This window comes from Amblyomma mixtum, chromosome 3 (assembly GCF_055824585.1).
Source record: "Amblyomma mixtum isolate Tamu chromosome 3, ASM5582458v1, whole genome shotgun sequence".
Classification (NCBI taxonomy): domain Eukaryota; kingdom Metazoa; phylum Arthropoda; class Arachnida; order Ixodida; family Ixodidae; genus Amblyomma; species Amblyomma mixtum.
Window position 1 is genome coordinate 328,005,099 of NC_143014.1, and position 258,844 is coordinate 328,263,942.

Consider the following 258,844-nt stretch of genomic DNA (forward strand, 5'->3'; position numbering starts at 1 on the left):
TAGATCTCTTGAAGGACGGAAGGGAGATTGGGCTAGAAAAATTAGCGACCCTGTATATCCAATGCCTTAGAACCTTGAGCGTAATAGAAGCTTGGAAAAATGCTCACATTTTCTTACTTCATGAGAAAGGAGACGTCATTGACTTGAAAAAATACAGACCAATCAGCTTACTTCCTGTTGCCGACAAGTTATTTACTAAGGTAATTGCAAATAGAATCAGGACAACCTTAGACTTCAATCTACAAAATGACCAGGCAGGCTTTCATAAAGGATATTCACGCTATCAATCAGGTGACACAGAAATGCGCAAAATGTAACGAACCCCTATATATAGCGCTGACTGATTACGAGAAAGCATTTATTTGACTTAATGGAAACCTCAGCACTCATGCAAGCATTGTGAAATCAGAGTACAGAAGAGTCCTATGTGAAAATACTGAAAGATATCTATAACGACCGCACAACTACCCTAGTACTTCATAAAGTCAGCAATAAAATTCAACTAAGGAAGAGTGTCAGGCAGGGAGACACGATCTTGCCAATGCTATTCACCGCCTGTTTACAAGAGGTGTTTTGAGGCCTGGATAGGGTACAGTTGGGAGTAAGATTAAATGGACAGTACCTAAGTAATTTTCAATTTGCTGATGACATTGCCTTGCTAAGTCAGTGAGGAGATGAGCTGCAAAGCATGATCAATGAGTTAGACAGGCAGAGCAGAACAGTAGGTATTAAAATTAACATTCAGAAAACCAAAGTAATGTTCAACAGCCTCGTAAGGGAACAGCATGCAGTTCACAATTGGTAACAAGGTGCTGGAAGTGATAAGGGAGTACGTATACTTAGGGCAGGTAGGGGCCGCTGATCTGGAAAGTTTGTTTTGGTTTGGTTTATGGGGTTTAACGTCCCAAAGCGACCAAGGCTATGAGAGACGCCGTAGTGAAGGGCTGCGGAAATTTCGACCACCTGGGGTTCTTTAACGTGCACTGACATCGCACAATACACGGGCCTCTAGAATTTCTCCTCCAAAGAAATTCCAGCCGCCGCGGCCGGGATCGAACCCGCGTCTTTTGGGTCAGCAGCCGAGCACCATAGCCACTGAGCCACCGCGGCGGCGATCTGGAAAGTGAGCGGGAAATAACTAGAAGAATAAGAATGGGGTGGAGTGCATATGGCAGTTTCTCTGAGATCATGAATGGCAGTTTAGCAATATCCCTCAAGAGAAAAGTATACAACCGCTGTATCTTACCAGTACTCACCTATGGGTGAGGAATTTGAAGGCTAACGAAAAGGGTTCAGCTTAAGTTAAGGACAACTCACCGAGCTATGGAAAGAAATACGATAGGTGTAACGTTACGAGATCGGAAGCGGGCATAGTGAATAAGGGAACAAACGTGGGTTAATGACATCCTAGTCGAAATCAAGAGGAAGAAATAGGCTTGGGCAGGGCAGTGATTAGAAGGCAAGATAACCGGTGGTCCTTAAGGGTGACGGAGTGGATTTTAAGAGAAGGCAAGCGTAGCAGAGGCGGGTGGGGGGGGGGGCAGAAAATTAGGTGGGTGGATGAGAGGATGAGATTAAGAAGTTTGGGAGGTAGAGTGGTCGCAATTGGCAAAAGACAGGGTTAATTGGAGAGACATGGGAGAGGTCTTTGCCCTGCGGTGGGCATAGTCAGGCTGATGACGATGAATCAGCACAAAATTTGCAGAAGCACAGGAAGTGGGATTTGACGGTGATGTTCCCTGCGGTTATGTATGTACACGCATATCGCCGCTTATGTTATGTTCCGGGCGTGCCATCTCTCCATAGACTCCTCACCTAACAAGGCCCTACCATTCGCTCTCGCCCTACTTATGCTAGCCTTCCCAGTTAGCTCAGTTGATAGAGCGACTGCTCTGGTGAAGCGGTGGTTCCGGGTTTGAAACCCCATGCCAGGAAGAATTTCCCTTTAACTACAAAGTTTCTGAGAAAGCTGTATAGCTTTCCTTTCTAGCTGTATGGCTGCGCTTGGGTGGATGTCAATGAGTAATTACTCATTTATTACAAATCTACTCCACCTTGGTAGATTCCCCTGAACATTTGACCAACGCAGTTCCCAATTCGAGTTATTGATCAATTCGCTTTCGCCCTACCATCTATACCATAAGCTTGCCGTCCGGTTAGCTCAATTTGTAGAGCGACTGCTCTGGTGAAGCGGTGGTTCCGGGTTTGAAACCCCATGCGAGGAAGAATTTCCCTTTAACTACAAAGTTTCTGAGAAAGCTGTATAGCTTTCCTTTCTAGCTGTATGACTGCGCTTGGGTGGATGTCAATGAGTAATTACTCATTTATTACAAATCTACTCCACCTTGGTAGATTCCCCTGAACATTTCACCAACGCAGTTCCCAATTCGAGTTATTGATCAATTCGCTTTAACCCTACCATCTATACCATAAGCTTGCCGTCCGGTTAGCTCAATTTGTAGAGCGACTGCTCTGGTGAAGCGGTGGTTCCGGGTTTGAAACCCCATGCCAGGAAGAATTTCCCTTTAACTACAAAGTTTCTGAGAAAGCTGTATAGCTTTCCTTTCTAGCTGTATGGCTGCGCTTGGGTGGATGTCAATGAGTAATTACTCATTTATTACAAATCTACTCCACCTTGGTAGATTCCCCTGAACATTTGAGAGAGAGAGAGACTCTTTAATGAAGAGCAGAGAATTTAGCCGGCGTTTAAAAATCGCTGGCATGCTACTCTGCGTAGGGAGGGGAATTAAGGAGATAAAGACAGAAGGAGAGCAGAGTGGAAGAGGTAAAAAAAAAACGAAGATAAAATGCGGCCATGAAATGGGTACTAAGGATGCAATGGCGAATATTGATGTAACCTATGGAGTGATGGAGTGCATAGTCCGTCAAATGGGCTGACGAAGTTCACTGCATGAAGAATGCATGAAGGTGACGTGCAAGTGAATTTAAAGCTTATCGAGATGTCCAATGTCTTTTAAATATGTGAATAGGAAAGTCATTGCAAGTCTCTGTTGCCTAAGGCAGGCTAAGGGACCTAAAACTTTGTCCATTGTAAGGGGCACTGAGCAGAGCTTCTGCATGCAATGTTCATAGTACGCACGCTCGTTAGCATATGCACGGCACTCAAGCAAAATATGCTCCACAGTTTCTACCGCGGCACAGTTGTCACAGTGCGGACTGTCCATTTGTCTAAAACGGTATCGCAAGCCGTTTGTATATGCAGCATTAAGACGAAATCGATGATAAAGTGTTTCCAGATGTCGAGGAATTCTGGGTGAGAGTCTTGATCTAAGATGTGGGTCGATTGAGTGAAGAAATTGGTACTGATATGTCGGCAAACTGCAAAGCCGATACATTTCTTCGGAAGCAAAACTTTTGGCCACCTGGGACGCATCAGATTTCGTAAAAAAAGTTCTAATGTATCTCCGATGTTGATGGCCCTTACGGGCCGCTTCATCTGCTTTTTCATTAGCCTGAATGCCCCAGTGAGCAGGTACCCACTGAAATGTTATGCAGTGGCCTGCGGCAATAGGTAAATGATGTAGATATCCGATGTCCAGGGAAACTGGCTGGTGATTCGTTTTCTTCAGCAGGTTGGCCAGGATCTGGAGAGATGCTTTCGAATCGGTGAAGATAACCCAACGGTCGGCAGTTCGGCGCAGGATGTAAGAAACAGCTTCCTTAATGCCGTGAAGCTCAGCTGTCGTAGAGGATGTCCTCCGCTGCAGCCGGTAAGAAAGGGCATGGCCTGTTGAGGGCACATAAAGGCCACATGAAGAGGTTTCTTTAGTAGTTGAACCATCGGTGAAGATATGGGTGTGCTGCCTATATTCCTCCGTTAAGTAGGCGAGAGTAATTTGCAGAAGGGCTGCCTGTGGCATGCGGCTCTTTGCATTCACACCTGGAACAAACTTCTTCACCTTTAGAGGACCTGAACATTTGACCAACGCAGTTCCCAATTCGAGTTATTGATCAATTCGCTTTCGCCCTACCATCTATACCATAAGCTTGCCGTCCCGGTTAGCTCAATTGGTAGAGCGACTGCTCTGGTGAAGCGGTAGTCCAGGGTTCGAACCCTGGTCCAGGAGGTATTTTCTTTTAAATATGAAGTTTCTGAGGAAGTTGTATAGCTTTCGTTTGTAGCCATATGGCTGTGCGTGGATGGATGTCAGTGAGTAATTACTCCTTAATTAGAAATCTACTCCACCTTGGGGGATTCCCCGAAACATTTGGCCAACAAGGCCCCACAGCTAGTGCCACCTAGACAAGAGCAAACAAACCCCAATTCACCCAAAACAAACAAACAAAACAAGGACCAAACACATAAAATGTGGAATGTGCGAGAAAAAACAAGCTACACGCTCATACAGGTATGCAATAACAACGAAGAATAAAGCGTGATATAATTGGGCAGAAACCTTTCTGAGGGAAGTTAAGATTTTATAACATTGATGATGTTTTCTAGTTAAATAATTGTAAACAAAGAAATAAGTGAAAATTTAAAGGATAGCCAATAAATCTCAACTAGCTATGTTGACAAATTTATTTACTTCCTTCGGTCTCAAGCAGATCGCTTTCACATGCTGGAGGATACATTAATAGATATGTCAAAGTGAAAGCAGTAAAAAATTAGAGGCACGAAAGCTGCAAGTGCCCAGCAATATTTTAACATTTCACAGCATGTGACATGAAAAAATAAGCATTTCAGTAGAGAATGTCAGTTTGTTGGAGGTGATATATGTACCATTTCTGTTGCCCGAATTTTGTTCTTAAACTTCTGAAGTTCAAGTTCAGGTGCTTACCTCAGAAACAGAACTGAAAGCAGTGGTTACCTGTTGTTCACTGCTCACAGCTGAAGAATCTTCGTTTTCTTTAGCTTCGTCTGCTAAGAGTGTTCGTTTCCTTTCCATTCATGAACGGGTACCTGGAAGATGCCCAGTATCGTGTGAGGGCCTAGCTACAAATATTGTACTAACTCACATAAAACAGTGCTGACACGGGACATTGGAATGACATGACTAGTAACTGACGAGTAACTGTGTTTTATCTGCAGACATTGGACTTGCATTTTTGTATATTTTACATTTGTACATAATGTATTTTCTGCCACTCTACGCCTATACTTTCTCCCTTTTGCTCTTTATTTCCCTCTTTTTGTCCTCTCCCTGTCCTTTCTTCTCGCACTAGTAGCACAGCTCATCAGGTGCTTCAGGTTTCGATGGTGGATGCCACGGCTAGCAACGTCTTCTGCTTCTAATGCTATTTTATTAATTAAGAGCCGGTACTAAATACATTATAGATCACTGCGGCACCCGCATTGGAACAATGAGCAGGCATGTCACACCAAGACGTCGAGTAACACTTCCACACTTTTCACGTCAACTGAGACTCGTGACCGGAAGTCGAGACCCTCAAACCGGAAGTCGATCACTTATCGATACCACAATTAATTGTCTTACTTAATCAAGTTCCATCAATTGCCCATCTGAGCCTTCAAACTTCGCGCCACACTTCGTTTTCAAATTTGGCGCCACGCGTTGACTCCGCCCACACTTCCAGCGTTTTCAAATTTGGCGCCACTTTTGCTTCGTCCGGCCCACTTTTTTTTACATTTTTAGCTCTAATTAGTTAATTCACCCACCTCAACCCCCCGGTTTCCCGCACGAGATTTTCTGGTGCTCTATCCGATCGAGCCATTCTTTTTAGCATAAGCCCATTCGTTCGGATGTAATCGTGGGGACAAGCTCGTGATGACACAAAACCGCAAACATAACCATACAATACTTAAACATTAATTAGGCATTAATAATAATAATAACTCGGCTGCGGTAGCCGCGTTTCAATGGAGGCGGAACGCAGAAAGCGCTATGCAACATACATTAACAGCACATGACACTGCGGATGTCTGGACTTTGAGAGCACTGTCAGCTGCTCGATAGCGCGGTTCGGTTGTGTTCTGAAGGTCCGCGAACTAAGAAGCGCGCGGCAGCAGGGTTTCTTTTGACATTCTAAAGATTCCCAGGCAGTCGAAATCATTCCGGAGCCCTCCGCCTTCTCTTTCTCGTTCTCTCTTTCCTTCATTCCCACCTTCCCCCCTTCCCGAGAAGTGAGACATTAATTTCGCCTTTCATTTGCTCAAAATGAATTTTCAAATTTTACCCCTCAACTGTTCGCTTTTTGCTATTGGCTATACCCAGCAATTTCCAGGACCCGATGCCACTTTGCGACAATTACGATGGGCGGGAAACAAAATGAGAACGAAATTTATGCATTATCCAGGCCATAGCTGTCGGTATACTCTTCGTTCCAAAGACGAATTTCCAGCTTTCTTCAAACCATCCATTCATTCACTCATCCTTCTACCGCTGTATATGCAAAAAAAAATTGAATATTTGGTTTAAAAATTTAACGTTATAGTACGGCCGCTCCCGAGATATGCAAGGCCCATACTGATTACAGCACCTAGTGGCGCGCAGCCCATGCATAATTGTCACTTGGTACCAGTACAGTCGGTCGAGTTCTAATAAGTGCATGTGAACACATGTATGCAGTGCCCATGACAAAGCATCGGATGAGCAACACTACGCACGCAACATGGCTGCATGCCCTGGAGCACTGCTTCGATCTGTGCGCATTTAATATGAGTCTGTTTGACGAAGAGCCAGTGTACAGTCAAAGCACGTAAAACAACGATCGCAGACAAACAAAACATACAAAAACACAGTCATGCAAACCAAGTGAGAGCCTCAAGGACGGTTTTGTGAAGAACGGGCAATCGTACTCACCACGGTGGAAGAATATACTGTTTCTTCCACCGTGGTACTCACCCACGGCGAGTGTTTTGGCGGGCGCGGGAGTTTCTCCCACCTTCCACACCGCATCCACAGCGACGTCGTGCAGCCTTCGCAGCGCGCCGACAGGATCATTCGAAAGCTGTATTGCTACAGCCGGGTCGGCAGTGTGCCTCAGGGGGTAAACATCCCGTGAGTTTTCGCTGACCCACTTAACCAAAATGTGCAACATTGCACCGTTCACAATTTCTCTCTTCGCAACGACGCGGCGACGCACCTAACGATACCGGCTTGCGAACATGCCGGATACGGTTTGGTTTGGGTTGTTTTCGTTTCCGTGATGACATGCAAAGCTGACACACAGCCCAACATTTTTTCTTATAAAACATTAGCCAGCAAGCGCCCCCGAGAAAATTTCACTCGCATTTCAACTACTATGTGATCTATATTGCCAAGACCAAGTAAGTTGCGTGCTGTACAAATATTACTGTTAGCCATTTCATGAAACCGAAACTCTGTCAAAAGGCCATTTTTCGCTCCATGTTGCGCGCACGTTCGTCAGCATATTAGGACATTAGTCCGGACTAGGACATCGCCCGGGGGGGTTTCATTTCCAATCAATAAACTTATTTCTCGAAGCGTCCACAACTCGTTCGGTCGAACAGCCGTCGGTGTGGTTGTAGACGTCAGCACCGCGTGTCGGAAGTAATCGGGGGCTGTGTAAAAAAAAATCGTATCATGGTGGTTCTAGTGAATGATGATTGATTGGTGTGTGATAGGTAAGGACTATTTAATGAAATTATTGTAATTAATTGATTAATTAAAAATGAAAAAGTTAACAACTGAAAAAAGAGGGGTTCAAAAATGTCAAAATGCGTATAATGAAAAACCAATGCTTGATTACGGTAATTAAGAAAATTTTGAGTGTAACTGACGAAATAACTAATTGAAACAATTGAAAAACATGAAAAATGCGTTTAAAGTGCTTCCAACAGACAAGGCGTCGCGCCGAACGGGCGATGGTGTTCCGTGGACTCACTGGCAGCGCTGCAAGACGCTGTCGCGTTCCACTCTTAAAGGCGAAGCTTAAGCGTCCTCCAATTTTTGTACTGCCACTTAAATCTGTGTAGCTGCATGCAGGCGAGGCACCTCTATATGCGGGATGCCCCTCCATGTGCATGCTTACCGCCACCGCGCGTATACGTATCTCATTGCGCTGCCGCGGTGGCTCAGTGGTTGTGGTGCTTGGCTGCTGACCCGAAAGACGCGGGTTCGATCCCGGCCGCAGCGGTTGAATTGCTTTGGAGGAGAAATTCTAGAGGACCGTGTACTGTGCGATGTCAGTGCACGGTAAAGAACCCCAGGTGGTCGAAATTTCCAGAGCCCTCCACTACGTCGTCTCTCATAGCCTTAGTCGCTTTGGGACGTTAAACCCCATAAACCAAACCAAACCGTATCTCGTTGCGCATCAGTACTGGTGCAGTGGCGTAGCCAGAAATTTTGTTCGGGGGGAGCTTTGTTGCAGCGCGGCCTCCTCATAGAATTTGTTTAGGGGTCAATAATAACTGTATTGCCATTGACAGTGCCATTGTGTATTAGATAACTGTACGCGCTGTCTAGAGAAGTGAAATGTGTATTTTTTTATATAAAAGAATGTATTTGTATGTCTTAACTACCTGATGTCTTAACTAACTAGACATAACTGATACCAAGCTTCCATGTTTCTGCGTTTTTAATAAGTAGAGAAAATATCACACGAAATCTAGAACGATATCAGTCAGAGACCAGCAAAGCAGTGCATGCCGCTGATATGAAAAACGTAAAGGTAATGAAATGAGTAGGAAGAGGACAAATATTTTGATGAATCTTTGTCGTTCAAGAACCTTTACATTTTTGTACATATGCAACGCCACGGAAAAATATCAACGACGCTGTCCTTCGTTCCAGTGTACTGCGCAGTAGCAGCTGTCACCGGTCATGTATTGCGAGTAATTGCACCGAAATTTTAGTCGCAACAACGAGCGCATGTATAAACGAGGAGTTCTACAAAATATGCTTTAGAAATGCGAAGATACAACTTGATAAAGGACAAAAAGTGTCAATGGAAACAAAGTCACTCTATGTATACACAAAACCTCGCAACAAGATATTTAAATACACGTATGTCTCCATTAAATCTAAGTATCTAAGCAAACGTCCCTCTATATAATGCGTCAAACAAGGCAAATGAACATCATGCGTAATCATAGATAGTAAACTTCACGCACGCAAAGACAGACGACCCAGGTGAGAACAAAACTATAATAGCAGAAGTCGCAATGTATGTACTTGGACCATGCTGCGTCGCTACAGCACCATATGGTTAGAATAATAGTGGTACAATGCAGAAATCAATACGATAGTACGTATTTTTTAACTGCCTGCACGGCGACAATTATTCTGCACCCATAATTACTGAAGGCTATTCCTTTGATTCAAAGAAAAAGTAAAAGCAGTTAGCTAAAAAGGAAAGAGAAGGACAAACGAAAGCCACGGATGATGCCGCAAGTTGAAATAACCAATATCCGAGTGCGCGTGTTGGGAAACAACGCGTGGGCAGGGCTTTCATTAAGCAAGGTCAATCGAGATCGGTTATCGATGTCCTCCAAATTTTCGCATTCGTATGGTCATTTGGATCATGATCCTAACAGATGCAATTGCGTTACGTGACGCCGGGTGCATGGGCATTGCCATGAAATCCAACGCGACCGAGTTAGCAATATTCGCTCCAAAATGTATTTTCTAGTCTGAAAAAAGACATTGTAGGTGACAAAATCCAGAATGACTGCCGGCGCCGTGGTTGTTTTGGTCAGCGGTGCGTGACTGTTCGAAAAATATTTGGGAGGGGAGGTGGGCTGAAGCCCCCATTATCCCCCCCCCCCCCCCCGGCTGCGCCCCTACTATGGGGTGGACTTCTCGAGACGTGCGCTTGCCGCGTCCCGTTTCTGCCGAGGAGCGCCGCGGCCCAGCTGCATTCGACGATAGCTACTTCGCCGAACCGTCAGCGCGGAGACCGAAGAGCGTCTCTCAGCTCCCATATGATCCCTCCAAATAAAGTGCCGACCCCCAAAAAGCAACTAAAAAAGCCGCCACCGAAACTGCAGTTAGCGCCGGCCAAGCGCACCCCGACAGGATCAAAGGACACGATCTCTTCTATCTCTCCGATCTCTCCACACCCCCGTCCTCCGGAGACGCCACTCCGCCCCGTGCCTCTCCTGCTGGCTCCGAGCGACAGCGCCCGTAGACGGGGCTCTGAGGTGCCACCGAAGAAACGCTTGCCTTGTCTTTACGGTTGCGGCGCAGGCTGGTCGCCAGTTTCTCCCGGTACACGCGAGACGCGACATCCGCAGACATGCCGAAAAGGAAGAAGTACAAGCAATATCTACGATACAGCTAGTGCCGTACTAGTGCGGACAAGGCATAGGCAAAAATGCGAGGAAGTGGAAAGCAGTGCTCTTCCAGAGGCACAGCCCAGCTCTGACACTTCTGAATCGGAATGCGAGGAAAACGTGTCGACACCTCACCCTCTGCGAGAACCAAGTGCGCACGCGGCCGCAGTTACAGAAGAAGCGAGTGGCTCGCAAGCTCGCGTAAGCTCCAGTGCAGCAATGCTATCGTACCACGAGAGCCGGACTGCTGCGAATGAAGATCCTCACGACAACTCCTCGCAGGATTCTTCAATGACAACCGATGACTCCGACACCGAAGTCGAGGAAATACCGGAACCAAGAAACGAACTGGTGAGTTTTGCCAATCTGTAAACCGCGGGTATTTTAGATTGCCTGACAATTCTGTATTCTCGTGTTGATGCGGTAGCTCCAGCCCGCGCGGTTTTCTTTTCAGTCGTTTTTTTTCCTTCTTGCTAACTTCCTGCCCATTGAGAGCTTGTACTTACTGAAAGAACTTTATGAATAAACGAATAAAGTGCGGCTGGGCTGTAGTTGCTTATTTGTAAAATTTTTGCAGTGCAGAAATTATAATTAAGACTGCAAGTTCAAGTTACAGAGAGAGCTGAACTTGCAACTAAATTTACGAATAAGACATGAGAGTGTCATAGGAATGAAAAAAAAGGGCGGTAGAAACATAATATAATTATTATGGCTAGCTTTAATCACAATTGTTCTCATTACGCATCAGGTGTACTGTGCGATGTGAGAGCACGTTAAACAACCCCAGGTGGTCGAAATTTTCGGAGCCTTTCACCCATAGCCGCAATTTCCGAAGCCCATAGCCCGAGTCGCTTTAGACACCATAAACCAAGTTTCCAAGGCTCTGTGAATTCGGCTCATAACGCACTCTTATAGAATGGCACAGACGTGCCTTCCGTAGCAGATGTGCAGGTGTCCATTTTGCATGCGCTAGGGCGGCTTACAGCCTAAGGCGGCTTACAGCCGGCGTTTTGTCATCGCAGGGGTCTGTTGAACCCCGAGTAGCAGTATCAAGACGTTTCGTTGAAGCGCGCGTGAGCATTGACTTATGCAACGCCAGGCCGGCGGCAGCAAGCCCGCGAGAGCGCCGTGGTAGCACGCAGCGTTGGAGATGCGATATTAGCCTAGGGCGGCTTACAGCCGGCGTTTTGTCATCGCAGGGGTCTGTTGAACCTCGAGTAGCAGTATCAAGACGTTTCGTTGGAGCGCACATGAGCACTGAATTATGCAACGCCAGGCCGGCGCCAGCAAGCCCGCGAGAGCGCCGTGGTAGCGTGCAGCGGTGGAGATGCCATGAGGCCCGACGGCTCTCGAGGAGAGAGGGTGGTGGTAAGGGAAGGAAGCCCTGTCCCCCCCCCCCTCCCCCCGCCTCTCCCGCCCGAAACGATGTGGGGGAGGAGAGAAGTAGAGGAGGTGGTGAAAGAAGGAACGGAGAAGAGAAGAGGAGGAGGAGAGGCGGCGTTGGGCGAGGAGACATATGCAACGCCAGCCCGGCATCGGCCGAAACTCGGCCCTGGCATTCAAGTGAAAAAAAAAAAGGAATTAAATTGCTTTGACCTACGTATATGATCAGGTGAGAGGCGCAGCGAATACAGATACCTTCTGTGGAACAGGCACTCAGGGCACCTGTGAAATCGCTCTAACCATGGCAAATAAAAAATATACAGACGGGCAGGTTTGCTTTTAGGCGACAGCATACTCGTATACAGCTCGTTCGGTCGAAAAGCCGTCGGCGTCGTAGTAGTTGCGAGCACCGCGCGTCAGAAAAAATCGTATAATGCCAACCGTCTGCCACAGAATGTTCCGGATGGGGTCATACAATTCAGCGTTTCGTGCAGCATAACCGTACTAGTTAAGTTAGAGCCTAGCTCACGGCAGGAGTTCGAACATGCGACCTATAATAGGGGGACCCTACGACCTATAATCGGGAACTGCGTATGATGCGCGGTTCGGGTGTCCACCGAGACAGGTGAGACTGTTACTGTGTCACTTCCTTTCCTAAAAAAAAAACAATTTTCTATTTGTCCAACGGGCAAGGCGTCGCGCCGGGCGTTCCGTGGACTCCTTAGCAGCGCCGCAAGGCGCTGTCGCGTTCCACTCTTAAAGGCGAAGCTTAAGCGTCCTATAGACCTCCTCCATGTTTGCAAACAAGCGAGGTGGCGCTGCAGTCGCGAACGGGCTCGCGGTAGGCAAGAGGCCAGGGAGTGGCGTCGAGTTGAGGTGGTGCAGCGCCGGTTTTCAAGGCTTGTATGCGCGTTTTGAGTTTCTGAGAATCATAACAATGGTTGATGCTTTCAACTTAGTATTCCTCGAAGTACACGGGCTCGCGTTGGCCATGTACGGCGTATTTCGACACGGTGTGTATTGTATTATGGCTAGAAAGCGCTGCAGTTGGTTTCTACCCCAGGCATTCAATAAAATAAGTTTTTGACACTGAACTAGCAAGAATGATTTTACCTCGGGACAGTGCTGAGGGAAGCACTGGCGTTTTTTCGGCAGAGCCGACGTGCGCTCACCGTCTGTTGACACACGTGTCGCACAGTGCGAAAAGTGGGGACAGCATCGATCGTGTCCCGATCTCATCTGTCTCGCGTAGCCGCTCTTTTTAGCCGTCAGATCAGGCACCACCAGGCTGACTTCTCCCCTTCTTAAACTGGTCGATTTGGTGAAAAGTTTGGATTCCTGAAATTATATTTCTTCCAGCCCTGGGTCTTCTGTTTGGTTACTAAAAATTATAGCAAAATATTCAGTAGAAATTAATAAAATTACGGTTTTTAGATCTGTGGTCGTCAAAAATTGAGGTAATGGTGTTTCTGACGGTCCTGGCACGTCGCGAATCCTGCGGGTTTCCGACGACGGAGCACCACAATGTTAGTATCACTACGCAGAAGAGGGATCAGAGGTTTCGTTGATTTCAGTGCGGCATTTCTTTGACCAAAGCGAAAGCGAAGAGGCCATAAACGAGGGAAAAAAACTTAAAGGTTTGTTTTGTGATCTACCACATTTTCTGATTGGCATCACTCACCCCTTCGTAAATTTGTAACGAATGGAAATAGAATGATTCTATTAGTCGCGAACGATTCCAGAGACATTGAGGAGTGCAATAAATCTCTCGACTTTTTTTTTTTGGTACAGGAGCAGTAGTATGGTAGTCATTTTTGATAAGAAAGGCACTGCGAATCTAAAAAAAAAAGAAGTAATACCGCCATCATAGAGAATAGGGCGTTGGCAACGTGCTGGCATAAAAAATTTCCGCATTTTCTACTTAATTATTCAGGAGCCGTGGTGACTTGACGAGGGTGTTAATTAAAATTATCCAAGAACTTTACCAGGTATAGCTGAAAATAAAACGCATTGCTGAAATTAGCAGAGCAATTTCATATTTGCACCAAATTTGGTTACATATCTCAAGCATCAATAAAGAAAACACTTTTCATTGCCTCATCCTCTGTCAATCTCGCTACGTGCCTCTGTTGGTAGCCCGCCTGCGGTTGCTTCTTTCCAAACAGCCTTCGCGATCATGTACTACTTCAGGAAGAAGCTTATGACGCATGCATGATGCAATGAAAGTACGATGTTCGAAGCATGCCAACGCGACCGCGCAAGATTGTCACAACTTACCAGACTTTTCTACTACAATCAAATAATTATGTCGTTCATGTTAAGAAATATTTTCAAGCGTATATTACATGCCCTAAAATGCTAACGCACTCCCCGGTGGAGAGGGACCCTGCCGGCGCCCGTGCACACCAGCTCAGAGCGATAAATACGTTCGCAGCTACATACATGCTTTTTCTTTTCCTTGCGCAATTTTAAGCGTACCATGCGGTTGTTCAGGTGAATGAGCGCGGCAATTTCCGTGCTATGAAGTACGATGACTGGCAGCGCCGGTCTACACCCAGACTTCGCGCTTTTACTACCGCGGCCCATTTCCTAATGCGGCATTTATTTCCGAGAAACCTATTAAAGCTAATCTAATTTTTCGTTTTATGATACTACGGGGATCCAAAAGCGACGCTGCTGGTCAGTACATGCTGCTTGTGCAGTGCGCAGCCACGATATGCAGCCGCCGGTAGCTGCAGCAGCTGCGGTAGGCAGGCGGAACCTGTTTTGCCTACCACGCGAAAGTCGCTACTGACATCAGCGCCACCGCATCTCCGTGACGTCGCGGGGTGAAGGAGGTCTATAAATTTTTAAAGGGCCACTGCCCAGGGTCCGGACATTTTTGAAAAACAAGCCCACTGCATAGATGAGGCATCGAAGATAACCTCTGCAAAATACTAGAGCCATGCGCGCCCCGAAAAGCTGCGAAAATTCAAATCAAAGCCCGCTCGTTCTTTCCTTCAACAAAAACGGGCCCGGCCCACTACTCTGAACCCCGCTGACGTCATGGGGGGCTACTTTCGCTAAAGGCACTCCATTGGTGCATCGTTCTGACTGACGGGAGAAGGTTCGGCGTAGCCTTGGCGTCGCGTCGTCTGCACAACGCTTTCCGCAGCGCCTTCTGTTCTGGCTCATGCCTACAAACCCGCATGAAGGAACAAAAAAAAAAACTGCAGAGGGAGCGTGCGACGACAGCCTTGAACCCTTGCCATAAAAAGTAAAAAATAGTAAAACTGAGGGAGTTGGTTCGCCCCCCCCCTCCCCCCGCCGTGATCACCTCACGAGACGCTCTGCGTACGCGCTCCGTTCTCAGATTTTTTTCTTCTATGCAAGCCCCCCAAAACAAGGTTTTAATTACTAGTGCAGCAGAGCCTTTCCCTCGCTCGCCCACTTGACCGCTCCGCAGACACACCGCGTATCTTTCGTGCATCTTGCGTACGCCTTGACTCCAATGAATGACATATGCTTTGGAGCGGAGAAAAGACACAAACACACAGAACACAAACACGCATGGAGAAAAGCAAACGGGCGGTTGCCGGGTCCGCGCTTCGCCGTGTGTTTCGAACACAACCGACTTCCGCCCCTCCGCTCGTGAAACGGTGGGGAGGCCTAAAAGAAAATGAAAAGGTGGCTCGTTAACTGGGAATGACAAACAGATGTATGAAAGAATGCGCTCGCTAACAAGTCTAGGTGGTCGAGCCGATCGCGCCTCTCGATCGTTCAGTGTGCGGAGAAAATGCCAAAACCAAGAAAAGAATTCTATTGAAGGCGGGGCCATGACGTCGCCCTGTGACGCACTCCACAGACACCACGCCTCCGGCTTACACCGGAGAAGGAAGGGGTGATTTTGCCTTACCGAGCCTACTCGACGAGGAGCGGGAGAGAAAAATTACGAGGAGGGAATGGAAGGAGAGGAGGCTCGCTCAAAGTGAGGTAGAGAGTGTTTGGGGCGATGGGGTGGGCAGGGGCCCTTTAAGTTGAGTAGAACCTTTTTAAGTGTTAACGGGATGCTGAAAGGTTTCCCAAAAAAATTGAGTGAAGAGATCCACTTTACAGTTTTCCACCCTCGGAATTCGAATTTCTCATCGAAATTAGGCAGAGGAAAGCGCAAACCTATTTTATTTTGACGAAAAGTGCAGCAGCAGCCTTGAGCCAGCTCCCGCGCCTCGTTGCCGCCTGTGATTGGTTGGGCGCCTCGTGACGTGAACACTGGCGTTGGCTCGGTGAGCCCGGCTCGGTCTCCGCCGATGTAGTACGTGAAGCGCGGCGCGCGGTGGTTCGGGGCTGTTGGTTTGATGCCTATACAAAGATGAAACACATCGGAGATTACCAGGAGGGTCTTGGCGTCATCCCCTACATGTACGAACCAATCGCAACGAGCAAACCGCTCCAAGGAAGCAACGATGCTGGCGCAAGCGGTGCTTTTCGCTTGAACGAAAGCGAAGTTGTCAGCATCTCCACGTGTTGGAAATGTCCTTTCGTAAGCATACTTTTCTAGCCAAACTTCATTCAGAGATACAATAAATTAATTTTGAAGCGAGCAAATGTAGTATAGCACTGCTCCACGAAATTTCCCTAATGCAATGAAAGCGGGATGCGATTGTCGGCATTGTTGTCTTGCCGCTTGTCGGTGCTGCCGCAAATCTGCTTGTAATCCACACAGACCACTGTCATGCGCAAGAAGTTATCAGGCTCTTTTTGCGCGCAAATTTTATGCTGGCATCGTGTCATGGTCGCTGCGTGCCGGCTCGGTTCATAACACACGCGTAAAACAGGAGTTCGCGGCGCTTTGCGGCAGAACTCGTCGAGGTGACAAACGTGCGCCTTCCGTTCTGCGTGTCAAGATGGGATCTGGCAGTAAATTGAAATCCTTGTTTAGGCGAGTCGCTTCATACTGCAAGCCCTTGTTGGAATATCTCCATCCGTTTGCCGCCGCTTTTATCGTGCTGTTCTCAGATCAAGCGACAAGTGACTTTTTTCACTAACTCCACGGCCTCGTGCTGCAACCGAGCAGGCCGAATCTCAAGGCTGGCTGTAGCACACGTGGCGCTACAGAAACAAGCACGGTCGCGGAGGCTGCGAGGCAACGGAACACCAATGTTTACGTCACCACCCCACGGTTTCCGGTTTCGGCTCGCATCGTCAGTGTCATCAGCAGTGCTCGGCGGACAGCGGGGGGCGGAGCTACCGCGCAATTTTAAACGGCGATTACGTCGCTCCTAAGTGCTTAATCTGCAAAAAAATTTCACCCGCATGATTTTTAAGGTTCCCACATCCATACGTGAGCATCTTAATGAATTCGAAAATCTCTTCAGCTTCCCTTTAAAGGGCCCGTGACCACCCTCTGGCCGAATACACTCTCCACCTCTCTTGGAGCGAGCCTCCTCTCCTTCCGTTCCCTCCTCGAGATTTTTCTCTCCCGCTCCTCGTCGAGTAGGCTCGGCAAGGCAAAATCACCCCTTCGTTCTCCAATGTTAGCCGGAGGCGTGGTGTCTGTGGAGTGTGTCACATGTCATGGCCGGACTAGAGGGGTGACGCGCGCTCTTCCTTACGGCCTGCGCGCCCGGCGAGGGAACAATAGGGTGGATTCTTGACGGCTCGTTGCTCCGCTCGCCGCGTGGGGCGCTGCGACCCAACCCTACCTCTTCTCAGTAGACGCCTTGCCTCCGGCCGGAAAGAACGGACGGACAGGGTTCATCGCACGTGTTTTGCAAATACCGCAAACGTTTACCGGACACCAGTGCACGTATTCACTGCTGCCACGTTCTACCAAGTAAGTATAGTGGTTTTGGGACTTATTTTGTTTGATTTTCTCGACCCATTGCTGATTGTGTCGTTAAATTTTTCAGGGTGTTTCGTGTTAAATTGGTGCACGTGGGCTGATCGGCATCCACATGGTGTACTGCTGCATGCCATTCTGCCGTTCGCGCTCTGGGAAATGCCCAGGCGTGTCATTTCATCAGTTTCCAAGTGACGGAGAGTTGTGCGCCAAATGGCAAAGAAACATTGCAAGGAAGGATTTTACGATCAACGATAAGTCGCCGTCTACGGTCGTGTGTAGCCAGCATTTTCTATCGACCGACTACGCTCCAGAGTGCCGCATCAAGAAACTTTTGCCTGGTGCTGTCCCCACCGTTTTCGAAGGCTATCCGACCTACCTGGCGCCTCCCGCGAAAAAGCCCCGCAAAGAACCTACTGCTCGGGATGTTCCTGCGCCCAAACAAACCAAACGGAAAGCTGAGCAGCTTGAATCGCTGCCTGTGGAATGCAATCTGCCGGACTGCCTCACCGAACGCACTCAAAGCATCAGTACGCAAACCACAACCAACGATGGCCAGCGAGCAAGCCGGTACATTTCTATGATTTCAAAGCTTCGCTCTCAAATTTCATATCACCGTTCCAAGAGCCAGAAGTTGGTGGAAAAACTCGCGATGGAAGAACGACGCACTGCATTCTATCGCGAAAGCAAACATCATGCTTCGGTCAGAAGAATCGTGGCGGACTCCCAGAATGGAGACAAAAAGGCGGTATTCCTGCTGCACCAAATAGAGCGATACGGAAAACAACATCAGACATATCCTGAAGAAGTTATTCGAGAATGCATCATATGGCGATTTCTCTCACCGAAGGGCTACGATCATGCTCGAAAGTCAAGGCTGCTGAATTTGCCAGCAAAATGCACCCTCAAGAAATACATGGGCCCAAGTCCGACCACATCCGGAATGAGTGCTGCTATGCGAGCAAGACTTGTTCATGAGGCGTCACTTCTGAGCAGCAGGCAGCATATGGCATCATTAATCATTGATGAAGCCAGCATAAAGCCAAAGTGCATCTACGATCGCAAAGGAGATGCCGTGTTCGGTCTTAAGGACAGACCCGACTGTAGCACGTCGAGCACGCAGGGAATTTTAGCGAACAGGGTACTGTGCTTTGTTCTGTGTGGCACCAACAGCCAATATAAAATACCCTGCTCTTATTACTTTACGAAGCAGCTGAGTGGAAAAGACCTTTACCAATGGACGAAGGAAGTGATTGCCGCGGTCGAGTCGTGTGGATTTGTCATAGTTCGCATTGTGACCGATAACTACTCGGCGAACACCACAATGTTTAAGCACATGGGTAATGGCTGTTTGCGTACGGTTGTGACACATCCGCATGACCCCGAGCGGCTCATCTTCCTTAGCTTTGACCCATGTCACGTCATAAAAAATATCCGCAGTCAGTTCCTCGAAAGGCAGCTCATGGATGGCTGTGATGTTATTACTGGTACATACGTTCAGAAGCTTTACGAGTATCAGAAGCTGATGACTGTGAAACTCGCACGGAACCTAACACGGAAACATGTGTATCCTTCGAACCTGGAGAAGCAAAACGTGCTGCGTGCTATTCAAGTGTTCTCACCGCAGGTTTGTGCGGCGCTACAGCATCTGCAGGAGAATAGCCGTGGAGATAGGGTCCTGAGTCATTTTAAAGAAGCAAGTGCCACCATTAGTTTTATGAAAACGATAAAGGAATGGTTTGATATACATGATACTTCCTATGCAGGAAGTGGCTACAAGGCGCCGATCTGTAATACGTACGATCATCGTCTGCTGTGGCTAGAAAACGAGTTCAGTGTATACATAAGGAATGTGCAGTCATGTTCAATCGCTTCAGGCAACGGCGCACTCACAGAAGAGACATTTCAAGCCTTGCTTTTCACAACGCAGTCCACTGTGGAAACGGCACGCTTCTTGCTGCAAAAAGGCGTCAGTTATGTGCTGACGAAGAAATTAAATAGTGATCCAATTGAGGCACTTTTTGGAAGAATCCGACAAATGTGCGGCAGCAACGATCAACTGGATGCCAGGGCCGTTACGGCTGCCCTTGATCGGATTGTGAAGGCCAAGTCATTAAGCCCGAACGAAACCGAGACGCCCGGTACTGATGCTGAACAAGTGGCTGCCACACTCTCTGAAAAGTTTCACGATGAGTTGGAAGACCTAAGCAAATGTCAAGCCTCTACACCAAGGTCGGTGACTTACTCGGGCTTGTCATACGTTGGCGGCTACATTGCTAAGTTAATAACAGATTTTGGTTGCGGATCCTGTGAAATGCTAGTTACAACGTGCAAAAAAGATGATCCTCTGTATGCACTGTTGCAAGGCCAAGAGAGGAGCGGGCTATGCTACCCAAAGCCAGAGTTTCTTGCACTCTTAAACAATGTAGTGAATTTTTTTGAGCGCGCGGCAAACGACTTGCCAAGAACGAATAAGCTTGAAGTTCTTCAACTACTCGTCGAGCCTCAGCTCGAACGCGCGTCAGTACTAAGCTGCCCAGAGTGTGTTGACGACAGCCACGCAAAGCGATCAGCGACTTTAATTGCCGAAAAATTCATGCGAATACTGCTCATCAACAACGCAAAAAAATCACCGACGCACAAGACAAGCCCTCCAAATATGTGCACAAGCCGTCCAGGAAGCTCATCAGACTATGACCTTGACACATATGAACTCAGGATCTCTGGAAAAAAAATATCCCACTACGAACTGCTTGTTTACGCAGTAATGCCTCTTCTGAGTGATTATATTTAATCGAAATTTGTACCAGACTTTGCTGAAATCAATGTTTGAAATACAGCAGACATTGCTCAATAAAGAGTATACCGAAGAGTAATTCGCATCATTTGCTTTGAAGTGCTTCTTCCAAATTTTCATAATTTAATGCTTTTCGGCCGTATGAATTCCGGGACAAGGGGCGAGGGAATCGCCCATTATCAGGAGGCCCATGATAAAGGGAATGTAAGCTAGCGCAAAGAGATATCACCTGTTTTGCGGTCTCCACAAACGCGGGGGCTGTCTGGTTCAGTCAGCCGAACTGGGCGCGCGCGCGCATCGAGGCACCCTAGGGAGGGTTGGCTAACAGCGCCACGAACTGGCGGCGGTGAAAGGTGAGAACTAGCCCCGAAGCGCAGGCCGTAAGAAAGAGCGCGCGCGTCACCCCTCTAGCCCGGCCATGCACATGTCTACGTCATGGCCCCGCCTTCAATAGAATTCTTTTCTTCGTTTTTGCTACTCGGTCTATTCTAGGGGAGGGGGGGGGACGCTGCGGGTTTCCTAACACCCTCTCTGTTTTGCTCTTTGGATCTCCTCGCGCTGTTTCGCCGCTAGACTTGTTAGCGAGCGCATCCTTTCTTAAATCTGTTTGTCATTCCACGCCCGGACTGAATGCACCGGAGCGCGCTCTCTCTTTCCGGCCTGCGCAACGGGGGCAGTTGCCGCCTGCGGCCGCAGCTTGGAGGCGGCGCTGCTGCCCTGCCCCTCCTAAAGCCTCTGGAAATTTTTAAAGTAGCGACAACCTTTCAAGAACGCCGCCTCTCCCTCTCCTGCGCCCGTCGCCTCTTCCCATTGGTCGGTGGTTTCGCGCGCAAAAGTCCTTTAAACCCGCGCTTTATGCGGCCGCAGACGCCATATTGTCCGCTCCAACCGCGCACCGTAGGTTCGGCAGGCGTCGTTGCGGACACTGCGCTTTTGCTTGCTGTGAAGAACAGCGGCTTTTGTTTCGCTCGGAACGTGTGTCAGTCACCTAACTTCGAGCCGTCTATCTGTGCGGCATGACGGGCTGCTGCGCCTTCGGGTGCAAGAACCGTCACGACGGCTGAAAGCGGTTCTTCGCGATCCCATCATCGAAAACCGACGCGGGCCGGATGAAGGTTTGGTTACACAGAATTGGCCGGGCGAATTTTAACGCAACGCCATCAACCAGACTTTGCGACGTAAGGGACGTGCTTTCAATAGCTGCTGAGTTTTCCTTTTTTTTTAAGCTACGCTGTGCAGTGGTTTGTTCGCGATCGAGCGTATGGCCGCAGTAAGCTCGACATAAGGGCGCTTGCGTTGAGCGCATCGTGATTGCATGCACGTAAACGTGTAAGTGACGCGAGGCACACGTCTAACTCTAGAGTGACGTTCCTTAAATTTGACGCATGCCGCAGTTAGACATACAGACCAAACTGCGCTCTGACATGGTGAAGCGCACGCGTTACATTCTGCAGTCGCGCGCGTGTATATTGTATATATATAACCTTTGCGAACAACCTTCCGAATGTAAACAAAATTCTAAGAAAACATTTTAACATCATCGAACAAAGCGACCGACTCTCAAAGATTTTCCCAACGGCTCCACGGGTCACCTACCGACGACCAAAAAATTTGCAAAATTATGTGGTTCACTCTACTATAAGTAAACAAGAGCCTGTAGGTTGCGTGCCTTGCGGGAAGAATCAGTGTCAAGTTTGCAAGCACATGCAGAAAACGACGTTGGCTCAGAGCACACACTCTAATTTCAAACACTCCATTCGAGAGAACTTGAATTGTGACAGTAGTAACGTACTGTACATGCTCGAGTGCGGCAACTGTCAAATGCAATACATTGGCCAGACCGAGAATCCCTTCCGAATTCGATTCAATAATCACCGCGCGCATGCCAAATCACTTCCTCTCCTCCCCCTGTCGAAACACGTCCGTCAAGAAAATCATGATTTCGACAAAATTAAAGTCACTCTGCTACAGAGCGGTTTCAAAAATACCCGTGAGCGGGAACAACGGGAGTCATACTTTATTTTCAAATTTAATACGGTGCAGGCCGGTATAAATGAGAACCCCGGAGCTCTCTCCGCACTTCAGAAATCAGAGGCCCAGTGAGATTCACCGCCTCCTCGACTGAATCGCCTGAGGTCATACCATTTTGAGTGTTTGCGTCTACATGCCGCCTTTCTCCTACCCCAACCTTTCTTTTCTTTCTTATGCCCAAACATTGCTGCTGAAACGACTTCTGCAGTAAACCATAAGGGGGCCTTCCATCCCCCCCCCCCTTTTTTTAAATGCCATTTCAAGTAGAACGAAAAGAATGATACTCAATACATTACATTGGTTTGCGAAGGAGGATTAGGAGTGTTGCTATACACTAATATGGTTGTGGATTACTGTGAATCCCGTTCGTCGGTCGTCCAGCTAGATAGCCCAGTTATCTACTTGCCTGCCTTACGAGGGCGCAGGGCGCTAACAAGGGGCCGTAAGTGAATTTGGGCTACCTCGTGTTTTTCAAAAAGGTGAGGTAGATGAGGGAGGTACTTAGCAAGCCACCCTTCCCCCCCCCCCCCTTTTTCACTTTTTTGCAAGTTCTCATGCCTCCTTTTCTTTCCTCTTTTTTTCCTTTTTTTGTCTTCTTTTGTTTTCTTCTCTTTTCTTCTTTTTATTTTTCCTGCTCTGCGTACGCCCCCTCTTTCTCTCGTTTCGTTGCTCTGCGCCCCACTTCGCTCCTTGGAAAGGGCACCTCGTCGGCGGCGCAGTGTCTTTGCGAGGGGGCGCGCGGCTGACGAGTGGCGGCCGGGGGCTGGCGCTGGGTCTCCGCGGGGCCCAGCCACGGGATCAGGTTTCCGTCCGGCGTCTGGCCGGTTAACTCTCCGTCTATGTGATCGCGCCGCCGCCGTAACTCACACTCAAACAGTCAGTAACCACACTTCTGTCGGGCGGTTGGCACTGTGATGCAACGGGCGCGATAATGTTTTCTTCCCGCGTGTTCGAACGTCCCGCTCCCTCCGAAGGAAGCCTCCGCCCACAATATTTCTTCTCAACGGTTTTCCTCGCAGACAGCTCACCCCTCTCCACTTCCGCTACAACCTTTTGCCTCCTTCCCCCCACCCCCTCTTTTCCCCTTTCTTGAATTCGTTCTTTTCTTTTTTGTCTGCTCGCTTTGCAGCCCTCATTTTCCCCTTAATCGGCAGGAACACCCTTGTCCGCCACTGTCTTGTTTTCGTGTTTTGTTTTGTTTCCTCAAAGGAGAGCGTCTTTCCCTCTCCATCTGTGTGCGGTGCCGTGAGCAAGTGGATCGTTTTTGTTCACAAACAACCTTACCCTGATGAAGGACGGTCCACCGTCCGAAACCGTCGGTAAATAAATGTTTCTCTAAGAAGTGTACTTCAACTCTTTCCTTATATATATATATATATATATATATATATATAGATAATTCTCTTTTTCTGTTTTTCTTTAATATATATACAGATATATATATATATATATATATATATATATATATATATATATATATATATATATATATATATATATATATATATATATATATATATATATATATATATATCTGTATATATATTAAAGAAAAAGAGAAAAAGAGAATTATCGCGCCGATATGGATCGTCAAGGCACCGTAGGAACCACTGGTGGAAACACCAGCTAGCGCGCGCTGGCTTGCGTTTACTGTCGTAGCTGTGGGTATGCGTGATAGTGCCCATGGTAAGTGGGTCGCGCGTTTCCTGTCACATACTTTGTAACATCACTTCCGCGTTCTCGCTACCCCTTGACGCCTAACTAGTTAGGAGGAGGCTACGAATGCGAGCAAATCTGTGATAACCTCTTTTATTAATGCTAAAACGTTCTTTTTTTTTGTTAACGTTGCCCACAGTGAGGCCTCCACTATCTCCATCTTGAAAAGTTTTGTAGCAGCTTTTTTTTTTAAATGAGATCCGTATAACAAAAGGCTTTCGCTTTACCGATGTGCATTTAGTACTCGGGCTGTTTCCGAGCCTGAGCCGGGCATGTCTATACCTCGCGGGCCAGGTTCGGGCCTATATCGAAAAAATCGGGCCGGGCTGGGGCGGGTAACGAAAAAGGTTGACGGGCTCGGGACGCGTGAATAATTAAGGCCCGTGCAGTGCTCTAATAAGAGAGAGTGCGCTGTAACCTGAAATGTAGCACCTTTGATAGCCTTGTAACCCCAATTTTTGATGTTACCTTTCTACCATTGTTCTTGTACGGCGAGCTGACTGGAAGTGTATCCATGAAGAAAATTGTGTATATAGAAAACTGGCGCTGGCTTTAATTGTGCACTTATGTCTGATTTACTGCACTGTGTTTGTGTTGTATGTATATATAAAAAAAAGTCATTGAATTCCCACCCTGTATCGGCCCAAAAAGGGCTAACAGTATCAATAAATAAATAAATAAATAAATAAATAAATAAAAAACAACAAATCTGGTATTACATGCGAGCTTGCTTGCGAAACATCACGACTCATTATCGTTTTTAAATGCTAAAAACTCTGTTACTGATTCAAAAATTTGCCGTCAAAGTAAGTGCGAATAATGCTTTTATAACACTAAGCTGCACATTGCTATAGCGCCGCCGCGGTGGCTCAGCGGTTATGGTGCTCGGCTGCTGACCCGAAAGACGCGGGTTCGATCCCGGCCGCGGCGGCTGGAATTTCTTTGGAGGAGAAATTCTAGAGGCCCGTGTACTGTACGATGTCAGTGCACGTTAAAGAACCCCAGGTGGTCGAAATTTCCGGAGCACTCCACTACGGCGTCTCTCACAGCCTCAGTCGCTTTGGGACGTTAAACCCCATAAACCAAACCACACATTGCTATAGCATCTAGCACAGAAACAGCAATACCTCTCGCTTACAGAGCATCAGAGCCTGAAATGTTTCCTTGAAGGCTTGTGAATATAAGTACATGTCCTATCATTTTGGTCAGTGACCTTTTTTGTGTAATTGACCAGCAATATCTTACAAATTTCTCAGCAATTAAGCAATTCAATTCAAGTTTATTTGCATCTATACATGTACAGATGACGGGAGTGCAGACAAAAAGCCAAATGGATTTGGCTTGACGGGGTCTGTACCCCTACAGAAATTTCACTATGCACAATAAAGAGAACGCAAAGATACAATAATGGATAAACGAAAAAAAAGTATTAGTGAACATTCTATAACATTCTATGCTATAACAGAAATACATACAGCCAAAAAAAAATCAATGATAGAATGCTGAAAGGATTTAAAAAGCAGAAAGCATAAAATTATACAAATAAAATAGCTTTGAAATTCACAAACATAAATAATAAGTACTAACAAGCAAAGAAAATTGGTTAGACATTCATGGCGTCAGTGTATACTACAGCAAAGCAAACAAAACAAAAAACGAATCCACAATGAGCCCATAAAAGGAGAGCTACGTTGTTATTAAGTTTCTAATGAGTTTAACAAAGATGGCAGTGAGTGGCGTAACATTTGTTGACCGTAGTTAGTGCGCGCTTTAGGAACGTACCATGTTTCTCTGTGACGTGTGTTCTAAATGTTAGAACTCATTGTCAATAGAGATAAATGCTCGAAGAATTTGGTGTTCTGTTTTTTCGCAGTAGTGAAACGCTTGAGTAAAATACTACGATATATGGAGGTGACCGGCTGTAAGTTAAGGGCACTGAAAAGAGGCTGCGTATGAGCGTCATATGAGGAATTAGCGATAGCGCGCACTGCTTTCTTCTGCAAAAGATAAAGCTTTGTGATGTTAGACATTGTGGTGTTTCCCCACACTAAATGGCAGTAATTCAGATGGGACAGGAAGAGACAGTTGTAAAGCAGCTTTTTCACGCTCAAGGGAAGAAAAAATCGAAGTTTCGTTAGTATCCCCACAACACGAGCGATTTTGTTAGCAACTGAGTCTGTACAAAGATTCCAAAGTAAGTTCTCTTGAAATACGACCCCGAGGCACTTAATGGATGGCGCAATGTTGATAACCGAGGAACCCATTTGCAAATGGCCGTCAATGTGGACATTTTTGTTTTTAGGTTGAAAAAGTACAGCCTTTGCCTTGCTTTTATTTATAGACAGTGAATTCAATGAACTCCATCGATTGAGTTCGCTTAAAGCAGCGTTCGCAAGAGCCAACAGGTCCCTTGCACAACCAGATGTAAAAAACAGACTAGTGTCGTCAGCGTATATGATGAATTGGGCAGTGATGTCAATATTTATTATGTCGTTAATGTAAATATTAAATAACAAAGGTCCAAGAATGCTTCCTTGAGGTACACCAGAATGAATGGGTAAGTTATCTGAAAGACAGTTATTTATTGAAACCCTCTGACACCTGAACTGCAGATAGCTTTTGATTAAGCTAAGGAATGGGCCCCTGAAACCATAAATTTCAAGCTAACTCTGTCGAACGACCCTTTCGGAAACCGAACTGACAGTCAGTAAGGATATTGTGTTTTTCGCAGAAAGCGGTCATTCTGAGTGTTATTAATTTTTCTAGGCATTTTGAAAATACAACCAGATGTAAAAAACAGACTAGTGTCGTCAGCGTATATGATGAATTGGGCAGTGATGTCAATATTTATTATGTCGTTAATGTAAATATTAAATAACAAAGGTCCAAGAATGCTTCCTTGAGGTACACCAGAATGAATGGGTAAGTTATCTGAAAGACAGTTATTTATTGAAACCCTCTGACACCTGAACTGCAGATAGCTTTTGATTAAGCTAAGGAATGGGCCCCTGAAACCATAAATTTCAAGTTTTGTTAGCAGTGTGGTGTGATTAATTGTGTCAAAAGGCCTTTGAAAAATCGATGAAAATGCCTAGTGTCACAAAATTTTGCTCAAATGCTTGCAATATTAGTTCCTTTTGTGTTAGTAGAGCTAACTCTGTCGAACGACCCTTTCGGAAACCGAACTGACAGTCAGTAAGGATATTGTGTTTTTCGCAGAAAGCGGTCATTCTGAGTGTTATTAATTTTTCTAGGCATTTTGAAAATACAGGTAAAATGGATATTGGTCTATAGTTAGACATGTTGTTTCTATCACCGGCTTTGAAGAGCACTGTAACCCTTGCGAGTTGCATGCGCTTAGGAAATATACTGTTTACAAAGCACAAATTATACACATGCTCAAGAACTGGACATATCAGATCTAAAACGTGTTTTACGGGGCGTATTTGCAGGTCATCAATATCGCAGCTTTTACTGTTTCGCAGAGCGGAGAACGTGAGACAAATTTCTTCGGCGCTAGTTGGATGCAGAAAAGCACTATCGCAAGTTTTGGAATTGACGTACTCTGCGGAGCGAGGATCGTGCAAACTATTCACTAGGGACACAAAATAATTATTAAAAGCGTTTGCTAAATGCGCGCCTGATGAAAGTTCCCCATTAATGATCAATTCTCGTACGCCCTCTGGATGCTGACGTCTAATGTTAAGCACTGCGCTAAGGTTTCTCCACGTGATGTCCGTCCGCTTTACAGCTTCAGGATCAAACAACCTATGAAGGTAATCTTTCTTAGCTTGTCTGAGGGTTGCAGTTAACTTATTCCGAAATTTCTTAAATTCGGATAGATGGCACGTGTCTCTTGTGTCCAAAAAACGTTTGAATAGAGCATCTTTTTGCTTGATTAGTTTCAGAAGTGCACTGGTTATCCAAGGTTTTCTAGCTTTTCTAGGCTTCAGTGTTTTAGGGTGAAAAGATTCCGAGTAAGCCTTTTTGAAAAGACACAGAAATGACTCGTACGCGGCGTCTGCGTCAGACTGATTGTACACGTCGAGCCAATTTATTTTTGATATTCTTGTATGGAAATCCTCGAGTGTAGCTGGATTAATATCTTGGATAGTGATCGGGGGACACTGCTTTGGCTCTTTACTCGAGACATACGATTCCAAGAGAAGAAATACTGGCAAATGATCGCTAATATGAGCGCTGATTACTCCGGAGTTAATAGTTCGAGATTCAGTGTTTATAATGAAAACATCAAGCAAACTTTCACAGTCCTTGCTAATGCGAGTTGGAGCAGTAATTGTGTTGAAACATGCATTAGCTTCTAAAAGTCGAGTGAAATCAGTACTCAGCTGCGTTTCGTTCAACATGTTAATATTTATATCGCCGCCCAAGACGAGTTCATACCTGCTTTCATTTATCCAGGATAAGAATTTTTCCATAAATGTGAAAAAGTTTGCAACGTTCCCGCCTGGAGGGCGATATAAAACAGGAAATATGCTTTTGTTGTGAACGACAGTCAAGATTTCAAGGTCCGCTGTAACCGCCGTAAACTCGTCGATTTTTTCACACTGAAAATTCTCCCTGGCCATGAAAAGTACGCCTCCACCGTTCCTGACTGAGCGATTTAAGTAGTGTCTTGTGTAACCTGGGATCTGTATAACTTCGTGGTCGTGTCGGTACCATGTTTCACAAAGCATAATAACATCAAATGAAAAGCCAAAACATGAAAACAAGGCACACAGCTCATCAGACTTAGTGCGCGCTGATTGAGTGTTCAACAGGAAGAAAGATGTGCATGGCTTTTCATGATAAATTTTAGTCACATCCGCAGGGTTCACCGATTTGCCAGCCATTGACGGGAATGGCTGTTGGCAAATTGCTCGGAATCCTAGTTCCTCACTTCATCTTATCGATGTCCGCAACGCAAGATATGCGCAGCACATTCGACGTGTCTGTCTTGCGCGCGAAAATTTTGCCGCCCTTTGTCCACGCGTACTTCCATTCTTTTGATTTCTTTCGCTCCACAGCTTGTCCAAGAAGTTTCTTCAAGGCGGGGCAAAGGTGCTCATTAATAAATACCGGGGGAGAACTGGAACCATCAGCACTCTTGTAACCAAAATCAGAGGTATAAATTCGATTTTTCCTGGCCTTTTCAATCACCGCTTCCCGTTTCGCACGAGAGCGGAACTGCACGACAATGTTAGGGCATCCTTTGTCTTTCCTTGGCACACGATGACACATTTCTACATCGGAATCAGAAATGGGTTCGCTTATGACGTCTCCTAGTTTGCTCAAGATTGAAGGTACGTTCTCGTCGTCGCTGACCGGAACGCCTTTAATCTCAATGTTCCGGTTCCTCGAGTACTGTTCTTGGTTTGTCACCCGGTCTTCAAGATCAGATAGTTGTTGTTTCAGTCCTGTGCATTCCTGTGATAGTTCGGCATTTTCTTTCTTTAGCGCTGAGTTTTGCTTTTCTAGTTTTGCGCAGCGCTCAGCCATAGCATCAAACTGTTCACTAAAGAAATCAACGGATTTTTTCAGTTCTTTGTATTCCTTTCGAAGCTCTTTCTCTAGTGCACTGCGCATATCTCGCATTTCCTGTTTAAAATCTTTCAACAGCTTTGTCACTTCAGTAGGCATTTCAAATTAGCAGTTCAGCAAACACGTACAAGAGCTTGGCAGCAGCGGCAGAAAGAAAAAAAAAAATAAAAATTGGTTACAAATGATTGCACAAACCTGTGTGTAAGATGCGCAGATTTAGTGAACCGGTCGGTACAGCCGCTGCTGCCAAATGACGATCAGCTGCGAGGTGCAGTCCTTTTGTAGTCGGTGCCTCTTTACGGCAGCCAATCCTGGTCCACGGCTCGCTGACGTCACACTGGAGGCCACGACAGTTTATAGATGAGCGGCGATACGTGCGATAGTCGGAGATGCGGCACGTGCAACGGTGATCCGCCGAAGATGCAGACCAAAGCCACCGGGAAAGCGGGTGGTGTCCTGTGTGTAAGATGCGCAGATTTAGTGAACCGGTCGGTACAGCCGCTGCTGCCAAAAATCAAGCTTACCTTTTAGCATGGCTATTGTCCACCCCTTCTGGGCATCTGAGTACAGCTGACTTCGCAAGCTGTGACTCAATTACAGTCTGAAGCACCTCAAGAACGTTCGTGCGGGGCAACTGCTCCACAGCCTTTTCGAAGAAGTTCACAATTTTATCCAAAAGAGCTAACAGCTCCGGCTTTGGATGATAAAGTCCACTCCTGTCCTGACTCTGCAGAAGCTTGTAAATCGGATCACTCCAATTACTAGTTGTCACAAGAAGAGTGCAGGCGTCACACCCGCAGTCAGCGATGAGCTTAGCTATATACCCTCCTACATATACGAGGCCCGAGCATGTCACGGAGGTTGTCGGAACAGCTGAATCATCATCTGTCACGCTCTTTAGGTTTTCTAGAAGAGCTGGTGACAGTGTTGCAGCCACTTCCTGTGCGTCAACTTCGAGCACCTTGACGTCTTTTGGACGCGGGATATCTTCTTTCACAATATGATCAAGTGCTGCCGTAACGGCCCTCGCGTCCAGCATATCGCTGCCACCACACATTGATCTTAGCCTGCCGAAAAGTGCCTCAACGGGGTCACTATTAAATTTTTTTGTCAACACGTAGTTCACACCTTTTTTCAACAGGTACCGCACTGTCTACACAGTTGACTTTGATGTCAATAGCAGGGCTTGGAATGTCTCATTGGTGAAAGCATCCTTTCCCGAGGCCATGAAAAGTTTTTGCATGCTTTCTATGTAGCTGGGAAATTCATCTTGAAGCCACAGCAAACGTAGGTCATTTTCGTTAGAAATCGGCAACTTTTGGCCACTTCCTGTCAGAGTTGTATCATGAATATCAAACCATTTTTTGATGACTTTCATGAAGTGAATCGAAGAGCTTGCATCCTTGAAAATGAAGAGAGCGCGATCACTGCGTGAGTTTTCTTGAAGGTGCTCCAACGCTGCAATCACTTGTGGTGAAAATATCTGCACAGCTCGTAATACATTCATCTTTTCCAAATTCGAGGGATACACATGCTTTCTGGTTAAATTCCTTGCCAATTTTAGTCATGTTTTTTTGGTACTCATAGAGTTTTTGCACACACACACCGCTGTGGATCCCTGCGCCGTCCGTCAGCTCACGCTCCAGAAACTGACTGCGAACATTCTTGAGCACATGGCATGAATCAAAACTCAAAAAAATAATTCGCTCCTTATCATGGGGGTGTTCCACTACCGTCGAAAGGCACCCGTTGCCGAAGTGCTCGAACATCGTCGTGTTCGCAGAGTAATTGTCGGTCACGATGCGGACAATAGTGAATCCACATGACTCTACAGCCGATATCACCTCTTTCGTCCATGCGAACAAGTCTCTTGCGCTCAGCTGTCTGGTGAAATAGTAAGCGCACGGTATTTTATAGTTGCTTGTGACACCGTGAAGTACAAAACACAAGACTCAGTTTGCTAGAGTTGCCTTCGAGTTGGATGGCACGTTTTCGTTCGGTCTGTCTTTGAAGCCAAAGACTGTATCTGACTTTCTGTCATAAAGGCATTTGGGCTTTATAGCAGCCTCGTCTATTATTAGAGACGCCATGTGCTGCTTGCTGCTCAGCATCGAATCTTCCTGCACCAGCCTCTCTTGAACCGCAGAGCTTATCCCTGATGACGTTGGGGTTGGTCCCATGTATCGCTGGAGCGTGCATTTGGCTGGCAGCGTTAAAAGGCCAGACGTTCGGGCGTGGTCATAGCCTTTTGGCGAAAGAAATCGCCATATCACAGACTCGCGAATGATTTCCTCTGGGTAACATGGCCTCTGCATTTCGTAACATTCCACTTGGTGTAGGAGAAATGATGAGGAGAAATGAAGCGTTGTGCAGACGACGCGATGCCAAGGCTACGCCCAACCTTCTCCCGTCAGTCAGAACGATGCACCAATGGAGTGCCCTTAGCGAAATAACCCCCATGACGTCAAGGGGGTTCAGGGTAGTGGGGCGAGGACATTTTTGTTGAAGGCAAGAACGAGCGGGCTTTGATTTGAAATTTTGCAGCTTTTCGGGGCGCGCATGGCTCTAGTATTTTGCAGAGGTTATCTTCGATGTCTCATCTATGCAGTGGGCTTCTTTTTCAAAAATGTCCGGACCTTGGTCAGTGGCCCTTTAAGCTGTGGCGGGATGGGAACAAGGGCTTCGTTCACCTAGGATTTGGAATGCTAATGCTTCAAAGCAAGTTACAATGCGTGGCGTAGCAGCAAGCCTGGTTATCGCACTATACCTTGCTGTACTGTACATTCAGATGAAGGCTGCACATAGTTCCTAATTTTATTGCGTGTTTTATTCTTTGAAATGATGCGTTAGACATCAGAATACATGGATCACCGCGTGGTTTTAGTCTACAATCTAAATAATATATAATTTAATTTCTCCTCTCACGTTGTTTCGGTTTCACTAATCCGACGATGTCTGTGTTTAGTTGATATGTAGAAAAGAAAGCTCTGGAGAGTCCCTCGCTATCCGAGCCGCCCGCCAAAAATGCGCCGGAAGTCACGCGCTTTCGCAAGGACTACTCGGAGTCTTTGACCGACGGCGCAGCCAACGGTAACGCTGGGCTGAGCGGCGTCGTCTGCTACATTATCTGCTGTGCACGCGCAAGCGCGCCGAAACGGTGGCCAAGCAGGAGAGAGTGGAGCCCGGGGAGAGAGAGAGAAAGGAATTTTAATGAGGGAAAGGTGGAGAGCCCGGGGGAGCAGCTTCAAAAACTGTGACGTAATCGCCTCTTCTGAGTTCTTTCCTTCCTCCGCAGTAGTTAATTTTTAGGTCAAGTGACGCACAAAAAAATGGCAATATAAACGCCGATGCGCAGTTTTAACTCCCTACAGCACTTAAACCAGCCTGCTTCAACAGCTAGAATTACAACGGAAGACATATCAGCAGTTTGATGCCAATTTTTTTTGTGCTTCACGTGGCCTAAAAATCACCTATAGGTCACAACCATCATTCAGTTGATAAAAATAAAATCGAGACTGCATTGTGAAGAAATTCAGTTATAACTAATTTAGCGGTCGTAGGCGAATGCCATGGGATGTTCTGTGTATAGCACTCTCTATCGCGCCGTTTGAAATAAGAAAATAGGCAAACGAAAACTTCATGTCTACAGTCAGCTGTGGCTGATATTGTAAGCAAAAATAGAATGATGACAGCATACAGGATTGGCAGCTTGGTATGCACTGCGTAGACATCAGCTCTATACCACTGTGAAGGGCACGTTGTGACCAGCATAACCTTTGACAAATTGTTAGGAGGCTCTGCAGGAGGCTTGAAACATAAGGTGCAAAGGGGTACTTTGTGTAAGCCAGCCATATACGGCCCGTGAAGAACAGCTATCTCATTTGAAGACAGCAAAGTGATCAAGCACCTGCATAAGCATAAGCAGGGGTTAGTTGAATTTTGTTTACTTTTGTGTGGTAGCAAACTATAAAACATCAGCAAATGCTGCTGGAATGTATTTAATCGCCAGCTTTACCTCGCTGTTCCAATACTTATCTTTTTTGTGCTGCAAAAAGACGATATTGAAATAAACAATGCTCGTGCATTCCTAAATCTCCTGCCACTGGGCACGGCATATGTGATTTGTGGATATAGGTTAATTTGTGTAGACATCTCTGTTAAACCTTATGCGGAGCATTAGGTGCCTTATTACTGTATAACATAACTGGCAGTGCCGAACCATATTAATCTGCTGAGGAGCTAGCGGGACAAGCCTGTGAGCAGTGAAGTCATGTTTTAATGTAAGCAGTTTAATCACTCTTTCTGGAGGAGCCACTGTACCCGACAGCAAAGCTGTCAAGAGGCCAGAGCACTATGATGGTCATGGCACATTCACTGAGGCATCATTATTCTAAAGAAGGACTGGAAAGCCTACTTACACTGCTTGAGGCTCACATGCCACAAGGTGCTGACTTCCCGAAGACAAAATATTTGTTCTTCAAGAATTTTTCATCCCTGTTCAGGAGACCGTGAAGGGTAAAGGCTCATTCACACTTGCGAGTCGCAAAGGGCGTGCGACTCGCAGTCGCTTGCGACCAAGCAGCAGCTCGACAACACCGTTGTTCACACTTGCAAGCGCGACCAGCGGGTCGCCTTCTCGTTAGATTCTCGTTTGAAGCGAAAACTCTCGGGAATGACGTTGTTCGCGCGCTTTCGAGAGTTTCGCCTGTTTTGGCCGCGCCTCCTGTACTCGCGCTCGATAGTCTAAACTGCTATTCGCAATGTAATACAACTACCCGAGCGAAGATTAGGTTGTCGTGACGGTTTTGATGTGCACCGAGGTCGTACAAGCGTCACGATGACAGAGGCGCGCTTCTCTGTAGGGCCGGCCTACCAGCCTGCAGTACGCCGGCCGCCGCGGCGTCACAAAAATGCGCAAATATTGCTTGTTCGCGTTCATACCAAGCCCTTGGGTACAGGAATGTAAAAAATGAATCATTTTTGAAGATCGCTGGCCAGTACCGAGTTGCTGGTCGAAGGGATAACAGCGACAAAAGCAAATTTCTTCCCAGAGCCACTTTGCTGCTGCTGCTCCATGCGGCTCGACTGTTGTCTGCTAGCTCCGCTGCTGAAGGCGTCGCGGAAGTCGAGCATGTCTTGATATTATTATGATACAAGGTCCACAATAAAGTGGTGACGAAAGCAGCATCTTAATTACTAGCGCTGGCCAGGATCCGAAGCGCCCTCAGTTGCGACATCGATATGAAACCGGCTAGGCTTAGCGACGACTACGGCAGCCCGCTGGGAGCAGCGCAGGTCGTCGCCCGGCGCGCCCGCGAGCGGTGTCGTTGCCGGAAGCTTGGCTCGCTCGCTGATTGGTTCAGAGGTTTGCGACTCGCAGTCGCGAGGCTGAAAAATCGAGCACCGAGCGACTGGCCCGCGACTGTCGCTTTTCGACCAGGGCGACCGTTTGCGACTGTCGCTTTTCGACCAAAACAGTCGCGCGACCTCTGCGACTCGCAAGTGTGAACGAGCCTTAAGGCGTACCCTAGCAGCGACTACCGCCTTCTGTACTTCAAGCTCCTTTCCTCCGAGCAGCTGTCTTCTACGCGATCACAGACTATTTCTGCGAGTGGTGGCCGAGCAACAAGACAGAGAGAGAGAATGCGCCGATCAGGTACATGCAGGATGATTTTACGCCAACAGAATAAGACTTACCAAACGTTCAACAACTTGGAGCTGCTGCACGCGACCTTGAAGTGCCTGTGCCGACCCCCGTGCAAGGTGCTTCACTCAGACTACCGAGAGAGTACGAGCTGCAGGCATCACTCAGCATATTTCAATCAGATGGCCGGCATGCTATTGTTCGAACTCTTGAACGCGCCGGAACGTGCTGTGAGGATGGCCGAGTGGACTGAGGCGCCAGGCTTAAGGTCGCGTCCTTCCCGCTTAATGGGTGCTCCAGTCTTGCGGTCCACAAATGTGGGCGTGGATCCGAATCCCACGTCTGACAGGAAGTTAAGCAACTTCAATTATTAAAACTTGGGCACGTTTCTTAACGAAGGCACGCATTTTCAGTGAAGGTCAGAAGTTCAGGTCTATGCATTTGAGCACAGGCTCGAATCCCGTTATACGGACAATTTTTTAAATAAGCTACGAGGTATTACGGTAATGAAAAAAATACGAAAATCATACGTAGAATGAATAAAAAAGCATTAGTCGGCCGTTTTGCCGCGATTGACTGCACCGACGACGTCTGATATTTTTAGGCATTTATATCTTTCTAATATGATATTTCTAGTGTTGTATCCTCAATACAGCATGTTCCTGCACATGTCGATTAAGCACTAGGCCACCTAACCATGTGGTAGAGAATCCGCCTCGCATTCGGGAGGTGCTGGGTTCGATCCCCAGTGCTGCCGGGTACCCACCGTTTATCTAATGGGTTCCAGATTCCCCCGGCGTGGTGCTAGGCTTTTCTGGGGTGAAATACTTAAGAAAAGGGTCTTGAACTAAACAGTTGCGTTAACGGGCCAGTGATTTGTTCTGCCCTCAAAAAACCCTAAATCGGCCACGTGCGATAAAAGCCTGTTTGTGGCTGGCCCTATTTATTTTCCGCACATTTCAAATCCTGAGTTTCTATATGCTTAGGAAAATCTGTGGAACAGAGTAAAAAAATAAGTTGTGTATAGTAGAGAAGAGTATTGATCAATGATGTACATCTCACCTGTTCACTCGATGATCAAGCAAGCACTTTTTAAACTAATCATGTTGAAAGGTTGCACACACACTAAAAAAAATAACAAAGATTGTAGAATTGAGTTCGGGCACAAAAGCAATCCACATACTTCATAGCATTCCCAAATGTGCAAGAAATTCAGCAAGGAAACAAGAACACGCTCATCAAAGTTTCCAGTGGCATTTTTTGTTCCACATCCATGCAATATGCTCAAGCTGATTCTTCCCTGAGTGCGCGAAAACACTATCAGTACGAATACAGAATAACATTGCAAGAACAAAGGCATAACTAAAAAGAAAAACAATGTAGTAAACATGGACACCATGAAACCAAAGATGCACATAAACAATGCTTGAAAGGCTACAACGACAGACTACAAAAATGAAGTGAACAAATGTACAACAGAAAGCTTAAATGCCAAGTGAGACACATTTCTGGTCACCGAATGTTTACCGAGGCCTACCACAAATTTGAGCGTCAGACATGTTGTTTGGGTTCACTGCCTCACTAGTTGGTGGTACCGAAGACAGTATGTTTTACAGAATATAAGGGCAGTATCTGTGCACTGTCTCAAGCACGCTAAGAATAAAAATATTCCTTAAGCTCGCTAGCCTAGGTCTCCAGCCCTCCCAATCAGGGAAACAAGGTGCCTGGAGCAATGCACATTAAGTTGATGGCCGACAAATCCTGCGCACGAAAGAGTGCAAAAGATAGTTTCAGCTGCTAATTTAACCCGTGAAGGTTCAGTTTACCTTCTCAGGCCTTCCACGTTTTCTGTGCATGTGCACAGATAACCTTAAAGGGCCACTGACCAGGGTCCGGACATTTTTGAAAAACAAGCCCACTGCATAGTTGAGGCATCGAAGATAACCTCTGCAAAATACTAGAGCCATGCGCGCCCCGAAAAGCTGCGAAAATTCAAATCAAAGCCCGTTCGTTCTTTCCTTCCTTCAAAAACGGGCCCGGCCCACTACTCTGCACCCCGCTGACGTCAAGGGGGGATACTTTCGCTAAAGGCACTCCATTGGTGCATCGTTCTGACTGACGGGAGAAGGTTGGGCGTAGCCTTGGCGTCGCGTCGTCTGCACAAGGCTTTCCGCAGCGCCTTCTGTTCTGGCTCATGCCTACAAACCCGCATGAAGGAACAAAAAAAAAAAAACTGCGGAGGGAGCGTGCGGCGACAGCCTTGAACCCTAGCCATAAAAAGTAAAAAAAATAGTAAAACTGAGGGAGTTGGTTCGCCCCCCCCTCCCCCCCCGCCGTGATCACGTCACGAGACGCTCTGCGTGCGCGCTCCCTAATCAGTTTCTTTTCTTCTATGCGAGCCCCCCAAAACAAGGTTTTAATTAGTAGTGCAGCAGAGCCTTTCCCTCGCTCGCCCACTTCACCGCTCCGCACACACACCGCTTATCTTTCGTGCATCTTGCGTACGCCTTGACTCCAATGAATGACATATGCTTTGGAGCGGAGAAAAGACACAAACACACAGAACACAAACACGCATGGAGAAAAGCAAACGGGCGGTTGCCGGGTCCGCGCTTCGCCGTGTGTTTTGAACACAACCGACTTCCGCCCCTCCGCTCGTGAAACGGTGGGGAGGCCTAAAAGAAAATGAAAAGGTGGCTCGTTAACTGGGAATGACAAACAGATGTATGAAAGGATGCGCTCGCTAACAAGTCTAGGTGGTCGAGCCGATCGCGCCTCTCGATCGCTCAGTGTGCGGAGAAAATGCAAAAACCAAGAAAAGAATTCTATTGAAGGCGGGGCCATGACGTCGCCCTGTGACGCACTCCACAGACACCACGCCTCCGGCTTACACCGGAGAAGGAAGGGGTGATTTTGCCTTGCCGAGCCTACTCGACGAGGAGCGGGAGAGAAGAATTTCGAGGAGGGAATGGAAGGAGAGGAGGCTCGCTCAAAGAGAGGTAGAGAGTGTCTGCTGAGCTGGGGTGGTCAGTTGCCCTTTAAAGGGCCACGGACCACCCCAGCGCAGCAGACACTCTCTACCTCTCTTTCAGCGAGCCTCCTCTCCTTCCACTCCCTCCTCGAAATTTTTCTCTCCCGCTCCTCGTCGAGTAGGCTCGGCAAGGCAAAATCACCCCTTCCTTCTCCGGTGTAAGCCGGAGGCGTGGTGTCTGTGGAGTGCGTCACAGGCGACGTCATGGCCCCGCCTTCAATAGAATTCTTTTCTTGGTTTTTGCATTTTCTCCGCACACTGAACGATCGAGAGGCGCGATCGGCTCGACCACCTAGACTTGTTAGCGAGCGCATCCTTTCATACATCTGTTTGTCATTCCCAGTTAACGAGCCACCTTTTCATTTTCTTTTTAGGCCTCCCCACCGTTTCACGAGCGGAGGGGCGGAAGTCGGTTGTGTTCGAAACACACGGCGAAGCGCGGACCCGGCAACCGCCCGTTTGCTTTTCTCCATGCGTGTTTGTGTTCTGTGTGTTTGTGTCTTTTCTCCGCTCCAAAGCATATGTCATTCATTGGAGTCAAGGCGTACGCAAGATGCACGAAAGATAAGCGGTATGTGTGCGGAGCGGTAAAGTGGGCGAGCGAGGGAAAGGCTCTGCTGCACTACTAATTAAAACCTTGTTTTGGGGGGCTCGCATAGAAGAAAAGAAACTGAGAAGGGAGCGCGCACGCAGAGCGTCTCGTGACGGGATCACGGCGGGGGGGGGGGGGGGGGGGAGGGGGGGGGGCGAGCCAACTCCCTCAGTTTTACTGTTTTTTTACTTTTTATGGCTAGGGTTCAAGGCTGTCGCCGCACGCTCCCTCCGCAGTTTTTTTTTTTTGTTCCTTCATGCGGGTTTGTAGGCATGAGCCAGAACAGAAGGCGCTGCGGAAAGCGTTGTGCAGACGACGCGACGCCTAGGCTACGCCCAACCTTCTCCCGTCAGTCAGAACGATGCACCAATGGAGTGCCTTTAGCGAAAGTAGCCCCCCCTGACGTCAGCGGGGTGCAGAGTAGTGGGCCGGGCCCGTTTTTGAAGGAAGGAAAGAACGAACGGGCTTTGTTTTGAATTTTCGCAGCTTTTCGGGGCGCGCATGGCTCTAGTATTTTGCAGAGGTTATCTTCGATGCCTCATCTATGCAGTGGGCTTGTTTTTCAAAAATGTCCGGACCCTGGTCAGTGGCCCTTTAAACACGATGGGACAAGATGGACTGCTCACGCCTCTACGCTGTTCAGTAAGCACGACTTGATTTTCATGAAATCACTGCAAGTGCTGGCATTGACCATCGTCTAAAGTAAGCCAACTAAGATAGGAAGTTCTTTTACTCGGGTAAGAGTAACTTGCGTTAATTTTATTTTGCCTTTACACATGCATTACTCCAGTTCGTATAGAGCGAAGAAGACGATGTGGCCAAAACCTGCAGAGATTATCAATCCGCAGTTTGGTGAAGCATTGACAGCACTACAGTTGGAAAATAAGCGGAAATGATTGGAGCGCTTGTTCAAGAAAACAAAAATAAAAAAAACAATTCATCAGGCACTCGCGAGCATCCTGGGATTATGAGAAGTAAGTAACATCAGCTCAATGACATCTTTTCCTGTCATTTGAAAACTGTCGTTGCAATAGCTGCTTATACATTTCAGTAAGCTTTCCGAAGTTCTTGGAAAGCAACACCACATCCCCACTGTGCTGCTGACCCAATGCAGAGTGGTCGCTTGCTCAGGGTGAGCTACGCTTATTTCTGATGACATGAACAGAACCTCGTTCTCTTGCAAATTACAGGGAAGAAGACGTGCCGGAGGAGCGCGCTCAAAATATTGAGCCCGAAGCTCCGAATACCAACAAGAGAAGGCGCCGCAGGGGCACTCCTGTGGAGTGTCTGGTGTAGGGAATGTGAGACGCAGAGGCTGCAAGAGAGATGCGCCACCAAGACCGAAAGGCCATGCGGCGAGAGCTGATATTTTCCATCAGTGGAAATAAAGCGTAGGCCTCAGCGCAACATTAGGGCTACTGTTTCATTCTTCAGCACTAGTTACGAGCAATCATTTGCATTCGGCTCTCACAGTACGCTGGTGAACAATTTCTAAATCTTCATTGTAACAGAACTTCGTATATTGCCGGCTTCCATATTAACCAGCTTTTTTAACAACTGCTTAGCCTTCGCCACTATCCACTGTAAATGCGCACAGCACTAACTTTTTATGCGAAGCATACTACTTTAGCTACCACTTCAGCCCTTCACCGAGGTTATGCGCCTCCAAATCACATGACACGATGATGCCACACCACGTGACACGATGACGTCACGGCAGTGGAGAAACGGGGGCCCACCTCGCGCCGTCGCTGTGGTTGTGCGCCTCCAAATCACGTGATACATGACGTCACACCACGTGACACGATGACGTCACGACAGTGGAGAAACGGGGGCCCACCTCGCGCCGTCGCTGTGGTTGTGCGCCTCCAAATCACGTGATACATGACGTCACACCACGTGACACGATGACGTCACGACAGTAGAGAAACGGGGGCCCACCTCGCGCCGTCGCTGTGGTTGTGCACCTCCAAATTACGCGACACGATGATGCTTCGCATTCTCCAGGCGTAACCAAATTAAGCCTCAGCCATTTTTTTATACCAAAATGTGCCTATCCTACCGAACCTGCCAACTTCCGGCTATTGCCATATCTCCAGTACCGTATCGTTGTTCGGCTAGGTGTTGTCACAGATGTCGTGAGAAAACCGATTTCATTGTTTCCTAGCTAGATTCGCAGACGACAACAGCACTTCCCCAACCGCCTACTACTCCGTGCTTTAATGAGGGCATTGAAGAAGAAACATCTCCCTTTTTTGCCGGGAGTTTAGGCGTCCGTATGGCCTCCGATTCATGCGATTGCGCATCTACAGGGGCTCTTGACAGGCAGTCGGCGTCAGAGTGCTTGAGTCCGGACTTGCAAACGACGGTGACGTCAAACTCCTGGAGTCGCAGGCTCCATCGAGCGAGGCGGCCGGAGGGGTCCTTCAAACCGGCAAGCCAGCAGAGCGCGTGGTGATCGCTGACCACCTTGAACGGTCGTCCGTACAGATAGGGGCGGAATTTCGACATAGCCCAGATGATGGCAAGGGACTCCTTCTCGGTTGTCGATTAAGTAGCCTCAGCTTTCGACAGGGAACGGCTAGCGTATGCGATGACCTTCTCCACTCCGTCAGTTTTCTCAACGAGGACAGCACCTAGGCCCACACTACTTGCGTCGGTATGAATTTCACTCTCGGCGTTTTCATCAAAGTGCGCGAGGAACGGTGGGGACTGTAAACGGCACTGAAGTTCCTTGGAGGCTTCTACTTGCGGCGCTTCCCATTTAAATGGCACATCTGCCTTTGTCAGGTGGGTCAGTGGATCGGTGGACTGCGTAGTGCTGCAGCATAGGTCGTGGCTGTAGCTTCCTTTGATGTCGCTGGTGACGGGGAGCCAAGTGCATAATGCACTTCTTCACGGATAATGTCCGTGAGCGACGCCACCTGAGTCTCCTGCGTCGGCTGTGTTGGGGATGGCAACAGTCGGCGAAGTTCTTCGCGAACAATTTCTCGTATTAGATCTCGAAGGTTATCTCCGCTTGCAGGGGTATCTTCTAGGGGGCTTGCCGACAACACTTCAAGTGGTCGGTTGCAGTGACAGTTCCGGGCGTCAAGGGTCTTTTCGATTGTTGAAGCTGCAGCTTCAAACTCGGCGACGGTTTGTAGAGGATCCCGGATCAGGGCGGCGAAAAGTTGCTCCTTCACGCCACGCATCAGGAAGGACAGCTTCTTTTCCTCAGTCATGTCGGGGTTGGCGTGCCTGAAAAGACATTTCATGTCTTCCACATACGCAGTCACGGTCTCGTTTGGGAGTTGAATTCTTGTCTGCAGCAGGACCTCCGCTCTTTCCTTACGTACGACGCTGGTAAACGTACCCACTAGCTGCTTCTTGAAGGTAGCCCAGGTCGTGAGGGAAGATTCGTGGTTTTCAAACCACGTTCTCGCAGTTCCATCCAATGCCAAATAAACATTTCGAAGCTTAGCGCTGTCTTCCCAGGTGTTCAGCGCTGCCACACGGTCGTACAAGTCCAGCCAGTCTTCTACATCCTCGTGTAGTTCTGCACGGAAAGACGGAGGGTCACGGGGCTGGCGAAGCACGACGAGCGTTGGCTGTGCACCAGGTTCCATCGTGAGGGGCATAGCTGGATAGCAGGTCAGCACCTCCACCAGATGTCACGTAGTGGTGACTGCAGTACGGCGAACAAGAAAACAGCGAGAACGTCTTCGAAACGAAACTCTTTATTTGCGCTGACTTGCGCCCGAAAGAACTGAATCACTCGGCGGCGGCGTAGCAACAAGCGTGGTCGGCGGTCGTCGAACAGAATCCCCGCCGCTGTCGGCCGTGCTCTTTTTAAAGCTGGTAGCGAACCTTCGAGATAAAGCGTGGAAAGTTACTAGAACATTCTGGCACAAAATAGAACCGGCTCCGCCTGGATGCGATCAATCGGGATAAATCTAGGCGCGTCTCGCGTCACAAACGAAGCGATAAAGCGGCGTGTCGGCAGCCTTGAAGCATGAACAAACAGTACAAACAAACACTACAAAGATTCGCGGCAATATGCTCAATATATCTTCAACCGCACTTTACTGTAACACTAGATGATCTAGAAGCACTTTTTAATCGACCTATACCTCGCAGTTGGGGACTTATACTTTTTTTATTTTGTTATTGAGGAAAGGAGATGGCTCATAACTGTCTCACGTCTCGGTGGACATTCGTAGTGTGCCTAAAGGGAATGAATGAAGGAGGGAGTTAAAGAAGCACACTCCCCGTTTTCGGAAGTGAACAGACGGGTACTAGAGGCCCTGTAGTAGAAGACATTATTTTGTCCAACAATGTCTGCCTGCTCAATACAGGCAAGTACACTTACTTCATCCCGAAATCAGGTAAAATGAACTGTTTAGGTTTGTTCTTTAGTTCGCATTCTGTTTTTATTTCTGATTTTTAGTGGGACGTTCTCGATAACCGTACGGAAGCGATCACCTTCCTGTGGTAATCACCTTATCCTCACGCTCGATCTTACCTAGCAAACCGCGCTGTTTTAAACTGCGTTTAAATCATGGTTAAAGAATGCAGCGCGAAAAGAGAAGGACAATTGACGAAGTAGACAGGACAGGCGCTGACTTTAAACGGCACAATTTTCCTTTTGAGATGGACGATCACTGACCGACAAGCCCAAAAAGCCACTTTAGAGCTCTTAGACGACTACTACTGTTTCGAGAAAAGGCCAGTCTGGATGCTATATTTTGCGATGAGCTGAGTGTCTATGAAATAAAAGAAATTTTCACGACCTGTATCATTTAGGCTGGGCGCCTCGCTATTCCGCAATCGTCAGGAGTAGTGCGAAAAAATAATGTCTGGTGCACACTAGAACGCCGAGAAGCAAAACAGAAACAAAATAAAGCCTGGGGAGTTTTCCGAGCATATCCACCGCACAAAAACTTCATAAATTTTACAAATGCGAGGCCAAAAGATTGGCACATCCTTCTGAATGCTAGAAAAAACTCTGGATAAACTATGTATCATGCATAAATAGTTCAGTTACATCCAACCAAATATGGGAACAAGTTCGTAAACTTAACGGCAGCTTTTCTCCGTTCACAGTTCCTTTTCTCGCAGCTTTTAGCACACAAACAAGTATAGAGGAACAAGCGGACACCTTAGGTGAACATTTCTTAAGCGTTCTTCACACTGCACATTATGTTTTCTTTTTAATACAAAAACAAGGCTGAGAAATCTACACTTCTAACAATTGGTTGCAGAAATGAACCATACTCAAGTTTAATTATATTCCAAGAAATAAACAGAGTTCTCTTCCAGCAAAAAGACTGCACCCGGCCCTGATAATGTTCATTACTAAATGCCCGGCTGCTGATCCCAAAGACTCGGGTTCGATCCCGGCCGCTGCGGTCGAATTTCGGTGAAGGCGAAATTATAGAGGCTCGTGTACTGCGCGGTGTTAGTGCATGTTAAAGAACCCCAGGTGGTCGAAATTTCCGGAGCCCTTCGCTACGGCGTCCCTCATAGCCTGAGTCGCTTTGGGACGTTAAACCCCGATAAATCATAGATGGACACTAGAGAGCTGACATGTGTGCAGTAAACGCTCGCAAAAAGGAAATAAAGAAAATACACATACCCTGGAAAGAATCTATTCAGTTCGTACAGTTTAAGCTGGCAGATCAATGGCAGACTAAATGGAAAAATGAAGCAAATAGTGAGTTACACATGATAAAAACAATAATTGGAGATTGGAAGATAGGTTTCAGTGAAGTAATTTAGTGCCCTCTTCGAATTGGACACACACCTAACACATCTTATTACTGAAGAACGAAACCAAACCTCTATATGAGTAATTTAGATGTGACATCACTGTAAACCACATTTTATTCTCATGCACTGAAGTCGAAAAGCTAAGGAAAGAGTATTTTACTCTATTCTACAATGAACACGTCCCTTTCTACACCTCCTTGTTTCAGGAGACAAATGGTTGCAATTTCATTTTTTAGCTTCCTGAACGAAGGAAGGATCCTAAATAAGTTATAATAGCTTAAACCTTTTCATTTCTCACCCACTAAACAACTAATTAAACCTTGTGCTTGTCGCTTGACGGCCTCAGTTGCCTATGTGCCACAACTCAACTGAAGTTGGGTGTGTGCAGAAAAAAACAGTGAATCAAAATTTTCTTCTTTTTACTGCAAGAGCTACAAAGCATGCTGATCACTTCTAAAACGTCGTTGCTTTTTGCCAGTTACAATTCAACAGATACTACAGCATGGCGTACTGCGCAGACATTCGCATTCTAGATGTCAAGTATTTTTGCTGCCACAGAGAGGTATACCATCAGGAATAATTGCAAGTGTAGTGAAGGGGTCGAGCAAGAAAACAAAATCTCATTGAGTTATCGATCTAACGAAGTCCAATTCTGCTGAATGCTGGCCCTTATTAAGATCGACGTCAGCGGGTCTCGTTTGGAAACAGCCAGCACACCTGTTTCTACTGTGCATAGCTGCGAGCAACTTCAGTGTGATTACTTTCGGGCCTGCCGCCATGGACCACCCGGAGAGGACCCAGGTTACAGCTGCCTCCAATTATGGAGTTTGCCCGGTCGGAGTGCAAGACCAGAACGAAGGGGCTCAAGTTTAAGCAAAACCAGACCCCCCTTTCCGAAGTGTCTGCACTTGTCGAACGCCGCCGCCGCCGCCGCGGGGAGAATGACCTTATCTTCCCCAATTGCCGTGACCGTGCCGGGAAACAAAGGGCTTCGTTTCCTGTGGCTCTTTGGCGTGCCAAGGCTTTGGCCAAGCACCGCGTTGAGCTGGTGCGCATCGTTCGAACATATCCAAGGACGAGGGACCACTTTGCGGCCTTTTTGTGACATCGCGTTCCGGCCTTGAGCGGCGGGTGTCATTTGATGAACAACAGATGTCGGTGACCTGCGGGCTGGCCGGAAACCACCACCTACCGCAGTCGACGCTGCTTCGACGGAAACCTTCTTTCCCTCAGACTCAACATGTGACGGGGGCGTGATACCCTAAGTGCAGTGGTGTGTTTGTGCGCACAAGTTTGTGTTGTTTCTGATCTGTGCCCCTCCCACCCCGGCGTGGGCGTCCTCAACCTAGGGAATTTAGGGAAGGAGAACAGTATAAAAGTCGACAACGAATGCGGCAGGACAGCCTCATTGAGCCTTACTTGAGCCTCACTTCAGCCTCACTTCAGCTTCACTTCAGTCTCACTTCTAACCACCATGTTGTAAGAATGTAAATAAACCCTCTTGTAATCTTCCTCCCAACACCCAACTCATTGACTAGACGGCACTCTTGTCCTGGTGGTGGTGGGAATGGGCGTCGGCTTGACCACGGTTCCGTCAAGCAGCGAGCAGCAGCAGCAGCGAGCTAGCAACGACCCCGAACTCCCTCCCCTCAACTCCAACACCCTCTCGTCGGGTCAGTGCTGGCTGCTTTCAGGTGTCTATATTTTCTAGGCTCCGTATTTTGTGTTATGATGTTTATATATATATATATATATATATATATATATATATATATATATATATATATATATATATATATATATATATATATATATATATATATATAAGGAAAGAGTTGAAGTACACTTCTTACAGAAACATTTATTTACCGACGGTTTCGGACGGTGGACCATCCTTCATCAGGCTAGGGTTGTTTGTGAACAAAGACGATCCACTTGCTCACGGCACCGCACACAGATGGAGAGGGGAAGACGCTCTCCTTTGAGGAAACAAAACAAAAAGACGAAAAGGAAGACAGAGTGGCGGACAAGGGTGTTCCTGCCGATTAAGGGGGAAAATGAGGGCTGCAAAGCGAGCAGACAAAAAAGAAAAGAACAAATTCAAGAAACGGGAAAAGAGGGGGTGGGGGAAGGGAAGGAGGCAGAAGGTTGTAGCGGAAGTGGAGAGGGGTGAGCTGTCTGCGAGGAAAAACGTTGACAAGAAATATTGTGAGCGGAGGCTTCTTTCGGCGGAAGGGGGATGTTCGAACACGCGGGAAGAAAACATTATCGCGCCCGTTGCATCACAGTGCCAACCGCCCGACAGAAGTGTGGTTACTGAGTGTTTGAATGTGAGTTACGGCGGCGGCGCGATCACACCGACGGAGTGTTAGGCCACATTCTCACAGCCGGTTTTTGGCTTGCTCCGTCGCCTCCATCACGCCGGTAGCCGACGGAGGGGGCTGGTTTTGGACCGTTTTCCCCCCCAAATCGGGTGGCCGGTGCCGCCGGGTCCTGCTCTACGTTTCCGTCGAGCGGCGGCGACGGAGCCCGCCTCCTACGGAGAGCGAGGCAGTCACAGCGCGATCTCGCTCACGTCACCCGCGGCTTGCTCGCTGCGACCATGGAGGAAAAAAAACTGAGGAGGGAGCGTCCGGCGACAACCTTGAAGCCTCGTCTTAACAAGTAAAGATATAGCAAAAAAAAAGACAGTGTGTCCCCCCGTGATCGCACCACGTGAAAGCGTGCGGTAAAGTCTAGCCCCGCTGCGCGCGCGCATGCGCCGATTAGCGCGGCAGACTAACTGTAGGTCAACTTCCTTGCTGTAGACGCCCGCGCCGCGGGTCGCGCATACGCGCGCACTAAAACATACCGGAATCAAAACATAAAGGACCGGCTCGGAGAGCGAAAAACGGAGGGAGAAAACGACTTCAAAACACTCGGCTTGCGAACGCTGGCCGCGTGACGTCATGCTCCCTCCTTAGTTTTTTTTCCTCCATGGCTGCGACCAAGGGATGGCGCTGGCGAGCGTCGGCGGTGGCAGCGATGCGCGGGTGCGCGAGCAGGGCGAAAAAACAAAAAGCCTGCTCACTTTTTTACTCTCCGTCGGGAGATGCACGCGCCTTGCGCCCCGAAAAGCGCCCGCTGTCGACGAGCAGAGAGCGGATGACAGTTTTATTTCATATGGCAATATACATACGAGGTGTTCGAGCCAAAATGGGTCTCCGAATGAGCATTGTGTTTGCACTATGCGTGGGATATACGATAAATGATTTTTTTTTACTGGGACGCTCAAGTAGCACCACTGTTATGTATTTGAATTTCATGCGCTATCTTTTAGATCTTTAAGAAAAAACTACTCGGACGATAACTTGTTGCGAACACACTAGCCGGCCGTTTGTCAAAGTGATCTACAACTTTTAAATTGGCACTTTTTTCAAGAAATCAGTCAGAAGAATGAAAAGACAGCACCAAAACCTTTTTCAAGAGAACTTCCTGAACGAATACCGCTAGCGGTATTCGTTCTGTCCGGTGGCGTCTCTGCGCCCGCCCGTTTTTTTTTTGAACCGCTGATGTTCTGACTTTAGGTTTATGGGGGGTTTAAGGTCCCAAAGCGACTAAGGCTATGAGAGACGCCGTAGTGGAGGGCTCCGGAAATTTCGACCACCTGGGGTTCTTTAACGTGCACTGACATCGCACAGTACACGGGCCTCTAGAATTTCTCCTCCAAAGAAATTCAACCGCCGCTGCCGGGATCGAACCCGCGTCTTTCGGGTCAGCAGCCGAGCACCATAGCCACTGAGCCACCGCGGCGGCGGTGTTCCGACTTTAGAGCTTTGGCGCTATCACCGAACACCAGCCAGCCGCACTGTGGCTAACAACTGAAGTTCACTCCACGCACAGAGAAATACAGAAAACGGCACGCCGGGTCAACACACTCGTTCACATTTAGCCCAGAAGAAAAATCCTGTTCACAAACAGCGCCGACTGCAGCACCGCGCTTGCATGCTACAAGAAGCTCGCAAACCTAAGACACCCCAAATCAGGAAAAGCCTGGGAGGTTGAAACGGTGGCTCAACATGTGGCTCAACAGTTCAGAGGCGAGCCATAAGGTAGAAAAAAACTTGAAACAAAAAAACATGGCCCGTGGGTCATGACGAACAGTGGGAGTTCGAGAGGTTACGAAGTGGGGGACGAAAACTGTTGCCAGGTTTAAAGCGAAGTGAAGGGGATGGCTGATGCAAAGGGGAACCATCCAGGTGAAGAAAGGAGAAAGGGGCGAGAGAGGTAACTGCGCAGAAAACGAAAAGAGCAGAAAAAAACAAAATTCTGTTCACCCGTTGCTAGCCCTTGAGGCCTCATTGTTTTTATTAGCCGTTTAAACTCTCTTGCTAGCTTAATCTCTCAAGCCATTGATAACAGAGTTCATTACCACCCTACATATGTTCAATTTCGTGCAAATCGGCCTGAATACTGTGAGTGCAGCACTCATTTCTGCAGCGGCTTTAAAAGTATATATTTGTTTTGGTGCTGTACGCGTGGTGTTTCGTTGCAAAAACAGGGGAGTTGCGTAGAATTAATAAACTAACTTCAAACTTTTTCCACCGCTTGCGAGACCGCATCGTTTTTTTTTCTGCGATAAGAGCCAAGCGAACCAAAGCGCAAGCAGACGACAGACGACTTTCACCGCTACTTCGGCATGTCGCTCGGACACCACCGAGCAGCGTTTCCTTTTTTTCGCGCGGCAGAAAAAAAAAAGGCACAGACTTAGAGTCACGTGGGAGCAGCGAGCGCCCGCCCTTTCCAAGGAGCGAAGTGTGGGGCAGAGCAACGAGAAAAAGAGAGGGCGTACGAAGAGCCGAAAAAAAAAGAAATGAGAAGAAGGAAAAAAGAAAAAAAAAGGAAAAAAGACGGCATGAGAACTTGCAGAAAAAGTGAAGAAAAGTGAAAAAGGGGGGGGGGGGGTAACTTGCTAAGTACCTCCCTCATCTCCCTCACCTTTTTGAAAAACACGAAATAGCCCAACTTCACTTACGGCCCCGGGTTAGCGCCCTGGGCCTTCGTAAGGCAGGCAAGTAGAAAATTGGGCTATCTAGGTGGGCGACCGACGAACGCGATTCACAATGATCCACAACCATATTAGTGTGTAGCAACAATCCTAATCCTCGTTCGCAAACCAATGTTATGTATTGAGTATCATTCTTTTCGTTTTATTTTAAGTGGCATTTAAAAAAAAGGGGGGGGGGGGGGGGGAAGGCCCCCTTATAGTTTACTGCAAAAGTCGCTTCAGCAGCAATGTTTGTGGCTGTTTGACGTATCTTGCAATGTCGCGTTGCTGTGCTTGCAGGGGTGTGTTTCTTGGGGATTCTGCTCGCTTGGCTTGCACTGAATGCGCATTCTTATTCCATGTGGGGGAGTGCTCCGGGGTTGCTGAGGGAGCACTTAAAACCAAAAACAAAAGAGAGTCACTCAAGAAAAATTGGAAGTGCAGCTCATGCAAGCCAGGTGGGTCAAAAGAAAACTGTGCTGAGTCTCCTGTCTCGCTGGAAACAGACATACATGCAGTACTTCTAGACATAAATGGCAAACTGAACTCTCTCCTTTGCCTACCAGGCAAAGTTGATTCGATTGAGAATTCTATTGAGTTGCTCTCAGCGGAGTTCGACAACTTTGCTACACGTCTTGATGCTCAAGAAAAAGAAACGAAGCAGTTGAAAGATAGGGTAAGCACCTTGGAAAACAAATGTGATTCAAATGAAGTAGCAGAACGAAAAGCTGAACTGAATGACCTTGAATGGCGAAGCCGAAGGTTGAACCTGGAGTTTCATGGCATTTCTCAAACGGATAACGAAATTCTTCTCGACAAAGTAAATGAAATTGGTGCAACACTGAGTCTGGAACCCCTCGTCACGCACGACGTCACAGCAATCCACAGGCTGCCGTCGAAACGCGACAAAATACCTGGTGTCATCGTTCGTTTTGCCCGTCAGGAATTAAGGGATAAATGGTTTGCCAAGAAACGTGCCTTGAGTGACGAGAATAGTGACCAGTACATCCTGGAAAACCTGACAAAGCACGCTCGTAATCTTCTCTTTGTCACAAAGAACTGGGCTAAGGAGCATGGTTATGCGTTTGTTTGGCACGCAAACGGCAGGATCCTTATCAGAAAGAAGCAAGGTGATTCAGTCGTCGTTGTCCGATCTGAAGCGGACCTCGCTCAGCTGTCTTAAGCTTTTTACACATTATGCAGTACCACGAGCTTCTCCTACCGCACGAAGTTAAGAGCAGCTTAGGAATAGAAAAAAGCTTTTCAGCTTTACACCTAAATATTCGCTCGATAAGAAACAAGGTCGACCACTTGCCCTATCTCTTAGCACACCTTCAACATAGTTTTGATGTGCTGTTGTTCACAGAAACGTGGGCGGTGTATGAAATTGATTTTATAAACCTTCCTGATTATTCTCTTTTCTATTGAACCGAAGCACGCGTGGTGGCGGTGTAGCCATTTACGTCAAAAGCGGTCTTAAAGCAGACCTGCTACCCGAGTTTTCTGTTATGAAGGATGATTTTGAGATACTTACAGTCAAAATTGCTGACAGTATTGTCTCAGTGGTATATAGGCCCCCGTCAGGTTGCACTGATACCTTTATTGAGTTTTTTGATGCCTTTCTTGACTTTTGCTCTCGGGAAAAATCTACGCTTATTGGTGGCGACTTTAATCTTAACATTGAAGGTAATAGTCGTAACAGCAGTGCCTTTTTAGAAGCTGTCTGGTCCAATGGATTTTTGAATTTAATAACCACACCTACCAGATTTACAGCTACTTCTTCGAGTACACTTGATCTTTTGATTGTTGACATCGCTTCGTATGTCAATTGTGCTGGAACTATAGTTTCGGATATTAGTGATCACTGCGCTGTATTTGCTTCTGTTGTTGCCCAAACACCTGCTGTCAATTGTGAACATAACGTCTTTACTTACCAGTGCATTAATGAAGAATCCCTTAACCGTTTTAGGCTGTCAATACTTTCTGAAGACGAGCTCGATTTTCAATTACTCTCAGCCGGACGATTGCTATAAGCACTTTCTTAATAAATTAAAAGTACACTACACACGCTGCTTTCCATGGAAGACAAAAACTAAAAAATCTAAGATCCGAAAACCATGGGTAACCCCCCTTCACATGAAAATGATGAACCGCAAAAGTAAGCTTTTTAAGCGTTTTATGCTCACTAAGGATCCTGCTGATTTAGTTTCATTCAAAAAATATCGTAATAATCTAACAAGTGAGCTAAGGAGCGCTAAGCAAGCTTACCAGCAGCGCTTAGTTAGTAATAACAAGCACAATCCCCGACAGCTATGGAAAGTTTTGAATGAAGCTTTTGTCCACAAAAAACATAACAAAACACTAGGTGAACTATTTGTCGAAAATGAGCTTTTATCCGGGGCCTCCCTTGCAGAGAAATTTAACTGTTTTTTTACTGCCTTTAAGCCAACCGGAGATGTAAAACCTGCCACTAGTACAATTAGCAATATGCCTAATGAATCACTAGTCTTTTATCAAACGGATTCGGAAGAAGTGTTCTCAGTATTAATGAATCTGAAATCAACACGCTGTGTGGATTATGATGGGCTGCAAATAAAACCGCTGAAGTTTGTTGCAGACCTAATAGCCCCGTATCTAGCTTTCATTTTTAATCAGTCCCTTTCATGCTCTATTTTCCCTAATGAAATGAAAAATGCCAAAGTAACAGTTATCTTTAAAGGAGGTAATAAAGCCGTATTAACCAACTACCGCCCGATTTCCGTACTTCCGGTTTTTTCGAAGGTATATGAGAAGATTATTCTAAAAAGAATGGATAGCTTTTTTTACTAAACACAGCTTGCTAACAGATTCACAGTTCGGGTTTCGAAAAGGACGCTCTACCGAATCTGCTCTCCTCTCACAAAAAGAATTTGTCTTGCAAAATTTTGAACGTAAATGTCTAACTCTCGGTATCTTTGTTGATTTCAGTAAGGCTTTTGACTTTCTTAACGACACTATTTTGCTTGCTAAACTAGAAATGTATGGTGTTCGAGGAATGTGTCTCCATCTTCTACGGTCATACCTCACTGATCGAAAACAGGCTGTTTTCTGTGATGGACATGGATCCACTCTTCAGGCTATAAACTGTGGAGTGCCTCAGGGCAGCCTTTTAGGTCCTTTTCTCTTTAACGTATACATAAATGATCTCGTAAACATTGACAGTAACGTTAAATTCATTCTGTACGCAGATGACACCAGTATTTTCTTAACGGGCTCCTCAACAGATCAGTTATTAAATCGCGGTAATGCTGTTCTTAAAACTTTGCATGCGTGGTCCGTTCAAAATGGGTTGTCTGTTAATACCAATAAATCTAAAGCTGTTTTCTTCAGGCCTAAAAACGTCAAAATTAACTTAAACGATGATCTTCAACTTGGGAATCATAAAACAGAAATCGTGGACACCTTCAAATCACTCGGTGTAATTTTTGACGCCTGTATGAGCTGGACCGCACACGCAACACATCTTCGCAAGAAATTAGCTCCTTCCGTTGGTTTTCTTGCTCGGTACCGCACTGAATTTCCTCCCTGTATAAAACGAATGATTTATCATGCCCTATTCCAATCACACATTAACTATTGCCACATAATTTGGGCTACCACATCCAAAACAAATCTACAGAAAATTCTAATTCTCCAAAAGAAAGCTATCAGGATTATCGCAGGTGACAGTTTTACTGCCCATACGGCTGAATTGTTTACTAAGTATGAAGTAATTCGTGTCAATGTTTTTCTTGAGTACCGCCTATTATACTATCTCAAATTTTCTTCACCATCAATATGTAATTTTTTGCTTAATATCGCATTGTTAAAGCCCATAGAAAAGTATGTTCAAACCCGATCAACTGCAAAATGGACACTTCCACGAGCTAGAACTAACTATGCTAAACAAGCACTTAACTTCCTTATACCTAATGTTCTAAACAGCTACGAATCTAACCAGCTGAGCATGTATAACCTCCGACCACATGATTCAAAAGTGTACTTTGTAAATAATATTCCATAACTTCTTTTCATATATTGTAGTTTGTGTATGTATCGGTGTCCTTTTCCCCTTTGTAATCAACCCAGCAGTGTATAACTTTCAAATGCATTTGTTCAGTTTTAATTGTTTTTTTCTAGTTTCAAACTAGTTTCAAACTGTGTACCTACATCTCTGTGTACCCATCAGTTAAATCGTAAATATTATAAATTCTTTCTACAGTGTGCTCGTATGCGATCTGCCACCGTTGTATGCATGTGTTTATTTTATTATTTTGTAATGGCTCTTAGATGAGCCACAGGCATTTTCAAGCTATTTTCTTTAGCTTTTGGTCTGTGGCTCATCCTAAAGACTGTATGCACATTTGTAAAATAAATAAAGTTTGGTTTGGTTTGGTTTGGAGTTCATCTCCACATAAGGAAGAAAAGAAAGGTTGGGGGTAGGAGAAGGCGACATGTAGACGCAAACGGTATGACCTCAGGCAATGGAGTCGAGGAGGCTGTGAATCTCACTGGGCCTCTGACCGCTGAAGTGCGGAGAGAGCTCCGGGGTTATCATTTATACCGGCCTGCACCGTATTAAATTTGAAAATAAAGTATGACTCCCGTTGTTCCCGCTCACGGGTATTTTTGAAACCGCTCGGTAGCAGAGTGACTTTAATTTTGTCGAAATCATGATTTTCTTGACGGACGTGTTTCGACAGGGGGAGGAGAGGAAGTAATTTGGCATGCGCGCGGTGATTATTAAATCGAATTCGGAAGGGATTCTCGGTCTGGCCAATGTATTGCATTTGACAGTTGCCGCACTCGAGCATGTACAGTACGTTACTACTGTCACAATTCAAGTTCTCTCGAATGTAGTGTTTGAAATTAGAGTGTGTGCTCTGAGCCAACGTCGTTTTCTGCATGTGCTTACAAACTTGACACCGATTCTTCCCGCAAGGCACGCAACCTACAGGCTCTTGTTTACTGATAGTACAGTGAACCACATAATTTTGCAAATTTTTTGGTCGTCTGTAGGTGACCCGTGGAACCGTTGGAAAATTCTTTGAGAGTCGATCGCTTTCTTCGATGATGTTAAAAAGTTTTCTTAGAATTTTGTTTACATATTACACTAATATGGTTGTGGATCACTGTGAATCGCGTTCGTCGGTCACCCACCTAGATAGCCCAATTTTCTACTTGCCTGCCTTACGAAGGCCCAGGGCGCTAACCCGGGGCTATAAGTGAAGTTGGGCTATTTCGTGTGTTTCAAAAAGGTGAGGGAGATGAGGGAGGTACTTAGCAAGTTGCCCCCACCCCTTTTTTTTCACTTTTCTTCACTTTTTCTGCAAGTTCTCATGCCGCCTTTTTCCCCTTTTTCCGTCTTCTCATTTCTTCTTCTTTTTTTTCCGGCTCTTCGTACGCCCTCTCTTTTTCTCGTTGCTCTGCCCCCCACTTCGCTCCTTGGAAAGGTCACCTCGTCGGCAGCGCAGAGTGTCTTTGCGAGGGGGCGCGCGGCTGACGAGTGGCGGCCGGGGGCTGGCGCTGGGTCTCCGCGGGGCCCAGCCGCGGGATCAGGTTTCCGTCCGGCGTCTGGCCGGCTAACACTCCGTCGGTGTGATCGCGCCGCCGCCGTAACTCACATTCAAACACTCAGTAACCACACTTCTGTCGGGTGGTTGGCACTGTGATGCAACGGGCGCGATAATGTTTTCTTCCCGCGTGTTCGAACGTCCCGCTTCCGCCGAAGGAAGCCTCCGCTCACAATATTTCTTGTCAACGTTTTTCCTCGCAGACAGCTCACCCCTCTCCACTTCCACTAAAACTTTTTGCCTCCTTCCCTTCCCCCACCCCCTCTTTTCCGCTTTCTTGAATTTGTTCTATTCTTTTTTGTCTGCTCGCTTTGCAGCCCTCATTTCCCCCCTTAATCGGCAGGAACACCCTTGTCCGCCACTCTGTCTTCCTTTTCGTGTTTTGTTTTGTTTACTCAAAGGAGAGCGTCTTCCCCTCTCCACCTGTGTGCGATGCCGTGAGCAAGTGGATCGTCTTTGTTCACAAACAACCTTACCCTGATGAAGGACGGTCCACCGTCGGAAACCGTCGCTAAATAAATGTTTCTGTAAGAAGTGTACTTCAACTCTTTCCTTATGTTATCAGCATTCGAGCAAGTTTTTTGCTGTATATATAGTTTGCTATATATATATAGCAAACTGCTTAGCGAGGGCCTCGGTTCTGGCAGCCTTGATGCCATAGGAGGCATAAGAGGGTTCTCGTACAGCTTCCACCCTCGTCGTTCAATGACGTGCCACGTCACACCAGCGGTAACTCAGGACGTACTGCGTCCGCCGCTTATGAACGTGGGTGGCGCTGATGAACACTCTCAAGGTTAGGTAACATGTAAACATAAATACCCCCGCAAGCAGAAGGTTAGACAGCCGTTGCCGTAGCTCAGGGATTCGACTTCCGGCCACCGAGCGTGACGGACGTGTGTATCATGGGCTCCCAAGGAGCGGATTTAGCGGCCCAGCCGGGCCGCGGTATCAGGAGTACGATCAAACCGAACGAGGACTACCAGCTGATTTTGCCGCATTTGCCAACAGGTTCGAGCGTTTTGCATACTGTTTTTTTTTCATGGCGACGTCCAAGCCAGCCCATACCGTGTTGAAAACTTTCGTGACGCTCTTGAGCGTCTGTCATTGCTGCCGGAAGTGGTTGCCCTCGGGGCATATCGGATGAATCATGTTTGGGCCGTGACATTCTGCAATGAAGAAGGAAAAAACAAAATGCTACAGGCGGAGGCGTTCAACGTCAAGGACCACCGCTGTGTGGTCATTGACCCATGCAACCAGGGCGTCAGGCTGAAGCTGTTCTGACTGCTACACGGCGTAAAAGATGACGACGTGAAGGCAGCTCTGGCGGCTTTTGGAAAAGTGACCGACATAACTCGGGACAAGTGGAGAGTCAAAGGCTGCGTCGACAAGTCGTCTACTACGCGCTCAGTGACATTGAAGCTGAAGGTGGGCGTTACCATCGAGGACTTACCGCACCAGCTGCGTGTTGGAGAGGACGTCGCACTCGTCCACGTTCCTGGCAGAGCTCCGCTCTGCCTCCGGTGCCGCGGCACCGGACACATACGTCGGGAGTGCCGTGTGCCACGTTGCGGGCTCTGTCGTCGCTTCGGCCACGACGACGCCCAGTGCGTGCGAACATATGCTACCGTAGCTGGTCCTGGTCGTAGGGATACTACTGAGGAGCATATTATGGACGAAGTCGACGCGGTAGAGGCGACCCGTGAGAGTCGGGAAGACGCTGTACCGAAAAGCATAGCCTCAGAAAAAGCAACGCTTCCCACGGCACATGAGGCTGCCAACTCAGAAGAACCACCTGTGCCTGACACCAGAACTGAGGCGGACGCGGGAAAAGCAGATGATGCTGCGGTAGGTGCAGCTGAGACGGTTTTGGAATCGACCGACGAGAAGGACGTTGACACGGAGATGCCCGCGGCGTCAACTTTGCCAGCGAAGAGGACGCACGACGAAGCTCATGACAAGGCGACGAGCTGCGACGGGACGGACCATGAGGAACCTCTTCCCAAAGCGCCTCCTGTTCGACGTGCGGCCTACAAGCCCAAGCCGAACATCCCTTCTGATCGTAAGACTTCGTCGGGTGTCCCTCCGCCTTAGCGGAGGTGCCTTGCGGGGTCTTCGTGTTGGTAACCCGGTCTTCGATCGTGTTCAGTGCTGACACTGCCGTACTTTGCAAGCTGGAAGGATTTTTGATGAGGTGAGCTGCAAACCGATGTCACTTCGAGAGCGGCGAATCCCAACCATTTAGATGCCGTCTCAACTAACATCTAGCTTGCGTATTGCCACACTGAACGTGAGAGGTATTTCTGCGCGAAGAAGGCAAAATCAGCTTAAACGTCTCTTGTTCGAAAACGAAATCGATCTGTTGGCTGTTCAAGAGACAAAAATTGAAAGCGAAGAGTCGACAGATGCGATGGCAGAAATTTACCGTGCACAGTTCAGTGTTTGCGTGTGCCATGCAGAAGGAAAGTCGGGAGGGTGTCTGATTCTAACTCGAAACGGCAAAGTCGCCGTGGAAACTGTATTTTCCTGTGAAAGTGGCCGGATTGTAGCATGCGATTTTTACTTTTCTGGTGTAGAGTGGAGAGCTGTGTGTGTATATGCACCTAATAGAATTCCCGAACGAGATGCCTTTTTTCGCCGTGTTCAACCTTTCCTGCTGACAGAAAAGCGTGTACTATTGCTTGGAGATTTTAACTGTGTGTGTAGACCTGAAGATAGAACAACGAACAAAACCCTGCAGGACACGAGTGCCGAGCTGCTGTCTGAGATAATTAATGAGGCAGAATTGGAAGACATTGGCATTATAATGCAAGGTTCAGAACAAGCACAGTACACGCATTTCCAAGGCGTTAGTCACGCAAGGCTGGACAGAATTTATGTTTCTTCTGAGGTTGTGCCCTTGTGTTCCCAGTACCAGACTGTGCACGTCAGCTTCAGTGATCATTCTTTAGTCGTGATCACACTTGGGGAGAGGAAAAGGACTGTCAAGTTTAGTTGGGAATTATGGAAATTTAATGACTCATTGTTGGAGGATGACGAGTTTAGCAAGAAACTAAAAGACTCAGTCAAAAGCTTGTTAGAAAAAGAGACAGACTTTATACAAACATGGGAACAATTTAAATGCGACGTGAAAGTGGCCGCTATAGAAAGAGCATGTGTTTTAAAGCGTAAAGAAAAACAGCAAGAAAAGGAACTTCGTACCGAGCTTGATTTCATGCTCAGCATGGAAGGCGTCAAGCCGGGGTTGTACAGACAAGAAATAAAAGAGACCAAAACTAAGCTTGAACTAATAGATGAAACGAAATATCGAGGTGCTGTGATAAGGGCGCGCAGTGAAAGATTTTGGCTTGGGGAGACGCCCACAAAAAGGGCGCTCAGCGACGAAAAACAGTATGCAGTTTCGAAAGAGATAAAGGAAATTTGTTATCGCAATGACGTAACTTCCGAATCTGGGTGATTGAAAGGGCTTTTCTGGAATATTACCAAAACTTGTTCAGCCTTAAAACGCCTGATGTTGAACATTACAAAACTGCATTCCTGTCGCTAATGCCAAGAGTCGAGGAGGACCTGGCGCAGGTACTTGAGGAGCCCATAACGGCAGCAGAAATCGAAGCTGCAATACAGCAGCTGAGCTTAAACAAGTCGCCTGGGCCGGACGGCCTCGGTGCCGTACTTTACAAGGCTTTGAAAACAGAAATGGCAATAGCATTGCAGCGCGTAATAAGCGAGTGTTACGAAAGAAAGTTAACTCCGCCGTCTTTTCGAACTTCCCACGTGGTGTTGATCCCAAAATCGGACGACCCTAGTAGGTTGCAGTCAGTTGAGTGTTACCGCCCAATAAGCTTAACTAACGTAGACTACAAAATTTATATGAAAGTGCTAGCCGACGACTCCAAACAGTAATTAAAACCCTTGTTGGCCCACACCAGACCTGCGGCATAAAAGACAGATCCATTTTTACTAACATACACGTAGCTAGGAGCGTCCTTGAATGCTGTGATGCAACGGAGGGTCGTGTCGCCATGATGCAACTGGACCTGCATAAGGCGTTTGATAAAGTTGTGCATGAAATTTTGTTCGTGCTTTTGGAACATGTGAATGTGGGATGTATCATCACTGATGGCGTGAAAATGGTTTATGATGGCTGTACATCAAGGCTCATAATTAATAACCGCCTGAGTAATAGTATTCCTGTCTTGTCGTCAGTGAGGCAGGGTTGCCCTCTTTCTCCACTGCTTTTTGCACTTTACCTGGAGCCCTTTTGTTTAAAGCTGTTAACTACGCAAAACATTCGAGGTTACGCCTTTTGTCATACTGAAGTGAAGATATTGGCATATGCAGATGATATAGCAGTGTTCTGCAGAGACCAGGAAAGCGTGCAAGAAGTGGTGAGAGAAGCCGTAAATTTTTGTGATGCAAGTGGCTGTGCGATAAGCTGGCAGAAATGTTTTGGTTTTTGGCATGGAAAGTGGCAGGCCACGCCAGAAGTATTCTGTCGAATGAAGTGGGTAGACACGCCAGTAAAGTACCTCGGCGTGTCGCTAACCAACTACAGAGAAAGCAAAGAATATTGGGCCCATGAAACCGAACGAGTCAAAGCTCAGACAAGCAAATGGGGCGGTCACAACTTTTCCATGTTTGCAAGAGCTACGGTGTGCAACATGTTTTTAATAGCGAGGATTTTTTACGTTCTGCAAGCGTTAACTTTGCCAAGGACTTCAGTGCAAAGGTTGCACAGAGTGTTTGCAACATTTATTTGGGCGTCAACATGGGAACGTACCAGCCGATGCAATCTGTTCCACAAGGTGCGGAACGGGGGGCTAGGGTTATCAAATTTATTTCTGAGACAGATAGTCACTATATTCTTTTTCTTGCGTCAAGATAATCATTTTCTGCGAACTGTTATACAAGTGCGATTGTCAGAATCACTGCCTGATTATGTTGTGTCATCCATGTCTGCAGGGCGGAGTGGGTTAAGTGCTTTTTTGCAAGAAGTTGTTGCAGCAGTCCGTATTCTTCGGTCAAAATTTTCCTATGAATATCTAACCATTGTAACAAGGAAAAAGATGTACAAGGACCTGCTTGATGTGTTTCTGCCAGTGCCTGTTTATCGCAGTGCATATCTTCTGGGTCCCGAAAGGGATGTGCTAAAAAGAGTCAAAAGAATGCCGGTGAAGCCTTCAGTGCGGTCTTTCTTTTTTCAATTGCATACTGGAACCCTCCCAGTGAAGCCATGGTTGCAAAGCAAAGGCCTTTTTGTACCTTGGTCAGTAGAGTGTCTTATTTGCAAGAAAGTGGAAACTATAGAACATATCTTTCTCGACTGTCATGACGCTGTTTTTCTTTTGGATGTGTTGAAGCGCACACTGAAAAAAGATTTCCCCCTGACTCCTTTTGGAATACGCTTCCTACCATGTGCAGAGCCAGGTGAAGTGCCTTGCGACCTGCTAATGTTGCTCTGCATGCACAGCCTATGGCGTACGCGAATGGATGTCAGGCATGAACATGCTGTTGTGAATCCGGCTCATCAGTATTTCATTGAGAGCATCATGTATACTCAGGAAGTTTTCGGACAGCAAGCTCCTCAGCCTGAGTGGCTGCCTGTCCTCGACCAACTAAAATCATTTAACCCATTTTATCATCGTGCACTAGCTAGAAACTGACCTGTGCTTTTATTGTCATGTCATTGTATTTTTGTTATGTCTGCCCGGCCAAGTCGGTAATAAAGAAAAAAAACGTCGCCGTAGCTCAGCGGTAGAGCACCGGGCGCGTAATTCGGAGGTCGTCGGTTCGGATCCCACCGGCGGCATGTGGTTGTTTTTTCTTCTTATTTTCTTTTTTCTTCTGCTTTTCTAATCAATTAGTTTTAAGCAATAACATATTCTACAATATTCTAAATTGATCAACACCACAAAAGAAATAAATAAATTAAAAACGCCCTGTGCCCCTTGGTTTCTGTGGCTGTTGGCTTCTGTCATATATATATATATATATATATATATATATATATATATATATATATCCGAATTGAAGAGACGTTGTTTTCCGGGGCATGTAGCTCTATGAAGAGGGCACTGGCGAAATGCACTTTATTACCAACTTTTCGGCCGGTGTCCGGCCTCCGTCAAAGGGAAAATTTTGCTTTAAGGTTTTTAAGCCAGCAACTATCACGAACTTATCAAGTCTACGAACAAAGCACGGAACGCACCTGGCTGCGTGGATACAATGAAAAATGACAATGAAAGACACAGAAAAAAAAACGAAAATTCAAAACTTTCCACACACATGTCGTAAGGAAAATTGTTAGCGGGGCAGAAAAGACCGTACACCAGGACTTTCGCTTAAACCAGCAGAAACAGTACCAAATTTCTAAATGAGATATGACTCCCGGGTTTCTCTATCATGATGTGTCCTAAAACGTGATCGTAAAGTGGTAACTCTTGTTGTGTCGAATGAGTTACCGGGAATTCTGACGTGTTTAGATAGCGGAAGGCTGGGGAGAGAGGTGCAGTTAGCCTTGTGGGTGTTGAAGCGTAAACGGAAGGAATTTTAGGCTTGCCCTATGTACTGCTTGTTCCACACAGAGCACTCCAACATATACAGGGTGTCCACGCTAACTTTAGCCAAGGGTTAAAAAATACAATATTTGAGGTAGGCCAGGGAAACCACTTACTTACATCTACCAACCGGCTTGCGCATCATAGACAATTTTTTGTTTTGCAGTTAATTAATTAGCAATTACAATATTTTTTTAAATGTGTCAGGGCAGCCTTATGGGGCCGCTCCTATTCAACATATATATTAATGACATATGCAACATCAGTAATTTAGTTAAATACATTATATATGCTGACGACACCAGTCTATTTTTGTCCTAACCTGACATCAAAGAACTAACTAGCACCGCAAATACAGTTTTGTCATCATTATCTAAGTGGTCATCTTTGAACTCATTAAAAATAAACAAACTAAAAACCAAAGCTTTATTGTTCCATCCGAAGGGGCAGCATATAGGCAGTGTTCCACCACTCTATTTCGACAACGCCCCCATTGAGTACGTGGAAACCTTCACATTACTCGGAGTGGTATTTACTGCTACTATGTCGTGGGACGCTCATGTAAGCAAAGTGTGCCTATCCCTTTCCAGATATATTGGGATAATTTCGCGGAATAAACATATTTTACCCGCCAAAACTAAGCTGAATCTGTACTATGCGTTCTTTTATTCTTATGTATCGTATTGCTTCCTTGTATGGGGGCAAACCACAGCATCTAACATCCAGAAGCTTCTAGTACTGCAAAAAAGAACACTTCGCGTAATTACTAATGTACCATATGATGCTCCGACACGTCCTATCTACCAGCAATACAGAATGATACCCGTAACAAGAATGTTCGATTACAGGTTTGCATCCTTCTATAAAAAAATAATAGCCGAAGACGACACATTTTTTTCTAGCATTGTGACACTTACACCACATCGGACACCGTATATGACACGACAGCGTATCATCTATTCATTACCACGATGCAGAACAAACTATGGCTTTTCCACACTAAAATACATTCTTCCCAAATACTTGAACACGCCATTTTACGACACGTTGCTCAGCATGTCTGTCTCGGCTATTCGAAATGTGTTTGCAAGCTAGGTCCCACAGTATGCGTACCCATGTATTGAATTCTATTGCACTGAACCGTAAATGTTGTGTAAAACCTTTATTCTGTTGTGCGGAAGTAGTACTTGTCCATGCAAAGTAAAAACAGTTTCCTTTCATGCATGTATTTAAAAAAAAAAGAGTTTCTTTTTATGCACGTATTTAAAAATAATGTGTTTCCTTTTTATATTTACATGCCTTGTCTTTCCGTGTACCTTGCGTTGTTACCAGTGTATGAAGTAACCATCATAGTCGCTAGCAAACTGCCTCTTTGTAGGGGTGGCGAGGCTTGTCAAGCGGTCGTAATGACTGCTTTTTTCTTGCCGCCCTCAGTTTTTGTAAAAAAAAGCTGAAATAAAGTGATTGATTGATTGAACATTGACATTAGATAGAAAATGTGAATAGCAAAGTTGGAGAGCACCGTCAGAAACCCCCATTCCATTTATTTGCGGTAAAGAAAACTTCACGTGTATCTTTTTTCCGGGCTCCAAAGAAAGCCCGTGAAATGCAAAAAAAAACGTGACCGGCGCATTCGCCCCCCACGATTGTGCTGCTGTCAACCGTGGCTTGAGTGAACGAAATCAGCTGCTGGCAAGGCGCGACGACCTCCATGCGCCGGTTGGCCGATATGTCAACGGTGGTTGCGGTGCCCGCTCGAGCCAGTCTGCAAGCGTGACGGCGCAAGTTGCAGCGAACGCGCTGGGCATTGTGAGCTATGACATAGCCAAAGGTGGCAAACACAAATTCGACGAGTTTCATTCGCCATTGAGAGGCAAAAGAAGATAAGTAAAATATGCCTATCTTCTTTTGCCTCTCATCATGTTAATAATACCCCTGTCAAGCGGGCAAGTTAAGTGCACTTACGGAGAGTGTACTTCGCTGTAAGTACACTTTGCCGCATCTCAACGACGCAAGTGGAGTGTCACTCGCGGAAGAATGCACTCCGCTGAGAGTGCGTTCGCGGACCACACTTTGCTGGCCGAGTGCGTAGCCTCGCCGCCAGCAGTTTCAATGGTAGAAAATATAACGCATAAAAAAAGTACACGGAAGTTCATTTTACTTCTTTACCACCTTTGAAGAAATTAATTTGGTTTTAGTGATAGGCGAAACAGCACAATAAAGAGACGAAAATAATTTATCGTGTACGCAACTATCTGCGCGATGCGGCACTGCGGCGTCGCCATTTTCATTTCGGTCGTGTTTATATTTTGATGCGAGCACGTCCTGCCCACGCCGATCGAGTTTGGATCGTGTGGCGGTCTGTGCGGTGGTGTCGCGACAGGTGATCTCCACGAACTCTCTGTTTTTCCGCCGAGCTCAAGAACGCCATGGCGTGCAGTGGGGATTCTCGTGCCACGGCTGTTTCAAATACGGCAGCGGATAATAATGAAAGCTACCGAAGCAAGGAAAGAACAACGTGGACGGACGACGAGACAAGAGCATTGATCAACATATGGAAGGATATGTTGCCGGATTTGCGTGCCGCCAAAAGAAATTTAAAAATTTATATGACGATAACAGAGCGCCTCCGTGCAGTAGGTGTCCGGAAAAGCACCAAATAAGTAAAGAAAAAAATCCAAAATATGATCAACAAATACAGGTAAAAGCCTGTTTATATTCTTCTCTAGTACCTGCAGCCTCATTGTGCATGGTTTACCTGTGGCAGTTAAATTATTTCATTTATTCGCCGTCTCTTCCTTGCTGGAATTTCTGTTTGCCCCAAAGCTACATTTGGGCGACTAGAGAAGGCATTGTGGACAGCTCCGGTTAAATTTAGACGACCCGGGGCTCTCTACCGTGCAGCGACGTTGCACAGCGCTGTCTCACATTTGAAGCTCGCCGTGTAAATGCAGCCGGAGTTGGCAGGATTTGAATCTGCGGCTCAGCAGCCGAAACCCAAAGCCGCCGCGGCTGGTAAGAAATTCCTGTCGCAGCAGTTACGCTACAGAATTAAGTTTGCGACTGCTTTGTTTTGCTTTAACGAACAAAAAAAGTATTCTCGAGGTTGTGCATTGCTGGAACCATTGCAGCAACCTGCGGAGTCATTTTTTTTTTTCCATTTGAGGCTCCTCACCAGGACGGGCACCAAAACTGGATCCGGGGGCATACCGAGGAAATTCTATCGGGATCTTCACCGCTTCCTTGGCTCCCTTCTTGCGAATGACGCGAGCCTAATGCAAGAAAGTGGCTTTAGTGCCATTGATGATGCCACTCCAGAAGAGGTATTCACCATAGAAGTACTTGTATTTGGGCGTGTTGGTTCATAACTTTTCAGGTGGACACAAGGGCGCAATAAAAGACACGGACATAGAAGTAGACAGGGACGAGCGCTTACTATCAACAGGCTTTATTCGCCGTAGACCGTTAATATACCTTCGCTTTACCCAAGCGCCACTGTGCGAATCACAAGCACGTGGGTACCAGAGAACGCCAAAAGAAATCCAAAGGCAGGCGATTACAGAAATCTATCAAGAAAACCATTTCAGATCGGCGAAGTATCACAAATGAAACACTGATGCAGTTATCTCCTTTTTTTCTAATGTAATAGGCTTCCACCAGTTCCCGTTCAATCTGATCGCAGCTTCTCAACAATACTTTACAGTCCGATAAGCGGGGAAAACAGGCGACCTTATTCTTCTTAGTGCATTTTTGGCAATGGTCCGGGAGATGGGAGCCAGTCTTCTTTAAAGAGTTCTTGTGCTCCAGAAGGCGCTGGTTGAGGCAACGTCCAGTTTGCCCAACGTAAACCTTCCCGCAAGTGAGCGGGAACTCATATACAACTTCTTTTTTGCAGGTTACATGGGGCTTACGGTGTTATACGCCACACTCTTGCAGTTTTTCTTTTCTACTTAGGCGTGCACACAGACCGGACAGCTTTCGCGGAGCAGAAAAAACTACTTCTACTCCGTACTTCTTGGCCACCTTCTTGATGCTGTGGGAAGTTCTGTGTACCTATGGTACCACCTCCGGCCTTGAACACTTCGTTGGGTCTTTCGCATTGCTCCGCTTGCTGCCCTTCAATTTTTTGACCAAGGACTGCGTCACAGCAAGAATGAGGGAATCAGGGCAGCCTACCTTTTTCAGCCTTGAGACCTGTGTCAAGAAGCCAGCGAGCACAGCGTGGTGACAGGACTTCGTTAGTGCAGACGAAATACATTGTAAAGCGATAGCCCTTTTGACCGTCTTAGAATGATTGGAATGAAATGGTAGCAAATCTTTCTTTGCGCGCGGACAATACCGGAACTGGTGGAAGCCTATTACATTAGAAAAAAAGGAGATAACTGCATCAGTGATTCCTCTGCGATACTTCGCCGATTTGAAATGGTTTTCTTAGATATATTTCTGTAATCGCCTGCCTTTGGATTTCTTTTGGTGTTCTCTGGTACCCACGTGCTTGTGATTCCCACAGTGGCGCTTGGGTAAAGCGAAGGTATATTAACGGTCTATGTCGAATAAAGCCTGTTGATAGTAAGTGTTATGTCCGCAGTTGGCTTGATGAAACAAGGCGTTTGCGAACACAAGAACTATTTATTATCACTCGACTCAAGCGGTGCGCACCGGCGGCCGCTCATCGGCGCGATCCGAAGTCATCTCACGTGTCCAGACACGGCTGGCTGGTGCAGACAGGAGAGGGCTGGGGGGAAAGGAGGAAGGGAACGTCGAGAGGTTCGTCGGCCCTTCCTTCACACGCGCAAACCGAACACAACACCGCGGCGGGAATCGCGCACTGGCTGAGCGGTTCGTTTGTCCCCCGTCTACGCGTCTACGCGCAAGACACAACACTTCCTCCCCCCTTAGAAAGGGGCCTGGTAGCGGTCAGAAGGCCGACGTGCACGTGTGGAAGCGCGCTGTAGTACGGCCGTGTCATCAGAAGAGGCGCTTGCCGTTTCTGTATTTGGCGTACACCTTGCGTGTTGGAGCGGTGCGTCTTCCGCCACGATATCCCAAGCCACGGTACCAGGGGCCGAAGGGCTGCTTGTTTGGATCGGTGTCGTTTGCGGCGGTGCCTTCAGAAGACGAAGCTGGTCGAGGTATCGGCGGGCAATTTCCCCCTCCGTGTGTACGAGCCAGGATCTCTTCCCAATGCGTCTGTCTATTACAGCTGGGGCCCACGCCTGCTGTCCGTGGAATTTTCGAGCAAGAACGCGTTGGCCCTTTCGCATTCTCTTGACGCGGGGAAGATCATCTTCCTTCTGTCCGGTTTCAAGTGCTGGCTCCGGAAGGACGGCGCTCAGGTGGGTTCGCAGCTCGCGTGCGAACATGAGCTGCGCTGGGGTGCGGCCGGTTGTGTTTTGCACCGTGCTGTGCTGTTTGAAGAGAAAGCGGGCGATGCGTAGGTGCATTGACCCAGCTTGTTCCTTCAGTAGGGCTCGCTTGAGCTCTGCCACGTATCGTTCAACCTGGCCGTTTGTGGCCGGATGGTAGGGAGCCGATGTGACTGCTGCGACACCGTTTTGTTTGAAAAACTGCCTGATCTCCGCTGACACGAAGGCGCTACCGTTATCAGAGACGATTTTTCTTGGCAATCCAAACGTGGCAAACAATGTTATCAATGCCTCAATGACCGCAGCTGACGTTACTTTGGTCATCTGTTTTACCTCGACCCATTTAGTGTAGGCGTCGACAATAACAAGAAACGTGCTTCCCTCGACCGGTCCTGCAAAATCGATATGAATAGTGTGCCAGGGCTCACTTGCCTTCTCCCACTGTGGGGCCGGGGCGTTTGGTGGCGCCTTTTGGTTGTTTTTGGCATATCTTGCAATTCTGAGCACTTGCTTCGATGTCGCTGTCAATTCCAGGCCACCACATAAAACTTCGGGCGCACTTCTTCATAGCAACAATGCCTCGATGGCCTGCATGAAGCAGTGACATAGCTTGCGCGCGTAATGCTGGTGGGATAACAACTCGTGACCCACAGGTGATGCAACCGCGGTGCGTACTTAACTCAGTAGCTCTCTTGCGATAGGCGTTAAAGCATTCTCCCTTTAGTCGGCTCACGTTGCCTTCTTGAATGGCGTTGAAAAGCTCCAATAGGGATGGGTCCTCTTGCGTCGACGTAGCAACTGTATCTGCTGTTAGCGGCGGCTCTGGCAGGGCCTCGAGCATCAACACGTCTCCCGGGTTAGGTGGTTCTTCATGGGTCGTGCTCAGTGGCAGGCGGCTCAGTGCGTCTGCATTCTGGTGCTTCTTCCCCGGTCGATGTACCAGGTCGTATTCATATGCTGACATTTTGATGCACCAGCGTGTCATGCGTGGTGACAACATCTGCGGTATTAACTTCTGGGGCCCCAAAATGCCTAGCAGTGGCCTGTGATCTGTTATGAACGTTACCTTTCGCCCAGCGATGTACTGGCGAAAGTGTTCGGCCGCGTAGACCACAGCAAGCCCCTCGCGATCGAGCTGAGAGCAGTTGCGCTCTGCTGAAGATAGAGTGCGTGATGCAAAAGCAATTGGTGCCTCTCTTCCTTGACTGTCAGCTTGTGAAAGAACAGCACCTACGCCGTAGGGTGATGCGTCGCAGGCTATGATCAAGGGCTTGCTCTCATCGTAATGTTTGAGGGCTGAGCATTGCGAAAGAAGCTGTTTCAGGGCCACGAATGACTCCTGATGGCTTGGCGACCAGGTCCATGGGACCTCTTTTTGCAATAGTTTGTACAGGTCATTGGCCACAGTTGCACGCTGTTCTAGGAACCGGTCATAGAATGTAAGAAGTCCAAGAAAGGATTGGAGTTCCTGCTTGTTAGTTGGTGCTCGTGCCTCAGTTATTGCTCGCACCTTGTCATCTGTTGGATGGATGCCTTCAGCGTCAATTACGTGACCAAGGAATTTCACCTAGGGTACGGCAAAACAGCATTTTTCCTTGCTTATACGCAAGTTTGCGTTGGCTAGTCTTTCGAACACTTGTTCCAAACGTGCAGCATGCTCCTCGTCTGATGCTCCTGTGACGATTACATCATCGAGATGAACGCATGTTCCAGAAATTCCACGAAGTATTGTCTCCATATACCTCTGGAAAATTGCAGGGGCTGCCGCTATGCCAAACGGCAGCCGTTTGACTTTTTAGAGGCCCTTCAGCGTATTGATGGTAAGCAACTGAGATGTTGATTCGCTCACCTTCAGTTGCTGGTACTCTTGCGTAAGGTCCACAGTGGTGAAAATTTTTCCTCCGCGAAGTGTGCTGAAGACCTCCTCTGGCGTTGGCAGCGGGTAGGAGAAAGGCTTGGTAAACCTGTTCACTGTGCTCCGGTAGTCTCCGCATAGTCGTAGGGTGCCATTATTCTTCCGAACTGCGACGAGTGGTGTTGCCCATTCGGAGTGTTGCGTTGGCTCAATGACGCCTTGTTCTTGCAGTTTATCAAGTTTCGCTTCTACTGCAGATCTTAAGGCAAAAGCTACTGGCCTTGCTTTGAAGAATTTAGGGCTGGCCTCATTGAGCAACTCCACGTCGACAGGAGGTCCGTCGTGTCCTGGGATGTCATCGGAGAAGACTGTCTTGTACTTCTCTTGAAGGCATTCCACCACTGACTTCGTTCCAGTCTGGTGAACGCCGCCGATGGTGATCCCAAGTGCGTCAAACCAGTTCCTTCCCAGAAGGCTGGATCCACTGCATTTAACAATCAAGAGCGGCAGCTTGCATTTCTTCCCGTTGTACACAACGTCGACGTCGGCACTACCCAGTAGCGGCAGGCTCTGACCTGACCACGTCCTGAGGTGCGTGTCGTCGTCTCTTAGTCTGGGTGCGTGCTCCGGCCACATTGTTCGAAAGGTGTCCTCGCTGATAAGGGTGCGTGCAGCTCCAGAGTCGACTTCGAACTGGATCAGCTTATTGTGGATGGTCAAGCAGGCCATTATTTTCTGACGCGTGCCGATGTTGGCAACGGTATTTAGGTCGTACAGCGCTGACGGAGGTGATTGAAAGCCTTGCTTCTCAACTTGTGCCGCGACTTCAGAAGCGGCTACGTTATGGTTGCGTGACTGGGCTGATTTACCCTGCTTCTTTTTCGTTATACAAGCTTTCGCGATGTGCCCACGCTTGTGGCAAAAGTTGCATGTAGTTGCTTGAAAGCGGCATGTCTGCGGATTGTGCTGCTCGTCACAGCGCCAACAGCGCTGGACCTTGTGGGATATACAGATATCCCTCGCCGCCCCGCGCCGAGTCACGCGACGAAGCGCCCGCCGCCGGGCGTGGGGAGAAGGGGGCACGCTGCCATTCTCCTCTCTCCCAGCTCGGACGTGACGTCACGCCTACGCTTTGGCGTCTTAGGGACGCGGTGAACGACACCTCTTGATTGCAACCGGTTGCTCAAGGGTGAGGCAATGTCGTAAGGGTTTAAGGAGAGCTCGCGCGGGAACAAAGGCTCTCAAGCTGTGTCTCTCGCCGCGGTGCTACTGCCGCGGTGCTACTGCCGCTCTGCCCCGCCGACCCCGTCCTGCCCGCGCCTCCTCAGACTATCCACCGCCGGTCGACGACGACCTGGTAAGCTGCTGAACCATCTATTATAGGATAGAACATTCTTCCGCAGTGTGCTTTGCCTTGCGCTAGGTAAATAAACGGTTTCCTAGCGTACTCTGTTCGTTGCCTACTTCGTCCGAACCCGCCGTGGCTGTGACTTTGCGCCACGGGTTGGGGACACGAGAACGCCCGCGCATAGTTGGCACGGAAGCGCGCCTTCCCGGCCGGCTGCACGCGAGTGACCCCATAACCTTGGGAAGTTTTTTCGAACTTATGGGGGTTATTCTTGTAGTAACGCTCAAAGGTCTAGAAGCAGTTGTCGCTCTCTAGCACCAGCGTGCCAGCCCTAGCAGTCAGAGCTGTGACCCCCAACCCGCGGTGCGGTGAGTCGCAACCACGGCGGGTTCGGGCCAGAGGGGACAAACACGAGTATGCTACTCGGAGGAGCGTTTATTGCTCCCGAGCAATACAGTGCAGCAGCAACAATACAACCGCCGTAACGAGAGAGAGGGTTCCGCTCGCGTACGGGGGTGAATAACACAAAGTGCAGAACGCACGCAAAAATGTGGGGGAAGAAGGTTCCGCTCACCTCGCGTGGCTCCTTGCTCACGGCCCGCGGCGGTCAAGTCACACACGGTGGCCGGGCGATAAGGGCAGCGGTCTCCGTGGCAGATCTCTGATCCATGCGTGTGCACGGCTCCCGCCAGAAGACAAGCGAGCCTCGGGAGGAACGCGTCTCCTCCCGGGCTGTGGAGAGGAGGTCTCTCCGTTCTAAGAGGGGAAAGAGGGAAAGTCTCCGCGGCGGCGTCGCGGCGGGGAGCGAAAGGAAGCGGGGGTGGCGTGAGTGCCCTCCCTCTCAAAACCTCCCGAACGGCGCGCGCATAGCAACACGTGATAATTACGCGCGGCCGTTACAATGGGGCAGGGGATTCATGTGTATCCCCACAAACTTGCCTTCATGTTGTGGCTCTGGTTGTTCGAATGGCTTGTCTGGTGCACTGGTTCGATAGATCGCCGCATTTGTCGCTGCTGCCCCACACTTTCCGTTCGCAAGACGATGTCATAGGCTTTTGTAAACGTTAGGTCCTTCTCCGCGAACAGGCGCTGTTGCAAGGTATCGTCACGCAGTACACACACAAATCGATCACGCAGCATGATGTCCAGGGGGAGCATCGTGGGGTTAGCTAGCGACAGGGATGACGTTGCTCCGGCTGACTGTTCGGTGGCTGCTGTGCTCGCAAGTAGCGTTCCAAAGTTGCAGTCGGCAGCCAGTTTCTTTAGTGCCGCAACGTAGGCACTTGCTGTTTGTCCAAACCTCGGTAGCAATGGCACCCCCCAGGGATCCGTTCTCTCCCCATTTCTTTTCAATGTCGCCTTGCTCACGCTACCTTCTAAATTAGACGCTATCCCCCGGCTATCCCATACCTTATGCGCAGACGACATTACCCTCTGGGTTTCAACAGGCAACGATGCTGAGGTCGAATCTGCACTTCAACAAGCGGTCGATGTCATTGAGCGCCATGTAGCCGCAGCCGACCTGTCGTGCTCCCCTCAGAAGTCCGAGCTGCTGCTCATCCGAGGTCAACCCGGCCTCCACGGCCATCCTCCCATCTCCATTACTGCTAGTGGTCAGCACATATGCGAAGTATTCACCATTAGGGTATTGGGGCTCCTCATCCAGAGCAATCGGAAAAACACCGACACTCTAGCTAAACTTACAATCTCTGTATCGCAGACCATTCGTCTGATTCGTCGCATTGCTAATAAACATAGAGGCATGCAAGAGGCTGACCTCCGACGTCTTGTTCAGGCGTTTGTTATCAGTCGCCTCACATATACCCTCCCTTACCTCCACCTTAGCTGCCAGGAACAGGACCGCGTTGACTGCCTTATTCGACAGGCATACAAGGCGGCTCTTCATCTCCCCCACCGGACCCCCACGAAAAAACTGCTGGCATTAGGGGTCTACAACACTGTGACGGAGCTCTCGGAAGCTCATCTCACTTCTCAGTACGAGCGTCTCACTCACACCTCCACGGGACGTCACATACTCGACAAGCTTGGAAAACGCTTCGAAACAACCGCACCCGACAGGGTCCAGCTTCCACACCATATCCACAGTAACCTTATCGTTACCCCTCTTCCTAAAAATATGCACCCAGAGTATCATGTCGCTCGCCGCAAGCACAGGGCTAAGTCTCTGCACAAAAAATATTTAACAGATCGGACAGCAGTCTATGTCGACGCCGCCGAATACCCCGACCGCGAAGCTTTTTCGCTCGCGGTTGTAAACTACTGTGGACGGCCGCTAGTTGCGGGCTCCATTCCCGTCAGATCGCCTGAAGAAGCCGAGGAGGCGGCCATAGCCTTGGCGATGGTCTCCACCTCTGCAGAAACCATCTTCAGCGACTCTAAATCTGCGATTCGTAATTTCGCCAAAGGCCGGGTCTCCCCTGTCACCCTCTCTCTCCTCCACTCAACCAAACTTCAACTCCGCCCGATCCAATTGATCTGGGTCCCTGCGCACTCATCGCATCCAGGGAACGAGGCGGCCCACAATTATGCCCGAGGATTCGTCGACCGGGATGTGGTGTCGCCCGTCCTGCGGACGGCGAGAGATCGTATGGTTACATTTCATGACATAACCATGCACTACCGCTTAGGTAGACTTCTATATCCCCCCGCACATAGTTCTCTCACCAAACCCCAAGAAGTTGCGTGGAGGCAACTCCAAACGAACACCTTCCCCAACCCCGCGATATATGCCCGCATATACCCTCGGGTCTACTCCCCTTCCTGTCAACTGTGTGGCCAACATGCCACTCTGTCCCACATACTCTGGGCTTGCCCTCGGGACTACCCCCCTCGAGGCTTGCAGCTCTCGAATCCAGACCAGTGGGAGGCCGCATTGCTCAGTTCCGACTCGGACACACAGATCCGGGTTGAGGCAAGAGCCCTAGATGTCGCCGAACGCCACGGGCTCATGGCCACTTGATGGGGCTGTAACCCCACACCGTCAGATACATTTGTCGACAAAAATAAAGTTTATCCTCCTCCTCCTCCCTCCAACTGGTCACGTCGTTGGAAGCGAGCCCGGCTGTAGACTTCGGATGGCCGCGGGTCGAAGTGTTTCTGCAGTGCAGCTACGATGTCGTCGTAGGCCACGGCAGCTGGAGTGCTTGGCTGGACGAGAGCGCAAACGGTGTCGTACGTCTCCTCCCCGCACAGCGTAAGTAGGTTGTCCGTCTTCTGGGCATTCTCCGTGATGTTGTTTGCCTCAAAGTAGCATTGAAGGCGTCCAAACCACGATGTCCATGAGGAACCGTTGAACTCCGGAATCCGTCCAGGAAGCGTGAGCGTAGCCATGATTAGACAGTTTTAGCTGAGCGTTTTCACGGCCAGCGGAGAGGAGCGGACGAGCGCAGACGCCACTGCGCATGCGCACGTCGCTGGGCCGGCCAGCGTTTTTACGGAGCGAAGCTTACGCCCGCTGGGAAGCCCTCTCCAGCGGAGCGATAGGCAGCGCGCGAGCGTGCGTAAGAGCGCGCGGGCGTGTATGGGTATTCAACATGGCAGCCTCTTTTGTACATCTAAAACGCAACACTTGCCAAATAATTAACTAAAACACAGAATCTACCTTTACTAAACAGTTTCAGCGCATTATTAGCTGCCTTAATTGATATTCTTTTCACTCTAACTCGAATTGGGACCAATAGGTGGAGCAGCAGAGCAATTCGACTCTAGTCCGCTCGAGAGGACGAGCGATCCGCCCGGCTAAAACTGTTTTCTCGCGCGCGTCTCCGCTGGTGTATCCGCTCGCCCGCTCCGCCCCGCTGGCCGTAAAAACGCTCAGCTAAAACTACCTATTGTTGTACGGCGTAGCTTAACGCTGGGCTCGGATCTGCTTCCTCGTCGCCACTGTTATGTCCGCAGTTGGCGTGATGAAACAAGGCGTTTGCGAACACAACAACTATTTATTATCACTCGACTCAAGCGGTGCGCGCTGGCGGCCGCTCATCGGCGCGATCCGAAGTCATCTCACGTGTCCAGACACGGCTGGCTGGTGCAGACAGGAGAGAGCTGGGTGGAAAGGAGGAAGGGAACGTCGAGAGGTTCGTCGGCCCTTCCTTCACACGCGCAACCCGAACACAACACCGCGGCGGGAATCGCGCACTGGCTGAGCGGTTCGTTTGTCCCCCGTCTACGCGTCTACGCGCAAGACACAACAGTAAGCGCTCGTCCCTGTCTACTTCTATGTCTGCGTCTTTTATTGCGCCCCTGTGTCCTCCTGAAAAGTATTCACCATAACAGCATTCAGTAGTAACTGATGCAGGTGACGGACAATCGAGTTGATATTGTCACGTTGTAGTGACGGCAGTCCAGTGGTCAGGAAGACTCCAACAAGACTTGGAAACGAAGCTCTTTATTTGGGCTGACTTGCGCCCGCAAAAGATCTGAATCACTCGACGGCGGCGTAAGCAACAAACGTGCTCGTCAGTCGTCGAACTACAAATGCCCGTTGCTCGCGGCATCGTTCAATTTAAAGCCGACAAGGAAACTTCGAGATAACAGGTCGAGATCGTCTAGAGTAATCTGGAAACACGTAGATGCAGCTCTTCATGCCTGTGATCAATCGAGATTAGTCCGGTCGCTTCTCGCGTCACGAACAAAAATGATAACACCCCTTTCCTGCGGCCTTGAGCGTACGAACGTACACTACAATGATGCGTGGCATTACCCCCCTCCCAAAGAAGCATCGTCGCGATGCTTTAAAATGAAAATAAACACGGAGAATGCAAACTTCGAGTCCTTTAGCGTTCGCAATATTTCTTCAGGCGTACGACATGTACGACTTCCGGGCGTGTGCGGCGACGCTGAGATGCTGTCGTGCCGTCGGGGATGACTTCATAGTCGAGGTCACCGATGCGACGGAGAACCCCGTACGGGCCAAAGTAGCGTCGCAGCAACTTTTCACTCAATCCACGGCGGCGAACTGGCGTCCATATCCAAACACGATCACCTGGCTTGTAATGCGTGTCTCGTCGGAGCAGATTGTAGCGTCGGGCGTCGGTGTGCTGCTGGTCTTGAATGCGAAGCCGCGCAAGTTTTCGGGCTTCCTCGGCGCGATGAACGTAGGCGGCGACGTCGAGGTTGTCTTCGTCGGACACGTGCTGGAGCATTGCGTCGAGTGTTGTCGTGGGCTTCCTGCCGTATAGCATCTGGAATGGGGTAAACCTAGTTGTCTCCTGGACGGCAGTATTATAGGCGAAGATCACGTATGGCAGAATGGAGTCCCACGTCTTGCGTTCGGCGTCGATGTACATGGAGAGCATGTCTGCGATGCTTTTGTTCAGACGCTCTGTGAGTCCGTTGGTTTGCGTATGATAGGCAGTTATCCTCCGATGGCTTTTCTGGCTGTAGTTTAAAATGGCTTGCGTTAGCTCCGCTGTAAAAGTCGTTCCCCTGTCTGTGATGAGCACTTCGGGGGCGCCGTGTCGCAGGAGAATTCGTTCGACGAAAAATTTTGCGGCTTCTGTTGTGGTACCATTAGGCAATGCTTTTGCTTTGGCTAAGAGGGCCATGTAGTCGGTGGCCACGATGATCTACTTGTTACCTGATGAAGTCGGGAAGGGGCCGAGGAGGTCCATCCCTATTTGCTGAAAGGGCTAATTGGCGGTGGTATGGGGTTCAGGAGTCCGGCTGGTCTAGTCGGAGGCGTTTTGCGTCGCTGACACTGACGGCACGTTTTCACGTAGTGAGAAACGTCGGTAGCTAGCCCACTCCTGGATGTGGTGCAACGTGCGAGAAATCCCGAGATGCCCTGCAGTCGGCTCATCATGACATGCCTGCATAATCTCTTGCCTGAGATTTTCGGGCACAACAAGAAGATGCACTGTCCTGTTGGGCGCGAAGTTCTTCTTCAGGAGGACATTATTGTGAAGGACGAAGGACTAAAGTTGGCGCTTGAACCCTCGGGGAGGCGATGCGGTCTTGCCTTTCAAATAATCAACTAGGCTTTGCAACTCAGGATCCGAGCGCTGCTGCTGCGCGAAACTGCTGGCGCTTACCGGTCCTAAGAAAGCGTCGTCGTCTTCCTCTTCCGGTGCTGCGTCTACGGGGGCTCTCGATAGGCAGTCTGCATCTGAATGCTTGCGGCCAGATTTGTAGACTACAGTTATGTGGAATTCTTGAAGACGCAGGCTCCAACGGGCAAGGCGGCCGGAGGGATCTTTCAAATTGGCCAGCCAGCACAGAGCATGGTGATCGCTCACAAGCTTGAATGGTCGTCTGTATAGGTAGGGGAGAAATTTGCACGTGCCCCAAATTATGGCGAGACATTCTTTCTCTCTCGTCGAACAGTTGGCTTCGGCTCTCGACAGTGAACGGCTAGCGTACGCGACAACTTTCTCCTGTCTGCCATTTTTCTGAACGAGGACCGCTCCTAAGCCCACACTTCTTGCATCGGTATGAACTTCGGTTTCGGTGTTTTCATCAAAGTGCCCGAGCATAGTAGGGGACTGTAAGCGGCGCTTCAGCTCGTTGAGAGCTTCCTCTTGCGGCCTTTCCCATTTAAAAGGCACGTCAGCCTTGGTAAGTTGGGTCAAAGGTTCAGCGATGCGCGAAAAGTTCTTTATGAATCGCCGGTAATAAGCGCATAATCCAAGGAATCTGCGTATAGCTTTCTTGTCATTAGGCTGTGGAAACTCTGCGATTGCAGCCGTCTTCTGGGGGTCTGGGCGAACTCCATCCTTGCTTACGACGTGACCAAGGAACAGCAGCTCCTCGTAGGCGAAGTGGCACTTCTCTGGTTTCAGTGACAGGCCTGAAGACTTGATCGTTTCCAGCACTATCCGAAGCCTTCTGAGGTGGTCTTCAAAGCTTGAGGAGAAGACAACAACGTCATCTAAGTAGACTACGCAAATCTGCCACTTCAAGCCTGCGAGCACCGTATCCATTACTCGCTGGGACGTCGCTGGGGCAGAGCAAAGGCCGAATGGCATCACCTTGAACACGAAGAGTCCGTCTGGCGTGATGAACGCAGTCTTCTCGCGATCTCCTTCGTCGACTTCAATTTGCCAGCATCCGCTCTTCAGGTCCATCGATGAGAAGTACTTAGCGTTGCATAGCCGATCCAATGTGTGGTCGATGCGGGGGAGGGGGCAGATATCCTTCTTCGTAATGCTGTTCAGGCGGCGGTAATCGACGCAAAAGCGAAGGGTGCCGTCTTTCTTTTTCACTGGGACGACTGGTGCTGCCCAAGGGCTCCTCGATGGCTGGATGACGTCGTCACAAAGCATTTCCTCAAATTGCTTGCGGATAGCTTGGCGTTCTAGCTGCGATACGCGGTAGGGGCTCTGTCGCAGTGGTCGGGCGTGTTCATCTGCGACAATGCGGTGCTTGGAAAGACCGGTTCATCGCACATTCGATGCTGATGAGAAGCAGTCGCTGTACCTTTGAAGACGACTGCGTATTTGGTCTTGTCTGCTCCGGGTTAATGCTGGGTTGATATCAAACGTGGGTTGATGGCCTTGGTCAGATGGTTCTACGGGTTGTTTGGGTAGGGAGAATATGTCTCGGATGTCTGCCAGCTCGTCGAGAAAAGCAATCGTTGTACCTTCGTTTAGATGCCGGTATTCTTCGGTGAAGTTCGTTAGCAGCACGTGGGCTTGGCCATTCCTGATTTGGGCGACTCCCCTTGCGACGCCCAGTCCTCGATCCAGGAGTAACTTGGTGGTCCCCTCGACGACGCCTTCGGCAGTTTCGATGTCTCCAGTACCTATGCAGGCGGCTACACTTGATCCGGGCGGCACGCTCAATGCTTCTTCGAGGACGTTTAAGAGAGAGAGAGAGAGAGACTCTTTAATGAAATACAGAGCATTTACGTGATTAGTCGCTGTCGTCGCTGCAGATATGGCTTTGTCCGTGGAAAGCTTGACTGACTTAGATCGAAGGTCGATGATCACCCGATGTTAATTCAGGAAGTCCATCCCCAAAATCAAATCTCGCGAACATTTCTGTAGGACCAGGAAGGTTACAAGGGTAGACGTGCAGGCTAGTTGGTGAACCATGACTCTTTAAGACAGGGACACAGATAGAAAAGACACACACAGCGCTGACTTACAACTAAATTTATTCATGGAAAATACACGTATATATACATAAGGCAAGATGCGCGAAGGCGGAAAACTGGTAAAATGCGCCAAAAAAAATTGAATAAAACCTATTGACGTGTCGCGCGCTTTTCCAAGCACGCCCGTTCTTTCTCAGATAGCGCAAGAGAAGGGGTGCTGACGCAAAGGTCACCCAGAGCTGATATCCTTTGGGCCTCAATTATTTCCCTCGTGGTTCGGTCCTCGCTTGTTTTGAAAGTTCGGCACCTATGAAACATGGGTTTACACACTTCCTGATTTAGGTTCGCCCATTTACTGTAACTCTCGCGGTGCAGCGACCTGACGGCGTAATAAAGTTACCACCGGCGGTGCGGATCAGCGGGCCATTCCAAGTTGTTGTCACTTTCCTGAGTCGGACAGCGAGTGGCCCACTCATGACGGAGTAGTCAGCTCCTGTGTCGACCAAGGCAGTAACCGCGTGGCCGTCGACCGTTACTTCAGGATTACTTGTTCGCGTTTTCGTATTACGCGTTGTCTTCAGTGTGCGATCTCGGCTTCGTCGAGTAGTGAGGATGCGTTGGGCGTACTCCGACGTTACTTCTCTGGGCGGTGGTATAAGGTTCAAGTCTGGCCGCGTCGTCGTCGTCGTCGTTGGTGTTGTCGTCGTAGTTGAGGCATGGTCTTGCGTTTTCGTCGATGGAGGATATTTGTCCATGCGCTCAGAAGCAACCTCACCTCCAGAGGCTGCTTTATTTTGTTTAACCTTCGGGGGCTGGGGGAGCGTCCACGCACTGCGTAGCCTCGGCTAGGAGAAACATAGTGCTGTGAAGATGGGGACGGAGAATGCGATAGGCGGCTCGGCGATGAGTATTCTTCCTGACGCAAAACCTCCTCGATTTCGGCTGCTCGCTGGCCGGGTCGGGGTCGTGGGGCGTCGTACGAAAACCCTCGGATGCCCATTCTCCTATATGGGCAGTACCGGAGAATGTGACCGGCTTCGCCGCAGTGGAAGCATATGTAGTGGGCGGCGCTGGTCGGGTGTTCACCACTCGTCGCATTTCCTCGGCCGTGTGCTACTCTCGTAGGACGGGCGGGTTGGGGCGAGAGCGCGGCGGTCCAGCGCAGCTGGTTGAGGGCGATAGGGGCTTGGGTCCCGTCGTCGAGGTGCAGGATGGCGCACTGCTGCGGCGGAAGTCATGGCTGGGGGCTCCATAGGCCGCGTGGTGATCGGCGTCACACCCAGGGCCTGTTGAATCTCGTCCCGGATGACGTCACTGAGCGATGTAAGCTGCGGCTGCGTTCCGGTTGGCAGTAATCGTCGGAGCTCTTCTCGCACAACTTGCCGTATAACCTCCCGCAGGTTATCGTTGTTAGCGGTGTTCAGGCGGCTTGCCGACAAAAAGCGTTGCTGGCGGTCATACTGGCGGGCTCGGGCATCAAGAGTTTTTTCCATCGTGGATGCCTCTTCTAAGAATTCCGCGACGGTTTTCGGTGGGTTGCGGACGAGGCCGGCAAAGAATTGCTCTTTAACTCCTCGCATAAGCAACTTCACCTTCTCTTCTTCCTTCATGTTCGTGTCGGCACGCCGGAAGAGACGCTTCATCTCCTCAATATCCACTGCAACGGTCTCGTTTGGGTGTTGTATGCGAGACTGTAGCAGATGCTGGGCTCTCTCCTTTTGCAAGACGTTTGTGAAGGTCTTCAGAAGCTGCTCCTTGAAGGTTTCCCAGTTCGTGAGACTAGCTTCCTCATTTTCAAACCAGATTCTTCCTGGTCCGTCCAAGGCGAAGAAGACGTACACTAATTTCGTGGCATCGTCCCATTGGTTAAAAATAGCCACACGGTTGAACTGTTCCAGCCATTCTTCGGGGTCGGCGCCAGGCGAAGCGTCGAAGGTTGGTGGCACCCGGGGTTGCTGAAGAATGATTGGAGTCATCGTCTGGGGCAAGCTCATGGTAGACGTTGCTGCTGGCTTTCGCTTCCGGGTAGGGTCTGACAGAATCCCGAACTCAGGTGCGTCCCCTTGCAGGCGTCGGCTTGCGCTGTGGACTGGACTCAGGTCCTGCGGTAGATGATTCATAGGGCTGGCGTCACGACTTGTAGGGAGTGTCCGGAACACGAAAGGCTACCCAGACCTCCACCAGATGTCACGTTGTAGTGACGGCAGTCCAGTGGTCACGAAGACACCAACAAGACTTGGAAACGAAGCTCTTTATTTGGGCTAACTTGCGCCCACAAAAGAACTCAATCACTCGGGGGCGGCGTAAGCAACAAACGTGCTCGTCAGTCGTCAAACTACGAATACCCGTCGCTCGCGGCTTCGTTCAATTAAAAGCCGGGAAGGAAACTTCGAGATAACAGGTCGAGGTCATCTAGAGTAATCTGGAAACACTTAGATGCAGCTCTTCATGGTTGTGATCAATCGAGATTATTCCGGTCGCTTCTCGCGTCACGAACAAAAATGATAACACCCCTTTCCTGCGGCCTTGAGCGTACGAATGGACACTCCAATGATACGTGGCAATATAGTACAACACACTGGCTTTCAAATTCACATTCAGTGCGAGAGGAATTTTGTTGACTAAAAATTCAGGCTTTGGCAAATTGTTTCATCTTACACATTCAAAAACTGCATAAAAATAGATAAAAAAAGAACATCAAGTATAAAGGCAAGTACTGAATAAATTTATTGCCAGTAAAGTAACAGAAGCCATCGCTCTGCGAGCACATATATTGTTCAGAGATGTTGGTTTATCCGTACACTTTTTTTGCAGACAGCAATGGGTTTTTATTCTTTCTTCAGCTCTTCGATTGCATGGTGCACAGTGGCACAAGCTCAGGTCTGTCCCAGGAACTGCAGACAGGTGTCCTGCTTGCCGAAAAGAGTTTCATTTATCAAGAGGGGGAAACTGCCCCGTTAGAGCCTGCGGCTGTAGCACCCGCAGCACCACGAGATACACCAGCCGCAGGAAAGAAAAGGCTGGCTGCGCTCGCTAAACTGATGGCGCAGCTATTGGAAGAGCAGCGGCAACTGCGCTCATCACTAGAGCGCCATCGGGCTGAAACTGTAGCAGTCCAGAAGGAGCGGCTAGAAATACTGAAGCGAAATGAGCTCGTGAAGATAGGCTGCTAGATATCTTGGAAAAGATGCACAAAGACAAATAAATTATGCGTGACAGGGTGTGTGTCCTTGCAGTTCTTTGTCTGCTTCGTTACCCCATCCTCTGCTGCTCTACAGCTTGCTTTTCAGATAAATACATAAGTATGCTTTTGTTGCCGCTGTCATACATTTCTTTTCTTTGCCTGCCTTGGGTAGCGCTTTATTTCTGAAGACATGCCACGGCAACACAACAAAACTGCCACATTAGTCGAAGAACACATCACGAGCTAGTTGGTTTTCCACCACAACGAAAACAGCGCAAACTTCACGAACGACGCAGAAAGGGGAGACGAGACGGAGGCGCTGACTAACAACTGAAATTTTATTGCTCTGACGCATTGGTAAATATACTCAAGGCATCAAAAACAACAAAAAGGATGAGACATGAATCACAGACAATCGCAGCTGGATAAGGAATTTCGTTTCCTTTCGACAGCTCAGCAGTCATGACCTTCTGCTCGTTTCCTGCTGCGATTGTGTATGATTCATGACTTATCCTTCTTGTTTTTGATGCCTTGAGCATATTTACCGATCGGTCAGAGCAATGAAATCTCAGTTGTTCGTCAGCGCCAGTGCCTCGTCGCCCCTTTCTGCGTCATTTGTGAAGTTTGCACTGTTTTCGTTGTCGCATTAGTCGAACAACAAAAGCCAGCATCCGCCTTAAAACACTAGAATGACCTAGTCAAAAACACCTCCTTCCCTTTAGTCTGGCTCGTATTGCGATCATTCATGGCACGTGTTGATGCTGTGCCTTGTTCCAAAAATAAGTTGCTAGGGCGTCCCTCACCGCTTGCCCTCCCCCAGTGCACTCTTCGGTGTTGCGTGATGGCTGGGCATGCAAGTCCAATGCACGTGCTTCACTTTCCCACTGGGGCTCTACGCTGTCTTTCATTGCCTCAGAGATATTGTGAAGGACACAAGCAGCTCGAACAGCCAGTTTTGCCTTCTTCAGCCGGCACTCCATCCTCTTCATCACAAAGCGGAAGCGTGCCTTTGGCCTCCCAAAACCATTATCGACAATCCTCCTGGTCTTTGAAAGATTGTAGTTGAAAACTGCTTCCCGGCTTAGCATTTGGAAACGGCTTTTGGACATTTGGTGACATGGGAAATGCCTGATCACATAGAAGAATTGGTGGAACATTGGTGCCCTCTATCAGTGCCGTGGGAGTGCTGAAGGTCCTATTCTCGATTAGAGTATGGAGCTTAGAGCGGCCATAAACACTGGCATCATGGTATCTTCCGGGACATCCGATGTTTATATACCGAAAATGGTATTTATGGTCCACTACTGCCAGGAGTATAATGCTGTACCTGTGTGGGAGAGCAAATATGGGTTCATCAGCATTTGTTGCCAAGATAACGCATGCAAACAGTCATCAGCACAGTTGCTGGTTTAGGTTTATTGGTTTATTGGGGTTTAACGTCCCAAAGCAACTTACGCTATGAGGGACGCCGTAGTGAAGGGCTCTGGAAATTTCGACCACCTGGGGTTCTTTAACGTGCACTGACATTGCACAGTACACGGTCCTCTAGAATTTCTCCTTCATCGCAGTTCAACCGCCGTGGCCTGGATCGAACCCGCTTCTTTTGGGCCAGCAGCCGAGCGCCATAACCACTGAGCCACCACGGCGGCCTTGCAATTTTTAAGCAGGCACTCAGTAGTCGGGCGCATATGCATACAAATTGCCGTGGGAATTGCAATGCATTGATTATACAGTAGCCGAGCTAGGATTTAACTTTTTCTGTACTGATGCACACTGTTTCAGCATAGTGTACAAGTGTGCTGACTATAACTTACTGCACAAAGAAATGCACACACAGATCAAGGCATACTGGATTTGACTGGGAATGATGAACTAGGGAACAATGCAGCAATGACACCATGCAGAGAATCCCAAAAGGAAATTCTGGTATTATGAGGCGAACAGGTTTAAAAAAAGAATACTATTGGGAAGGCTGCTGGTAGTGAAATTTATTTTCAAAGCATTAAACGGACGGAACTTATTAAACTGGCACATACGAACGCACATATACAATATGAAGCATGGGTTGTTATAAATTATAGGAAGAGGATATCCATCAGAAGCAGTGCAGTTAAATATGCAATAATGAGACATCAGTCATTAAAAATCAAGCACATCAGGAGTGCACTTTTGCAACATCCACACACACCAGATACTTTTATGCACAAATCTCGAGTAACGGAAAACTTGGGAGTAATTACGGGGACGTCTTCTGCCACTGCTCTTAATATTCCATCATAAACAGAAGTTCGGAGTACAGAAAGGTGGGCAAGTTGGTTATTACTATCCATGGTAAAACAGCGCGGAAAAAACACGAGGACGGAACAAACACGACAACACGAGCGCTGACTTTCAACTGACGATTTATTACGCACATGTGTACATATATAGCATTCCCGCCAAACACTAAACAGAACAAAAAAACACTGCATCATCACTGAAAATATTAAATCTACATATCTACAAATGCATGCTCCAAAAAGGTGATTTCGCGGTTAGCCAGTGATAATGAGGGCTTACTAATGCATGCTGTACCCCCTTTGTCAATGTGATATGCCTCTACTATTTCCCTTACTATCTGATCCTTATGTTTGAAGATGACGGATGTCTGATGAAGCAATGGGGCGCACGTGTGCTCAGGTTCCCTGCAGTGAAGCGCCAAATTCGAACCGGCTGCCTTGTCCAAAGAATTATGGTGCTCCCTCAGGCGTTCGTTTAGACATCTCCCAGTCTGGCGAACATACCACCCACCGCAAGAAAGGAGAATCTTATAAACAACACCCTCGATGCACTCAACCCTCCTCTCTAGGTGTGCTGTGGTACAACCACCACCGATCCTCCTTCCTAGTAGGGCCTCTCGCTTCCGCTGCACAGCTCGGCAAATGTTGCTTAATTTTCTGAGAGACGAAAATACCACATCAATTTGAAATTTTCGCCCCACTTTCTTCAGACGGTGTGAAAATGCGTGGACGTATGGGATGACAGCTATCTTCCGGCGCTTTGAGACTTCATTCGCCTGAGGAACACGCTTATGGTCCGATTTAATTTTGGCCACCAACCTTTCGCATAACCTTCCAATATTTGCCTCAGGAAAACCAGCGTGCTTAAGCCTGGAAATTTGGCCTTGCACTCCTTCCTCAATAAGATGGACACACGACTTGGTCAGAGCGGCGCGAACACAAGACAAGGCGATGCCTTCCTTTACCAGCTTGGAATGCCCGGACTGAAAACTGAGTAAGGGCTTTACAGAGCGAGGCGAATACAACCAGCAAACGTGTCCGGGCTCAAGTCTCAGCTCCACATCCAAGAACGGAATCCTACCTTGTTTAACGTTCTCCATGGTGAAAGCAAGTCCATGACCATTTCTGACAAATGTGTTCACGACATCCGGCGTGCATTCTTCGTTTTTTACAAAAACGAGGTAATCGTCCACGTATCTGTGTACTTTCAGTACGCCGTCCGGTAACTCTCCTGCAATTGCTTTGTCAATTCTGCTAAGGAACAAGTCACTTAGCAGCGGAGCCACGCGAGATCCAATGCATATCCCGGAACGCTGTATAAACACACCTTCATTCTATTCAACAATGGTAGACCGGAGGTACATACACAGCACTTCAAGAAAAGCATCAACAGATACACCGCAAACATTGCGGAAGCGCACTTCATCATTTTCCTCACTTATACATTCTCTTACAAAGCGCAGCAAACACTCATGAGGAATCGAATAATATAGATCCTCGACGTCAACACTGAACACATGGCAGTCACCAGGATTATTGTTCTGAAGGTACTCCAGAACGACCTCAGAGTTTCGCGTTCGGAAAGGGTCTTCAAAAGCAAGGGAAGCAAGCGCCTTCTGTAAGTAGCTGGAAACAACCAGCTGCCACGTTCCCCTCTCCGAAATTATGGACCGAAACGGAAAACCTATTTTGTGGGTTTTAACCGTAAGTTCGGACTCTATTAAGCACGCTACTAGGTAGTAGGCAACTTGAGCACACATACAATTTCTGATAAGTATATGTACAATCCTGCATAAATCCTTCACCACAAAGAAAATCATCATTCATTATGGCGTGATAACAACGTAAAATTGCGCTAAGTGAAAAAATGAGTCTGCCGGAAGCAAAGGAACCTACCAGCCTTTGTAATTATAACAGTCCGTGGCATGCTGCTTCGGTGGCGATACGGGAAAGTGGCAGCCATCCAAGGCGCCGATGGCTTGGGGGAAGCCTGTGATAGCGTAGAATTCACGCATGTGGGCACTCATTTTCTATGGATGCAGCATTTGCAGCCATTCCTCTTCAAGAGGGTTCACCACTGCGGCACAAAATTCTTGATGTAGGACGTTCACACTGGAGTGACCTACTCCAAAGAGGTGCGCAACAGTTCTGTCCTCTGCGCTTGAACACAAGTGGTACAGTCCCACGGCGACACGTTTTTCCACAGAGATGGGCTTCATCATTGTCGTGGTTTGCCTCTCAAGAACCGGGCGGCACGATTCCACTATATAGCGAAAAGTGGGAGGCGACACACGCAGCGCTTGTCTGAAATGAAATTCGCTCAGGTTCGGTAATGTGTTCTCAAATAAAGTGTCATTCCGTACAAAGCCCATCCGCTTTCGATGAGCGGAAGGATAGTACTCTGCCAGGACGGTCGCGATGGTGAAATTGTTCGCCATGATCTGGTCCTCCAAGTATCTGAAAGTTGACTCGGCATCTTCAAGTCCATCATCTAGTTGTTCTTCCTGACGTCGGCTCCGGGCTCTTGCGTGTAGATAACTGCATGGAATTTGCTCATATTCTCTTCTAGCGGTACCACACGCTGCCTCGTCGCACGACGCCATGTTGGTCTGGAGAGGCTATGAAGTCGTCTTGGCCGGCCTTGACTTGCAATGTTCTTATAATAAGAAACATATTTTCGCTTTTGTCGATAAAAAATCGGTTAGGTTTGTTTTTATCCACGACACGACGTAAAGCAATCAATTATTAGAAGTTTTTTTATTCTTAAAACATCTTTAAAAAAACGCACCCTTAGCCTCTCGCCATTTTTTTACTGAAAGTACGCTCTCTTTTCCCGTTTAGCACTGCGTAGCTTAAAGTGTCACTCGGGGTCCCGAAGTGCGCTCTCCGTAAGTGCACTTAACTTGCCCGCTTGACAGGGGTAAGTCTCGTAGATTATTTGATCGTCTATAAACTACTCCGGGTGGGTCTTCGAATATCAGTTTAAGGCGTTGGTTTTGTCCTATGATGTTATGATGCTTGCGAAGAATAAAGGTGACGTTAGGAATAGAAGCTGAATGAGTCAGTATCATGTTCTTTTGCTGGACTAAGTCAGGGCGATGGGATATGTCCAAGAGCGCTCTCCGGTCATGCTGGTCCGCACGTGCAAACGCGTCGTCGATTATCGAAGTGGGGTACTTTTTGTTGTGTTAATGCCTTTTTCAAGGTCATGTAATTCCGGTTAAAATAAGATTGGTCAGAGCAGATCCGTTTGTAGTGGAGTTCTTGGCCGTAGGGAATAAGTAATCTTGCAGTGGCTACTATGGAAGTGAAGGTACCGATGTCTGCCAGTGGGTTTCTTGTAGAGTGTCGTAACTCGTTTGCCATCACGTAGGAGCGCTGTCACGTCCAGAAAGTTAATACCATCAGTTGAGTAAGCGTGCGTAAATGATATCGAATTATGTACGTCATTAAAAGCAGGGATTAAAGAAAGTAGTTCAGGCCTGCCATATTCTCATATTAGGAGCATGTCGTCTATGTAGCGTTTATAATAAAAAGGCTTGAGTGAGCGACCAGACAAGACGCTGTTTTCTAATACACCCATGAATATATTTGCATAATTAGGACCGATTTTTATATCCATCCACATACCGCTGATTTGAAGTTTAAAATTGTTAAGATCAAGGATTAATGGTAGCAAAGCAGCAAGGGTTCCGCCTTCTACACGATTGTTAATGCATAAAGTCTCATAGACTTGTTTTACGGATTGAATACCGTCTTCAGGGGGTATATTTGTGTACAACGAATATACGTCTAAGGTAACGAGAAGAGAGTCGCAAGGGATATGAAGGTTATGGGGGTTTTTCTTGTAGTAACGCTCAAAGGGCTAGAAGCAGTTGTCGCTCTCTAGCACCAGCGTGCCAGCCCTAGCAGTCAGAGCTGTGACCCCCAACCCGCGGTGCGGGGAGTCGCAACCACGGCTTGTTCGGGCCAGAGGGGACAAACACGAGTATGCTACTCGGAGGAGCGTTTATTGCTCCCGAGCAATACAGTGCAGCAGCAACAATACAACCGCCGTAACGAGGGAGAGTGTTCCGCTCGCGTACGGGGGTTAAAAACACAAAGGGCAGAACGCACGCAAAAATGTGGGGGAAGAAGGTTCCGCTCACCTCGCGTGGCTCCTCGCTCACGGCCCGCGGCGGTCAAATCACACACGGTGGCCAGGCGATAAGGGCAGCGGTCTCCGTGGCAGAACTTTGATCCATGCGTGTGCACGGCTCCCGCCAGAAGACAAGCGAGCCTCGGGAGAAACGCGCCTTCTTCCCGGGCTGTGGAGAGGAGGTCTCTCCGTTATGAAAGGGGAAAGAGGGAAAGTCCCCGCTGCGGCGTCGCGGCGGGGAGCGAAAGGAAGCGGAGGTGGCGAGAGTGCCCTCCCTCGCAAAACCTCCCGAACGGCGCGCGCATAGCATCGCGTGATAATTACGCGCGGCCGTTACAATGGGGCAGGGGATTCATGTGTATCCCCACAAGGTCAATAATGTCGAGTAAAAATTGGTTCTTGTCTTTTATATAAGCCGAAAAATTAGAGGGTATATGGCTGATCAGGGAATCAACAAAACGAGAAAGGTTTTCAGTTACAGTTCCTATGCCGGAAACAATTGGCCGTCCAGGGACGTCAGGCTTGTGTATCTTCGGCAACAGATGGAACCTTCCTGAAATCAGGCTTAGTGGAAGAATGAAGTGCTTGTCGTTATGAGTGATCCTTTTTTCTTTGCACAGTTTCTCAATAGCTTCTTTAATTATGGAATAGATCTGTTCAGTCAGATCAATTTCCAGTTTCTTATAGAACATAGAATCAGCCATTTGCCTGTGATCCTCCGCGACGTAGTCGTTCATGTTCATAATGACGATCGCACCACCTTTGCCGGCGGGCTTGATGACTGTGTCGCTATTGTTCGCAAATTTTTGAATGACATTGCTATCCTCAGCTGAAATATTGTGTTTAAATCGATGTTGCCGGTTGTAGGCATCCAGAATGTTGTTTTGCAATGCCTTTATGTAAACATCAAGGCATCTATCGCACTGGCTGGGAGGTTTCCACCGTTTGTTTGAATCCGAGTGGCTAGTCGCGGTGTTTGGGGGCGGGTCGATCGTAAAGGTATTCACGTAGTCGCAGATTTCTGGCGAAATTCTCTGTCTTTCAAAAGCTGAAATTCATAAAACCATCGGTGCTGGGACAGAAATTCAACCATCGTGACAAAGCATTAATCTCTTCACTGGATAAGCTGTAACTGGAAAAATTGATTATGTTGTGGGAATCTGCTGGGTTATTAGATATCCTTAAGGTTGTTTCTTCTCTTGTCAGAGCTTGCGACGACTCAGGCACGGGCACGTCATCACGAAGGATTTTTTTTTTGCTTTTACAGCACCGATTTCACCTTCTTTCCTTTGACGGGATGTGTTTAGCAACGAGATTTCTTGATCCGACATCCTAGACTTAGAAAGAAGCTGGTTCTCTGTGTTTAGGAGTGACTTAGTCGCGTGCCACTATAAGCATTATACTAAGTTCTAAGGAGGCTTTCTTCAGCGTTTCAACCCATTTGGCACGGCTGACAGAAGACAGATCTACGGCCGGCTTCTTCATAATAGTGAGGCCTTTAGGAGCAAAGGACGCAGCTCTAACTGCATCAAGTCCCGCATAAACCGCTACTTCTATACTGGAACTCGAAATCTAATTTTCGCCGTTTGTACCCGGCCCTTTTTAGCCGGCCAACTAAGGTCGCAGCACGCTCTAGATGTGGCCTGAAAATAGGCCGGAAATTGAGTGTAAAATTTCGCCGCTTATGAGCGGCCAGTCTAGACGACTTACCATGTCAATGGCCCGTCATAACTGCGGCTCAAACATTTGGCGGCCTGCCGAGCAAGTGGCTGCAGTGATATACCGCTCACACTATATGCGGCTCAGAAAGTAAGCGACGAACTGTTCAAGAGGCTGGCACAGCAAGCGACGCGTCCTGTATGAGCCTCGGAATCACTGGCCAGTCATATAAGCGGCCCATGGAAGTAGCGGCTCGCTATTATGTGAGCCGTAAATTAAGCGGTCTGTACGGCAGTTCGGAAAAAGAAGGGCTTTCATATTACCCTCTCGCTGCACCATGGCCGCACGTTACAACCTCTCTAGAATCGCACAACTCGAGAACCAACAGAACAGAACAGGATAACAGCAACAACAGAACAAATGCAGACCAGTCAGGAATCGAACCCGGGGACACCGTGTGAGAGACGAACACTCTACCACTACCTATCAGCCCGGGCGGAAGGCTACAAAAGAGTAAGTTATTCGCACCACATTGGTATCATGCCTCACGCCTGGTAAGCGCTGAGCTAGTTGTAGTGTCCAGTATACTTTACAGCTTATAACGTGCGCGTTTTGAGCTAAGCGTACTCAACTTGTTCAGTCGAAGAGCCATCACCATGCCCCATTTTCGGCTCGGCTGTTGTTGGGAGTGTTCGAAATGTGGCAGGAAAAATGGACACCTGGATGGCAAGTATGATGGGTGATTGGCGGTTATACTGAAGCCATAATTGGTTCATTACTTATCGATAAATTTACTTATCGATTACTTCGATTACTTATCGTCTTTTTGAATGTAAATAGTTAAAAACAAATAATCAATAGTATACGAATAGAAATATGAAATTATAAAAACAAAACATGCTGAATCTTCGAGTCCTAGTCCGTCCTATCTACAATACTGAAAGTGACAAGTTTTCGTGTCGATGTCCGTTATAAGTAGAAAATGATAGTGATTAGTAATTGCGGCTTAGTCGGTCGTATTAAATGGGCTGAGTCATTTCGCTGTAGTCCGTCGTAGATAAAAAAAAGATGAAGCAAACGAACGCACGCCATCGCATCTACTATTAATGCGAAGCTTAAGTGTCATTCTCATTTTTTATTTCAGTTGCTTTAGCATATCAGTCGCGCATTGCTTGAAAAGAGGCATTTTCAAAGCTTGTTTGTGTTTACAGACGAGATGTTCGTTGTGTAAAGGAAGTAAGTAAACTTTATTCCGGAGGTTTCTAAGCTGTTTGGAGTGCTTCAAAAGCATCTTAATGTACGTTTCGCTTTTCTCGTTAGCTCTTTATGCGCTTATATTTCATGTGCTGTACTACGCGTAGTTGTGTGAGGAAACTGGTTCCACAGTTATTTCTGCGGAGTGGACAAACTTGTGCAGTTGCATTGAGGAACGTGAGCCATTGTGCTTCTGTATTTTTCAAGAGACACAGGTTTTTTATTCACTGCTGAAATGGTGCAGGTGGATTTCGCATACCTCTTTGGAAAGGTAGCTCAAATAGATTTTTTTATTTGGTTTACAATGCTTATAAGCTTGCTGCTTATACAGCACCGCGGAAACTCTTCAACATTGTTCAGAGCGCTTTGCACGAGCCCTAAAGTTTGACCTGTTGCGCTGTGTCTGCTCCGGTAGCGGACTCAACGGGTAGCGAAAAACTGAGTCAGTAGTCGGGCTGCAGGCACTCGGGCATCGGGGTTGACGCCGATGCAGAGACGGGTCGAGGAAGAGAGAAACTTAGCAGATATTTGTTTACATGGTGATCAAGGAGATTTCGGTCGACAAAAATGAGCACTGCGGCTCCTTTTAAAGGGGTCCCTTGTCCCTATGTCCCTGGTTAGGGAATTTAGCTCGATTAAAGCGTCCAATCATTGTCGTTTAGGTCACGTGTACAGTCTTCGGGAACCGCCCACCCGGACGTCTCCGACACAGCCTCGCCATTTCCGGCAAAATGCTGTCCAGGCCGTTCTTGCAGCAGTGATGACGAGCACGGAAGGAGACCCAAGTGGCGGCGAAGGTCAGACACCTGAACTGCACAGCTCCGTGTGGACGGAATGCTGACGCTCCACTCGCGCATTCGGTTTCGCACATGGCAAGAGAAGTCTATTCAGAACCGCGAGCACACAGGCGCCGTTGCTCGCTGTAAACAACCTCTGCCGCATCCGCCGTGAATCACGCAGAGCACCGCCGTCGCCGCCGACGCACGATGCCATGCTGCTGTGGCCCATTGTAATGTCTCAACTGTCTGCGAAGGCGCCGGTGCGTCTCATTGATGACAAGTATACCGTGGAGCGCATAAAGGCGGATAGCAACCACGGCCTGGGAACAAGCACTCGTCGACGAGGGTTGCCGTAGAGCATGGCCGTACACGGAGCTCAAGTTCGCATCGTTTCGATTGTCCGGATGAGGCAGAAGATACACAAGGCTACCCGAGAACGGCGACCTCGCCCAGGTGCGACGGCGTGGGCATAACACAAGCAACGCTGGCTTCGCGCCGGGGTCGGTTTACCGAAACCCGCCGTTTGGAGAAACGTACACATCGCCGAGAAGCAAGCCTACAGGAGGACGAGCGGACACGCCGAGAACACGATCTTCCAAGTTCGCAGCGTGAGAAACAGCGGTTGCCTGCGGAAGGCTGGTGGTGTGTGTGCTCACGTGCTGTGGCTTACGTGCAGGAATTCGAGGGCGGGCCTTTATGGTGCCGTGTGAAAAGAATGGCAATTCGTGCTCTTCGATTGGTGCGTGCCCAAGGACAACAAATTCCCTGCCTAGGGACCTAGGGACATTACAAGGCTTAAAACCCGGTGTTTTCGCCTCGTAAGAGGCAGAATTCTCTGAAATCTCCATCTGTAAAGATGTAAATAAATTCTAATTCGCCTACGAGAGCTCCTCGCCTCCGAGGTTCCTCGACGCCTCGCTGGTCTTCGCTACCCTCGACTCGGGCCCAACGTCCGGCGTCGCGACACCATGTAGACGGCCGTGATGGACCTTCCTAGGCAGTGGACGGCCATTTCAACGCCGCGGTCTCAATGCACAGAGGAATTTGAAACGTAACAGCTTCTCCGGCGGCGCCAGAGATCCGGATGGACAAAGGTCAGCAACCATTGTTCATAGGGATAGTTGGGGCGGATTTCCTTCCCCATGGGCTTCACTGTTGCTGGTACTCTGTTTCTTCATGTTGTCTCCTGAGCTCCTCGTTTCTTCTCAAAAGGACGGCTTCTTGCTCTCTGCAGGCCAGTCTAATTTATAGGCAGACAGCATCAGTTTCAACCTCGCAAAAACAACAACTCCAAAGCAGGCAAGCGCTAGGACGTTCCCTGAGATTCACCAGGCTCCTTTTTCAACCAGAACGGCTTTAATCCTTGCACAATTACGGCAACAATTGGAGCAAGCTGAACAATCTCCAAACATACACACAAAGCTCAAGAAGTCAGATAAAAAGGGAGATAGTAAACCTCAGTCAGGAAAAAAATGTACTCACTTCCAGAATCCCCGAGGCCATCATTTGCACTAAAAGCAGCGACTTAAGCGATCGGCATTGGCGTTGAGTTTACCCTTTTTGTAACGAACTTCAAAAGAGTATTCCTATAGACCTCCTTCACCCCGCGACGTCACGGAGATGCGGTGGCGCTGATGTGAGTAGCGACTTTCGCGTGGTAGGCAAAACAGGTTCCGCCTGGCCGTGCCTACCGCAGCTGCTGCAGCTACCGGCGGCTGCATATCGTGGCTGCGCACTGCAGAAGCAGCATGTACTGACCAGCTGCGTCGCTGTTGGATCCGCGTAGCATCATAAAACGGAAAATTAGATTAGCTTTAATAGGTTTCTCGGAAATAAATGCCGCATTAGGAAATGAGCCGCGGTAGTAAAATCGCTAAGTCTGAGTGTAGACCGGCGCTGCCAGTCAACGTACTTCATTGCACGGAAATTGCCGCGCTCATTCACCTGAACAACCGCATGGTACGCTTAAAATTGCGCAAGGAAAAGAAAAAGCATGTATGTAGCTGCGAACGTATTTATCACCCTGAGCTGGTGTGCACGGGCGCCGGCAGGGTCACCCTCACCGAGGAGTGCGTTATTTTATTGATAGCGCAGCATGTTATAACGTGTGCAGAAGTTATACGAACGTGTAATGACGCATTTTAGGGCATTTAATATGTACTTCATAATATTTCTTAACATGAACGACATAATTATTTGATTGTAGTAGAAAAGACTGGTAAGTTGTGACAATCTTGCGCGGTCGCGTTGGCGTGCTTCGAACAGCGTACTTTCATTGCATCCCGCATGTGTCTTAAGCTTCTTCATGAAGTAGTACATGATCGCGAAGGCTGTTTGGAAAGAAGCAACCGCAGGCGGGCTACCAACACAGGCACGTAGCGAGATTGACAGCGGATGAGGCAATGAAAAGTGTTTTCTTTATTGATGCTTGAGATATGTAACCAAATTTGGTGCAAATATGAAATTGCTCTGCTAATTTCAGCAATGCGTTTTATTTTCAGCTATACGTGGTAAAGTTCTTGGATAATTATAATTAACACCCTCGTCAAGTAACCACGGGTCTTGAATAATTAAGTAGAAAATGCGGAAATTTTTTATGCCAGCACGTTGCCAACGCCCTATTCTCTATGATGGCGGTATTACTTCTTTTTTTTAGATTCGCAGTACCTTTCTTATCAAAAATGACTACCATACTACTGCTCCTGTAGCAAAAAAAAAGTCGAGAGATTTATTGCACTCCTCAATGTCTCTGGAATCGTTCGCAACAAATAGAATCATTCTATTTCCATTCGTTACAAATTTACGAAGGGGTGAGTGATGCCAATCAGAAAATGTGGTACATCACAAAACAAACCATTAAGTTTTTTTCCCTCGTTTATGGCCTCTTCGCTTTCGTTTTGGTCAAAGAAATGCCGCACTGAAATCAACGAAACCTCTGATCCCTCTTCTGCGTAGTGATACTACCATTGTGGTGCTCCGTCGTCGGAAACCCGCAGGATTCGCGACGTGCCAGGACCATCAGAAACGCCATTACCTCACAATTTTTGACGACCACAGATCTAAAAACCGTAATTTTATGAATTTCTACTCAATATTTTACTATAATTTTAGTAACCAAACAGAAGACCCAGGGCTGGAAGAAATATAATTTCAGGAATAAAAACTTTTTACCAAATCGACCAGTTTAAGAAGGGGAGAAGTCAGCCTGGTGGTGCCTTATCTGACGGCTAAAAAGAGCGGCTACGCGAGACAGATGAGATCGGGACACGATCGACGCTGTTCCCACTTTTCGCACTGCGCGACACGTGTGTCAACAGACGGTGAGCGCCCGTCGGCTCTGCCGAAAAAACGCCAGTGCTTCCCTCAGCACTGTCCCGAGGTAAAATCATTCTTGCTAGTTCAGTGTCAAAAACTTATCATTTTATTGAATGCCTGGGGTAGAAACCAACTGCAGCGCTTTCTAGCCATAATACAATACACACCGTGTCGAAATACGCCGTACATGGCCAACGCGAGCCCGTGTACTTCGAGGAATACTAATTTGAAAGCATCAACCCCTGCTATGATTCTCAGAAACTCAAAACGCGCATACAAGCCTTGAAAACCGGCGCTGCACCACCTCAACTCGACGCCACTCCCTGGCCTCTTGCCTACCGCGAGCCCGTTCGCGACTGCAGCGCCACCTCGCTTGTTTGCAAACATGGAGGAGGTCTATAGTGCGAGGCTCCAGCGGAGCAGTTGGCCGTTTTTGGGCGACATAGTCTGCAACCACGTGAGAGGACAATGATCCGTTTCAATGATGAACCTCGAGCCGGCAATGTAGCATGCAAGTTTCTGCACTGCCCACACAAGACAGGCGCATTCTTTCTCCGAAGCTCTGTATGCTTCTTCTCTTAATGTCAGCTTACGGTTAGCATAGAGCAGCAGATGCTCTTCCGCCGCCTCGGCTGTTTGGTAAAATACCACGCCCATGCTGTGGTCACTGGCGTCGCACTGTACCACAAATGGCATTGAGTAATCGGGTTGACTCATTAGTGCATTTTTCAAGGCCAAGAAAGCCTTTTCCTTTTTTTCTTCCCAGAGGAGCGTCGGCGTTTCGGTTTTTCTGAGAGCATCAGTGAGACGGCAGGTGCGTTGTATGCTCGGACCTCGAATCGGAAAATACCGCCACGTCGTCCAGATACGGCAAGGCAAAATCATGCAGTCCCCTCAACAACTTATCCATGAGGGATGAAAAGCAGTAGGATGCGTTCTTTAAGCCAAAGCTTAATACTTTAGGACGAAATGTCCCTACGGGCGAGATGAAGGCCGCATATCTACTTGCCCGTTCGGTCAGTGGCACTTCCCAGTAGCCCCGAACGAGGTCGAACATAGAGATATACTTAGCACTGCTAACTTTCTCAATTCTCTCCTCGATGTTGGGTATGGGGTAGGTCTGGTCCCTGGTTAGGAGGTTTAGCGTCCTGTAATCAATACAAGGACGTGGTTTCTTGCCAGGGACTTCCACCAAAATTCGCCGGTAGGTGTAGTCGCTCTCGCAAGCCTCAATGACATCGAGGTCAAGCATTTTTTTAGTTTTCGCCTCCATAAGTTCTCTTTGGCGGGACGATACCCGATAAGCTTTCGAACGTACGGGCTGAGAGGAAGTAAGCTCGACATCATGAACTATGAAGGTAGTTCTGCCTGGCTTGTCCGAGAAAATGTCTTCGAATTCGCGCAAGAATTCTGTTAAATTGGCGTTTTGATCAACATTGAGCTCAGAAGCCATTGCCTTGATCGCTAGGTCAGTGCTCTCACCGTTTTTGGGTGCGCCTAGCTCCGGGAAATCTAACGGTGTTTCTTCAAGAACATTCAGCCACATATTTACTATCTTTTCTCTTTCCCGGTACGGTTTGAGCAGGTTGGTGTGGTATATTTGCTGTGCCTTTCGCGTTCCGGATATGGTTACTATATAGCTTGTGTCGGACGGTCTCTGAACGACTTTTGTTGGGCCTTCCCAGATAACTTTTAGTTTATTTTTCTTCGAACGTCTCAGCAGCACTACCTTGTCTCCTGCTTCAAAGCGGCGTAATCTCGCCGTCCGGTCATAGTACTGCTTGACCTTTACTTGTGCTTTACTCGTCTCGCGTCCGACCTGCTCCTGCGCTTTGTGCAGTTTTTCAAGCAGCGCGAGCACATACTCGACAACTGTGGGGTCCTCTCCTCGGTCTTCCCACGATTCCCGATGAATGCGGAGTGGTTACCGCTGGGAGCGGCCGTATGCTAGTTCGGCAGGTGTGAATCCAGTGGTCTCATCAATCACGGTTCTGAGCGCAAACATTGTGGCCGCCAAGCAGGCATCCCAGTTGGCTTTGCGATCAAAGCACAGTGCCTTCAGTACGCGTTTCATAACCGAATGCATCTTCTCCACTGTATTAAACTGCGGGTGGTACACTGAACTGTGGATTAATTTAATCCCACATTTCTCCAGGAAAGTTGTAGTTCGCGCGCTGATAAAAACAATTTCCTGATCTGACTGTATTTCCGCGGGGAACCCGACACGCGCGAAAATGAACAGTAGTGCGTTTACGATTTCTACTGAGCTTAGCACGGAAGGAGACCCAAGTGGTGGCGAAGGTCACACATCTGAACTGCACAGCTCTCCGTGTGGACGGAATGCCGAAGTTTCACTCGCGCATAGGGTGCCGCACAAGGCAAGAAGAGAACTCTTTTCAGAACCGCGAGCATACAGGTGTCGTTGCTCGCTGTAAACAACCTCTGCCGCATCCGCAGTGATCGACTGCCGAAGCTTCCCTCGCGCATAGAGTTCCACACAAGGCAAGAGGAGAAAGTCTCTTTAGAACCGCGAGTACACAGGCGCCGTTGCTCGCTGTAAACAACTTCTGCCGCATCCGCCGTGAATCACGCAGACCACCGCCGTCGCCGCCGACGTACGATACCATGCTGCTGAAGCCCAAGTGGACGGCCGTGATGAACCTTCCCAGGCAGCGGACGGCCATTTCAACGCCGCGGTCTCAATGCACAGAGGAATTTGAAACGTAACAGAGCAAAAGCGCTAGGATATGTGAGCTGCTTGATATAATATATTGTGAGGCAGAGCGTAAGTTCTTCTTCAAGTTTGTATTCTTTGCGTAGGATAATAGCTTCGCTTTCTCTGCAGTAGATGATCTTCGAAAACTCAGTCCATAGAATCCCTGGTCCATGTTCGTTCTCGTCTGAAGTGGCAACCTAAAATTTAACAAATTATTAGCAGATGCGAAGTTTTAACCTTGGTCTCTAAGTATAATCTGAAACAATAAGAAATTTAACGCACGCGACCATTTGCTGTTTTTTGTGGGAATGAGTTTCACGTACCACGCGGGGATGAGGGCAAACGCGAGAGATCAATCTTTGTGCTGCACGAACCAGAAGCAGAAAAATAAAACAAGTGAAAACGCCACAAAGGAATTTCTCAAAGTTAGTATACAGCTAAAAGAGCTAAGTAGCAGGACGCTTGGAAAGCTGAAGTAAACAACAACTGCATTCAGGAAAGGCAATCTTAGAAGAATGAAAATCGTAATTTAATGGTGTGTATGCTGAGGGGTAACACACTACAGATTTTTCAACAACAAAATAAAAAGAACAAAATATGAAAGGTGTGCTTTAGAGCTGACAGTTAACCGCATTTCATTCTCATGCACAAAACTCGAAGGAAAAGAAAAATATTTTTGTTTATTTTAAATGGCTACACCACATTTTCTCCAGTGTTGCTATTAGGTGAATAAGCACTTAGTTTTTCACGTTTTTGTGTATTAAGGAAGCCAGCCTTCTAGGTGCGATTTTGATATAAAAATGATTACTACCTTAACAAAACAGAACGTTTAACTTTGCGTTTGGAGCATGACAACCATAGTTGCTTAAGCGCCATAAACCCGCATATAACTTTTAAGCGCACTCATGTTTAAATAAGTACAGGGTTCGACAGTATTCCGTCTGGCATGGGAAATTCATACTGACTTGACAAAAACGTACACTCGTCAAATGTTGTCGAAAAAAATTGCCTATGATTACGTAACTTACTAACGCGAAATTTGAGTGCAGCACATCAGCTGTTTCAGCTTTTCTATAGATTAAGGCAAATAATTCGAGCAAGACATGTATGTACAACTACAGACAACTTGTTATTTTTCACACATATTCCTTCCTCAGGAAACACTCCGCTAACAATTCTTGATTGCCATAAAGGAAGCTTTGTGGTCGGAGAAATAGATAAATATATTCTCGACTTGCTGTACCAATGCCTGGTTCTCAAAGAAGAGGTCTATGCAAGTATTTCGCGAGGTTGTCACAGCCGTGAGAGGCGTTACGAGCGAGAGGAACGAGATGTTCTTCCACATGAGTGGTAAGGAATTCCCGTTTGTTTGTCTTTATATCTACATTAAAGTCTCTGCCACCTTGGCAGGTGGGGGTTAATGGTTGATCGCGAGAGTTGGCTCCCCGTTGTCAGCGCTAACGCATACGGCTAGCCCACATCTCTCTCTCTCATCACCCCACGTACCTACAAGCGCGATTCAGGCGTCCACTGTACCAGGGAGCCAGTTATGCGCATTTCCTTTCCTTAAAATGATTGGAGTGTAAAACATTGTCAGCGCCAACGCCAATGAACACAACGAACGCCGAAGGCCTATGGCTTCAGCGCCGCGTTTCTGGCGCAACGTCGTCAATGCCAGCGCATGCAGCGCACATCTATCACTACCGCCACGTAGCTTAAAGCACGATTGATGAGTCCACTGTTCCAAGAGGGAAGTTATGCGCCTTCCCTCTGGTTCAGGTGTCCACTGAGATGTGTGAGACAGATAGTGTCCATTTCCTTTCCTCAAAAACTAATTTACCCATTTTGCGCTCTGCTTTCCAAGCTCCCGCTCCATTGGTTCCGCAGCTTAACGCACGACTAAGGTGTCCACTTCTGGTTACAACGGACAACGCCAACGGCAACCGGGACGCCGCGAAACGCAGAAACGGGCGCCAAAGAGCTGCGCTTTTAAATACGAAATGAAGAATGATTTACATTTCGGTGCTTATACGAGTGCCTTGATCATAATGAACCTAAGTACGGGAAGCTTGACTACTTTCGCGAAGATCAATGAAGCACAGGTTTCGACGGAACCCCGTCTGGAGAGGGAAATTCATACTGAATAGACACAGTTAACCTTCCCATCCTTTCCTTCATTGTGATCAAGGCACCCATATGGGCGTCGAAACGTCAATCGTTTTCCTTTCTACTTTCTTTTTACAACTTTTTGCGAGTGTATGTTTTTTCCAGGTTGGTAGTTTCTCTTTAAGTATTCGTATCATGCGCAAAGTGCAACACAAATGCATAACACAGGATTATAAACAGTCCCCGCATTTTACCCACAGAGAAAAACTGCACAGGCAACAGAAATAAAGCCGCAAGACAAAGTGTAAGAATGTTTCTAGCATTAGCCAGTGTTTGCATCTTACGGAGGCAATCAGTGAATATTTCGCAAGTCTCCCTCTCACCTCCTCATTAATGATGGCGAAGTCCATGTAGCGACCGTATAGCTTTGTCACGAGCTCTCTAATTTTGCACAGTCGGTCCACAATTTCATAAATCGTCTGCTGAAACCGCAGTTCGACCTCGAAGCGAAGCTGAAAATAAGAAGCAGTAATTCGGTTTATAGTGAAATGTTCGACCTAAACACAGATGAACAGTACTTAACTACTTACAATTTCTTCGTTCAGAAAAAAGCTGGGCAGCCGTGCGGGGGGATTCACTTGTGCAGAAGGACATTCTCTCCTTGTTAAAAGGTCCTGTTGGACCAACCGCACTGTCGATTGCCTGTGGGGAAAATGAGAGGTTGTAGAGTCTCTCCTGCTCCAAATTGGATAACTGTGCCAAAATTCGCAAGAGAAATTCAGATCATGTCTTCAACACCATGTTCTCGGTTTTTTCATTCGCTATTTACCGATTATAAGCCATTATAAGAGCATTAAATATTACATGGTATTAAAGTCTATATGAATCACATTGAACCATGCGTTTTAGGGCCGCAGTATTGCGCTGGGAATGCTGGCCGTCTCCGGTGTTAAATCACAATACAAATTGCGGCCATAAAGAAAAATGGTTTCTTTTCTGCAGCCTAAGATTTCAACACCGTGTGTTTAAAGTATCCCTTCAATACAAGTACAGAGCAGTGTGCTGACTGCATACCCCGAGTTCCTTTGACGCCTCTTGATAATCCATTAGCTGCGGCATTAAAGGCGCAGCTGCAGCTTGGTGTGGAACCTCCTTGGCAGCTTCCCTTGCTGCCAGGGTGTCGAACCGGAACCGAACCTGAACCCGAAACCGGAACCGAACCCGAATTTTAACCCGGAACCGGAGCCGAACCGAACCCATATTTTTTCGCGATCTTGGAACTGAACCCGAACCGGAACGATTCAAACGAACCGTTCCGAACCGGTTCGGGCCTCGGTTCAGACCAACTTTTTTGCGCATACTTTTCCTTTTTTTTCTGACAAAATGAGATGGTCGAGCGTGTAGGTGTACCCATCCGAAGCTGTCTGCGCTGGAAAGTGCGAAAATGGCACCCAGTATATGCGACAACAAAATTGAATGAGGTCTGGTGTCTGGGAAGAAGCCTAATTGACGCTTCTGAAATGTACTAGCGCCAATTGTAAAGCATTTTAGTCAGGTGTACGCGAAATCTAGAGTTATTACGCCTCCCCTTTTACATGTTTGCGCATGATTTTAATAATGTATTAGCACTGCTCTAACTCAATAAAGGACTACAGACACTAAATTTTTGCTTCCGTGTTTTCTTTTTTCAAACGTTGCTTTCGACATTGGCATACATGGAGCACCCCGTGGTATTTGCCTACGACCAATAAATAATTCATATTTGAATTTCTTCCTTACTGTTTCGATTTCATTAACAGAAAGAAGTCTGTGACGTATAGCTGAATTTAGGTTACGTGAGGCACGAAAAAACGCCAATATAACTGCTAATACGTTGTTTGTTACAATCTAGATCTTGAAGCAGGCTGGTTTATGTGCAGTAGTGAGCATCAGCGTTTATATCAGTTTTTCCGCGCCTCACGTGACCTAAACTTCACCTAACGTCACAGTGATCGTTCGGATGATGAAACCGAAACCGAAACAGCATGGGAGAATAAATTCTTTACCAAATAATTCACCGGCTGTAGGCGAATACCACACGGTGATCTATGTATTCTATTATCTAGGGCGTCATTTGAAAGAAGAAAACACGCAATAAAATTAGTTGTGTACAGTCTTTTAAAGACGGATTGTGAATACCTTCCCTTTGCGTCATTTACCACATATGTATGAACCATTAGCGCAACGACTCAACAGCGTTGTCGTGGCGGTTTTTGAAGAAAGGAAATGACGCAGTAACTGTCTCACTTCTCGGTGTACACCTCAACCGCGCCGTACCGGAAGGGAGGAAGGTGGGAGTGAAAGAACACACACACACGCGCACACGCATACACACACAGCATGCGCACGCACACACGCACGCACACACACGCACACACACACACACAGGTACTGCCGTAAAAAGAACAACGAAAAGAGTAGACATACTCCCAGATGGATTCGTACCCGTGGCGCGCAACAGAAAAGCTCCGTTTAGAGATGCCTTAGGCTACTCGGCCATCTCCGAGGCTTCTTTTTATCGTTGTTACATGAAATACTAGGAGCCTCTCTGACCCTCCTCGTGCCTTGGTTGATCTCGTCGATTTCAGCGGTCTCGACATAAGGCCTCACGCCACCTTGAGTCCCTTACTCCGCTCGCACATCAAAATTCCGGAACCAGTCAGGAGACTGAACTTGAGCAGCATATTCCTCCTGCGTTAAAGAGCACTGTTCTCTGAACAGCGACCTCGTTTAACGCGGCTGTCCTGCGTGTTAATCCATCATCCGCGTTTTCCACACGCTAAGTGGTCCTATGAACACGAAGAGTTCCCACGGAACTCCGAAGTCTTTCATTGCATACAGAAACGTTATAGTGAAGTGCATGATCTAAATGCCCTTTTTAAGAAACTGCTGAAGTATTTCGCAAAGGAACACAGCACGACAACAACAACAACAACAAAAATTTATTGCGCAAAGATTTCTCGTTGCTCGTCCAAGTAGCAATTCACTGAACACGGCACAAACGCCTCATTGGCGCGAACACAAGGCCTAACGCGCAAGGTCCATGTATCAAGCCAGAAAAAGGTTTTTGCGGCCGATTGAAACTACAGTCGAGCCCATTTATAACAAACCTGACGGTCACGCGGATTCGTTCGTTATATCCGATGTTCGTAGGAAGTGGACTCTCCTTATAACAGCCAAATATACTAAGGCCGCTAAGAGGGGCATTTATTTCTTATAAAACTGCATTATGCGCGCCTACTTGTCCAAAGCACAGCCTGCCGCGGTTCTTTCAAGGCTGCCTAAGGCGGTAATTTAATCCTCGTCGAGACCCTTGCTGCCAACTATCAAATTCAGGAACGGGGTATAACTAACCGTGGTTGAAGTGTCTACGACAGCTGTTGGCAGATCGGCCACATAAATAAGATTCCTGGCAGCACGGGTGTGCTCGTACTTGGTTTTCAACGTCTTTGTGAAAGCACGCGCTGCTGCGGTTTCGTGGTCCGCAGGAACGTAGTTATCCGACGAAACATCTGGCCAGCTATGAATCAACGAAGCGTTGCCACAAATCTACATGCGTCTAGAAATGTGTGTTTTCGAGCTTCTTCTGTAGTTCCTGGACTCATGCAGCGCCGAAAGTAGCGCAGCGTTCGTGGCACGGAGGGCTTAATTTGCACTGTCCGCTGTATCACGTCGTCTGCAGGTGTTAACAGCGCAAAAGATGGAGCCGACTGGTCAGGCTATGCATACCACGTGACCAGCATGAGCATGGCCAGCAAGGCTTTCAAAATTCTCAATCGGTGTGGTCAGTTGATCCACGACCATGGTTAGTTGCTTCGCTTTCGATGATGCCCATTTCTCCCGCGCACCGCGCTTCTTCAGCTTGGGATTTGCCCAGCCGGTGAACACGCAGGCAGTGATTGCCCTCCTAGGCCATCGACGCGGGCTTGGCGGGCGGTGATTTAGTGTTTCAATAGAGAGTTATAGGATATTGTTGTCGTGTTTACGTTACCGTTTATAGTGTTAGCGGACGCCGGACTTTCCGGTTAGCGCTGCGCACGGCAGCGCTGCCTTTTATTGCATTTTTGGTCGTCATGTTCTTCAGGGGCGGTGTCGTGAAGGTTTGCAGGCACACTTTGATCTCCGCGCTTACTGGAAGCACGACCTCTTTAACTTCGAGGGTAGTTTACGGCGCCTTCTTATTCACTATAACCGAGAGTAGTGCGGCCAATGTTGTTCGTCGCATTTGCGACAAAGTGCCATTGCCCTTATGGATATTTTGACGGAGTACCGCACCCATTCGTAATACGCGAGTGTTCGATACATCTGCGGCCGTTATAAGTGTGCTCAAGTACATCAGTTGATTTCACTTCATTATGCTGGTATCAAGAAAGGCTAGGTAAGGCTGCAGATATATGGGTAGAGGAAGTAATGACCGATCACCACCTTTGCCATCTCCCAAGTTGTGGAGAGGTTGTACAAGTATCCTAAGGAAAAGCGAAGAGTTATAAAGCTGAATGTGTCAGAACAAAGTTCTCTCACGACCAAGTCCAGAAAAGAGAGACGACCGCTTAGTCGCCTGTGTCCGAGCAGAAACGAAACGTTCTCAACCCATCCAAGCGTGCTTTTTTATAACACTCTTTTTATCAGCACAGGGAATATGTCGACGTCGTCATAATAAGCCAAAGTCGTAATGTCTAATTGTATTAGCGAGAAGCCACGATTCGCTGTTTTTTTTTTAAGATACTGTGTCAAAGATTCTGCGTCAGTAAGGCGCTTCCAAGACATCTTCACGGCACGACGGTGGGGAGCCACCCACTGCGTCCGAGGGAACGGGCCTCGGCTCGCTCCAAGGTCACTTGGGAAGCTCCCCCGACTCCCCCGCCGGAAAGCGGAGTGCGTGTGTGGCAGTGACTTGTGCTTCAGGGCCGACGGGCAGAAGGGACGATTGCTTTGTCGGTGACGGCGAAAGACAGACACTCAGCGACCCCGGAGAAGCGAGCCTCTCGTTTTTGACGCTCTCCGGCCAGTGTAGTTTCTGTGGTGTAGTTGCAAAATAAATCCTCGTTCGTTGTTGTTAAAGTATTTCAGTCTCCCGTAAGTCATTGGAAAACGAACATACTGAGCTACAGGGGCTCGAGATACATAACGCGAGTCACAAAGACGATATCGAAGAGGTAAATAAAATATGTTTGGGAAGCTCTGGATGTTAGGGAGAGCCAGTGCTCCCACGAGGCTCTCGTTGGGTGGAGGATTGGCGGTGGAGGGGTTCTCGCATATTCTCGTACCATGCAGTAAAGGGGGGGTGACTGGCAAGTCGGATGCGGGGCGACGGAAAGGTGTCTGTCTGTATACAGGTGCCGATACATGACAGCTTTGTTTCTGAATAGTGCGCGGGAACGTGCCACGTGCGCTGGTGAATAGGCCACGTGCGCTGGTGAAGTCGGCACCCGCATAAGTGTACTGCGTGGGAAAATTCCCGACTTACTCGAGATTCAGGGGAGACCAATTACTAGTGCGACGGGGTCTCCGACACTGCTTAACCTTACAACTCAAACCTTATAACTTAACCTTATAACTCATACCCCATCAGACGGAACATAGCGTACACGTAGTCGATTTACATTAATTTCGAGTTTATTTCATTTTGCGGCTTTTGCCGTCAATTCGTCTTTTTGCCGCGGACAATAACGTGGATAAATTGAGAACTTCTCGCTATAAACAATTTTTTGCATTTTTTAGTTTATATATCGATGCTCCAGAAAAAGTAAACAGCATAACAAGGATGATTTTTTTTGTCCTGAACCGAACCAGAAAAACTTCGGGTTCGACACCCTGCTTGCTGCTCTTCGTTTTGCCCTGTGCCGCCTTGCCTGCACAAGCCGCAACAGAAACGCCGCCTGGAATTTGAACATACAGGAACTCAGATGTGCATTATTTTAGACATGTTTATCTTTAATTACATGATGGCAATGTCCACATAAATGTTTTCAGTGCTATTCAAGCTGCGGTAGTGTTAAACACACCTTTGGTCCTTTTGTACGCCCCCTTTCCGCCCTTCCGTGATTTTTCCCAATGCATATTGGGGAACGTCTCTGTGAGTGTTTTGCCTAGCGCAAAATACTTCCATTTCCTCAAGGCAGTATTTTGTCCTGAATAGCATGACATTCACTGAAACGAAGAAAATAATCTTCTTAAGCAGTTTTATTCATGCGTTAACATCGTACCATTCTCTAGGTTTGATATCGCCACGTATCATTGTAGTGTCCATTCGTTCGCGCTCAAAACCGCAGGAAAGGGGCGTTATCATTTTTGTTCGTGACGCGAGAAGCGACCTGACTAATCTCGATTAATCACAGCCATGTAGAGCTGCATCTACGTGTTTCCAGATGACAGTAGATAATCTTGGCCTGTTATCTCGAAGTTTCCTTGCCGGCTTTAAATTGAGCGATGCCGCGATCGGCTGGCATTCGTAGTTCGACAACTGACGAGCACGTTTGTTGCTTACGCCGCCGCCGACTGATCCAGTTCTTTTGCGGGCGCAAGTCAGCCCAATGAAAGAGCTTCGTTTTCAAGTCTTGTTGGTGTCTTCCTGACCGCTGGACTGCCGTCACTACAACGTGACAATATTATTGTAGCATACACAAGTGCAGTTCTCGCACAAGTACGAAAAGGTGAAGGTTTAAATCCAAATGTGCAGCAGGCTTTTAACTCAAACTATTACACACATAAAGTTAAATGGGCACCTACTACCACCTGTCGTCTTTGTTTTCTAATACCAGTAGAAAAGCAAAAAGCCATACGCCGCGTATTACGTACACGAGAAAGTGAATAAGCTCGTGGCGAAGTTGTTTCTACTGTTTGCGGTGTTCTTCATCCGTTATGTCCATTCCGTTGAGCAATGGCTGTTCAAAGGTAAAAAAGTCGGGAAGCTTGTTGTCTGCTGCCCAGTGAAGGCTCGCACTCCTTTTAATTGGTTCAAGGAGCACATTTATTAGGCGATAACACATACTGACTGAAAGCCGTTCTTTGTAAAAGAAGTAATGCACTATATCGATGCACGACGTGAAAACACGCGTTTAAAAAAGGAAGCCAAACATGGCATGCGATAGTTACGAAGTCCTGCCGTAATTCTTCAAACATGCAAGCCTAACACACCAGAACATCACATTCTCCTCTGGAACACTGCGTGGTCAGCATAAACTCTTAAAATTTTAATTCAATATGTTTATTACAGGGTGCGCCAGTAATATGTTTATTGTAGGGTGCGCCAGTAAGAGGTCATTTAAACGAAGAAGTCGAAGCCAATGAAACAGGAAGCATGTGTCCTATATGATGAGTGCTAGGAGGCGGTCGTAAACAAAGAAACGGTGACAGCAATCTATATCTACTATTATTACATTGCGCAGTTGTTTGTGCGGAAGTTCTTTGGACAATAGCTGGGCATTTGGGTAGAAATTTTTCACGGTAAACTCGCGTCATCGTAATTAATCTATATGGGAAGCAGTGAAGGCGCTCTGAGGAATGGAATACGACTGATTTTGCTTCTCGTACTGGAACACAGGCCATGGAAGCACCAAGCTTTCAGGAGTAATTATGGTCGCGTGACAAGTCTCCTTCCCCAAAAATGCATTAACATCATTCATGTATGATATGTTGCTCTGAACCTTGCATAATAAGATATGAGTACAAAAGAAGACTATGGCATCTATTCTTCAGAAGCAAGGGTCGTGATTCGGGGTTCCGACGAGAACCTCTTTAAGTCTGAGCTTTACGTTCCTCGCATTCACAGCTTCAACAGAGAGGGCTGTCTTCCCAACATCACAAGCAGAAAGCCCTGTTTTGCAAAGTTTCGGACCTAGGACATAGGGAGTACGGTGGCAGCCGCACAGGGCATTACCCCCTTGCCTTGAGACCAGTGGGCGCCGAATAGAGGGTGTTGGCCGAACGCGCCGAACCTCCCCGCACGACGACCTCGGAGGGATTATATGCCCTTTCTGGGAAAGGGTCGGGACGGTCGCGGTGGGGAGCGAGACGGGTTGTCAGGCAGGGTGGTCAGTCGGTCGGCAGAGAGTGTGTTGGGAGTGTGTGCTGTGTGGTGGACTTGCCGTGGTCGATGATGGAATGTGCCGCCTTTTCTCATCCATGTAAATAATTGGTGGTTGTTCTGTTGTAGAAAAAGAATGTGTGTGGTGGCGAGTGATTAAAACGCCGAACGGATCACTCCGTTACTACACTAATTTCTGGTGCCGAAAGCCGGGAGAACGATTCTGCAACATCAACGGACCACCAAGATCGATTCCACGAAAGACATGGAGATCTCGAAGAAAAAGAGGAAGGCCCTGCGAACTCAAGCAACGCGTCTGGTTGGTGAGGCAGAAGCATTGCTGAAGTCTACCGCACCGAACGCCGAGGATCTGGAGGTAATTATCGAACGTCTGCAATTGACTCAACGTCAACTGAACGATGTAGACGCCGTGATATGATATGATATGATTTATTTCCGTCAAAGCGGTAGGGGCTCGAACAAAAGTGAAAAATAGTTCACTTGGTTTTTGGTTTTGTTTTGTGGGGTTTAACGTCCCAAAGCGACTAAGGCTATGAGAGACGCCGTAGTGAAGGGCTCCGGAAATTTCGACCACCTGGGGTTCTTTAACGTGCACTGACATCGCACAGTACACGGGCCTCTAGAATTTCTCCTTCAAAGAAATTCTAGCCGCCGCGGCCGGAATAGTTCACTTGACGAGGTTCAAGCCCCTCTTTACAAGGCATACAACGGTTGCGCAACGTATTTACATTAGTAGTGATTAATTTTCCGGACACATTTACACAATAAAAAAATATAATAAATGTGCAAAGCCACTGCACGAACTGAAGCAAAATAACAAAATAAGAATATTGCATTTTGATGTCGGAAGATAGCATAAGCACAATACATATGTAGAGCAGAAAAAAAACATCATCATTATACAATTCTTAGTGAAGGTACCATCTTTATTATGACGAAAAAAAAGTCTTCAGCATTGACATGCTAATATTTTCTAAATTGATGTTATGACTGTGCAGATAGTTAAGTAACGATGGAAGGGAATACTCTAACATTTGACGGCTAAAATTTGTACGCAAAAAAGGAACCTTCCAAATTTCTGGAGACCGAGACGTCAACCTGCCTTCTCTTAGTTTTAAGTTTGCTATGGATGGAATAAGAGCCTCCTCGCTATGAAGATCTTGCTTATATCTTCTGGCCAAGGTGAAATAATAAAGGCTATGTATCGAAAGTATTTGCCTTTGATCGAGCCTTTGATCAGCGAACAGGAAGCCGACGCAGAGTTTGCAACCATCATCGAATACGGCGACAAGATCGTGACTTCTCTAGCCAAGCTGAAGTCTGCAGCGAAACGCAGCACAGAAGGAACGAACGTGGGCAGCACTAAATCAAACGAAGATCGAAGCCCAACGACAGGAACGACTGCCAAGACAAGACTCCCCAAATTGGAACTCCTGAAATTTAATGGCGAAAGAAGGAATTGGCAGCCATTTTGGGAGCTATTTGTAATATCGATCCACAATAATTCGGACCTATTGCCAGCAGAGAAATTTCAGTATTTGCGATCTGCACTGACAGGAGACGGAGCATCTGCCATCGAGGGGTTGCAACTGACGGTGGAGTGCTACAACCACGCCATTGACATCCTCAAGCAGCGATTCGCGAATCAAGCCATCCTCATCCAGGACCAGATGGAAGGCCTCATGGCGGTCGCACAGGTGTCATCGACCGGCAGTGCCCACACTCTGCGGCGCTGGTATGACAGCCTTCAGGCTCACATGCGCGGCCTTAAGGTGGCGGTCCCACTCTGACGGTGAGCGGGAACCATTTTTGGTGATATTTGTACGTCGACTGTACCTCGCTCGTTCGCTTCATAAATATGGTTCAGATATCTCCGAAAAGCTACTTTTCTCTGCTTTCAAAAGATGCATTTTGTTTAACGGTAGCTGCAAATTTGTTTCAACTGTAAAAGAAAACGCAAAGATGAAAACTGGCAGTTGAGCTCAACTTGTCTCAGGAAATGCAAAATTGTGAAAAACCTCTTGCACCTAGAGAAATATCTTTCAAGATACTTGGAGATCGAATGCTAATCAACATATTTAAGCATTTAGAAGTACGTGTATAGATTAGTTTATTAGCCACACATGTTTGAAAAGCATAGAAAACAGAACAATGTAATCTGCAATAACTTTTGGGATATGCATTGCATTGCGGCGCCTTTTTGTACAGTTTGAGATCGTCTAATCGCCCTTCCATTCTGAAAATTTCATCCGTCTGCCTTGTTTAGTTTAAAAGTTATTCCTGATCAAAATTAGCGTTTTTTCGAAATAGTTAAAAACGGAATGCAAAATTGTTCAGGTAACCAGCGCGTGGCAGTTTTGAGATTTTGCGTGAAGAAACTTAATACTTCGCTCTACGCGGCTAAGCATCGCCTTTACTCTACGGCTTTTGGGGAATGCGCAATGTCTAGTTGATTTTAGCTACCATTTTTGTTCTCCTCATGAAGGACACAAGCTCTTGAAACGTTCCGCGGCTTCTTTTTTTCTGGCCAATATACTCGTAAAATGTCGGTCTCTCATTCCTTTAATCAACTTGTAACAATTGCCAAGAACAAAGCCCACAGAATACAAACAATAATAGCAATAACGCAGCGACATGCGATAAATGTAGATAAATTTAGTAAGTAGCGCCATCTACACACATGCACGTGTACTAAATAATCACAGTTCAAAAAAATAACGAGTGTGGCGCTGCTAAACATTTACAATCAGGAGGTGTTCACGAGAGGGAACGATACCTCTACGATGTTCGCACGTTTCCCTCGATTTTGCCCTATGTAGTGTGTGTCGAACTTCCAAGCAGATTTCCGCCATATTGCTTTGCTGGATTGTTTTGTAGCGTAAAGCTAGTAAAGCCACACTACGCGGGTCAGAGCCGAGTTTTGCGCGAGTGTGCGCCGCCTGTTATGCGCAGCGCGAGAACCGCGTGACGTCACGAGAGGCGCAGGTCCGCCGGTGCGAGCTCCTCGCTGCCGGCGCCGCCGGCCTGCGCTCCTCTCCGACGCGTGACCTCGTGTTTACGACAGTTGCGCCGCGCGCTACTGCGCATGCGCGAGGAGGGTGCGCGGAGAAATGACGGTCGCGCTCAACATGTAAGCTCTGGTAAGCTAAGGAGAGTCGAGCCGCTGCCAAACGGCGCAGAAGACTGGAAAATGTAAATTCTTCCGATCCCGAGGTTGTCGCCTGGCAGTTTGCCGTCGAGCAGCCAAGGCGAAACGTGCGGCCGAAACACCGGATCACTTGACGCTACGTATATCCAGGCCACGGTGTAAGATCCAGGCATAGCAGAGCTAAGCCACTGCCAATTTTTTTCACCTGACGCTACGAAACGCATCTGGGCGTCGTATTATTTTTCGAGGACAGCTTTGGCATTGCTAAAGCGACAGGAAAGGGAAGAGACAGGCTTTCGCTTCGTGCTGCCGGTTGTTCGTTGTTCCGGCTAGCGCTGTGGAGGGGAAGTTGGAGAGCGCTCGATTCGCCTGCACTCAATGCACCAGTTCGGCAAAGTTCTGCGGCAGCGGCGGTGCGGCGGGTGTGTACCGCTAGTTCCGGCACTTTGAGCGCAGTTTGGCACTGTCTGCTTCCAAAACGGATGGTCGAGTGCAGGCCTGGTATTCGCTAGCCTTTGCGATGCCAATGAATTGGAGCCAGCTGTTTACAGCCTACATCAGCGGCAGCCAACCTCTCGTATCTCATGAAGAAATGTGCAAACCGCACATCACAATATCATGTTGCCATGAACCAGCCTCGATCCGTTTCTTTGGAGAACTCGAGCAGCGTTCTAGCTTGTCGACGAGTGAAAGTTACTTGAGTCTCCGCCGTTTATCACAACCCGCAAACCATCATCTGCTTCCATGGCGGCTGCAGCTGCACTATTTCAGCACTAACCATGGAGCAGGTGCAGTTTTCCTGAACTAGACTCGCACTTCTTTCAAACGAATGCCGTGGTTCAGAGGGCGCCATGTTCCACCGCTGAAATGAATCCATGTGGTATATAAGTCGGGTACAACTCAAGAACGAAGCAGCACATGCCCATCAAAGGAGACCGCCCAGCCAAGCGCGTCGACCGAACAGTTTTCTGTTCGGTCACCACAGGTGCCCCGCGACAGCAGTGGAGACTGAAGCTGCCACGACCGTCTGTTGCCGAATATGACCCCGCCTGAAGCATTCAGCGCTTTTGCGAAAAAGACGCTCTCGCGCGGATCTATGCGAAAGGTGAGCAGCCCAGCCCTCTCCCCCCCCCCTCCCCCTTTAGTGGCCAGTGCAGCTGAGACAATTAACGGGGGCACCACACCTACTAGTACCTTCGCCTTTCTCCCTGTCTTTTCCCCTGCTCCTGCTCAGGTGCTCCTAGAGACGATGGCGGATGCCGGGGCAGCAAAATCTCTTCCTTTCTTTTTGCGTTATTATTCTTTTAGCCTTATCCCGAACAAAGGACATCCACCGTCGGCGACACGGGGACAAAGCGCCGACTCCTTCGTTCTCTTTCGCAGACTTGGCTGCATGCACAGCCACACAAATCGACGTGATTGGCTGGAGAGCTCCGTCTGAGTTGCGTGTGCCGCTTCGTTCTTTTGTTGTAACCGACTATAGTGCTGAGAAGTCCCCTTTTCGGGAACTGGCACAAAGGGCCGCCCCCTCCCCTTGCTGCGCGCCCCTCCTGCAGGCGGGGTAGACTAGCGCCGCAGGAAAAGGAATTCTCGGAAAATGATTACAAGCACGTTATAAGCGGTGTTTACATGACGGGTTGAGTGGAGGATTTGAGCTGAAAACCGGTTACTGGGTTCATGTAAACGAGTCGGGTCCGGGAGTCGAGGGAGCGAGTGCAGCCAACTCCGCTGCAGGGGGTGGGTTGACTCACTCGACCCCAACAGCAGACAGCACGTAAACCGGTCTGAGTAGGGTTAGTGGAAGGAGGGGTGATAAATGCGAACCTGTTATTCGCTTGCGCCGTAGCGCCTGCGAGGCAGCCGTGCATGCCGCAATCTTCCCGGCTGCCACTGCCCTTTCCCGCTGCGCCGTTCGACGCTTGGTGCCGCTGCTGTTGAACCGGTCGCGACTCGCTAAAATCGAGTTCATGTAAACATGCAGTCAAGTTGGGCTGACCTTGCTCAACTCGATCTCCTGGCTCGACCCGCCGAAGTCGGGTTCATGTAAACGAGGCTATAGTTTCCTGACAATAGACGGTGTGAAAATAGCAGCTGTTCCTACAGTTTCCAGGTACGCGCGCGTGGACACGCACGCATACACACACACATACGCGGGCGCACTTTTTCAATCTTTGACCCAACCAAATCGAGGCAAATCGACGCAAGGTTAGAAAGATATACATTTCAACACGCGATGGAAAATTCTGGAGGGAATAAGCAACCTAATGATGCAAACTGGATACAAGAAAGACGTACGTCTAAAATGAATAAGAGCACGCAGTTGAGGGTCCAAACGAGAGAGGGGAGGGGGTCGCCCTAAGTGCCTACAGAACTATCGCTTTCTAGCCGACCCTTTTTTTTGGCAGCATTCCTGCACACCTCGCCCCCCCCCCCCCCCGTTCTTCTTCGTACAATGTCTATAAAAAAGTCTCGAGTCCGCCTCGTGAATGGTATGCATCTGTATACTACATTTTTGTGAGCCTTGGCAAAATTCCGTCGAAGTTGATCGGAATTGGTTGCAAGGTGCCGCCGCATGTACGACGAATATTTGCTTCTGAGGTAAACACATTCCAACACCCTGCGGTGCTAACCCTCTCAATAGCAATTTCACGTCTCTTGCGCAATGTCGATTCATCTCAAGGGTAAACAGAAATTGACAATTGCCCACTTCTCTCTGCCTTTTTCTTTACCAACCATAGTTTATAAGGTTGGACAGGCATACGCTGAGCGTTGACTAAATTGTATAGCTGTCTTTGTTATAGTTTTCTTATCATAGATGCAATATCATTTGATAAAAAAATATATATTTTTTCAGCGCTATAGTTAGCAGGTTACACTCTAGACCAGGAGTGTTCCGACTACTACTAATATTACTATGCATCAACAGTGACGAAGTGATTGAACGCGCAAAAGACGAGGGCAGAAGGAAGGACACAAGAAAGGCACCGATTTCAACTATAAGGTTCATTGAAAAAAAAAAACGCTAGAAATATATACATGGGACATAAACATAATTAATTTTCTTTATTTCACACCTTCCTTATTTTTGGCGTCCGCTTCCTCTTTTCGCTTACTTACTAATTTGCTCTGTGCAATTATGTCGACAGTTATCACTAACTCTCCCAAGGTTCCACTGTGTCGACGTTGTGCCTTTTGCGATGCGGGCTGGGCAGCATTATTTTTTTCTTTTTCTTTGCTCCCACTAATATATGTCACGACATTGAAAACAGGAAAGTCTGTAGTCGCGTAAAACTCAAGAACGAAACGGCACATTCCCTCAAAGGAGGCCCTCCAGATAGTAACATCGACGGTACAGCTTTCTGCGGCTATTTAGACAAGGCTAAACAAGAGAGAGAAGGAAACGGTCCTCTGTTCCCGTGCTGGCATCCTTATCCCGAACAAGGATCACCTCACCTCTGACGCCGTTTGGACAAAGACGGTACCCTCTTTGCCCCGGCTCGCCCCACTCTCTTTGGCTTTGGCAAGGGACAGGCAGAGAAAGAAGCATGTGGAACCACCCCAGCCAACACCTCCCCCCTCACGCACGACGAGGACAAGCAGCCGGGCTTGCCATGGTTCGTTTGTAATCCTCTGAAGGCAGGCGCAGCAACAAAAGAACCCTCACGCAGCACAGGTGCACGGGTCAAGAAAGGACCGGACACGTATCTCAACATCTCAACCAAAACCAGTCTCGGGTCGCTGGGGGCAAGACGGGTAGACACTTTCTCAGTGATGGATCAGTGTCGTAGCCTGGTGGCAGAATATGAACTACTCGCAAGATGGCGGCAGTGGAACCGCCACCTTAAGGCGTTGGGTGTGGGCGAAGAATCGTACTGCGCAATGCTCTACCCTCTTGTGCTCCGGGCGCTTCCGACCGACCTGAGCCTGCTGTACAACAGGATAATGGCCTCGAAGGACGCAGAGGGCTCCAACAACGGCAACGCCTCAACCACCGACACCAGCTCCGAGACAGGAACAGAGTCGGTGCATAAGAAAGAGCTGCGCGCACTTCTGGAATTCCTTCGGATCGAAGTTGATAGCCGAGAAAGGGCGGGCAGGGAGCAACACAACGACGCAACTGGTAAGCCCATGTCCCGTAATCAGGCGCATGAACTGGTGAACAGTGCAGCATATCTTGGCAATCCTCGACACTCGTCGGCGGCAGCCTTGCATGGCACAATGAAGGAACTGGAATGCTTCCTGTGTAAGTCAGAACAGCATGCAACAGAGAACTGCACCACCGCAAGGGAGCTATCAGAGAAGAAACGCATGTTACGGGAGAACGGCCGATGTTTCCGATGTACGAGGCCAAAACATACGGCAAGGATGTGCAAGAGCATGCTATCTTGCAGTAAGTGTCGCGGCAGGCATGTCTCAACGATGTGCGACCTGAGCTTCATTCCCGACCGGCGAGACGCTCGATCGCATGAGACACAGAAGGACGTAAACGGAAGCTCTAGTCCACTCAGCCTACAAGCAACGCAGTGTGGCGCGACACCGGCGGTTCTGCTCCAAACTGTGACAGCATGGGCCGAGAGCCAGAAGAAGAGAAAACTGGCTAGAATTATGTTTGACACTGGTAGCCAGCGCTCCTTTATTGCCGAACAGCTATCAAAGGAGCTCAACTGCAAGCTCCTCGGTACCGAAATCTTAACAGTCGGCGTGTTTGGAGGCGGTAAACAAGAACGCACCTTTCGAAGGGTTCAGCTGACTTTGCGAAGCCGGCAAAATAACCGAAGGTACGAGATCGACGCTCTCGAAACACCGACTATCTGTCAGCAGGATCTGCCAAGCCCAGACGAAAGTATCATACAAGAATTGCACAACCTTGGCTGCAGTTTAGGCGATGACCTGAACGAGCTAGAACACCGCTCAATTGATATTCTGATCGGATCGGACTGTTAGCAAGAAGTGGCCGGATTCTTTTCGAATAAAGAAATTGATTTATTTTAAGACAAGAATTTAAGACAAGAATACAAGAATGAGATAACTGATACGTAGGAGGTTCGGCGGATCTGCAGAGTTGGGAGGGCCTCGCCGACGCGTCTCTTATCGTCGGCGCCTCTCGGTCATCTCTCTCTCATGCTGCAGCGGTGGGGCTTTTATAGCCTGAGGAACGGTGGCCCCTCCGAACTGGCCAATCCAAAGGCGGCACTCCGAAAGGACCAACCAGCGACCGCGCGGCCAACCGCCTCAAATCTTGCCTCGCGCGCTGGCGTCCGGGGGAGGAGGAAACGGCGCCTGGCTGTCTGGCCTCTTGTGACAAGTCCAAACGTGTTGGTTGAAGATACTTCTCCTAGGACTCCGCTGTCGTAAGGCGCAGCATCGTGGCTTGTAAAGGGGGACGCTCGTAGGAGAAAGTTAGGATGCGGGGCGCCTCGTGGTCGCTGAGCAGGAGCGTTAAATGTCGTGTGCTGGCGTGTTGGGACCGCATGGCTCGTCAGAAATGTGAATGCTGACACGGCCTTTCCAAAATTTGCGCCTGTCCTCAGGCGCACGTTGTCGACAGCAATTCTTGGGCGAGCTGTGCGTTCTCCGCCGCGTACCTTGTGGCTTGCGTCCAGCCCGTTCTAATACGCCTTCGCTTCCATCTAGGGAGACGATGCGACTTGTGCGAAGTGCCGTGTTTGTCTCGTTCGTTTCGTTTCTTGGTCCAGGGAGTCGGGCTTGTACCGTGATGCTCACCGATACGACTGCGTCGTCGTTTCCACCTGGGGACGTGATACGACTTATGCGGACTGCCGTGTTTGTCTCGTTCGTAACGTTTCTTGGTCCAGGGAGTCGGCCTTGTTAGATCGTTCCGCATCCTGCCGTGCTTTCGTCGCGGCGCTGGCTTTATGGATGAGCCCGCTCGTCTTGGCAATGGCTTCTGCATTGTAGTAACTGTAGCAGATGCGAAAGCTGCGCCGTGTCGTTGGAGGCACGTCTCGTGGCCAACTCGTGTCGGTAGTGGCTGCTGCACCGTAATATCCGTGGCTGGGGCGCGGGGTCCGTCGTGTCGTGGGGAGCCCGTTCCGTGGCTCGATCTCGGTGACAGCGGCTGCTGCACCGAAGTGTCCGTGGCAGGGGCGCGGGGTCCGTCGTGTCGTTGGGAGCCCTTTTCGTGGCCCGCTTGCGGCGGCACCGTGTGCTGCACCGTAATATCAGTGGCTGGGGCGCGGGATCCGTCTAGTCGTTGGGAGCCCTTTTCGTGGCCCGCTTGCGGCGACACCGTGTGCTGCACCGTAGTGTCCGTGGCAGGGGCGCGGGGTCCGTCGTGTCGTTGGGAGCCCGTTTCGTGGCCCGCTTGCGGCGACACCGTGTGCTGCACCGTAGTGTCCGTGGCAGGGGCGCGGGGTCCGTCGTGTCGTTCGGAGCCCTTTTCGTGGTCCGCTTGCGGCGGCACCGTGTGCTGCACCGCAGTGTCCGTGGCAGGGGCGCGGGGTCCGTCGTGTCGTTGGGAGCCCGTTTCGTGGCCCGCTTGCGGCGACACCGTGTGTTGCACCGTAGTGTCCGTGGCAGGGGCGCGGGGTCCGTCGTGTCGTAGGGAGCCCGTTTCGTGGCCCGCTTGCGGCGACACCGTGTGTTGCACCGTAGTGTCCGTGGCTGGGGCGCGGGGTCCGTCGTGTCGTAGGCAGCCCGTTTCGTTGCCGGCCCGTGTCGACAGTGGGCGCTGGTCCGTGCTGTCACTCGTATCGTGTGACACTTGTCGTTGAGCAAGAAGCCTCCGCAGATGGTCTCTCTCGGCCAGCAGTCTTTCGAATTCCGCCCTCTCGGCTTGGCGGCGAGCGTTGTCGTCCATGATCCGCGTCACGAGGTCGTCCTTGCGGCCGCTGCACGAAAGTCCTCGGCATCGGAGCTCTTCCACCAGTTGCCGTTTCTTCAAGGTGGTCAGTGCGTTGCGTGCTCCCGATGCCAGAAGGGACAGAATGAGCGGGGACTCCAAGCTCACCGTCGGCGTTCTGCTGAGCTCCACGTTGTCGGCTCGGTCTTCGTTCACGGGTGACGCCTCTGCAGATCCTGTCGGCTGCGCCATGTTAGCAAGAAGTGGCCGGATTCTTTTCGAATAAAGAAATTGATTTATTTTAAGACAAGAATTTAAGACAAGAATACAAGAATGAGATAACTGATACGTAGGAGGTTCGGCGGATCTGCAGAGTTGGGAGGGCCTCGCCGACGCGTCTCTTATCGTCGGCGCCTCTCGGTCATCTCTCTCTCATGCTGCAGCGGTGGGGCTTTTATAGCCTGAGGAACGGTGGCCCCTCCGAACTGGCCAATCCAAAGGCGGCACTCCGAAAGGACCAACCAGCGACCGCGCGGCCAACCGCCTCAAATCTTGCCTCGCGCGCTGGCGTCCGGGGGAGGAGGAAACGGCGCCTGGCTGTCTGGCCTCTTGTGACAAGTCCAAACGTGTTGGTTGAAGATACTTCTCCTAGGACTCCGCTGTCGTAAGGCGCAGCATCGTGGCTTGTAAAGGGGGACGCTCGTAGGAGAAAGTTAGGATGCGGGGCGCCTCGTGGTCGCTGAGCAGGAGCGTTAAATGTCGTGTGCTGGCGTGTTGGGACCGCATGGCTCGTCAGAAATGTGAATGCTGACAGGACCATTACTGGGCAGCGGTGACAGGCCAAATTCGTCGTCTAAAAGGCAGCCTGACCGCGTTGGAGACGATGTTCGGATGGGCGGTGCACGGAAAGAGCAGTTCGTCTTTCCCAGTACTGGGTAGCGCCCAGGCGATCGTTCTGCGAGCCACATTAGAGGAAAACGACACACCGACAGAAAACCCAAGCGAGAACGAAGTAGGACGAAGGTTAGATAACCTACGGAAAGAGCCCCATCGTCCTGCAGAAAGACCATCGGCATGCCTCTCTCCTGTCAATCAACGCACACCGAAAAATGCTGCACGCCGGAGCAAGGGACGCACTCGTGCAACTGCACGAGAGGTGTTGGGTCCCCCTCGGCAGAGATTTTGTGAAAATGGTGGTGCGTGCCTGTGTCACTTGTCAACGGTTCAGTTCTCCACCGCAAAGTGCTCCGACGGGACCGTTACCAAACGCGCAGACCTTCAAGCGAGCAGCAAACGAACTGACCAAACTGTGAAATACGCTGCGCCACCCAGCTGTCGTGGACCGTTTTGCATGTGCAGAAGTTGAGGGGCGCTTTATTGTTGACCGGGTGCCATGGTGGGGTTGTTTCTATCAAAGGATGGTGCGCTCAGTGGAGATTTCATTAAGAAAAGTGATCGGAAAGAAATGCCTAGAAGCTGAACACTTAGCCATCATCCTTTGCGAAGTTGAAGCCGTTGTAAATTCTCGGCCATTGACTTATGTGTACAACAAGGTCAGAGAGGGCGACCCCCTAGCCCCATCAAGCTTTCTCCTTGGGAGAGGGCTAACGACTCTGCCGACGGCGGATGGGGAGCCGCCCGCTTTGACCCCTGAGATGCTTGGGTCGTTTGGCGGCAGTTGACAGAATTGTAGAATGCGCTCCACGCATTCTGGGGGGGAGTGTTAAGGCGGGGACACATGTGCGAAAAGTGCGTGCGATTCGCTGCGGCGCGTCGTTGCGACCGTCGTCGCAACGACCGAACGCAGCTCGTCGCATGCGTCCAACCTGCTGGATGCCAACGACGAGCCGCACGCGACAAACGCAACGACGGGAAGCAGGAGCCAATGCGAGCGCAGAGAGCGGCAGCGTCATGATGACGTAGAGCGCGATGCTCAGGGCGCTCGGGGCCGAGCCATCCCGTCTGCCGGTGTCATAAAAACGAGCTAAAGTGTGTTCTTGACTTAAATAATAAACCCTGAGATCAGAAATGTGAAAGAATATGTCATTTTTGAGGATCGCTGACCAATACTGAGCTGCTGCTAAAGGTAACGACTGCGATACAAGCAAACTTCTTTCCACAACCGCTTCGCAGCTGCCGCTGGTAGGCTCGCCTGGCGCCCGCTCGCTTCGCTGCCGAAGGCGTCGCGGAAATTGACCATATTATTACTTTATTGTGAGATCATGCTATTGACAATAGAGCGATGTGTGGAGTAGGCCTTTTATTATAGCTCAGGCGACTTCCGAAGCGCCGGCCGCTGCGGCTTCGATACGAAAGAGGCTATAGGCCTAGCGACGACCACGGCAGCCAGGCAGTAGCAGAGCTCGTCGCCCAGAGCGCCCGCGAGCGGTGCCGTTGCCGAAAGCTCGCAACATAAGCAGGCATGCTTTGTCGCTGCTCGAGCAGACTTTCTGATCACAAGGCAATCTTGTATTTTCTTGGGATATTTGTACACGATCACAAGCAGCGCTGAGGCACCGCTGCACGGCGGCGAAGTGTGACAGCGGTTGTGGGCGGAGCTTGGGTAGAGCGGCGCAGCGATGCTCACCGCTCCGTGTGTCCCTGCTTGCAGTGGGATGGCAGATCGCACGCGACGATCGGTGCGGCGCGTCGGCGAAGTTGTCGCACATGTGTTGTCGCACAGGGCATTACCCCCTTGCCTTGAGACCAGTGGGCGCCGAATAGAGGGTGTTGGCCGAACGCGCCGAACCTCCCCGCACGACGACCTCGGAGGGATTATATGTCCTTTCTGGGAAAGGGTCGGGACGGTCGCGGTGGGGAGCGAGATGGGTTGTCAGGCAGGGTGGTCAGTCGGTCGGCAGAGAGTGTGTTGGGAGTGTGTGCTGTGTGGTGGACTTGCCGTGGTCGATGATGGAATGTGCCGCCTTTTCTCATCCATGTAAATAAATGGTGGTTGTTGTGTTGTAGAAAAAGAATGTGTGTAGTGGCGAGTGATTAAAACGCCGAACGGATCACTCCGTTACTACAGGGAGCACCACGGACTGAGGTTACTTTATTAACAGAATGTCCCGTCCTTGGAGTGTCATTGTCATTCCAAAGAGCATATGGAGTGTTTATCTGAAGGAAATCGCTTACGGAAAACTTCAAGTTCTTGAAATTAAACATTTTTTTTTGCCTTGAAGTCCATTCTTAGCTTCCATTCGCATTGTCCAATGGTGGCGGCCAGGACCATGGGTTTTGATCTGCTCTACTGTGTGCAGCACTTACAGTTCAGGAGACATTGCTGGTTCTCCATAGCCCTTTAAAAACATGTCACGGTGGTCAGCAACTAATTCCTCCAATTCGCCAGCGGCCTTAGTAGCCAGGACCGGTGACAGCATTCTAACCGGACGAGACTTCGCACATGAAGAGAATTTTCAGGCAAGTGGGAGACCAGAGTCAGAGGAAGGTGCAGGATTAACACCAGTGATGCACTTGCAGAAGTAACAACGGTTAGATCCGGCTCGAACATCTTTAGCCGATCACTGCTGCTGACCTACTGATGAAAACTAAACTTGCTTTTTGCTTCGTTCCATTCTCTGCGAGAAAACCGGCATTTTTTTTAAAAAAGAACTGCAGTTTTCAAAAAAAAGTGAGATTTCTTTCGGTACGATGCCCTCTAATAGAATGTGCATAAAATCACACAAGATATCTTTTGTCAAACAGGAAAAAGCTCAACACGGCCCTTCCATTTATACCGAACTCTTTCGACAGGTTAGTGCAGCAGATGTGCGGCCATTCTTTCAACTGCTGCACCGGTGCAGTAATTTCGCTTTCCGTTCTGAGAATGCATTCTTCATGTCGACTAAGCTGTGCATAGCCTGCCTTTTGCACTAGACATATGCGGCAGGAACGACACACTGCAGGGCCAAACGATTCTTTAAATCCTACTAATGAGTGGGCAGCCAGTGCATCTCCTGTCAAGGTCATGAGAGCGCCAAAAAATTTTTCTGGGCCCTGGTCTCTTTCAAATATCATTCCTTCAGTGCTTAGAACTTTAAGCTCTGTTGTAAAGTTATGAAGAAACGCTAGAAGTGCAGCGTGATGCTCTAAATCGGATGTGTAGCCAACTCCTAGCAAGAATATATTGCTGAGCGGGGAGCGTTCGTGAGGTAGAAGATTTAGAACAGATATGTAGAACATACTCAGCTTTCTTCGCCTTCCTCTCTTCATGCCAATTGGGTTTTGCTAATTCAATGCCGTCGTAGTACAGGCTAAGCAGAGTAATGTTATTTTTTTGCTTCCCGAAAATTGGGTGTGAACGAAACCTGCTCCCCTTAAAAAAGTATTCAATTACGGAATAATATTTGCTTTCACGAAGGTTCCTCACGGGGGTGACAACTTCTGGGTGCTTGAAAAATTTTCTAGCAGATTTTCAAGTTTGAAAATGTATGCTTTTTTTGTTCTTGTCAGTTGCACTGCAGTTGGAGGCACATATATTCCAGCGTTCTCGTAGCAGCGTTTCCGAAGCCGATCTGTTGTAAAATGTGATGTATCAAAGAGAAATTGAGCCACGGTAAACATATTGCTCACTTCTTGGACAACGTCGTCAATGCACGTTTTCGGACACCTGCGCCGACCTTCAAGACGCCTACAGAGACACATTAGCATGCAGGGAACGATGTCATGATTTCTGGGCTGTTGTTATAGAGATGCAGGGCTTTGTTCATGGACACAACTTTCAAAACTTTCAAGTCTCCTTTTTCTGGGATTATTAGTTTTTGTATGTTTAACCTTGACCGCCCTGAAGTGCTCCTGTAAATGTTTAAGGAAAAAATATTTACTTTTACAGATGCTGCAAACAAATAAGTTCACATTGCCGTTGGGGACGGTTCTTGTATGTTGCGCAAACGAACAGAACGCGCTACAAAAAAAGTCACACTTCGAGCAGACGTGCTGCCCCAGTCAAACCTGCTGAAATCTCCCTCACTGCATCAGTGCCGGCTTGCAAAGTCGCCGGTTGGTTAGAAAGCAGCTCGCTGGTACCAGGCGTGTTACACGGCTGCGTATCTACATGGTTGAAGAAGAGAACACACAGGTTTGAGTATTGCGGTTTTCTCACAACGGAGTTCTTTCACTGTTGCATTATCCTCACCGTTGCTTTAGCTTTAGACGGCGGATAATGTTTGACAGCAATTACCAGGTATCATTTTTAGCCAATTGAAGGCATTCCTGTACTTTCGCATATTTTAAAATGCATGTATAGCGTTCAGATCACTTCATCAAAGCCCCTGTTTCACGTAGGTATACACGGTGTCTTCAGGTGCACTGTTTGTAGGTATAGAAATAATACAGTTAGCATTCTGCAGGAGAATATTCCTGCTGGCGTTCTTGCTGTCGGCGATATACGCGAAAATAAAAGTGCTAGAAAAATTCCTGATAATTATTTGATTGAAATGTGTCATACATTATAACAGGTAAATAAGCTTCTCCTAATTAAGGCACTCTCAAATTTGCTATTCGCAGAAGCCCTGCGACCGGACCGAACATGTTTCTCAGCAGGCATAAAACATTTCGCGCTAAAACTCCGTTGTAATGATATTTCTGATCGCTCAGCATTGTCTGTAAAGCAATGTAAGTACAAGATATTGCTTCGGATAATAACAACCGGTTAATGATGGTCCTGCCTAACCCGAAGACCAGCTGCAGGAAGCTGGAACAGATGCTGTTGGAATGTCGCTGATGCCTACCCTTATATCCGTGAGCTCCGCCAAATACTTCCAGAGTGCGTGCCAGAACATCACGCGCGTGGCGATTTTGGTCGCACATTTGAAATCTCGCATACCAGATGATCATCCTCCGAACCTGTTTAAAATAAAGAGAAGAACAGAACGCGCGAGTTAATTGGGGTGGTGTATAGGCAGGTGCAAGTACAGAGTTACTAGCTTATAGTAATTCTCATTTATTTGATGTGTAGGCGCTTCTAGGCAGCAGTTTTCGTATAGTGACGTGACTTATCTTCCTTTCGGCTACGGCTAAATCTAAACAAAATACACGGGCAGAAGTATGCGCAGAGGCATCTAATGCTTACCAATGTGCACATCGGCAGTGTACGCCTTTCCAAATTTTTAATGTCACACGGGCGTCGACTACCAGGCGCGGTGGCTCCGAGTCGAAGCACACTGGAAATTGGGAGAAAGAACGAACACGCGCAATGTTCTTGCTGCTCGAGGCAGCGTCTTCGGCTTGGCGTTCTTCGTCCGTAGCAACCCCGCGAAGCCGTTTTTATGCCGAGTGCTGAGAGCGTTTTTTACCGGTTTTATCTGCTGCGAGTTTGAGGATTTGGACTGATAATCGTGTAACGTTCCAGACAAGACCTTACGCTTTGGTTGTTTCGGCCAGCATCTCGAGAGCGTTAGACTAAATTGATGCGCCGATATCGAGGGTCCTGTCCTATTAGGTTTTTTTTTTTGTTAGTGACGATTGCAACTGCATTTTTCGGCATGCAAAGCAATTTATAGCAGATATGCGTTCTTTTAATCATCACCCTCACTGAAAGCAGGGAATAAAACCAATTGGCGAACACTTATAATTCGAAACCACATGTGCCGGTTTCTCATCATAACATTTAAAGTTCGTTGCAGTCAGCAAACAAACCTAAAAAGTACAGTATAACAACCACAGACAAAACGAAAAGACTCTTACCGACGCGAGCGTGGTGTACTGGGCTATGTCCGCAGTATGCGCCCCAAGACGTTTGGTAAGGCGCAGCTGGCTGGTGAGAACCATCGATGAACCGAGGATAGCCGTCACACTCAGAGCTGTCTTCATAGATGCAGCGGCCGCGCAAAATGCCTTTTATGTCGAAAGACGAAAACATCCCTCTACAAAAGCGGCTACAGCGCACTGCAAATGCAAAAGGTGTCTAGTATGCCTTGCATTTAGAATTTAGCCAGCCCAGGAACCGCTTTAGCTCCAGTTCGCTTCGTATGCTGTCGCGCGCACTTAATAAGCTCACCCATCAACGTGTGTCGTCTGTGTGCTGGCATCGCTTTCAGAACAGCAGCGGCACCCTGCTCTCCTACTCTCTCCGGCGGCGGCACGCGTTGGCACCTATGAGCTGACTCAGCAATTTAATACGCATGAAAACGCTTGGCCACCGTCCGACCCGCCTGTTGGTCCACAGTTTTTGATATAAGCTACGATTACGCGGATTAAAAATGCGCCATCAGTGTTTTGCCCGCTTGTCGCGTCGCGCCATTTGCTATGGTGGAATCCTTTATAACACCTTCATGTAGTCGCAGAGATCAAAAGCGAAGCCCATAAGTGAAAAGTGGCAGCCCAACTCCAGACGGCACTGGAAGCAGAGGCACCCCGAATGCTCATAGAGAAGGATAACGTGCTCTTAAAGTGTAACATAGTCTGAGCCCAAAAGTCGCGCGTTCACGGTGCTTTCCACTATACAGGCTCTGCGAGATATGACGAAGATTTTGAAAAAATATGCTATGGCCGCCGATCGGCGTACGATGTAGAGCGTTAGCATAAACATTTTCGTTTGACAGCCGTTTAATAAACGATGCTGCTTGAACTATCGTACAAATTACAAAATCAGCTCGCAACAATCCTCCTTATATCCGAGGCTCACATTGGTTATATCCGAGTTCCACTCCCAGGTCCCAAGTTCGGATACCAACGTGTACATCACGAAACGAAGACTCGTTTGGTACCATCCGCATCCCTTAACGACCATTGGTTTGCCCGCCACGGTTTCCCGAATCACGCCCCCAGTACGGTTTCGAGTATCAAAGGTCGTCGCTGCGAATCTGTCACGTGCACCAGGCTCCAACTCGACTATTAATTTGAGCGCCGTATCGTGTCGATTCGTCCGCAACCACTCCGAACCCTCTGCGTCAAACGGGTGGGCCACAATTCTGACACCAATGGCGACTCCAAGTGGACCAATCTCGGCACCCGCACAGACAGCATATATAAGGGTGTCCATGCTAACTTTAGCCAAGGGTTAAAAATAAAATATTTGAGGTAGTCCTGGGAAACCACTTACTTACATCTACCAACCGGCTTGCGCATCATAAGCAATTTTTTGTTTTGCAATTAATTAATTAAATAGCAATTAAGGTAATTTTTCGAAATGCATAAATATTGACTTTAGACAGATAATGTGAATAAAAAAGTTGGAGAGCACCTTCAGAAACCCCCATTCCATTTATTTGCGGTAAAGAAAACCCCTCGTGTATCTTTTTTCCGAGCTCCAAAGAAAGCCCGCGAAATACAAAAAAAATTCATGTGACTAGCGCATTCGCGCGCCACGATTGTGCTGCTCTCAAACGTGGCTTGAGTGAACGAAATCAGCCGCTGGCAAGGCGCGACGACCTCAATGCGCCGGCAGGCCGATATGTCAACGGTGGTTGCGGCCCCCGCGCGAGCCAGTCAGCAAGCGTGACGGTGCAAGTTGCAGCAAACGCGCCGGGCATTGTGAACTATGAAATGGCCAAAGGTGACAAACACAAACTCGACGAGTTTTATTCGCCACTGAGAGGCAAAAGAAGATAGGCAAGTATTTTACTTATCTTCTTTTGCCTCTCAGTGGCGAATAAAACTCGTCGCATTTGTGTTTGTCACCTTTGGCCATTTCATAGCTCACAATACCCGGCGCGTTCGCTGCAACTTGCACCGTCACGCTTGCAGACTGGCTCGCGCGGGCGCTGCAACCACCGTTGACATATCGGCCTGCCGGCGCATTGAGGTAGTCGCGCCTTGCCAGCGGCTGATTTCGTTCACTCAAGCCACGTTTGACAGCAGCACAATCGTGGCGTGCGAATGCGCTAGTCACGTGAATTTCTTTTGTATTTCGCGGGCTTTCTTTGTAGCTCGGAAAAAAACATACACGTGAGGTTTTCTTTACCGCAAATAATTGGAATGGGGGTTTCTGAAGGTGCTCTCCAACTTTTCTATTCACATTTTCTGTCTAAAGTCAATATTTACGCGTTTAGAAAAATTATCTTAATTGCTAATTAATTGCAAAACAAAAATTGCCTATGATGCGCATGCCGGTTGGTAGATGTATGTTAGTGTTTTCCCTGGTCTACCTCAATTATTTTATTTTTTAACCCATGGCTAAAGTTAGCGTGGACACCCTCTATAGCGGAAACCGGCTGTGTGCCCGGCCAGATGGCCGTGCGCACGAAGTCTCGTGTTATGGGGAGGTCATGACGTCATTCATTTTATCTATCTTGCTAACCTGGCGGTGGTCGCGTCACGTGGTGTGGTGATGGTGGCCGCCATCTTTAATCACTCAGACCGGCACAAAATGCAGAGAAGTGAGTAGTAAGAGCTCACGCTCTTAAAGATAGGTGTTTTTAGTATTCAAGCCCAGTAAATTTACATGTAGATTCTATTTTTGATTATGCTTAATTAGGCTACACTTTTAACCAACCATCAAATATTGCCTGAACGCCCAGGTTTCTATAGAGAGTTGTCTACTGTTGTGAATGTAAGCGATCGTACGACGCAATTCCACATCGGCGCCTACTCCCACCCAGACGGCAGCAGTCGTCTCCTCGACTCAAGTGGCGCTCACGTGAATCTGGCTCGGTGCGCCGGTCGGTCCAGAGTGCATACCGCATTGCCTGCCTATCCTCTTTCATCTCTTCCCGGCGCTGTCAGGACGCCGTTTGTGTGTGTGATGTTTGTTTTTCGCGAGTGCGGCGCGTCGACTCATCGGCGTTGACGGCGGGAAGCGCGGAGTGTGTGTTGCGCGAGCGTGACGAGCGGACATGCGTGGAACAGTGCGAGCCCTATTGAAGTGTGCGAACAAGAATTGAGTTGTAACTGCAATATATCCGTTGTTTATTCTCACAAATTTGTGTGTGCGTCGAGTTTCCTTACTCGCGGCTCCTCCCCACCGTTTTTGCCATCTCTAACATGAGGAAATTTCGATTGAATTGCGGCTAGCAATGTTTAGCGTAACTCTTTTTTGTTTCGGTACTAAGTAATTCGGCAATTTTAAGCATGGTTAAACCAATGGTCTTTCGAAAGCGGCCGTATGTTCCGGCTGGACATTGCATTTAATAGGCTTTCAATTGAGCTCAGCATCCAGCCTCGCAGACTGTCCTTCTGGTGTTTCCGGAGCTCGTACCATCTCTCTCTCATTCACGCCGGAGCGTTTAAGCCAATGATTCACTCTCTCATTCACGCCGGAGAAGTGAATTATTATTGCCTAATTAAGTACACCGAAGAAACAGAAATACCGGTCGGTACATCACATTACGCTCAAGAAGATTGTCTTGCTTTCATTAACGCTTTCCTTTTTTTCAAAATTGTCGGTCCATCTTGGCTGGGGCTGGGACAGCCTGCACAAGTGTTTTCATTCTACACATGTGTGACGTTCCCGCCTGTCGGGGCCAGTCACAAAGCAACACAATTGTTGTTGCTATCTACGGGTTCTGCTGAAGCGAGGAGAATGGAGCCAACACACAACGCTTCTGAGTCAACCTTATTAAGGCGGAAGCCTTTAATGCCTCATCGTTGTAAGCAGAAGCTGTCGACAGAAATGTCACGCTTTTCAATTGGTCGAAATAGCCGTGACGTCACAGTGCGCGAATTTCAAACGGGGCCAATTGTACTTGGGCCACTAACCATGCAACCAATTAAAGGGATCGTATAGTGATGCTCCAAGTAAGTTTGAGTTTAGTTAATTGCTTACTTAACCAATTATTCTAATTAACCTTCCTAGTCAGACCAGATAAATAAATAAAACCGAGTAGGAAACTGGCCGAGCTTGGGAATCGAACCCCGGTCTCCGGAGTGCGAGTCGAGCACGCTACCACTCCGCCATGCCAGCTCGATGGTTTGGAATGTACAAAGGTGCGTCTAGTGAATGCGGTGTCTTCGTTCACTCCCATCTTCCTTCCTTCCCGTTACGGCGAGGTTTAGGGGTCCACAGAGATATGAGAGACATTTCCTTTCCTCAAAAACCAATTTACCGACGAGCAAGGCGTATTTGTCCGCGTTTCAGATTGGTCCAAATTGTCGTGACGTCACCGCACGCGAATTTTGACGGGTGTCCACCGAAATATGTGAGGAAGTTACTGCGAAACTTCCTTTCCTCAAATACAATTTTCGACTAGCGTCTACTGAGATATGTCAGACAGTTACTGCGTAATTTCCTTTCCTCAAATACAATTTTCATTTTCTTCATTACGGGCCCTCTTTGTCTTCCTTCACTCCCATTTCCTCCCTTCCTGTACGGTGCGGCTCAGGTGTCCACCGAGATGACCGAGAATTACAGCCCCATTTCCTTTCCTCAAAAAGCGTTGCGTTCAAAGGGCAACGCATCGCGCCGAACGGGTGGTGGCGTTCCTTGGACTCCGTGGCAGCGCTACAACACGCTGTCGCATTCCACTCCTAAAGGCGAAGCTTAAGCGTCATTAATTGGCAGTTAATTAATGCACCAACAAAATGTGCAATGAACAATCGCGTAGCAGAATGCAGCACTCAGGTTTTCGCCTTTCACCACTTTAGCCGCTAAAGTTCCTCGTAATTTTTTATTCACTCTCTGCCTGAAGATGAAACTGGGAGTTCCGCTCACCGCTGTCTTGTATTAGGCGTCGGTGCAGTCCGGCCCACAGGTGCCTCGCTCTCGGCTGCTCTGGCGGAGTGGCGCTCCGCCTGGTGACGGTCCCACGTTTCGGCGAACTGGCCCAGCGACCGCTACCGAGGGCTTCCATCTTGACACTGTCGGATCTTCCCGGGCGTCTCGGCTAGCGATACTATGATGGGTTGAGGCATCAGGCCTCTTGGGCGTCTCGGCTGGCGGTCAGTTTGCAACGGACCCCTGAGGTCCGGCTTCGCCGACTGCAGAGCAGCGCGATCTGCTTCCGTTCACCTGGCCCGTCTCTGCTCGTTCTCTCCTTTGTCTCTTCTGTCTCCAACGCGTCTCTCTGAGGACTCTCTTTCTTTCCTTCGGTGTCCTCCTCGCCCAACGGTTTTTTCGCCGTCGCTGCTCATGCAGCCGACCAAGGGCGCCCGCCGATTTTTCCACGAAGCCGCGGCCGTTAGGACGCGAAGGCCGGCGGCCCCATTGGAGAAGTGTCGAAGGTGATCAGGTGTCCCTCGGAGGGCAACGGTTCCCCTAAACTAGCGTCTCGCCTCCTCTGCTGGGAGCCCTCCTGGTGCTAGCTTGCCGGCCTCCCCCGCCACCTCGAGCCGTTAGTAAGGCCGTTGCGTTGCAAGACACTGCTGGCCTGTGGGCCCGCGAACTCCGGGAAACTGTTTGTGCCGCGAGCGTTCCGGCCTACCCTCGGCGCCGCAGGGTGCCGGCCTCTTCGCGAACGCGGGGCTCATGTTCAGCCGAAGACGCACCCCTCTCGAACTTGACATATTTATGAGGGTCACGGCTCTCCTCTCTCTTCTCGCATCGGAACTCGGGGGGTCTGGATTCGATCCCCAAGGACGCCCTCTTCCAAGAACCGCGGCTTGGTCACGCGACCACGGCATTCGAAAACTCGGCCGTCAACGGACAAAGAGAGTCCTGCTCCAGCAGCGGAAGAGAGCAGCTGCTCGGGGAGCCAGTCTGTATTTTCCAAGGGCCTGGGGCCCTCTTTTCTTTTGGGTTAAATTCTTTTTATAGAGACCCAACTCCTAGCCTTCACCGAGTCCACAGCCCGCACCTCGCAACAAGGCCGTCTGCAGGCGCGCATGCGCGCACACACAAACGCACAAACGTGTCTGTCTCTGCGCCAAAGGGGGGGAAGTTGGGGACGCATTGCAAAACGGGCCGCAGGGATGCGTGTGGTTGCGCTGGGCTCCCCGCGCGGCCTCTCCTCTTTAGCCCTCTGGCTACTTTGCACGTCTTTCTGTTGCGCCCGCCGCATTCCACACAACCGCCTTCGCTGACGGGGCAGGGCGATAATTTTGAAGCCAGCCACAGTGTCTCTGGTGCTAGTCGGTGAAGAGAGTTCTTTTGGGCCATGCCTAGGCCTCCCGTACACATTCCTTCACACATGCAACAGTGGTATACCTGACCTGTCGTTTGGTCGGTGAAAGGCTGGCGGAAACCTCTCGCTGCGTTTTGGAGTTCCCTTCACATGCTCGCATAATGCAGCACTACTGATATGCGATGTAGATGCATGCAGTCCTTACGTATTATATGTGCGTAGTTGCTGATGAGCCATGAAGCACAACAAAATGCATTACACATGCTAAGAACCCGAGAAGCGCCTTTCTTCTTCAATCTCTGGTAACCACTACGGAACACTTAAGAAATCGAATTCTTTATTGCCCAAACAAATGGAATACCTCGTGCCGCCGTCGTAGCGGTTTGCACGAGGGCGTAGCACTCGTTTAAATGCTCAATTCGAAAATAAAAGCAGTCGCAAACATATTTCGTTAAGTAGCATTCCAATATATATCTTTCAATCAATGGGGCACTAGTACTGTAGCGTTTATTTCTTTCCGCATAATTGTTGCATGCAACGGCAGAACTGTCCTTAATGCACTGTAGTTCCAACAAGATAACAATTTCGCGCCAATCGTGGTTTTTAATATGATAGGATTTCAATATTCACGCCTATTAGGGGCGTCGAGCACAAAAGCACAAAGCATGTTGGCCGCATAAAAGTGTGCGGCACTCTTAGCACTTTTTACACGCGGCCTTTCAATATTTGCGGTGCATTTTGTACGCACAGCATTCCTTCAAGGCCGTTTATAGGCTGTTAATTATGCGACACGCCGAAGAGTGCCCCTTATGACCAGGACGTTAACCAGGTTATGACTAAGAGTGTAGGTACATACGTCTTTAAAGTAGACACACGCAGATTGGAGCGGATTCTCTTTTCAGCCACTTTACGAGCCCGCAGAAAATTGCTATTCATGCCAACAGAAAGGGTCGTACCAGAAGAATGCCTAGGGTCTTGCCAGTTCCGTGCAGGCAGAGGGGACACCTCGGCGGGGCTTGCGCACGGGTGAAGCGCTCGACCTAGAGGGGCGCTAGGGGCGACGATAGGAGCACTAAATGATTGTTATGAAGAGGGTCGAGTGGAGCTATAGACGTTCGACGACGTGGCGATGGGCTGAGTGGCTCCGAATCATTGGTCGAAGTACGCTTTCCTCGCGGCCGTTTACGCGGGGGTTGGGCCGAAACAGCTTCAGTCTCCAGGTTGGAAGGGCCCACTGTAATGGATGTAGCCACAGAAGATGACTAACACGGAAGTTCGACAAGCGCAACATTTAGGTATACATCGGGCATTGTAGGATTGGGGCCACTTTGCGGGGCAAGGCTGTGCAAGCAGAGGGCCAGGGTTGTGTTGAATCCAGCTGCACCTGTTTGCTTTGTCCGTGTCCCAAAAGGGGACCAGGACTGAGGAGCAGCTGAGCTGGTATCATTCTCAGTAGAATCAACAACGGCCCAATCGCACCACGAAGACGAAGAATAGTTTTTGGGAGGCACGAAGCACAGCTCGCTATTAGCGCTACTCCCTCGAAGCTGGGGTGGAGTCCGTAAGCAGTGAGGACACGTAACGGGGACAGCAACTCCAATCTATGCTTAACGAGGAAGACGTGTCGTGATTTGTGGCAGTGATTGCATAGAAGGGCATTGAATGTACATGCTTCTCTATTACAACGACGAACGAAGGCTTCGTTTGGAGCCCGCCGACGTCGGTTCACAGACAGATTTTAAAAACATATTTCTAATATCAAGCGTGAAATTTAAAAACCTATTTGCTGCAACACCGAGTCAATTTGGTGCAAGCTTTATTTAGAAAAACAGACTGTTATTATTGGCGTTTTTTACCGACCCCCCGGAACCTCTGCTGATGTTTTGCACTCTGTTGGTCAGTTCGTACATAGCCTTTCAGTATCAAACATCATCTTCATGGGTGATTTCAACGTGCCTGGTATTCACTGGCCATCGATGTGTTATTCTGGCCGTGACGCTTCTTGAGCAAAAGAATTGATGGATCTATCACTCTCTCTTGGACTCACTCAAATAGTTACGCTTCCCACCAGGCTGAATTCATTGCTAGACTTAATCTTTCTAAGCCCCAAACTAATAGACACCGGGTTTCAGTGTACGGTTGTCGATGGTATTTCTGAACATGAAGCAGTTCTCCTTACCCTGTCCCGCTTCTCTAGTAACCCACAGTACTCCTTCACGTCATTTCCGGATTTCCATCACGCAGACGACAACTCCGTAATCGACAAACTAGCCGAGTGCTTCGACGCCTTCTGCGCGCTCAGCCGTGACGGCGACGTTAATGACCTTGTTGAATATTTCAAAAAAATTGTTAGACCGCGCATTAAACAGTTTGTTCCCGTCAAAACAAAGAAAAGAAATCCTACTCTTCCTTGGATTAATCGCGATGTTTTACAGATGTCACGTCGTGTGGCCCGGCTGAGACGCATGGCACGTAGCAATAACCCTGATGTTGTTGCTCGATTTCAAGCTGCGAAAAATGAACTTCGAATTAAAATACACTCTGCTAAAGATTTCTTTTTCCGCGTTGAGCTCCAAGGGCTGCTAAGAGATAACCCTCGTAAATTTTGGCGCTCTGTTCTACCCTCAAACACTTCCTCCACCTCACTTGTTATTAATGAAGAAATTCTGACTGACCCTGTTCAAATATCTGATGCATTTAATGCCTACTTTCATTCCGTCTTTGCACGTGATAATAACATGATTCCACCTTTCAGTCTTCCTAATCATGATCATTCTATTTCAGATATCATGGTTAGCACTCCGGGGATTTTAAATCTTATCTTGTGCTTTGACACAAAAAAATGCGCTGGACCGGACTGTATCCCAAACACCTTCCTAGCACGTTATTCCCTCTGGTCATCTCGATATCTCTCAATTATATTTCAAAAATCTCTTTCTACTGGCATTGTCCATTCCTCATGGAAACTCGCCAATGTACTCCCTCTCTATAAATCCGGCAACAAACAACTGCTTTCTAACTATAGGCCGATCTCTTTAACTGCACATTCATGAAAATCCTAGAGCACATTATTTATAAACACATTATGGAATTTCTTGAAGCGAATAATCTTCTGTCCAGAGCTCAACACGGGTTTCGTAAGGGGTTTAGTATAGTGACTCAGTTAACCGAATTTGCACATGACATTCTTCTCAGCATAGACGCCGGTAACCAAATCGATGCTATATTCATCGATTTCTCAAAAGCTTTCGACACGGTCCTTCACTCTAAATTGTTATGCAAACTAAAAGTAATTCTCAATAACTCTCAACTCGCTGATTGAATTGCCGATTTCCTCTCACACCGCTCCCAGTCTGTTCGCTTCAATTCCGTCGATTCTTCCTTAGCCGATGTTACCTCAGGTGTTCCCCAAGGCTCTGTCCTTGGCCCTTTGCTATTTTTGCTCTATATTAATGATTTACCTGACAGTATAACCTCCAAGATCCGTCTATACGCCGATGATTGCGTACTGTACCACACTATCAACTCTGTTAATGATCACCTCCTTCGGAATGAGTCTTTTGGTATGTTCCGTGACTGGTGCAATACGTGGCAGATGAACATCAATTTCAGCAAAACAGTTGTCATGTCTTTCACCAACCGCCTATCACCTTCTAATTACGACTATGCATCACTGCAAAGGGTTCATGAATATAAATATCTTGGCGTTGTTTTTTCTCACAATATGCAATGGTCAAAACACATCGATTACATCACAGCTAAAGCTCTTAAAAAGGTAGGTTACTTGCGGCGCACAGTACGGGATGCTCCTAAAGAAGCAAAATTGCTCATGTACAAAACTCTAATTCGCCCTCTTCTTGAATACGCTTCTAATGTCTGGAATCCATACAAGCAATGTGAAATCGAACAGATAGAATCTGTGCAACGTAAAGCTGTAAGATTTATTTTTCGCCGCTACGACTTTCATTTTTCACCCTCATCTGCGATGTCTTCCCTAAACTTAAGCCCGCTCGCATCCCGCCGAAAAACTGAGTCCTTAAAACTTCTTCACTCCATAGTCCATTCTGCTAATTGCCTTTCAGAGGGTAAGCATATCTCGTTTTCAAAACCATCTGCAACCAGGAGCCATAACGATCTTAATATCCAACCTTTGTTTGCCCGCACTAACGTTTTCAAATACAGTTTTTTTCCGCGCACTGTGGAGAGTTGGAATTCTTTGGATGGTAACATTCGTGCACTATCAATCTCTGATTTTGCGTCGGCAATTGAGTCTTAGCATTGTATGTTGTTTTTCTAGCGTTTATATTTGTAATGCTTGTAATGTACTCTTGTATGCGTGGAATTGTTCCACATTTTTGTACCCACTCCTGCTATAGCCCCTAGAATGGGGTTGCAGTATTTTCAAATAAATAAAATAAATAAATATTGTTAGTGCATTCATGAATACAAAATATTGCCACGGACTGGAAGACAAAGTGGGCACACTGTAAAAAAATTTGCACCCTTAAGGGTGCATTTCCGTGTCTATAACTCACACCCTCCCAAAACGGTGCAAAGTACGCTCGTCGCACCCATAGCAAGGGCGCGATCGTTACAGCTGCACCCTTATTTTTTGGCTGCCTAAAAGGGTGGAAAGTATACTTGTCGCGCCCTCTTTCCGACTGCTTTAAAGTTTAATAGGTTTTTATTGCTTTAAAAGGCGCTGATCAATTTCTTTTTTGGGGTGCACTCTTGAATGGAAGCTAAACATTTCCTACGAAAAGCTGCCGACGACCCGTATAACTTTTCACTAACGTTACGGCATCTCCAACTATGATTTTCATACCTAGATGTGTGTCTCAGACTCACGGTGTTTCTGAATCTCCTTGCTGTGGAGTAACATTTGCTGTTGCGACTGAAAGAAGGATGAAAGGAAAGTGCACGGGCCTGCCAACTGGCTCGAGCCGAGTCACCACCGCTGCCATGTGCAAATAGGGGAGAGTTAAAAAAAAGTCAGAAGAGAACAGACGCGCATCGCAACAACCGCGTCCGCCGAAGCGAACACGCCGGCGGAAACAACAGACCCCTTTACATCTTTAAGGGTGCAATTTCTACATCTTTACATCTTTACAAGTGCTACATCTTTAAGGGTGCAATTTTTTTACTGTGCAGTGGCGCGGCACGGAGCGCTCGCGCTAGGCCCGCCGCCATTAAATAATTCCATCGCCATATGTCATGTAGTACTACTGTGCTCATCGGGCTTGTCGTCATGTAACAATATGTTTAAATTACAATAATAATATCCCGTCATGTATTCCAAACGCATCATTTTTTGCTAAGGGTTGCTAGATTGTCTGCACCCGATATATAGTCTACCGAAGCCAGGTGTGCAGCCCGCGAATAAAAAAATGTTTGTGCACGCACACCGCAGTGTCAAAAAACTTAGTAATAAAGTATTAGGATTTCTTCGCACATTCGGTAATATTGAAAGGAAAATACGCTATAGGCCGAATAAATAGACAGTCCGAAGGCCGAATAAATCGATATTCCGCAAAAAAAAACACTTAACATGCACACACGTATTGCCCGTGGTCTGAATATCGGAAGTTACGGTCTTTCTACTGGAACTGCGCGCTTTCCGACGAGTAGTCATTGAAGGCTGTTGGTTTGAACATTTAAACTTCGAGCTCATTGTTAATTAAGGCTCTTTCACAAGCGCCACGTCACCGCTAAAGATACTGCCTCCCCCTCGGATCTGCGCCTTCTTTAAAGGGTCCCTGAAAGGGGTGTCTGAGGTTGGCAAACAAATACTTGCATTATGTAGAGCGTAGGCCACTGAACGTTCATGCCGCGTACAATACATCAAAGGCGAGTAGATAATTTACAATACATTTTCAAAAACTACCTCTCCCGAGCCTCGCGGCGACCAGCGGCGGTGAACTTCCGCCCGAATCCGTACTCATTACGTCAGTTTGTACTCTTTACGTCACAAGTGCTGGGCTATGATTGGTTCGCGGTGCCAACGTGAAATCACGCATTTAACAAACTAGAAGCTCTAGATACTTCACACTCTTACTCTTTTCGGAAACATTTCGCATTTCAGCAAGCAGAGTTGTCGTTTATATGCATGTTTACGCAGTTATTGTGTGTTCGGTGTCAGAAATTAGTACTGCACTTCCGGTTTACAATGTTTTCGTCTGCTCATGCCGCTTGTGTCACTCCGCCGGCGCCGACGTCGAACCGAATCGAGAATCGAGGTGCGATTTGGAGTCACCGCACTACTGATTTCTGTCGCGACCTCCGTCGCATGCGCAATCAAAATGGACCGGCCGTGCTGTGTCGTTGGTTGCAAAGCCAGGGTTCGGCAAGATGTTGCCCTTCGGTACTGTCTGCCGAAAGATGGAAGTGAGCGAGCCGTCGTCGTCGTCAGGATTGAGCGCTCGATTTCTGAACGGCGTGTCCTTAAAAGCTTGGCCGACGCGCTGCACCGATCGTCGCTTGCGAACTGCCGCCCCACTACAAGCAGGGAGACACGGGGCGGTGAGCATCGCTGCGCCGCCCTACCCAAGCTCCGCTCACAACCGGTGTCGCACTTCGCCGCCGTGCAGCAATGCCTGAGCGCTGCTTGGGATGGTGTACAAATATCACAAGGCAAGATCGCCTTGTTATCAGAAATACTTCTCGAGCAGCGACAAAGCACGCCTGCTTATGTTGCGAGCTTTCGGCAACGGCACCGCTCGCGGGCGCTCAGGGCGACGAGCTCTGCTGCTGCCTGGCTGCCGTGGTCGTCGCTAGGCCTATTGCCTCTTCGGCATCGAAGCTGCAGCGGCCGGCGCTTCGGAAGTCGCCTGAGCTATAATACAAGGCTTACTCTACACATCGCTTTTCAGTCAACAGCATCATCTCACAATAAAATAATAGTATGGTCACTTTCCGCGACTCCTTCTGCAGCGAAGCGAGCGGGCGCCAGGCGAGTCGGAGCCCACGTCGGGCCAGCGGCAGCTGCGAGACGGTTGTGGCAAGAAATTTGCTCGTATCACAGTCGTTATCTTTACCAGCAGCTCAGTATTGGTCAGCGATCCTCAAAAATGACACATTTTTCACATTTCTTATCCCAGGGTTTATTATTTACGTCAAGAACACACTTTAGCTCGTTTTTATGTCGCCGGCAGACGGGATCCAGGCTGGCCGGCCGGCCGGCATGCTCGGCGTACATCACGTTCGCACAAGAAAATGCAAAACAGCCATGATACCAGCGAGGATGCTTCCTAGATTCGAGCAACGAAAATATGTCAGTGCAAAAGTGGATCTTTCGGCAACGACACCGCCTGCGGCAACGCCGCGCGACGAACTGCGCGCTGGTCCCAGGCTGCCCTAGTCGTCGCTAGGCCTATCTGGTTTCGCATTGAAACCGCAGCTGACGGCGCTTCGGAAGTTGCCTGAGCTGAAGGAACGACTTTTGCGGATGAGTGCCGAAATGGGATTTCAGCCTTAAGGCGGGGACACATGTGCGAAAAGTGTGTGCGATTCGCTGCGGCGCGCCGTTGTGAACGACGTCGTAACAACCGATCGCAGCTCGTCGCCTGCGTCCAACCTGCTGGATGTCTACGACAAGCCGCGCGCGGAAAACGCAACGACGGGAAGCGGGAGCCAATACGAGTGCGGAGAGCGGCAGCGTCATGATGCCGTACAGCGCGCTGCTCAGGGCGCTCGGGGCCGAGCCACGCCGGACCGGCCTGCCAGCCTTGATGCCGGCCACCGGCGACTGAAAAACGCGCTAGTATTGTTTGTTCTCGTCCATAGCAAGCCCTTGGATAGATGCATGTCAAAAATGCATAATTTCTGACGATCGTTGTACGAGAGAAGCCGCAGCGAGGGTTGCGAGACACAGGTGAACATAGCAGACAGCGGGAAAGCGAGCGAGCGAGCGATCGAGCGAAAGAGCGCGTCAACCGGAAGTAAACAAACCGATCTCGTCGATGACGTATTTGTGGGCGGAGCATGGTCCCGGCCTGTAATCTTTATTTTTTTATGGTTTGCTCCGGTGTACGAGTTGAGAGGGAAAAGGCTGGTGGTCATTTTTAATAGCCATTATCTCTGGTTCCGCACAAGGTAGATCAAAAATTTTTGCGGTAGGATGATGGATCGTTCAATGTCTATCAATACTTCGACTTCTCCTTGCCTACATGGACACCGTTTCAGGGACCCTTTAAGGCCCGTTCACACTTGCCAAAAAATCCTGCGAGCGAAGCGGATTCGGCCGCTTTTGACGCCGAGCGACGCGGAAAGCGGCGCGGCGAGGGCGATCGGGCTGGACCCATTTCCGCCGCGCGGCGACAAACATGGCGGCGCTCTTCGAAGCCGGACCCGTCGCTTCGGATTGAATTCTCGTTGTTGCTGCCTTTTTCAGTGCGTTCACTGGCCAGAAATTCGGCACAGGTCTTTCGCTTCGTCTCATCTCGCCTCTACGAAGACGTATAAGTGATAAACTTGCTTTATTTTTTTTATTCAGAGAGACGACTCTGCCGCTTCTAGGCTTAACAGCAGAGTCGGTTCTTTGAGAGTAATGGTTCCCGCCCTGACAACCAGATGGCGCCACTATAGGTAAAGTCTATTTTGGCGTCTGTGCTAGCATACGCTGCACTAAAAGTGAGAATGCGCCTGCGTTTAACGTACGTAAGCATGCATACGCTTATGGTACGCATACAGCGTTAATTTATGCTCTTTTCTCACTATATCTGTGTATGCCGCTATCAGCGAAGCGGTGTGGAAAGGCGAGAAACAGCAGCGGCGCGGCGGATCCGCCTCGCTCGCGCGTGAACAAGTGAGAACAGGTCCTTGTTTTTGCGGCGAGCGAATCCGCTTCGCTCGCGGGATTTTTGGGCAAGTGTGAACGGGCCTTTAGTGCTGCACCCTGTGTGGCCCGCGTCCGCCGCACCCACCTATAGTCCCTACTAGCCCAGCTAGTTTCCGCACATAAGCCGCGTTTACATGAATGCGACAGCAGCGCATTGCATTTCCTAGCTTATTCCGTGGAGCCGATGTACTACTGTTTACACATACAGCATCAAGTCCCGTGGGGCAGTGACCCTTTGCCCATTGCTACATCTTGAGCCAAGTCTGCTTTGTTATCCTGCGGGGGGGGGGGGGGGGGGGGGGGGTGTATAGGCACGACAAGAAGGAGGAGGGACACCTCCAAACCTGTTTCCATTCACCGCTGAAGTCGACTTGCCATTCTAGATCTACCCCCATCTGGCGCATTGATGCGATGCGCTTTCCTAGCGCATTATCACCGTTGACATGAATACGATGCGCTAAAAAGTTGCGATGCGCTGCTGTCGCATTCATGTAAACGCGGCTATAGACGGTTACCGCGGTGACGCAATGATTTTTTTAGACAGTTTTCGAAACGAATTAGCCACTAGCGTTGATTCATTAATCATGATTTATTTCGCAACTAAAAGAACGCGTCAACTCGTATTCGCGAGTCAGTCTCCCTCTGGTTCTTGTAAAAGCTCGTTTGTGGTTTGACGCGTTAGGATTCCGCGGACTAATGACACGAACCAGATCACCCACAAGCGAAAACAAACACCCAACGCAACACACATTTTTGCACCGCAATCGCTTGTGTATGCTCGTATAGGAGAGGAACTGGATTTTTATATTGGCGGATTGCTCAAAACTGATATTATTTTTAAGCTGTTTCTGCTGGTACAAAATAATAGCTGCGAGGATTTATAATTACTGATACGTTTTAAGTATTTTATTGATTGCAATAAACGAACAGCAAATAAGGACAATGAAATCAGTCAGACAAATAAGCAAGATGCGTGTTTTTGTTACGAGCAGTCACCCTGTTCTCTTGAATCCTCAGCGTTAACCTGGCGTGCCATGCTGTTTTCGGCAGAGCTAGCCGCACAACTAGCCATGGCAACGACAGGCCGAGGAGCTGCTGAGCGCTTAATTTGTCCTCAAAGAACTTTTTATCTCTTATTGTCAGTGTCCCTATCGGTATCTTACATTTTACTGACTGCCGTCAAAGAATAATTTTGGGGAGGACTTTGCAGGCATTTTGACTGACATAAGGGAAGTTTGGGTGCTTAGGAAATTAAATGCGAAATGCATTTGAATATCTCGAATAACCTAGAACTGTCCTCTCGGCATGATTATGGATGCCAAGTTGCTGTGGTTCCATACGCTTTTTCGAAAGTCTGGGTGCCGTTGCTTTTCGTTCTCCGCATAGGCGTGTTCCGTGAATAGGCGTGCTGCGGCCCCACTCGTATGTCCTAGCCGCCCATTCAAGTTCCGCACAGTTCATGGCAGAAGGTTGCACTCGTTTTTCTTTCCCATGCCTTGAACACTTTCCTGTTCTGGCGTTGATCGAGAGCGATACAATGAAAACGCGTTTTTTTCCTAATTAGTTCCTCATTCCGTCTCGGCAAGCCTTCTGAAAATGCGAGTTATCGGCTATCTAGTTTTCGCCTTGTCGGCTTGCCTATTGTCGGACTTGGTTGCTACTGCCGCTGTCTGTGAATGCCAGAATCGCTTTATCTGCTCCTATGACAATCTTGATTGGACAGATGTACGGACTTCGACGATTGGCCGGTGATAGGCATTGAAAGGCATAACAAACTGTTCGCGGGATCGGAGCTTTAGTGAGCAACATGTAACAGAAAGTTCCGCTAGAAGCATTGTACGTTAGTTTATTGGTGTCCCTCAGATGCAAATTAGCTGGTTTACTAATATTGCGAGAGGTACTGTCAGCAGAAAGCTCTTAGAAATGAGGAAGAGAGACTAGGTGACGCCGAACGCATCGGCAGACCAAGGGAAACGAGAGAAGTGGACAGACTACGCGTGGCTGTGGTAATGATGTGACCTGCAGTTCAGTGCAAAAGAACGTAGGAACGTTTTTTCTTTCAATTTTTTTCCCCAAAACAGTACGGAGAAGACTGAAGGAAGCCGGTATCCACACCTGCGTGGCGGCCGAAAAGCCGCACATGAGAGACAAAAAACAGCGCAAATAAAGGTTGGCCTGTGCACAAGCCGCTCAGCAGTAGTCAGTGGAATCCACTTTCAGCACGCGCTGAGACCAGGAATTACTTGCGGGAAAATCACTCAGCTGCAGGCGAGCACGCCTAATCGCATTGCACAAAACGTGCGCTCACGTAAAAGGCCGTAGCTCATAAATCAATCTTTCTCAGAATAGAAGGTGATCTGGGAGTAGGCGCTTAATTAAAAGATTTCATCTGCTTCTTCATTAGAAGCTAAAATTTCAGGGAAGAACTCCGCTTTCGGCTAATTCCTAAATATTTTCGTGCGATGGTAACACTCTAACAACTTTACATTCAATTCCTCAATTTCACAATCCTTATAGGTAAACACCCCGCCGCGGTGGCTCAGTGATTACGGCGCTCGGCTACTGACCCGAAAGACGCGGGTTCGATCCCGGCCCCGGCGGCTGCATTTCGATGAAGGCGAAATTCTAGAGGCCCGTGTACTGTGCGATGTCAGTGCACGTTCAAGAACCCCAGGTGGTCGAAATTTCCGGAGCCCTTCAGTACGGCATCCCTCATAACCTGAGTTGCTTTGGGACGTTAAACCCCAATAAAATAAGAAAAATTATGGGTAAACAATGGCTAAATAATTTCTACTCTGCACCTCATTTCACGATCGCTTTTTTTTTCGTTATGATGTCATGCCAAGTTTTATGCATGTTTTTTTAAAGGCTTCGGATTTCAGTACAGCTAGCTGCATCTTCCTGCACAATTTACTAGCGGTAGCCATCTGACATATGGAAGCAAACTTGTTTTTGTTTATTTTGTTATTATTATTACCTGTAGAGGAATGGGCTTAGTGGTCTCTTCATGCGGGTTGTAACATGGAAGGCACACTTGGATTATGGCGGAGATGACATCGGGGGGAAGAGGCAGGCCCACGTTCACACCTGGTCGTGGCGGAACTGGGTTCGGTCAGGGAAGCGCCACGCGTGGTAGAGTCAATGGCCTGCATTGTTTCAGAGCCCATGAGCCGTCCCAGGAATCAACCCCGGCTCCCAGCGTTATATTCCGAAGCCACTTTTCCTGTTTGAGAAGTCCCATCAACCTGTTGATGTAGCAGGAACTGCACAAGTAAGCTAAACTGGGCTAGTCGGAGCAATTGCATCTTCGAAAAACGTAGCGCGAAAAACAAGACACAGGTAAGGTGAAGACAGGACACGAGCGCTTCTCACGACTGAAATTTCAGTCGTGAGAAGCGCTCGTGTCCTGTCTTCACTTTACCTGTGTCTTGTCTTTCACGCTACGTTTTTCGAAGATGTAGCAGGCCCTAAAGCGCTCGGCGTGCACTGGTTCTAACCGACGAGCGAGGGCAGCCATCACTTTGGTCACATGTCTAAACACCTCCTCGGGGCCCGCAGGCCTGGCGTTCCAGGGCCTTGGCTGAGTCACCAGTGGTATGGTTCTTGAGGGATATCCTCTTGCCTTGTCGGATGTCGGAGAACTCAGACTTCCCACGTGGAAGTGTGAATTCAGACTTCCCACCTGGAAGTGTGAACTTGGACTCGTTTTCCACGGCGTCAAGTGCTCCGTAACTCAGCTTGACGCCCGGCACGTCATGGTAGTTTGGCGAGATGTCCAGGGTGTCCTCCCCTCTGACGTGTATTTTCGCCTGCATAAATCCCGAGTCGGTCCGGGAGTGGTTGACGAGTCTGCAAGACATGTTGCCGAACAGCAAATTCCAGCCTGGCCCCACGCACGATGTTGAGCGCAACGCGGACATGAGGCCTTCCGTCACACTAAACGTCCTTCAGTACCCAAGTCCGGGTGGAGAACGCAGCGTGGTCTACAAGAATCCACGACGCTGCATTTCGCTGAGGTGGAGCACTGTAGGCCTGTCTTGGGCGGCTGCAGTGCACGCCTTCCTCACTAAGACTTCATGAAAAGCAAGAACTTCAAGTCGTGGCCGGTGGTCTAACCATAAGAAGTCCTATCAGAGTGCAAATTCGCCATGTCCCAACCTGGAAAACCTGTCTTCTCCAGGGAAGGCCTCCTCAGCAACAGACTCCTCTAGGGTTGTTACCCAGCCAGTTGCGGTAGAATGAGCCCGTAGTGTTGTACTATCGGCGTCAAATGATACGCGAACAGCGGAACGCGTGGCGATAGGCCCAATTGAGGTAGTTTGCCTGTAGTAGAGAGAGGCGCGAATTTCCTGTTCGCGATAGTTTTCTTCTATTTTCTTTGGCGTTCGTTTTCTTGCTTTGCCACTGGAGCGCCACATTCATACTTACCACCGATGGCAATTGCCGCAGCGCGGTTTCTCTGGCGAGAGAGGCTGTCGCCCGTTTGGGTGAACCGAGCGCTAATAGCTCCCTTATAGCGCTTTGATTTTGATCCTATCATTACCTTGTTATCAACGTCTGGTTGCGGTGTGAACAAATAAAGGTAGACCGGTTCAAGAAAACAAGTTTCGTCGTTTATGATCGCGCAAAGGCGATACCGTCGTGAGCATTTATTCGTGAATCCAAACGTGCGCTGAAATCTGCACATTCTCCGTGCGGAGACAAGAAGGCTTTATTCACAGTAACTTCAGCACCACACTTACGAGACACATTCATGGAAGCCTTGCCGACATGTCACTGAGGTGCATTAGATGAGAAATCTGCAGCTGCCTCATGATGCACAAACAGGGAGTTTGAGAACAGGGACACCGTGCCGGTCAGGCGGATAGGAGAATACCAAGGCTCTAGACGAACAATTACCCGAGAGGTGTAGTCCTGCGCGCGTGCACTGGCATCTTTCATTCACGTAACTAATGGGTTCCCTCTTCTAAAACTGTAATACTTGGTTAAATCACCTCCAGCTGCCACAACAGCTGCCATTCGTCGCAGAATGCTGTCGAAGAGTCGGGCCGCAAAGTCTAAAGTGCGTAGGCTCCCCCACTCTTCTTGCACAGCGGTCCACAGAGCATCCTGGTAGCCGCACTGGAGTGGCCGCCGCGAAAGTGCCTTCTTTATGGCACCCCACACATTTTCGCAGATGTTCATGTCTGCACCTTGAGGAGGCCACTCCAACACCATAACTCCAAGCTGTTCCAGCAGGCACGTTACTGATTGCGCCATGTTTATGGGGCTGCGGTCCTGCTGGAAGTAGTAGACGCCGTCGGGAATTGGGCCGTCGAGTGCAAAAGGCACCATGATGCTCGCGATGACGTCGCGGTAAGCTTCAGCATTGAATCTGCCTTCCAGAGGAACCAGCGGTCCAAGGCCATCTTTAGACACTGCTCTCCACACATTCACGGAGCAGCAGCGGCTACTTGCAACGCGTTGGAGATTCGATGGCTCAAACCTGAATAAAAAAAACGGAGAATTTCTTCAATATAGATATGTTTCATCACCAGAGACGGCGAAAATATCTAGGAAAGAACTCTGCACAGAAAATATGCACATAGGTGCCTAATATCGATAAAGCGAATAAAAGCTTGAATATGCCGTTTCCACTGGGACTCCAGCACTGAAAACTTTATTCCGTAGAATTAGTTCAGAATAACTGCGTCCTTTTCATTCTTCGTAATTATAATCGTAACCCCAATAAAACAAAGTAATCGCAGCTCGTATCACTCACTTCCCGTCGTAAATGTTCTCGTCTCTGTTTTTACAGCCCCATGTTTATAGTGACATTTTCATTGCCCCCGTGACATAGTGGTCGATGGACACTTGAAAAACTCATTTCATTGCAGCTCTTTTTCCTTTCTTCCCCTTTGTTCCCCTCCCCAAGTGTAGGGTAGCCTACTGGGCATCGCCTGGTTAACCTCCCTGCCTTTCCATCCTTTTCTCTCTCTCTCTCTCTCATTCCACCCTTGTTTATCTCTCTCATGCACTTATCACGCACAAAAATTTGGCATCGCTTTCTACCGTACGAGAAACTGCCTTCAGTCATTCATTCCGCATACTTCACAGGACTGGAACCACCTTCCCGGATCGCTCACTTCCATTGCTGATCATTATCTTGTTCGCAGTGCCTTAACTAACATTGTATAACTAGGAATGTAACAAAGCTGGCAAACTATTTCAGCTAATATTCTGTAACTAGGAGCGACTCATGCCTGTATTTGTCTTTTTTCTTGCCACTCCCTCTGTGATGCCTTTGGCCCTTAGGGTAGTTCAGAAAAGTAAATGAATAAATAAAAGGCTCTTTTCGTGTCGCCATATGAAATATTTTAGCCATATCCTTAAAGGAACCCGACATCAAATACGGCTATGTCAACATGCGTTGGTAGGAAAGACGCACCTGGTGTTTACGGCTCTCCAAATTCATTGACGCTGGTAACAACGAGTCGAAAACGTAGACTCGTCCGAGAACATCATGCAGCGCCAGTGCTCTGCAGGCCCTGATGCATGGCTTTGTGCAAACAGGAGTCTTGCGTTTAGATTAGCTGTTGAGACCATCCGCTTCTGCGACGGTACGCGTCTTCGCAGATCAGCCTCATGGAGACGGCGCCTAATAGTGGACGCGCTGGCAGGCAATTCGAATGTGTCCTGAATCTCGCGAGCAGTGAAGCTGGGTGCATCTGCTGCAGCGGCCACAATCTGTAGGTCTTCATCGTTTCCTGTAGACCGCTGCCTGTGCCCACAAGGCAAGTTTTCAAGCCGTCCCTCGTCGCGGTTGGCCTGGCTAATTCTATTAACTGTAGACAGTGCACGACCAGTTTTCTTTGCAATCCCACGTTGTGGCACACCATGACTGCAAAGAGCAACGATTCGAGCTCTTTCTTCGGGGCTCGCACTCGGCATTGTCAGTTTCAAATGACGCGTGAACGATCGGTCCCAGTGTATTTGAGCTTTTCTGGTGGCTTTAAAGCTGTGCGCGTTATCATAAAAAAAGAGCAATCAAAAACGTCACGTTGCCCACCGACCGTTCCCGATCGGCCTCCTGCGCTGTTCGTAATTGCAACCAGATGCTGATAACATGGCATCGGTGGAAGCAAAGCAAAATCAAAGCGCTGCACAAGGTGTAATCGGTGGCAAGTACGAATGGGGCGCTCCAGTGACAAAGCAAGAAAACGAACGCCAAAGAAAATAGAAGCAAACTGTCGCGAACCGGGCATTCGCGCCTTTCTCTGATAACGACAGGCAGGAGGCCTCAATTGGGCCTATCGCCACGCGTTCCGCTGTTCGCGTTGCATTTGACGCCTATAGTGCATCCAGTCTTGGCCTAGGTACAGGTGCGGCCAGAATAATACGGAGCACGCGAAAGGCGGCCAATCTAGCAGAAACTGCATCTAAGCGCCACCTATCGGCACAAGAAAGACACCCCTGGCTATCCGTGCGCAGCGAGAGTGCCTGCCGCCGAGCCCCCCTCTTTGCTGCAACCCTGCCGTTATCACTGTTCGAAAGATGCTGAGCTGGTTCGGGCAACACCGCCAGGTGCTGCCTTCATCCCGGCGTGCTCACTTCAGCCTCGGTGTCGCGCGTAGAGCGCCAAGTTAATTTGCGCTATGAAGCCCGAACAGCCTTTCCTTTTCCGCTGTTCGGAAAAGCTCAACTCACGGACGCATACAGTCGAAAGATGGCACGTAGCGCCTTTCAAAACGGAACAGTCCTTCACATTTACGCTGTGAAAATTGTGTGGCCAAATAATTTCCCTGTTCTAACTATCGAAATGCACTTTCACTGACTTTTAAATTTACTACGTCCGTTTCTTGTTTTAGTATGCAGATGTTCGGAAGGGTTACTGGGTGAATTGCATATATGTTTACGAAGTACGAAGAACATTTTATTATTGCGAAATACTACGCTAGGTTTTGAGCCTTCAGCGTGGTCCCGGCGGTAGGCACGTTTGACCCTTAGACGGCCTCCAGTTTGACGACGCGTGGAGGCGCTCGCGTCTGTGACGTCATACAGAGGTGAAATCTGAGCTACCAAGTCGGTTCGTCGGCGCGGTCCCAGCGGTAGCCACGGAGCGCCGCAGATCCCAGGCAGTAAGAGAGGGGACTGCGTTCATTTCGAGGAAAGGAAAGGCGTCTTACCAACTCTGTGGTTTAGTGGACAGCTCAATAACACTTTAAGCTAATTCCGGCGTTTCGTGCCGCACTCGTGCTTTCGTCTTTCACTACTTTAGTCGCTAAAGTTGCGCGTAATTTGCTTTCGCAACCTTCTGGGCTTAACCAAGCTAAGCTTCTGCGAATTTTTTTATTGCGAAAGCAATACTGCGCTAGGTTTCGAGCCCTCAGCGTCGTCCCGGCGGATCCACGTTTTTTTTATTTATTTATTTATTGTACCCTCAGGGCCATAGGCATTACAGAGGGGAGTGGGTTAATTAGGATAAAGAACAATGAATACAATACAGTGAAAACAGGTAGTACAGAATAAATTTTCTCCAAATTAAAACAAACAACATTCACAAAGCGTAAATAACATAAAATCAATGTGCATAACACAGTGGAAACAGATATAACACATGAATCAACTTCTTTCTGAATAAACAATGTTAGCTATTGCGTTTGACCTTTAGCTTGACCTTTGCGGTGACGTCACGCCACACGGAGAGAAAACAGGGGCCCAACTCAGCTGGTCGCTGCTGTCCCAGCGGATCCGCGCCGCGCTGCAGCTACGCGCAGCTGGCGCAAATAAAAAGGTAACAAAAAATGAACAAAGCAAAAAAATAAAAAATGGGAAAAAATGAGAAAAGAAATAAAAAGTAAAAAATGAAAAAAATGAGAAAAGAAATAAAAAATAAAAAAACGAAAGAAAAGCTGAGCATGGCTGCAATTGCCACCACACCGTTTCAAAGGGGGCGCTCCTATCCATCCATCCTTCCGTGTCATTAGGAAACATTCGAACATGTATTTAAATTCATTGGGAATGTCTGCCACTCGTGGTCAACCAATTTTGCAAGCGTACCCACTAGGAATCTTCACTTCCGTGGCCCCGCTCGCTTGCCATATTTAGAAAGGGTTGAAACACAAAAAGCAGACCTTTTGTTCGCTGCCATCTAATAGTGGGTAAAAGCCCCGTTCACACGAATTGCTTCTTGCATGCGTTCTGGGAGTGACTCAGAGAGGCTTTAAACATATCCAGTCCTCTGGCGAAGGCGCTCCCTTTCGTCGCGAACCGCTATCCAAAGCTCATCTCTGCCGGCTGTCCTCAAGTTCATTCCCGCAAGTTCAGATTTCATAACTCCCCATACATTTTCAATTGTATTGAAATCGGCTCCTCTCGGCGCCCATTCCAAGAGTCGAATGACCATCTCCAAGAAGGGCTTGAACTGCTCTGGCGCAGTGAATGGGGCTGTAGTCGTGCTGCAGAATGAAGCACCCGTCCTTGAAAGGGCCGTCCAAAGCATACGGAATAAGGATCTCTTCAAGTAGGTCACGGTACGAAGCCGAGTTGTAGTATTGTGGTAGTCGCACCAATGGTCCGAGACCCTGGATGCTAATCGCGCCCCAGACGTTGACGCTGCAGCGGCCGCTGCTGAGGACGCTTGAGATGGACTCGGGATCATACCTTGAAAAAATCGGAAAACGAAAATATTTTTTCCATGGTGAAAAAAAAACAACGGCCTGAGAGGTGAAATGCGTAGATTTAAAGATGCGTGGAGGCCAGCATTTTGTAGTCGCCGCCGAATTGTTCTCACGCTGGCATCAATGTCCAATGTGTCCCGAATTTCCTGGGCACTCAGAAACGGGTCCGCGACAGCTGCCGCTACGATTACTCGATCTTCTTCTTCAGACGTGCAGGGGCTTCTGCCTGACCGTGAAGCATCGCCTAAGTTGCCGTCTTCGTGCCGATAGGCTTGTATTATTCTGTTCACCGCCGTCATCGAACGTCCTTTATTCTGCATATCTCTCGTTGAGTAGTACCCTGTATCGACAAGTGAATTATTTGCCTCCGAACTTCTAAAGGCACTCGCGCGGGCATCTTCCTTTCCCTGTCGTACCGAGATTCCTGCGTCTCTTATGCGTGCAGAACGTTCGACGTAGTCTAGAAGTGGGAAAAGGCTTTAGTGTTATCATATCGGCACCAATGGTGAGTCGGTGCTTTTCGCTTTTATTGAAGACGTTAGAGCTGGGTCACTGGTCGCGTTGTGTCTTGGAATGACAGTACGCCGTCGACTAAACTGCAAAGCGGTGGCCGCGCGGACAGAAGGGCCGAGATAACACGTAATGACATAACGGCCGTCTTGCGCCAGTTTAAGGCCGATTCACACGACGGTTCGTTCGCCCGCGACCCGCGTACTACGTGTTCATGCGTCAGCAAATTGAGAGGCGCGCTATCAGCCCACGGCCTGGTCAGCGCGCCTCTCAATTTGCTGACGCATGAACACGTAGTACGCGGGCCGTGGGCGAACGGACCGTCGTGTGAGTCGGCCTTTACAGCGCGCGCCGCTCCTCGATGCGAGAAACGGGGCAACGAAGCGCATGGCGCTGTCAGCAGAGTATCAGTCGATCGTAGAGCAAGGGATTGCATGCTATATGCTGTGATGTTGATAGGCCTGCGGAAAAAGTGTGTGCGTGCTACCGGCGCCATATCGCCGCGTCCAAATTAAGATAGTTCCTTTCGCCACTGCTAGGCAGCCCGCATAAGCACGTTTCCGCTGCTCAGCGAACCTCCCTGTGCTCCGTATTATTCTGGCCGCACCTGTACACCCCCAGAAGCGAAGAGACTGCGAAGCGGGCCACTTGGCTCTATTAAAGTGGGCTGGTTTAGCGTATGACAATATTTGGCAGTCATAAGTGTCCTCGTGCACCGCGGTACATCTTTATAAAGCAGAGTTAATGTATCTTGATGCAGCGTAATGTGTGCTGTGCTTTTGTTCTGTGTAATAAGGGAGCATGCTTGTGTGGTGATGGCAGTAGAAAGCTGCGTTCCTTTTCAGTGCGCATGGGTTGTAGGCCTGCATTTGCCCTGTCTACTCCTTTCCTTTGTGCTGCCCTGTTTTCTTTCTTGAAGTGATCGCTTATTCCATTTCATTTTTATAAAGTATAGCGCCCACGTACTTATCCCCACTCGGGCGACTCGTTGCTTCTGATTTCTTATACTTATCGATACCTTTCTGACACATATGGGTACCTTCGTGAATATGCCCAAGCAATTTTCTTCAGCGGGTGGTGCACTGTAAACGCGTGAGGAGCTATCGGCAAGGACGGTCGTTTTGCTCTCATTGAAGCGGCGTTTACGTCAGACGAGTATTGTAACGTTCTTATGCATCAACTGTTGCGATACGTTCTCGACGGCCCTTCCGCGGATGATGACTTTTAGTTTTGTAAAAGTAAAGGCGCCAAAAGACCACACACACACACACACAAGACAAGAGAACGGGACAGAGCGCTACTCACAACTAGTTTATTTTTCACACCACAGATACATATATACACAACGCCAGCGCCTTCTTTGCGCAGGCGCTGGCGTTGTGTATATATGTATCTGTGGTGTGAAAAATAAACTAGTTGTGAGTAGCGCTCTGTCCCGTTCTCTTGTCTTGTGTGTGTGTGTGATTTTTTGGCGCCTTTACTTTTACAATGAAATACCAACTAGCCCAGCAAGAAGTTCTCTTAAGACTTTTAGTTTCGACAGGAGAAAAAACCAGTGCACACAGCCCGTAAAATATGACAGCTCTCTTTGAAAGCTACGTCGTACGCCAGCTAGACTGGACCCCAGAGGAGCATACCTCAACCCCATCGACAATGTATGGAGCCTGATCAAACAACTCAGTGGACGCCATATGTTCCTACCAGGGCGAGTCGTTATGGGCTTTCGTAAAAGAGGCATGGAAAGATTTAAGCGGACGACCAAATATAGTTCCATCCCTCTATCACTTGATGCCACGGCGGGTAGCACAAGTGATTGCCTTAAAAAAAAATTTCACAAGTCACTAGTTTTCCTTGTGCCTTGGTACCCAAGGGGCAAAACGAGCTCGGCGTGAAGTCGGCATTACGTAAGCAAGCCGACCAAAACTGCTCGGGCCGACCTTGCGAAATACCCTGGGCCGAGGTTGGGGAGGCACATCGGCCATCCAAAGGCCGACTTGGTCGATCGGGACGATCTTCATGGCCGTCATGTCAGCGTTAGCCAGAGATACTGCCAACTGCAATCCAAGCTCAGATTTTCGCCGGCATGTAACTGTCCCGATGCCCAAGGTCTAACAACCGTTTTAGCCCAACTACTCCCCGAAGGCTAGTGCACAGTCGCCCTAGGTATGTCTGGTGCAGTTTAATGACGTTTGCCCGACTACAAGCTAATCGTTTTACTGCAGGCCGCCCAAATGGGTGACTTCAAGCAGTATACGGTCAGTTATGAAAGTTTTCATGCTACCTTGCCGTTCTTCAATGGCAATAGTAATCAAGCAAATTACAGATGGCTTTAAGGAATAAAAAATCTGTGGATCCATTTCCCGTACATCTCACACAACAGAACAGAGCTTCGAAAATGTGCAGTGTTTATTTGCATGTGCAGTATGATACACAAAGCTCATGTGCATCATTCAAATCTTTGTAGAAGAGCAGTGCACCGCACGCTATTATTGAACTACATTTGCAACTGTGTGCACATACCGAACAGCATGCTAATGCCTTGCTAAATATATGCTGATACATCCTAAAAAGATACAGAGGCAGGCACGGCAATTGTTCTCAATAAAAGAGTAATTATTTCAGAGAGTGCAGTGAGGAAATACACCAGGAAAGAAAAAAAATCTAGTAACAAAAATGTTTTATGCGCTTGCTGATTGGAGAACTGATACCTTACGCATGAAGTTAGCTGCGCACCTCACAAGTTAACGCTCCTCACTATGAAGGCACAGCATGTGCCATTCGCCTATAACTGGTAACAGCAAACCTTCTACGAGGAAGTAGTTTTTCAACACCAGGGTCAGAAAGCTTACAAAGCAGAGTAAAATGCGTTCATCAGAAAAAAAATGGAAGCTATCGCAGTACTACTCACAGCACTGGCTACACTAACTTCCACATCTTTTAAATAAGCATAATTGAGAACATCATCAGTAGCAGACATTTACCATGTGTTAGCATCAAACTCACATTTCTACATACTCAGCAGTGAAAAAAGCTTATTGCTTGGAGGATCAACTGACATGATAAGGTGTTCATTCACTGGGTGCTTAAAAAAAGCTCGGGATATCACCGATCATTTAGTTCTCATGTTTGAAAAGGTGCAGCATGCAGCACTGAGGGTACGTATTTACATCATGGACACGTGAAATGTCTGAAAAACTGGGTGCATTTTTTGTGCCCATTCCTTAACCTCTTCTACAAAAATCAGAGCAGCAGGTGTTAAAGGGGTAAAGACACCAAAATTTTTCGTAGTGTATTTTTGCTTTCGAGTGATCCACAAGACATCATCAGTAAACATGAATCGCCACATGAGATTCGCCTACGGTCAGCGCCTAATATTGTTCTTTCAAGCAGTTTCGATTTCAGCAGTCTAAATATAAATGCGGTTTCGACTTCACAAATGAGCACCCGATCGCGTTGAGGCATACAGAAACCGCAAAATAGTAGCTCTTTGTTCACTTCCTGCCATTCCGGATTCTGGAGCATTTAGCCTAAGCATTTGAATTAATTAAAATGACAAAGGAATGGTTATATTGAAGTTTTGTATGCCTCACGTGATCTCAAACCCGCTTGTGAAGTCGCAACCATCGCCCGCCAACTGAAGCAAACTACATAAGAAAAATTTCAATTACAAATTATTTATTTTGCGCTGACAGACTCCATGCGGGGACCCATGTTTACTTAATTTCATGCGCATCATTCCAGAGCAGAACTTTGAAAAGTTTGGCATCTCCACTGCTTCAAAACATGATTTAAAACCAACCGGGCAAGCAGCTTTGCCTGCCGCTATGAACTACTGCACATCGTGAGTGCACTTTAGAATGCATGATGCAAGAGCTGCACTGAGTTTCACATAAGTACTGTTTTGTGCTTTTAAAAACGTCTGAAAAAGTGCACAAAAGGTCAGCAGACAACAAAAGGACAATGTAAGAAAAATAAGCGCAGGAATTTGTTTACAAACTCGAGTGTATGCGCATCTTTAACTTTTCGCCGCCTGTTCCTGCCTCCGCTGAGGTCTGGAGCTCCCACAAGCCATATTTTTATCAATCCACTAATGTCCTACAGGATAGTAGAATGGATAGTTGGGCATCGTGGTGTGTGTTCATTTTGGGTAGAAAGCACGAACGTACGAAACACAGAGAACAATGAGACACACAGACGACCGCTTACTTGCAACTACACCTTTTGTTCAGAAAAAAACATAATTATAGCAAACGATCACATTACGCTATAGCTCTCGCGCACATGCCCAGAGCACAGTCTTAAGAAGCACATCATAGGGTACCTACAGAGCTGCTTGACTGCTATTTCCCTTGACACAACCTGTAAAGTTAACAAAAAAAAGATCTTAGATTCAGTTCCTTTGGCATGCCCCTATCGAGTTAAAGCAGGTTAAAAAGTAGTGCCCGGCATTGTTGATCACAGGAAGCAAAACTTTAGGTCATCCACCACCCATAGCCTGGTGACAGGATATTAATTAGTATATTCTCTCATGCAAAGAACTACTTTTGGGTACGAAAAAATTTATTCTCAACGGAGCACTTTTAACAGTAGCGTTATGTCTTCCTGATTGCGAAGACTCCCGAATAATTCGTCGGGAAAAACTAAAAAGCCATAAAACACTCTGCTCTGGTGACCTACTCGTTTAAATTTCAAACAAAGTGCGCACTGGGACCCGCCTGACGTAGCAGCAGTTTGCCGACCTGCATGTGAGCATAACACCACACTGTGGCCTTAACATCATCCAAGGTGTGATATCTGAGCGTTGCCTCATCTGCGAAACCGAGTCCGACCTACTCGAAGGGCCGCCGCGGTGGCTCAGTGGTTATATGGCGCTCGGCTGCTGTCCCAAAGGACGCGGATTCAATCCCGCCCCGGCGGTCGAATTTCGATGGAGGCGAAATTCTAGAGGCCCGTGCACTCTGCAATGTCAGTGCACGTTGAAGAACCCCAGGTGGACGAAATTTCTGGAGCCCTTCACTACGGCGTCCCTCATAGTCGCTTTGGGACGTTAAACCACCATAAATCAAATCAAACCTACTCAAAGGCTTCCGTGACCAAGGCGTCATCGCCCTGCGCCGCATCACAATAAGACAGAATGGTTGAGCTAACGACAAGCCACATTGTCCTTTCGTTTAACCTGACACGACTTCCAGAATCGGTGAACGCGGAATTCATAGTAAATTCTGACCATATGTCCCGCACCCACGCAGATGTTTCAAGTGCCAAAAGAACGGGCACGGCTCAATTAGCTGTTGCTGGAAGCTCACTTGTGCTAAGCGCGGTGCACACGGGCACACCACCGAAAACTGCACTGGTGCCCATACAGAAGTCCCCAATAGTCACTGGCCAGACGCTGCTTGCTCAAGAACTTGCGGCGAAATCTGGCCCAGGAAATACGTGACAGATTAGTTGGTGTCCCTTCTGTTTAGTGGCGCCAGCAGCATTAGCGAGCGTGCGCATGCGCGCGCGAGCGACCCGACAAGACGAGGCAGAACGCAAGCAGGAGACATTCGATTGCGCGGCTGCGCCTGTGAACGTGCGGCGTCTTGTTCAGCGCTCAGATTGCGTCTGTGTTGGTCTTCGAAGCGAAACTAGTGCGGTTTCTGACGACGGCAAGGTGAGAAATGTTTTTTTTTTTGGCCAACGACTCCGCATTTCAAGCAGTTACACGATGACCTTGCCGGCCGGTGCCTTGAATTACGCAGTTCGTGAAGAGCCGCGCAAGCTTCGTGGCCTGCCGGCTGTTCTGGCGTGGTTTGTATCACTCTTGCCCTTTCTGGCAGCGGCAAGGTTTCTGAGAAGCGTTTGGCTTTCGCCAAACTACGCTGCATTTCAAGCAGTTTTTCTGAGCACGCCGGCCGACGCAATATGGCGTAATTGTGAAAGACACGCCTACCTCATCCTTGCTCGCGCCATGGCGCGAGCTTTAAGGGCGCACTCTTGCTAAGACCCTTGTGCGCTTTGCCTAGCGGTTAGTTTAGCATGGCTGCTCGTTGTTATACGCGGACGAGTTTTTTATGGCCCCCAGCGTTACACAACTTCTATCGAGTGATACTTCTTGACAGTCTGGTAGAATGTGGTCCGCTTGAAAAAAAAATTGGTAAACGTGTCGAAAACAACTGTACTCGCGGTCTTAGCACGGGCGCGTAATTTGCAAGACTGCCGGGAAAAAAAGTAACGCATGAAAAGCTCACAAACTAGAAACGTGTCCCCAGTACGAACGGGGCTCGGAATTGCGGGCCCTCATGGGCCCGCCACGGGCAGCCCATGGGGGCCCGATGTGGGATATGTGCGGGATTTGCAACTCGGCATCGTGCGGGGCCCACAGGGGCAGCCCAGTGGGCTTGCTACATAGGACCATCAGGGGACCCCTATGGTCTGCATGCATAAAAACGATAAAGGGGGCTTTCCTCGGTCCTTTGTGGGACCCATAGGGGCAGTAATGGGCTTCTCAGAGGGGACCTCCAGGGGGGCTTAGGCGGCAGTGCAGCGGGGACCCACACGGGCTAGCCGAAGTCCGGCCCACGTGGCTAGCCCAAGTTCGGCCCACAGGCAAACACACATAGACCAAGAAAAAGACAGGAAACACACCAGCGCTGAATTCAGCGCTGGTGGGTGTGTCCTCTCTCTTTCTCGGTCTTGGTGTGTTCGCGCTGTTGAACCACCATTATTAATATACGCTGAATATAGCCAGACCAATATTAATATGCAAATTACGCGTCAGAAATTGGACGGAATGAAAAGGGGTGTTATGGTGCTTCAGTGTACTGGAACAAATGGTGTGTATGTGTAGAAGTGGCGTAGTATGCCGTGCTCTGTAAGCTAGATAAGGATTGATGATAGGTAATCGATAATTTTGATTGTAATCGACGATCGTTATCGGTAAAGTGATTGTGTATTGGTAATCGCTAAGAAATAAGAAAAGGAAAACAAGAGGAAAAGAAGCTACCGAGAATCTCACGCAGCGGAAGGTGTCGTCACATTACTTAAAAAGAGATAATGCGTGCAAAAGAAGACAGGACGAAAGAGAAGGCACGGACAAGCCAGGCGTCTCATGACGCCTGGCCCTGAGGATTGGCAATGCTCAGTATTGTGAATGGACCTCACGCCTTTCGTATTTGAATCAATATTGTGTTTCAAATGTGTGTCGTAACATTGTTGGTGTGAAAATAGGTTGCTCGGACGATTCCAATGCTTGCTTCGTCATCCTCCTTTATTTACGGCACATTCCGCAGCATCGATGCGATGTGTGATGTTTGTTCAGGGCCTTGAGCCCCGCTCCCCCTCAGGACGCTCGTCGCTGATTGCGGTCGCACGTATGCACCATATGCTTGTGTAAAGAAAGAATACACACCACAAAACTAATTTTAGTCTTGTTACCATGAAGGACAAGAAATTTCGGTATGTAACTGAGAGAAAATGTTTCGGTATTTTGCCTCCCTACGCTGTGCAATCTACAACTGGCTGGTTCAAAAAAGACACTGAACAACTAGAAAGCTTCTGTTGACGCCTAACATATAACTGAGACGGCGGCAGTACTCGGACAACAGAGTGATTTCAAATGCGTACTTACGTCCTAGCAGCACGACGTCGCCGTCATAAAATCCGCCTTCACCGCCGTGGCCTCCACCGCTCAAATGTCAGTAAATGTTACTGTTCACCACTCACGTCTTTCGGACCGAAGTTATTCAACACTGAAACAAGGACGACAGGGTTCCACCATACTTGCACTGGACGTACGCATGGAAGGCAATGTCATCTTCGATCGTGGATTGATCAAGCAACACAAGGAAAGGCACAAAAAACTATAACACAAATTCAACGAGGACTAGGGAGTGCCAGCGTGTTTTCGCAGCTGCCTTCATCCCTTGACACTCAACCCAACCGCAGGAAAGAAAAACCTGTTCCAAACAAACGCAGGAAAGGCGGGGAGGACTTCTGCATACCGTCACCGCGCAGCGACCGGACAGAGTGAACAAGTAGTATCCGAGCCCCCTTCCACTTCATGGAGAGTCGCGGGGAGTGTGGTCGGGAGGGCGGCCTAAAATGTTCGGTAGTGGGCTGTAGAGTGAGTGCCTCCGCGCCATTTCGGGGAAGGGGGCTGGGAGGGACAGGACCGACACAGTGAGTCGTCGGGGAAGGAACAAAGGCAGACAGAAAAACCAGGGTTGAGCACGTTTTTTTTTTTTTTGAGAGGACCCAGGGAAAGCAGTGAAGGCGGTGGTGAGAGGAAAGAAAAAAAACTTGAAAAAAAAAAGTTTGCGCAAAGACTGGTTACTCGTGTGACGTTTCTACAGGAGTTTGTTTTTATTTTGTTCTCTCTAGCAATGCACCGTTTCGCTAGCCCGAATTATCGCCCTTTAGGGAACACCCGAAGCTGCCGGCTCCGTTGAGTTAACCTTTTCTTCTTCGTCGATAGAAATGTTCTCGTAGATTTGTGATTAGTATCTCTTCCTGATAGGGTGAAGGGTGGGGCCGCTCGCGATGGTGCTCGGCCAAGTTGCGTTATCAATGTGCGATCACTTGACGAAGAAGACGCGCAAAGAATGCCTGCACAAAAACCAAGAATTTTGTGTCTTGATCGATACGTCGCTACAGACTGCTGCTAGCGGACATTAAGAAAGCTGCTGCAATGAACGCGACAGTAACAAACCTTTTGCAGCCTCTGGCGCAGTCGCCGGAGGCTCGCTATGTTCATCAACCAGTCATGAATTCCATGCGCACATGTTGCATGGAGACAACGAAAGATTGAAGTGCATTGAAACAAGCAAGAAACCTTATGCTGGCAGCTTTCTCCGCGGCGACCGTAGCACACCAGAAAAAAATACAATGCGATAAACGCAAAAGAAGCACCAACAAATCTCAGAAGCGGGTTCTTTTGTTATTACGACGTCCAGAGCAGCTCTTCGTCAGAGTGAAACGTGCAAGGCCTTGCTATTTTACCTCTTATGCAGGATATGCAGGCAGACTAAATGCGAGAATGTCAACTCTTCCCGTGTACAACTAGTGTACGTGGGACAGTCGACAGGTTTCGCCCGGCAACTCGCTAATGTCGCATGATGTTTCTGTACTGTGAAGCCCACAGTAATCTGCGCAGGATTTACGAAGGCTGCTGGCGAATATATACTAGCCGTTTGCCCGCACACACTGTATGTTTTGCTACTGCGCAGCTCACGCTTAGGCCTTTTCCACTAGATATGTACGATACAGGCGGGGAAGATGTTGGAATCGCAATTGTGTCCATGCCCAGCCCATATATTTTCTATGCAGGACAAATTTAGGCTACAGGCGGGAATACTGGTGTTAGCCCACACACAGCCCAATCGGCTCCATTAGGGCGCTGCACGGGCAGCCCCTGTTGGGTGTGCCCGCACTTCACCGTCATGTAGCCCCATCTTTTATGCACACGAACTGCACGCAGCCCATTCTTACCCCTTACATACCCGATTTCGAATACGCGGTAAAGACGTCGGAATGGCAAATGTGCCCATGCCCAGCCCACGCGGGACCTTCGTCGGTGTTGCTAAGACAGCCCAAACTGCATGCCTGAAACGCTTCGCCACTGTGAAGCGCCCCTGTATTTCCTACGTGGGACCCATGTCGGCTGAAGGCGGGAATACTAGCTCTTTGCCCACACAAAAACACTGCGGCTCCCTCATGGTGGTGTACGGGCAGCCCCTTTTGGAGTTGCCCGCGCTTTACCATAATAGAGCCCGCATCCTAGCCCGCGTGTATCTGCGGTGGGACCTAGGTGGGCTGCCCAGTCTGTTTAAGCCCATGCCTAGACGACGAGGGTCCCATTCGGGCACGCAGTGGGCAGCCCCAGCGTTTTGTGCCAGCACTGCACCCACGGGGGACCCATGTGGGTTTATTGCGGGCAGCCACCAGCCCTCATTGCCCATGTCGGACCCGCATGGGGCCGCCACCTTGTGCTACTGGGGGTGCGTTGCAACACTCCGTCGTGTGTTCCAGTGAAAACCCACATTGCACCCGCGTATAGTGACAACACAGGAGTGCGCTTTTCTAAACGGCCAGGGGAGAATTAAAGGCAAAACCCGTATGAAAACAAGGAGCTGGTGTGCCGAAAATTATCTTCTACGCCTCTGACACACCGCCCCCGCGCATTTGTTCTCAGTGCTCCAATACAATGTGAGCGACTGGTTGGGAGCCCGTGTTGTAGCCGTCACGGTGCCAAACATTTGTCAAACAAAACGCACAGTTGGCCTTTGAATGGAACTTGCAGCTTTTTGGGGGCAGAGATTAACGTTGAGGAAGGAAGAAATGTTTGTAAAGTATTGGAAGATATCTTGTAGTATCGTATGTGGTGCATGGCTTTTCCGCCTGCGAAGTTCGTAGAAGCATGTGTTCCTTGTTCATAATTTTGCCGCTTTCACGCGTTTCGCCTGTTCGCACAGGTTTTGAGTAAGGTTTATGAGAATGACACCTGCTAGTAATTTACATTTTTCAGCTGACGGCGCATGGTGGCAATGACAGCCACTGCTGTCAGCCGTGTTGCAGTAACAATAGACGCACAAGAAGCATAGAATGAGCTTAGCGATGTACCAAATGACGGCACCTACTGTACCGGTTTTGTGCTTATAAGCAGCAAAATGAGTTTTCATTTCCCAAAGCAGCTGGTGTCTTTTCTGGATTGGCACTGTTTGACGAAGGCCGTGGCGGAGCTGCGCTGATGGCCGGTCAAGAGCGCCCGGAACGTATTTTTTTCACTTTCTGGACCGAAAGTAAATAGATAACTCTAGGAGACCATACTGACCGGAAATATTGGGCCATGAGGGCGCTGCAGGTCTTAGCGCATGCTAGCATACAAACTGCGCGCGCATGGAACCAAAACAGGAAGCCTCTCACCCAGCCGCCTGGTGCGGTACAGTAAATTGTGCCGCTGGGCCCTATGGGAGTGTCGGCTCTTTATGAATCTTTCTCTATGATCCTATGCTGACGTAGCGCGCCTATAGGCACTCCACCAAGCAGCCACCGGCTGCACCAATCCTCAACGTCCAAGAGGTCAACTTCTCACAGCACTCTGCGACAGCACAGACTATCCAACAAAGAGGCGATGGATGCAACGTCAAACTCCTCAGCGTAAGAGACGTTCAGGGAGTTATCCAAAGAGAGGCGGAGTCTTCTGGACCACCTGAAGCAAAAAAGCATACTCTAAGCCACCTCTTAAAGGCGGTGATGTCTGAATCGTACCCCCCCCCCCCCCTTTTTCTCTTCCTCATTGTAATGTTCGCATTGCACGCATCACAGCCGGAGGCAAACGTTTATTGAAAAACAGCGGACAAGAACAGGTTACATATATAGCCGAGTGGGAAAGGGCGTCGAACGTCACGTGATCAAACACGGTAACACACCCGGTGATCTTTCGGCACGTGGCACCAGCACGCTACACAGAATAGCCATATCGGCATGTTATCACGTTATCACACCCCTTCCCCCTCAGTCAAAACCGTAGCGCTGCACAGGTCGTCGATCACGCGTAGACAGTCTAAGACCCAGTGGTGCCTCAGCGTTGAGTAGTTCTGGTTCTGCGCTTGGAGTCGCTAGGAATCTGAAGAAATCACCGGTTCCACTTGCTGGAGTTGCCTGTTCCGACACCCATGCCTTTCGCAGATGGTCCCTATGACGTCTATGCACATTTCCTTCAGACGTCTGAACTTCGTACATGACGTGACCCAGACGGCGTAACACCCGTAACCCGAGCAGCTAGCCATGTAGGCCCTCGGCTGAAATTTCTCACGTACACAGCATCCCCACACTCGAAAACCTTTGACGGCACACGTTGACACAAATCCGCGCTTTCCATGTCGGGGTGCAGTCTTGACAGGGCAGAGCGGAAGTTCCGTCCCAACATGAGCTCTGCTGGTGCCTTTCCGGTCTGAGAATGAGGAGTGGAATGCTGCTTGAACAAGAACCGAGAAACTTTACACGCCACTGTGCCTTGCCTTTGCTTCTTCAGTGCACACTTGAGCTCGCGAACCATCCGTTCTGCTCTTCCATTGTTTGAAGGATGATACGGCGCTGTGTACATAAACTGGATACCGTTTAGCCTTAGGAATTCCTGAAATTCCTTGCTTGAAAAAGCAGTCCCATTGTCAGACACTATCAGATCTGGTAGACCGTGCGATGCGAACATTCTACGCAACTTTGCGATCACTGAAAAGGACTGAAGGGATGGCATTATCTCGATCTCAGCCCAGTTCGAAAACGCATCCACTGCCACAAGAAAGCAAACACCTTCGACTGGCCCCGCAAAATCGATATGTACCCTGCTCCAAGGTCTTTCGGGTTTCGTCCAGAAATGTGTAGGTGTCTTCGGATCACTTTGCCTGTTCTCTTGACATGGCTTGCACTGCCGGACGAAATCTTCAGTCTGCGCGTCAATTCTTGGCCACCAAACTATGACCTCGCGAGGGCTTTCATAGCAGTGATTCCAGGATGATTTGCATGTAACATGCCAAGAATTCGCTTCCGTAGTCGTTCCGGAAGCACTACTCGGTTTCCCAAAAGGACGCAGTCGCGGTCGACGGATAGCTCATATCGTCTCGCGTGGTAGGCGGAATATTCTGATGGCACACTGTGCTTGGGCCAGCCGTCGATAATCCACGCCTTAACTTGAAGTAATTGAGGGTCTTGCCTGGTCGAGGATGCCACTTGTTGTGCAGTTACTGGGGGATACTCCATTGCCTCTAGCAGGAGAACATCGCCCGGAGCTTCGGGTTCACCTCGCGTCTCCTTTGCGGGTAATCTGCTTAAGCAGTCAGCATTTGCATGATCGTCGAGGTTGTAATCATACGCCGACAGCATTAACGTCCAACGGAGCATGCGTGGTGATAATACAGCTGGAATTTGCTTTTCTTGTCGAAATATGCCGAGTAGCGGTTTGTGATCTGTGAGAATGAAGAACTTTCTTCCACAAAGATACTGATGAAAATGACGAACGCCAAAAACTATGGCTAAAGCCTCTCGATCTATCTGGGCATAGTTCCGTTCGGCCTCAACGTTCTTGACGCATACGCGATGGGTCTCTCTCGTCCTTGAGGGTCGCGGTGCGCTAGGACTGCTCCTACTACCACCGGTGAAGCATCGCATGACAGAACTAAAGGCGCGCTGGGATCAAAATGCACCAGCAGCGACTCGGACGTTACAAGCTGCTTCAGGCTTTCGAACGCTTCCTGGTGTTCTTCACGCCACAACCACGCGACGTTAGTCTCCAGTAGACGATACAGAACTTCTGCGACCTCGGGGCGGCCTTTCAAGAGCCGATTGTAAAAGTTTACCATACCGAGAAATGCTTGCAGCTCTTTCTTGGTTTTCGGTACAGGCACTTGACGAATCGCTTCTATCTTGGCTTTCGATGGGTAGATACCACGCGAGTCTATCCTGGCCTAAGAATTCCAGGCTTTCCTTAAAAAACTCGCACTTTACTGACTGGACCCGCAGTCCCGTTCTTGCAATTCGTTCACAGACCTCGGCGAGCACTCGGCTGTGCTCCTCTTTTGTTTCGCTGGCCACCAGAATGTCGTCCAGGTACACAGCTACTTGCGGTAGACCTGCGAGAACTGTATCCATTACGCGTTGGAACAGCCCGGAAGCTACCGACACGCCGTATGGCAAACGTCGCACATTGTACAACCCTTTTATGGTGTTTATCGTCAGAACCTGCGCTGTGGCATCATCAACTACCAGTTGTTGGTACGCCTGCGTCAACTCCAGCTTCGAAAAAACGCGGTCTTTACCCAACTTTGCGAATAATTCTTGGCTCGTAGGCAAAGGATAGCAGTTCCTCCTCAACGCTTGGTTGACTGTGCTTCAGTAGTCACCGCAGATTCTGAGCGATCCATTCTTTTTTCGAACGACGACGATAGGTTTAGCCCATTCTGAATACTGCGTTGCCTACAGAATTCCTTGTCTCTCCAATCTGTCCAACTCAGCTATGACATCTTCCTTGAGCGCGAACGGAATGCTTCGACATTGCAGAAACCTTGGCTGAGCGTCCTGTTTGAGTTCAATGTGAATCGGCGGCAGCGTAGCGCCTGGAAATGACTCGCTAAAAATTTCTGCATACTTTGAAAGGATAGTTTCTTGCCTGTTGCTCACGGCGTGAAGACCTGTAAGCTGGTTGTTCAACGCCTTGAACCAGTCACGGCCTAGAAGTGTGCTGCCGTCATTTCTAACTACCAGTAGCGGCAGCTCGCAACTTCGCCCTTTGAATTCTACGGGAACCATGGCTTTCCCCACAATGTCAAGGCCTTCTTTCGTCCATGTGAAGAGTTGCGCATCTGATTCTTCCAGGTCAATACTTTTAGCAATTCGCAGTTTTTGATATTCCTCGCGGCTGGTGATTGACCTAGCTCCTCCGGAGTCTACTTCCATTTGTACGTTCTGACCACCAATGCCGACGGTGACAACAAATTTGGGACAGTTCGTTACTTGACTGATGGAGAGTAAAGCGTCGTACTCAATCTGCGCCGGCGTGGATTCAGCATCCAGCTGATGCTGCACTTGCATTTTCTTTCTGCGACATGCCTTGGCTAGATGCCCCTTTTTAGAGCAGCTGAAACACGTGGCGTTCTTGAACTTGCAGCGATACGCTTCGTGCTTGCCGCCACATCAGGAACACCTTTCATCCCGAACTTCACTCGACGCTCCGACGCGGTTCTCTTCCGCCTGTTCGTTTTTAGGGGTCGTGCTCACTTTTGCTGTCAGGTCTACACCTTCCTGCTTATGCTGGCTCATTACGCGTTGCCCTTTAGCGGCTATTTCCGCGGTCACTGCGAGCTCGTAAGCACTCTTGAAAGTCAAGTTTTTTTCTGTCAGCAGCCGTTGCTGAACAACACTGTCCCTCATTCCGAATACCATGCGGTCACGCAGCATTACATCCAAGGGCAGCTGTTTGTCGACAAAGCCGCAGTTCTCAGCTAGCTTACGTAAGGATGTGACATAGTTAGCTACAGATTCGTCGTACTGCTGGTCTCGCTTCGAAAAAACGTACCTCGAGTACAACTCTGAAGGCTTCGGATTGACGTGGTCCTTCACGGCGTCGGCGATGACTTGGTACTCGGCACTTGGCGGTCGTTGAGGTTTCACGAGGGTTGCTATCAGGGAGTACGCAGCCTCTCCACAACAGCTCAGTAAAGCTGCCCTCTTGTCGGCGTCACTCGTTAGCTTGTTCGCTGCGCAGCACAACTCGATGCGCTCCACGTATTCTTCCCATGAAGAATTGCCATTTAGATTAAACTCGCCGATGCGACTGCCGAAAGCCATTTCGCCAACAACGTCTGTCCTCCCCCCGCAGGGTTAGACCGTGCCTCGTCGCCATTGTAATAGCACGCATCACAGCCGGAGGCAAACGTTTATTGAAAAACAGCGGACAAGAACAGGTTACATGTATAGTCGAGTGGGAAAGGGCGTCGAACGTCACATGATCAAACACGATAACACACCCGGTGATCTTTCGGCACGTGGCAGCAGCACGCTACACAGAATAGCCATATCGGCATGTTATCACGTTATCACACTCATGAACTACTATGACTGTGGAGGGCATCATCCAGCGGAACTGCCGAGGGCTGCTTAAGAGCCTGGATGGCACATACGAAAAAATTCAGGGGGCACTTTGACTGTCTAAAGTGCGTAGAGGCGAAAGCGTTTTCGGCACCACTTCGACTGCTTCTGTGGCACTGGTGGCGTCACATGTAATTGAGAACTAATTGCTAATTGACGACAAATCACTAAATGGTTAATTACTGATTTGTGCCTGAATACTAATTAACTGCTTAAGCTTCGCCTTTAGGAGTGGAACGCGACAGCGTGTTGTAGCGCTGCCAGGGAGTCCATGGAACACCACCACCGTACCACGATGCCTTGCCCTTTGAACGCTTTTGAGGAAAGGAAATGGCGCAGTAACTGTCTCACATATCTTGGTGGACACCCGTCAAATTTCAGGGGGGCACTTTTTTGACCTAAAGTGCGGTCACTGATGTGCGGTTAAGATGTTAAGCTTGGCCTCTAAGAGTGGAACGCGACAGCGTCTTGCAACGCTTCCAGGAGTCCATAGAACGCCATCGCTCATTCGGTTCTATGCCTCGTCGGTAAATTGGTTTTTGAGGAAATGAAATGTATCTGTCTCTCATATCTTGGTGGACACCTAAACCTCACCGGAAGGGAAAGGAGGAGGATAGGAGTGAGCGAAGACACCGTATTCACTAGACGCACCTTTGTTCTTCCCAAATCATCGACCTGGCATGGCGGAGTGGATAGCATGCTCGTCTCACACTCCGAAGACCGGGGTTAGATTCCCGAGCTCGACCAATTTCTTATTCGGTTTTATTTATTTATATGGCCTGACTAGAGAAGTTAGTTAGGCTAATTGAGTAATTAAGCAATTAACTAAGCTCAGTCCCACTTAGAGCATCACTATACGGTCCCTTCAATTGGTTGCCTGGTTACTAGCCAAAGTACAATTGGCCCCGTTTGAAATTCGCGCACTGTGACGTCACGACCGTTTGGACCAACTGAAAAGCGTGACATTTCTGTCGACAACTGCTGCTTACAACGATGAGACATTAAAGGCTTTCGCCTTAATACTTGCACAGTACCAACCAAACATACTTTGCCTAGACGAAACACACTTAAACGCAAGGCACACAAATTTCCTGAAAATTTACGTTGTTTTCCGGAAGGACATACAAGGCAGTGCCCACTCATCGGAGGGCGTTGCCACTGTGGCCCAGAAACAAACTGCCTATCAAAGCCTTTCGCTGGTTACCGATTTAGAGGCGGTGGCAATACGAGCCTAATTTTTGGGAAAACAGCATGCCGTCTTTATATCCCACCTGATCAGCGCCTATCTAGCGAGGAGTTTGAAAACTCATTGACCAGCTTCCAGAATCGTTCTTGCTAGTTGGAGACTTTAATGCACATCATCCACTAGGGGGATGCACAAGAACTGATACCAGTGGTGCGCTAATCGAAAGATTTCTGTTGTCCTCTCGATCCTGCATAATTAATAAAAACATGCAACATACTTTAGCATGGCACACAACTCATACACGGCAATAGGTAGACCTTGCTATCGACTCTCCATCTCTCTTGGCAACCACAGAGTGTGCTGTCATCTATATAACAGTGACCACTTTCCTATTGCTTTGAAAAATATAGGAAAAATGAATTCAAGTACAAATAACCCAAGGCAATTTAAACAAGAGGCGGCTGACTGGAAAATCTTACAATTCTCAGAGTTCCCTCCTTAAACAGTTTCACATTATTGACGAATTGCAAGTCTACATTACACTGCTGATTATTTTTGCTGCAACGAAGCTTGTGAGATATACTTCCATATCACACGTTGGAACTTGCTTATCAACTGGAATAAAGTAAATATGTGTCTCTCATAACCTGTGTCGCTTTGGGACGTTAAACCCCATAAACCAAAACCAAACCTAAAGTAAAAATGTTTAAAAGCTGCCTTCTCTGGCAACTTATGTGTTCTGGAATGCTTATGTTACTCGCGTGATGTTGAAGGTTACTCGCATGTTAAACTTCCTCAGATGAAATTTCGAGTAAGTCAGTCTAATAGAAACATTACCGTAGAAACGCGTGCAAGGCCCGCACCCTGTTTCCCCGAAGGAAATATATGAAAAAAAAAAGAAATATTCTTGTAAGGGCCACACCCGCACTTTCCACTACCCTGTCGGGAGTAGCCTTCTAAATGCACGCGCCGTGGCCTCCGCGATCAGCTCCGGCTGCGAGTAACGGCGCGCTTGATCGCTGAGGCCACGCACGCGCACAGAAGCTTCCAGGTGCCGCCCACGGATGGCGTCCGGGGCCGCGGCTCATCATCATCATCAGCAACTTTTTTCTCCACCATCAGCTCCCGCTATCCATATCGGTATAGTATCACCAGCTCCAGTTTTTGTGGCCACCAAAGACACGGTATAGTTGTGGTAGCGTGTTGGTTCACCGTAGCTGTGGTTTTCGTGTGCTGCCGCCGAGTGTTGCAATTTCAGCACGATGGGCAAGCACCTCAATAGCTACACGGCTGGGAATGTGCAGCGGGCATTAAATTTGACGTGGCCGAGAAGTGCGTCCGGCGATGGTGCAATGCAAGGATGCATTGAGGAACACAAGCTGCAGTAAGCGCGCTTTCTGAGGCAAGGCGTGCAAGTTTCTCGAACCGCAAGAAGAGCTGCTCTGCTATGCGATGGAAGTGCGGAACAACGGCTACGTGTTCACAGCGGACATGCTGCGCGACTTCTTGTGGGATGAGCGTGCACCAGAGTACAGCACCAGCTCGGGGTTGGAAGACTTCACGAGTAGCGTCTGAACGTAGAATAAATGCCGCTCATTCGCTGATTGGTGTTTTTACTTTAAAATTTTTTTCCACATCGCGTGCATAGGCCGCAACTCGAACATTGGCCCTCGAATCTGGAAAAAAAGTATGGAACTTGCACGCGTTTATACAGTAAACATCTGTAGAATCTAAGGGAAACAGTATATACCTGTAAAGTGTGAGTCCCATTCTCAAGTATTCTTGCTTTGCCTGGGACCCTTCAACTAAGTCAAACATTAAAAGCTTGAACGCACACAAGCACATGTTACCTGCAACACTTCCCACAGGATCCCATATTCTTAAAAATCTTTCGTCGCCTATGCTCAAAATAAGTAGAAAAATATATGCGCTTAATGCGCTTGCGGTATCGATTAAGAAAGGGATTTAAAAAACCTAACTTATGTACTACATATGCGGACCATTCATTTTTGTTATTATTATTAAAGGTCCATGAATGCAATTTCAGGACAAGGATGTTTAAGTGCACTTTCTTCTTCCACACCAGTCTATGAGTGGAACAGGCTGCCATAGGAAATCATCTGTGGGCTTCCATCATCAATTGGCCTACATGTGAGAAACTTTGTTCTCAAATAATTTTAGCACTTTTTTCTCCTAAGTTCTGTTACGCTCTGACCCTGTTATTGTGTAACTGAAGGGTGCATATGCCATAGGTAAACAACTGTGTTTTTTTAATATTCTTGTTGATGTGAAACCGATTGTGAGATGTCATCTGTGCTCTGTTTCTTTCCTGCCCCACCCTACTCAGCAATTAAGAGGGTTGAGGTGTACCACACCGATGCATCACAAAATTAAGAGATGTACCTGCACTAAACGACCACCTACTGTTCTAATCGCTGAACGGGTGGTGTTCGGGTGCCGGTCAGGAGGAGGATAAAGTAGGGTGGCCCACTCTCGGCTTTTCTCTTCAAATGGGTTCTCGAGCCGCTCTTGACTGAGCGCAATGGCTTGAAATCTGGAATCTCCTTAGGAGGCGCATCCCTTTCATCCGTTGATTTTGCTGATGCCCTCCTCCTAGTATCAGACACCTTTGAAGGGCTAAAGGAACTTCTAAACAAGACAGACACCTACCTGCTGAACATGAAACTAGAATTGAATACTACGAAGGCTCAGTACTTTGGTTGGAAAGTCGTCCATTATATAAAAATCTTAAACTATGACCTTCCTTCTAATACAGTAGGTAGAGAACGCATCCTCTCTATCCCAAGAGGCGCTTCCATAAGCTACTTGGGATTTAATTTTTTTTTTGTCGGCAAGGCTCCCAGGTGATGGGGAATAAGAGCATGCAGCTCCTTGACCTCATTGGAAAAGCATCTCTCAAACCCTTCAAGAAACTCTACTGGTGGAGGCAGCTTGTAATTCCGGCCTTTCTGTATGCAGCATGAATTGCCTGAACGCCAAAGCCGAGGCAAGCAGACTGTAGAACGAAAATGGGGCTGACTATGAAGGCGTTGCATCTAAATCTAAGCTTACCGAACGCCCATCTATGGATGCCTGTACGGTGTGGCGGCCTAGACCTTATCCAGCTGCATACAGGTGCACAAACCATGCAGTTGAAGGCGTTCGGCTGGGGGACGAAGTTGTTCTTCAGCCTTGTGTTAGACAAATGCAAAAAACGCAAAGCCCAACGCTTTGAGGTTCCTGAAGGCTCACAGGTAAAAGAGGAGGTTTCAGCGGGAATGAAACGTGGATTTCGGCGTTGGTGGAAGAGGCTACAGGGATCCTACAACAACAAGGACCTGTTGGCACACAAAACTCGGTTCACGGCAAATGTGTAGCTCTTCCGCGATTCCACGTTAATGAGAGATGGAGATCGCATTAAATCCTTTCGAATGCGAACGAACATATACCCCGCCCAGACATCTGACTACCAGGTGATCGATTGTGCCGTAGATGTCAGCATGCTCCTGAACCCTCATACAATATCCTTCTGGAGTGCAGATCTATGCACTTGCCCCACAGGAACGGCACAATTTCCTCGCAGTCACTCGTGAGAAGCTACTCGTTGCGCTTTCTGGTACGCGGCTGGGGCCGGACATTGTTTGCGGTGGATGGAAGTGAAGTGCATATCGCTGATTTTGCTGTCACCTGGGATACCAGCCAAGCTAGTTTGATCAAAATGGGTGCCCATAAACATGCCAGATATGAGCCGCTTAAAGTCCTGCTCCCGGGCTAGACCGTTCGGTTATGTGGATGGCATTAGGGGCTCGTGGCATGCTCCCTAGCTGTACCATGAACGCACCCAGGTGCTCGGACTGGCACAGTCTAAATAGAATGGCAATCTGTCAAATATCTACTCGACAACATCATAGTCCTGCGTAGCTTTCGCCGCCAGATGGTGGCCTGAGAGGGGGCTGTTCGGCTCAGGCACTGGGAGACAAGTGTTAAGTTTCTCAGTTGATCTGTGTTTTGGGTCCATTCTTTGTCATCTATTTTATCGCTTTTATTGTTACCATGTTTGTTTACAAATGCGGTTTTATTTCGCTATACCACGTACTACAACAACTTCATTGTTTGCCCCTGCACTACCGCTCTGAGCATGTGCATCAACATATACACATTTTCCTTTTGGACATCGTGGACACACCTTAGCGAAGGCTTGCAGTGCCGTCAAGGGGCCCCATTGGCCACGCATGGTGAAGCTTCTGTTTCGCTCGCTTGGTCACAGCAAGCCGAGTTTTTTAGGTATAAATCCGGGGGGGGGGGGGGAGGGTTGCTCTACACCATTTAATACCAAGGAAATTCTAATGACTGGCCTCAAGATGGGGGGCTCACAAACATTACCAGCAGGTGTGGTGGCATGACAGCCATGGATTCGCGGTAGCACACGGCACGCAAGGCGTAGCCACCGCTAACCCGATCTTCGCTGGATTCCAAAGCCTTCGGAGGGCAGCATGATGCACTGCCGCTCACGTTGTTTTGGTGCCTTTTGCGCTCAGCCAAGTGTTTGACATTCGAATGGAAAGTTAACCTTAATATTTCGAGAACAGCTGCTAAAAACATTCATGCTTAATACATGTCCAAAGCAATATAGCCAAGAGAACTCTTATTTGAAAAAAATACAAAAGACTTCCATTCTTGAATTGTTACGTGTGATGAAGCGTGGATGTACTACCACTACGATCTGAGGACAAAGCAAGAGTGCGTGCATTGGAAGCTCAAGACGTCACTCAATGCGAAGAAATTTCTTGTGTAGCGGTGGATCATGGCAAATGATTTTTGGAGGCGGGAGGAAATTTATTACTAGAATTCACGCCGTACAATACAGTTACTGGAGACACCTATGCCTCAATAACGGCGACATTACATAAGTGAGCGAGGATAAACACCGTGGGAAGTTCTCGGCAGAAGTGTTAGTTTCAGCACGGACGACGCGAACACTTCACATACTACTATGCAGATAAGGTACGTAATTAGCAGAATAGAACCAAGGTGGTAGGTAGAGACGACTCCTCCTGCAGTTAAAGCGGTGGTCCTAACGATTCAGGCCGATACTAGAAGCGTGAATGTGCGGCTACAAGCTGTATTTAAAGACAGGATCTTTTACTGTTAAATCTCATTGTCGCGACAAAAACTACAGGATGTTGGTCAGGATGCTTGTAACACAGCCTGATGTAGTGACCGCCACTTTGTCGGGGATCGTTTCACCCCTACTGTTGGAGGCAGAATCGGTTCCTAATGAGTATAGTGCTTGCGAACAATGCCGTAACAAGCTAGAAAAATTAGTCGTCAACTCTTGACTAAGTTTTTCGAAGCAGTGACGCTTTGGAAAATAGGGGAACGTTTACGGATCTGTGAGGATATTGAACAACTTCATCAGAAATCACTACTACTGCGGTGATGCTGTTCAGGATCGCGCACTTTGTAGAAAGAGGCCCAGGAATGGAAAAGAAGGCTCTAGGATTTCTGAAGCGAAGACGCATCAACTGCCCGAGAACGCAAATTGCCTTTCTCAAAAATCAAGGCAAGTGTGCTAGAGAAATTCTGGATGGCAAATGCGAGGTGGCCTTGAAGTGTCCTTCATCATTACTTAATGCATGGAGTTTGGTCTTGACAACGGCTGCTTCGCTCTGGTGATTTACTTTTCATGGCTATAAGTAGGGTCCACCGAAATTACTCTGTTACCAACGACATGCAAGGAAATTAAAAAGGCTCGGCAAGCCTAAGTACTGTGGTGGTGGTGGTGAAAACTTTTAATTACTGAAATAGAGTTTGGGAGCCACAGAGTGGCCCCGCTACATGGTCGGCGTCCCTAGTCCGGGACACCGCATGACAATGCCCCGTCTCTCGCCCGTTTCACCAGAGCCCTTTGGGACTCAAGCGAGGAGCAGTTGAGGAGGGCAGTCTCCCATGCCTCTCTGGAAGGGGTAGGGGAAGGGGGGAGGTGGGGATTTTGAGTACATGCCCACACCATGTGGAAGATATCACAGGTCTCTCCACAGTGCGGGCATCGCCCATCCGTGTTAGGATCGTAATGCTTTAAGATTGCAGGACAGAGTAGAGTACCTGTCTGCAGGCGCCTTAAAGTTCGCTCCTCCGTCTTACTCAGCCCCTTTGCAGGGGCCGGGAAAAGGTGGTGGATGTCGCTATAATGCGTTATAATTTCCCTGAATCGCAGCAGCGGCTGGTTAGTCTCCGAGCCAGAAGAGCTGGGATGAGGAGCCCGGTGAGTAAGCGCTCGGGCAGCCGCGTCAGCGGCCTCATTTACTCGTAAGCCCTGGTGGCCAGGAGCCCAAATGATTCTTTCGGGTGTTGGATCAGTGGCAGTCCGTCTTAGAATACAAGCAGCTAAGGGGGAGATCTCCCCTGCCAAGTAATGATCACATGCTTTTCGGGAGTCCGTAATGATGATTCTCGAATTGGCGTGGGCGGCAGCAAGCGCTATCGCTACTTCCTCGGCTCGCATTGAATTCGGGGCTCGAAAAGAGTCCATCAACGTGCATTTCCTGGTGAACGACAGCGGCCGTGTAAAATCCCGTGGGCGATGGCCCTGCTACGTCTACATAATATACACCGGGTCGGGAGCCGTGTTGTCTCTCAAGAGCCCGAGCCCGCGCTTGTCGCCTGTTTACGTGCATGTCGATGTCCATGTTACGGGGGAGCCGGGAGACCCAGAGCATATGGCGCCACAGTACTGGGATACGCTCCGCCTCCTCTGGAGTGCAGTCGTGTTGGATGTGTAAGCGGTTTAGCACGCGGCGCCCAGGGGCCGTCTGCATGAGCCGCGTGTATTGGTTCACGAGGTGGGCCTCCCGCAGCTCCTGGTAGGAGTTTAGCACCCCCAATGCCTTGAGTTTGGCATTAGAGGTAGCCACCGGGAGATCCAGGGCTCGCTTAGTTGCCTTGCGGATGATGGCGTCTATTCGCGCCTCGTCTTGCTTAGTAGTGCGGAGATATGGCACGGCGTAAAGGATCCGGCTAGTCACGAAGGCATAGACGAGCCGAAGCGCGTCCCTGCCCCGCAGACCGCCCCGCTTGTTGGAAACGCGACCGCCCCGCTTGTTGGAAACGCGACCGCCCCGCTTGTTGGAAACGCGGCGTATCATGCGCCCTACCTGTTCGCCTACTCTCTTGAGTTTCAGAATGGTGGAGTCCGGTCTGAGTCTGTGGTGAATGAAAAGGCCCAGAATACGGAGCTCCTCCACCTCTCTAATAGGACCTCCTGACAGAGAAATGTGAATTGCTGTCCTATCCTTTGGGTTCGCTCTGACATGCAAAAGCTCTGATTTCGCTGGAGCACATTGGAGCCCACAGTCAATAGCATACGCATCGACTATGGAAGCGGCCTGCTGAAGGCGGGCCTCCATGTCCCCAAGGCTCCCCTCAGTGGTCCAAATTGTAATGTCATCTGCATATAACGCGTGTTGAATGCCTTCCACCCGGGCCAGTTGGCTTGGGAGGCGCATCATAGCTATGTTGAACAGGAGCGGTGATAACACCGCTCCCTGAGGGGTACCCCGTGTTTCCATCATGTAAGGGCCGTATTCCTCGCCCTCAATCCGAAGAAAGGCCTGGCGATTAGTCAAGAAATCTCTTACATACGCGTAGGCCCTAGCCCCACATCGGTAGAACTCCAGTTGGCCAGGATGTTTCCGTGTTTAACATTGTCGAAAGCCCCTTTCAGATCAAGGGCGAGGATGGCTTTGTCATTGTGTTGCATAGTTGTGGGTCGTATTATATCCCTGTGCAGCTGGAGAACGACATCCTGTGCAGACATGTGGGGGCGAAACCCGAACATGGCGACTGCAAAGAAGCCCTTACTCTCCAGGTATGGAGAGAGGCGATCCCGAACCATCGTCTCCATAAGCTTTCCCGCACATGAGGTCAGTGATATGGGCCTCAGGTTGTCCGTATTTACGGCCTTACCTGTTTTAAGTACTGTGGGGCCAGCTGAATTCACTCTTAAAGGTTAGGTTAGGCTTAGGCGTCCTTTCCGGTCCTTCTAGTTTCGTTTACCATCTCGATGACGACAAAACATCTTCCAACTTGCTTACAAGGAGCAAGGAAAATGTTTATTCCAAAGAAACCTACGGCGATGAAACCTAAGAAGTCCTGCCCTATCATCATTTGAATGGTTTTCGTAAGAATAATTCATAAAGTTCTGCCTATCAGCCTTCAACGTCTGGTGGATTTCGTCTTGCGGCAATGCACTTTCCTGTCTACAGATAGATGCGCTGAGAACTATACCTACTGGCCACAACGATCCATGAGGCCCGCCGACACTATAGACGTTTATTTATGTCCTCTCTTGATGTCACCAGAACACTGGACAGATTTAAATGGGAGGAAATCTTGAATTGCCTCCGGAGCAAAAAGTTTGTGGACGATTTAGTAAAATGTATCCAGAGGGTCAACCAGAGAGCCAACACAGAGTTAACTTGTCAAGGCTCTACAAGAATGTTTCACCCGGCTCGCGGAGTTCGACAGGGTGGCCTCTTGTCACCCCTTTTGTTTAACTTAGTGCTCAATGAATGGCTGTCATAATGATAATGCCCATTGAAGCTGTCCTTCAAGACTGGCAACTTTTGTGTAGAAGCGATGGAGTTTGCGGACGTCATTATCCTGGCAGCGACGAGACGCGAGCTTGAAATTAAACCTCCTAGTTGTGGCATCTTCCTTGCGCCAAGAGGTCTTCAAACCAACTTTCACAAAAGCACCACCTTAAGCATTCTTGGATATACGCGCAAGAAACCTTTCTAAGACTGATCCAACACCCTGTTTTCGATCCAGGGGAAGGAGATTCCGGCAATACGCTCTGAAGATGAATGGCTATACCTTGGGGTGACCTTCTCACTACAAGGTCTACTTCACCTCACCGACGGTTCAAGAGGAGAAGATTCTGCTTGGTCGCATCTCTAAAGCCCATTTAAAGCCACAAAAACCGTTTCTTTGTTTTACGTTTTTATCTTCTGCCGCATCCTCACCGTCGACTTGTTCTCGGTGCAGTGTTTGCCAAGTTACTAAACTGGATAAAGCGGTGCGCGTTCTGGTCCATTACTGGCTGCGACTCCCGCACGACTTCCCGTTAGGCCCTTATCACAATTCCATGGAAGAGGGGGGGGGGGAGGGTGTTGAATACGTTCTCTTAAGGACAGCGATTCCCCGTATTGTGCAAGCAGCACTTAGGCCGCAGCCTACTCGAATGGTCGTGCAAGGCTGCTTATGGATCCAGTTTCATTCAAGATGAACTGCGAAAGGCGGAGTTGCTCTCCATGTACAAAGGTACCGCAGCGGCATCGAGGAAGATGAGTTTTGGGCATAGCATTCGCATTACAGTGGTGATGGCGATTCACTTAAAGGTATACAAAGGACGCTCTTAGCTCTACGACTCGAATTGCAGACAGTTCATCCCTCAAGAAGAGAATTCTTCATTGTCAATAAGCTTCATTTCAACTGTATCCCAGAGCATACTCGTACTAAGAGAGGACAAGGTGCTCTTACCTCATTCCGAGCTGCTTCCCGAGGCCCATATGCTCTAGTTTCATATGTGCCGCAAAAATGATACCGTAGACGTGATTTAAGGATACGACGCATGGCGCCCTCCGGGCGTACTTGCAGAATCGAGCCCAAGAACCGCGTTTCACTGTTTTGGAGGAAACCTACTGCAACACTCGAGCTGGAAATAAAATCCCTGATATTCTTCTCGCAAGACAGATGGTGCTAACAGGGATAAAGCTTAACCACCCACCCAACAGTTTAGACTTTGCTCTGCGATGGTTACTTGCTGTTTCGTAACCTGCTGATTCTGTCAAAGAAGGGGTGGCAGTATTCCAGCCGCACCAGGAAGTGTCTCTGTATTGTGAGGGCATTCATCACTTGAGGCGATGTGGAGAAATCCCCGCGGGGGATGTTGTTGAGCAGTGGACCACCACGGAAACGAGCACTCACGCTTAGCCTTGCGTGGCAGCGCCATGTCTGAAGAAAAGGGGATCCTTCTGGTTGAGCCGATGCCGAGTGTTGGAACCTTTAAGGCCCCTTGGTGGAAGCGACCGTAGACGGCACCTCCGGTCTGACCCGACGGGGAAAATCGGAAGTCACCTCTTCCTGTCCTCCCTATTTATCTTTTACTTTCCTATTCCTTTCTTACAACTTTCCTGTCATCTCCTCTCTTCTTGGTGTTTTCTTTTTTCCTTGCGGCTGGGGTTAACCTTGTGTGGTGTAACTACACTGAGTTGCCCCACATTTGGGTATAGCAGTGGTGCACAGCTGGTGTGTGCAGGACTTGTTTTTATGTTCCTGTCACATCCCCCAGCTGGGCTCCATGGCGGCTGGCTGGCACCATGGCCGAAGAACACACGTTTTTATCGCTGCGTCCTTGCTTTCAAATGATCGCCTTCTTTTCAGAGGTGGGACCGAAATGGCCTCTCAATTCTTCAACAAAAATAAAACAGCTTTCGCATGCTACAACTTCGTTCATGAACAGAACCAAAAGCCGGCTTGATGAGTATCCTCGTTTTTAGTGTCAAAAGTTCTCACAAATTCCTTGGGCCGTAAGTACAAGGTGACCAAATTGCCTAGTGGCGACATCTTGCTCGAACTGCTCGATATAAATCAAGTATCACTGCTTGCAAACATTGAAACCTTGGTGATATTCCTGTCTCCGTGGCACCACACAGGTCGCTGAACACGGCGTCATCTCCGACAATGCCTTTCTACGCCTAACAGAGGAAGAAATTCTTGAAAGTCTTGAAAGGCGGTGATCAGAAGTGACTAACGTACATAAAAATAAAATCGGCAAGGGAAAAGAAATTCCGACGGTACTGCTGGTCCTTACCTTTGCCGCCTTCACCCTCTCGGAGTCAATCGTGTTAGGGTGCGTAAAAATCTCCGTTCGGCCACATATAGCTACCCCTAGACGCTGCTTGAAATGCCAGAGGTTTGGCCGCGACACCTGTGCCATATGTGCCTGAAACAATCACCAGTCCGATTATTGCGATGCTGTGCCTCGCTGCGCAGGCTGCGAAGGTGACTACGCCGCTTATTAAGGTCGTGTCTTCTCTAGAAGAAAAGGAAATATTTAGCATAAACACAAAGGAAATATCATTTAAAGAAGCAAGAAAGCGTTAGGCAATGACACAGAGCATATTATATTTCACATCCCATACAAACTTCGCTGATGTGCTGCGTGGGCACACCTGCCCAGGTAACATGCAGTGAGGCTGAGACAGGGCCAGCCCTGCCTCTGCCATATTCAGCCGGAGCACGCCATACCACCACTCGAAAAGGGCCTGCAGGCCACCAATCAGCGCGCAAGACATCCTCTGTTCAAGAAAAGCCCGCAATCCTTCTACTTCGGGAGGTGGTGGGTTCGACTCCCACTGCCGCCGGTTACCCACCGGTTTCCTGGAATGGGTGCATGCTATTTCCTGGCCTGGTGCTCAGCTTCTCGTGGTTGCATGGCTTGGGAAAGGAGCCCGCGCCTTCAAATCCCACAACTGTGAACCAGAAAAGGGCCACAAGCAAGGGCGTCCGCAGAACTTTTTCCAGGGGGGTGCACGCGATGGCCGGTTATGGGGGAGGCGGCAGCTATGTAGTTGTTTTCTACTAGTGCATAAATAATATCCGTAATTCCAAGGGGGGGCAACCGCCCCCCTTGCCCCCCCTTCCGGACGCCCATGGCCACAAGAGGATATTGGCCGCACGAGGCAGATTTAGGTTTGTTTGACGGCGGAACGAATTACTGGCCTGTCAACGCAATGGTTTGGTCCAACCCTTTTCCCAAGCATTTCCCACCAGAAAAGCCGAGCACGAGGCCGGGAGAAATCTTATACCAATTAGAAAACTGGTGGGTACCCGGCGGCACTGGGGATCGAACCCAGCACCTCCATAATGCGAGGCGGATTACCACAAGTGCACCGCTTCGCGGCTCAAGAATTTTAGACAAACGTGCTCACATCTGTACATGGACATACCACCGTGACTGTGTTTGCTGTGATTATGTAATTTGCGGCATGTGTCTACTGTGTGTCGTGGTTTTCGCTTCGGAAGCAGCTTAATTTCTCGTGCAATTATTATTTTTTGCTCCGATTGCTAGTTATTTTTGTTCTTTATGGAAACAGTGGCCTGCCGAAGTCCTGCGGCTAAAATCAAGCGCAAACCGCTTGAATAACCTGGATATGCATGCTACCCTGTGATAGTCTGAGAAGTTTCCGTATGTCCGCGTTCGGGCGTCCGTCGGGTGAATTTACACATGGTCCGCAGTTTTGCACCGGATGATCTGACTAACGTCCGGGGGTTGACGTTGGGCAAAGAATGGGACTTCCGACGGACATCCGAAAGTCCAAAGCGGGATAACCGCTGGACTTTCGTCGGCGACGGTGGCCCTCTGGGCAGTCAGTCACGTCCGACAAATATCTAGGACTAACTATCACAAGCGATCTAAAATGGATAAACGTTTGAAAAACATCTGCACAACGGCATTTAACAAACTGTGCTTTCTGCGCAGGAAATTAAAGAAATCATCGTCAGACAAACTGGAGGCATACTGCACTGTAGTTCGCCCAGTCCTTGAGTATGCTTCCGCAGTGTGGGACCGACACTGTGTTAGACTTTGCACAATGGTAACGAATTCGAAGGCTTGCTGCCAGAATTATTGTATCAGACTACCGATCCTTCTCTTCTGTTACCGATCTGCTGCAGCTACTGAATTCAGAGCCCCTTCGTGTACGCCGAAGTATTGCGTTACTAAAATTGCTTCATTTAATCTATCACAAAAGGAGTGGCTTGCAGCTCAAAACTTATATTTCCCGTGCACAACACAGGTCACAATTAACCGCTCGAATATGTTATTTGCCCGTAATTTGCGAGGACTAAGCAGTCCTAAAAATTATTTTCCGCTTACAATTGAAGAGTGCATGGTCTGCTACCGTCGGTTGTTGACTACCGATGCCAATTCTTTTTTGCACTCATTGTCAACACACTTGTTACCCTCTCCTGCTTAAGCACTGCTGCTTGCAGTATTTGAAAATAAATAAGTAAATAAATTTAGCGAAACAAGGGTTCTTGTTGATACAAAAGCGATATGTGTTGATACATTCCAGAATAATTTCCCAGCACGAACAAGAGGGGGACTAAGATACTAAATAATCACGACAGGACGAGTGCTACACTTCAACTGATACTTTACTGAAAAAAAAACTCAACACAACAGAGGATTCTGAATTCGCCTTTTTATCGCAGGAACTCGATCTACGGGCTCCGAGCATTCTTAGAAATTCCGAATTATTGTCCTGTGCGGCCGATTTCCCGGTTAAATCGGATTAAACGTCCCGGCGCCCGCCTTTTTTTAATGGACCTCCTAGAGCAGGAGTGAAGCACCGCGCGGGGTGCCTCTCAGCGAGTCGCGTGGCGGCTTCGCTTTAGCTTTTATTGTTTTTTAGGTTTCCGGAATAAATGGTTTTAGTGGCAGGTGACATATAGCCGCAAATTAGCCACACGGAAATAAAATACGCGTGGACTTTCTGCTTTCGCCGATCACTCTGCTCTGCCATAGGCGGAGTATGTGTAACTCCGCCTATGGCAGAGCAGCAAGCCGCCACGCGACTGTCTGAAAGGCACTCCACACGTTCTACTCCTGCTCTCGGAGGTCAGCTAAAAAAAATGCGGGAGCTGGGACGTTTAATCCGCCGCACAGGACATTAATTCCAAGTTTCTTGGAGTGTGTAGATCGATAGACTAGAATAAAAAGGTAGCGCAAAAAAGACGAACACAGGAGGAAGACACGACAAACGTGACTTGTCGTGTGTTTGTCGTGTCTTCCTCCTGTGTTCTTTTTATTTGCGCTACCTTTTTATGCAAGTACGTGTCACCAACTAGCCCAGCAACAAGTTTTATTGAACTAGATCGATCGAGTTCCCGCGGTAAAAAGGCGAGCTCAGAATCCTTTCTCGTGCAAAGCAAGGTCCTGCAATTCGTCTCGAGGAAATCAATCTGTTTTCCATAAATGCTATTTCATTATCATGCAGCACTGTATATGCTAGCTGACACGTTGACTGTCTGCTAGTCTGATATGATATGCCTCTATGATTTCTCTTTCTACCTGGTCTTTTCCGCGCCCAAGAAATTTGTTTTTCGAAACAGGGGTTCGTGAAACGACCGCACGCCTCGCTTTTGTACTCGATGGGTGTAAATCTGCCAATGTGTGGTGTATGCCCGACTGATAAGAAAAAGTGAATATAGTTTTAATTCAACGCCAGCCCTTCTACCCATTCTCTATGGCCGCATAAGGCCAATGTAAGTAAAGCTGATATTTACATTAATGTATACTTTCGTTTGACGATTGAATACATCCCCAAAAGCCCGCGGTCAGCGTAATGCGAAAGCCAGAAATCTGGCATGATTCACAGATCGAAATGATTAAGAAGAACGCCGACCGAGACTACAACTCGACATCAACAACGCGAACAGTTACCAAACTAGAGCGCGTACTAGCTGTAAAAGTACTGTTGTTTGAACGATAACTGTGCTTTGTCGTCAAACGCAACAGCCGCGCGGCAATCCCAGCTCGCCGTATCTTGAAAGCCAGGAATTTGACATAAGTCTAAAGCACGAGCTGAAAATCATACCACCTCACAGAAAACTATGATGGAACATATGAGTCTCGCATCGACCGTGGGAAGTAATTCCAGAATTGGCGCCTGAATGCCACTTCGCGCCAAGATCAACCCCGGCGAGTAGGGTGCCTCGATGCGCGCGCATCGAGGCACCCTACCGGCGAGTAGAGTTCCTATATATGCTACCAAACCTGTATATATGCTCCCTGCGGGAGCATATATACAGGAACTCTACCGGCGAGCTGCGTCGAGCGCCGCCTCGAGGATGTCACGTTCGCAACACTCTTGCAAGATAATATATACATACCTTGGGAAACGTTAAAAAAAAGCAGCACTTGCAGTGCTGGTGCGGCCTGATAGCTAAAAACAGTGCACATCGCGCACAAACGCCCGAAGGAGAAGTGCACATGCATACACACATACGCATGCAAAGCGCAACTATAGCACAATAGTGCTCTAGCACAACGGCGCTCACCAAAACCTTTTATACCGCTCTGTTTAAAGTTGTGAATATAAATTTAACTCATTATGTACGTTTAGTTAGCAGTAAACGAAAATAATTGTGCCAATTTTATTTTGTAGATATTGAATCTAATTAAGCACTAAATATGAAGGTTTAACCGAACTCATGCAAATGTCGGCCACAATGAGGCTTCTTTTGTGGCACACGCGTCACCGAACGTTTGCATACTTACCGTACGTGCCCGTGCATCACCTTTTTGGGACTAATACAAGCTGTTCTTTTTTTATTGGAATATTTACTCTCAACATTCAATCCCAGAGCGACGTTTCTTTAACATTGCTGGGCCTTAACATGGTTTTGTTTGTCAATTTATATCCCGGTAAGATTACTGAAAAACAGTGCTTGTCTGTCACCATGGGACCTGGACATTCTATTCTTTTTGGGAGTTTGTGAGGAGGTACATTGCTGGGAAGCAAGCTGTTTGGACGCGCAAGTTTAGTACAGTGGCCGCAACGACGCCAGCAAACACTGGATATACGCCAGGTATGTTTTCCTCGGTCTGCATGACTCTGCTAGCGCGGCGGTAGATAAACGAGTTGGAACGAGACAGGTGCACCTTAGGTGGACTACGGCTGTAACGAGGGATTGGCTATAACGAAGAAATAGCGGGGCTCCTTGATCATCCTTATAACAATGTTCAACTGTAATCCGTTTTGCATCAAACTGTGCTTGTTATAAAATCGTCTGCATTTTACAAGAAGGCTTTAGAATAGGTTGATTCTTTATATCTGTCTTCGATATATCGGGGTTTGACTGCAGCAAGGTTTGACAAAGCGCTGCATTCTTTAAAGTTATTCATGAAAGTCACCACTAAAAGTCCTTTTCATACACATTGGAGGTGGTATTCGGGCATTTGTGCCTCTCGTAAATGATAGGAGATAATTAGAAAAGAGCTTGTTTATTTCCCTATTTGACCTTTTGTATGTTTAATGAACTATCAGCACAAGCCTTGTCCCAGCATTCATTTAAAAGTCTTACCATGCGCGTTGCTCAAATAAACGCACGCCGTAGAATGCTTCTCCCAGCTAAACGGGCGCATTGTTCGAGCTCAAAATTCGCACAGAATTGGCATTTGGTCGGCAGAATTGTTTCATGCTACATTTGTTTGGGTTACTTGCCTGAATCGGTCGAGAAAAAGTCGTATATTCGCATCGTTTGCGGCGACGGCGAAAAACATCAAGCTGTTTGTCAGCGATCGCACTGGTGGCGCCATCTCGTTTGTTGACCGTGAAGATTCAGCAAAGGAGGAGTAGTCGGGGGGGGGGGGGGGTGTTGAAGACGCTCTTTCAAATGGTTTTCTGATGGTCACAGAAAACTTCGTTTAGCCTGAATAAGTTTTCAGCAAACTAAGTTTTCTGTTACCAGTAAAAAACCAGTTCAAAGAGCGTCTTCAAACCTTCCGAGCCTCCCTTCTTTGCTGAATCTTCACGGCCACCAAACGAGATGGCGCCACCGGTGCGTTCGCTGACAGAACGGCGTGATTTCCTTCGCTGCCGCCGCAGACGATGCGAATATGCTACTTTTGATCGATTCAGGCAAGTAACCCAAACAAGTGTAGCATGAAACCATTCTGCTGACCAAATGCGATTTCTGTGCGAAATTTGGGCTCGAACAATGGGCCCGTTTAGCTGGAAGCATTCTACGGCATGCATTTATCTGCGCAACACGCGATAGTCGGATGCAGCTCAAAACGAACGGGCAGATATGCCCCTCAGAGGAGGCCCTGCAACCGATTTTCATGACGCCGCGGGTAATTCCATTCAGCAGTGGCTAATCCCCTTTCATCTGCAACGCCCTGCGATGTCACGCTAGCAGGTTCCAGGGGATTATCCACGACGTCAGCAGAAACAGTCGACGCTATTGGCTGGAGGGCCTCTTCTGAGGGACATTTGCAGCTTAGTCTTGTTCAGTTGTATCCCACCAGTAGTGCAGTCGAGCTGGGATATGTCGAACTCAGATATTTTGAATTATTGGCTGTATCCGACTCGCAGATTACCCCCCTTGAAAACTGCGTAAATGTAAAGGAAAGCCTCGCACTATATCGAACTACAGTTCGACATGATCGAACTCCGTGCCGCGCCCCTGCCACTCGTGCTTCCCCTGACGCTCTTCGATCACTTTTCACGCGCGGAGACGGGTAGGCTGCGCGGCCTTGGGCACCTGCTGGCCGCGTTAGCGCTGTGAAAACGAGCGATTGGGTGAACGTAGGGCGTGCTTGATGGTGTCCTTCGATCTCATTATCCACGCCGCATCGCTGTCGTGCGGTGAAGCCAACCTAACTAAACACTAGCGGCGGCCCGCGTCCGGCGTGCTTTGCTGTAAAAGGTGTCGCATAAAAAAACTGCAATGTAATTTTAAAGTGTGGTTACTTTATTTATAGCATACTAGCAACACGGCTAGACATCTTCTGATAGGCACTGGCTTTACTCCGTTTCATACATAGCGGCTGACAACGCTGCCACGGCTGCCGAAGTAATGTGTTCGTGAAAGCGTATTATTCCGGTGTGTATCATTTGTGCTTCTTGAAGCCTTGCGTGTTTGGACGAAAACAAAGAGCGGCAAAAAACGAAATGGTAGCACTAAAAATTACAATCGCAGTGGTAAGGCACTTTGGACCCTCAGGCCATGGGCGTCCGGAGGGGGGGGCAAGGGGGGGCGGCTGCACCCCCCTGGAAAATCACTCACTCGAACCGTGAGTGATGGCCGCACGCCAGGGGCGGTGGTGCGCTCAGCCAAAAGGGTAAAAGCAGCCCCGCTTCCACACTTTGGGTCACATCTGCGAAATGCCGCGTCCGGGCGCGCGTCTTTACGCCGTTTTCAAACGACGCATCGTTAGCTGTGTTGAAGGGCGACCTGTTGCAGACATACAGCGGCACCGGCGAGCATGTGTTTCGAGCCGTCTTGATATGGGTGTCTGTTTCTTTGATCTCTAAAGAGATAGCGACACGGAGCCAGACAGTGCACAGGGCATCTTGTTTTCGCCTTCGTCGCTCGCTATAATCAGGATACGTTCGTACGCCGGCCACCCATGAATTCTTCAGGAGGGAAGGACAAATCAGCCGTGTCCACCCCCGCTTTGTCGGGCTGCTCAGGGGAAAGCAGGCGATCAGTTGGCGCCGCCGCCGCTCGCTGTCTCCTCCGATCGCAGTTCGGTAGAAGCGCCGCTTTCAGAATCTTCGGCAAAGGGGATTAGCTGCTTTTGTTCACGGCGACGCAGTCTCCAGAGGCGCCCCCACACCAGCGTTCCTTGCGCCTTCTCCGAAAACCAGCGCCTTTGGTCAACGCAGCCCGATGGCGCCTGCCTGACTCGCCTGTCACCTCTGGCTGGGCCTCAAATCACAACAGCGCCCATGTACTGTGCGATGTCAGTGCGTGGTAAAGAGACCCAGGTGGTCGACATTATCCGGAACTCAGTACTACTCCGTCCCTCATAGCCTGAGTCGTTTTGGGGCTCTGAACCCCATAAAAACACACAAAACAAATTTTCCGACCGGAGTGGCGAGTGTCCCTTCCCCTCGGAAGTCGCGCGGCGTTCTTTTCACCCCCAAAGTGCGCATTCGGGGATATTGCGGACGAGAAAACGACGAGCGGCGAGCCGACTGAGCAGTGTGTGTGCGGTTGCTCGACTGTGCGGATACGCGAGCAAGATGGAGCGAGGTGTATGAAGCTGCGAGCGTGCATTTATCTTGCAAATAAGTTTTCGTTGTATATTTAGTCATCTTTTGTTTTCAACGTACGCGTTCAACCGTTTTTCCAATCAATATGAATGTGCACCGAGAGCTTGTAATGAAGCACAGAAATGAATTTATCACCCGTGTAATTACGCAATTCGCCCAGAAAAATCCGAGGCGCCTACAGTTGCTGTTCAAGGAAGACTGACTGAGTGACTGTAGTTGCGTGTTTGTGAACATATTGTGCTGTGTGCTGGTCATCAATCCGGGTGTGTCGAGATCCCGTATGCAGCAAGACTGAACACGCTTCTCCACGAAGTGATAGTGTCTTTTTGCATTTATTATTAATTTTAATTGTTACTTCGTTGATAAAATCTAACGTATCTCTCCTAGCCGCGCTTTAATTTGCTGTTTGTAATTTTTCTTTCATGCGTGCATTTTACTTACTTTTTATTTATATATGAATAAATAAATTTACGCCGCAAATAGCGCATTTTTGCTACGAATATACCCCCCCCCCCTCCGGCGCCAACAACCAATGGGGCCCCCCCCTGCAAAAAATTCTGCGGACGCCCTTGCCTCAGGCTATAATTTTCACTGTGTGTGAACTACTTTATAGGCATGGATAGAGTAAGAGCTATTCGCGCTACCATCCGCGTATCAGACTGCCAAAGGCATTCGTACCTCTCGATGAGTTGGAGGAAGAAAATGTGAGAAAGAGGTAAAATGGAAGTCCAGAATATCGCCATTCACGGCACTTGAGATCTGTTGCAACAAAATATGCTTGCGTTCACTTTGGTTGTAGGGCAAGCTACTTTTTGGGCATGGACTTTGCCTGCATGAACAGACGTGCTAGCTTTGGCAGCTTTGCTTGCTATGTATGAAATGGAGTATAGTTCCTAAGAGCAGTGCTCTGCCAGCATGCCTGTGGGCAACACATTGCTGCGAGAAGTGCGTAACTTGCGTGGGTGTGATGCATTCTAGTGTGTAGGTTGAAGATATTGAATGATCAGTATATTGGAACTATTTCGTGATCTGCTTCGAGTTCGATATGTCTGGGTCTGAGTGTACAACTTTACCCCATGTCATATTGTTGAGCAGCACTGTCTTCCTTAAAAATAATTATTTCCTATCTTCTTGCTTAGTAAAATTTAGTAATCTGGGCAAGTATTGATCTTGCTTGGGGGTATCCATACTGCCGGTATTGTAACCTAACTACAAAACTTTGTGTAATTGACTATTGTCTACAGTTCAGGTGATAAAGAAAAGCAAGAACGGAAAAAACAACTAGATGCCGACAAAGAAAATGACACGAGCACTAGCCCTGTGCACTTAAGTGGTCTTGGCATCCTTTTCATTTGAAGAAACAGCGCGACGAAACATGGACACACGAAGAAATGACACACACACGAGCGCTGTTTCTTCCTTCAAATGCATTACCAACTAGCCCGGAACCTTGCTCTTCTGAACTTCATCCTTTTCATCTCTGCACCTCTGAGCTGTTTTCTCACCTTGCAAGTGTATCAACTTTCTCTGCCTTTCACCTCTATGCTGCAGTTGCTGCTACATAACTTGGATAGCAGATACAAGACAGATGGCTGTGATTAAGTGGTTGCTCATGAGTAATGAGTTCTTCCAAATACAATGAACTAACAGAGGCCCTGCTGTGAGTTGATCAGTTTGACTGTGGCCTGCCGTCTGCTGAGGAAAAAAATGGCCTAGTTGCCTCGGGTGGTATAGCGACTTGTCTAACAAGCAGTGGTGCTTGGTCGGACTTGCCATCAGGCTGAGTTATGTTTTCTTTTTCATCTGCAGAGATTTTGAGAACTCTGTGTAGCCTTTCTGTATAGCTGTATGAATGTGCTCTGGTTGCAGTCAATGAGTAATAAAGCCCTTGATTGAAACCTACCAAGTGCTGAAGAATTTTTGCTGAGGCACACTTCTCTTCCCTTTTTGCTTTAAACCAATTGAAGCTTTCAAATCTTAAGGATGAGTCCATAGATTGCGAGGGAAGCTCAGTGCAAATATAAATGGAACGGGTTGTGTGAATTGTCCCTTTGCAGGAGCTGTACAGACATTCTGTGCCTGTTCCTGTTCGTCTTCTTTCTTGCCGGATGGGGCATCGTGGCCTTCTTTGGTATGCCTGTCCTTCATTTTAATGACAGTATGAATGTTTATGCATAGTATGTATTTGACTGAAGAGGGCTTGCAAACTCGATATTTACAACCTTACAAAATCTTATTGAGAGTTGGCATTGTGCCTCTTTTGTTGAGTATGCATATGGGCAACCTCTTCATCTAAAAGGTTTTTTCCCATCACTGCAAAACTGTGTTTATTTCTGTGCTAAAAGTTTACCACCTTCTTTCAGTATGTTAAGGTTTTCCACAAACACTGTATGTATGTGGAAGGTCAGAGCTACAAACGTGTGGAGGGTTGAACCGAAAATGCGCGGTCTTGGGATAATACCAGCAAATGCACTGCACAAAATGATGCTCAAGTTTGTGCCAGCACATTTCTCACACCATGAAGCACTCACTGTAACCCTCCCAATACTGAAGCAGTCATCACGCACTCACGTGTGGCAGCATTTGACGCAATGCAACAACTGCAAACAGAATGTGAGCTAGCTAGCAGTGATCATCCCTGCATTACCCATAGGTCAGCACACTCACTCAAAAGTGCACTCATATCGCCTCACTCACACTCATACTGACGTCTGTGAGTGTGAATGAATAGCTGTGAATGTAGGTGGCCATGATTGTGAGTGCGAGTGAGTGGATGTGAGTGTAAATGGAGATTACTGTGAGTGGATGCGAGTGGATGCGAGTGGATGCGAGTGGATGCGAGTGGATGCGAGTGGATGCGAGTGGATGCGAGTGGATGCGAGTGGATGCGAGTGGATGCGAGTGGATGCGAGTGGATGCGAGTGGATGCGAGTGGACGTGACAGAGAAGTTTGCCACTTGTGTTTTGCGATAACAGTATCTGCTTAGCTATATTCATGTTGTTGACAGCTGAGTGAAGCAAACATTTACTGCTGTACGCGCTCGCGACAACATAAGGGATCATGCCATTGTCTTTGGGTGCCCAAAGGAGAAGATTCCGCCGGCGTGGAAACCGCAATCTTTCATTGCTCTTTGCCTTACTAGTTCACGTTGGCATGGGCGCAAGATCTTCACGTGTTTAATGAGCTGCTACGGGTTGTATAAGATTCTTCAATTCAATTTTGCATAGCCACTTCTACAAAAGGTAGATGTCTCTTGTGACGCTTCCTACATGGCTCAAACTCATCTACGCAGTTCTAGTGCTTGCTACCAAAACAATGACTGCTCTCCCCTCAGCAGTAACTATAGTTCGAACATGGTTCTTATATACTCGGGAAATGCATCTAAACTATAATGTCTGTCAGTAATTTCACATCACCGCTCGAGAAAGGACTACAAAAGAAAAGCAGTGCAAGTGAATGAAAGCTAATAAGAATCAAGCTAGGGGTGACAGTTTTTGCTTCCCCTAAAAGTATCCTGCAAGTGAGTGCTGCTGTTGAACCACTCATACCAAGAAGGCAGCGAAGAAAAACCGTCTGGCGGACACCGTAGCCAAAAATATGATGAAAAGAGAACAGAAGGGTGGGGGGGGGGGGTAGAAAGGGGGTGTGGGTGGGTAGCACAGAGGAACTTTTCTTAAATAGGTCGAAGGCTGCCAGCATATGTTGGACACTGGACTGCTCACAGAACAGAAAAAAGTTGAGAATTATGCCCCCCCACCCCCCGCTCCTGCCCCCTATGTTCCCCAGTGTACAAAAAACCTTTCCTTTTAAGGTCAAGAAAAGGCTCCCGTCTGCATTATGTACATGCAACTCAGACTGTCCTGCCAGACAGGAATTATGTGCATCACAGACCACATACTGCAATGTAGGTATGTGCACATATTTATCATGCATACATGCTCTGGCTAGACGAAGCCAGTCTTACTCTTAAATATGTGCCCCAAAGTAAACCGAAGAGGCTGTTGTGAAGGGATTCATAACGGCCACTTACCTTTGGACCCTTTTCCACAGTTCAAATCTGTATATGGGGCACATTCCAGCCATTTTCTTTTGCGTGAGAAACTCGCTCTAGGTTTCCAAAAACACAGTCGATTTCCCACACTGCAAAAAGTATTCAGTTGCCACTTGCCTCCAATGTGTTCATGCATACTCATGGACACATTATTGTCAAGGCAAACTCATTATTGACCGTTAAAAACATGTCTAAGCATGTTAGCTGATCCCAAACTGGCACACATCGTCTCAGCAGCAAGCATGGAAACAAATGTGCGCAATATTGGTTTGGCGCATTCAAGATGCGTGATAAGTGACCACTTCCTTCGAGCATTGAGTTTTATGGGTTTAGGGGGTTTAACGTCCCAAAGCAACTCAGGCTGTGAGGGACACCGTAGTGGAGGGCTGCGGAAATTTCAACCACCTGGGGTTCTTTGACGTGCACTGACATCGCACAGTCCACGGGCCTCCTACAATTTCCCCTCTGTCGAAATACGACTGCCATGGCCGCGATCAAACCAGTGTCTTTCAGGTCAGCAGCCGAGCACCATAACCACTGAGCCACCGCGGCAGCTCTCCTTTGAGCATCAGAACTGAAAATTGGCCAAAGAGGCTTACAGAGCACCAAGCGGCTCACCACCACATCTCTGAGACCCAGGGGTGAGTGAACGTTAATGTGGGCATGACCGTAAGGGAATGGTTGTGAGCACGAGTATGTGAGTGTGAGTGGTCATAAGTGTGAGTGAGTGATTGTGAGTACAAGTGGACATAAGTGCATGTGAGTGAGTGGTTGTGAAAGAGAGTGGACATGAGTGTGAGTGCAAGTGAGTGGATGTGAGTCCGAGTTGCCGTGAGTGTGAGTGTGATTGAGCCACCCCTCACTGTGCTGAGGTATGGCATTACCAGAGGTGTAATCACCGTTTAAGGTTTTCACCTCCAAATATGAGGTTACTGGTCTTTCAGTTTTCCTTCCCATATATCGTTCACCACCAAGTTTTAATTGTGATATACTGCTGGTTTCAGGGTTGAACCAGTACCTAGGTCTTATGCCTGCTGAGGGCCAAATTGCGTAGAGGGTGCGTCAGCTGCTCTGAAACTTTCTCATATTACTTTTCAAAACATTTAGCAGGTTCGCAAGATATTGTGTGTCTGAAGTGCAGTGATCAAAGCAAAACTGTCAAGTTTTCGGATGAAAAGACAAAGTTAAGGACTGCTTAAAGAGAAAGTGGGTATATGATATAGCTGCAAATAAAGCATGAAGTGGACATAGTTCTCTTGTCCTTTCCTTTTTTGTGCTGTGAGCGCATCAACGGGTAATTCGTCCAGTTCCCAATCTACTGATCCTTAGTTCATTGACTTGGGTTGCAGACAGGTTGTTTGTTTGCTATTTGAGACCCTCTGTAAAATGTGGGGCACCTCTTGCTGGTAGAGGGTCACTTTTGCGCCTCAGGTGCCAGCTGGACTTTGGCAACTCACCCGTGCTCTTTTGAGCTGCGCCTTACCACAAAACAGGCTGCGTTGAAAGATTGTAGGATCTGTGCAGTTTACAATGTTTTTGCCTGCTTCAAGTTGTGACATGGTACTACTTAGACACTGGTATACGTAATGCTATCCCAAGTAGACAGAAATATTGGGCACAGCTAGGGCTCTTCATTCATGACCAGTCTTGGCAAGGTTGGCACGGGGTAAGTTGTTGAGTTTGGAGTGTAGCACCAGCATAGGGTCAATGTGAAAGGCAACAACAAGGTGTGGTTACTGCATGGGCAATTGTTCTCTTCCAATGGTTCCAATGCCCTTTCTACTTATCATATTAACAACGTGTCTCTCAAAACTGTGTCGTCTTATAAATATCTGGGTATTTACGTTTCTTGTAACCTGTCTTGGAAAACTCACATTGAATACATAGTAAATAATGCTGATCGCATGCTTGGGTATCTTCGCAGAAATTTGTCACGTTTGTTTAGCTCAATAAAGTTATTACTTTATAAAACAATGGTGCGTTCCAAGTTAGAATATGCTGCATCGGTCTGGAACACTGGCATCGACTGACTCATTACAGACTTGGAAGCAGTGCAGAGCTGTGCTTGCCGTTTTATTCTTTCTAATTGTCACCGAACAAGCACTGTATCCGCCATGAAATCAAGTTTGTCCCTACCACTTCTTTCGCACCGGAGATAAATAGCTTCATTGTGTCTTTTGCATAAAATTTACCATAACAGCTTTCTCAAATGTTACTATCAAGACCATGTTACATATCAGCATGCATTGATTGCTGTCATAAAGTTGGAATCCCATCTTGTCACACAAAATGTTTTCACGACTCATTTATGCCCTGAACTTGTGTCAGCTGGAATCTACTTCCCCATGATCGCACATCGCAGATATTTCTGATACTATTACATTTTTAATAATTATTAATGCTTCTCTCTGAGTGTATTTGTTTATTACTCTATAAAGCTTGCTTTTCACTGTTTATACGCTGTTTTAATGTACCTCCACTGCATTTCTGTCATTGCCTGCCTGTGTTTGCACGTATTCCTGGTTTATCTTGTTTTCTCTCCTCCTTGTTGTTGCTGTATATGCTGAGTTTTTATATGTATCCCACTGCCCTGTGTAATGCCTACAGGCCCTGAGGGTACAATAAATAATTAAGGGTGGTACATCTGTGTTCTTCAGTGCATACATAAGCAGGGGTCAGGGATTGCTCCTGGGCACATTTTGAAAGCCTGTGTGTGAGGCTGAACAGTTAGAAGTACTTGTGTTTAAGCTTTCATGCAAACTGGAGATCAGCTGGCACAAACTAGGTGATGGGCTTTTCTTTTTCTTCACAGCATACAGAAATGGCAGTCCTGAACAGCTCATCTGCCCCACTGACAGCCAGGGAAACATCTGCAGTCAACTACCATTTGAGTGAGTCACCCAAAGCATGCAATAATTGCGATCGTCGCTTGCTTGCACCAGTGTCATATTTGTATTTTAGATGAAGTGTTTTTGAATAGTTATGCTAGATGAGTTTCTTTTATGCTAGTGTACTTGTAACTGTATAAATATCCGAACGGTAAAGGTGATATGAAGTTGGAAGGAGAAAATGAATGATTGCCAAGATTTCGAAAACATACAGGAAAAGACAGAACAAACACATTTTGGTATCATTATTATGTGAGAGGTGGCCTGAGGGACTGCCGTACATGTGTCTTGGTGATATCACCGTCATCCCATTTATTGTATCATCAGTTGACTGAATGTGCAACCAACTGGGGTCAATCTGGATTTTGTTCACCATATTTTCTTTGTAGCCATTAAAAGCTTCTGGCCTGGCTGTGGTGTTGAAAAACATGGCAGAACATTTCAGAACAAAATTTCCCAGCATGGAAATGTTCCTGCTTGTTTGGTAGGCATTGTCTGCACGCCCTGACATTATAGATGTGATATTGACTCTACGCCACAAAGGTGATAGGAGGCATATAAATAAGTGAGGGAGACATGAAACTTAGTTTAAAGCTAATTCTCTTTATTTCCAAGGATGATGTTTTTTCATGGCACCCTGGCCACAACTAGCCAGCTGTCATGGCCAGCCTTGAAGCGTCAAAAAACGCCAAGTAGTTCGACAATTTTGACAACATTTTTCGAGAAGGTGGCTATTTTTATTTTAAACATACATGTCGAGCTTCATAAATCTGGTGGTAGCAGAAATTTGAAGAAATCTGAAGAATTTCTCCAGAATAAAACTGGCGATACCTTTCGCCGGTATTCTCCGGAAGCAGTGTTAGCATAGTTACAGTCTGCCTTTTGTAAGCATTTTAGAACTGTTGTATCGGTCGTGCTCATGTTCTGGTGAGTGAGTGTGTTGCACGGGACAGCTGCAGCTGGCTTTTATTCCAACGATGGATGTTGCCATTGGCTCCATGGCTCTCAAGAGCCTTTCATTTAAGCACTGTGTGGGCAGCCTACCACGGCTGTACAGATGTAACAAAAAGATTATGAAAAGTTCAGTAGTACAGGATATGATGATTAATTGAAAGAGAACATAATTAGGGTGCCTGAAGTTTCTGCCAACAAAGTCAGGATAGCTTTTTTTTTCTTTCTCCTCCTGTTCTGCAGTATTCAAGGGTAATAACTGGTTTTATTCACTTTCCTGAGAACCGCTGCAAGCAAGAGAGAGGACATCCTCCGGAAAACCTGCTTCCCTTAATCTACGAATTTGTATGCTGAAACGATCATTCCATGAATTCTCACACGACTTGTCTAATACAGAACTCAGGCAGGCAGCAGCAATGCTACCTTTGGTAAATTCTGAATAGAATTCAAGGAAGGATTTTCAGGTCTAAGAAGAAAGAACTCTCACTCAAGATCCTGCTTATAACGAAATGTGATATTCAGAAATTGTGCACATTCATATTCAGCTATATTTTGTTGGAGGTGAAAGACAATAATGTGTTCTGAGGTTTCAGTGTGTGTTACAAGAGCCCTAGGTGCTTTTCTTTATTTATTTCTTTTGTTCTTTCTTTATTCTTTAGTAGTGAACAGCAGGTGAACACACTTTATTTTTATTTGCTTTAAGTTCAGCTCCCTCTTGCATTCTGTTGTGCCAGTATTGTGCATCACCTGAGGCATCGCAAATGTCCATCTGGCTTTGTGGTAGCAGTATCATTTGTTTAAAGAAGTATGTTGAAAAGAAAGTGCCGCTTTTTTTTAATGACTGCTTAAATCTGTGTACAGTTGCAAAAGCAGTGATGTGTATGTTCAAGGTACTCTATACGCTATTTACTAGGCTTTGCCTACCGTTGTTATTGTGGAGCTGTGGCATATATATATACTAGTTAAAAGGTGACTCCAGGATTTTATTGACCTCCATGCATTTTGCTGAAATTTTTGCGGTGGGTTTTCCTTACTCTTCTGTCTTGTATGCAAGATTGCATAGCTTGGAAGCATTCTGTTTCAGTGGATTGGATTGTTGGATTGTTAAAACATTTATTTGGGGCCTGCAGTAGAACGTGTGCTCCGGACGGGGCCTACGTCGTCCTCTGGGTGCCGGCCGTGCGGCCTGGGTCCCCGCTCGCCGTTGCTGGCTCGCTGGGTCCCTGCCGGGCCAGCGCCTCGATGACCTGCTGGACGGCCCAAAGTTGTTCCTCTTGTTTGTCACTCCCTGTGGCTGCTTCCAGTCGTGGCGGGATCCTCCCAGACTTAGCTTCTTCCTGGTACTTGCTGCAATTCCACAGAATGTGTGCGAAGCCGGCCGTCTCCATTCGGCAGACTCAGCATTTGTCTGTCAGGTGCGTCTCGAGATACATTCTGTGCAACAGCGACGGGCTGGGGAGTGAGCCCGTCTGTAGCTGTCTCAATAAAACGGCTTGCTCTCGACTGAGCCCCGAGCAAGGGGGTGGAAGGGTTCTGCGAGCTAGGTGGAACGCCTTGGTTATTTCGTTGTATTCGGTCATTCGGTCCTTGGTGCTGAACCACAGCGGCCAGTCGACCGAGGCGTGGTCCGTTAGCATGCGCGCCTCGGCGTGTGCCATCTCGTGGTTAGCCGCGTAAATTAATTTTAAATTTTCCTGTGTCCTCCTCTCAAGCGGGATGATTTCTACGAGCAATCTTGCTTGTGTGATGTCACGGGCTGCACACCCACCAATATTCACTTTGCATTGATGGGAAAAATTTCTAGCATTTTTTTCCAGGGGAGGGAGGGGGGTCATTTAAGGCAAATAGTGATCGAGGCTGTCACTTGGAGCTGCCAGTTTAGGCAATCAGCGCATGCAACATATTTTGCAACAGTGTCAGTGACATCATGTGTTGGCCTGTTGCGATATCAAACTTTGGTCGAAACTCAGTTTCGTTTTTGGTCGCCTGGTTCTTGACGTCTTCCTGTGAAAGCACTACAAGTGCCATTAGGCTTGAAAATTTCGCTTAGTCAAGCCTCCAGCGTCTGCAGTGAGTTCAGCACGAGAACCACCCCCAGACGGGAGACAGGAGGGAAAATTTGTATTGATGGAGGTGGAGAGGTGGGCACATTGATGCCCCCAAGCAAGGGGAGAGTGCAGAGAGAAGGAAAGTGGCACCGAATGGTAGCGCACGTCGCGGCTGATCCAACGCAGCATGCCAAGTAGGGCAAAATGTGTGTAATGCAGGAAATGTAAAAACGTAAAAAAATATTAGCAAGCCATAAAGCCAGCTAAAGTAGAGCAAAGTGTAAATGTAGAAAATATAAAGCATAAAATCATTATAGAGCCCTGAAAAGCCACCAGAGTAAAGTGATATTAATTGGTGCAGCTATCAGGCAATGGGACGTGGCAAAAGGGAAAAGCGTCTTCTAAAAAGCACATTCTGTTTATGCAGTTCATCACTTTATCACATCAGGCCATCTGAGCATCTGTCAATTTTTTATTAATGTTTTCCTGCCTTTATTCTTTGAGAAACCATTTATTGGAACTAAGGCAGGGAGGTGTAAGAAATCCTTTAGAGTTTTGCCCTTTAAGCCTTCATGCCACCACCGTATATAGTAGTGGTGTAGAGTCCATAAATTTTGAAAACTAGCAATAGCTTAGTGACAGTGTTAAGCATTAAGCACATTGGCTGTTAAGAAAAAAGTCTCTAGCAGAACCAGGGCACAAACTTCCAGTTCTGGATTGAAGCTCTGAAAAGCAGTCACAGTAGCTGGTGCATAATTAGAATGCTTCTCTGGCATACAGTTTTGTAATGCTTAATCCGTTGAACCACCTTGGAATTTTATTTAGGCTGTGGCTAGAGTTCCGTCCAGAAGGAACTACAATTTGCGCTAAAGTTCCGTCCAGACGGAACTGCATGTAGCGATGGGGTTCCGTCCAGACGCAACTGTATCTGACACCATACAGTTCCGTCCAACATTATCTGCCACAAGAGTTATGTCAAGACGGAATTAAAGCTGGCGTTAGGGATTGGGAAACCAGTTTGCTTGCAGACTTTTGCATGTTTATTTAAAAAATGGCAATCCTGTTCCGCCTAATGTGTGACAAGATATTCTGCTGCATCATTTTATTTTCCAAGCAGTCAGTGAGAAATGGCAATAGAGCGAATTTTGGCTTGGGTTTGTTGGTGCGTTTGCATAATGCTTGTTGACCGTTTGTCTACGTCTTAGTTTTTTTCGCGCTACGTTATCTTGCAGCACAAACAGCGACACGGCTTCACATGAATTGGCGAAGAGTTTCTGCCCTCTGCTTCTAACAGTGTCATTTTCCAGATCCTGCATGCATGCACGGAAGTTATACCTTCGAGGATGTAACTAAACACAGTGCGCGGACCGATATTTTGGTGTCGTATACATGCGTAGAGAGAACATCTGGATACAGCCTTGTCAACTGGTTATTCCAGAGGCAAGGAAATGCTTCATGTGGGTAGAAATCGCCCATTTTGTATAGTATCGACAGTACGGACATTAGACAGCTTTAGTTTTACGTACGTAGAACCTTCACGCACATAGACGTGAGCAGTCTACGTAGCGTACGCTCGTGTCGCTTCGTACAATTTTAGCTACACGTACAGGACGCAAACTGCGTAGATCTGCCATGGAACCTAAAAAATGCACTAGCATGTTGTGCCGCGCCATCTAGTACACATTGTGGGGATTGAGCTTCTTGGGCTACCCGAGTGTGCGCCCGCTTCCGCCGTTTCGTTCGTTAGAGAGACCCCCATGGGGGTGTCCGCGAGCGGAATGCGGGCAGCCGCACTGCTTGTCGTCCCTTGCAAGGGAAGCTCTTCCGAGAACCGCAGTAAATCACCCTCCCTTCCGTTCTTCCCGCTGCGACCTCGCGTCCCCATTGGGTCACGCCGAGTGACAGTTGGGGGCGTTGTTTCGGCGAGAGGTCCCGAGCGGGAAATGGAACGGGGAGATCGCCACCGACTCGGGCAGCAGAAAGGTGCGTAGAATTTGGCTCCCGGGTGCCTCGGCCTTTGCCGAGGGCCCAAGAACGCGGGTGCTTAACGTGCGCATCTAGTATGTATGCTTGAGTCCAGGCCCGAACCTCCGGAGTCGTGTAGCCCGCCTGTGCGGCGCCGACGCGCTCCGGATTCGGGAGGGCCTGATTTGGCTGGTTCTCCGTCATCGCCGGCCATTGCCGGTGACGACGCGCGATGAGCCATCGATGTGCGACCTGCGTCGTCAAGATGTGCTACGCGTGTACCCAATCCTTCCTCGTGTTGCGTTGCGTGCGATTTAACCCTTTGGTTGGCCGCGCGGCATGCGATCGCCCTTAGCTGTGCTGTCCCGCGCGTATGTAGTCTTTGCGTTGCGCGCGCGGCTCCGTGGGCCCGCTTTCGGGTGCTGTGGCGGGGCTATGGGTTTCACCGAGGTCTGGGGATTAGTGCAGTGTTATGTAATGCAGCTTTCTGTGTAATAAACACTTGTGCTCGCAAATAACTGCGCCTTCCTTCCTTCGGAGCAAGAGCGCAGGCGCGTACCAAACGCTGGCAGTGCCCTCAGCTTGCTCTGGCCCGAACCCGCGATATGTGGGCGAAGTGCCACTTAATTAGCACATGGTCACTCCGGTGTTGACGATGCCACAACATAAAGAAAACTAATTTTGTTTAATCGAGCTGCTTGGAGCGGAGCCAGGCCAAGCCACAGTGCGGGCGCTAAATACTTTCCCCCTTTATTCTGACAAACGTTGAGCGATTTCATTCCACCGCACTGTATATTGCATGCTATCTTCAAAGGGATTGCATTCCTTCACGTCCCGCAGCATATTTAAATCATCATCGCTTTTCGAGAAGCGAAGGCGCGCTGGTGTCCCACTCATATCGACGACTTGTGCGTATGGAGCCAAAACGTGCACCGTTTTGCTTTTCCCGCTGACTGTGCCGAGGGACTCGCGATATCCCGCGAGGCTTTGAGCTTCGCGTGGTCTCGCGAGACCGTCGGCACACTCGTTGCTATGACGACCACAAACGCTTCTCCGTCAGGCTTAGGAGCTGCTGAAACGGATTTCTATGTGGAAAACAAAAGCTAGTTCTCACCTAAAACTTCATGCGAGAGCAAGAATGGACCAACTGAAGGCAAATACAGTGGTTTACAGCACGATACCACGCCGAGGGATTAGCGACGAAGCTGTTATCGTTGCGAAGCGGGCGGGCAGGGCGCCGCCATCTTGCCAATGCCACGTACGCAAGCAACGTGAAGACCGCAACGCAAAGATCCGAATCTCACGTACGTCCGTGCGACCCACGCAGACACTTCACGTTCTGCGCATGCGCACTGGTGACCCGTAAGTGCTCTACTTACGTGAAGCTTCTACGTACGTGAAACTAAAACTGTGTATTGTATGGACGGAACTCTTGCTGCAGTAAATATTCCGTCTGGACGGAACTGCAGCTGCAGCAAATGTTCCGTCTGGACGGAACGCTAGACACTCCGTTTTATTTATCAGCGGCTGGCAGCCTCCTGTGCAGCCTTAGGATGGGGTGGGTTTTGCAGAGAATTGGAATACATTGCCAACTTGCCCGACAGAAACATCACAGAATGTTCTATAGCCTTGTGAGTTTGTTGAATCAAGCTATGAGCAAATAGATGTTCATTTCCCTCTAGCAAGGCTTGTCCTGATGTGTGGTATATTAAGCTTAACTGCACATGGGCACTAGACAAATTTCATTTTGCTTGAATTTTACTGTGGCCTCACCCACTATGCATTTAATTGTGTAAGCATTGTGAGGTATGTAACCAGAGATAGTTTTTGCACTCATTGTTGTAATGTTTATGAACATTTCAAAACATCTGACAACAAGGGAAATGTTCTGCCAATATTCTGGTGACAGTTTTCAGCAGTAGTGTTGATCAGCCAGCTTCAGTGTCATAGAAATTCTCGAGACGTTGCTTATGTAGAGGCAGCTATGAGTATGTGGTTGGATTGTGTTACTCAGAGTGGAGGATTTGTCCACCAGTGTGCATCATGTGTGCCTCATGGTGCTGATATTTGCTTTTCAGGTGTGTGTGTGTGGCAGTGTCTTAATGAGACTTTCATGGTCAGTAATTCAAGACGATGACTTCATTCGTTCCAAGCTCATCTGCCAGTATGGTGTGGACCCACTTGACAGGGGGTATGTATGGGTATGTATTCTTATTAAAATTCTATTTTGGACTTGCTGACTGGACCGCTGCGCTGGTGCTTTGACCACAAGGCAGCTACAAAAGTTAGGTGTGCAGAAAAAGTGCATCCTTACACACCACATTAGGAAATGTCTCTCGGGGCTCTCCATTTTGGGTGTTAACTGCGGTATGATCTGCCAAGCGGCATCCACAGCTGAGCACCTTGGATAGTATTACATGTAAGGAAAACACAAAGGCATAAAGAAAGATGTGAAGAAAGTGCTCTCGTGGTGTTGGCTGTTAATACTTTTTTTTATGTGCCAATTTTTTTTTTTTCATGCCTGCCTTCTTTCATAGCTCTACACTTTATTTGGAGGTTTTTTTTTTTGAGGGGGAGGAGGGGGACCTCTGTGGGAGTATGTGCACAGTCCTGATTGATGGGTATTGGCTGTGCAGTGCATGTAAAGCAATGCTGAGTTGCTGTAGCTTGCCTCCAAGCATTGGGCTGGTTACTTGCACTTCCATTGTTTGTTTTGTCAGAGCATGCTCTCTTCCCTCACAGACATACAAGACTCTCAGTGACCTGACTGGAAAGGACGAGAAATGCGCCAGTTACTACCTGAAGAGCAGCAGTGGTGAGTGCTGCACCAAAAGGTGCGCTTTGATGTCTACATAGTAAGGGTAGTATAATTCATCTGCATTGAATCAGGTGGGTACTTTGCTTGACCCGAAAAGCCGTGAAGGTTGGGGACACCAGCACACATGAGTGTTTGGATGCCTGTGGTCATCATTGGCATGTAAATGTCTCGGACTTATAACAGTGCTCCTCTGTGTACAGAAGTCTACTGAAATGAAGTGGTTGAATTACCGTAGCATATCAGGGATATGTGACAATGGTTATTGCAAATTTATGGAGATGTGAACTTAGTCCAATTCCTGGGTAAAGTACCCAATGCACAACTTCATCCGCTGTGAGCGAGGAACACTGGAGTGTGTAGCAGGTATTTTCTGCTCTGGCTCGTGTAGGGTTGTCACAAGTGTATTAAGCACATTTCTTTCACATGCTGTCCTCAGTCAACACCCATGGGTTGAAGACTTCTGTGCTGATGGCACAGCAGATGATAGCTGCAGTGGTGTGATGCTCATGAAGGAAAACTAATCTCGTCACACATGTACGCAACGCCTTTGCCACATCTTGGAACTGCTCTCATAGAACTCGATACTACATGCTCCTGTTGTCTGAGTCAAAAGAAGTCATGATAACATAAATGGTACCACTGGGCTATAACATGCATATCCATCACGGTACTGACTAGGAAGAAGGCTGCATAGTTGGTACTGAGTGCAGTGCGATTCATGGGCTTGAGTTGAATCTATTTTACCTCCTGACAATTGCACATGTTTTTAACCACAGAGGTAGCAACCGCTTTCTTATATGTGTATGCACGTATTGTGCATCCACTGGTTCTAAATTATCAGCAAATGCAATTGACCTGATCAAGTGCTGATTGGACAGGTTTAGAAAAAAATGACGGAAATGATGAGCAATTGGGAGCCATATCTGTGTGCCCAACCTTCATGGTTCTTCAGAGGCATCAGTCAAACAGCGGCCGGTGCAAGCTCTGGACTGTTTTCATTGGTTCTTTCTTTCTTTCTCTAAGGCTGTTGTCTTCACTGTGCTCTTCCTTTGCGCCCTCTCTTTTGCTGTCTCACTTTTCTGTTCTGCGGGTGCGGTGAACTCTTCAGGTGCCTCGTCTCCGTCCTCTTCTATCCGAAAGACCTGTGAGTAAGTGCCACTGACGGCGGACATCTCCCGCCTCCCTTTCCACTGGCAGCTGCACTAGGCTAACAGGAAGCTCAGAGCTGTATAGAGTGGCAGTTGTGGCTGGTAAAGTTGGTTGGTGCATTTGCTCTGTGACGAGATGCTGACTGCGTGAACTGTTCGTCAGCTTCAGTAATGGAAACTTTCAAAATGCATCTCTCGTGCGAGCAGGAATCTTTCTGAAAAGCGAGTGACTTCCTGAAACAGTGGCCCATGGAAAGGTATTTGGACGCATTACTGTGCCCCTCTGCCTCGTATAGTGCTCTTGTTCAGTCGTGACTTGGAGCAGCTGTAGGCTTTCGGTTCTCAATGCCACCTGGCTGATGCTGTCACTACTCTAAGCTTGGAAAGCTGCAGCCAAGTCCTGTGCATTACGATTTTTCTGGTAAGCTGGCCACTGTTTAGATAAGCAGCCTGAGGAAACTGCAGATCTTGTTTCACTCTGCGCTTCAGTAGATGCATTGGCAAGCTGAGGGTGAAATGCTAGTTTTCCTCACAGTTCGATTTTATGAGTTGGGTGCAGTGTTTTGTTTTCTCTTTCTGCAGCAGAAGTGAGGTCACATACGGTGCTGCTACTGCTATAGCTCTCGTAACATAAGCCAAAAGGTTCTGCGAAGTTGTTGAACAGGTCAAAGATTGCAGAAAAACAATAAATTGAGCCAACTTGTAACAGACCCAGCTAATGACTCCTGCTTAGTACAAATCCAAGTGACTTACTAATTGGTAACAAAGTTGTCAAAAGCCTTAGCGTTGGTTTTGGTTTCAGATAAATTGATTTTTTAACTGTTTTATGCTCTGGCAGGTGTGCTTTCATGTACTGTTTTTGAAACAGCTAAATCTTTGGGCCTTTGCACTTGAGGGCTCAACGCTTCACTGTACTCCAGTTTGGAGCTGAGTGGTGTGTGCGTGTGCTGATTTGCATGTATGCAATATGTTGGCCACAAGTTAATTTCATCTGTTATAGTCTCAGCCACTAGTAAACATCGGCAGTTCTCTTTCAGCCTAAGCTGCTTACTAGTCGGAACTGTGACTCTTACAGCTCTGAGAGACACAAGTTAGCTGTAGTCACCTCTAGGTCAGCACTTGTAGCATAACATGTGGTGCACTGTATAAGTCCCTTTGTAGAGTCACCAAGAGCACCTTGGCCATGTTAACATGTTCACTGACCCAAGTCCATCATGCAAGTTGTCGGAATGCATTTTTACCCTCTGTGTTGTAGCACCATCGTAAATGAAACCATCGGAAATAAGTAGCAGGTATTTTAGCTCTTTTGAGTAACTTATAGAAACCACTCGAATGCAAAAATATGACCACAATTTTGCAACGAATAATGCGCGTCTAATTCTGTACTTCATTTGCCATTCAGCTTGTTTTTGTCATAGCATCTTTTTTGCCCAAGTTTTTCTCTGCCTACTCTACCATAGGGAAGAGCTGTGACCACACTGGAAAGTTTTTCTTTATTGTGCCAGCTGCGTTTTATTCCTGGCTGAGCAGTGCCTTGCCTCTGACCTGCACCTTCTCCCATCTTTTGTTCAGCTCGGTGTGCCAGTACTGCCTTTCGCATGCAACGTCGTGCCTGTTCTTTGTGTCATCTGCCATCTGTGCAGCTGCTGACCTGCCTGCTTGGAAGCATGTTCTGCCCTGCCTTCTGGGAGTAGTGAGAATACCCTTGAGTTTGTTCGCTGTGCATATGGCTATAAAGTTCTGTGAAGTAGTGTAAGACACTATTTCTTCCATGTGCTGTGTAATTTATTGTGTAATTTAACATTTTGATTATTGCAAAGTTTAAGAAGAAGGTACAGTGCATACAAGCAGGGCCTGAAATAAGACTCACACAGCACACATTGTGTTGTGTGTGTCATGTGTGTGCTGCCTTTTTTGGGGGGGGGGCATGCTTGTTTGTGGTGTTTTTACGTGACTGAGAAAGGAGCTCATTCTGCTGAAAACCCAGCGTCGGCCGGAAAATCCTGCGTCAGTCGGAAAAAATTCCAGAATATAGTAAAATTAGAATATAGAAGTACATCATCAAAAGAAAGTAGCCGCCACTGGGGTTCGAACACAGGCCCTCTGTGCACCAGGCGGGTATGCAACGCATAGGCCATGATGCGGCATCTAGTTAACGTGTTGCAGTGTGTATGATTTAGTAATATGTTTGGGTTGTGTACTGACATTATAGTAATTAAAAAAGCAAAACCAAATATAAACATCCTAATGAGGCATCAGAAATCGCGTGGTATGAAAAGGCGGTTTTATGGTGCTCCATTGTAGTGAAACAAGTGTGCGTGCAGGTGTGTCTGAGTATGAGGTGGAATATTGTGCCGTGCAGCGTAACCTAGAAAATGATTGGTAATTGGTAATGAGTAACGTGATAGGTAATTGTGATAGTAATTGATGAATGACCATGGTTAGTAATGTGATTGTGACTTGGTAATTAGTGAAAAATTATAAAGAAAAGGAATACAAAGACAAAAAGGGAGGAGAAGGCACATTCGCATGTACTCTTAAGGCAAAGCTTAAGCATCCTGCTGATTTTTCTGTGGTTTTTAGAAGGACACTGAGGACAACGACATCAAATTTTTTGTTAGTAAAATCCGATAGTTCGGCATTTTGTGGCTTTGTTACCCCTTGCCCGGCAGCAAAAAGTGCATTTATTGCTGAGAGATTTGGATTCACAGTTGGAAAACTTTTTCCTGCCACAATGATTCAAACTCTCTGATGACGAAATAGGGCAAGAATGACGTAAAGTGGTGGAAATGGAAATGAGGACTCCGTGAGTGCTGGCAGCGAACGCTGCACTCCTGCTGAAATGAAAACTACTGCTGGCCGGACGTTCAAGGCCTCTATCAGCCATCATCGCTTCTTTTCCATTTGCACTGTTACGACGGATCCCTCCCTATTCCTGCAATGAAGTTCTCGCAATCAACTGCAGCCTGCATTCAGTGTGCTCAGCCCTACACAGCGTGCCATGCTTTTAAGGGCGAAGGTGGCGGGTCTGGCAAATATGTCCTAAAGCTAAGGTGTCAGCAGCGTCGCTGTCACCGCCGAGCTGCCATAACGAGTGATGTGTAGTGACCGGTACGTGCGAGCATATTTAAATTCTGGAATAATAATCCTCAGAGGGCTGGTTATACAGCCCAGCATCTTGGTATGTTGCGTGCCGTTGTATGAACTTCGTCCGAGGAGCACTTGTAGAGGCACTTGAAGGCCCTGTGCTGCTCCGCCCTTGTAGGTAGAGGCGCATAACGAAACCATTTGGGCATGCAGAACGCATGGCTGCGAAGCACCCCAAAACATATTGAAACTCAGCTGGCCGCCTGTTGCACTGCCAATTGCAGGTCTTCTTTGACTTCCGGCATGCAGGCTGTCTTTTTGCTGTCTTTCTCGTGTGATAAAAGTGCTCTAGTGGTTACAAAACAAAACTTCTATACTTCAACATTGAGAAAACACTTAACCTTCATGCACCTTAGTTAGCCTCAGAGATCTGCGACTTCTTTTCTCCTATTTCATCATCATGCTTGTACTTGCGAGATTGGCCTTTGGTGGCAATACCTGTATTTTAGTTCTTGCTCTTTTCACCTATCAAGAGCTTTGGTTTCGGAAAGAGTGGAGTTTTTATGTTTAGGAGCTGGTATTCTATCAATACTAGCCAACTTCAGTTTCTCCTCAATGTCCCTTTAAGTTTTGCAATGAACCAACCATCCCTCGTTGATGTTTTAATCCAAATGTGATTTGTTTTCCGCTTGCCGCAAGGTACCATAGACGGTGGATTCTACCACACTTTACGGTGCTCACTCGCTTGTAAGTTGAGCACTGCCTGCAGTTCATGCTGTCAGTGCTTAGGTTGAAGTGCTGGGTTCTAAACTTAAGGCCGTATGAGATTTTTAACAGCCCTGTCTTCCAAACAGTTCACTACTGCACTAGCACCAAGCGTTCGCCATTTCCGTAATGAGTACTTACATAAGGACCTTGTCAGCATTTTGCATTCCCTAAGCTGGCTAGCTGTGGTGCTTTTCGAATGTGCCAAACCTGGCAAGTTTTCACTGGGGACATTCTGTCTGCTTCATGGAGGCGTCATGAAGAATGAGGTTCCTTGCTTCAGGCAGTTTCTGAACTTTGACCATTTGTTAGTTAATATGACATATTGATTTTGTAGCATGGGCTGTTTTTCTTTTTTTAAAAAAAAGTTTTCCAAATTCCTACCGCGTTTGATGTAGTTTTTTTAGCTATTCAGCAGGAGCAATTCATACAGCTTGATAAATGGAGCCTTCGTATACATATAAACAAAAAAAACAACAGTAATTTAGTTTCTTTTGCCATGTGACAGCTGCCTTTCAGGAAATGCCTAATCACTTGTGGGCAGGTATTTCAGTGCACATAAGGAACCCCACATTAGCCTCCCACTCTGGCTTGCTTCATAGCTTTCAGTGTTGCTTTGTCTTGCAAAGTTCACAGAATTTCGAAGCAAAGCACTTGTTTGCTGATTGGCTATAGTCACTCAATGAAGGCTCTATCCAGTTGGCTGTAAGAGGTGAAATGTGGGTATGTACACAGCCTGTACCAGGCAGCTGGCACGGGTGCTGCTTTGGAGGAGGTTGTACGGGCATTGTTGGGTGGTGAGATGCAAGACTTGCCCAGATGCTATGTGAGAAGATGAGTGTGGAGGTGGTCTGGATGAGCACGGGAAACTGGTCGAGGGCTTCTGTCAGTCACGCATTTACTAGTCTCAAAAAATGGTGAGAGAAGATGCTGTTTTTATGTGATTTCAGTGGCCAGGAGATGCCTTCCAGGAAGATTGGAGCTCGATGATTCAGGAAAGGTCAAGGACATGATCAACAAGGATCAAGTCGTCCAAAGCATCTCTGTGTCGGGGCTTGCCAGCAAAACCAAGTAAGCTCCCTGCTTTGCTGCCCGCTGGCAGGCATAGCTAGCATTGCAGTCATGGGTTTGTGTGCACATCAGAGAAGGAAATGATTGGAGTTATGTCGTGCTCTTCACACAGGTTTCAGAAGCCTTCATGAAGCAAAATAACGATACTTAAATTAAAGTGGATAGTTTGGAGAGTTGGTATGTATTCATGGTCAGAAAGTACTGGATAGACAGAAGATAAAGGGTGGCTGAGATGACACAATTGCTTCTTTGCAACTGAAGTTTTAACCAAATTGTCACTAAAATGTACAACATGCTCAACAAAAAAAGGAAACACTCGGGCCATGTCTTATTCAAAAAATAGTTTCTTTGTTCTCTTTGACACGAATGGGCTGCTTAAGCTTTTCACCTGCATTATAACCAGAGTAAATTTCAGTGATTACTCGTGTCAACTTGTCATGTTTGAATAATACAGTCATCATTTCACAAGTGGTATGTGCATGCCGCTATTTGAAGCCTGTGCCTTCAAAGTTGGGCTCCGAAGGCCACCCCCCTACATTGTGCTCGCTCCCTTCATTGCATGGTGATAACCAGGAGCAGAACATTGGATGGAAAGCTGTCTGATGTTATGTCAAGGCACATGGTTTTATGTCAGTCGTGCAAAACATGACTGGGCATACTGTGAAGGAATCACGAAAGAAATTGAAGGTGAGGATGCAAAAGTGAACTAGTAGTGCATTGTGCAGTGAAGGGATAAGCGAGGGAAGTTGCCCAGGAATGACCACTTTTGGCACATTAAGGTGATCGAGAGAAAAAATTGGCAGTGGCTTAGCTCTGGTTAAGCCTGGATATACGAGTGAAATGGTTCAGTTACGCTTGGTTTGACATCATGGCTGTCGCAGTTGGCGCACAATGCACTGCGAGCATCACAATAACGGTGGAGGTGTTCGTCCATCCACACATTGCCTGTACGGAGGCGGAGGAGGAGACGTGCGTGTAGTGAATACGGTGCTGTCTTAGAAGGTTGCTTTAGAGACATGTAGTCTGGTGTCCATTCCTTTCGGGTGTACACCAAGAGAGGAGAGACAGGCATTTCCTTTCCTTAAAAGCAATTTTCATTTCATTTCATTTTCCTTAAGGCCCTTACGGCGCGGTTCGGGTATCCACCGAGATATGAGAGAGACAGGCATCGTTTCCTTTCCTCAAAACCAATTTTCTTTTATTTTCCTTTCCTTACAGCACGGTTCAGGTGTCCACCGAGATATGAGAGATTCCTGGCGCACTGTTTGTCTTTTATTTTTTTTTATTTCTGATATTTTATTTCTTCATTTCTTTTTTATCCTCATTTCTGTGCTTATTTTTATTACTTCTTTTATAACAGAGTAGGCGGCCACCTGCGCTGCGCATGACATCGCTCGGTTTCGCGCATGCGTAGAAGTGGCAAATCTGGGATCCACCTCACGCGAAGTGCAGTGTTTACGAGCCTAGTGAAACTTTTCGCTTCAATAATATTTCATTCATGTAGAATGAAACCACATACTGCTAGTACACACGTGGTCATCTTAAACACAGAAAGAGGTATATAGATGGTGCAGCAGCTGTCATCACTTCTTCTCTTTGGGGAGGGAGGAGTGTACATTCTAGACACATGGGCGCTCTAAGCATTATGGGCCTCTGCGCTACCGACTGCAAAACAGTATATTTACTCTACAGCAGAACCATAACTTTTGGCCGAAAAAAATGCAAAAATAAACGTTGTTCGTTAATCAAGAATGCCCTAACCTTCAATATTCTGTCTATAAATTGTAAGAAACAAGCAGAAAAGCATGCAAAGTTTGCCCAAAATAAGATGTTTTGCTCTTCTACTGGACAAGTATTGCATACTACAGAAATTAATATTGCGTGCTTAACAAGTCTACTTTTAAAAAGAGATGTTTTAAAAAGAAATGCTGTTGCCTAAACTCTTTAAGAGGATTTTTAATCTAATATCGGAAAAGAGACGTTTTATTGGCATCGTGTGCTGTTGCGTTTTCGCTACGATGGCTTTTGCGTACTACGCTCGCACCAAAGTTGTCTGCGGGCGGGGCGACAGCTCTTCTCTGAAGCAGCACGTATGTGCGCACACATGGAGAACAACATTTTCGGAATGGGACATCCCAGTAACGCCACTCTGTGTTCATGAAAAAACCCGACTATCCCGCACCAGATAGCTCACCGGCCCATGATGCTTTGAGCGTCCATATTGTAACTGAAGTGCAGTGCCGCTGGCTTTCCCTTTACGTAATAGTAAGGAATTGTATAGGTGCACACGAAAAAAGCAACATAAAAAAACGTGACAAGTCTCTGTCACTAGGAGACGGCACGCATGCGCAGAAGAGGTTCCTTCTGGAAGACACCTCTCCTAGTGCCTCTCCCCATTCGCGTCACGATGTCATGGCCATCATGGCACGTCAGAACTTTTAAAAGGAGAGCTGTACTACAACATGTCTCTCTGATTTTCGCCCACTGCACGCAACGACCTTAAGCCGCTCAGCACCACCATGCCCTTCACTCCGCGACTAACCACGTGACTTTTGCCGTGGTAGTTCCACCGCTGCCACGCGCCTCACCAACAGAGTCGGCTGTGTGGTTGCTGCCGTTGCCAGACGGCGTGCGTTTTCATAGAAAGTAAAGGCGTGAATATAGTCTGATGTAGCGCGGACGCACGGTCGCACACGCTGCATTATGCTGGTGAAAACAACGGCTTCTATAGTCCGACACACTGCAGCGCCGACGTAGGTGAATATCCATGACGGACCGAATCGCAGACCTCACGGAGGAACCACACATCACGTGACTTGACGTCACAAATTCAGGCCAAGCAACTGATGTCTATGGTGGCTACAAGGGGTAGGTGACGCAAGTGGGCAGGGAGCGCTGCTCCTCTGTTTCATGCCTCGCAACCCTGCTCTCCGCACTTCGATGCACACACTGGGTAAACGTTGCTGCAATCGCAGCGCAGTTGTGCCAACAAAATGATTACATAATTTTTTCCACTTCAAATATTTTAACTAGACAAGTAAAATAAGGAAGTCAGGAGTACCGCAGAGGGAAAACATGCTCCCTGGGAACATGAAAGCAGGCGATCATTGCTCGTGATCTGGGGCTTTAGCTGCGCCGGCTCAGAGTTTTGCTTGTTGCGCTACTAAACGGTGAAGTTCACGTCTGGACGTGCATTATATTCAGTGTCCCAGTGAGCACAATGGTCGCGTAATAAGGCCAAATATTTTGGTTTGGCTTTCAAGGCTTTAACGCCTCAAAGCTACTCAAGCTATGAGGGACGCTGCAGTCGATGGCTCCGGAGAATTTAGACGACCTGGCTTTTGTTAACGTGCACTTACATCACACAGTACATGGGTGCCAGGATAATTGGTATTCTATCGTTTCATGTGAGTTTTCGGTGCATTTGAAGCGACGGAGTGAACAGTTGTCCAGATTATCATGAGAAAATGCTCGCCCCTTTTACAGAACATAAACGAGCAACATAATATGGTATTTAAATAGGTGTACAATTGCAGTTTTCTTGATGAGAACTCTCATGCATAAACAGTTTGTTCATTGCACTTAAGGACAAGCATGCTAAAAAAAAGGAAAGAGAAATATCACAGTGTGGAGGTAGCTGAAGGCTTCAAATATACATTCAATACAGGCAACATAAAAACAATTTCCAGGCAAAAGCGCTCATAGCCAAATAGAGCATTAAAGAACACACCTCATTTTCAACAGTTTCATTCTCTCTTGCCTTTCTTTTCGCCATGAATTTTGCGTCTTCAGGTAGAAGTGTACTCTGGTAAGAACATAGAACTTGATCACTTTGTTGGTCCCCTCCGCGGTGGCTCAGTGGTTACGGCACTCGGCTGCTGACCCGAAAGACGTGGGTTCGAACCCAGCCGCGGCGGCTGAATTTCTTGAAGGCGAAATTCTAGAGGCCCGTGTGCTCTGCGATGTCAGTGCACGTTAAAGAACCCCAGGTGGTCGAAATTTCCGGAGCCCTTCACTACGGCGTCTCTCATAGCCTCAGTCACTTTGGGACGTTAAACTCCAATAAACCAAACAAAACCAAACTATGTTTGTTACAGTTGTGCTCTGTTCATTGCAACCAACCAGCTGCAGTTTATTCGTTAAAGACACCAAGTCCAAAAGGCTTTCTCTGCGTACTTCCCGCGCACTAAAAAAGCGAATAAAGGTGTTTTCAAGGGATGTCACAAGGGCGTTTAGATTGGGCGATGTAAATACAAGACCGCCTCAGTCAACTGCATTGAGGAGACGTGCTGTGTCTGGAGCAATTCCATCCTTGAGATTGAGCAGTTGCCTGCAACACTCTGCACATTTTGTGCCAGCAATGCATTTTTTTGCCACATATCCGGCGATCTAAAATATCAGCCTCAAATCACTCGCCTGTGTGATAAGAGATTCATGTTCAGTGCCGCAATCTTTCAGCACCTCGTTTGCCTCACCGAGGTCTCCCATGTCGAGAAGTTGGTCAATCTTATTGTGATATTTCGCCTTCTTTACATCATCTGGCGTGACGAAGCTGTTAAGAATTCCAGTGGGAATATTTCCATGACTCGGTGATTTTGCAAGGTCCTGGAAGGCCAGACAATTTACCAAAATTAAAAACTGTCTAGAGGTGGAATGATGGTTGCAACCCAACATCTGCCTCATAATCTCAAAGAGTGTTTCAATGGGGTCCTGGCTCATCCTAGACGTCATCACGTAGTGACAGTTCAGTTTCGTTGTCACATAGGCGAGAAGAGCCAGAATGCTTGAAAGTGTGACGTGAAGTCCTTCGCTTGTGCTCTGGCTTAGGTAGCCCTGCCATTGTGACCCTGTCAATCTTCCCATGTGTCCATATAGGTCAAAAAGTCTTTGATGCAATTTTCATGGGACTTGCCTGGTCTTAGTGCATCAGAACTGCACCTTGAAGTCATTGCTGCAATTCATGCTCTCATCTAGTCCAGGAAGACAACAGTGGCGACTGACTTTCCACACTGCCTCTCAATTTCGTCTTTGTACAAGAAAAGGCCTTGTAAGGCTTCATTACTGAAAAGGCGAAATGCATAGCTCACCCTCATTTTATCAAATCCATTTGGATGCACAACTGATTTGTTCACATCTGGCATTGCTTTCAGGGTAGTATCGTTCCTCCCATCATCACATTGACGGGCACAGTCCAAATGATCAACACAAGCGTGTCCTTAAGGTAGCTTCAAACCAGTTTGCACAAACCTATTCCTATTACGTTGTCGGGCCAGTGATTTGTTCCGCCGTCAAACAACCCTAAATCCGCCTCGTGCGGTAGAAGTCCATTTGTGGCTCTTTTTTTTTAGGATAAAACACAAGCTTTATTCTTCTACCTGAAGAATGTTGAAGTGAGGACACTAAAAAGTGCTAGGCAGGGCTGCGATCCCCCATGGCCGACCCTGCTTTAGTAGTAATCGCGCAAGCCACGCTCTGGCAGCGGCCTACAAGGCCCCAGAGCACTGAGCGTCTGCTTCAGCTGTTCTTGAGCTGCTGTCACAGGTTCCCCGCTGCCGCTGGCTCTGCTACGGACCAGTCGCAGAAAGTTTGGGCTGTTTGCCTCGTCTGTGGCCAGTCCAAGCTTCTCCGCTTGGTAGATGGTCCGCCAAACTGGTGCTGGGTTCAGCTGCTGTCAATGGTGCCCCGCCGCCGCTGTTGGCTCTGCTGCGGACCAGTCACAGAAAGTTCGGGCTGACGTTCGCCTGGTCCGTGACAGCATCGGATCGTTGGTCGCACTGCTCCGCGGTCAGTCTAAGCTTCCCTGCTCGGCGGATACGCCATGGTCCACCGAACTGGTGCTTGGGGTGTCCTCCACATCCCACCGTTTCTTGGGCTCGGGGAGGATGGGGAGGGCGTGCACACGGCGTACCTTAAATTACGGGACCTCCAACGTCGCGGCCTGTCCCAGCCTGTCTGGGCAGCTGGCAGTGTGGCTGGGCAGTTCCAAACAGTACTTAGTGATGTAACTGTCCAGCTTGCTTCGCTTCATTTGGTGTTGCGGGTTGTAAGGACATCTGACGAGGTCGTCCTTCAAGGCACTGTAGGTGGCCATCATGGGTACAGGCATGTGAGTGCGCTGCTTCAATGATGACTCGCTTTGAGATGACTTCGTATTAAAAATCCATGCGTCCGCACTTGATCCACGCCCCGACCACTTGGTGCGGGCCACGTCACAGTTGGCATATGCCCGACGTGCAGGCTGTTAACTGTTTTCCAGAAAGTATGTGACATTTAGCAATAATTTGAAACAGGCCATGTGCAAACAAGCACAACTACACTCATGGAATGTATTGACATTTTTATACCTTCACATACTGGTCAAAAATGCTTTCTAAGCTGCTTTTCTAGTCTTCAGCACGCATCTACAGCATTTTAGACATTTTTTGGCCTCTGTAAATGCTAAAAAGGCATCATAGTGCATATGGCAGGAGTATTACAGTATATCAGGCTAGAGAACCTTTTTATTAATTGAGTTCTTCAGACAAACTTCACCTGCGAGATGCAATCTGAAGCTAAATAATGGATACACGCAGATGAATGGGTATGGCTACTTTGCCATGTGAGCTCTTTCAGATTACTGTGACCAGCATCACGAGGTAGTAATTGTAACTAGTGTTCCAACTTGGTTGTTCAGAACACATTAGCAGCTGCTCATGTGCAAGCATTATGCTTATATGGAGAAGGCCTAAAACTTGACATTGCTTCTCCATATAACATCAAACCAGCACTTCCTTAAGCAAGGAACAAACTAAGCAAACTGGCAAATAATACCGTCCTCGGAACCCGAAACAGAAAAAGGCTGCATTTGGTCTTGGGCAGTGGTACTTCCAGTGTCGTTGTCTCCTATCTCTGAATTTGTCATCACTCTTGGAGGTGGTATTGACGGTGACGGTGCTCTTTCAGCAGGCTCACGCGGCATGCTTTCCTATGGAACACATACAGTGGCCGGTCTAGCCTGCATTTCCGTGTTGTGGCTACTGGCTGGGTTGTGAAGTTCTGGCGGCTCTTGAGGGGCCATGGCAGCAGGTGGAGGTTTACTGCAGGCATTGTGTGCCGCAGGCCGACTGCCTTTCTTGAATTAAGAGGCGTCATTCTGAACTATGAACCACTGATGAGCAAGTGCTAGCTAGCAATAATGATACATAGATGACTCTACTTGCAACAAACCACTCGGCCTTTTCCATCCCCACAAGAGGATGAAATTTGCAGTGTTTGTATAAAGGCACTGTCATGCCATATACAGAGAATGCTTAAACATTAATGTCTAGGCAGTCTGAACATGTGAGATTACCTCATGTTCTCAGTAAGGTGACCAAAAACAGAAGAAAAAAAACATACCTGTCTTGAAAATTCTGCTTCATAGTGCCTTTTCCAGCATTTTAACTCCTTGTTGCAGCTTCTTATTTTCCTCTTTCCAGTGTTCGCACTCATCACAGTCTTGGAGGAGGCCAAGCTTCTTTGGAATTTTTTTTCTGCTTCTGCATTCCTGGAGTTCCGTGCAACAGTTTCTGTGACCTGAATGTTCGTGCACAGTGCAACAGAAAAAGGTCAGGCTAATTGTCCCAATCATGCATGCCTGAATTGGTAACCCATAAAGTGTTGTGTTGGGTTTAATGGCACATAAGCAACTAAGGCTATCATGCGCCAAGCTCAGGGTATAGAAGATTGTTTTATTATGTAGGATGTCATACAAAAGTCTAGATGAACGGCGGTGGAAAGGGCCTAAAAAGTTAATTCGTGAAACTTAGTAAAAAGATAAGACAAAATTTTAAGTGACTTATGGTAAAAGCTTTAAAGGGGTTCGGTAACCTCAGCGGCCATCCTTGGCTCAGCAAGGATCCCGAGGTCCCGAACCGATGGAATAGGGACCTTAGCCGTCTTCTCAGGAGTGAGAAAGTGGCTAAGGGGTTTCAAAAACAAGTAAGGCAATAGGTTAAAATTTATAGTTTATCGAGAAAACCAGCTTCTCTTAAAAAGCTGAAAACGAAACTTTTCTACAAATGCATTGTCGCCCAAGTGTAGCATTGGATGGAGAAGAATGTGTTCATTATAAAATTGAGTGAAGTGCTTTTTGCTTAGTGTTTCGAGTTTTGAACATGATATTAAAATATGGATTAGTGTGAGTTCGTCTCCACACATTTCACAAAGAGGTTTGTCATGTTTCGTCATTAGGAAGTTATGTGTCAGGTGTGTGTGTCCTATGCGGAGCCGACATAAAATTACCTGCTTAAAACGCTCCTGGTGCGTACAGGTCTTCCATTCCTTTAGGACAGGCTTTACATAATGCAGCTTGTTGTTTATTTCGTTGTCCCAAGTTGTCTGCCATTTAGCTTTCAAGTTAGAATGTATTAATTTCATGCAGTCTCTACGGGGTGTACTGACTTTTTTGATTTCATGACTGTGAGCTTGTGCAGCATACAAGTCAGCTCTTTCATTTCCAACTAGTATTCCAATATGGCTCGGTCCCCAGCAGAATTTTATTGTGTGCCCCTGTGTTGTGATTTTTTCTATGTTGTGTATTATGCTCCCTATTAATGGTTCAGCTGCATTTCTGGGATGTAAAGCTGGGAGCAGGCTGAGTGAATCCGTGTAGATGATGCTGTTTTTGATACTGTTACTTATTATTGTACCAACAGCTATAGAAACAGCATAACATTTGGCAGTGAAAATAGACATACAGTTTGGCAGTCTTACTATTTTTTTCCAGTCTCCTTGTGCTACCGCGCTTCTGACATAATTAGCTGTTTTTGAGCCGTCAGTGTAAAATTCTGTGTGGTAAGCATATTTTTCTTGCAATGTCAAGTATTCCTGTAGTATGTGTTCGCGTGGCGTTTGTTTTTTCTGAAAAAGCGTTAATGTAACGTCACATACAGTGGGCAGGCTGTACCACGGGGAAGTGGGTCGTGCACTGAGGTGACGTCAGGAAGGGTATCCAGTAATCCTAAACTCTGGCAACTATCCTCGATGCGGAGTAGTAGAGGTCTGATTGACTGGGGTCTGTTGTTGAACAGTGTTCTGGAGGTGCACTTTGTAACTGTGGAATAACAGAGGTGTTTCGGCAGGAAACGGATCTTCAGGACATGCGCATGTGAGCATAGTTCTTCATTCTGTTAGGGAGGGCTCATTGGTTTCGGCATAGAGACTATTTATGAGGGATGTTTTATATGCACCAGTTGAGAGACGTAAACCAAGGTTATGCACTGGGTCCAGTCGCTTCAGATATGATGGCCTCAAAGAGCCATACACAGCGCATCCATAGTCTAGGGTAGAGCGTACAACATTCCAGTAGATTTGCAAAAGACATCTTCTATCAGATCCCCACCACTTTTGTGACAGTATTTTGAGTATATTCAGGGATTGGGAGGCTTTCTTTTTGATGATACTTATGTGTGGCAGAAATGAGAGTTTCTTGTCAAATGTTACGCGTAAAAATTTATGTTCAGGTTTTACTGGAAGTACAATTTCATTTAAGTGCAAGGTGGGATCAGTCTGTAAACCCCTTTTGAGCGAGAAAAGGACAGCAACTGTTTTTTGTGGGGAGAACTTAAACCCATTTTTGTCTGCCCAAACCGAAAGTCTGTTTAATGTCAGTTGTATCTGTCGTTCACAGGATGGTAGGCTGGAGGATGTACATGCTATTTGAAGGTCATCGACATATAAAGAATATGTAATGGACTTTGGAAATATCTTGGCTATGGAATTTATTTTCACGAGAAACAGGGTAGTACTTAAAATACACCCCTGCGGAACCCCATTCTCCTGAACGAATTTTTTGGAAAGGGTGGAACCTAGGCGTACATGAAAGGAAGTCTTTTAAGCAGTTCAACATCCTTCCACGGATACCTAGGTCTGCTAGGTCACGGAGTATGCCAAACCTCCAGGTGGTGTCATAAGCCTTCTCCGTGTCAAAAAATACTGCTAGGCAGTGTTGTTTATGTATGAATGCTTCTCTAACTGTATTTTCCAGGCGGACGACATGGTCAGTTGTCGAACAAGGTTTTTTAAAACCACATTGGTGGATGTCGAGAAGTTCATGGGTTCTAAGGACAAACATCAGCCTAATGTTCACAACGCTTTCGAACGATTTTGCGAGACAAGCTTGTAAGGGCTATGGGCCTGTAACTGTTGGAGGAGGTTGGTGGTTTTCCGGGTTTCAAGAATGGTTCAATATTGGCCTTTTTCCATGCTTCGGGTATTTTTCCTGACGTCCATATTTTGTTGAAAAATCTCAAAAATGCTTCCACAGATGGCTGAGAAAGGTGTGCCAGCATTTGATAATGAATTTGATCAGGGCCGGGCACGGTCTGTTTGCCAGCAGATAAAACTCTGTTTATTTCATGAATTGTGATGAAACTATTGTATGCTTCATTTGTGCAGGTGCTTTTGGGGAGTCTTTGTTTCTCAGATGTGTTTTTGTATTGTAGAAATTGTTCTGTGTAGTGTGAAGAGCTGCAAACGTTAGAGAAATGTTCACCTAAAATGTTTGCTTGTTCCTGTATATACTTGTTTGTGCATCAGGGGCTGTAAGAAAGGGAATTGTGAAAGGGGAGAAGCTGCCATTCAGTTTGCAAACTTGCTCCCACATTTTTTTGGACGTGACGAAACTGTTTATGGATGAGGAACTGTTTATGGATGATATGTAGCTTTGCCATGAGTTTTTTTCCGCACTACGACAGATATGTCGTGCTTTTGCGCGCGCTTTTTTAAACCTTATGAGGTTCTCAGCTGTTGGATAGCTGCGAAAAATTCCCCAGGCTTTGTTCTGTTTCTTTTTTGCATCTCTGCAGTCTTGGTTATACCAAACCTTGTGGTTTTGGCGTACCACTCCTGAAGACTGAGGAATGGCTAGGCGCGCAGCAGTTATAATACAAGTTGTAATTATTTCGTTGAGATTGTCTACGCTAAGATCATCCGAGAAAATTTTATCCAGTGTGGCCTTTTCTTGAAATAGTGCCCAGTCAGTTACGTGGAGCTTCCAATGACGTGGTTTGCTAGGAATGATTGATGGTGGTGATGACAAGCTGATTACTATAGGAAGGTGATCACTTCCGTACGGATTTTCAAAAACAACCCAATTAAAATCAGTAAAAACAGAGGGTGCACTAAAAGACAAGTCTATGCAACTCATTTTTCCTGAGGCTGGGTAACAATACGCAGGTTTACCTGTATTTAGCAGGCAAACGTCTTTGCACAAAAAATCTTCTAAAACACGACCTCTAGTGTCAGTCTGTTCACTTCCCCAAAAAACAGAGTGGGCATTAAAATCCCCAACTACCAGCAGATATTCGCGGCCGGGCGTCCCACCCCGGCCGCTAGTGCAGTGTGCCGCGCGCGCGATTAATCCGAGACAGGACGCTACGTGCGCGCGGCTATGTACATAGTTTACTTCTTGTGTAAGTCATTGTGCGCAGTGGCCGCTCGCGCGCACTTATTTTCGGACAATGCTTGGACATTAGCGCGCGAGCGGCGCGAACTTGATTACTCTTGTATTTTGTAAATAGCGTACAAAGCTCTCCCCTGTCCTTTCTTGCTGTCGCTCCCCTCTATACTTCTCCTCACTATCCTCTCCCTTTCCCTTTCGTTTCCGCCGGCTGCAGCTCGGGTGCTTAAGATATTAGATAGCAATTGCCGCGGCTGGCAACACTCTTTTGCTTCACTTTTTTTTTCTTTTTTTCTTTTTTTTTTTTTTAATAAACCACTACCACCACCAGCAGATATGGTTCTGGCAGCTGTTCTAAAAGTGTTTCCAAGTCATTAAGTGTAACTGTTTGGTGTGGCCCGAGATATATAGAACATATTGTAATTGTTTTGAAATGTAGGACGGTGACTGCAACAGCTTTGTAGTTAGTTTGAAGTTTGATTTCACAAGTAGCAACACTGCCTTGGATGACAATAGCAACACCTCCAGAGAGCCTGCTAGTTTGCTCTCTGTCAGAACAAAAGACTTTGTATTTCCTCAAAAAATTCATGTGTTTAGGACCTAGGTTCGTTTCCTGTAGGCATAATGCCACAGAGGAAAAAGTGTCTAAAAGATCCTTTATTTCACTGTAGTTATGGAAAAGTCCACGGCAGTTCCACTGTATAAGGAACGCCATTTTCTGTGGATTTTTTTTTAGGAGAAGTGGGAACCTAGGTTTCTGGTCTAGGGGGACCCGTGATTCAGGTCCTTCCTTTATTTTGGCGGTCAAGTGAGCTGTGCCGCCCGTGCAGGATGGGCATGCCGGGTGATACATCCATCGCCTCGGTGGAGGCGCTGGAGGCCCGCGGGGATGCTGCGCGTGTACGAACTTCAGACCTCCTCCTAGAGGGGGTGGTCTGATCGTCCGCCGACTCGGGACGGCGAGACTTTTTTGGGGGGTGGCAAGGCAGCGTTTGCTGACCCTGCATGGGGCACAGATGGCCCTGCCTGAGGCTTTGCCTGGGCAGTGGCTGGAACATGGTGCGGTGCAGCGCCCCCGCGCACCACATCAGCGAAGTTTGTTCTTGCTGTGAAGTTGAACGTGTTCTTAGCATGAAAGAGTTGTCGTGCTTCCTTGAAAGTTATGTTTTGCCTTGTATTCATTGTTATTATTTCTTTTTCATTCTTCCATGAGGGGCATGACCTGGAATAGGAGGGGTGATCACCATCACAGTTTGTGCACCGAAGTGCTGCTGCTTCACAGTTTTCAGAAACGTGTTCGTTTGAGGCACATTTTGCACGTTTCTCGGCCACGGCAGCTCTGTGAGCCATGACCATATCTCTGGCAGTTGAAACACCGTCGCGGGTTTGGGATGTAGTGTCGGACATTTATCTTGAGGTAACCAACGTCTATTCATTCAGGCAGTATGCTTGAGCTGAGCGTGAGGACAAGATGTTTTGTTGCTATTTCTTTGTTTTCCTTTCTGATCTTGATGCGGTGGACATTGATGACATTCTGGTCTTTCAGACCTTTGAGCATTTCTTCTTCAGTGAGTTCAAGGTAATCGGTTTCGGAGATCACTCCCTGGACGGTGTTCAAAGATCGATGTGCAGTAATTGAGACAGGTATATCCCCAATGGACACTAAGTTGGACAGTATAGAATATTGGTCGTTGTCTCTCAGTTCTAGTAGAAGGTCACCACTAGGCATTTTTTTTAGCTTGTAACCTGTGCCTAAGGCACTGGTTAGGGTTCTTGTTACTATGAATGGGGATATTGTTCGGGCGGTCTTTTCTGTTGCTTCACTGAGAACAACGTGAAACTTTGGGAACGTTTCTTTCGATTTCTGAAAGTACTGGGTAGTCACCTCGGTCCGCACTCTTTTTTGAGGGCGATCATTTTGGGAAGGGGGAGGAGCCATAAAAAATGTCGTTTTTCGGTCATGGTGCCAGCCACCCACCATGGAGCCCACCAAGGGGGCGGGACAGAAACTTGCAAGCAAGCCCTGCCCACGCCAGCTGTACACCTCAACTATAACCCAATATGAAGCAACTCAGGGTAGTTGGCCACACAAGCTTAACCCTAGCCACCTATGAAAAGTGAAAAAAAAAAAACGAAGAAAAGAGAAGATAGGAGAGTTGTAAGAAAGAGATAGGAAAGTTAAAGATTAAGGGGAGGACAGGAAAAGGCGACTGCCTATTTCCCCCGGTCGGGTCAGGAAGGAGTTGCCGTCTACAGGAAGCTGGGGCCAAAGTGGTGTGTTGCCTCTGCCGAGGGGCCTTAAGGGTCCAAACGCTCGGCATCGACTCAACCACCAGGATCCCCTTTTCCCCGGACACAGCGATGCCACGCACGGCTAAGCGCGGATGCTCGGGTCCGTGGTGACGCATTGCTCACCATCATCCCCCTGCGGGGATGCCCCTGCGGATGCTCGGGATACCCCGTGGTGTCGCCACTCACCAACGTCTGCATGCTTCAGACGCCCCCCTGCGGGGAGGTAACCCATCAAGTAACTAACACAAAAATCATGAGAGGCAAATACACTGTCACTTAAGTGACAGGTTTTGCATGTTTTAGAATTTATGCAGTGTAACTTGTGCCCGAATCTGTGTGTTTCACTGCTAACTTTTATTGCAAGCACAACACCAGGAAGCAAGCTTTGCATCCGTATATAATGTGCACGTTTTGCTTAACTCCAACAGTCATGCTTTCCAATACAGCAAAAACCTTTTTACATGGGGAGAATTAGGGTTCAGATTTGACGTCTATTTCAGACTGTCTTGCACACACCAGGCACAGCTGTGTTTCACAGCTGCGTTTCATGATATGCAACGTGTGTAGGTGTGGCTTAGGACAGCTGTCCTTTGTCCTTTTATCATGACACCAAAACATGGTAGATGCGGTCTGGAAAGGCGTGCGACATTATTCTGACTATGTCAAGCACAGCACCCAATTCCTTCCCATCAAAACCGGTCAGGCCATCATGGTGAAGGGGCTTTCTTTGTGAAGAGATCCTGGCCTGATTTTCAGAGTTTTGCAATTATGCCGATAAGCAGTTCAACAGATCCTCCACAAGCTCACAATATTTACTTGTAGCTGCTTGTGCGCTGTAGACTGTTTGCACTTACCCCTTCCATGGAGCCCTCGCTTTCACATGAATCGTCACTGTCTGACGGCGGTGGTGGTATCAGAACCCTCTTGCCACACATTTCGGCTTCATCTTTGGTCTCTGCATGATTCACAACAAACTCAGCGTGAAAAGCTGAAAAAATAACACGTGTGGCATAAATAATTTCACTTACCTTATAGGCACACAACTTGGGCCTTGAAAAATCCCCTTTGTTTGTCATCCTGCCAGAACACTTCATACCACCTGCTTGAGGAAAAGTCATGAACGTTTCTCGGCTTGAACGAATGAAATTCTTCGGTGGCAATAACGGCTTTGCGGTTATCGTACCTGATAGTAAACTGCGTACCTGATAGTAAACTGCCGTCAAGATCCTCGCTTAATCCAATGCAATGCGATCACGCATGTGCGAGGATGAAAACGGTGCACACACACATGACACGATGGTGACGATAGCATTGGCGATTTGGCGATGACGATGTAGGTAGGTTGTTTTGCTTATATACAAAACAATGTCATGTTTAATTATTTAAATAACTTCATGTTTTATATAAAATTCACTTTCAAAACTGTTTATGTAGCTTATGGCGTCAAATTAAAAAGGAACAAACAGATCACTTTGGCCGAGTAGCTATAGCTTGATTGCTTCACCTTAAGTCGAAGCCTGAAGGATGCTTGTGGCCATTTTGGTGCATGTGGTTGTCCGCGGTAGTACCTATCGTTTCTTTAAGTGATCGCTCTAAACATGAGTGGTAGTCAACGCGCCTCTGTTCGCAGCGATGCTACCGGCTCGGCTCATCCTTGTGCGAAAAAGTGCAGACATTATCCGGAGCATGGACAGCCTTATGTGGTGCCGCGTACTACGCTCCACTACCAAAAAATACACTTGTCATTTCAATACAGCAAATACAACAATAAAGTCGTCATTTCAAAAGCAGTATGTGCATGCCGCTATTTGAAGGCTGTGCCTTCAAAATTGAGCTCTGAAGGCAACCCCACTACATTGTGCTGGCTCCCTTCATTGCATAGCGATAACAAGGAGCAGAACATTGCATGGGAAGCTGTCTGATGTCATGTCAAGGCACATGGTTTTGTGTATGTTGTGCAAAACATGACTGATTGTACTCTGAGGGAAACACAAAAGAAATTGAAGGTGAAGGTGAAGATTCAAAAGTGAACTGAAATAGATAGTAACGCATTGTGCAGTGAAGGGACAGGCGAAGGAAGTTGCCCAGGAATTACCGCTTTTGGCACATTCAAATGATGGAGAGAAGAACATTTCATTCATGAACTGAAATAGATAGTAACCCATTGTGCAGTCAAGGGATACGTGAGGGAAGTTGCCCTGGAATTATACCACTTTTGGCACATTCAGATGATGGAGAGAAGAATATTTCATTCATGAACTGAAATAGATAGTAACCCATTGTGCAGTCAAGGGATACGTGAGGGAAGTTGCCCTGGAATTACCACTTTTGGCACATTCATATGATGGAGAGAAGAACATTTCATTCATGAACTGAAATAGATAGTAACCCATTGTGCAGTCAAGGGATACGTGAGGGAAGTTGCCCGGGAATTATACCACTTTTGGCACATTCAGATGATGGAGAGAAGAATATTTCATTCATGAACTGAAATAGATAGTAACCCATTGTGCAGTCAAGAGATACGTGAGGGAAGTTGCCCGGGAATTACCACTTTTGGCACATTCATATTATGGAGAGAAGAATATTTCATTCATGAACTGAAATAGATAGTAACCCATTGTGCAGTCAAGGGATACGTGAGGGAAGTTGCCCTGGAATTACCACTTTTGGCACATTCATATGATGGAGGGAAGAACATTTCATTCATGAACTGAAATAGATAGTAACCCATTGTGCAGTCAAGGGATACGTGAGGGAAGTTGCCCAGGAATTACCGCTTTTGGCACATTCAAATGATGGAGAGAAGAACATTTCATTCATGAACTGAAATAGATAGTAACCCATTGTGCAGTCAAAAGATACGTGAGGGAAGTTGCCCTGGAATTATACCACTTTTGGCACATTCAGATGATGGAGAGAAGAATATTTCATTCATGAACTGAAATAGATAGTAACCCATTGTGCAGTCAAGGGATACGTGAGGGAAGTTGCCCTGGAATTACCACTTTTGGCACATTCATATGATGGAGAGAAGAACATTTCATTCATGAACTGAAATAGATAGTAACCCATTGTGCAGTCAAGGGATACGTGAGGGAAGTTGCCCGGGAATTATACCACTTTTGGCACATTCAGATGATGGAGAGAAGAATATTTCATTCATGAACTGAAATAGATAGTAACCCATTGTGCAGTCAAGAGATACGTGAGGGAAGTTGCCCGGGAATTACCACTTTTGGCACATTCATATTATGGAGAGAAGAATATTTCATTCATGAACTGAAATAGATAGTAACCCATTGTGCAGTCAAGGGATACGTGAGGGAAGTTGCCCTGGAATTATACCACTTTTGGCACATTCAGATGATGGAGAGAAGAATATTTCATTCATGAACTGAAATAGATAGTAACCCATTGTGCAGTCAAGGGATACGTGAGGGAAGTTGCCCTGGAATTACCACTTTTGGCACATTCATATGATGGAGAGAAGAACATTTCATTCATGAAATGAAATAGATAGTAACCCATTGTGCAGTCAAGGGATACGTGAGGGAAGTTGCCCGGGAATTATACCACTTTTGGCACATTCAGATGATGGAGAGAAGAATATTTCATTCATGAACTGAAATAGATAGTAACCCATTGTGCAGTCAAGAGATACGTGAGGGAAGTTGCCCGGGAATTACCACTTTTGGCACATTCATATTATGGTGAGAAGAATATTTCATTCATGAACTGAAATAGATAGTAACCCATTGTGCAGTCAAGGGATACGTGAGGGAAGTTGCCCGGGAATTACCACTTTTGGCACATTCATATGATGGAGAGAAGAACATTTCATTCATGAACTGAAATAGATAGTAACCCATTGTGCAGTCAAGGGATACGTGAGGGAAGTTGCCCGGGAATTATACCACTTTTGGCACATTCAGATGATGGAGAGAAGAATATTTCATTCATGAACTGAAATAGATAGTAACCCATTGTGCAGTCAAGGGATACGTGAGGGAAGTTGCCCTGGAATTACCACTTTTGGCACATTCATATGATGGAGAGAAGAACATTTCATTCATGAACTGAAATAGATAGTAACCCATTGTGCAGTCAAGGGATACGTGAGGGAAGTTGCCCGGGAATTATACCACTTTTGGCACATTCAGATGATGGAGAGAAGAATATTTCATTCATGAACTGAAATAGATAGTAACCCATTGTGCAGTCAAGGGATACGTGAGGGAAGTTGCCCTGGAATTACCACTTTTGGCACATTCATATGATGGAGAGAAGAACATTTCATTCATGAACTGAAATAGATAGTAACCCATTGTGCAGTCAAGGGATACGTGAGGGAAGTTGCCCGGGAATTATACCACTTTTGGCACATTCAGATGATGGAGAGAAGAATATTTCATTCATGAACTGAAATAGATAGTAACCCATTGTGCAGTCAAGGGATACGTGAGGGAAGTTGCCCTGGAATTACCACTTTTGGCACATTCATATGATGGAGAGAAGAACATTTCATTCATGAACTGAAATAGATAGTAACCCATTGTGCAGTCAAGGGATACGTGAGGGAAGTTGCCCTGGAATTACCACTTTTGGCACATTCATATGATGGAGAGAAGAACATTTCATTCATGAACTGAAATAGATAGTAACCCATTGTGCAGTCAAGGGATACGTGAGGGAAGTTGCCCTGGAATTACCACTTTTGGCACATTCATATGATGGAGAGAAGAACATTTCATTCATGAACTGAAATAGATAGTAACCCATTGTGCAGTCAAGGGATACGTGAGGGAAGTTGCCCGGGAATTATACCACTTTTGGCACATTCAGATGATGGAGAGAAGAATATTTCATTCATGAACTGAAATAGATAGTAACCCATTGTGCAGTCAAGGGATACGTGAGGGAAGTTGCCCTGGAATTACCACTTTTGGCACATTCATATGATGGAGAGAAGAACATTTCATTCATGAACTGAAATAGATAGTAACCCATTGTGCAGTCAAGGGATACGTGAGGGAAGTTGCCCTGGAATTACCACTTTTGGCACATTCATATGATGGAGAGAAGAACATTTCATTCATGAACTGAAATAGATAGTAACCCATTGTGCAGTCAAGGGATACGTGAGGGAAGTTGCCCGGGAATTATACCACTTTTGGCACATTCAGGTGATGGAGAGAAGAATATTTCATTCATGAACTGAAATAGATAGTAACCCATTGTGCAGTCAAGGGATACGTGAGGGAAGTTGCCCTGGAATTACCACTTTTGGCACATTCATATGATGGAGAGAAGAACATTTCATTCATGAACTGAAATAGATAGTAACCCATTGTGCAGTCAAGGGATACGTGAGGGAAGTTGCCCTGGAATTACCACTTTTGGCACATTCATATGATGGAGAGAAGAACATTTCATTCATGAACTGAAATAGATAGTAACCCATTGTGCAGTCAAGGGATACGTGAGGGAAGTTGCCCGGGAATTATACCACTTTTGGCACATTCAGATGATGGAGAGAAGAATATTTCATTCATGAACTGAAATAGATAGTAACCCATTGTGCAGTCAAGGGATACGTGAGGGAAGTTGCCCTGGAATTACCACTTTTGGCACATTCATATGATGGAGAGAAGAACATTTCATTCATGAACTGAAATAGATAGTAACCCATTGTGCAGTCAAGGGATACGTGAGGGAAGTTGCCCGGGAATTATACCACTTTTGGCACATTCAGATGATGGAGAGAAGAATATTTCATTCATGAACTGAAATAGATAGTAACCCATTGTGCAGTCAAGGGATACGTGAGGGAAGTTGCCCTGGAATTACCACTTTTGGCACATTCATATGATGGAGAGAAGAACATTTCATTCATGAACTGAAATAGATAGTAACCCATTGTGCAGTCAAGGGATACGTGAGGGAAGTTGCCCGGGAATTATACCACTTTTGGCACATTCAGATGATGGAGAGAAGAATATTTCATTCATGAACTGAAATAGATAGTAACCCATTGTGCAGTCAAGGGATACGTGAGGGAAGTTGCCCTGGAATTACCACTTTTGGCACATTCATATGATGGAGAGAAGAACATTTCATTCATGAACTGAAATAGATAGTAACCCATTGTGCAGTCAAGGGATACGTGAGGGAAGTTGCCCGGGAATTATACCACTTTTGGCACATTCAGATGATGGAGAGAAGAATATTTCATTCATGAACTGAAATAGATAGTAACCCATTGTGCAGTCAAGGGATACGTGAGGGAAGTTGCCCTGGAATTACCACTTTTGGCACATTCATATGATGGAGAGAAGAACATTTCATTCATGAACTGAAATAGATAGTAACCCATTGTGCAGTCAAGGGATACGTGAGGGAAGTTGCCCGGGAATTATACCACTTTTGGCACATTCAGATGATGGAGAGAAGAATATTTCATTCATGAACTGAAATAGATAGTAACCCATTGTGCAGTCAAGGGATACGTGAGGGAAGTTGCCCTGGAATTACCACTTTTGGCACATTCATATGATGGAGAGAAGAACATTTCATTCATGAACTGAAATAGATAGTAACCCATTGTGCAGTCAAGGGATACGTGAGGGAAGTTGCCCGGGAATTATACCACTTTTGGCACATTCAGATGATGGAGAGAAGAATATTTCATTCATGAACTGAAATAGATAGTAACCCATTGTGCAGTCAAGGGATACGTGAGGGAAGTTGCCCTGGAATTACCACTTTTGGCACATTCATATGATGGAGAGAAGAACATTTCATTCATGAACTGAAATAGATAGTAACCCATTGTGCAGTCAAGGGATACGTGAGGGAAGTTGCCCGGGAATTATACCACTTTTGGCACATTCAGATGATGGAGAGAAGAATATTTCATTCATGAACTGAAATAGATAGTAACCCATTGTGCAGTCAAGGGATACGTGAGGGAAGTTGCCCTGGAATTACCACTTTTGGCACATTCATATGATGGAGAGAAGAACATTTCATTCATGAACTGAAATAGATAGTAACCCATTGTGCAGTCAAGGGATACGTGAGGGAAGTTGCCCTGGAATTATACCACTTTTGGCACATTCAGATGATGGAGAGAAGAATATTTCATTCATGAACTGAAATAGATAGTAACCCATTGTGCAGTCAAGGGATACGTGAGGGAAGTTGCCCTGGAATTACCACTTTTGGCACATTCATATGATGGAGAGAAGAACATTTCATTCATGAACTGAAATAGATAGTAACCCATTGTGCAGTCAAAAGATACGTGAGGGAAGTTGCCCTGGAATTATACCACTTTTGGCACATTCAGATGATGGAGAGAAGAATATTTCATTCATGAACTGAAATAGATAGTAACCCATTGTGCAGTCAAGGGATACGTGAGGGAAGTTGCCCTGGAATTACCACTTTTGGCACATTCATATGATGGAGAGAAGAACATTTCATTCATGAACTGAAATAGATAGTAACCCATTGTGCAGTCAAGGGATACGTGAGGGAAGTTGCCCGGGAATTATACCACTTTTGGCACATTCAGATGATGGAGAGAAGAATATTTCATTCATGAACTGAAATAGATAGTAACCCATTGTGCAGTCAAGGGATACGTGAGGGAAGTTGCCCTGGAATTACCACTTTTGGCACATTCATATGATGGAGAGAAGAACATTTCATTCATGAACTGAAATAGATAGTAACCCATTGTGCAGTCAAGGGATACGTGAGGGAAGTTGCCCGGGAATTATACCACTTTTGGCACATTCAGATGATGGAGAGAAGAATATTTCATTCATGAACTGAAATAGATAGTAACCCATTGTGCAGTCAAGGGATACGTGAGGGAAGTTGCCCTGGAATTACCACTTTTGGCACATTCATATGATGGAGAGAAGAACATTTCATTCATGAACTGAAATAGATAGTAACCCATTGTGCAGTCAAGGGATACGTGAGGGAAGTTGCCCGGGAATTATACCACTTTTGGCACATTCAGATGATGGAGAGAAGAATATTTCATTCATGAACTGAAATAGATAGTAACCCATTGTGCAGTCAAGGGATACGTGAGGGAAGTTGCCCTGGAATTACCACTTTTGGCACATTCATATGATGGAGAGAAGAACATTTCATTCATGAACTGAAATAGATAGTAACCCATTGTGCAGTCAAGGGATACGTGAGGGAAGTTGCCCGGGAATTATACCACTTTTGGCACATTCAGATGATGGAGAGAAGAATATTTCATTCATGAACTGAAATAGATAGTAACCCATTGTGCAGTCAAGGGATACGTGAGGGAAGTTGCCCTGGAATTACCACTTTTGGCACATTCATATGATGGAGAGAAGAACATTTCATTCATGAACTGAAATAGATAGTAACCCATTGTGCAGTCAAGGGATACGTGAGGGAAGTTGCCCGGGAATTATACCACTTTTGGCACATTCAGATGATGGAGAGAAGAATATTTCATTCATGAACTGAAATAGATAGTAACCCATTGTGCAGTCAAGGGATACGTGAGGGAAGTTGCCCTGGAATTACCACTTTTGGCACATTCATATGATGGAGAGAAGAACATTTCATTCATGAACTGAAATAGATAGTAACCCATTGTGCAGTCAAGGGATACGTGAGGGAAGTTGCCCGGGAATTATACCACTTTTGGCACATTCAGATGATGGAGAGAAGAATATTTCATTCATGAACTGAAATAGATAGTAACCCATTGTGCAGTCAAGGGATACGTGAGGGAAGTTGCCCTGGAATTACCACTTTTGGCACATTCATATGATGGAGAGAAGAACATTTCATTCATGAACTGAAATAGATAGTAACCCATTGTGCAGTCAAGGGATACGTGAGGGAAGTTGCCCGGGAATTATACCACTTTTGGCACATTCAGATGATGGAGAGAAGAATATTTCATTCATGAACTGAAATAGATAGTAACCCATTGTGCAGTCAAGGGATACGTGAGGGAAGTTGCCCTGGAATTACCACTTTTGGCACATTCATATGATGGAGAGAAGAACATTTCATTCATGAACTGAAATAGATAGTAACCCATTGTGCAGTCAAGGGATACGTGAGGGAAGTTGCCCTGGAATTATACCACTTTTGGCACATTCAGATGATGGAGAGAAGAATATTTCATTCATGAACTGAAATAGATAGTAACCCATTGTGCAGTCAAGGGATACGTGAGGGAAGTTGCCCTGGAATTACCACTTTTGGCACATTCATATGATGGAGAGAAGAACATTTCATTCATGAACTGAAATAGATAGTAACCCATTGTGCAGTCAAGGGATACGTGAGGGAAGTTGCCCGGGAATTATACCACTTTTGGCACATTCAGATGATGGAGAGAAGAATATTTCATTCATGAACTGAAATAGATAGTAACCCATTGTGCAGTCAAGGGATACGTGAGGGAAGTTGCCCTGGAATTACCACTTTTGGCACATTCAGATGATGGAGAGAAGAATATTTCATTCATGAACTGAAATAGATAGTAACCCATTGTGCAGTCAAGGGATACGTGAGGGAAGTTGCCCTGGAATTACCACTTTTGGCACATTCAGATGATGGAGAGAAGAATATTTCATTCATGAACTGAAATAGATAGTAACCCATTGTGCAGTCAAGGGATACGTGAGGGAAGTTGCCCTGGAATTACCACTTTTGGCACATTCAGATGATGGAGAGAAGAATATTTCATTCATGAACTGAAATAGATAGTAACCCATTGTGCAGTCAAGGGATACGTGAGGGAAGTTGCCCGGGAATTACCACTTTTGGCACATTCATATGATGGAGAGAAGAACATTTCATTCATGAACTGAAATAGATAGTAACCCATTGTGCAGTCAAGGGATACGTGAGGGAAGTTGCCCGGGAATTATACCACTTTTGGCACATTCAGATGATGGAGAGAAGAATATTTCATTCATGAACTGAAATAGATAGTAACCCATTGTGCAGTCAAGGGATACGTGAGGGAAGTTGCCCTGGAATTACCACTTTTGGCACATTCATATGATGGAGAGAAGAACATTTCATTCATGAACTGAAATAGATAGTAACCCATTGTGCAGTCAAGGGATACGTGAGGGAAGTTGCCCTGGAATTATACCACTTTTGGCACATTCAGATGATGGAGAGAAGAATATTTCATTCATGAACTGAAATAGATAGTAACCCATTGTGCAGTCAAGGGATACGTGAGGGAAGTTGCCCTGGAATTACCACTTTTGGCACATTCATATGATGGAGAGAAGAACATTTCATTCATGAACTGAAATAGATAGTAACCCATTGTGCAGTCAAGGGGTACGTGAGGGAAGTTGCCTTGGAATTATACCACTTTTGGCACATTCAGATGATGGAGAGAAGAATATTTCATTCATGAACTGAAATAGATAGTAACCCATTGTGCAGTCAAGGGATACGTGAGGGAAGTTGCCCTGGAATTACCACTTTTGGCACATTCATATGATGGAGAGAAGAACATTTCATTCATGAACTGAAATAGATAGTAACCCATTGTGCAGTCAAGGGATACGTGAGGGAAGTTGCCCTTGAATTATACCACTTTTGGCACATTCAGATGATGGAGAGAAGAATATTTCATTCATGAACTCTAATAGATAGTAACCCATTGTGCAGTCAAGGGATACGTGAGGGAAGTTGCCCGGGAATTACCACTTTTGGCACATTCATATGATGGAGAGAAGAACATTTCATTCATGAACTGAAATAGATAGTAACCCATTGTGCAGTCAAGGGATACGTGAGGGAAGTTGCCCTGGAATTATACCACTTTTGGCACATTCAGATGATGGAGAGAAGAATATTTCATTCATGAACTGAAATAGATAGTAACCCATTGTGCAGTCAAGGGATACGTGAGGGAAGTTGCCCTGGAATTACCACTTTTGGCACATTCAGATGATGGAGAGAAGAATATTTCATTCATGAACTGAAATAGATAGTAACCCATTGTGCAGTCAAGGGATACGTGAGGGAAGTTGCCCTGGAATTACCACTTTTGGCACATTCAGATGATGGAGAGAAGAATATTTCATTCATGAACTGAAATAGATAGTAACCCATTGTGCAGTCAAGGGATACGTGAGGGAAGTTGCCCGGGAATTACCACTTTTGGCACATTCATATGATGGAGAGAAGAACATTTCATTCATGAACTGAAATAGATAGTAACCCATTGTGCAGTCAAGGGATACGTGAGGGAAGTTGCCCTGGAATTACCACTTTTGGCACATTCAGATGATGGAGAGAAGAATATTTCATTCATGAACTGAAATAGATAGTAACCCATTGTGCAGTCAAGGGATACGTGAGGGAAGTTGCCCTGGAATTACCACTTTTGGCACATTCAGATGATGGAGAGAAGAATATTTCATTCATGAACTGAAATAGATAGTAACCCATTGTGCAGTCAAGGGATACGTGAGGGAAGTTGCCCTGGAATTACCACTTTTGGCACATTCAGATGATGGAGAGAAGAATATTTCATTCATGAACTGAAATAGATAGTAACCCATTGTGCAGTCAAGGGATACGTGAGGGAAGTTGCCCGGGAATTACCACTTTTGGCACATTCATATGATGGAGAGAAGAACATTTCATTCATGAACTGAAATAGATAGTAACCCATTGTGCAGTCAAGGGATACGTGAGGGAAGTTGCCCTGGAATTATACCACTTTTGGCACATTCAGATGATGGAGAGAAGAATATTTCATTCATGAACTGAAATAGATAGTAACCCATTGTGCAGTCAAGGGATACGTGAGGGAAGTTGCCCCGGAATTACCACTTTTGGCACATTCAGATGATGGAGAGAAGAATATTTCATTCATGAACTGAAATAGATAGTAACCCATTGTGCAGTCAAGGGATACGTGAGGGAAGTTGCCCAGGAATTACCACTTTTGGCACATTCATATGATGGAGAGAAGAACATTTCATTCATGAACTGAAATAGATAGTAACCCATTGTGCAGTCAAGGGATACGTGAGGGAAGTTTCCCTGGAATTATACCACTTTTGGCACATTCAGATGATGGAGAGAAGAATATTTCATTCACGAACTGAAATAGATAGTAACCCATTGTGCAGTCAAGGGATACGTGAGGGAAGTTGCCCTGGAATTACCACTTTTGGCACATTCATATGATGGAGAGAAGAACATTTCATTCATGAACTGAAATAGATAGTAACCCATTGTGCAGTCAAGGGATACGTGAGGGAAGTTGCCCTGGAATTATACCACTTTTGGCACATTCAGATGATGGAGAGAAGAATATTTCATTCATGAACTGAAATAGATAGTAACCCATTGTGCAGTCAAGGGATACGTGAGGGAAGTTGCCCTGGAATTACCACTTTTGGCACATTCAGATGATGGAGAGAAGAACATTTCATTCATGAACTGAAATAGATAGTAACCCATTGTGCAGTCAAGGGATACGTGAGGGAAGTTGCCCTGGAATTATACCACTTTTGGCACATTCAGATGATGGAGAGAAGAATATTTCATTCATGAACTGAAATAGATAGTAACCCATTGTGCAGTCAAGGGATACGTGAGGGAAGTTGCCCGGGAATTATACCACTTTTGGCACATTCAGATGATGGAGAGAAGAACATTTCATTCATGAACTGAAATAGATAGTAACCCATTGTGCAGTCAAGGGATACGTGAGGGAAGTTGCCCGGGAATTATACCACTTTTGGCACATTCAGATGATGGAGAGAAGAACATTTCATTCATGAACTGAAATAGATAGTAACCCATTGTGCAGTCAAGGGATACGTGAGGGAAGTTGCCCGGGAATTATACCACTTTTGGCACATTCAGATGATGGAGAGAAGAATATTTCATTCATGAACTGAAATAGATAGTAACCCATTGTGCAGTCAAGGGATACGTGAGGGAAGTTGCCCTGGAATTATACCACTTTTGGCACATTCAGATGATGGAGAGAAGAATATTTCATTCATGAACTGAAATAGATAGTAACCCATTGTGCAGTCAAGGGATACGTGAGGGAAGTTGCCCGGGAATTACCACTTTTGGCACATTCATATTATGGAGAGAAGAATATTTCATTCATGAACTCAAATAGATAGTAACCCATTGTGCAGTCAAGGGATACGTGAGGGAAGTTGCCCTGGAATTACCACTTTTGGCACATTCATATTATGGAGAGAAGAATATTTCATTCATGAACTGAAATAGATAGTAACCCATTGTGCAGTCAAGGGATACGTGAGGGAAGTTGCCCGGGAATTACCACTTTTGGCACATTCATATTATGGAGAGAAGAATATTTCATTCATGAACTGAAATAGATAGTAACCCATTGTGCAGTCAAGGGATACGTGAGGGAAGTTGCCCTGGAATTACCACTTTTGGCACATTCATATTGCAACGGATAATCTCCGTGAAGACGACGCAGAGGAAGTGCCCGGTGTGTGCGCGCTTGCCGCTCGGGACTAGCTGTGATCTGGACCCTGTGCTCCGGTCGTCCTTGTGCCGACATAGACTTCGGGCCACGTAACAATATTATGGAGAGAAGAATATTTCATTCATGAACTGAAATAGATAGTAACCCATTGTGCAGTCAAGGGATACGTGAGGGAAGTTGCCCGGGAATTACCACTTTTGGCACATTCATATTATGGAGAGAAGAATATTTCATTCATGAACTGAAATAGATAGTAACCCATTGTGCAGTCAAGGGATACGTGAGGGAAGTTGCCCGGGAATTACCACTTTTGGCACATTCATATTATGGAGAGAAGAATATTTCATTCATGAACTGAAATAGATAGTAACCCATTGTGCAGTCAAGGGATACGTGAGGGAAGTTGCCCGGAAATTACCACTTTTGGCACATTCATATTATGGAGAGAAGAATATTTCATTCATGAACTGAAATAGATAGTAACCCATTGTGCAGTCAAGGGATACGTGAGGGAAGTTGCCCGGGAATTACCACTTTTGGCACATTCATATGATGGAGAGAAGAATATTTCATTCATGAATTGAAATAGATAGTAACACATTGTGCAGTGAATGGTAGAGAGAGGGTGTGGTAGATGGTACTTGGCGATCACAAAAGGAATAAGGGAGGGGAAAACCTCAGGTTGCTTGAGCCAACGTTTCGACAAGGGGACTTGTCTTCGTCTGGGCAAAGCGTTCATCATTGGCAGGGATTAAACAGGGCCTTCGCTCCGAGGACGAAGGCCCCGTGGGGGGGGGGGGGGGGGGAAGGAAAGTGGTGTGAAAGGGGATGCGTGTCAGGAAGGGGAGGGAGGTGAATCTTGATTCCTTAAGCTGCAATAGTGGAAAAACTTATATCCGGGGGGTGTGTAATGAACAAAGGCTTTGAAGGGGCTGCGACGGGGGGGAGGCGCTGGGTGGACCTGAAAAACTCAGATAAGAGGATTAGTCAGCGTGGTACAGGGAAATGAGAACAAGGCAAACAAAATAGGCTGGCACTGGAAGGAGGGGAATTTCCAAGGAAGGGGGGCATTTCCAAGGGACAGTTTCATTGTCACATAAGCGAGAAGAGCCAGAGTGCTTGAAAGTGTGACGTGAAGTCCTTTGCTTGTGCCCTGGCTAAGGTAGCCCTGTCGTTGTGACCCTGTCAATCTTCCCATGTGTCCATATAGGTCAAAAAGTCTTTGATGCAATTTTCATGGGACTTGCCTGGTCTTAGTGCATCAGAACTGCACCTTGAAGTCATTGCTGCAATTCATGCTCTCATCTAGTCCAGGAAGGCAACAGTGGCGACTGACTTTCCACACTGCCTCTCAATTTCGTCTTTGTACAAGAAAAGGCCTTGTAAGGCTTCATTACTGAAAAGGCGAAATGCATAGCTCACCCTCATTTTATCAAATCCATCTGGATGCACAACTGATTTGTTCACATCTGGCATTGCTTTCAGGGTAGTATCGTTCCTCCCATCATCACATTGACGGGCACAGTCCAAATGATCAACACAAGCATGTCCTTAAGGTAGCTTCAAACCAGTTTGCACAAACCTATTCCTATTATGTTGTCGGGCCAGTGATTTGTTCCGCCGTCAAACAACCCTAAATCTGCCTTGTGCGGTAGAAGCCCATTTTTGGCCCTTTTTTTAGGATAAAACACAAACTTTATTCTTCTACCTGAAGAATGTTGAAGAGAGGACACTAAAATCTGCTAGGCAGGGCTGCAATCTCTTGTGGCCGACCGTTTGTTTAGTAGTAATCGCGCAAGCCGCGCTCTGGCGGCGGCCTACCACTCCCCAGAGCACTGAGCCTCTTCGGCTGTTCTTGAGCTGCTGTCAACGGTTCCCCGCTGCCACTGGCTCTGCTGCGGACCAGTCGCAGAAAGTTTGGGCTGACGTTTGCCTGGTCTGCGGCCAGTCCAAGCTTCTTCGCTTGGCGGATAAGCCACGGGCCGCCGAATTGCTGCTGGGTTCAGCTGCTGTCAATGGTGCCCCGCCGCCACCGTTGGCTGTGCTGCTGACCAGTCGCAGACACTTCGGGCTAACATTCGCCTGGTCTGCGACGGGCATCGGATGGTTGGTCGCAGTGCTCTGCTGCCAGTCCAAGCTTCCCTGCTCGGCGGATAAGCCATGGTTCGCTGAACTGTTGCTTGGGTGTCCTCCACATCCTACCGTTCCTTGGGCTCGGGGAGAATGGGGAGGGCATGTGCACGGCGTACCTTAAATTCCGGGACCTCCAACGTTACGTCCTGTTCAGGCCTGTCTGGGCAGCTGGCAATGTGCCTGGGCAGGTCCGAACTGCATTTAGTGACGTGACTGTCCTTCTTGCTTCGCTTTATTTGGTGTTGCGGGTTGTAAGGACATCTGACGAGGTCGTCCTTCAAGCTGCTGTAGATGCTCATTCTGTGTACAGACATGCGAGTGCTGCTTTCAATGATGACTCGCTTTGAGATGACTTCGTGTTAAAAATCCGTGCGTCCACAGTTGATGCGCGCCGCGACCACTTGGTGCTCACTGAGTCACAGTTGGCACATGCCCGACGTGCAGGCTGTTAACTGTTTTCCAGAAAGTATGTGACATTTAGCAATAATTGGAAACAGGCCATGTGCAAACAAGCACAACTACGCTCGTGGAATATAATGGCATTTTTATACCTGCACGTACTGGACAAAACTGCTTTCTAAGTTGCTTTTGTAGTCTTCAGCACGCATCTACAGCATTTTAGACACTTTTCAGCCTCTGTAAGTGCTAAAAACGCATCATAGTGCATACGGCAGGAGTATTACAGTATATCAGGCTAGAGAACCTTTCTGTTAATTGAGTTTTTCAGACAAACTGCACCTGCTAGATGCAATCTGAAGCTAAGTAATGAACACACACAGAGGAAAGGGGGTATGGCTACTTTTCCATGTGAGCTCATTCAGATTACTGTGACCAGCATCACGAGGTAGTAATTGTAACTAGTGTTCCAACTTGGTTGTTCAGACAGAAGTGGAAGATTGGAACACATTAGCAGCTGCTCATGTGCAAGCATTATGCTTATATGGTGAAGGCCTAAAACTTGACATTGCTTCTCCATATAACATCAAACCAGCACTTCCTTAAGCAAGGAACAAACTAAGCAAACTGGCAAATAATACCGTCCTCGGAACCCGAAACAGAAAAAGGCTTCCTTTGGTCTTGGGCAGTGGTACTTCCAGTGTCGTTGTCTCCTATTTCTGAATTTGCGTCACTCTTGGAGGTGGTATTGACGGTGACGGTACTCTTTCAGCAGGCTCACGCGGCATGCTTTCCTGTAGAGCACATACAGTGGCCGGTCTAGCCTGCATTTCCATGTTGTGGCTACTGGCTGGGTTGTGAAGTTCTGGCGGCTCTTGAGGGGCCATGGCAGCAGGTGTAGGTTTACTGCAGGCGTCGTGTGCCACAGGTCGACTGCCTTTCTTGAATTAAGAGGCTTCATTCTGAACTATGAACCATTGATGAGGAAGTGCTAGCTAGCAATAATGATACATAGATGACTCTACTTGCAACAAACCACTCAGCCTTTTCCATCCTCACAAGGAGATGAAATTTGCAGTGTTTGTATAAAGGCACTGTCATGCCATATACAGAGAATGCTGAAAGAATATTGTCTAGGCGTTCTGAACATGTGAGATTACCTCATGTTCTCAGTAAGGTGACCAAAAACAGAAGAAAAAAAGATGCCTGTCTTAAAAATTTTGCTACATAGTGCCTTTTCCACCATTTTAACTCTCTGTTGCTGCTTATTTTCCACTTTAAATTGTTCGCACTCATGTTCGCAGTCTTGGAGGGGGCCAAGCTGCTTTCTCTGGAATTTTTTTTTTGTTTCTGCATTCCTAGAGTTCCGTGCATCAGTTTCTGTGACCTGAATGTTCGTGCACAGTGCAACAGAAAAAGGTCAGGCTAGTTGGCCAAATCATGCATGCCTGAATTGATAACCCATAAAGTAACTAACACAAAAATCATGAGAGCAAATACACTGTCACTTCAGTGACAGGTTTTGCACGTACATTTTAGAATTTATTCAGCATAACTTGTGCCTGAATCTGTGCGTTTCGCCGCTAACTTTTATTGCAAGCATGACACTAAGAAGCAAGCTTCACATCCATATATAATGTGCACGTTTTGCTTAACTCTGCCAGTCATGCTTTCCATTACAGGAAAAACCTTTTTACATGGGGAGAATTAGGGTTCAGATTTGACATCTATTTCAGACTGTCTTGCACACTCCAGGCAGAGCTGCGTTTCATGATATGCAACGCGTGTAGGTGTGGCTTAGGACAGCTGTGCTTAGTTCTTTTATCATGACACCAAAACATAGTAGATGCGGTCTGGAAAGGCGTGTGACATTATTCTATGTCAAGCACAGCACCCAATTCCTTCCCATCAAAAGCGGTCAGGCCATCATGGTGAAGGGGCTTTCCTTGTTAAGAGATCCTGGCCTGAAACTCCCTGTTTGGCACGGATGGTCATGTGAAATGCCCTGTGCGTCGATGTCGTATCACGGCATGAGGTCTCTTGTATGCACGCTTTTGGATGTGCGTTCTAGCTGTACACGCGCTCTTGTAGTATGTTGGCTGAGAATAATGTTCATTGAATGTTTCGGCAGCTCACGTCCCGTCGGCCTCTAGCCGGGCCACTTCTGCCCGCCATTAGTAGATGAAATAGGAGTGGCGACGAGTCTCGAATCAACTAATTGAAAACCTCGGACGCAGCTGCGGTGGCTTACCAAGTTCCGCAGTTTGATGCCGAAAATGATAAGTGGTCTGAGTACATCATTCGTATCGAATCCTACTTGGAAGGGTGCATTGTCGAGGACTATGCAAAGAAAGGAACACTCCCGTTTCAGCACTAAGGCTCAATAGCTATCGATGTGTTGCGCGCCACGGAACGTTCAAGTGTGACTTAAGCCGAGACTGTGCAAGCATTATAAGACTTCTACGCACCCAAGCATAACGAGAGGCTATGCTAGCTGTGCGGTCGGAGGAAGGACAGTGGACACAACAGGCACAATCAGACGTGTCCGAACTTTGCTTCGCGCCTAATGGAACCCAAATGTTTTTGGGGAGCTTTAGCCTTTTGAGCTAAGGCTGCCCAAAACAAAAGGAACTGTGCTGAAATAAAAGGCTGAAACAGCCGTTTGTACGTACTTCTTTTTCAAAAAAATAATTTTGCTTCTAAAATGCCTCAAAGTTTGCGGCATTTTTATTGGAACTGCTTTTACTTTTGAGTGCGTATACTATAGTAGCAAAGCTATGCTACTGTTTTTTTTATACATGATGTGATTCTAGCTTACATATTCTCCAAACTGAAAAGAAAATTCTCCAAACATTGAGAACAGGATGTCGGACCTATCAGATTACTTTATTACCTTAAAAACCTCAGTTGTGGAAGTTTTCAAGACATCCAGCGCAGAGACTAGGTAGAGCTGTGCGAAGAGGTGCAGAACAGAATGGAGCCGCGTGGAGACATCCGCTGTATAGACCAGGTGAAGCTGTGCAAAAGGGGTCCTAAGCAAAGTCTGGCAGTAGGAAGACTTCCACAGCAGAACGGAGCCGTGCAGTGATATTTGTGGAGACCTGAAACCGACATCTGTCTTAGATTCTTCTGCACACCCCTTACCCTTACTATTAGTGGTTGATAAAAAAAGCACTAAATATTCCAAACTTTTTGGCCAGAATGGCACGTATACCAGAGAAAAAAATTACGGGACAATTTTGCGAAAGTAGTTAGATTTACCCTCGATAATTATTTGAATGCTTTTACTCTAATGAATGTTTTTACTCTAAACCGAGGCTTCACTTACGCGACAAAATTTTCCTGGAGGGTGATGGTTGGCAGAGGCGGTTGAGGATGGCTTTACCTCGAAACTGGTTTACCTCAAACGACAACGGCTGTACAAGTTGGGACTTGCTGTGCTTGGAGGCGCCTTGCTGATGGGAGTCCAACCTTCTGGCTGCCCACTTGCAGATCTCCTTGGAGTCTTTGACAGAATCTTTTTCGAAGAATCAAGACCTGTCGGGGAACCCGTGGTCTTAACTGTTAATCTCGACATATCTGAAGACCTCTTCTGCATGGAAGAAGTTCACGCCTCGCTAAAGTCACTGCAAGCAAAATCAGCTGCTGGAACTGATGAGCTTATTGTATCATAGCTTCGTAAATTGCAGCTGCCATATTAACCAGCGTTTTCAACAACTGGTTCTCCTTTGCTACTAACCACTAAAAATGCGGACAGCACGAACTGATTTTATTCCAAATTCTGCGAATCTCACTGGACCTGGTGACTTTCGCCTATCACTGTATCTCCGATACCGTATCATTGTTCGTCAAGGTGCCACAGATGCCACAAGAAAATTGATTTCATTGTTTCCACGCTGGATTCGCGGAGCACAACAGCACTTCCTCTAACCTCCTACTCCCTGCCTTAGTGAGGGCACTGAAGAAGCATCACCCTTTTTTGCCATGAGTTCAGACATCCAAGGCCTTCGACTCATTTTCGCACTTAGCCCTGTTCTCGGCCCTTGAGGGTACATGTGTACTTCACCGGTATATCATAATAATAAGGGAGACGTACTTGCACTGAAGGACCTTTTACTGGTTTGCTCGCTGAGCGGATGGTGTTTTGGGTGCCGGCCAGAAGGAGGATAAAGCACAGTGATCCACTATTGCCTTTTCTCTTCAACTCGGTTATCGAGCCGCTCTTGACTGAGCTCAATGGCTTGAAATTGCGAATCTTCTTAGGAGGTGGATCCCTTTCATTCGTTGATTTTGCTGGTGCCCTCCTCCTAGTATCAGACACCTGTGAAGGGCCAAAGGAACTTCTAAACAAGACAGGATCCTACCTGCCAAACATGAAACTAGAATTAAATCTTACGAAGGCTCAGTACTTTGGTTGGAGAGTGGTCCATTGTATAAAAATCTTAAAGTATGACCTTCCTTCTAATACTGTAGGTAGAGAAAGCATCCTTTCTATCCCAAGAGGCACTCCCATAAGCTACTTGGGATTAAATTTTTTTGTCGGCAAGGGTCCCAGGTGGTGGGAAATGAGGGCATGCAGCTTCTTGACCTCATTCGAAAGCACCTCTCAAATCCTTGAAGAAACGCCACTGGTGGAGGCAGCTTGTAATGCCGGCCTTTCTGTTTACTTTTATTTTTATTTATTTAGAAATACTGTCAACCCTCAATTGAGGGTCATAACAAGGAGGGATGTTACATATACATTCATACAAGATACAGCCAGATACAAAAAGAAATATGCACATGCACTACAGTGTCCTACGGGTACAACACAAGATACGATATACAGACTGTAAGACATGTATTCAAATGTTGAACCAGCTGCCGCACGCACACAAAAAGAAAAAAAGGAAAAGGAGAAAAAAGAGAAAAGAAAAACACTTTACAATATCCACATGCCACAGTTTTAGTAAAGAACCTTGATTGCATTTGTAAATAATGCAGTATCAGAACTGCGAACAATTTCTGCAGGCAGCTTATTCCACAGCTCTATTGACTCTGGGAAGAACGAACAACGAAAGGCATTGGTTCGGGAAGAGTACGGTTGAATAGCTTCACTATGATTTAAGCGGGAGCTCAGTCTGCCTGGAGGTTTTAAATACAAATCTTTATTAATTTTTAGTGTGCCGTGAATTATTTGAAATAACATTTTTACTCTCTGCTTCTTGCACCGATCTTCCAATAATTCAAGACCGCAAGACTTTAACATCGCCGAAACTGAGTCTGTCCTTCTATATTTCGATCAAATAAAGCGCGCCGCCCGGCGTTGCACCTTCTCTATTTTGGCCCACATTACCTTTTGATGGGGCGCCCATGCTACTAACGCATATTCTAGGGATGGTCGAATAAGAGATCTCTAAGCCAGCAGTTTAACATCTTTTGTTGCCCTCCCCAGTTTTGCTCTTAAAAAACCCAATTTCTTCTGTGCTGCAGAGCACACTCTTTCTACTTGATTGTGCTATTTTAAATCATGCGAAATAGAAACACCAAGATATTTGAAACAAGAAACATTAACTAGATTGTAGCCTTGAATATCGTACTGAAAAGCAAAAATATTCTTTTTTGCAGTGATATGCGTGTATGTGGTCTTATCAAAATTAATTCGCATTTCCCACTTGTCACACCAACTCCCAAACGCCTGAAGGTTTCCATTGAGCTTAATCTGATCCTCTAAACAAGATATCGGCGCAAAAATCAAGCAGTCATCTGCAAAGAGTTTTATCTTAGCAGAACTATCTAAAGCAGTTGCTACATCATTGATGTAAAGCAGAAAAAGTGCTGGCCCTAACAAGGACCCCTGTGGTACTCCTGAGTATACTTCTACAAAACCAGACTCGGAACCATCAACGCAAACTGCCTGCTTGCGGTTAGTTAAATAATCTTCAATCCATTTTAGAATGTCGCCATTTATACCGGCTTTGTACAGTTCAAAAAGTAATTTACGATGGGGAACCTTATCAAAGGCTTTGGCAAAATCAACACATATAACATCCATTTGTTCACGGTTGTCCATAGCTTTGGAAAAATCGTGTAATGTCTCAATGAGCTGTGTCACTGTGGAAAGACCCCGTCGGAACCCATGCTGGCATGCGCAAAGGAGGCCATTTGATTCCAGGAAGATAATTATATGCTTTGCTATGACGTGTTCCATAGCCTGGCAGCAAACTGACATAAGGGATACAGGACGGTAGTTATTCATTAGAGTACGATTGCCACTTTTAAATATGTGGATAACTACAGCACAACGCCAGTCCTGTGGTACGGAATGGGTGCTTAGTGACTTCTGAAAAATAATTACTAAATAAAATGATATCCACTCAGCATACCTTTTCAAAAAGCCGGTAGGTATTCCATCTGGCCCAGAAGCCTTCTTGTCATCTAACTGTAGCAACTGCTGGAATACGCCCCTCTGAGTAAAGTTGATAGCGTCCATGGAACTTTCACTGAAAGATATCCTATCATCTACCGGAAATGGTCGATCACTGCGCGTGAATACTAATTGAAAATATTTATTTAATCCATCAGTGATAACACCTTTTTCTTCTACTAGAACATTTCCTACCGTCATTTGCTTTATTTTTTCCTTTCTGCAGTCTAAATAACGCCAAAATTTTTCTGGGGAAGTCTTAAGAAAATCACTTAGAGTGCGATTAAAAAATGTTTGCTTCGAACTGAGTAGCAAAGCCTTTATTGTTTGACGTACTGCGTGTATTTCCCTAGGATCTGCTTTTCCTTTGCGCAGCCTTTTTAATTTCCGTTTCGCGTGAACAATGTCCCTAGTTATCCATGGGTTACTCCGCTTCGTTTTTTTGAGTCGGGTCGGAACAAACTGGGCTATGCAGGCTTTAATAATAGCTTTAAAGTGCTGCCACAACTTTTCAACTGTTTCGACTTCGGAGACATTTTCAAATTCATTGAAACACTTTTCTAAATAATCTAGAATAGACGTATCATCGGCCTTAGCATAGTTTTTGATTTCAACCCGTACAGTAGGTTTTGTAGGTGGTGGTGTACAAGTAAGCACATTCAGCAAAATGATTTTGTGATCGGATATATCATCGGTGACTGCCATTTCATAATCGCCTACTTTATGGGAAAGGAACACCAAGTCAAGCAATGACTGCGATTGGGACGTTATACGTGTGTTTTCCTTCACTATTTGCCTTAAGTTGTGAAAAAATGTGATATCCAATAATTTTTCGGCACTAGAAATTTCTGTATTTCCAGGCAAAATAAGTCCCCAATTGATATGTGGCAAGTTAAAATCACCAGTCATTATTAGCCTGGCGTTCCTGTTTACATGTGAACAAAGAAACGTATTTAACATATCTAGAAAATCAGGTGAAGTAGTTGGCGGCCTATAAACGACTCCTATGAGGTATGACATGCCAGAAAACATGATTTTACACCACACCGATTCCGACATCTCACACATAACCGTACAGGCGTTCAGCGATGATTTAACAATAATAGCCACACCACCGCCACAAGAGTCCCGATCCCACCTGAACATTGTGTAGCCAGGTGGCATAATGCAATCGCAAGAAATAACACTGTTGAGCCATGTTTCTGTAATGCAGACGACGTGCGGTCGCTCAGATAGCAACAGACATTCTAATTCAGTAACCTTGTTAAGAATACTGCAGGCATTGAGCGAAACGATTCTGAGCTATGCTGTATTTGAACTGCAGGAAGGCATGCCCTCCTTGTCATTGGAAGCTTCCTCTGACACTTTGCGATTGCTATGGCGGTCCTTATCACAGCGTTCTTGGCAAAGAATACGCTCGTTGCGACTGTGATCCCAGGCATATAGACGGTCATCAATCTTAAGCCTATCATGAACCAGAGACACCTTTTGCTTGTTGTCCCTTTCTACAATGGCAGATTCCCATAGTTTCTTTCTAACGTCTGCAGTTTCTTTTGCATAATCATTGCTGACGTGAACAGATTTTCCCTTAAGTTTCTTGCAATTCTTTAGAATGCTGTCCTTTTCCCTGCTGTCAAAGAATTTCATTATGGCCGCCGCGGTGGCTCAGTGGTTACGGTGCTCGGCTGCTGACCCAAAAGATGCGGGTTCGATCCCGGCCGCGGCGGTTGAATTTCTTTGGAGGAGAAATTCTCGAGGCCCGTGTACTGTGCGATGTCAGTGCACGTTAAAGAACCCCAGGTGGTCGAAATTTCCGGAGCCCTCCACTACGGCGTCTCTCATAGCCTTAGTCGCTTTGGGACGTTAAACCCCATAAAACCAAACCAGAATTTCATTATGATAGGTCTATGTTTTTCTGGCTTCTTCCTTCCAATACGGTGAATTTTTTTTATTGTGGTGACATGGACACCTAGTTCTTTTTTAAAAATGTTATCTGCAACAGCTGCCCTGAGATCTGACTCTGTTTCGCTTGCCCCTTCCGGGACACCAAACACTAAAAGGTTGTTACGCCGCCCATGGTTTTCAAACTCAACTAATTTTTTGGCCTGTTGCCTGACAGTATCCTCGAGCTTATCTATTTTTGTGGTCATCTCCTGGATTACCACAAGGTAATCTGACAGCTTTTCTGTCCTTGCTGAGAGAACACCAATTTGTTCTTGAATTGAATTAAGTTTCCGGTCGGTTTCTGCCATACAGCATGAAATTGCCTGAACGTCCAAGTGGAGGCAAGCAGACTGTAGAACGCAAGATGGAGGCTGACTGTAAAAGGCATCGCATCTCCCTTTAAGCTTACCGAACACCCATCTATGGATGCCTGTATGGTGTGGCGGCCTTGACTTCATCGAGCTGCATAGAGTTGCACAAGCCATGCAGCTGAAGGCTGGAGGATGACGTTGAGTTCTTCAGCCTTGTGTTAGACAAATGCAAAAAATGCAAAGCCTAACACTGAGGTTCCTGGTGACGTAGCAGGGAAAAGAGAAGGTTGCAGCGGCAATGAAACGTGGCTTCCTGCGTTGATGGAAGAGGCTACAGGGATCCTATAACAAGGACCTGTTTGCACACAAGGCTCAGTTCATGGTAAAAACATAGTTCTTCCATGATTCCAAGTTAATGAGAGATGGAGATTGCATTAAGTCTTTTCGTATGCGAATGAACATATCTGAACATATACCCCACCCAGACATGTGACTACCAGCTGATCAATTGTGCCGTAGATGTCAGCATGCTCCTGAACCCTTATACAATATCCTTCAGGAGTGCAGATCTCTGCACTTGCCCCTCAGGAACGGCACAATTTCCCCGCAGTCACTCGTGAGAAGCTACTCGTTTCGTTTTCTGGCACGCGGCTGGGGCCGGACATTGTTGTGGAGGATGGAAGTGAAGTGCATATCGCTGATTTCGCGGTCACCTGGAACACCAGCCAAGCTAGTTTGATCAAAATGGGTGCCCACAAGCATGCCAAATATGAGCCGCTTAAAGTCCAGCTCCCAGGCTAGACCGTTCGGTTATGGGGAAAGAGTTTGGGGCTCGCTCCATGCTCTGCAGCTGTACCATGAATGCTAGCCAGGTGCTGGGGCTGGCGCAGTCTGAATAGGACGGCTATCTGCCAGCTATCTACTTGATAACATCATAGTCCTGCATAGCTTTCGCCGTCCGGTGGTGGCCCGAGAGTGGGGGGCTGTTTGGCTCGGGCACTGGGAGGCAGTGTTAAAGGGACACTGAGGAGAAATTGAAGTTGGCTTGCATCGACAGAATACCAGCTCCTGATTACAAAAACGCCACTCATACTGACAACAAAGCTCTTGTAACGTAGAAAAGAGCAAGAACCAAAATACAGGTATTGCCGCCACAGGCCAAACTCGCAAGTACAAGCGTGATGACGTCATAGGACAAAGCAATGGTTCTAGCAACTCTAGGACCCGAGAAGCCACAAATCACTGAGGCACAGCCAATGCATGCGCAAGTCTCCTTGACGTCGCCAGATGGCGCCACGTGCCCGGCAGCTACGCGCGTGCCTGAAGCATCGGGACCAATCAGCACCTGCTCACCGGCTTTAGGCTGGCTCCCGGTATTCCGCTAGCGGTAACAAGGTACACGGTATGCTAAAGGTATCTATTTGTGAGAACTTCGTTGACGACTTCGAGAATGAGGTCCATCGTAACGCTGGCAAAACGCCAGTGCAAACGTAAGCGAAGCGATTGTAGCGACGGCCACAATAGCCGATAGATGCCTTCAACGTGCGGCCGGCGGTAGCTTTCTTTTCGGCTGCTGCTAGGCCGCACTGCTGGCGGCCAGCAATCGCGGAGTCTGCGTCACGTCATGTTCACGTCATGTTTCACGTCGCTTAGTCCTGTGTCGTCATAGGAGAATCCCAAGTTTGAATCAGAGCGGCGGGAAAAACTTCTTCAACTTCGAATCCAAATTTCTTAGAAATAAATGCATCTTTCGCTGCCGGCCAAGTGGCAACAAAGCCATGACATGCCGAACTATCGGATTTTGCTTTAAAAAAAGATATTAATAGTGCTCTCCTCACTGTCCCTTTAAGTTTCTCAATTGATCTGTGTTTTGATTTCTATTCTGTGTTCTCTATTTTATCGCTTTTACCGCTTTTATTTTACCATGTTTACAAATTCAGTTTTTATTTGGCTCTACCACGTGCTACAACTATTTTGTTGTTTGCCTCCCCCACATTGCACTTACTGCTCTGAGCATGTACATGAGCATATACACCTTTTTTCTTTCAAATATCGTGGACACACCTTAGCGGGGCCTTGCGGTGCTGTCAAGGGGCCCCATCGGCCACGCATGGTGAAGCTTCTGTTTCGCCCACTTGGCCACAGCAAGCCCAGTTTTTTTGGTATGTATCCGGGGGGGGGCTCTTCACTTTGTGATACGAAGGAAATTCTAATGACTAGCCTCAAGATGGGGAGCCTACAAACATGACCAGCAGGTGTCGCGGCATGACAGCGATAGATTCGCGACAGCACACGGCACGCAAGGCACAGCCATCACTAACCGATCTTCGCTGTTATTGCAGAGCCTTCGGAGGGCCGCATGGCACACTACCACTCGCGGTGTTCTGGTGCCTTTTGCGCTCACCCAAGTGCATGACTTTGGAACAGAAAGTTTCTGAAAGTTAGGCTTCAAATTCGGCGCGGTTTCCAGATGATGTTCACCTTAATATCCTGAGAACAGTGCCTGAAAGCACTTCATGCTTAAAACATGTCCAAAGCAATATAGCCAAGAGAACTTTTATGTGAAAAAATACAGAAGACTTCCATTCTTGAATTGGCACATGTGATGAAGCATGGATGTACCACTACGATCCGAGGACAAAGCAAGAGTGCGTGCATTGGAAGCTGAAGACATCACCCAATGCGAAGAAATTTCCTGTGCAGTGGTGGATCATGTCAAGAGATTTTTGGACATGGGAGGCATTTTATTCCTAGAATTCATGCTGCAGAATACAATTACTGGAGACACCTATGCCTCAATAATGACGACATTACATGAGCGAGCATGAATAAATGCTGTGGGAAGTTCTCCCCAGGAGTGTTAGTTTCAGCACTGATGATGCTAACACTTCAAAAACTACCATGCAGATATGGTAATTAGCAGAATAGAACCAAGGTGGTAGGTAGAGGCGAATCATCTTCTTGCAGTTAAAGCGGTAGTCCTATCGATTCAGCCCAAGACAAGCTGTATTTGATGACAGGATCTTTGACTCTGTTAAATCTCGTTGTCGCGACAAAAACTATAGGATGTTGCTCAGGATGCTTGTAGCACAGCCTGATGTAGTGACTGCTGCTTTGTCACTGAATGTTTCACCCCCTACTGTTGGAGGCAGAATCGGTTCCTAATGAATCTAGTGCTTGCGAACAATGCCGTAACAAGCTAGAAAAATTAGTCGTCAACTCTTGACTAAGTTTTTCGGAGCAGTGACGCTTTGGAAAATAGGGAAACATTTATGGATCAGTGAGGATATTGATTATGACTTTGACAACTACATCAGAGCTCACTCCTACTGTGATGATGCTGTCTAGGATTTCGCCAAGGAATAGAAAAGAAGGCTCTAGGATTTCTCAAGCGAAGACGCATCAACTGCCCGAGAATGCAAATTGCCTTTCTCAATAATCGAGTCAAGTGTGCAGGAGAAATTCTGGATGGCGAATGCGAGGTGGCCTTGAAGGATCCTGCATAATTACTTAATGTATGGAGTGTGGTCTTGACACTGGCCAGCTCCCTCTGGTGATTTAATTTCGGTGGACCCCACTTATAATGATGAAAAGTACTCTGTGTTACCGACAACATGCAAGGAAATTAAAAATGCTTGGCCAGCCTAAGTTCTGTGGGACCAGATGAATTCAGTCCTAAAGACTTGGCTTAGGTGTCCTTTCCAGTCCTTCTAGTTTTGTTTACTATCTCGATGATGAGAAAACATCTTCCAACTTGCTTACAAGGAGCACTGACAATGCTTATTCCAAAGAAACCTATGGCAATGAAACCTCAAGAGTCCCACTCTATCACCATTTCAATGGTTTTCGTAAGACTAATTCATAAAGTCCTGGCTAATAGCCTTCAACGTCTGGTGGATTTCGCCTTGCGGAAATGCACTTTCCTGTCTAGAGATGGATGCGCTGAGAACTACGTACTGGCCACAACAATCCATGAGGCCCGCCGACACTATAGACTTTTATTTATGCCCTCTCTTGATATCACCAAAACATGGGACAGAGTTAAATAGGAGGGAATCTTGAATTGCCTCCGGAGCAAACAGTTTGTGGACGAGTTAGTAAACTGTATCCAGAGGTTCAACCAGAGAGTCAACACAGTGTTAACTTGTCAAGGCTCTACAAGAATGTTTTGCCCAGCTCATAGAGTTCGACAGGGTGGCTTCTTGTCACCCCTTTTGTTTAACTTAGTGCTCAATGAATGGCTGTCATAATACCCATTGAAGCTGTCCTTCAAGACTGGCAACTTGTCTGTAGACTCGATGGAGTTTGCGGACATCATTATCTTGGCAGCAATGAGACACGGGCTCAAAATCAAACCTCCTAGTTGTGGCATCTTCCTTGCACCAAGAGGTTTTCAAACCAACCCTGACAAAAGCACCACCTTAACCATACTTGGATATACGCGCAAGAAAACTTTCCAATATTGATCCAACGCCCTGTTTTCGATGCAAAAGAAGGAGATTCTGGCAATATGCTCTGAAGATGAATGGCGATACCTTGGGGTCACCTTCTCACTACAAGGTCTAGTTCCCTCACCGATGGTTCCAGAGGGGAAGATTCTGCTTGGTCGCATCTCTAAAGCCCATTTAAAGCCACAAAAACCGTTTCTTTGTTTTACGTTTTTATCTTCTGCCGCATCCTCACCGTCGACTTTTTCTCGGTGCAGTGTTTGCCAAGTTACTAAACTGGATAAAGCGGTGCGCGTTCTGGTCTATTACTGGCTGCGACTCCCGCACGACTTCCCGTTAGGCCCTTATCACAATTCCATTGAAGAGGGGGGGGGGGGGGGGGGGGGGGGGGGAGGGTGTTGAATACCTTCTCTTAAGGACAGCGATTCCCCGTATTGTGCATGTGGCACTTCGGTCGCAGCCTCATTGAATGGGTCGTGCAAGGCTGCTTATGGATTAGTTTAATTCAGGAAGAACTGCCAAAGGCGTAGTAGCTCTCCATGTACAATGGTACCGCAACGGCATCGAAGATGATGTTTTGACACAGCATTCACATTGCAGTAGTCATGGCGATTCACTTAAAGGCAGACAAAGGACGCTCTTAGCTCTATGACTCGGATTGCAGACAGTTCATCTCTCAAGAAGAGAATTCTTCAATGTCAATAAGCTTCATTTCAACTGTATCCCAGAGCTTACTCACACTAAGAGAGGGCAAGATGTTCTTACTTCATTCCGAGCTGCTTTCCAAGGGCCATATACTCTGGGTCATGTGCTGCAAAAATTTTACCATAGATATAATTTAAGGATACGACACATGGTGCCCTCCTGGCGTACTCGCAGAATCGTGCTCAAGAACCGTGTTTCATTGTTTTTGAAGAAACCTACTATAACACTCGAGATGGAGATAGTCCTTGATCTTGTTCTCACAAGACCGATGATGCTAACAGGGATAGAGCTTAACTACCCTCCCAACAGTTTAGACTTTCGCTCTGTGATGGTTGCTTGCTCTTTACTAACCTGCTAATGCTGTCGAAGAAGGGGTGGCAGGATTCCAGTCGCAGTAGGAAGTGTCTCCATATTGTGAGGGTGTCCATCACTTGAGGCAATGTGAAGACATCCCCACCGGGGATTGTTGGTGAGCAGTGGACCACCACAGAACTGAGCGCTCATGCTTAGCCTTGTGTGGCAACACTGTGTCTGGGGAAAAGGGGATCCTTGTGGTTGGGCCGATGCCTAATGTTGGGACCTTTAAGGCCCCTTGGTGGAAGCGACACACTACTTGGCCTCAGCTTCCGTAGATGGCACCTCCGCTCTGACCCAACGGGGGAAATCAGCAGTCACCTCTTCCAGTCCTTTCCTTCATCTTTTACTTTCTTATCCATTTCTGACAACTTTTCTGTCCTCTCCTCTCTTCTTGGTGTTTCCTTTTTTCTTTATGGCTAGGGTTAACCTTGTGTGGTGTAACTACCGAGTTGCCCCATATTTGGTTATAACAGTGGTGTAGAGCTGGTGTATGCAGGACCTGCTTTTATGTTCCTGTCCCATCCCCTAGGTTGGCTCTATGGTGGCTGGCTGGCACCATGGCCGAAGAACACATATTTTTATGGCTGCGTCGTTGCTTTCAAATGATCACCCTCTTTTCAGAGGGCAGACCGAAATGGCCTCTCAATTCTTCAACAAAAAGAAAACAGCTTTCCCAAGGTACCACTTCGTTCATGAACAAAACTGCAAGCCAGCTTGATGAGTATTCTCATTTTTAGTGTCAAAAGTTCTCACAAATTCCTCAGGCCATAAGTACAAGGTGACCAAATTGGCTAGGGGTGACATCTTGCTCGAACTGGTCGATATAATTCAAGTATCACTGCTTCCAAACATTGAAACCTTTGGTGATATTCCTGTCTCCGTGGCACCACACAGATCCTTGAACACAGTACGTGGTGCTATCTCAGACAATGCCTTCCTCACTTAACAGAGGAAGAAATGCTTGAAGGGCTATGCTCAGAATGTGACTAACATACATAAAAATAAAATCTGCTAGGGAAAAGAAATTCCGACAATACTGCTGGTTCTCACCTTTGCCGCCTTCACCCCCTCCGAGTCAATCATGTTAGGGTGCGTAAAAATCTGTTTGAGCATGCATACCTAACCCTAGACACTGCTTCAAATGCTCAAGTTTTGACCGTGGCCACAATACCTGCACTATATGTGCCTGCAACGATCAACCATCCGATGACTGCAATGCGGCGCCATGCTGCACAAACTGCAAAGGTGGCCACGCCGCTTATTCAAGGTCGTGTCTTGTGTAGAAAAAAGAAACAATTAACATAAATGCAAAACAAATATCATTAAAGAAAAGCGAGAAAGTGTTAGGCAGTCACGCAGAACACATTATCTGTCACATCCCTTACAAACTTCGCCAATGTACTGTGTGGGCACACCTGTCCAGCTAACACACAGTGACGCCGAGGCAGGGCCAGCTGCGCCTCTGGCATATGCAGCCGGAGCATGCCACGCCACCACCGGAAAAGGGCTTGCCGGCCACCAAATGGCAGCACGCAAGGCTTCCCCTGTTCAGGAAAAGCCTGCAATCCTTCAGCTTTTTCTTCAGGTGGTGGGTTCGACTCCCACTGCTGCCGGTTGCCCACCGGTTTCCTGGAATGGGTACATGCCATTCCTCGCCCTGGTGCTCAGCTTCTCAGGCTTGCATGGCTTGAGAAAGAAGCCCGCACCTTCAAATCCCACAACTGTGATTCTGAAAAGGGCCATAAATGGGCTTTTGCTACATGAGGAAGATTTTGGGGTTGTTTGATGGCGGAAAAAATCTGGCCCTTCAAAGCAACGGTTTGGTTTAAGACCTGTTTCCTAAGCATTTCGTACCAGAAAAGCCGAGCACCAGGCCGGGGGAAATCTTATACTCATTAGAAAACCGGTGGTTACTAGGCGGCACTGGGGATCGAACCTAGCACCTCCCGAATGGGAGGCGGATTCTGTACCACAAGGCCAGCGCTTTGCGGTCTAGAATATAGAACCTTGGTAGAATCTAGAACCACTAAATTCTTCCAGTTTTCCTTAAGCTCATTGAAGGCAAGCTCTTTTCGTGTAGACAAACTGCTGTAGGTGATAGCCACTGTTTCAATAAGCACATGTGCTGAAAATTACGCATGGGGTTCCACTCTCACTCACTTGTGTGCCACTCTGCTTGAGGTGGACCGAGTTGACCAGCATGACATTCTTCTTGCCACTCCTCTTTTGGAGCAGGAGAGAGTTCACTCGAAGCACCTGACAGATGATAGCCAAGAACTCAACAGTGGACTGCAGGGGTGCGATGTCTGCCAGTAAGGTGTAGAAAACACGAAAGGCCACACAGTTGAGAGAGTGCAGCAGCAAGCTACGCTCTAAATTTTGTAGCTGGTCTGCCATCGGGTTGAAATAGCTATTGTGCAGGAGTTCAGACAGCTTCAATGAGAGCTGTGGCTTGTTGTCAGCCATCAATGGCAGCAGCTCTTTTGGTTCAACCACATCCCAAAACTTCAATCCAGCTATCCTCCGTGCTGCAAGTAGAAAAGACTTAGGACATCTGAACGAGGCAAACATCCTCTAGGCTCTCCTTGTTCTTGGCAATGAGTGTCTTAAGCAGTGTGTGAGCCTTTGAGTTCCCAGCCATATAGGAAAACCTCTTATTGACTTTTATTCTTGATTCCATGGAGTTTATGTTCTTGGCATTGTTGTTTATCAAGTCTTTTACTGGAGTCCTTTGTTCGTGAATAGGGATAATTTCGAAGAAGTCAGTCAGCACTCTTCAGACGCCCTCAACTCGTGCTTCTCGAACATCAAGACATGCATTGTACAAGAGGCTGTGCATCATTTCAAAGTGTGTCACCAACTCTTGCTGCAGGCCATTCTGCACAAGTGGGAATGAGTTGAAAAAGATCTTGGCAGCAGAGTGACAGGTCTTGTAGTGCAGTGCCTTGAAACCACACCAAAGAAGGGGAATGTAGCACCGACAGAGCATATCACTGATGCTTCTCTTCTTTCGTGCCAGATGCACTGTTTTAAAAATTTGTGTCAGTTAGCACAGTAGCTCTTGGCATAATCTCCATTCACAGTATAGAACATTACACTCTGGAGATGCAATTGAAGAACCAAGGCCTGTGGCTGGTCTTCCACTGCTTTCCATGCAAGGATGTAAGCTTGAGCCAGCATTTGTACTTGCTCACTACTCATGTCTACTAATGCGCCTTTCACATCATTGTAGTATACAACATCGACAAGTCTTTTGTCTAGTGATAGCAGAAAGACCACGAACTTCCTCCCCTGGAGAGTGTTTAAGTAATTTGGTGAAACAGCACAATGGGCAAGTTCTTCATAAAGAAGTTCCTCGTCTTTGTCATCCAAATTGCCCTTATTTCATACAGGTTCGTCTGTGGCCAGGCCATCTTTCATGTGGTTGGCTAACCGCCTCATTCTTGCTACCTTCACCTTTGAGTGCATTGTAGGTGATAGCTGCTAGGCCTTTAAAAAGGTATGCAGCCAAACGGACTCCCACCTCTCATGCTTCCTGGCATGCCAGGAAGCACAAAAACTGTGTGGTGTGCAGGAGCTCCCCTCCATCCATCAGAGGAAGGGTGCCGTGCAGGAAGAGCACCGCATCCACAAGAGGTGTGCACACCATGCCTGCATTTGCAGCTGCGTGGGAAAATTGCCACAAGCAAGGCATTCCATCTCTGATGTCTCCTCTGAAAATACCTGTAATGCAACAGCTGAGAGCTTGTCAAAGAGTGTTTTGCAGAAGCGCTCCAGTTCAGCTGTAGGCAGCTCTGCAATTCTTCTTTGCAGCTTTGTTTTGCCGAAACTTGGCCTATCGCATGCTAGCGGCAAAAGCAGCAGCACCGGTACAGTGTACAAAGCTGGGCTCCATTCGAGTCGCTGCGTCTACCACGGGCAGGGTTCACTTGCATGCGTGTGTCAAAGGCAAGGCAAGGTCCATCGCCTACGGCGAAGCAGTGGACACAAATCAGAGCTCGCCGCATAAGCGGCCGAGTATATTCATCTCTCTCTGAATAAACAAATATAGCTGTAATCACGGCAGTTAAGTACAACACAAATAGACAATGCACCCTTTTTTAAGTCTCCACTATTCCAACTGCCAAACATAAAAAGCAGTGATAAGTAAAACACAGTTACTTACTTGCCCGTTCTTTTTAACAAGCCATATTATTGGCAGTGTAAGACAAAACACTAACCGACCTTGCATGCCTAAATTGCTCTCGCATTGCACAACACAGTATTTGTATGTTGGCTGTAATAGTATTCACCAATAGTAATTCCAGCCATCAAACTCTGAACTTTACTGCGTTGGAAAAGCTGTCCAATGGTTTTACAAAATTGTCCCCAAACTTTGTCAGCTGATGAGTCCTCCTCATCTGATGAGTCCTCCTCATCATATGAGTCCTCAGCAGATGGAACAAAGACTGCATGTCGACGTTCAGCTGGCATTCAGCTGACTACAGTTAGTTCTTCTTTGTCGTTGGTTTCGATGGAACGAGCCAGTGCGTTTGCTACCGGTATCGAACACACTGCAGGTCTGTAGTCTATCGCTTCTAATATGTGTTCTTCTCGTGCTGGAGGGAACACGTCAATGGGCATGATCTAGTGGGATGTTGCGAGCAGCTTCTTCTAGATCCTCTTTGCCTGGGAACCCCACCTCTGGTGTCAGGCCCAGGTAGACGTTCGGAAAAGCTTCTAGCCAAAACTTCGCTTCAAGCTAGCCGCTGGCGAAGCCTTCAAGGTGTATTGGGTGGTCGAACTTAACCGTTTCTCTAATGAGGTTCACGGTGTCTTGACTTGCGCTCCGGGAATATACGACCACTGGGAGGCACCGTTCGGCAGCCAAAACAAGATGCCTCTTACAGGTGTGCTTTTGCTACTTGCAGTTGGGCCAGCACCCCTGGGAGTAATCTAGTCCGATCGCGCCTACTGCCACCGCCGAGTCGTGGCCGAGGGCGCAGACGAGGGCCATGTTGCCCGCTTCCGAGTATTCGTCGGCATAGTATGGGGGACATCCGAAAGAGCCCCAGAGGCAGTCTTTCTCCAGCAAGGCTCTCCATCAGCCGCACTGTTTGAAAACAGCTTTGTTTTAGAAGTTCGCTATACAGCCACCGTACAAATATGGAAATGTATGATAATTCAGTAGAAACTCGGCGAATGTTCCGACATGGTGTAATCTCCTAAACATGTCGTTGAGGTGGCAGAACAAGTCTACGACATCATTCTCCCATGCTGCTACATACGGCCATGCCCTTTTAGCTGCAGTTTCAATAACAGATGAAGTCTCCGGACAGAACTCCTGGGACAAAGACTGCATGTCGACGTTCAGCTGGCATTCAGCTGACTACAGTCAGTTCTTCTTCGTTGTTGCTTTCGATGGAACGAGCCAGTGCGTTTGCTACCGGTATCGAGCACACTGCAGGTCTGTAGTCTATCGCTTCTAGTATGTGTTCTTCTCGTGCTGGAGGGAACACGTCTATGGGCACGATATAGTGGGATGTTGCGAGCAGCTTCTTCTAGATCCTCTTTGCCTGGGAACCCCACCTCTGGTGTCAGGCCCAGGTAGACGTTCGGAAAAGCTTCTAGCCAAAACTTCGCTTCAAGCTAGCCGCTGGCGAAGCCTTCAAGGTGTATTGGGTGGTCGAACTTAACCGTTTCTCTAATGATGTTCACGGTGTCTTGACTTGCGCTCCGGGAATATACGACCACGGGGAGGCATCGTTCGGCAGCCAAAACAAGATGCCTCTTACAGGTGTGCTTTTGCTACTTGCAGTTGGGCCAGCGCCCCTGGGAGTAATGTAGTCCGATCGCGCCTACTGCCACCGCCGAGTCGTGGCCGAGGGCGCAGACGAGGGCCATGTCGCCCGCTTCCGAGTGTTCGTCGGCATAGTATGGGGGACATCCAAAAGAGCCCCAGAGGCAGTCTTTCTCCAGCAAGGCTCTCCATCAGCTGCACCGTTTGAAAACAGCTGAGTTTTAGAAGTTCGCTATGCAGCCACTGTACAAATATGGAAATGTATGATGATAATTCAGTAGGGACTCGGCGAATGTTCCGACATGGTGTAATCTCCTAAACATGTCGTTGAGGTGGCAGAACAAGTCTACGACATCATTCTCCCATGCTGCTTGCTGTATACGGCCATGGGGGGGGGGAAATCTGACTGTGCAGCCTGCTCGTGGCCCCCCCGCCACCGAATACGGGCCGGTGTAGTTTCGACTACTAGGCTTTGTTTTGGTGCAATGCCAGCAGTGGGGATGGGATGGCCGGGACCCATCCTCTGGGGATGCAAACCCCCAATGGGAGTGGCAGCGACTCCCAGACGACTGTGAGGGCCAGTCGTGCACGTGAGGTCCGATGCCTGAGCGGAGGCAGGCCTGGGTTTATACTCAGGTTGGACCCACGAAATCCGGCTCGGAAGGCATGTCAAAACGCCAAAAGGTTTTCAAATACATGCTACCTTCCTCTGCGCGCGGGGGCGTGCAAGTCTGGCTACCGACGCGTCAGTTTCTGATTACGGAGAAACCAGGTCCGCGCAGGGGTTCATAGTGGCCAGGCTCTGAGGACCGCCGCCTCGGGGAAGCGGCCTTACGGCCGGCCGCAGGCTTAACCGCCTGCGGGATGCCGGGGGATGAGGGCTTAGTACTGCCTCGTAAGAGTCTGGCGAAAACCGAAGATGTGTGGAGTACCGGTGGAGTAGGCCCGGGTCATCTCATCCTAAGCCACGTTCTTGGTTAGTGGCCCGGTCGCCCTGCCTTGAACACTCTCTGCTCAGTAGGAGAAGAGCAAGCTAGGAGAGGAAATAAGTGCATGGATGGTTGGAGGAAGCACAGATGGGTCCCCCCGGAGCAACCAGTTCTGAGGCCGCGAGGCCGTTGACGTTCTGGACCTCCACTGGCCGGGACTATCACACATACTTCCGGTGTCCGAAAAACGGCGAAAAACCTTCGACGGCTAGTAGCCGGCAGGTGGGAAAAGCCCTCTAGTGAGCGAAGAGGAGCCCCAGGTAGCTACTGACCCCGTGTTAGGTTTTCCTGTCTCCGACGGTCGGAGCCCGTTGCGTATGGTGGGTGGTCGGGCATCCCGTGAGTGGGGCCGCACCATTGGGCAATCTCGATGCTCTCCCTGCCCTGGCCAGGCGGGCCAGTAATGGAGTCGAGATAATTGAAGGATCAGAGCAAAAAACTCGCTGTCCCCATTCCCTTCCCACGTCCCACTTCCCTTTCCGCTACTTCCCAGGGGAGGTCAGGGGAGCCTCCCCGGGCCCGCTCTCTCGGCTGTGGGTCGCTAATGTAGCATTTTCCCTATTATTTTATTTTTCCACCCACGGGTGGTCAAATTACAACTTGCCTACGGGCCTCCTCTTTTATTTTTCAATTGGGTTAAGCCTGTTGTGTGTAAGCGGTGCAGGCAGGGGCCTATTATTTTTATTCCCTTTTTGGTTGCCCCAACCTATTCAATGTATACGGCCATGTCCTTTCAGCTGCAGTTTCAATAACAGATGAAGTCTCCGGACAGAGCTCCTGGGACAAAGACTGCATGTCGACGTTCAGCTCGCATTCAGCTGACTATAGTCAGTTCTTCTTTGTCGTTGCTTTCGATGGGGACGAGCCAGTGCGTTTGCTACCGGTATCGAGTGCACTGCAGGTCTGTAGTCTATCGCTTCTTATACGTGTTCTTCTCGTGCTGGAGGCACGGCCTGCATGCTGAGCAAGAAAAGATGGGTGTAGGCGGAGCCGCTATGTGCACCAACCCCTTCCTTCATCTTCATGTAAATAAAAAAAGGGTATTGGTAAGCGCTATCAAAATACAGAAAAGGGACGAACACACAGGAAGAATCATGTGGCTGTACAGCTTAATTTTGCTCCATATTTCATGTTTCATGGTCATCCTGCATTTGCCAAACAAAAACAGAATCACACATCCCACATGTCACCAACTGTTCACATACCTGGCTGTGGGTGTGGAGGTGTGTGTAGGTGCGAAGTTGAACTGCTTGTGGGTGCGAAGATGAGTTGTTAGCTGATATGTCCTTGTAAAGGTCTTCCTGCAGTGAGTGCACTTGAATGTCCTCTTGCGCGTGTAGATGCAAATGTGCCTCACTATATTAATCTTCTGGCTGAAGAAGCTATTGCTACAATGCGTGCACTTGTATTGCTTTTCGCGTGCAAGAGTGTGAATGTGGTCCTCCTAGATGAACTTTCTAGCAAAGGTCTTGCTGCAAAGCCTGAACTGAAAAGGCCACTCACTGCTGTATGTCCTCTGATGATTTTTAATGTGAGTGCTAACAGCTGTGGCATAGCAACACAGAGGCCACTGGAAGCGCTGCCTGCCTGCTTGCGATTTCTTTGAAAGTCACGAGCTCAATCCACTCCCATTACTGGCTGAGCCTGCACAATGCATTAAAGCATGTTTTCTAGATGAGGGATATGCCTATTGATTTTGTTGGGAGCACTTTTGAAGCTAGGTTTGCTGGTCTTACAAATCTTCTGTTCTCAAGTCAGCATGGAGCTGAACAGTGCACACGAAAGCACATTTGTGGCATCAAGAAGCTCCACAGTTCATAGCTAAAGACCTTTTCAAGTAAACATCGCATAGATGTTCTAATCAAACTTTCCAGTTACTCTTTCAGGCATCCTTTGTGTAAAGTTAATAAATATGTGTGAGCACACACAATAAAATACCGAAAAAA

General features: G+C 47.5%; 2 protein-coding genes and 3 pseudogenes across 3 annotated transcripts; 3 read left to right on the forward strand and 2 right to left on the reverse strand.

Annotated features, from left to right (window-relative positions):
* The first annotated feature begins 62,172 nt into the window (after window positions 1-62,172).
* Window positions 62,173-62,801, forward strand: LOC149355887 (uncharacterized). The gene has a single exon (XM_089577711.1). The coding sequence runs from the start codon at window positions 62,238-62,240 to the stop codon at window positions 62,787-62,789; it is 552 nt and encodes a 183-aa protein (XP_089433837.1). The 5' UTR covers window positions 62,173-62,237; the 3' UTR covers window positions 62,790-62,801.
* A 1,502-nt stretch (window positions 62,802-64,303) lies between these two features.
* LOC149355888 (uncharacterized) lies at window positions 64,304-81,524 on the forward strand (annotated as a pseudogene).
* A 9,585-nt stretch (window positions 81,525-91,109) lies between these two features.
* Window positions 91,110-106,777, reverse strand: LOC149355889 (uncharacterized; annotated as a pseudogene).
* Window positions 91,645-215,247, forward strand: LOC149355890 (uncharacterized). 2 transcript variants are annotated; one of them, XM_089584034.1, is made up of 9 exons: window positions 91,645-92,706; window positions 187,444-187,517; window positions 192,251-192,329; window positions 194,408-194,692; window positions 199,369-199,491; window positions 200,033-200,105; window positions 201,217-201,252; window positions 206,059-206,179; window positions 213,637-215,247. In XM_089584034.1, the coding sequence occupies exons 5-9, from the start codon at window positions 199,393-199,395 to the stop codon at window positions 213,773-213,775; spliced, it is 468 nt and encodes a 155-aa protein (XP_089440160.1). In that variant the 5' UTR covers window positions 91,645-92,706; window positions 187,444-187,517; window positions 192,251-192,329; window positions 194,408-194,692; window positions 199,369-199,392; the 3' UTR covers window positions 213,776-215,247. The 2 variants fall into 2 exon arrangements, with proteins under 2 accessions (XP_089440160.1, XP_089440161.1); XM_089584035.1 differs by lacking the exon at window positions 201,217-201,252 and having other exon boundaries at window positions 91,650-92,706.
* Window positions 215,248-218,519: 3,272 nt separating this feature from the next.
* Window positions 218,520-219,537, reverse strand: LOC149355891 (uncharacterized; annotated as a pseudogene).
* Between the last annotated feature and the right edge of the window lie 39,307 nt (window positions 219,538-258,844).

What these genes read in the sequence shown, in the direction of transcription:
- LOC149355887 (XM_089577711.1), top strand. Translation starts at nt 62,238, where the DNA reads ATGTCGTGGGACGCTCATGTAAGCAAAGTGTGCCTATCCCTTTCCAGA.
- LOC149355890 (XM_089584034.1), top strand. Translation starts at nt 199,393, where the DNA reads ATGAGACTTTCATGGTCAGTAATTCAAGACGATGACTTCATTCGTTCC. An exon ending in CTCTTCTATCCGAAAGACCT is followed by an intron (nt 201,253 to 206,058) that starts GTGAGTAAGTGC and finishes ATGTGATTTCAG; the next exon opens with TGGCCAGGAGATGCCTTCCA. An exon ending in GGGCTTGCCAGCAAAACCAA is followed by an intron (nt 206,180 to 213,636) that starts GTAAGCTCCCTG and finishes TCCTCTTTCCAG; the next exon opens with TGTTCGCACTCATCACAGTC.